General features: G+C 45.1%; 7 protein-coding genes and 1 long non-coding RNA gene across 38 annotated transcripts; 1 reads left to right on the top strand and 7 right to left on the bottom strand.

Moving 5' to 3' along the window:
* Nucleotides 1-14691: 14691 nt before the first annotated feature.
* LOC144388418 (uncharacterized) lies at nt 14692-16504 on the bottom strand. Its single transcript, XR_013452787.1, has 2 exons — nt 14953-16504; nt 14692-14839 (listed from the first exon to the last, which is right to left on the bottom strand). It is a non-coding gene; the product is annotated as an uncharacterized LOC144388418 (long non-coding RNA).
* A 6829-nt stretch (nt 16505-23333) lies between these two features.
* Nucleotides 23334-29580, bottom strand: LOC120832906 (eukaryotic translation initiation factor 5A-1). The gene is made up of 5 exons (XM_040199592.2): nt 29430-29580; nt 28279-28446; nt 28075-28179; nt 26337-26468; nt 23334-25773 (listed from the first exon to the last, which is right to left on the bottom strand). The coding sequence occupies exons 2-5, from the start codon at nt 28438-28440 to the stop codon at nt 25714-25716; spliced, it is 459 nt and encodes a 152-aa protein (XP_040055526.1). The 5' UTR covers nt 28441-28446; nt 29430-29580; the 3' UTR covers nt 23334-25713.
* Nucleotides 29581-30874: 1294 nt separating this feature from the next.
* On the bottom strand, nt 30875-38780 carry slc2a2 (solute carrier family 2 member 2). Its single transcript, XM_040200481.2, has 12 exons — nt 38640-38780; nt 38138-38233; nt 35215-35423; nt 34877-35001; nt 34686-34801; nt 34431-34593; nt 33484-33590; nt 32792-32872; nt 32456-32560; nt 32222-32323; nt 31600-31803; nt 30875-31503 (listed from the first exon to the last, which is right to left on the bottom strand). Exons 1-12 carry the CDS (start codon nt 38652-38654, stop codon nt 31300-31302), a joined length of 1527 nt encoding a protein of 508 aa, XP_040056415.2. The 5' UTR covers nt 38655-38780; the 3' UTR covers nt 30875-31299.
* Nucleotides 38781-39211: 431 nt separating this feature from the next.
* On the bottom strand, nt 39212-89178 carry LOC120833440 (traf2 and NCK-interacting protein kinase). Of its 28 annotated transcripts, none has more exons than XM_078089638.1 (36): nt 88668-89178; nt 78810-78875; nt 65368-65424; nt 64365-64490; nt 62193-62303; nt 61352-61442; nt 60799-60929; nt 60653-60707; nt 59904-59982; nt 59616-59791; nt 58120-58186; nt 57810-58017; nt 57053-57169; nt 56325-56411; nt 55306-55494; nt 54365-54958; nt 51284-51448; nt 50769-51029; nt 50392-50498; nt 50047-50162; nt 49284-49381; nt 49108-49131; nt 48117-48185; nt 47476-47582; nt 47162-47264; nt 46829-46978; nt 46534-46633; nt 46275-46445; nt 46028-46171; nt 45713-45847; nt 45029-45129; nt 44723-44872; nt 43872-43889; nt 42929-43088; nt 42078-42217; nt 39212-41580 (listed from the first exon to the last, which is right to left on the bottom strand). In XM_078089638.1, the coding sequence occupies exons 1-36, from the start codon at nt 88722-88724 to the stop codon at nt 41497-41499; spliced, it is 4614 nt and encodes a 1537-aa protein (XP_077945764.1). In that variant the 5' UTR covers nt 88725-89178; the 3' UTR covers nt 39212-41496. The 28 variants fall into 28 exon arrangements, 27 of the variants coding, with proteins under 27 accessions (XP_077945764.1, XP_077945765.1, XP_077945767.1 ...); XM_078089639.1 differs by having other exon boundaries at nt 57053-57166; XM_078089641.1 differs by lacking the exon at nt 43872-43889.
* A 1307-nt stretch (nt 89179-90485) lies between these two features.
* pld1a (phospholipase D1a) lies at nt 90486-118801 on the bottom strand. Its single transcript, XM_040200560.2, has 26 exons — nt 118555-118801; nt 107088-107294; nt 106579-106748; nt 106285-106427; nt 105186-105297; nt 104875-104940; nt 104104-104162; nt 103894-103986; nt 102882-103034; nt 102153-102302; nt 100979-101062; nt 99394-99475; nt 99104-99214; nt 98780-98965; nt 97843-98056; nt 97582-97710; nt 97261-97379; nt 96732-96845; nt 96015-96125; nt 95804-95892; nt 95596-95709; nt 95458-95507; nt 95209-95343; nt 94366-94519; nt 94161-94278; nt 90486-92876 (listed from the first exon to the last, which is right to left on the bottom strand). The coding sequence occupies exons 2-26, from the start codon at nt 107260-107262 to the stop codon at nt 92652-92654; spliced, it is 3156 nt and encodes a 1051-aa protein (XP_040056494.1). The 5' UTR covers nt 107263-107294; nt 118555-118801; the 3' UTR covers nt 90486-92651.
* Nucleotides 118802-122062: 3261 nt separating this feature from the next.
* On the top strand, nt 122063-125277 carry ghsra (growth hormone secretagogue receptor a). The gene is made up of 2 exons (XM_040200530.2): nt 122063-123227; nt 123411-125277. The coding sequence occupies exons 1-2, from the start codon at nt 122396-122398 to the stop codon at nt 123722-123724; spliced, it is 1146 nt and encodes a 381-aa protein (XP_040056464.1). The 5' UTR covers nt 122063-122395; the 3' UTR covers nt 123725-125277.
* A 3499-nt stretch (nt 125278-128776) lies between these two features.
* On the bottom strand, nt 128777-202688 carry fndc3ba (fibronectin type III domain containing 3Ba). Of its 3 annotated transcripts, none has more exons than XM_040199976.2 (27): nt 202563-202688; nt 183916-184061; nt 181557-181632; nt 167562-167638; nt 165077-165308; nt 164797-164968; nt 164480-164610; nt 155346-155404; nt 153319-153470; nt 153166-153225; nt 152921-153059; nt 152582-152635; nt 152190-152314; nt 151267-151441; nt 150689-150775; nt 149743-149878; nt 148165-148236; nt 147295-147413; nt 147031-147136; nt 146352-146524; nt 145506-145619; nt 144938-145087; nt 143263-143543; nt 140747-140968; nt 136116-136282; nt 135082-135209; nt 128777-133200 (listed from the first exon to the last, which is right to left on the bottom strand). In XM_040199976.2, exons 2-27 carry the CDS (start codon nt 184030-184032, stop codon nt 132889-132891), a joined length of 3636 nt encoding a protein of 1211 aa, XP_040055910.2. In that variant the 5' UTR covers nt 184033-184061; nt 202563-202688; the 3' UTR covers nt 128777-132888. The 3 variants fall into 3 exon arrangements, with proteins under 3 accessions (XP_040055910.2, XP_077945763.1, XP_040055911.2); XM_078089637.1 differs by lacking the exon at nt 202563-202688 and adding an exon at nt 202173-202406; XM_040199977.2 differs by lacking the exons at nt 183916-184061; nt 202563-202688 and adding an exon at nt 182074-182293.
* A 5288-nt stretch (nt 202689-207976) lies between these two features.
* ppp2r3a (protein phosphatase 2, regulatory subunit B'', alpha) lies at nt 207977-254318 on the bottom strand. Of its 2 annotated transcripts, none has more exons than XM_078089635.1 (13): nt 254021-254318; nt 227416-230970; nt 215345-215629; nt 214952-215055; nt 214760-214862; nt 214581-214655; nt 212612-212855; nt 212102-212150; nt 211919-212008; nt 211599-211774; nt 211307-211425; nt 210788-210894; nt 207977-210605 (listed from the first exon to the last, which is right to left on the bottom strand). In XM_078089635.1, the coding sequence occupies exons 2-13, from the start codon at nt 230185-230187 to the stop codon at nt 210509-210511; spliced, it is 4221 nt and encodes a 1406-aa protein (XP_077945761.1). In that variant the 5' UTR covers nt 230188-230970; nt 254021-254318; the 3' UTR covers nt 207977-210508. The 2 variants fall into 2 exon arrangements, with proteins under 2 accessions (XP_077945761.1, XP_077945762.1); XM_078089636.1 differs by lacking the exon at nt 254021-254318 and adding an exon at nt 253668-253977.
* Between the last annotated feature and the right edge of the window lie 2753 nt (nt 254319-257071).

Raw genomic sequence — 257071 nt, 5'->3', positions numbered from 1 at the left:
CAGGTCAGGTGGATGGAATTTTTAAAAACATTTTACATGAGAGGGAACAATAGAGGAGGTAACCATCCTCACCCTGTAAACTTAACTGTTTGTTGCAAATAAAAACGAGAATAACAGTTAGTTCTAAACAATTAGTTCTAAATGACCATAAGAGCGCATACAGTCTGTTTTCTTTTGGGTGAACCGCACTTTGCTCTTTACTGTTTCAATTAAAGTGTTATCTTCCAACCTGACAGTGTAGTTTGCCTACAGTCATGCAGAAGATCAATACATTGTGGGACTGATATACTACAGCTTCAAATCCTCCTTACTAATGCAAAGTGGATGGGACTAAAAGTCCCAGCGCACGTCAGTCAAAGACAGCGATGTCAGATTTAAACCGCCGTTGGAGACATTCTAGGCAGATTACATTCATCACTTGCAAAACGCAGCCCGTCCTCGCGTTCGCTTCCAGGCAGACGACGTGAGTGGAGTCATGAAAAAGGCCTGTCGCTAAATTGTTAAGCCTGCCCTGGTGTCTTATCAAATATTCAGAATGTTACATGCCATAGTAGCAAATATTAGTAGTATTTGTGCTGGATGCATTGTGTGTACCACACTGTTTAATCTGTCTGGTTTCGGGGCAGGGCTTTTTGTGTAATTCACTCTGACAGACTGGGCCTTTAACGCGTAGTTAGGTTATGGCGTGACCTGCTTGAGCCCCGAGCGCGCCCTCTGGTACAGAAGTTATTTTTAAACAAATCCAGCCACTTGCTTTTTTATCCCCATTAAAGTAGGACCGTTGCTTCTGGCATCCATCTTTTTAGGGGGGAAACATATACAACATGTAAAATGACGATGCATCACTAAATAGCCTGTATAAAACGTTGATGAAATAATATACAAACGTGATTAAAATACAGGCAAAGAAAGACGCTGTTAGTCAGATGAGTACAAGACATTTTTTAAGGACGATGAGCTCTTTATAAACTAACTGCATTTGCTCGGGTTAGGATTTGTGTTAAAAATAAAATAAAAACATCATCCAGAGAGGTGTGTATCTGATCCAATCCTGGATGCAATCAGAGTTTAGGTCATTGTTAGCATCCCCGCCGTGTTCTTTATGATGCCCGCTGGCGTGTTTGATACCATCATGGCTGCAGCTCCTTTGTTTTCCAAGCTACTTTTTTCCCCCAGTGCTAAATGTCAGCTACCCCACAGTCCAGCGGCTTTTCAAGTGCTTGTGTGTGTGGCTGAGAGATGACTCGCTATCGCTGCGCCCTGAGCAGACAGACGGCTGTGAGACCACAGTGTCACTACCCATAATTCAACACTGTCTGATGAGGTCAGTGGGCTACAGGGCAGGAGTGACCCCTGTTATCTGTCAGATCTGAACGTGCAGGAGTGCGCACAAACACACGTACACAAACACACCTGCACACACACACACACACACGCTGTGTTCCTTCATATGTCAGGTCACTAACCACTAACACCATAGCGTGTTGATGGACGTGGCCTTTGCACACAGGCAAACACGAGCATCTAACGAGGAACGTGCTGGTGCTCTTCTTTCTTCACTCGTCCATGTAATAGATTAATTGAATATCATATTTGCACCCTGTAACTAACCTTCCAGCTCATATCTCATCATAATAAATGCTCCATATTCACACGCTGTTAGAAGTCGACATCCAGCTCAATAGTCTCTCCTTCATCCATGTCGGCCTGCTCGGCTCCGCTCTAACTGACATGTATTATTCAACACAAAACCTCCAGAACCAACCGCCCTTACTAAATAAGAGAGAACGGCAGATACACCGTGGTGGTGAGGTAAGAGAGGGAAAGAGAGCGGCAGCAATATGATGATGAAAGAGGGATATAAAAAGGGCAATACAGACAAACAGAGATAGAGTTTGGTTTGAGGAATGGATTCAGCAAGATGGTTGGGAAGTTGCTTCAAGGACACGGCAGTCGTAAGTCTGATACATCTAATCTAAAGTGTATCTGTATGATGATAAATAGATATTGTCCAAAATGTGGTATTGTTTAAGTTCCTTCTTTATCAATATCCCATGTCCAAAAACTTACCTAGAAGCCTTATTGATCCCTTGGACATCGCTGAATTGTTCAGGTGTAGTACCGTCACTAGCAGGCTCTGAAAAATTGAACATCTGGCAGCTTACGAGCCAGATATGTCCCTCAGACGTTGATAGAGACCGAAAGTAAAAGACAAGTGCATTTGGACTTACATTGACTTCAAATGAATGCTTTATTAATATTTATAAATAAGCAACACTTTCCCGACAAGTTTACAGGATAAACTTAAAAGTTTAATTGGCTTGAAACATCTGCCTGCTGTCTGTCTGTCTGTTTGGTTTAAAATTACACTTTAGGTTAAAGTTGCCTATCAGCAGATCTGCCACTGAAAAAAAGGTTTTTATTCTATGTATTCTATGACCTCTACAAAAAGGCCATAGAACACCTTTTGCATGGTTCTGCAAACATTGTTGTCAGTGTGCTGTGCTGTCTCATCACTGGCAACTGGCACCTAAACAAGTTACAACAAATCTTGTTAAGCCGGCGCAATTACAATTTCACACGGACACGGTTTGCGGAAGGCCAAACCCGGAGAGCCCCACACCCTCTAATAGGCAGAGCTGTGAGTCTATTCGACGCGCTGCGGGTTCCAGGCTCATGATCCTCTGCAGATCTTTTGAGGTCGGCCATTCCCACAGGTGCTCGCTCCACGGACGGAGTCATTAGCGTCGGCCTCCGCCTCCGCCGGCAGCTCAGCAGCTGCACACCCACACACATAGAGAAGAGAACAGAACAGGGCCAACAAACAGCTTCTGCAGTACAGCAGGAACAGGCAAACAGCAGCTGGATTTAAACCAGCATGATACTGTGCTTGTGTGTGTGTGTATTGATTGGTGTTTGTTTGCTGTGTGATTGTGCATGTGTGAGTGTGTTGAAATGGGGGAGTATTTGTTTCAGAGGTGATTAACAGAATCATCTGCTTCCTCCTCAGGAGCTGGCTTCAACAATGCATTAAGACAAATGTGTCCCTGTACGGAGGTAATTCAGCCAAGACTGTTCACTCCTTAAAACGTTAGAAAGACAGAGGAGGAAGTTAGAGATGAGGACAGATTCAAAAAAAGAGGATGTGATGAGAAGGAATATTTTAGAGCATCTTGAAATGTTTTGTTATCTTTGACTGTGTATAGAGGGATGTATAGAGTAGGCCTGGATGTGACAAATTAAAATTGCCCTGCAGATACACACACGTCCAAGCACATGTGACCACACTTACACTTCACACCCCTAACATTATCTACTGTAGTATCTGCACTGGATGAACAGATGTTCCTATTTCAGATTCCAATTACCTTTGGCTGCCTCATCATTCTCCATTTCTTGTTGTCTGCCCATCTCCGTATCAACACACGCACACGTGCACACACATACTTGGTGCATTTCCCGGATGGAGATATGACAGATCTATTCTCATACTCTGGGTTCAGCTTCAAATGCAGCACAGACAGAGGAAGAGTGAGTGTGTGTGTGTGTGTGTGTGTGTGTGTGTGTGTGTGTGTGTGTGTGTGTGTGAGAGAGAGTTCTGTACTAGTTTGCAGCTGTTGTAAACCTTGTAACTCTGTGAAGTGGGTTTTCTTAAGAGGTGAGACGGTTTTGTGATTTAACTAGTATGCTTGTGCCGACGTACGTGTGTGTGTGTGTGTGTGTGTGTGTGTGTGTGTGTGTGTGTGTGTGTGTGTGTGTGTGTGTGTGTGTGTGTGTGTGTGTGTGTGTGTGTGTGAAGTCATGTTCATTTGAACTGCTTTCAGCATTTGGAAATGTAGATGGATGATCTATGGTAACTGTAAGACTTGTTTTTGTTGAGGTTTGGTTAGTCAGCAGCTCACCATGCAAAACCAGGATGTAGACCAAGACTCAATTAATGAATTCTGAGTTTCCACTTGATTTATGCACCGTCCACCCCTGCATTTAATCACGCTGACACGCGGCGTAACAGTAAAATTAATGGGCAGCCTACGTATTGCTGATATGAGGGCGAGCCTTTTGGTCTTTTGCAGCGGTAAAGAAGTGACTTCAGCATGTACATATCTTGGTGTGTGTGTGTGTGTGTGTGTGTGTGTGTGTGTGTGTGTGTGTGTGTCATAAGCTGAAGTAAGAGCTGGGACTGAGAAAAAAATCCCTAATTTAACACCTCTACCTTTGGGAAATTGACCATTCTGCTCTCATCCACCGACTATATTTATTTCTTTCCCAGTTTGGCTTTCTCTATCCTCTACGTCTGCCCCCTCGCACACACATACACGTCACCATGGAGATGGAAGATGGAAGGGAGGGGGGTGCGTTCTGCTTTATGAAAAAAAAACACGGCGGATACCTTCCTACCTTCTCATTACCATAACCTCCATCCCCCCCCCGGTCACTCCTTCACCTCTCTAATGCCTTTATAACTCAGTAGGCACAACTTTCCTTCAGTGTCATCATTTAGTCGCTCTCAATCCGTGTCCGTCTCATCCTCAGATCGCTGTGATAAAGATGGGCGCTGTTTGGCCATTAATGCATCCGCCCAAGGCCAAGCATGACTCACTCGGTGTTCACTGACGTAATGTCAGCTACATCTATTACGTGTTCAAACAAACGGACGGACGTCTTCATTGCGTTTGGTTAGCAATGGGATTGTCCTGGAATACATTTGTATTTTGGGGGTGAAACCCTGCACCAACCCGTGCTTTTTGTTCATATGAGAAGCATTGCTCAGGGATGAGCCCACAGACGACTGTCACACCACTTGGTAGCCGTGTCTCCTCTTGGCATTCACAATAATAGAAATAAAACTAATGTGTTTTGGTTGATAAGGCAGCAGAATTGACCTTGGTCAACCTTGTTTTTCCAGCAGCAGCAAGGGTCTAACACTTTAAGCCACCTACTTATGTTAAATGGCAAACATGACAAATTGGTGGAACAAACATCTACGTTTTGACGAAATCCAAAACAGAAGGAAAGGAACAGTAGTGTATGTGATTTGGTTACAAATAACTTTGAAACATTAAAACAACAACCATTGTATATGCTTTTAACACCCGAGCCTTCTTTCATCGCCCGCCTCAGCCAGTGGGCCAGTACCCCCTTATCTGCTTGGTCAGTTTCACATCCTGTATGGAAAGCTGCTGCAAATTATGTGTGCTTCACTGTTCGTCCATGCATGCAGGTTGTCTGTCTGTGTCTCATATCCTGGGAACGCTTGACTGGGATTTATCTGCAAGTATGTGTCTGCAGAACATGTGTGAGCACTTCCTTCTACTTTATTCTTGTGCGCAGGTTCAGGTGAGAGAGATTGTGTCGAGGTAAGCACATTTGCCAATTTTGCATCTTGACTTTGGTCAGGGGGCGGCACGGTGGTGGTCAGCACTGTCGCCTCACAGCAAGAAGGTCCTGGGTTCGACTCCGCCCAGTGGCCTTTCTGTGTGGAGTCTGCATGTTCTCCCCGTGTCTGCGTGGGTTCTCTCCGGGTTCTCCGGCTTCCTCCCACAGTCCAAAGACATGCTCTGGGGATCAGGTTGATTGGGGACTCCAAATTGCCGGTAGGTGTGTGAATGGTTGTGTGTCTCTGTGTAGCTCTGTGTAGCCCTGTGATTGGCTGGCGAGCAATCCAGGGTGTACCCCGTCTACTGCCTGAAGTTGGCTGGGATAGACTCCAGCCCTCCTGCAACCCTGTGGGCAGGATAAGTGGTGTGAAGGTGGATGGCTGGGTGGACTTTGGTCAGACAATAAAGTTAAAACAGTAGATACTCATTTCTGGACAACAAGACTTCTATAATTCACAACTTCCATGTGACAAAAATTCCAGATACCAACACATTTAGCAGACACACAGCAACAATGTTGGACATTTGTCACGGTAATTGTTGACACGCTTTGTGTAGGCCTGTGTAGGCCCTAGCTCTATAAGCAGCACCACTTTACCTCCATCTGAAACAACAAGGACTAATAACATAACATAACATATTAATCACATACAAAATGCTTGTTTGACTTAATGGGATTCATTTGGCCATGAATTAATACGTTTTGTTGTACTGTGGTCAGTTTGGGTTTGCATGGCGTCACCCATTGGTTTCTGGACTGTTCTTTTGAAAGCTTCAATTTAGCATTTTGGCGACATTGTTTTTTTGTTTTGTTTTTTTATTTTTTTGGCTCAGCTTTTTGCAACAAGAGTAGACGTCAAAGAACCAAACACAACGGGATGCTGAATAAGACATTATAGGTGAGCTGGAACTGGAAACATGGTAAGTGAGTTTTGAACAACTTAGAATTCGCTGCTTTATGGTCTATTTTACTCAAAATGGGAGCAAACTTCAGGAAATTAACATTAAAGTCTATTTAACAAGCAATTGAGACCATACATATGTTGTTTCACTGTTAACAGAGGGCTCGTTTTCTCATCAACTGCATGATTCAAACACAAGAGCAAACACACCCTGACATCTCGATGGCCGCGCACACACACACACACACACACACACACCACATTTTAACCCCCTTGTAACAGACAGGTTTTAAAATGGTTCAAGATGGTGAAAGGACCAAAGACACACACACACACACACACACACACACACTACTACTCCAACACACAATACCCCCTTGTGGCACAAAGAGAAGAGCTCATTCAACATCTGCCTCTCAGGCATAGATCCCCCCCCCCGGCCAGCCAGGTGCAGGACAGACAAAGAGCCGCCAGGGTCTCGGATCTCGACACATTTTTATATTTTAGTTTTTAACCTTTCAGATTTTGCCATTTCCATCTTTTGGTTACACGACATCTTCTGTTTTTCTGTTATCTCACAGGTTTTAAATCAATAACCCTTGTTATTTCATGCTGGAGCTTTAACCACTGACAGCTGACCAATCAGATCCCCGGCTGGAAACAGGCCATGCATAAATAATGCTGTGAAAATGATTGCACTACAGAGTGTAGTTGAAGGAAAACCCGATTACTCTGAGAGAAAAGGGAAAAGAGGAGTGAAAGTGGAGAATGAACGGTAGAGAAAGGGTGAGTTCGCTCATTTTCCCCATTACGCCTCATCACTCTTCCTGCTATTATCAGTCCACTCACGCGAGGCAAACAGCGGCTTCGCGTGTTATTAAAGAGAACACCGTTGCCATCCCTCAGCACAATGTGTCATCCATTTGGTCTATTTTAGTCCTGGGTCATCATTAGAACTACAGTTATGTTTCAGTAGACAGGAGGAAGACATCTGGGGCTGTGCATGTGGTGGGGGGTCAAAGGTTAAATGAGAAGCAAATTGGGAGGGATACCAAAGGATTTCCTCTGTGGCAGATGTTTATATTTTTCTTCTCACTCTTAAAAACGACAGTAGTGTTGATCAACCAACGCGCCTGCAGCTTGCTTGCTTTTGAGTTAAATGCCTCAACAACAATTTGGGACTCTTTAATTTGCTGCAGACATTCATGCCCCCCTAATAGTTTATTTTAATATTTTTGTTATACTTACCTTTCCATCCAGTTGCATCACCAGGCAACATTTTTAAGATGTCTGGTTCTTTGGTTTATGACCAAATACCTGTAAAACTAATAATGTTCCCATCAGCCTCAGTTGCACATGTTGTAAAGTAGGAAATGTTGCAATGATGCATTTTAATCACTCTGACAACCATGGACCGCATGCTGTAATGTAGGCATCTCCTCTGATGTCATTTCTCAAGGGGCTTAATAGGACTATAAAGTAAAAAAAAAAAAACGTTTTTAAGTGGTTTCTCTAGAAGATGGGAAACTGAGATTGGAAAAATGCTGCCATGGTAACTTTTAAGTTTGAGTAGACAAACAATATACATTTCCTAAATGAAAAGAACTCCCTGGAAGGGGCAGGAGTCTGTGATGGAAGCACTCCTCCACTGCAGCTTCCCTGCCATGGAGACTAATCTAATAAATCAGAGAATTGAACCAGTTCATTGGATTATACAGCAGGAAATTATTAGCATATTGGGACACAGGGTCAAGTTACAGGTGCAGGAGACGTCCCTTTTCCTCTCGCTCGCGGTGGAGGAATAGTTTGTGTCTGTGATGCACAGCTAGAAAAGCAGTGTGTGAGTGAGTCACGTAGGCCTTGGAAGAAGAGAAACACCGCGGGCTCAACGTAGATCAAATCAGTCTTCAAATGGCCTCAAACTAAACCAAAACCAGATGACAAGGATCAGCTTACATTGATTGAGACATGACGTGCAGCTCGGTGCGTGTATGTGTGCGTGCTTCGTGTGCGTCTCTCCGTGCTCTGAGCACAAGTAGTAGAACAAGTAGTATTGCTTTTGGATAAAGAGTTCAGTATTTGTGGATTTCTGACGGAACAAAAAATAAAAGAGAGGTCATTAAACCACTGGCGTTTCTCTCTCCAAACAAACGACTCAAGTCCTAACGTTTATATCCGACATTAGTCAATAACAAGAAAATATTTATGTGCGCTCATATATTTATCTACATTCCTCCTTTGAGGGTGAGGCCGAGGCGACGAATACAGCCAAATGTTGGGGTGCAAAAACCCCCCGAGCCTCCGAGTCAGAAGTAGCCGAGGTAAACACCTTTCCATGAAATGCCTCGCAGGAAGTTCAATTTAAACCAATTAGTGTTGCTACGTCAACAATTCAAAGGAAAACAAGGCCGGATGAGTACATCACCGGAGATCTAATCTGACCTCTGCAGTTGAGGGGTCAAACCAGACTGAGGAATGCGTGGACATGAGGAGCGAGAGGGAACAGAAGCAACTTGCTTTGAGTGTGTGTGTGTGTGTGTGTGTGTGTGTGGCCGTCTGTGGGCCTGCATGTCACAGTTGTGCATGTACAGTACACCGGTGTGTGGCCGTGCGTGAGTGAAACTCACAGTTACCATTTTGCTAGAATAACAGCGCATCTTTACCAAGCAGCTGCCTGATATACATCGTGAAACCTCCAAGACCAGACTAGCAAAACACACACCTCTGCCAACGTAACCACACACACATTTTGATCACGTAAACCTCATCACACACACACACACACACACACACACACATATATGTATATGAGTACTCCAACCACAGAAAGATACACAAAATGAGTTAGACACTCGCACACCAAATGAACACAATCATGCCGGTGCTTCACTAAAACACACACGCAAAGACAACACGCGCCTGCCAACTCCAAATATCACCAATGCTGAGTGCTAGATTCCTCACACAGACCCACACAGACTATTATTAAAGTCCCTGAACAGAAGGTTGTTTATCAGGGTGATCTGCAGGATCTGTTCATTGACTTAAAATGGCTCAATCACACTTGAGGTTGTAAGACCTGGTCAGGAGATCATAGGAGTTAGTTGACCACTTGTTTTAATCTTATCACCCCTTTTTTTAAGTGTGTGTATACGAGTGTACATTTGCTTCACTATGTGCTAGGGGTGTAACGATTCATCCACTGAATCGATTAATCGATTTATATTCCTGCGATCCAACCGAATCGATCTGTGCTCCGCAAATCGGCATTCCGGACGACATATATCGATTACAAATCGATCGAAATGGTACATAATCGATTGTATCGATACTTGGAAACTGCATTGGATTTAAGCACAAAAACGGTATGGATGCATGTTTGTTTTTTAGCATGTTAGACGCGTTAAACGTTACTCGATTCAGTCTGCCTGTCTGTGACGTCATCAGTGCGAAACTCGGAACACCAACAAAACACAGCGTGGAGGAGACGACTGCGAGCGAGACATTTACAAACCAACTTATCGATCCAGCGTGTGGAAACATTTGGGCTTTTGCAAACACCGAGGTGTTCTAAATAAGTCGGTCGCTGTTTGTAGAATATGTAGAAGACAAATAAAAAACACACGGAAACACGACGAATCTTTCCGGCCATCTACTAAGGCGCCGTGGGATTAAACAACGCCGACAGTCAGGTCCTCTAGCAGCGTCACCGCTGCAGCAGCAGCAGGTAACTCCAGCTCTGCTGACACCTCAGGCCTCGCCAGCACCAAACTCAACATCACAGCAACACTTGCCAAGTTTAACTTTTAAGACATGCGACCCTACAATGTGGTTGAAAATCCGGGGTTCTGTAAATTCATCCAAACATTGTGTAATTATTGTGTAATGTTTACATTGAAAATGGCACTTGATTCAAATAAAAGGCTAATACATTTGCCATTATTTGTTGTTTGCTTGTTTATAATATCCATAATTAATTTAAACCTGATTTCCTTACAAGAAACAACAGGGATGTCGGAAACTTTGCCCGCACTGTCCAGTAAAGTTACTGAATCGAATCGAATCGAATCGGATCGTTCTAAATGAACCCAGATCGTCCATGAATCGAATCGGCAAACATGAATCGTGATTCGAATTGAATCGTTACACCCCTACTATGTGCGCAATGATAACAATGGTGAACACATTGATTTTCTGTGAGAACGTGTGTGTTCTCAGTTTGTGCTGAATGTGCAGATCCCAACCTGCCTCACTGCTGTGATTTCCCTGTCTGATTGGAAACGGGTTGGTTTATTTAAACGTGGGGGAAGGAAGTGCAGAGAATGTAACTCTGCAGTCCCCCAAAAACCTCACATTGAATACTGGACCACAAAGAGGTGCTGGATATCCTCCACGTGCACTGAGGCGAATACATAGCAGGGAATCTCTGAATCTGTGTGCGCGTGTGTTAATCGTTTGGTTCATCTTGAGTCCCATCCTTCCCCCCATCCCAAGTTCTTCTCCACGTTCCTGAGTGATGCGTCACGCTGTGATTCCTCGCTGCGCAGTTATGATGCAGTGGGTTTTGTAGCTTTTGCCCGCTTGCGCTGGCGGCGAAACAACAAAAGTAAACTTGCAGGCCGACGCAAACAATGAGTTGAAAGGAGCAAAGTGTGTATGTGTCACTTTTAGAGTTTTAAAGTTTCACACTTTATTTGATCCCTTGTCAAAAATACCGGTCTAAAACCAAAACACAAATTTGGAAATAAATGCGATATTCCACGTACAGTATAGCAACTTAGTATTCAGCCTTGCTGTGTTCTTTGTGTTCCAGGCATATATTCCATTATTAATCACACAGTAATGTGACCTATTCAACCAACTGTTTATTAGCTCACGTGGACGTGCGGTGCGGCGAAGACATCTGCCGCAAGATTTTGTCCAATTCACATGAAAATGAATACAGATGCCGTGGGCTCGGACAGTAAACAAGTTAAAAAATCAATAAACGGTTGTAGGTTTTGCTGAGGGAGAGCAGCAGGGGTTGTAAGAAATTGCCAGTTTGGAGAGTTTGAAGAGATTGCAGAACAGATGTTGAGGATTTGATCAGCCAAAAGGTTTTGTTTTTACGAGGCGAGCCAGACGTTGGCTTAAACACAGGCCTGAATACTGAGAGGAGAAAGTCAGAAAGTATTTGAAGAAAATGATCATAGTCTTCATTGTCTCCAGGGAGTCACGCCTCAGTCTGCAGAATAAAAACAATACAAAGATCTGGCCTAAGCTCACCCGCCACTGCCACTGCGCAGGATTCTCTCACCCTCGAAAATATCAGTTCGATTTCAAACGTTTCATGTGCGAATGAGGGAATAACCGTCTTGAGGACGGGGTTTTGCGTGTGTGCACGATGCATGGAGGAGTGCTAGGGGTGCCGCACACAGATGTGTTTACGGTACGATGAAAAGGAGTGTGCGCAGGGAGGAGTTCAGCCTTTGATCGTGTAAAAAAAGAAGACAGATAGACGTTGAGAAGGAGAGAGGAAAACAAAGTAAAGGAATGGAGGAGGGTTAAAAAAGTAAGAGACATGTGGGCCAAAGTAAGCAAGACCACTGCTTGATTCTATGAGCTCACCGGCATCCGTAGAGTGAGTGTGTGTGTGTGTGTGTGTGTGTGTGTGTGTGTGTGTGTGTGTGTGTGTGTGTGTGTGTGTGTGTGTGTGTGTGTGAGACTCTCTTGTGTACCAAGTGCACAGTAGTGAAAAACATGTTTATGTATTGAGTGTTATGTTTCAAAGTGAGCATGTTCAGATCAGCACACACACACACACACACACACACACACGCTCCACAAATAAAATCCCTGAAAGGAACACATTAGTTATGGTCTACAGCCAAGCATACTCCGGGCCCTGTTACATTTGTCCTAAAACGTTGTATTATTGTTTGTATTGCATTTAAAAGGCACAACTGTTGGCCGGCATGTTTGCCATGTGAGCTTTGTAAGACGATACTGTGTCAATGTGGAAGTTATATTCCATTGTCTCAAGTTTTTTACCGCTTCCCGTCTGTGTTGCTTATGTATTCAAATTCAATTTTCACATGTTGGTCACCGATCATTTAAAAATTTTGACAACAACCAGGACAAAATTGAACACTTTTATTCTGTCGGTGTGACGTGAAGTGGAGCAAGAGGAGAGAAAAAACTAACAACCACTTTTTAGATCACTACATTTCCCTCAGAATAATTCCCACGTCTCGAGGGTTTCACGTCAATCCTTAAAGCAGCCTCTCACAATAGTTTAATGTTTCAATGGTTCACTTTTTTTTTTTAAACACAAACTACTTTCCGATGAAAGATCCTCGTACATTTTCCATTTGTACCACGCGCTGGATGTCCGTTAACTCAATTAGGTCTCTCCCACGCCACGATGCCCCCTCGACATTCTCCCATCTTCACCGATCACGCCCCGACGTCTCAGTGCTCCCTTTCATCCACCGACCAGCGTGCTCTCACTAAATCCCGCTCACTGTCTGCGGCGCGGCCTCCTCTCACGCACTTGGTCTCTCAATTCAATTCTCTGTGTGCTTTGTTGGCCAGACATGAGAAGTCAATAAACTGATGACCAAATTGAACTGCTGCTATGGGGGCATCACAAAGGAAGTGTGATTCTTTGTGCCGTAAGAGTCATTATGCAGCTTCCTAACTTTTTAATGGAAACTTTCTTGCTTCTTCTGTTTCATTTAGAATTTAATGGAAACATCTTTTGCCTTAGTCTTGACATAACACATGGCATCAAAAATAGTTCGATCAAAATAAAAAGAGAAGAGGAGGAACATTCTTTTTATATTGTAACCTTTTTTAGACTAATTTATTTCAGAAAAAAAGTCCGGAAAAAGGTAAGTTGACACTGCATATCTTGATGTTTTAGTTTCTGTGAATTTCAGTAGACACAGGACACTAAACCAACCAGTCAACACCGGTTTAAGCACTGAATGACACGCTGTTGTAACAAACCATTATGAGACATAATATGTGAGTTTGCGCGTATCATTTTTAATCAGCGATCGCATTGACCCCGAGTTCACACACACACTAACCAAAGTGTGTTATTGGATGCAAACAGATTGGCAGTTTTTCAATCAATGTGCAATTTACACCTATTCCCCATTGGGAGCACAGAGCTGCAAATGCACACGGACAGACACACTGAACACAAGAGATGTGTTTTGGTTCTTTTTGCAACCGTTTCCTTGCTCACGATACTGCCTGCACACTTCCCTTTGGATGATAAAGTCCGAGTGAAACCGTTACTCAAAGGCTCGCTCATGCAGTTAAATATTTATACTTATTAAATGAGCGGTGGGGGGCTTTAAGCTTCACAGAGATGTTGGCGTGCTGGTGGTTGAACACGCACACACACACACACACACACACACACACACATTGAGCACAAGGGGCTTGGCAATCAGTATTCCCTCTTGTGCCTCAAGCTTTGGCTTAATAGAAGCAGGTTGCTGTACCAACCCCTCCCTCTATGTGGCCCAGTCTAAAATCCCATAGTTGTCAGGTTTGTGATCTCTAGCGTCGACATTGTTACGTAAAAGGACATTTGTCCGGAAAATCTAAAGCAAACGCACGATGGCTTTGTGGTTTACGCAGAGAATGCAGTATTCATGCAGCAATTAGTCACACTTACTTAACAAGCAAACCGACGCGAGAACAAAGGAACTTCTATCGCTGCCTCTCCTGGGTCAGAAAAACCTGGTGCATGCTTGTCCTGTACCTGCCTACTGCTGTATACAACCATGGGTGCCCACAGTGCTTCCCAATTCACAAAGAAAGCAAAAACGAACTATACTTAAACAACAACGGAACTTTAGAGAGAATTAGAATTAGACAGCACTACTTATGAATAAAATAACTCAACACTAACATGAAATAAATAGATATCAAATGGAGGAAAGAGGAGAGGCCATGGGTATAGTTTGCATTGATACTTTTTCAATAAAAGCAATAATCAATGTACACAGTAAAATCGCCAGTGTTAATACAACACTTAAAGAGTCAATTTTAACACTACCTCAGTGAACATATGGTCCCTATCTACAGAGTGTTAAATGTACACTGAACACAGAGTTAAATTTCCAGAGTCAATTTTACTCTGGTAAGAGTTAAAATTTTACACTAGGTGCAGTGTAGTGTAATAATATTAACTCTAAGAAGTGTCAATCAAGTTTTACACTATGTAAGAAGTAACACCCATAGTGTTATTCACATGTAACACTAAAGAGTTATAAAAGAAATAACCTTTCCAGTGTTAAACCTACTTTACACTATGTTGATTATGAAATCACTCCAAAGAGTGTTGATTTTTAACCAACTCCTACCAGTGTTGCATATCTATGCAGGGGGAAAAACACACAGACAATTGTATCCATACTGTAATACATATTTATTCCAAGTAAACATGAAATATTGGCATCAAAAGTAAACCTAAAACATGTAAAGCTCACATCTTATCACAGTGGCAAAGATCTTGGTTGGTGCTGGATGACAGGAATGTTTTGATCAACATGATGGTATCTGCAAAGACAGCAAACTGAAATCAACATTATGATCTACAACCCCATACAAGCTGACAACCTGAAAATACCCTATTTCAGCTTTAAAAATAACAAACACAACTTATTACTTACCACCAGAGCACCACAGTACATTAAAGAACAATCTGAAAGAAAAAAGGAAAATATACATATTAAGTAACTACGTAACTACGTAGACCCCTCCGCCGTAGCCTGACGTGCACCTCCGAAAAAATCTAACTGCGAGTCGAGTTGACGTGGATCGCAAGTGCTGTGATTGGTCCGCTCAGAACGTAATTTGCGGCAGTTGCTGACATTTGAAAGTATCGAAAGTGCACTTGCTCGTCCAGGTCCCTCAGTGGGTGAACCAGTGTTGTAAATTCACGTCTTCTCCGTAGCCTGCGCTTCAATATGAGCTTCGGCTCACCAAGGATTCGGCACCCGCAGAAACACACAGCCACACCCGCCGCCGCCGAAACGTGGAAGCATAAATTAAGCTTACAGCAGCTACAGCCAAAGACATAAAGAATAGACATCGACCGCTGCTGCCTAGTGGTGCTGACGAGCCGCGGGGCCGCCAGCTTGGACCGGTCACCCGCTCCTCTCAGTGCCAGCTGGCGCAACGAAGTGTCAGCGCGTCACTCGCTGAATACAAAAGCGGATGTTCACGGGATTTTGTAGGCATGACACCGAAAACATGATTCGGCGTATTTTAATATTCATAGTAGGCGTAACAGTAATAATATTCTGGTATATAATATAATAAAAAATATTTGTTTGCGCCTCAGCAGCCAGTGCAGCGTCTACTCTTTATATGTCTATGGCTACAGCAGCAGCTAACGGGAACCGAGCCTCTCGGAGCCGCGGCTCCGTTCACGTTAACTGGGTCGACTCGGTGCATTCCGCCGTCTGCCGGTGAACTAGCGGGTCCTATGAGCCCGTCCGCACGTCCGCGACATGTCCCGCTATGCTCGACCAAAATTGTGACGCTAAAGCGATTTGCTCCGGCTCAAATAGAAATAATAAATATGACTGCTTCAACGAATTTTTGTCGTCATTTTACTGAAATAAATGTGCAAGCATGACACATAACACACCACGACAGCTCGTCCTCGTCGACATTAACGTTACCTCGTGTCGTTTTTGTTCAGTTTGGTGTTGGTGGTCAGACATGTGGCTGCTACATTTAAGCTAACCGCCGACCCGATATCACGTTAGCCATTTGAAATTCGGTATTTGAAGACACGAACCCAACATTGACTAGTGTGGTGAATGAATACGTCCCTTTATTCTTATACAGATTCTACTGGAATGAAGAAAAACAACGGGAATAGTTTATAGTAGAAAGACTTACCACAGTATTTCGATGCGAGGAAGATGGCGATGCCAGAATCCACATTCTCAGTTTGACCGGGAAAGTTGGTGGGCGGGGCTCTCCAGAGTATTCTTTGTGATACTCTGGAAGGTATCTTGCTCTAATCAGTGTTGAATCTGGGCCTGAGAGAGTCAATAACACTGACAGAGTAAAACCTCTGTTAACTCCGATTATTTTCACCAACACTGGAAGTTTTCTGGTTCAATTTTACTCTGTCCATTGTTGGAAGAACTCCGGAAGAATTAAAATAGTTTGACACTGCCTTTTTGACACTGGCAAATTTACTGTGTACATTTCTATGATGTCAATGCTGAAAACAAATTCTCCAACGACTCGTAAATTGCGTACAGCGAATGCGCTCAGCACGTAATCAGATCATGTTTTAATTATGATTTTAACGCACACCGAGGAGGCACCGGGCAGTTCCTTTGTGTGCAGACTTGTGTGGTTGTGTTTTGGTCGGCTCCCCGAGTCCTCTTGCTGCCACGGCAACGGACTCCAGAAAAAATAATTCCATGCTGCTCCGAGGATGATCCACCCTTTTAAGCAGAATAGCCAAGACATTGTAGCACACACACACACATTTGTTATTGTATTTGCACACAAAAAAAGGGAAACCACGCACAGGAAAATGAACAATAAGTAGGTACTCTATGTGAAAAATGAGGCAAGTAACGGTCCGACACCTGCAGGGTATTTCAGACTAATGTAGGCGTATATTGGGAAATCCACTGCAAATTATATTCAAGGAAAGAAAAGAATCCTGCAGATTACAGGGGGGGGGGATTGAAATAACAAAACAGGCTGTGTTTAAGTCAATTCTGACAAGGAAAAACATAAAAGGAACAAACACCTTTAAGGCACGACTCCAGTATCACGAGCCCCCGTGGGTGCGTAAGGATTGTGACACTGTCACGCCCGCTGAAGGTGGTGGTTAAACGGGTTAACAACATGTCAGACGCGTCCAAGCCGCTCGCTTTCAGTTTCCTGCCAACCAGTCAACTCATTTCATTTAAACACATCATTTTTCAAACTTCAGCCTTTCTGCTTCTTGTACTGCATCCGATGTTCCCATTTTAGAGGAAAACGTCTGAGTGAAAGCATCGCTCAAAGGACCGCCAGCTTGTGCTTTAGAACTCATGCAGGTAAATATTTATACGGGTGGTGGGTGTTTTAAACTTCACATAAATTGAAGTCGCATGGGGACACCGACAGGTGCACCCCAGATGTGAAGAGTAATGTTGTTTGAGGGGCAGGGAGGAGGATGAGAACATCAGAGAAGACTGTGAGGCAGAGAGGGGGGAATCTAGCAAGACAATGCACATTAATGGAGGACTGAACAGAAGGGATTGTGAGTGGAGACACTGGGATTTATCAACATAAGCCGGATGTGTACCATGCCGCTTAAAGCACCATACATTTTTATATCCCCTACTTCTAAATGACAGATGGATGAGGTTTGCTGGTGTGGTCACCCACTTATTAGACCTCGTTGCACCACCTGCTGTTCAGAAACGAGACTGCTTGGTTGACATTCTACAAAACATCACCTTCACCTGCAGAACGACATGCTGAAATCCATAAAAAAAAAAGGAATGAAGCATTTGGTCCGGGGATCGTTTTCGTCTCCCTTTTACCACATTTGGTCTTGGTTGTGAGGGAACCAGCGACACACACACACACACACACACACACACACACACACACACACACACACACACACACATCAATGAAGTTCAGAGGGGATTGTAGCATCAGGTTGAAAACAGCTTGTCCTGCTTTACCGTGAGGTCACTTACGTCAGTCTTCTCTACCCACTCATTTGGGGTCAACGAAACACACAACCTCTCTCCCTTCCTGGGAGTCACTGTCGGGTCCATCCGCTCCCTGCAGTGCACCAAACCCCCCCCCCCGAGGGTCCGTCCTGTGAACCAGGAGAACTGTATTCTGGGAAGTGCTGTTTTCATAGGCGCTCCCAGTCCTCAGTGCACAAACACAAAGAACCAAAGAAGACACGTGCACCACATTACACACCCATTCACCCGCTCATGCATTCACACATTCTCACCCACAACAGCTCAAAACACAAACCGCACTTATCAGGCTTCTTGCAAATAGTCTGCGCGACGAGATGTTATTTGTGATCATTCTTCATAGCTTGTGAGTTCAACGACAGTGCAAGCTGAGGCGGCTGAGTACATCCCATCGGTGACCACGCCATGTGAGTCACTTCCACCAGGAGAGATGCGACGTCCTCGTCAGCAGCGCTTCTCATCAGAGAGGAGACAAAACACGCACAGGCAAAGTGGCTCACTTGGTGTCCTTGAGATTGTTTTCCGAGCACCACGAGCAGTCCTCGTTTAGGGGAATTCACACCCACGTATTCCCAAACATTCAGGAGTTCAGGCTATTTCAAGGACATGGTATTCATTTTGACTTGGGATGTTCTCTTAAACACCTGGATCACAGGAATTCTGCGCATCCATTAGTTTGACTTTTTTCTTTCTAAGTTTGCAAAGTAGACATAACGTTCCATGAATTCACACGCATACATACACATAAATAAGCCCTTAAATTGGCACATGTTCACTCACTGACTGTTGTGGGGAGGAACTATGGGACACTGGGTGCACATGAATAACCCACATCCTCCCTGTGACTTATGCACACAAGTACTGTTTATTCATGCTTCTGCGACGCGTCCAGTGGTCAACAGTCATGTGGGTGCAGCCTTATCCTAGAAGTTAATGAGTGGGGGGGGAGAACAAAAACAACAGACACCTGTTTATTAGAACGATCAACTCAGTATTCCTACCCCAAGAAAAAAAAACCCTCCCTTCAGTCTCGACATTTCAGCAAGACAAACGAAAGGGTTTCATCAAGCCTCACATTTAACTTTGTTGGCAATGGAAAACGAATTGGTTATTATTTTCATTTTGTATTCAGTGTAATAAATAAACCTAGACTGAAATAGGTTGGTATTTCTTTGTAGTTGCTTCTTAATATGTGACTCTTCTTTGTCGTTTTACATCTTCGTGGTTAGCGGCCTTTTTGGTTTTCTGAATTGTGTCTCTATGCGGCCGTTGCATGCATGTTTTTATGGTTTTATGTTCTTAAAAGTCTCTCCAAGTCCCAGTTAATATCTTCATTCCTCTACACGCGTGGTGCATCGCACCCTACATTCAGGTCATAAAATAGTGACTAATGGCTTCAGGTAACAAAGGAAATGGCTCAGAAAAGCATTTAAAGGCCTGTCCTATGGACGAAGTAAAGTACAAAAAGCTTTATGTCTGGACTGTCTGTCCTCATCTGGTTTGAATCATAACGCAGCCCAACCCACCTCCCATCAGCTCTCTCTCCCCACCTCCTGCTCGTGTCAGCCTCCAGATGTTGGTCACAACCTTTCAACATTCCAACTGCTACTCCACTAACTGCCCTTACAAATATACACACACACACACACAAACGCATACGTCTCACACACACACACACACACACACACACAAGGAAGTTCAAAGCCGTGCCAGAGGGGAGCAGGTGGCTAGAAACAACACGGCGTATTTAACCAGTTCTATCAGAGGCAACAGCTTGGATGTTCAAACTCCGTTCATCCGGAGAGACACTGGCCAGGAAACAGACGCTCCATTGCTCTGTAATGATCTTCTATCCACGTGCGCTTTGACGCTGCTTTAACTCCTTTAACGTTGCTGCGTGTGGCTGGGAACGATGGTACTGACCTGTTCTTATCTTCTGTTTTAACCGGTTTTCTCTGTTGGTCAGAAGCTCAAGTTTAGCAGCCAAAGGATTTTGTCGGCCCTGCGATCGCCTGGCAACTTCCTAACAGGGGGGGGTACACGATGTCGGGTACCAGCACCCCCCCAACAAGCGGTTTGGGGTAACGGGTGGATTGGATCATCTAAGATGCTCCACTGAAGAGGAGCGACACAAAGAGGCATCCCTCTGTGCAGCCAAGTCTCTAAATAAAACATTGAAATGTTTTGCTTGTGAAGTCATTCATTAATTCTTCAAAGCGGGACACGAGGGCCTCGACAACGGCACGACTGAACATAAGGTCGTCGGCTAAATTGACTTTTTCTGAAGAAAAAAGTCTGGGACAGATTGGTTTCTGTGTGGTTTTTAAATGTGCACCTATTAACATTTAGGCACAGAAAAGACCTTTTGTCAAACATATTTGTCTGGTATGCTTGGATTGGTCGTGAGACTGGGGGTTATTTGGTTTCTTTTCCCAGTAGGAAAATATCTTGGCTCATCCTGGGTATAATGTGTATGACCAGACCCAGAGAAATGACAGTAACAGACATTCAGTTAATGTCTATTAGAGATATAAATGTGGTTTCATCGGTTGTTACCTGGGCAATAGGTAGACGTCTACTAACCTTTACTACTTTCCCACATTTAACCTTGTCTTTGACTGCATTATCTGGCTGCTATAGCATTTGTGACCAAGTTCATTTTGCAGAAAAAGTGAATCCATAAATCCTGTTATGCAATAAGCATTTTAATTGCATGCATTCATTGCATGCTGCCTTTCCATTTGTCTCCACATACAAATCACCGCACACACACACACACACACACACACACACACACACACACACAGAAACCTTCCCTCCTCTCCGCAGGATCGAGCACATGAAAGGAGGAAAAAACCCTTCCTTTTGTCCTTCATCAGTCCTCCAAACCCCGTCAGTGGCTACGCTGCCCCCCCCCCCCCACACACACACACACACACACACACACACCACTCCACCTTCAAGATCTGGATTCAATAACTCCCAGATCTTCAAAAACCCTTCGACAAACACACACACGCAGATATGAGAACACACACACACACACACACTATAAAAAGGGCAAACACATTTGACTGAAACATTCTACGGCATTTGGACTGTGTATAAATCGAAGCTAGTTAGACAGTACTGATGGTAACTAGTATTCCTGAATAATGGTTTAAACATATTTTAATCCCTTCCCCCTCCTCTTTCTTTGTGGTTTCACAATAAGCTCATTACATGACAAGAGACAAGGGAATGGAACTTTTCCAGTTTCTTTTGGACGCAGCTCGTGTTGTTTCATACTGAGAATAATAAGCTTATTAAGTTGCATGTCTGCGCTGTATAATGAGGCCGAATACAAGAAAAAATAATCATAATTTGGTTTGGTGTGCGACTGACAGGCAACAACATGACATTTTCACTCAACTCTTTGTGACACACGCGCACACACAAGCAAAGTTGATCCTAAAGTTTCAATAAGCGCACACGGCTCACACTAATTGACCTCTGGTCTCTCTCCATCTCATGCCGTGTCCAGACAAAAGGTCCTGTGGTTACATACTGGCACTACTCTGCACTAAGTGCGACCCCAGTGTTGATAGTCGGTGTGTGTGTGTGTGTGTGTGTGTGTGTGTGTGTGTGTGTGTGTGTGTGTGTGTGTGTGTGTGTGCGTGTGTGCGTGTGTGAGTGTGTGCTTGGTGGATTTTCCCTGATTTACAAGAGAGGCTTGAAACTCAATCAAATCTGCGACCGCTGCGAACGGCTCCATCCACTCCAAACGTCGGGCCGGGATCCAACGGCTCCACCGTCTGGATAAACACGTCTGAAGCACCGTGGAACGGCCCGACTCCTCCAATCCCCTCCAGAATCCCTGCTTCCGTCTTCACACCGAGCCTTCAGAGCGTCCAGACCAAGAGTTCCCAGTAAAACGGTGGGGAGGGAAGGACGCACTGCAGGCTTCTCTGTAAGGCCCTAATGGCTTCAGCGTGTTGGCACTATGGAGCGACTCTCTGCACATGTTAGGAAGGGAGTGTGTGGTCTGCAGAGTGATGAGGAAGTACACTTTCCTCTACGACGAAAAAGACAACATGCATTGGTGCCGAGAGGACGTGGCCGTGTCCTTGGTTTGAAAACAGGCATCGGGGGTTACGGACACAGTCATCTTCTAAATGGAACGCTGTATGAGAGAGCACATCCGTCCACGGCAAAGCACACGGAGCGCTTCATGACTGGCTAAAAGTCACGCGCACGGAGATCATTTAAATATTTTGAGCATCTTCACATACGGTGCAGCATGTGTGTGTGTGTGTGTGTGGCTTTTTAGACCACTTTTACCTCCATTACTAACTTGAGCTTGTACAGATGTAAATAAACAGAGATGGATGAATGGATGCATGGACGCTCAGAAGCTCAGCTATCAAAGGTAATTCTTTACTGCCATCTACTGAGCGCTTAACATCAGTGCGTCTCGTGCACTCTCTTTAGTATTTGGCGCATATTAATCTGCATCAACACATATTCTATGCAACAGCCACTGACAACACTTAGTGGCGTTGAAGATACAGAACGAGTGTTTTCACACAGACATGGAGTGTAATAACAAAATGTGTTTAATTTATGTTCACATTTTGTATAATTCTAATCACGCTCGCTTCGTTTCAGCCTGAAAGAAAACGGTGGAGCGACTTCAGACGGATGCAAAACCAGAATTTGACAATTATGCTGAAGGCCGTGTAGTTTGTTTTTTTCAAGTGTAATTTTCAGGTTTTGGGTTTTAGGTCAATTGTTTTGTTTATTTTGTAACTGCTTTTCATTGTTCATATTTGTACGATGTAAACGACCTTTGACCAGCTTCTAAAAGCGCCATACAAATGTTTTCTTTAATAAAAAAAACAACCTTTCAACGTCGATCCATTCACAACTGTAGAGCTACTTAGCCAATAGCCAATCTATTTGCAGCTGGGCAACAGCTGGCCTCTCACTCAGTGTGCATGAGTCCACCCAGCCACTGAGCTAGAATGGAAGAATTATGGTAAATAACAGCAACCGATGGTATTGTTTAAGTTTAGGCGGAATTATATTAATGTATAAGACACCAAGTATTAATAGGACCAGGTTTCTGCTCTCAAATGACCTGTAAGGTCAAGACGACGGTGTAACTGATCTTTATGAACAGGGTTGTGGCCCAAAGTGAGCTATTTTCATTTTCATTTAAGGGTGTAGTTACTTTGTAAAAGGGGGTTCAATCCCCCACAAAATCCACCACATTTTAAAGCGTTGAATTGAACCGTCCGACACCAAGAGAAAAAAAACGATGAATGTGCCGAGGAACATCTGATTCTTTATTCAGCCTGTACAAAAAAAAACTTGTGAATTTTGATCGAGCAACTGTACATTGGTAAGAACAGCGCCAACGTATCTTTATTTTCCAGAATAAACCGAAGGTCAAATTTCTTTTTACAAATTGTTTGGATCAAACATTCAAAGGAAGGAAAGTTGAGAAATACCCCAGAAACCCCCCACAGCGTACACACGGAACATACATCACCAGACTAAGTCACCTATTCCCGATCAAACAGAATACACTGTGGTCGATACCCGCAAACAATTCAGTTTGTTGCAAACAATTAAACTCGAGTTCAAACAGAACGTGAAGCAGACTGTCAACGCGGGGCGGGGAACGGTCTCCAAAACCAGACCGGTGAATCCGAATAACTTGTTCACCATCCTCATTGTTTGGAGACCTGGGGGAGAAATGTGCCCTGGTGGCACATCATCATCTCGCCGCGTTGGGCTGTGATCCTGCAGCAACACGCGTCCCTCACAGTGTAATCGCGTTCTCAGGGGGAACACGGTGTGAACATATGGCTTTGGGGAGAGTCACGTCTTGCTCGTGGGCTGCCGAGGTGGAGGGAGGAAGGTTTAGAGTAGAAGGATCATAATTAGCACTACTGATTGGATATTGGGGCTTAGATCATTTTGGAGCGCTTCCATCACTTAAATCTGCTATTCTGAGACAAGCGCGTGCTCGGGACCACGTGTGCCTCTAACGAACAAGGTGCTTTATGAACAGTTTGGAGGTGATTTGTGTGCTTATGATCACCAACAGGTATCTTTACAGACTGCGAGCCGTCGTCGTAGCGTTTACCGCACAACGGGACCCGTTGCCATCTGGTGTTATTACCATCAGACGTTTACAGATTGAGCTGATGAGATTTCAACATGTCATGTTTAACCCCTTTTCTTAGCCGGTGGGATTTTGCTTCAACGTGTTTTTACTTAATTTTTTTTTTTTTTTTTTTTACAAAAGCACAAGATCACAACCAAAGCTTGAAATTGCAAAAGTATTGCTAGGACCAGAGGGCAGTCAGACTAAAAACAAACAAGTGTACATAGGCAATTACTCTAAATGGTTGCTTTTCTAATGGAATTTTTGTTATACACAGACACAGTCAAGACTAATAGTCTATCCTCCTTACTGCTCTATTGGTACAAACGCTTAAATAAGGAGAAAAATAAACAAGTTTTACGGCAGGGGAGAAAACAGACATGCAGAAAATTCCAGTAGAATTCCATGTACAGCAACTATGTTAGTGCACTGCGTGGAACACATTCGGATCTTCTTGCAAATACCCAATGTTATGTCTTTATTTCATAAAAAATACGTTGAGCAAGAATCCACTTTTGAGTGTGGACTCTGCACATGATGCTTAATAATCCCATAGAACGGCAAAAAGTCCCACCTCCCCTAGTGTACTTTCTACTAATACTTCCCCACCTGCAGCCCATCATACAGCTTTATGGTGACTTATGTGTTCGGTTCTCCAGCACAAGTCTCCTGCAACGAGACCTGGAAAACTCGGTGGTATTATCTTCTAGATTTGACTGTTGTGTGCAAATCCTCTTAAGCATTTCGGTTTACTGATGGTTGAGTTTTAAGTGTCTTGTTCTTTTAAAACAAACGTCTATACATAAAGGCCTCAAGTGAAAGAAAACTGTTTCATTAGCATAGAAGAGAAAAGGAGTGCAACAAGCCCCCACCAACATCGAAACAGCAGAGTCCCTTGCTACAGTTGAAATGCAAAGTAATTTACGTTTTATAGAAATTCACAGCTGCTTGGGGATGTGTATACAAGTCAATTGTCAATTAGAAGTTTGCATGCATACGTTTTAATTGTCAACGGCAGAAAGGCATATTCTGGCCATGAAGTTGTTTTAAAGTTACTTGAGCTGTTGAGTTGGAGCTTGTTTGAGGTGTCAAGTAAACCAGTTGAGACAAAATCCTTTTTTTAGGGGAGAATTTAAGTGGAAAGCAAGGTGCAGCATTACAATTGTAAACAAACCTCAGGATACATGCTCACAGCCAACTCAAAAGCTCTACATGTCATTCAGAGAAGGGGATTATTACGGCGATTTAAAAAGGAATGCAGACAGAAAGACACAAGTCACCGATACTCTAAAAATAATGTTATGAAATGCTGGAATGTTAGGTATTCCTGAAATAATATCAGTAGCAATTGCAAAATTAAGCAGTGACGGCTGCAGGTGGATAACTTCGTGATTGAAGCTGACCCCGTCCACTTTCCAGACTTCTGTTGACCAGCGGGTGGACCGGTAGAGATGTGGGGTGGAGGCCAGGCGCTTCGGTGTGGCTGCAAAGCCACACGGGAGGGAGAGCGAGGTCCTCAGTGTTGTCCTGGACTAATTCTGGGCTTTGGTGGCAACAACATTTTCTTCATCTAAAGCTTTCAGCACAGTGACCTGAAAGGGAAGGAACACAGTAAGACTTCGGACCACTTAGTCTCACATCACTTTGATTTGTTGGTAGAATAAGGATGTTGTTATGCCCAAATAGCAATGGCCAGCAAGGCGGCAGAGCACTTAAAATTAAATTTAAAAAAGGGAATGTTAACATCCTCTGTAAAATGTTTTTTGACAAACTAGTTAAAAAGACAACACGCTCTACAATCCAACTGCCACGGTCAGTCAGAATGACGAGTGAAAGCAAGGAATATTCTATAGAGGAGCCGTGATGATAGCAAATTATTATTATACTTCCAATAAACATTAAGGTAAGACATTTTCAGATAAGGCAAATCCACACAGTGCTGCCTGCTTACAGTTATCTAGCTCAGCTCACCACGAAAGTACAAATGAAGAAGATGATGATCCTAGATTTCACAATACAGCTGTGGAACTGCTTAATGAAATGTTAGTGTATAAAAATATTTCATTTGACTTCCTAGAAATGATTATCAACACTTCTACGTTGTTCCAGTTCAGCAACAGTCAGAAGAGTACATTTTCAGACCACAGAAACTCACCATAAAATTGTCTCCATTATCAAACTTCTTCTCGATTTCTTTTCCAATGTCGCCTTCTGGCAGTTTGAGGTCCTCTCTGGTCGCCCCACCGTCATCCATCAGGGACAAAAAACCATCTGCGACATCTATAACCTACATTTTCCATAAAACAGTAAAAACAGGTAGTGGTTAAAAACAATACGATTGTGGTTAGTAGTAAATAAATCAATGCTATGATGGCACCATGTGGTTTTTCTGAATCGATTAAAGGGCATCAAGTCATCGTAATTCATGTTGCACATCAAACAAGATGAGTATTTTAAAGTTTCACTAAAAAAGGGATAGCTTCAATTTGTTTCCATGTAAAACTATAGCAAATAGTTATTTTCGTTAAGTGTTTCGAACTTCTTAAATTTTACTGCCTGCCATTTAATACGTTGACTCCTCCTCTTGACTCCTGATCCGAAACGTGAGGGTTGTGATCCGTTACACAAAGTAATTGCGGTGGATTTTATTGAAAACAAGAGAAATGCATCCTAACTACAACAAACTAAACTTGGGTGAAATTTAAGCTTTTCTAACTAATTAGCATTCATCCGAGGATGGCGGCTTCTTGCATACATGAATGCACTCACCCACATGCAATTATATCAACACACTAAAGTCATACAGCAAATTTATATTTAGCATTTCAACAGTTACATTTCTTTCACCTGTATTGGGGTGTGATCTGGTCTGATCACTATTTTGCAGTTTCCATTCAGAACCATTACTGATAGAGTACACGCTGCTAAAAGATCTGGTCCCATCTACTTAATGTCTTACAGGCACTTTGGGAAATTATGACTTAAAGCAGTTGCCCGAAGGGGTTTTAAATATTGTTTTGAGTCAGAATATGGGAAAAGGCTCATTCATGTTTAACACAGAATAAACACTTTCCTTAAGACTTTGTTTCTCAATAACTTTACAACAAACTATGTAAATAAGAAATTACATAATGTCTTAAAATAAATACAATTTGATGGCTAGATTAATTCCAAAATCTACAAAAAACACAATACAGCCATGTATATTCCACTCTGGCACATAGTTCCAACTGGCCACAGGCAATGCAGTACTGCAGCAAGCCGCCGTTTTGTTCAGCCGAACCGTTAGATAGAAATAGAATGAAATATGCGCCTGGCAAAGTGTCCCAATGGACGAGGAAAAACCCGTCGGCTAAAGTTTTTCCTTCCTCTACCAATAGATGTTAATCTGAAAAACCTTTGATTTATGAAATAGTGTGTGTAAAAAAAATGTTATGACAAGGGAAAATAAACCTATGAAAACAGCATTGGGTGCCAACTCAATTTAACATTTAACCACAAAACTAAAACTAAATCTAGGTCTTCCCTCTTACTCAATAGGCAGGGCAGGAAAAAAAAAGCTTGTTGGCCAAGACAAAACTTGTCCATCCAGTTCTAAACCGGCACATTTGTTCACAATCACTGAAGAGACAGCTTAGCTGTAACGCGCCCATTTAGTAATGAAAAAGGTATTCACCATTTCACATCACACATTCTCATTAGGACGAGGTTGTCTAAAATTCAAAAGCACTTTGGGAAATAGATGCACTGGTGGTATTTTTTTTAAAAAGAAGTGTAAAACAGCAAGCACTGGTCAGGGCAACTAGTTTTGCCTTCCAGTAGAAACGAGTTTCAACAATTCACTCTGTAAACGGTGCGTCGCCCCACCGAGAGATCCGAACAAGTCATCTCACCTGGTAGTCTTTCCTTGTGACATGTGGGACATCCATGTTATGGGTAGATGGGCAGATATCTTCATACTTCTTCTGGGTAAAGATGTCAAGTCCAGTAAGATGAACCTGTGGAAACACCATAGCCAATTTAATCTGGTCTCAAGAGTCAAGCATTAAACATATAATAAAGTACTGAATTCCTAGCGATGTGCAAGGAGGTCTTACCTTGGCATGTCCGTGTTTGCCGGTCTTGGATGTGCTCATTTCCATGATCTTACAGGGACGCCCTTTGATCATGACGAAGCCATTCTTCCTTAAAGCAGAGCACTGCTGTGGGAATGTTGAGGAGGCCCCAGAGTGCCCACATTCAAAATCCTCATCTGCCATGATGTGCTGACGGGGACAACACAACAACAACACAAACCTGCTGTTATAGCAGCGCTGCTTACATACAAGGAGGCGTGTGGTACTGAGAACTGACGTTAGTGCAAATTATATTATGATAATCGTGTGGAGGATGGAGAGCCCAGATTTGTATAACTCAATTGTCCACATGGAACAACCAGCGTCGACACCTCAACCGCTGTCAGAAAGGAGTCGACAGCTGGAACCTCAAAAAAAAAAAAATCTATATCCTGACATCAAACAGGGAGACGGCAACTTGGCGCGTTGCTGCACGTGACTCAACGTTTAACGTTTATCTTTACAAACGGTCGTTGAACGTGGTTTAATGCGTGCGTTTATTTCCCCACACTTCTTTACAAACAATGGCGCAAGGCGGGGCACCCGCGTCTCACTGACCAACTATCCGCACGGCTAACTGCTACCGCCAATTGCTTTCGTGTCGAGGATACTTGTCGCCATGTTGCTGCCATCGCGAATATTCTTCTACGCACTGTTTTGGGAAGGGGACAAAACCCGGGAGAGTGCCTCCATGCTTTAATGTAAAATTGGTTCAAAACAACGTTTTAAAGAATAGCTAGGGTAGCTCGTGTTATTAAGCTAGCATCTCCATTACCGAGTAAGCTATGTTACGTGGCAGCTGGGCCAAATGGGGCTAGCATACGGCAGTAAGCTAGCATCACGTTCCCACCTCGTGTGTTTTGTCATCGTTAGCCACATTAGCTTGCTACATACATCCACACCAAGTGCCGCGGACTAACCACACCGCTGCTAACGCTAGCTAAAAATACTGCGCGAACTTATTCCCATCGCTTACTAATCATTGAGAAGTAACTAACTAACTATCGAGGCAACAGAGGGTTCTCGGCATTGTGCTTTTGCATAACGCGTAATTGTCCCGCAAAACATTAGTGCTATTTAACGTTAGCTACATGTTAACAAATATAACTTTTAAGCGCATACGTTTAGCTTACCTTTTGTCTTGCTAACAAAAAAAGGGACAGTCAGTTCGCATGCGTAGAGGTTTTGTACCGCAGGAGGAGCAGAGAGGGCAGGTACGGGCTGCGATGACGATGCGCGTGCAGGGGGAGGAGCGCGCTCACGCGGACCCCGGGACCAGCTGTATGACGGAAGCTTGTTTTACCACTGTGAAGAAAAATAATATTTTATATTATTATATATAAATATATTATAATATTATAAAAAATAATTTATCTCAGTCTATGTATATATTTATATTTTATATATATATATATATATATATATATATATATATATATATATATATATATATATATATATATATATATATTATTTCAATGATACATATAATGTATATTATTTATTATTATGGTAAATCGTAATTGTGACTTATTATCTCATTATCTTTCAATTAGTTTTTTTTAAATCATTTTACTGACTAATACGATATTTATCTTTTCATCACAGCGGCAGGAATGGGCTTCCATACTGTACAGAACTATCCTTAGAACTTACAGTCACTGCTTAGTTTAACTCCATCACAATTTTCGATTTTACATTCAAAACCCATCGTTTTATAATAGCTGTACATTAAACCACCCAATATAATGTACAATATTTGATATTATGTCCATTTTTTGCTGCCGGATGCTGTGTAACAGAAACTGTCCTTGGGTTGGTAAAGCTGAGTTATTGCAGACCCCTAATCCTTCTTTTCCTCAATTTCTCTTGATGTGGATCTTTTCAAAGTCACTTGCTTTAAAGAAATGAGGATTCCCTAAAGTACAGGCACTATTGATTGATAACAAAACATACAAAGGTTTTTCTTTCCTAAAACACCCCAGCAAGAAAATAAAAGGTTAAATTACATAATTTGATTATATGGTTCAAGCCAGTCAATAACAAAAGCACATACATATTTTTTCAATACTTTTATTCCTACACTTAAAAGTCCACAGTCAATTCATGTGAGCTGGAGGCTCCAAGTGTCGACATTCATTTAGTGAGTTATTGGATCACTGTTGGCTGTAATGTCAGAGAGGAATGGCTGTACTTGCCTGCCTCAGCCGTTTTAAAGTTAGTATAGACAAATATCCCCTCTTTCAACAAAAGAATGTGAAAAACGCCTAAAAGTGATATTCATACATACGCATACATACACTTTTTAAAGGGAAGGCCAAACACTCAAGAGAAGTAGCATTGTGCAAAATGCATGTGTGTGTGTGTTTGGCTTGTGATATTTCAAAACAGAAAATGATGGAGGAGTAAATAACAAAAAAAAAATATTGGCCCGGTAATTCCACCGTTCTATTTTTGAACTGAATTTTTTTTTAACATGGGAGAGACAAGTTGCAAAAACAACATGGACAAACTTGATGGCAACTTGCTGCCCATTTACAAAACCAGCAAACGTGTAAGCATTCATTTGGGTTTGAGATTTTGGTCAACTGATGAATTTATACACAACCAGAAGGCTCCTTTCTGTATCTGTCTCTTTAGCTCCTACATGCCCTGCTACGTTCACTGCTCACTCAGTAAGCTTGTCTGGACACACGTCTGGTGCTGAGCAACGACATTAAGCTACAAGAGCAGTTTAATTGAACTAGAAAACTTAAACCTGAAAACTACAACAATAAAAGAGGCCATAAATCTCAGGGGAACCGCAGTCGGGGCAAACTTCTTTGTCGGCTCAACTTAAAAAATTGTAAAGTCTGGTTTAAAGTCTCCTTAATTCACCAAGTAACAAGCTACAATATTACATGGACAAATCGGACGTATATCGCTTGACGTTTGAAATACTGACAGTGAAACACGCCCTCGCACATGCAAACAAATAGACCACACCAAAGCGCCCGTGTTGTTTCACGCATCTGTCGATGTTTTGAGCTGCTGCAGTTCAGTACCATCTCCGGGGGGGTTTGATGACTTTTTCCGGTCCTTGTTGAAGACTCTGGCAATCTCCTCAAAGCTTTTGCCCTTGGTCTCGGGGACCCGAAAATAAATGTAAACAGTGAAGCCGAGAAGCAGCACAGCAAACAGGATGAACACGTAAGAATCCAACAAAGTCTGAGAAACAAAGTAAAAAGAAAAACACAAGAGTCAGGAGTTTTTGGGATGTTATGATTTGACAGCACGTATGTGTCTCCGTGATATTCTGCCTACCTGTATGTATTGAAAAGTCATGGCTATGAGGAAGTTGCTGCTCCAGTTGCAGCAGCCAGCCAGAGCGATGGCTGCAGGCCGAGGCCCCTGACTGAACAGCTCGGCAACTATGAACCATGGGATGGGACCGGGACCGATTTCAAAGAAACTCACAAAGAGGAAGACAGCTGACATGCTGACGTAGCTCATCCATGCGTATTCATTCTGGACAGAAGAGTACATCAGTCAGGGTGATTCTGGGATTAGTTAAAATGATTAAATGCATCATAACATGTCATGCACATGGGCATAGAAACAAAACAGATCAAACTCCATCTGCTGATGAAAAACATGAGGTGAGGATTTTCTTTCCTGTTAAAGTCATGAATGAGCTTCTGCGCTCATATTGACAATTTATATCAAATATGTGATGAATATGAACATTTTCCAACTAGGCTTACACAGATGTTATGGTGAGCAATACAGCATTTGTTAAAGAACATTGAGTTAAGTTATATCACAAGTCAGTTAACAGATAAACTATATTGCAGGCCATGCGAATACACATGAGCGCCCCCTAAGCAGATGAAACGGTAGCCCGAGTCCTCGACGGACTAAAGCTCTGACACTGGATTTAACAAACCTGTAATTTGAGGCCCACTGTCATGGCAACTGCACAGCAGCACATCCCTCCTAGTCCAACCAGAGTCAGAGTGCGCCGGCCAGCTCTGTCTACCAGTGCAACCTAGAAGATACAATGCACACAGGCGGGGTCCTTGTAAGTGTGCGCTTGGAGGTAAATGCGGTAAGAAACAGTAGAATGTTCATGGTTTAACGCCAACGGGTGTCCATTTGTTTGGCATCTGCAGCTACTCACAGACAGTAGAGTGAAGAGCGTGTTGATGACTCCGACTCCTATAGTGGCGAAGACTGGCTGAGCGACGCCGGCCCGGGCGAAGATAGCCGTAGAGTAATAAAAGATCTTCAAGACAAAAGGAGTGCAATTTTTGTTCGTAATTACACAGCGGTTTGTTAGGTTGCTTAGCACACAACAGAGCAATACACATCTCACGCTCAATGGATTTGTCAGCACATAAAAGAAAAGTCCAGTCACTGTTGACAATGAAACTGCTATTTTAACGTATTCAAATCCATGTATTTTGTTGATTGAACTTAAGCAAACCGAATTGCTCAGTGTTAATTTGCCACTCACTGCATTGATACCGGACAGCTGTTGGGAGAGGTGCATCATGAGGGCAACAGACAGCTGCTGTCTGTACACAGAGGAGCGGATCTACGAGGGAAAACACAGCATTACTTTATTCAATGTTTTTTTTAAGATGCAAAACACACGCTTTATGTTTTTTTTAAATCTTGTTCTATCTTTCTTGTCCTTTAAAGTATTAGGAAAATTAATGTTTATTTTATTGTTTCCTGTTATGCATGAAATAAGTGTTTAAATGGGATTTATAATTGCAGAAATCCTGATTTTGAGTGGGATGCTTGTTTTTAATGCATTTGCAGCCTTTTAATATTGATTTGTTTTAGAAAGCGTCTTTCCCATTTATCGAATACTCTCTAAAACCAAATATTATATTACTTTAAAAAGGATGTGGAAATATGAGATCTGAATAACACAGTTATGAGTTTTTAATACAGTATAGTCAACATTTAATTAACATTTAATTATTCCCGAGTCATTAAATGAGATTACGGTAATGGTTGCTGACTCAATTGAAATGCAGAGAGATTGTCTCGCTCCGCCCTGAGGACGAGTGTTATGATGAACTCTATTTTAGCTCTAGTGAAATCAGAGTGATCCACTCATGGATTTTATCACCTTGGAGGACATTCACAAGACACCATATCTAGGTAGTTTGTGGCCACACATCTGAAGAGTCTTACCAAGGACAGGATAGAGACCTTAGGCTCCCTGTCTGCTTCCTCTTTCTCTCTCCTCATCTCTTCCAGATCAGGAGCTGCATCATACGGCCCTTTTAGACGATACAAACCTGCAACACAACACACAGTAAAGGTCAAGTATAAAGAGTCTGTATAGAGTAAACATTGAAAAAAAACTATTCCTTTAACTATATGTTTATTCCAGTTCTTTTGGAGAGTTAGTTGTAAAACGTTGACCCACTCATGTCCTTACAGTTAGTATGAAGGTACAGCCAGCAGCTTGCTAGCTTAGCTTAGCTCGTAGAATGGAAATATTGGGAAACGACTAGCAAACAAAGGCCCACCAGCACCTCTTCAGTAACATGTGATACCCTTAAAAAGGTATGTCTGGTTTCCTGTCCAATAATTGTGTTTAAAGAAGAGGGCAGGAGTGAGAAACAAAAGGGTGAAACTAGGGTTGCCAACCGTCCCGAATTGTCTGGGACATCCCGATTTATGGGTGATTTTGATATGTGCCGTCAGGGACAGCTCCAGTCCCGTATTCCAATCACAGCCAATTTAAAAAAAAATTTTTTAAGACGGCCAATAATAGGCTTCTTTAAACGCACCAAAAACTCACGCGAATGTTGCTATGGAAACGGTTGTTGCTCGTTGGTGACAGTTTGTTTGAGCTGGCCACTGGGAGGTGAGCGTTATCGTGTGTCAAAATGAGCAGTGAACCTTCAAAGAAAAAAAGACTTTGCAGCTATAAAAAAGAATGGGAAGCCAAAATGTCACGGGTTAAAGCAGTCGCCAATGACGAAAGGAAAGCGTTTTCCACAGTAGGCCGCCAAGAACTATCCATTAGCCATGGCGCGCCCGCGCACACCTGGAAAAAAGTGTCCCTCTTTAGGGGTTGAGGAAGTTGGCAACCCTAGGTGAAACAGAGAGTTGCTGTGTGTAACTCTTACTTTTTCGAGCCTCTTGCTCCTTGCCCTGTATGATGTAAAGGTAACGCGGGCTCTCGGGGCATAGAGGCAGCAGCAAGGTTTGTAACACGGCCGGAGCTCCAGACAGACCAAGCAACAGGGGCCAATGATCGTCATTACCAAACACAAAGTCCAGTCCTATTACCTGCATTCACACACAAACACACACATATACAGTTCAGCTCACATGTTAAGAATGTCATCGAGCAAAGACGTTGCTGTTCACCTGCACCTCACCTGGCTGATTAGGATGCCAATGACAATAGCCAGCTGGTGTAATGTTCCCAGAGCCCCCCTGTACGCCTTGGGTGCGATCTCTCCAATGTACATGGGCACTAGCCCAGATGTCAACCCTGAAAGCCCACAAATCATGACTTTAAACAGACTGTTGATTGCGTGGAAATGTGAGAGAACATGCTTTAACGTACCACAATATAAGCCCATGACAGCGCGGCCGGAGATGACCATGATGTGCGGTTTCCACATCCTGCAAAGACCCATGAGCAGTCCGCCAGCTAGAGCTAGAATATTGACCATTAACATGCCCTTTATCCTGCGGGACAGGAACAGAAAAAGGGTGGCAAAGGGAGATACGGAGACAGGGTCAGGATGATGCATGATGACATTATTCCACAACAATTCTGGTTTAACTTCAACAAGTTTTCAACCTAACATTTGCCTCCATCAGTTCAATCAATCAATCAGTTTTTTTCCTTTTCATTATTTAAGTCAGTGTGTCCGTATCACTTTCTCCTTCCTTTCTCACCTCCCTCTCAGGTCTCCCACAAATCCCACCAGGAAGGAGGATAACATGCCACCGATGGAGAAGATTGCCACCGATAACGACCAGTACATGACGACGGCCGGGTGTTGCCCCGCCTCTGGGAACATGTCTTCTTCTGTGCTGTTTCCTGACAGGCCGCCGGCCTTCTCTGACCACACCCCCAGGGATCGCCCATAGTGCTTTTCAATGACCTGTGACACAGAGATCTTTATTGAACATCAACTGGTACAATCGCCGCTGTACACACGGATCAAAAGGCAGAGACAAAATATGCAAACACATATTTTGGACATAGTTTCTATATATTTATGACATCTGATATTTAGTTTATCCAGTAAAGATAAGTAAAGATATACAGGGTAACTACAGTGCTGGAATGATGTTGGTGCTATTGGTTCTGGAATGATGACATTAATTGCTTTTTTCACTCCACTAGGTGGTGCTGAGATTTCTTCTGGTGAGGTTAAGAAAGCTCACCAGAAAAGACAACCCAGTCCACCCGCTACTCCACGTGCAAAGACCTGCATGCGTACAACGTTGTGGAACACAAAGACTTTTGTCACATGCTGAAGACACTGTGACCCCGGTGTGTGAACCCGGGCAAATGACTCCTTCCTGGCCAGAGCCGTGCCCAAGCTCTGCGGAGAGGTTCTCTCTAAGTTGAGGGGTCTTTGAATACGGCAGAAAAGGTTGCGTTGACCTGCCCAGCGAGTCTGACACGGGCGGCAGCCATCGAGATGCCACAGTGTCTCTCAAACTGTGGGGCGCGACTCTCTCCTGGGTTCACAGTGGTATTACAGGTGGGGCGCATGCTGCCACTAATACTCATGAAACGTGTTTTATCAGTATGAGATGGCTCACACAGGTTGCACATTATTGTTATTTATTGAGGAATATTTTAACTTGTTTTGTTTTTTACATGTTTCCCAAGGCTTCCGCGCAAAACTGGTTAATTACAGTTATAATAAATATAATTGTTGACAAATATTTGTTATTTTTGGACAGATAGAGATTTATTTGCATTATTCTAGCTAGATGGTCGGACATTGTATTTGTTTGAAGCAATCTGGTTTATTCGAGTGAAGCAATTTGTAGAGCAATCCTCCAAGAGCAAAGTCATAAAATGAAGATAATTAAACACAATAAAGATAAGAGTTTTGTTGGGGCATGAACATTTTTCTTCCTCCAAAGTGGGTGGTGTTTCATCAAGTGTATGCAACATTTATGCCAGGTTTTTGGCCAGTCTACTTTACCATTGTGCTGCAATAAAAATAATTGACATTAGATGAATAAATTGGAGATCTTAATTTGATAAAACATTGACAAGTTTTCATTTTGCTGTTGAAAATATAGCCGCAATATAGCATGTTATTTCAATACTCAGCATATAGAGATCGCACTGTATCGTAGGTGTATTAATAATATCATATTGTGGGACCTCTGGTGATTCCAACCCCAATCTATTGCATGGTGGTTTTGGTGTTCATTATCTCTATTTCCCCATCAGAAGTAGATGAATCCATCAATAGCAGCAGGGGGTATATTTGTTTGAGATTGGAGGAGTTATTTCTAAATTTAGCATTCTGATATTTCCTTGAGGATTACCCACCATCTGAACAGAGACAGACAACATCCTCTGAACAGCATTACATGATGAGACCAGGGGGGCACCAAGTGCACTTAGCAAGCTATGAATGAATATAATTAATTTAGACTACACTGTCAACCTTACACAACTCCCAGACCAGACATCCCAGGCAAGACATTTTAAGATTTGGGGCATTTTTATTCCCATAGAATCTTCTTTTAGACATCCAAAATACGCTAATTGCTTTATCACACTTTAATATTACCTAAATCCACAGACAGTTAGCATCACACAATGCGTATCTAAACATAACATTTCAGAAAACCTTCATAACAAATAAAGTAATCATGTTCATGTAAGTCATTGAGTAGGGATGTTTCATGGTTGTAATGATTAGTAAAAAATAGAATAGTCAATTAATCTGAGGTTCTCCCCTGTGCCATTCAGTTGACTTAAACACACTCTCAACCAATCATGGGTCCCATGACTTGACTCTATTGCCAACATCAACACAACAAAAAAACATATTTCCAAGTAACACATCTCAACACCTCTAAGAGCTTAAGAAGTTAAATGTTCCTCCTCACATACGTTCTAAATGTTGAAGGGACACATACAGTGACCTAAAGATAATTCCACTCCACTATAAATGCCCGAGGTTGTGTTATGTGCTGCTGGATCTACTGTATGATCTCTGTCCCAAACAAAGGCCACCTAAGGTGTCATCTGTAATTGTTGATACTTGGACACAAATGGGAGATGGAAGTTTGTCTCTTCTTTGCCAAAGCTCCAATCTCACACTCCAGTATGTCATTAAAAGTGGGGCCAATAAAAACTGACCAGAGGTTAACAGGAGGAAGTCTTCATGAGATCTGCATGTGACGAGCATAGTTTTGTCTCCTTGAAGGTAAAAGGTTGTGTCCACTATGGCTGCAGGGTTTGCGGAAAGTCGTTTTGACTCGTCCACCACTCAACAAAGACATTGGCTGTTGGTGGAAAGACACCCAAAGACCTTTTTCATTACAGACCAGATCGTGTCAGCTTGCAAAGTTGCAATGAATCAATTCTCTGTTGGGCACACAACACAATTTGGGGCGTAGTTTCAGTAGACAGTGAGGTCCACGGAGAGGTAAGTCTGATCTTCGGTATTACGTTATCTACAGCGTTGCAGAGAAGTTCATACGATAACTTATTCTTGTTTTATAGAGCAAATGCCCATCATTTGGCTTAAGCTTATTAAGACCAGCTGTTTTTCATGCAAATATCAGAATGCTGGGGACCGTAAGGTAGCGAAGACGGCGTTTAAGTAGACCCTACCTTCTGGGGTGCGTTGATGACTCCAAGACTGTAGCCATACTGCAGAGATGACAGAGCTGCTGTGAACACAGCCAGAGCCAAAGTACCTGTTAGCTGCTGCAGGAGTAAAAAGCAGTCATTTAGATAAGGACACAAATGGATGCCTGATCGAGCAAAGACACAATCTAGCGTGCACGAGCACAAGAGTCAGCTGTTGTCGCTGATTACATGGCCACAAATTAAAGAGCACAAAACACTTTCTCCAATTTATCAATTGATTTGTTCATTTTCTCTGCACAATCATACAACCTTTTGCATGAGCTACAGATACATTTTGGTCTTCTTTCAGCCGATTTCAACACACTGATTCCTCAGATCCAAAAGATAAATAACCTAAAGCTTTGTACGTCAGCAGTAGTGAGATCCTCCGTTTTTCAAGTAATCCTTTTACAATTTAGAATGAAAAGGTAGAATATAATATATTATAACCATTTTATGACACACATGCCAAGAGTTTCCTTACCTTTCCTGACTCCATGATGAGTCCAGAGTGTCAGCCAGATGGCTGGTAATGATCAATGAAAGCTGCAAGCTCGATCACGCTGTGTCCACTCTCTAATCGGCTGAAACATGCATGCACACATACACATGGATACTTACACACACACACACACACACACGCGCACGCACGCGCACAATCACACACATCTATCGTGCTAACAGAACTCTTTAACACAAATTAGGCAGTGTTCTTATTTATCCTGTACGTACAAAAACATGTTACTATTGGAGGGAAGCCAAACACACACACACAGCATGCGTTTTTTTCTCTGCGCTTGTGAGGTTCATAACAGTGCATATGGACAATAATAAACCCTATATGGCAAATAATAATGGAACAGAAGACTAAAAAAACTCTCGCTCACACGCAGGCAGGCACGCACGTGCACACACACACACACACACGCGCGCTGTTAATGATATACTTGCGAGGATGGACACAAAGTCTGAGGGTCAAAGCTGATACAAATGTGCAAACTTGCAAAACAAAGTCTCACAAACATGTCCAGAAAAAAGAGCACAACTCCAGGAACATTAAGCGCTAGTTTTTTTTATTTCTCTCTTACAGTGGCTCTTTTACAAAACAAGTAAATCTCCAAACAGGACATTAGTAATGCTCTTTCAAAATGAAGAAAACAAGAAATAGACCTAATTAAGAATACAGTGGTTTCGTCTTTGAAAGGAGAGTCCTCAGTGTAATGACCGTCAGCCTTTCCCAATGGGAAGAGGGAATTCTGTGATGGAAAAAACATAATAATAACAATAATAATAGTGCCCCATTCACACTTTCTCATTAATCATACACACAATTGCATGCCACACGCACAGGGAAGACAGTGGTTTTCTTCAGCTCCGCTCTTTATTGCTAAAATGTTAGCCTGCTTGCCCCTAACAGAGATCTGTGATCCTTACTTGCAGCTGTGCAGGAGCAGCTACTGAGTGGACGTGTTCAAAGTCCTTGAAAATGTGAAATCGATTAAAAACGAAATTTCAAATTTGACAGAAAAAAATTCGTTGTAATTCAGTGAGTCAATGTTGTGACCTTTCGTTTGTTAACCACAGGCCAACATGGCAGGCCTATATTAACCTATATCAGAAATGTGTTAGGGAAATAATAACACAAACATGAATAAAAACTGTGTCAATTAACCATAAAGAAAAAAGTATTAATGAACAATAGTCTTTTGACCTCCACTTTTGTTTTGCTTACATCATGCTAGGCACTATACAAACAGGAAGGAGACGAAATTCAGAAGAACCAATCAGGGAAGAGCATGATTCAAAAAGACACCACAGCTTTCGAAAATGAGATGTTTCACATGCATACAGTATTTGGGATTGCAGCTCATGTTCTGGTGAGGTTTAATTCAGGATAAGTGTCTTTATATCCCTCACAGCAGCATGGCTGCATTTGTGAACAGCCCAAAAAATACTGTGGAAAAAGCAAAATACTTTAAAAAAACTAAAAACAAAGACCGACCGCTTATATTGCAAATCTTTAAATGCTTGACGTTCAGACACACCAACTCATAAAGTTCATACTAAAGACAATATTATAAATCTGCAGGTAAACACACTCAACGCTGCTTTGATCGCATTCAACTAAAAGTTCACGCACAGAGACTGAATTACGTGACTCCTTTTTTTTTTGGACATTGATTTTAATGTACCACTTTGATTGGAATGGGACTCATTTCAACACCAAGTCAAACACACACACACACACACACACACACACACACATTAACATACCCTCCTGATTTCAGAAACACGGATGTGCTGTACATTTCGTCACACTTCAAAGACCGACTGACTCGGTCACAGAAAAAGAAAACAGGAAAAAAAGAAAAAAGACTGAAGCGAATGACGCTCTCATATTTAATATTACAGTATATCTGATGCAGCACCTTCAGAGTTTAAAGACGTGAGAGTGAAAAGAGGGAGATGGCGGCGAAACGACGGGCCAGTGATTTTGTTTTAAAGGGACACAGACACCATCTTTGCATACTGTGACGCCCCACCTGTGACAGCGGATTGTCTCAACGCGGCTCCATCAGCAAAATGCGATCCAACAATAATCACAATTCAGTTTACCCGGGACCCGAAATGAAGGCGAGAAGAGGAAGTGGAGCAGGTGAAGGGGAGTTGACGAAGAAGAATGAAAATATCAATCAGGCTCTCTGCTTTCCCTGCCGACACCCAGAATGGACCTGTCATCCCTCAGCGGCCCTGTCATCTCTGAATGTAAAAATTAGAATTTATATTAAAATCATATTCAGCTTTTCCTTTCACCTCCGAGGTGTAAGATCTCCATTAAGAAGCCCACATATGGCCGACTGGAAGGGAGGAAAACGGAGCACGGGGGCTGTCAAAGAATTTAAAAGAGTGATGACAAGATCCACCAGGAAGTAGTAGAGGATTAAGGACGGGTGGAGCTAAGGGAAGAAGAGCAGAGACAGGTGGAGGCAGGGTGCATTTCTACAGCTTTCAACACTTGAATGCAGTTACAGACAGAGGAAGAGAATATTTGGAAAGTCAGTGGCACCAGTTCGCCAGTCAGTTGAGAGACGGCGGCTTCTGCGTGACCCGACGTGATCCAGGGCGCCGTGGCTCTTCGCTTAGAAAAGATCTCCTCCTTTTTTTTTTTTTCCTACGCTAATTTTTTTACTCTTGTCCTACGCGGTTTTTAGTCTCTCGAGTGTTAATAGTTCACTTGTGATCCGGTCCGGTTTTGTGAGAGGTGCCGCGGGCCGGAGGCGTGAGGCCGGGCGGGCCGACGGGAGGGTGAGGCGGGGCGGGGCGGAGCGTGGGAAGAGCCCTCACCAGTTCATCATAGAGCTTCTGTTGAGGGTCATGAAGAACACCTGGCTGCTTCCTCCTGAGCGCACCGAAGCAAAGAATACCTGCAGAGCGAGAGAGAATATTAGTGAAGATGGTTACAATCTGAAAGCACACCGCGAGATGACGGGTATCCTTCACTGTGCCTCAGAGGCCTTTTCGGTTCATGCAACTCAGATCAGAAATGTTACTGTCGGCGTCAGCTTTTTGAGGGGATTTGCAAGATCAGTATTCACTCTTCATGCACACAAAAGCAATCATTTTTGGTTTAAATGCCTGGTTCTGCACGCAAATCTGCTTACATTTGCATGTTTATGAAAACATAAAAAATTTAATGAACACTATCTGCTGATACATCTGAACTTGGTATTACCAGTTTATAGCAACAACCGAGTGCTCATTGTTCTATCTATGCAAATTATACAAAACATTGATACACACAATCGATGTCTTAACAAATTGTATTATGATATATATGCATGTGTATTGTTCACAGTCTTTGTCAGTGCTGCAATCAAGCCCCACAAAACCCATTTCCAAAGCAACAGGTTTTTTTTGTTACCTTGTCGTTGCGCTCACAAAGGAATTTGAGTCTCTGGGCTCTCTTGTGCATAAAGACTCCATCCAGATGACCGGTCTCTACAGAGCGGATCTCTATGGCTTTCTCCCCCCAGCCCATGATTTGATTTGAGTGGATGTAGGCTGGGGAAGAGAACACACACAAGACAAGCTTAACTGACAATAAAAAACATGCACATCTATAACATTCAGCTGCAGGACATTTGAAAATACCATTAGAACATCCCATAACCCCACAGCACCCGAACGCCCGGTGTAGACTGCACATTCATCACTAACCCAAGTGAGGGTAGCTTTACTGCTACTATTTCTAGTGTAATACCACTGGTTGTTACAGGAGGGCAGTGAAGTACTGTCCTACTGGAAGAGCGCTCACACGTCTGTTCGGGTGCATGTTTTTGGATGTTCTTTTGATCCGTCGGTTCTTACTCCCTCACGTTCCAATTCACACTTACACTTGAGCCTACGTATCCATTTTTACATCTTTTCTAAAAACTTTCATGCTCACCGCCGCCTTCCTCTCCTTACGTGCTCCTTTCACGAAGCTCCAGAAGCCTCCCGCTGAAGGCTGATGCTATGAAAGGATTTCTGAATCCAATTAAACCTCAAATGAACCCCATGAGTTTGGTTCTCAGAGAATCTGCGAGACCTTTCATCTGCATTGCAACACACTTACACGGGCACTGAAATGGGTATTAGAATATATCTATATTTTTAATTTACATCTTTGAACTGGGTTTTCCCCTGTGATGTTTTAATGACTCCAGTGATATAATAATCCTCCTAAATGTGCTTAACACACTGTCAGGAATTACTCATGTTGCTGGGACGTACCAACGGAGGTAGGCATCTCTCCCCACTGTAGCACCACGTCCTTGGTGATCCGCCCGTAGGTGTTGACGTAGACGCCCTCGTCCTCGTAACACAGCAGCATCTCCATTCCATCAGTTTTAGGGAGCACCACGATGGCATGGGGCGTCACCTGGCTCTGGATCTATTGCAGATACACACACGCAAACATTTCAGGGGCTTTCATTAAATCCGTCGAATGTAATCATAATCTAGATTAAAATATTACTGAGATTTTATCACGGACATTTAATGCAATCATATTTGGTCGGCTCTTTTTTCTCTTTTTTTGGGGACTGTTCTGCACACTGTAATCCTCTAAGAGCAAGTTTGTGGACATTTATAAGGCTGCCGAATATCAGGGGGGGTTGTGCATCAAAAGGTTCAGACTTTGGGACACACACACACACACAACTTGGATCTGTGCAGTTTACCCAAAATGTACAGACAATAGCCCAATTATTTCTCCTGAAGTGTGACTAAAAGTCATAGTGTGACTAAAAGTCATACTTCAGGAGAGCAAGTAAAATGAATGAGTGACAAGGTGATGGAAAAACTCATCTTAGCCCACAGAAAACTGCATTTTCACAAGGATTTCTCATCTGGCAGCGATGCTCTGAATAAATTTGAATTAAGGTAATGCAAATTATTATAATAAATATTTATTTAATTCCACAATACCCTGTTGTGGCTCTAGTGTGACACATTTGCCAGTAGTAGCAGCATACGTCTTTTCACACTCTTGTGATGTCTCCTGTGGGCAAGAAGAATTTATTCATGCGACCTGTTTCTAGTTTAATTGTCCATTAATCTCTATTCTAATGAACGGTCCGGCACACAGGCGCATTTAGTACTTCTGTGCATCCACTACGGGGATTTTACTAAAGATCTATTGAGCTAGTCTAAAGGGTGGATGGCAGGATGTCACCTTCATCGGTTTGGCACACTGGAAGAGAGGTTGGCAGGGAAGGAGAGAGAGAGAGGTAGCATAGATTAAAGACACAATCGCCTCAAAAGGAATATTTCTTCATAGTAAGTCAGCCCTCACTGGAAAGCATGAACTCAATCTACAATTGTGTGTCCTCACATCGCGTATCAACCGTTTATATCTACTGCAATATGGTCACAAACCAATAGTTTGAGCTTGATTTGGAATACAAGCATGCGATAAACTAATCGGTATGCAAGTGCTGAAACTGATTGGCATTCAAGCACGTACATAGATAAGCACTGATGGCGCGCCTAGCTTTCATGACTGACTGACTGCTGTCATGGGGACCAGAGGTGCGCTCAAAGAATACGCTTACTTCTTAGAAACAACCCTCTTTGGTGACCTTTGTTCAAATAAGAGATTTTGTAGCAACTAATTGTAGCAGCTTATTGAATTTCTTGAGTACGTTGGTATTTTTTACCCCCATTTGGTGCTCCGAGCCCTGACAGTCCAATCCCAGAGCACCATATGCAGCAAATCAAAATAGTATCAGATAAAAGAGGTAAAACGCACATCAGGCTTTTACTTGCGTGACATTAAATCCATCACACGGGTAATCTGACAAGTCAAAAGTCATCGTATTTGTTCAAGCAGATCCTCAGAGGACAGTGGGTGAGTCACAGCTGACCTCGGCACAGCATGAGACCAGCAGGTTAAGAAGAACTGGAATAATAGCATCATTCCTCTCCGCTGCCTCGTCGTCCCTCATTTCATTGCACCTGAGCCCAACGTGCTCATTGGAGACGTACAGAAGCTACTCGCTCAGTCGAGCGCAGCCTTGCACTTACATGCGAGGGGATGTAGATGTCGTAAGGGTTGCCCGAGTCCACGTCAATGACATGGAAGCCCACGCTGGAGCCGTAGATGACCTTTAACCTCTGACCTTCCTCCACCGTCAGGTCAACCAGCTGGGGACGGTGCTGCAGCTCGGTGAAGGACTGAGGGAAACAGAGGGAGAAGAGAATGGATGAATTGGAGAGAGCAGGATGTTCTTGGATGGTGATCGTGAGCAGAGCGTTAGTGTGTGTGTGTGTGTGTGTGTGTGTGTGTGTGTGTGTGTGTGTGTGTGTGTGTTGGGGTTCGTGCTTCCATACCTTGAAGGCCATGAACTTGTGGTAGGGTTTAGGAGCCCAGGCATAGATTTCCACAGAGTTCTTTAGCGCAATCACAAGGAACTTAATCCTCTCGTATTTGACTGGAGACAGATATTGTGCATTTGATGTGAAAAACATTAAGGGTAGAAGTCAAAATACTTGGGTTTGTATAAGGTACAATTGTAGTTTCATAAAAATGAAAAGAATAAAATCCCATATTTCTGGATACAACAGTATGGTTAGTACACACTTCCGTTACGGTCAGAGGCGTCGAAAGTATTTATTTACTCAAGTAGAAGTATAGATACTAGGGTTTATATGAATGTCATATCTTTATCCAACCATAAATTCAAATTCACTCTATCCGGATGACGCGTTTTATCTGGATAGTTTTTTTTTCTGTGTGTGTGTTTTTGAACGACAACGAGCTGGAAAGAACCAAACCTAAAATGAAATAACGTGAATAAGGTGTAGAAGTAAAAAGTCGTCTGAAAAATTAATACCCAATATATACCCAAAATTTCTACTTAAGTAAGGCAACAAAGTACTTTGTTACTTGACACCTCTGGCAACGGTAAAATGCAGTCAGTGGACCCTAGTGGCCTCCTCAGATTGAAGGATGACCCTGTTCTGAGCAACAGTCACTCCTTCATTCCAGATACACACACATCCACAGATCCTTACCAACTTTATAATGCACACAGCCCTCCAGCTCCCCAACTGTAATCCAGCCCTGCTTCTTCTCGACTTCTGGGTCGTTGTGTAATATTCTGTTCCTCAGCCAGGACAAGTAGTAGACACGCAACTTATTCTTTTTCCCTGAGCGGCGAGGGACAAACGTAGAAAGAGCAATGAGATTGAATTTGGGGGAACAAACATGAAAACAAACGGCAAATATATGAGAAACCAATTCAGCTGTTAACAGCACATAATAGCAGATTACCAAAGATAATGGTACAGGATGCGCAGACCATTTGAATGTGTCTGTGTTCGACCTACCAGATATGGTGACCAGCACATTGAGCCCCTCCAGCACGTCCATCTGCAGGAAGCGCCGCCTGGTGATCAGGTTATAGACTTTTCCCTGTCCACTTCGGTCTAGTAGCATGAGACCGTTCTCTGTCCCCACCAGCAGGTTCACGCCTGAACACACAAAAGGGCTCCATGAGTCAGAGACACGGGACGATCGTTGGGACATTTCAGATGTCCTTGATTTGTAAGCAGGATGAAGGATGCTCCCTCCTACCCCAGAGTGCAGCACACAGGATCTCAGAGTTGAAGCGTTTCTTGTATTTGCGGATCTCCGGCGTGTCGCTGTGGGGTCGGATGTTAGTGGGGTTGACGTTGACCACCGAGATCTTTCGGGCTTCGTTCAGTCTGGCCTGCTCCTGCCTCAGCAGCTCGCTGGAGAACATGGCTGGGATACCAAAGACGAAAAGAAAGTTGACCCATTGACACGTTGGACGGCTGTGCGAGCAAAACAAAATGTCACGTGCTTCGCTTACCTTCGGGGGACGTTTCGTCATCGTTTTCACTCGGGGAGGTTTGATAGACACGGGGATCAACGAATGGGGTGAAGGATGATTTGGACCCACCCAGACCGAACTGTAATTAATAAGCAGCACATCGAAGTTTCTTTAATGTGTCAATGGAACCCCCCCCCCCCCCCCCCCCCACATATGAAGGGTTATTAATACTAATTTTAATAATTAATTGGTAGATTTTTATCAGTCTTAAACCAGATACAGCACTATATACATAAACTATATATATATATATACTATATACAACGTGTCTGACCTCAGCCATGTTGCCCAGTTCCTGCAAAGCTGAGGCGGGTGTTGCTGAGGGAGAGTTGCTCTGCTGCACCAGGTCAGGGAGGTTACCGTGGTTACTGTGATTCCCGAACCCATTACTCTCGCTGTGGCTCCCTCTCCTCCTCTCCTCTGCCTGAGAAACATCACAGAAGAGAAGAAGTTCACAACAAAGTGGGAGCCGACAAAGAAGCCAAATGAGCACAGTTTGAAAAAAAAGATTATGAACAAAAATGATTTTCATTCCCTCATCTGTGTGTGTGTGTGTGTGTGTGTGTGTGTGTGTGTGTGTGTGTGTGTGTTTGTGCACATGCATCACCTCTCTCATCACTAGAGTGCCATCCTTGGAGCTATTATAGGCATCTCCCAGAGAGTCTTCTGTCAGCCCTCCATACGTCTCACCGCTGCTTTTCGCTGCTGGCCTGCAGCAGACACACAAGAGACACACACACACAGTCCAGATTATTTACAGAGCAATTCTACCAAAACTATACTGACAGGCTGCTGGCATGGCGCATATTTCAAAGACGTGCAATCTTCAGCACCAATGAATACTGACAAGTGAAGCTCGGAAAAAAAGAAAACAACAACACAGCGGGAGAGAACCGACCAAAGAGAGAGGGGACAACTTACATGATGCGGGGGATGTCGCTAACAGCAACGGTCCCATCGTGTCCCACTGTCTCCCCGTCCTCATCGCTGCTCTCTGAACCTTCACTCGAGGACGAGTAGTCTGTCACCTTTATTACAATGTACGGAGAAGAGACAAAACACACAGTGTGGGTTTGTGAACCCTCTGAACTACACAACTGCGGTAAGATCGGATACTAATTCGGACTGCATTTAAATGGGACCTCGTTTTGTTTGTACAGAAAACACAGTGCACATTACTGTCCCTGTTTTCACGCTGCTATCTAATCAGACAAATGTGGCAGTGACATACAGAGGACAAAGAGCACTACGGCCAGAGAGAAGAACACTGCAAGCCGGCAAACAAGTGTAATCAAGACATGGTTTGAAATATTCCCAAAACAATTGTTTTACGACGAGAGGAATGCGTGCAACATGTTTCTTGATTTCAAGAATACACACAATGTGTATTTGTGAGAAATATAGAACGTAGATATAGATCGTTATTTTTTTATTTTCCTCTAATAAAGACCCCATAGAAGTAATATTTTAGTTTCCATAAGTTTTTATTTGAGTTAACTATCTACATGTATATATACTATTCGCCATCATCATCGCTTATTTACTCTATACAATTATTGTACCTTGACTGGGGGTCTGCTGCCCTCCTCCACCCTCAATTCTCTCAGTTCCTTAGCCAATGCACTTAGGTCCTATAGAGAAGGACAGCAGAAGAGAAGGAGACAAAGTCAGTTAGTTCATTAGTTTTGCATCATCGTTTTTAAAAACCTGAGGAGTAAGAAACCAAATGACATACAAGGACATTGGTAGCAGAGAGGGGCAAAGATTAGGGCAAACCCTGAGCATCACGAGAAGAGGACAACTGATTCGTTGTCAGGCAAACTTGCTGGCCTGTAAACTTGGACGACCAGGAACAAGAGTGCTCATCTGAGATCAGCAGGTCTGCTCATTCACGCTACAACGTTCATTGGGACCTAAGAATTGGTCACAGATCAGCACTTTTATTCGCCGACGGGCAATAGTTCAACTATGTGAAGCCGTGGTGTTGGAGGAGGGAGACAGCTGGTCAAGCGCAGCATCAACCTGCACTTCATCCACCAATCACCCGCATGCCAACTGGCCCGTGGTTCCCTCCCCTCCAGATCCAACCCAGCCTATGGATCCGACCAAATCATGCAGGGGGGGGATGGGAGGGCGAGGAGGGGCGGGGGAGGGAGGGAGCGCGCATCATTCACGGTGGGCTTACCAGCTCCTCCTGACCAGTAACCATGACAACAGAGAAACAGGAAAAGAGATTCAGAGACGATTGAGGTGCTTGGAAGTCCTGGTTATACACACACACGCGCGCACACACACACACACACACTCACAACCCGCGCATGCATACACGCACACGTGCACAAGCACGCGTCCACATACGCTCCGTCAGGTATGTGTGTGGAAGCACAGATGTGCTACCATCGGCATCACACTGCGGTATTTTGAGGATAAAGAAAGAAACGTCATCTTCTTGTGAAATGAACTGACTTCACCATGCCGGGGGGTAAAAGGGGGATTCAGATCGAGGCAAAGGAGAACCTGGGACAAAAGAAAAGGGACTCAAGTGTCACTAACCTCATCTATGGCTTTCTTATAGCTCTGAAGATTGAAAAGGACAAAGAGAGGAAGGCAGAGAAAGAAAGAACCGGATGAATGGCAGAAAAAAGGGGAGAAGAGGCCCGCAGAAGATTCCCGGAGAAGGGATGGCTGTGAATGGAAGTGAATGTGTATGTCTGTGTTGAGCAACTCACTGCAGGTCTGCTGGGTCTGGCGGATTCACGGCCCTCCTCCTGTTTGGACTTTGCCTCCTGATTGGGTCCTGGAGGGGATTCATCCGATTTGACTTGACCTATCAGAACAAGGGAGTAATTACACATTTGATCTAGTTACATGGATATGTTGTATATGTTTGGATTCACATTTGATATATCTAAATATATATATATATATATATATATATATATATGTCCAATGTGAAAAAATACTGTTCTGGGTCAAAGCAATTTTTTTGCTATTTTCTCACCTTGATACTATCTTTTTTTTGTTAGAGCTCATCCGTATATACTTTCAACCCCTTTGCAAAATAACAACAAAGCAAGCGCACCAGTCCTACCATCCTCCTCTCTCTATGCCATGGGTTTGTCAAGGGGACATCCATGCATATCTTAGATATCCCTCTGGCCTGTTGTCTGACACATCCCTGCACCCCTCTCTCTATCTCCCGCTCTTATTTCCTCTCTTCTACCTCTGCGGAGGCTGAGAGCAACAGGGCACATCAGACAGGTTGATCAGAGCAGAACTGCGACTGACATCGTCCCGCTGATGGCCTGTGACTCTCGCTGAAGCCCTGTGAGGGCGTGCAGATGTATCTCTGTTCCCATGCACACAAGGGCAAGGACATGCACCCATTTTCTAATGGATTCACGTGCGATCGTGTCGGCGTCTTTGCATTTCAGAGTGTGTTCATCTGCTTTGCGAGTGTACTTTTGTGGCTGTCGGTGCAGGTCTTCGTACCTCTCCTCTCGGCTGAGCCTCCCTGAGACGAAGGGGAGGACGAGGATGATGAGTTGGACGAAGTTCTTTGCAGCATGGCGTCCAGCGAGAGCTCGGAGCGCCGCAGGTCTGGGTTACTGTAACAAGTTAAAAAACATTTTGACTCATATTTGAACCTCCATGAAATTCTAAAGCATATTTATGTGAGACAGGTGCTTTTTATATAAGTTAGATAAGAGCTACGGCTGTCTAAATTCTCTATAATGGCATTAAATACAGTTTAAAAACATATTACAAAACACAAGAAAATGATTACAGGTGAAAAGAAATACTTTTATTAAACCAGCCTGCATAAAAGAGCTTTACCTGGCCCGTATGAGGTGAGAAGCTGTGCGAGGTCCCAGGCCCACTCCTCCATTAGGGGAGTTCTTCCTGACCAGGGCTGGGGAGATGGAAGTGGTTCTCTGAGGGACCTGAACACCCACGGACAGAGGGTCAGCATCGCTGGTACGGCTTGGTTTTTAATCCCCTAGCGTTCTAGAGTTCAAAGTATCCCAAACACTCGATATGATATGACACAATAAATTGGTGGTATGAGAAAACAGGTGCGGTAAACTGGCCGGTGGTGCTCTGAACACTACTTAGAATTCTCACTAATGTTGATCGGCATTAGTATGTATAACAACATATGAAATGTTTTCAAATCTTTTTTTCTAGAGGAAAATGCATCAGCGATGGTTGACCTTGGGTGGGAGGTCCTCCTCTCTCAGCCAGGCGGTCCTGTCCCGATCCTTGTCTCTATCCCGTTCACGCTCATCTCTGCCCGCGGTGCGCTGCGGCGGCCCGGGGGTGTCAGAAGTGGGGTCTGAGTTCTGCCGGGGCATCTCGGGCCTGGGGGAGCCCACGCTGAGCCCCTCACTCAGAGCCGAGCCCGTCTGGTCCTGCAGAGACTGCGAGCCGGACATAGAGGCGGAGTGGGTCTTCACTGGAATAAGGTGGGCCATCTGTGGGATCCAGAAAATGGATTGAGATGAACAAACGTGGGGATAGAAAGGAAGACACAGTAAGGAGCGAGACAGAGGAATGAAAGAGAGAGATTGAGTTCTATGGAGGCATGAACTTTTAAGGAAGTGTTAAAGGAGTGAGGAGATACGTGATTATTTGTTTGTATATGGTGTTCACTAGGAAACCAAACACTCACATCTCATCCTTTTGCTCCCAGGTACACACACACACACACACACACACACACACACACCTGTGGTTCGATGGAGCGGTGGGTGGGTGGGGTGCGGGCGGGCTGCATGCCCACACTGCTGAAGGACTCGGAGCGGGGAGGGAGGGAGGGGTCGGAGATACGGTTGGCCACTTTGTGCTGCATTGCTGGGGAGCTCTGTCTGTTCAGCTTAGATCGCTCCTCCACCTGGGACAGGTCACATGCCACTATCACTCACAGCCAAGCACGCAGCACGACCAATCACCACGCGCGACCCGCTGTGCCTCCCAGTGCGCCCCCTAACAGCCACAAGACAATCTTACCGTCACAGTGTGGGACAACTATGCCTTGTTTTTACCTGTTGAACCGTGATAAAACGGCCGCTCTGAAAAATTCAGTGGAAATGTTTTGTTCTCAATGTTTTGGTTGCTTATCTTCTACCAACTGTTTCCGCGTCTCCGTTGCATGCATGCAATTGAGCAATACGAATGTCTGGTGGCTGTTGGGGAAGGTCTGTGTACGTGCGAAGGCGGTGAGCACACATACAACAACCCGTTTTGGATTTCTATAGACATAAGGGCTTGGTTGACTGCTTCCACCTACTTGTGGGATTGCACATATGCTTCATTGCCTAGGAGCACCAAATATTTGAGTGGGTAAAGCAGAAAGCTCTACTTGCCAGTGTAATCAGATTACCAGATTATCTTTCTGTGCAGCGAGAGAAGGCTGCAAACTGCCCAAATCACACTTTCCCCACTCTAAAGAATCTACTCAACGTGAGTCATGGCTCAGCAGGGCATCGTGTCAATAGACCCCAGGTAAACATCTGTGCGCAATGAGAAGTATCCCCCTTGGAGGCTTTCTGTAATTCCTCATGAGCTCATAATCTTGTGGGATTAATCAGGATTATGACTTGGATCAGAACAACTATGCAATACTGTGTCATTCCTCAAATGTTTGTTAGTTTCCCGCTAGGGAGTCAACCAGTGAGGTATCCAACATGTGTTTATGGTGGCAGAAAACGCCTCAGATACTTTGTTAGTTGTTGTATTTGGATTAAAGGGGACTGTGTACAAATTGTAGACAAAGAACCAAGTGAAAAATAAATATTCAGTGATTCAGTAGAAGCAGTGCTGTGATCCAAGTGGAGCTCAATCTGTTGATGTTTACGTGATCAAGGTTAGCGTAAACATCAACCGACCTTCAATGGAAAGAAGGATTCATATAAGAAGATCCCTTTAAAGAAGAGAAACATTTCGGGTATTGCAGTTTAAATCTTCATTTTCATGCATGGTGTTTGGGTTCATCCCTCGCCTCCCACCATAAAGCACGCGCTACCATGGCGATACTTCAAAGAGGTTAAAACAGAGACTTGGAGGAAGTTAATTGTGGCCACAGCGGCATCTACACTAAGAAAGGACATAGAAAAAGATTAGGGGGGAGAGAAGACGAGGACAGAGGGCTTCCTCTGAGGATCCAGGTGTGTTTAAAGGATCCCACCACCACCTGGCCAGCACCCATCACCACGCAGGAGCTGATTGAATGGTTGACTGACCTAAAAAGAAGATGGGATGAGTGGGTTCCCCTGATGACATCGACACCAACATGGCTAAGAGCGGACTTGCCATGGTGCTTTGTGGTTGAATGGACGTAAAGGGCAAGACGGGGCTAAAGAAAGGGTGACAAGGGGGCTGTGGGAGTGTGGGAGGGGGTGTTAACTGAGCTACCTATGCATCGGGGGGATATCAGAAACTGTTCCTGAATATCAGCACCTCAGCTCTGGATCTCAGTCGCAGTAAAAGAATATAGTAAGTATTAGAGCTTATTAACAAACAACTGAATTAAGAATAAAACACACACACTGTGTAGAGAAGAATGTTCATACAAATCCTTAATGAATGCTAATGTGCGTTTGTCTATCTATACATTATTCTCTTGTACTTCTTACTTTGTGAGAACTAGTTTGATTGGACAGCGTGTCTGTACACCATGCGTGTCCCTTGTCTCGTCGTCGGTTTGGTTTTTCCTGTGAACCCGACGCTGAGCTACAATCTTCCTGTTTCCACGTGAGCGTGTTTCTGCTTGCTCATAGGAATTATGTATCCTTGTTTATTTAAAAGTGATTTGGTTTGAAACCTGGTTTGCGTTTGAGTCCTCCTGAATCCCGACAGGATAGGATTTAGTTAAAGGGCAGTAGCAGTTTTTTGTTAAAAATGGGATTTTATTGTTATTTACTTAAGTAGATTACATTATAAATTCACCTCATAACCAGCAAATACACAAACAGTGTGTACCCTTGAGGTGGTATAACCCAGTAGTAAAGTACGTAGTAAAGGAAGCTACTTAGATAAGCATCGAAATTCAGCATTCTGGGTGTTGGAAATTCTTTTTTTTTACCTACAAAATAGTGTGTTTGTGTGTGTGTGTGCCTGTAGGTGTGTGTGCGCTTTAGATAAGGGTCTAGAATCCTGCACCAACAGAGTTGATGCAGATGTGGTTCTGAGATCCAGAGGGAGAGCCATTCGGGGAGCAGTGGGGGCTAGGCGCGGGTGAAATGACGACGGGATAGCACGCCTGGTTTGGCAGGATGAGGTGGGCCTGGAAAGGTGGAGGCGATTTGCCGGCCGTGTTGGGAAAAACGTCGTCGAAAGAAAACGCAGGCGAAAAGGTACAGATGGACCACGGGCCTGGGGATGAGGAGGAGCTGTGTGGGGGCGTGCGAGGAGAAAGGCTAGACCCAGATATTTGGGAGGTTGGACTTAACAAGTTGTTATATGAGCCACTCCTTTGTTTGACCTTAGCCAGGTTCTGTCTGAGCATGTCGGCCGGAGCGGAAGCAGTAAGGTCAAACATAGAGGAGCTACCTTTTAGTTGGGTACCAGCACAAGGGGGAAGTAAGGAATTGTTATCAGGGACTTTAAGAAAACTGTTGGAGGCAGGTGAGAAGGAGCTCCTGCTTCTAGGTGAGAGGGAGTGGAGAGCATTGCAAGGAAAGGATTGAGATAAGTCATTTGGAACCATACTGGTAGATCTTCTTCTCCACCCGCCCTGATACTCCGGTTCTATATCTACATCTATTCTACCGCAAGGTGAGTGTGACCTGTTGCGACGAGAGACACTAACCGGTTTTACCCCAAGGATGGATAAGGGATTAGATCCAGGGTGAGGTGCCTGGATCTGTCCTGGCGGCTGAGGTTGAGGTTGTAGGGCCTTAAACTGTGGGTCAGGAGACATTAGCCCCTGGATGGCTGCCTGACTGGGCGCAGAGAGAGGCCTGTCTCTGGGCTTCTCATTCTGCGGCCCCACAGGATATGGATTGGGTACTGGATTGGACCGGCTGACTGGCCCTTTACCAGAACGCCCTTTGTTACTCTTAGTAGGCTCCTTACTGGGCCCTTTCCTGGGAGCCTGAGTGTGTTCATGGATGGGCCCTGGAATTTGGCCCCTAGAACTGAGGTTTTGAGCCCTAAACTCTCTAACCTGCTGACTTATCTCCTGCTTCAGCCCCGGATCGAGGGTCTCTCCGGGGTCTAGGGAAATACGTATGTTGGGGATTTGGGTGGGGAGGAGCTGGGAACCATCGGACTTGGTTCTCTTAGGTGCCTGAGTGCTGTGTCGGCCACGAGAGTTGTGAGATGAAGCCGATTGGTCGAATGAATGGCGATGTCGTAGTTGGGGGCAGGGCGCGTTACTCTGAACATGCTGCTGCTTCGGGACCTAAGAGTCGGAGTCAGACGAGTGTAAGCCACAAAACAAACACATTCAAAGCAGACAAGACACTGTTATTGTTGAAGTCAAGCGGAAATATCAAAATGTCTTCAGAATCAAAAAGCATGGCCTTCCACCGGACAGCCGCTTCTAGGAAGACCTGCTCAACAACATATTGACAACACAAGAAGGCCACTGCTGTGTTTAGTGCACCGTAGGGGTTCATGTGCTAGACATTACTTGGATCGTCTCCAATACATTCGCACGTTTAGTGCCCTGCTTTCCTCAGAGACGACGTTTTGTTTCTCACTCTACAAAAATGATTTGACAACTTGCAAAATAACTCTGAGACTTACTTCTTTAGCCCAGGCAGGTTTGTCACTAGGATTGTTGATGTCTTTGTAGTGGTAAAGCGGTTTCTTCTCTGCCTGCCTTCCCTCCTGCTGCTGCTGCTGTAGAGACACGAGGTAGGCTCTCTCCTGCTGGAGTTGCCTCTGCAGCCGCTCTGCCTGCCGCTGCTCCTCTATCTGCTTACGTTTGTACTCCTGCAGAGGCAGAGGGAGAAGGGGGGTACGGGAGGGACGGCAGAGATGAGGGACAGGAAAGAAACCAGGGTGGATATAGGAGGAGAGAAAGGTAGGGATATCCAGAGGAGGGAAGGAAATAAACACATACGTTTAAAAATGTATATGAAAATATGAAGGCTGATGATGGATTAAGGGACAAGGAAATGTTTAAAGATCGTGTGATGGGGGAGAGGAAGGTACTGAGAGGGAGGAAAAGATGACAGTATGGAGGGAAAGGTAGACCCCATTTTCCAAGCCACAACACCCTTGGATTCTGCTGTGGCCTCTGGGGCTTTAAAAGGTTGGATCTCAAAAGGTTTCCTTGAATATATTTTCGTTCAAAAATCTGATATAGAAAGCAGTGGAGAAGTACTACTAGGACATGCTGTGGATTGTTTGGGCAGTAATAAAACACAAAACTGCAGCCCTGGAGGAGACTGGATCCCTGACAGAAACCCTGCGAAGAAAACAACAATGTCCTACTTTCTCTTCGATGTTCTCACTTTGCGTGGGCCAACGTGATTGGGGCTGACAAAAATCCCTTTCCTGCCCCCCCCTGGGGAGTCTTTTGAGATCCAGCCAACTAAACGGTACACTTCATGCTGATGAGTGAGTGCAAAATGAAGTCAACACAAGCATTAGAGACAAGCACTTCGCGGCTTCTGTTCCATGTGTAGCGGTTGAGTGACTCAACAGACTGTGAATTCCCTCACAGACAGTCCCTCTGCACGACATGCATCTGGGACAAGGGGGGGGGCACACAGCACAGGTGGGGAGCACAAGTGGCACAAGGGAGTGGCTACAGTTACCATCAGTAACGCCTGTTCTTGTAGTAGCTGCTGCTGGAGAATCTCTAACTGCCTCTGTTCCTCTTCCAGCTGTCTACGGATATACTCCTGAGCAGCGTGTCGGCACAAGAAGATAGAAATAGACAAGAAAAGATCAGGAAATCTGAACAGACAAACACCAACAGAGACAGCCGAGATAAAAAGGAACGAGATGCAGAGAAGATAATCTCCTAAAGTGGTTGTGAATGAGGAGAGAAGATGAGAGTCAGGAGCCAGATGGAGCTTGGGAGACCAGGTTCTTGAACAATTGTAATGCATTACAAAAGGAAATACGTCAAAGAGACGGAGAGCAAAAACACAGCTTTGAACAGATCCTTCCAGAACACTAGAAAAGCGTGGGAGGATAATAACAGAGCACTGAGAGGTACAAAAATAAATAAACATCTAAACAGCAGAGAGTTCAAAGAGGGGACGAAGGAAAAGAAGCAGAAAAAGATGTCAACTACTGGGGAGAATACAATAAAATCAAATGAAATACAAGAGCCCAGGCAGAGTGAAGGGAACCAGCTCGAGAAACACACAGGGCACATGGCAAAACCTATTACATTTAGATCTCTACGGCTACACACATTTTTAAGGGAAAATAAGACATTCTGGACCCGAGCTGTCATAATATCACACAATTCCCCAGCACCATACTGTCTAACTTCAGGAAGTCTGTATTTCAGTGTAATATCGAGTGTATGAACCTGTTCTCTCTCCGAATGCCTCCTCTCCTCCTCTCTACGGAGCTGCTCCATTTCCTCATAGCGCCTCCTCTGTTCCCTCTCATGCTGCTTCCTGAGCTCTCGCTCTCGCTGCTGCTGCTAAGAGGACACACGAAGCACAAGAAGAAGCCAGAGAACATTAAATTCAAATTAAGGAATCGTGTCTCGGCAGAGATCGTCCCTTGACCCTCTTTCCTTTAAAAACAAACTGAATTCTTTCACCAATTATGGAAGGAATTATATTCGTAAATTCACACAGGCTACGCAAACACAAACACACTGGCTTCGCAGCAGTGTTCACAGGGACACTCGGGGACACACACTCGGCCCTGAGGGGAGGCGTCATGTTAGTTGAGTCGAGTCATGGTGCCTCGCTGTGCGTGGGGAGGCAAACCCTTGTGGTAACCCGGAGAGAGCTCACAGATTAAGGGCTCAGGATTTACCTCCATAAACCCGCACTCTGGAACTAAGAGAGGGACACTGGGGAAAGGCTGCATGTGTGTGTGTCTCTGTAAAGCTCTCCCGCTCTCCCAAATGGTGAATGAAAGGTTTTGTAAATTTGACCTGCCTGAATGTGGCACATTATGTCTCAAAATAGGCTTTAAAGTGTATGAAGTCAACAGCACGGAGAGCCAAACTTAGGGTCTCGGTTGACTTTCGTTGTGTGACTCAATAACTGCACTAGATAAACGCATTCCACAGGGTCAAAAGGTCAACGTGGAAACGTCCTCCAGCGTACCTCCTCCAGCCGCCTTCTCTGCTCCTTCTGTTCCTCGATGCGTTTCTGTCTCTCAGCCAACAGCAGGCGCTTGTGCTCCTCATTCTGCTGCTGCTCCAGCTGCTGCTGCTGCTGGCGCCGCTGCGCTTCCGATCGCTCCTTATTGGCCAGCTGCAGGCGCAGGAAGTCCCGCCTCAGGGTCGACTCTCCGGGGACGTTGATGATGGAGCTGCGAATAGGCCGCATGAAGACCGAGGCCGGTTAGGGTTGGGGGATTATGTCAAGTGCCTTCCTGCGAAAGAAACGTTTGTTTGCTTGTGAGGACACTGACCTTGGTTCACCCATTTCCCTTTCTTCATCCTCCTCTTCGCTGCCGCTGTACTCGTACTCTGTCTCATCTGACCGAGAGAGAGGAGGGAAAAGAATGTAAAAGACAAACATCATAGTAAAGTGACTGAGGGAATAACTAGCAGCTTGCAAAGCCATTTATTCCATTTCCTGTTATTCATTTTTCACTTGAACTGCCTTTGTTCATTGCCGAAGCGCTCACCCTTCTTGCATTCCCACATCCGCACTCCTTCAAGGCCCTTTCTGATAGCCGCTTTGAATAAGGGCATAAATTGCTATTTCACCGTGTGTAGCGAGGTGGAGGACATTCGCTCTGAGCTTTTCCAGTAAAACGGGTCTTAAAGCACACTGGTTGTGGAGCCGCCCCGGCTCTTTCTGAGAAACATCCGCTCAGACCTGCCCTCCGATTGTGACAAAGTGTCAGCTGCTTCCCTGAGGCGGCTAATGCAGATCTTACTGGTGCAAGTCCCGTGTGCGAGTGTCAGTCCGTCGCTCAGACTGTGTGTCTGTGCTGGGTGGGGGAGTGCAATGGAAGTCTGTCACAAACAGAACCTGCCTCTTTGTGCGCGTGCAGGAGAATTTGTGTCTGTTTGCGATTTGGAAAATTTCCTGAGAGTTTTGAGTTGGCACTCGATATGTTTTGAGTATTAGTGTCAGTTTTACTGTCAGTTGAACGCGTTCTTTAGAGAGCAAACCCATTTTAACAGAGTCAATGTTTTTCTCGCGGGGTTAGGGTTTGTTTTCAAATGTTTTGCTTTACATGTTGTGACCCAGCTACTTGATCCTGTTGGGGGGACCGTACAAATGTCACTGTAGAAAAGAAAAGAAATCCAGCACCCCTCCTTCATCTTGTAGTAAAAACTCCCACCAGCACGACAGCATACCAACGTATGATCGTATTTCATATGGTATATGTAAATTTTTTACCGCCCTGTTTGGCAATGTTGTTTTTCAATAAAATAGAACATTTGCATGAAGCAAGCCAATCCACTTCTCCATTCTGATAAGAACATTAATAGATGGAAATTAATAGATGAAGGGACATTTAGAATAGACATAAATTTGCAATTACTTGGGATTGTGATTAATTTTGAGTTAACTTTGACATAAATGCGATTAATCGTGATCGCGAAATATTTTAATCGTTTGACAGCTCTAATCAGTATAGAAGATTCAATTGTGAATCATGATACATTGTTAAATGAATTCATCCCAATATGGTTCTATAAATTGTATTGAGTTATGGCAAAACCCTAAATGTATGTGATCCAGAATTACTGTATAATTTAACCTCAATCATATCTGCATACGATTGACATTGCAGCTGTGTTGGAGCAGTGTTACGGTATAGCTGATGCATAATAACATTGTATACTGCTGCTTCTTCACATGAATAGCACTCAACTGCCCAAACACGGGGTGCCTTCATTGAGAAACATGTATTTGTCACGTATGTCCGTATCACATGGGCCTCCTCACCCCTCTCTCCTCTCTTCTTCTTGGTGCGGTCGATGTGGTCCTTCAGCTGGATGCGGATCTGCCTCTCGTTGGGCAGCTCTCTGATGAACGGGTGTTTGAGGAGCTGCTCGGTGCTGGGTCGCTGGCTGTGGCTCTTGACCAGACAGCTCTCTATGAACGACTGGAACTTCTTGGACCTGACACCGCAAAAACACACGTTACAAGATGCAAATGAAAAACCTGCAGTAATCGAGTGGACGTTTGAAGTGTTAATGCTGCTTGTGATGGAGCTGGACCTTTCACACTCACCACTTCTTTGACTTGAGTCTGGGGGCGGGATTGCGCGGGATGAGGAAGAGGGCTCTCATCGGGTGCATATCGCACAGCGCTAAAGATTCAGATATCAGGAACACAACACAGGTTAATGTTTCTAGCCAGTTATGCTGAACATTATCAGGGCAAACAGTCAAAAGCGCGCCGGAATCTCATTTGATTAATTCATGTTGCCAAGACGGATGAGAACCTATTTTTTTTACACACACAGACACACAAACTTCTGTGGTCTGGTCTTATCGAAGAACTCCATATCCATCTCACAGATAAGCACTTGTGAATGTACTGCTGAAACATGTACTCTTCTGCTTTAAACGGATAACCAGAATAGAGGCCGCTTCAAACATTTGAAATGACTTGTTTCCCAGCTTGTAGTTCTTCCTACGTGTGCGTCGCGTGTGACCGTTTCCAGCAGTTGCTGACATCCTAATTAATGTGATTACTTTGGATTTACTACACACATACACATACATCCAACGTTAGAAGCACACACACTGAAATAATTTCATCTAGTTAGATTAGATGATAAACATCACTTCACAACTTCAGTTTAGTTTTTTTTTAGTTTTTTTTACCCAAGCAGAATGATAGAAATGCTGATGACTGTGTGCAAAAAGGAAAGAAAATGCAATTGGACAACTAATCCTTGGTCTGGACAGAAAAAAAGGACTGCTGTTTAAGGAAGGATGTGTAGCAGAGGTGTGTGGCGTTGCAGCGGTACATACGTGGTGCTCCTTCAGCCATCTCTATTGCTGTGATTCCCAGGGACCATAAATCGCTCTGCAATGACAGACACAGTACGTGAATAAACGGCGTGATGAAGAGACGCCCCACAGACAGGCGTCCTAATGTCAGGCGGCTGTCGAAGCACCTTGAAGTCATACGTGGCCTCGGGGTTCTCGTCGCAGGCGATGACCTCCGGCGCCATCCAGTACGGCGTCCCGATGAACGTGTTCCTCCTCCCCACGGTTCTGTCCAACTGGGCTGACACGCCAAAGTCCACTACGGAGCAAATAAACACAAACAAACACACATTACTTAAACCTTTGTTTTTTTACCGGATACCGGACACCACTGGGGCTTTACTAAATTCTATAATGGACTCTAAAAGGGGAACGAATTGCTCAACCCACAAAAGCTTTCCCCATTTACAAACACACACATACACACACTTTATAATCCCCTCCCCACTGGGCTTTAGGGGGGGGGGAGAGAGTCAATTCTTCAGCAATCTGCAACACGAGAGGTGGCAGAGCTGCCGAGAGATGAGTAGGCTGGTATTCAGCATAAAATGAGAAAGAAAAGACTCACACACACAGACACACACTTGTACACAACTGTGATCCATCTGAAACGCTATACGTCACACTGCCCTCTCCATCCCAAAGCCGGTTTCGTCAAGTGGGGTTAGATGACGGACTGACCTAGTTTGACCTCTGCGTTCTCAGTCAGCAGGACGTTCTGTCCCTTGATGTCTCTGTGGATGACCTTGTGCTGATGGAGATGAGTCAGACCCTGCAGACAGCGACAGAGAGACACGGTGAAGGAACGCCGAGTCATGGTTATTACTATTAATCAAACCTAGAGAGCTTATTTATAAAAGCAAGCAGGTGCCCTTCAGACGGACTAACAGCTGTAGTTGTTAACGTGTGTAGCTGACCTTGACCTCTGACCTTCAAGTGACAAATAGACTAGTCATGTTTACGTTTGGTACACAACCTGGAGTTGGTTATTTTGAGCAAAGACTGTCTGAAAATGTTTTCTTGTATAATGTACGGACTGTAAAAAGTATTAAAGGAAAAACAGGCAAAGGAGAAAAAAGATGCCCGCAGAAAGAAACGAGACAAAATCACAGCAGGAAGGAAGGAAGGAAGCAGAGAGCACGAAATAAGATGCCAGATGAGGGGTGAAAGAAGAAATAAAAGTGGATGAAAGGAACTCATTGTTAGTTCTCACACAGCAGCACTGTGTGTATAAATGTGTGTGCAGATAGTAGAGATAAGATGTGGGAGAAAGCATTGCAAAAACACAGGTACCATGCTATCAACGCATCAATCAGTTATAAAATACTGATGAACTGGGAACACGATGAAGAGAACTTTTCTATTGCGATGCCTCTTTTTAGCTTTCAAATTAAAAAGCTCTTCATCGGTTCGGTGAGCGTTGCTCAATAAAAATAAAACAATAATATGTTTGGAATAACCAGTTGACAGAGGTGATTCTGATCCGATGATTAAACAATGATTCAACCACACGGGCACCAACCCTGAGAATCTCCCGGCAGATGTAAGCAGTCCACTCCTCTTTCAGAGAGTTTCCCTTTGTGTTCTTGATCAAGTCGGTCACCGAGCCGGCTCCACAGAATTCCATGACGAGCTGAACACACAAAAGCATTTATTATTGACTGTTCTGCAAAAGGGAGCAATTAACTGTTGCAAGCAAGCAAGTTACTCCCATTGAGCAACTTACCGAGGTGGCTGCTGACAGAACTACGAGCCACGAGTATTGTTGTTAGACAGCAATTCTTTTTTTGGTTGATTTGCTTCTCTTTTCCATATTAAAGCTTAGTCATTTAGTTTTGTTTTCATTTTAACAATTTAAATAGAACATTACTGCTTGAAAATTACAATTTATTTAATCTACTATGCACAATGATATTTTTAAAATTTTGGCTGTATTATTGATAATTAAAACATCGACATTGACGAATGTGTACAGACAAAAAGAGACGGCTTAATTTACATTACGCACATCATAAGGAATAGACACAGAACCCACAATCACGTTGCTGAAGCAGCATTACTAACACAGAGCGTGACATGAAGACGGCCATGACTCTTTCCCTGTCACCCCCCCAAAGAAACCACCGCACACACTGACTCAACGGGGTCACGAGATCACATGAAGGAATTAAGTCGTGAATCTCTTGAACCAAACACAATGTGCCCATTCTGTCCACCCCGTTTCCCCCCTCCATCAAGCGCTGCCTTATGCCTCCGTCCCCTCCATCCCTCTCCTCTTCATCCCTCTTCTCTCCATCCCTCTCCTTTCCATCCCTCTCCTCTTCATCCCTCTTCTCTCCATCCCTCTCCTCTCCATCCCTCTCCTCTCCATCCCTCTCCTCTCCATCCATCTTCTCCCCATCCCTCTCCTCTCCATCCCTCTCCTCTCCATCCCTCTCCTCCCCATCCCTCTCCTCTTCATCCCTCTTCTCTCCATCCCTCTCCTCTCCATCCCTCTCCTCTCCATCCCTCTTCTCTCCATCCCTCTCCTCTCCATCCCTCTCCTCTCCATCCCTCTCCTCCCCATCCCTCTCCTCTCCTCTCCATCCCTCTTCTCTCCATCCCTCTCCTCTCCATCCCTCTCCTCCCCATCCCCCTCCTCTCCTCTCCTCTCCCCTCCCTCCCTCTCCTCCCCACCCCTCTCCTCTTCTCTCCATCCCTCTTCTCTCCTCTCCTCTCCCCTCCATCCCTCTCCTCTCCATCCCTTTCCTCTCCTCTCCCCTCCATCCCTCTCCTCTCCTCTCCTCTCCCCTCCATCCCTCTCCTCTCCTCTCCTCTCCCCTCCATCCCTCTCCCCTCCATCCCTCTCCTCTCCATCCCTCTCCTCTCCTCTCCATCCCTCTCCTCTTCATCCTTCTCCTCTCTCTCTCTCCATTAAATTGGAAGAGATTTGCGGGCAAAACCTCAACTGGTCAGTTGTGACCTTGCTTCAAGTTTCTCCCGTCGTCGCTCCAGATGACGCAGAGTTGGCCAGTAATGGCCGACCCATCTCAATCATGTGTACGCGCATGTGTACCCAGACATGTAAAGGTGTATGTAAAACACTCATATGCGCAGCAGATACACGAGGGAACATATGTCAAAGCGAACAGACATACAGCTTGTGCACTGATTAAACCTCCCCAACACACACGCACACACAAACATGGAAAACTGGCAGCTGTTGAGTCAGGGGGGATTATGCAGGCGATAGATCTGGCTGCTCTATGTACATGCATGTGTGTGTGTGTGTGTGTTTGAGTGTGTGTGTGTGTGTGTGTGTCATCCCATTGTTGTGTGATGAATGCTACAGGATCAGAGAAAAGAGAGTTCCCTTAGATCGCGTTAAGACATGATTTATTACAGCATCCAGTCAGCCACACACTACGTCATATCCTTTATAACTTTCACACACACACACACACACACACACACACACACACACACACACACACACACGTTACACATTTTACAAAGCACACAGACCTGCAGTCCCTGCTTGCATGAACAAACGCACATCTGTCACATAATGTAACAGTGAAACATGGAAAGTTCTTTCATTCTCTCTCTGCCAGACATCGATACACAAAAACACACACACAAACACACCAACACATGGAAAAACTGCAGGAAAAATAGAAAGAAACAACACAAATAAGCAAAGGTAACGGCGTACCCATAGCTGGTCATCTATGCCCGGGGGGTTCTTCTTGATGAACGCTCCATAGTAGGTGGCGATGTTCCGATGGTGACTGTATTTCTTCAGCATGTTAATTTCTGCTTTAATCTCCTCTTCCTCATCCTGATACACACGGGAGAAGAGATGTCAACAGGGGTCGTCTCTTTGTGACCCCTCAAACATATTCACAGGATGGTGACGGCGTTGTGGATGAAATCCATTTGGATTCCGAAGAATTGATCAGACAGCCGGGGGATAAATTATCCACAATAGCATTACTTTTTAATTACTTTTGTTTTAGGGGGTTACTGCCACAGCACTAAAAGCAGTTGAAACCAGTTGTTGGCAGTTGGTTACTTAATTCTTTATTCATTATGCACAATATCAGAAATGTCCGCCTTGATTACTTCAATTTGGTGTTCATCAGCCGCAAGAACACAAAAGCTTGCTCAAGTAAGCTGACGTTGAACAGTAACGGCTCATTCGCTCTCCATTTAATTTTCAATCACCAATTAAAACGGCCATTTATTTTGTATTGTATTTAACCAGATTTATTCATGCATTCATTGTTTATACTTCAGATTGAACACACATTTCACATTCATCTCCACACACATGCATATGCTCATTTCCTTATTAGGTCAATCATGCTTCTTTTCATTCATCAGTTCCTCTGCTGCTTCATTCCTGCAGCGTTGACAGGGAGGCTTAGGGTGAGAGGAGCTCCAAATAGAACTGAGACACTCTCCTGCTTCACAGACACGGCCGAGACTACACTGCTGTCCTAATACCTCTGGCTAATATTACCATAGCAATAGGCATGTCCTGGTTTCCTCTCTGCACCATCACACACACACTGACTCATGGCTCATAATTAGATGACACGGTCGACAGCGGTGGTGTAATCACTTGAGATGAATTGCCGTGCGAGGGCACGTGTGTGTGTGTGTGTGTGTGCGTGCCCGTGTGGTCAGCACACGGGTCTAGGTGTGTGTCTTACCCCGGTGACATCCATGACCTTGATGGCTGCCAGTTGGCCTGTCTTAACATGGCGCCCCTGGTGAAAGGAAGAAAGGAAACATTTGTTAAATACAACAGACAACACATGAGTTACTATGCTTTCTGGTCCTGATTTTTAAAACATGAAGGTACATAAAGCAGTCAACAGTCATGTGGAAAGCAACAATCAAAGGGAAGAAAAACTTAAGTAAACTGCTTCTCATACATGCGTTTTCTGATCAGAAAAACCATCCACTTGTCTCATCAGACTTTGAGTCAAATGACAATTTAATTTTAATTTCTTGACTGGTGAGCATCATCTTTGGTGAGCGTCGCCGTTTTCCAACGTTAAATGTGTCTTTGTTTTGTTTACTCTCCGCGGTCAAACACAATGGATCGTAGCCCCAATCCATCACTGTGATTTAACATGCAGTTGCAGCATCCGACCGAACCAGCGTCAGAGTAAAAATTGACGATGGTGGTCCAAAAAACGTCGCTGTCAGTGCCTCGCATCTAGCCCGAGGAGAAACTAAGACGGATACCGACCTGCAGACTTGGCTGAGTTGTGTAATATGGAGGCTAGGCAGATGCCTGGGGGAGAACGGAGGCGATTGGAAGCTGAGGGGCGACTGGAAGACCCAAGTGGTCCCTTTGCAACAGAGCATCTGCGACCGAGATTAGCTAATGAAGCTAATAGGGCTAGTCGCTAAAACCACTGACGGCTATCGCATCCACCCGTCTGGAATCGACTGGTTCACACTCTCAAAACAAGAGCAGGACTTGTTGTCTTGGTGGAAGTGTTACAGTATAAAGCCAGATGGCATCGAGGATCTGGCCCTGAAACGCCTCCTGAGGGCTTTAATCAAAGAGACATTCTGATAATGAACGCTGCAGCCAAAATAGAGGCTTGAAATGCTACAATAAGAACGGAAGCGCTGCATATTGCGGTGAAAAGGTTGGTGGTTTACTGTTTTGTAATTTCTTACAGTGTCACCCTGCCACAGGCCATTAGTCATCCTGCCTTCCATTCTGGTTTCATTTCATTTTAACAAATGTACCCACCGGCTCGCTAAAACGCCCTTTATTTGATGAACAGCTTGAAAGTAAGAGGTTATTCAATGAAAACATTTATAAACTGCTAAATTATGTGGGAAGCCCAACAGCTTGATTTTTCTTTTACACTCTAGTTTTATAAAGAAGCAAAACTGGTGATTTGGGCTCATTATGATCCCTCGTTATTTTTTAAATCCAAAAAAATCCAAATTGATGAACAAGAAAAAAAACAATAATACTGAATATCCATATTTTTGCACTTGTCTTGAAAAGTCGCCACAATTTGTTTGAGCAAGTAAACATGTTCTCAGCGGAGAAAACAGGAAGGAACTATGAGTTTGTACATTCGGGGATTGAGCGGTCCCTGAATGGGCCTTAGATTTAATTTCTCATTAACAGCCTTTAGAGAAAAAACAACACTTTGCTGATCTATTGCTAAATGAAAGTAAGGGATTTAATACGATAAGTCTTTGTGTCACAATGCAGCAATCCACAATGCAAACTAAGCACTACTGGATGGTTGAAAACTCTTTCTTTTTTTTCGCACACACACACACACACACGCACACACACACTCTCACAGAATTGACCCATGTGTGTGTAAGAGAGCTGGAAAGATTGAAGAGGGATTTCTCATTAGGATCAGACTGCCCCAATTCCACGAGCACAAGGACCGGCTTTGTTGGAGACCAACAAAGGAATTACAGCCACTTGCAAATCAGAAACTCACACACTAGCTCACAGACAGACACACTATAATTAAAAAACAAGAGAAATAAAGACCGGAGGAGTTAGAAAGTGACGAAAAGAGCGAGACGGAGAATATGTCCAATGTGGGACGTGGACATCATCGGGGCTGGAGAAAGATTCATTGCATTCAGACACATTACAACCACCGTTCTGCCATCGCTCCTCGCTTCCTAGAGCAGCAACTGATGTCCTCCAGCCTGATTGAACGGACGAGTGTGAAAAGAACAAGAACTGCCTGTTCATCTTTCGCTCCCACTTTGTCCTCGTCGGTATAATGTGTGTAACAGTGACACCAAGACGTTGTGTCTTGAAGATAAATGGTCCTGATAAAAACAGACAAATGACTTAATGGTGAGTGCTGCAGCTAATCACTCAGTCATTAAGCTGAAATGCCGAATACTCGCCTATTCCAGTTTCTTTGCTTCATATCATTGACAAATGTGATTCATCTTTGGGTTTGGACAGTCGGTGGCACCAAATAAGCAATTTAAAAACGTTAACTTAAGCTCTCTCAACATTTAGACTAACTTATCGATCCAATAATTGATTAAATGATGGATCAACGGATCAAAGTATGAGCTGACTACACTAATTTACTTTCTCCCAAGAGTTTGATAAGAAGTTTGATGGCTTTTAATGTTTAAAATGAGCCCACCAGCATCTCAACATTTAACAAAAGTAGCGCTTTAGCCGTTCAACCTACTCTTCTGTGCATTCTGTGGTTGCTCAAACGTCTCATATTGACAACAGGACTCCATGAAGAGACACGTAAAGTTTACATTACTGTTTGTGTGCCAATGAAAAAAAGCAGTTTAGGTTTTGGAAGCTTTTTTTGTTGTTGTTGTTGTTGTTGGGACACACCCAACGCAGCTCGCTGGTTATTTCCCCTGTTGTTACGCTGTGCTAAGGTACGCTAATTAGCTCCCAACTTAATGTACAAAAGAGACGTCAATCACCTCAAATTCTCAAAAAGAACCTAAAAATGTAAATAACGATGAAGCCATGCTAATGAAAACAATGAAAAATGGTAATAATATCATACTGTTTACACAGTATTTCTTCTCATCTTCGTCCTAAGCACGTCCCACAGCTGATCCGTCCCATTCAGACTGAGGAGATTTTGAGCCTCGCAGGCCTGTTCATCCCTTCCTCTATTCCTTTGTTATCTGCTTTGCCTCTCTGACCTAGATCTCTCTCTCTCTCTCCCCCTCTCCCTCTCTCTCTCACCCTCTTAACTTCTCACAATCTCCTCTTTATGCCTCTCGTTATTTCTGTCCTCCTCCCTGTAGATAGCTTGCTTATCCCCGTCGCGTGCATTGTCTGTCTCTTCTCGTGCCTCGCAGCGCAGACCAGCAGCCTGTGTGAAGCGGGTCCCGCGTGAACGTGACCGAGCTGAACGTTAATGCCACCGAAATGGCGCTCGGCTCTGAGCCGGACGAGCAAACATCACACGCAAACGCGCTAATGCATCGCGCGCCTTCTGCCGACTGCAATGCGCTGACAAGGGCCCGAGTGTCTCTGCAAAGCAAAACTATCATGCATAATGAAAACTGCACACAAATGCTTTTCATCTTGTACGTCCAATTTGTTGTTACAGAGATTAACTTCCATCATCAAGGAGACATTTCAAAACTATCTTCACGCGTTTCCAAACCACCATTTCCGACCTCTTTAATCTTGTCGTATATTTTTTAAAGTATTTTAACCAAATATGATTGCTAAATATCTGTAACACACACACACACACACACACACACACACACAAGGGGCTGTGATGTTGCCACGTGTGATTGAGCGATGACCAATTTGACTGTTTGTTCCGCTTGGATGGCTGCGCTGTGACGGAGAGAGCCCACTGATACCAAACTGATCCCCCATCAGCTTCGGGCGGCTGCATCGTGGAGGAGCCATTACTTGGTGTCCTCCCTGCAGGTCACGGTCTCTCTACCGCATGGAAATGAAATGTATACATGTAACGCTGGCTATGTCATTCTCTAACACTGTGAACTAAAACGCTCTATTACAGTCTATAAACCACTAAATCTTCATGATTGTGTGTGATGTTTGAACGCTCTGATTTTAATGCTTCTCCTTATTCCGTCCAGCATTGTGTCACAATGGTGAAGGAGACGTGTTGATAACAGGTTAAAACACAGAAAGCGAAGGTCACAAACACTTAAAAACTAACCTTGCACTAAATGGTAATCTTGCAAAGCTTAACTGGTCATATTGATTAGCAGTATGTGTCTGTGTCTATCTCACTATGAGTTCTTTGTGTAAGAATCAGACCAACAACCAAATTCAGAGAATACTCTGGTTTTCCAATGAGATGGAGAAAAGCAGTGATAGTCTGGAATACGTAGCATTTAACGAATGATACATTTAATACTTAAAATAGCTGTTCTTTATTTCTGTAGCCGGAAATACAATGAATGCCACTGCTAGTTCTCAGAACCATTGACATCCAAAAGTCGCTTATTTTGCCCAACGACCTTCCAGAACCCAAATGTATCTGATCTGACTCCAGCGGGAAACATCTCTTCCTCCTTCTAACCGTGCAGCCTCAGCCAGGCAGGTGGACATCACGGCATCCCGGCTTCCCTGTGTGTACATTTTGTGTGCGAGCAAGAAAGAAATGCTTTCTACAGCCTGTGTGTATTTTGTTTGTGTGTGTGTGTGTGTGTGTGTGTGTGTCCATGCCCTTGCCAAGTCAATTACACAGACCCCCCCTCGGACAAATTTACGATGCAGGACACTTCCTGTCGTAGCCTAGCAACAGTCTTGGCAGGCCAGAGTACAGTGGGCATGACACTTGAGCATACACACACACACACACACACACACACACACACACACACACACACACACACACACACACACACACACACACACACACACACACACACACACACACAAGGACAGGGAGAAGACAGTGACTAAGAGACTATTGTCCTCATGTGGGAGAGTATTTATTTAGAAGAAGCGATTGGGTGAGGAAACGGAGGGAGAGAGAGAGAGAAGGGGGGAGTGATGGGATGAGCTTAGGAGTTATTCAGTGAGAGCTGGATTTCACAGTGCATCTGTCCTCAGTGTGTGTCCACAGTGTGGCCGAGCTGCAAGGTCAGAGGAAACCTTCCAAGTGATGCCCAAAAAACAGCAGAGAACGAGCTGTCTGGTGTAAAAATAAGTCCGTAATGGATTTCCAGCCAATCCTTTAGACAAAGCACAATTGAATCACCTACACCGGTGGTGCCGCAGGTTTTGCACCATTAACTAAGAATCTCATTACTGGGGGGACATTGTAAAGCGCACTGTATTAAGATAGATTTTGGACTTCTGGACAGATCGAACCCTTTTTATTGATTTCACTAAGCAGCAGGACCGAACTTTAAACTCAATCAGGACGTCCGATATGATTGACTGTTCAATGTATTTCAGTGTATTCCCCTACCATTACCCCCCCCCCCCCCCCCCCCCCCCCTCTGAAGAAACACTGCTGTTAAAGTTTTATGTTTTCATCACTGTGATGTAGACCTAAACTACAGTTTCACACACTTTTAACACATATTTTTATAAATAAGATAATATGAACTTATTTGGATATGTGTTATTCACACAACAATTTGCTTCAATTTTACAGCTGTGATTATTACTTCTTAATACATACATTATAGTCTTAGCGGTGGCTCACAACATGCTATCTGCTGGTAGATATGGAGACCTGCTTTTGCGGTTTGAATAAATCTGTAATATCTAACATTTCAAATCAACACCCAAATTCAAAATAGCTCTTTTAAAGTGCCATGGTTGCTCATTATTTGCTTCTCGCCGTGCCGCCCTGATACACAAGTACGACTTGCATATTATGACATTCATATACATTATTTTTTTTACCTTTTCAAAGCCTCAGTGAAATTGCAATAGTTTTATGTTGTCACCTGCATCATGCTTGCAAAAGATACATGAAGACAAATGCAAAGATATTGTACATATCTTTGACAGCCCCCCCCCCCCCCCCCCCTCCCCCTCACACACACACACACACACACACACACAAAACTAGTGACAGATTGCCGGGTTGTGTTGCCAATTCTTAAAAAAAAAAAAATGGGTGACACCAAAATCCTAATCTGCATTCATGATAATCCAAGCAAACAAACACAAACATAAGGAAAGAATTAACTGAGTGCCATCGAAGGATGCTCTCCTGGCTTTTGGCCTGTCGGCATGGTAACAGAAGAATGTGGGCTGTGCCCCGGGGCTTTAAATCTGTCCGTCTGCTTGTGACAGGCAGGTCGTCGGGGGAGATCTGTCCACTGCTGTCTCACACTCTCACACGCATCAAACCTCCGTTTAAGGCTGGTTCCGTTGGGCTTGGAGGGTCCGTACCGACCCATCAGTCCCCCCCCCGCTAAAGCTATTTCATTGCAGCTCAAACACCTGCAGTCATTCCGCATTCAGACGTGCTCGGGCACACACAAACACACACACAAACACACACACACACGCTCTGTTGTGAAACCAGTGAGGCGGTAAATAAAAGTGACAAAGGCCTCCATTCCAATCTAATACCGCACTGCCAAGGAAATGTAGAATCACCCCGTGGCTATTCTCACACTCACACATGAGAAAAGCCAAGGGGGTAGAAACGTGTTGAGTCAGGCAGATATATATTTAAAAAGAGACATTAGAACGAGCCGGGGAGGATGAGGAAGATGTATACGAGCCGACAGTTTGTAGGAGTACAGCAGGTAGTAAAGGAAGAGAGGCGGTTGATGAAAAAAGGGAAAAAAGAAAGATGAGGGCAATGACCTGTGGAATTTTCCGGAGGGCTTTTATTGACGAGTGATGGGAGTTGCAGGAAGAAGATGGTGAATTTAGCAAAAGGAAGGATGCAAGTGTTGATTTCACTCCGATTGAACCGGGCGCCATCGACTAAACCCTATTGAAACGATCTATCAGCAGTCAGAAATATAGACGTTCATTAACCTTCTCGCTCAGAGTGCAACAAGCTAATTACCTAGTCGTCGTCAGATACACACATTTACGAGATACAGACTAATCTGGGGTGAGGGAAAGGATTTTGTGCAGCGCTAAATAATCACTACTGCAGGCACACAAAACGGTTTGAATGAGAGTCAGATTAGTCTGCAAACAGGAAAACACACACACACACACACACACACACACACACACACACACACACACACATCACTCCCCATGGTGGTGTGATGCTGGTTCAAAAACAAAGAGACAGGGCACATACACAAAGCTCGGTAAGGCCATCATCACATGGCAAGAAATATGATTTTGTTTAACGTTATACCCGTAAAGAGGATCACCGGGCCGAGCATATGGCTGAGGTCAGGCAACAGTAAAAGCTTGTCCTCATCATTAGACATCCTTCGATGTGATGGAAATAAATCAACCCTAACAGGGTAACCACTCGCTGGATGAATGTGTGTGTGTGACCACAGCTTATTTATAGAAGCCATTTGTCGCTGACCCAGATTAACCGAAAGACAAACTCACATAGAAAAGGAAGAACTGAAATGTCTCCTCCAAAAACTGTTAACTCCATCTCATCTAAATCTCCTAATGCACCGACAAGACTACTTCACGCTGTAGGAACCAATGACCCAGCTCATCCACTTCACATCAACCTGCCCGAACAGAATGAGAAGCAGAAACCCTCCCGCTGATGTTACCACCACAAACAAACAAACAAACCAACAGACACACACACAGCTAAGAGGGTCGCAGAGTGTGCGCGAGCGAGGGAGGAGGAGGGTTGCGGCGAGGAAGAGAAGCGGCGGCGGCGGCGGCATTGCGCTCTGTCGGCTCTGGAGGTCAAGTGAAGCGCCTTGCTGATTTACGGTACAGCTTGGAGACGAGAGAGCGAGAAACAGCTGAGCGAGGGCGAGCGGTTGAGCAGAAAACCTTGAATAAAAGTATTGCTCGGATGAAAACTAAACTGAGGAGCTACTGGCAGCGAGAAAACACATTAACAGGAGCAAGGTGAAGACAGTAGGAACAGAGAATAACATTGTTATTGACTGATGAGCAGTTTTTAAACCGCTGAAAGAGTAAAGTGCACACTCTCCATTAAAGAGTAGCGCATCCCACAGAAAACACTCTGTACGGATGGAGATAATGAGAAAAGAAGAGCGAATGAGAGATTTATATTGACATCAGGCATGGCTAATTGACCCTGGTCTGGGTAGCAGAAGTGCATTGTGGGTAAGTGGGGCGTTCGGCCTTGGGGAAGACAGAACGAGAGGATCTAGGCTGAAGACAGGCCTTCACACAGAACACACTGCCAGGTGTGTGTGTGTGTGTGTGTGTGTGTGTGTGTGTGTGTGTGTGTGTGTGTGTCGCTGACTGGAACGAGCACATCTGCCGTTCCCACGGTAACAAGCAACATCCACCTCTGTCACGGTTCACACTTCATTCATGAGGGCTCAGGGGATTGAAGTGTGTGTCAGTGAGCGTGTGTCAGTGAGTGTGTTTCGACGGGCGACCAATATACATCAACAGAGAGGGGCAATGACACGGTGTCTGTAAACAACTACAACAATGCCCCCACAGCGGGGACGTGACTGCATGGCAGACCCACGTCCACTTATTGTGCACACAGATACACCCAAACCACATCCTAGCCCTGTGACCTGCACACCATCCCAGTTGAGACCTCCTGACAGCGTCTCCATTAGCGGTAAACGCTTGCGTACAGGACAACATTCGCTATTCATTTCTCATTACTCCTCCCCACCCATCCCCAACTGCAATTTACTGACACAGCGAGCGTAAACGGCCTCAGTCATTTCTGCGAGAGGGTTGGAACGAATAATGAACTAGCTTTGTGGAGAAAGTACCACAGGGGTGTGGTTGCCGACGGAGACGCTCCACTGACTGCATCCCACGAGGAAACGTCGCCGAACCTGCGCTCGGCCACGCAGAGGCAAACTGCTCTGATCCACACAGCTGTTTGCAAATAATTAGGATCATTTAGATTAATGGCACCATCGACATGAAAATCTTGCACACTTAAAGGATTGTTGTATGTCTTCTTATTAAAGGAAAACTAACTCGACAGTGTGACAGTCAGGGCTACGTTAATTGTGAAAAACCAACGTTCATTCTTACCATAGTTGCTTTATTGAGCTTTTTTTATAGTGATGTTGATTCTATACTGCAATAAAATGACAGGTGTTTTTATTATTTTGTCCATGCCGTTTATGGCTAAATAACCTCTGTGTGCAGCACATTAATGATCAACAGCACCACAAACACGCAAGCTTCAACCGGTTGGGCAGGTCCAATGAACACTAAAGAAGGTACGCCCAAGTTAAAACTGTCACTTAATTAACACGTTTGGCAGAAGAACCAGCTGCAGGAGTAAAAGAACAGCAAACAAAGAGGAATACAGGATGTCATCTTCCATCCCTTTTTTCGGAGTCTCTCCCGTGTGTGCGTGCGTGTGCGTGTGCGTGTGTGTGTGTGTGTGTGTGTGTGTGTGTGTGTGTGTGTGTGTGTGTGTGTGTGTGTGTGTGTGTGCAGGCACATGTGTAGTCCTTTGTATCGTGACTTCCAGCAGATAAGGGAGATAAAAAAAACAACTTTGAAGTTTCATCCGCTTCTTAAGGGGGCAGAGGGGGAGGAGGAGGAGAGACCGAGGTGTAAAACAGTGACTTCCAGCAGATAACAATGCGGTAAGAGCAATAAGGAGGGACAGAAAAATGTGAACGGTGAATAAGACGAAGCATGCCGTAATCCTAATCCACATTCTGGCCGCTTGTTTCCATCCCGGGTTACTACGGTAACCGGATTACCGTGACATCGGGGGAACGCGCGAGATCCTCAACCTCACATATTTTAAAGAAAGCGATGATACGACTCTTTCAAGGGCCCCGCTTGAGCGAGCGAACCGGCCCCTCGGGGCTGACTCCATGACGCAAACACGCACAGCGACGCGAAGGCCACAAACCGCTGCTCACACTCATCGGGATCCACAACGCAGTCGGCGGAAAGCCCACAGCTGCTCTCTGTGCGGAGCGGCTGTCCCAGTGGGTGGGCATATAAAAGCCCGTAACCATTGCTTTGTGTGTGTGTGTTTGTATGTGTGTGTGTCTCACAGTGACTGTGTGTGTTGAGCAGCTGAGTGGATGTGTTCTATCCTCAGAGAGAAGAGATTGGCTGCCTCCTTCATCCTCTTCTCTCTCCTGCTCCTTCGCTGCATGGTGACAGCAGAGTCACGGGCGAGAAAGCCTCAGACACACACAAACTCACATGCACCCAGTAAAATGCTGTGTTGCTTGTGCGTACGCGCGTGTCTAGGTGTCAGTGATCACAGAGATGAACGACTACTCCCAAAGGAGTGACGAGGAGCTGCGACTGATCCATTAGCCAATCAATAAGCCTGTCTGTCAATAAGTTGTTCCGTCGGGCAGAGTTTGGGCCAATGGCTGGCGAAGGGAAAGGCCTCCGTTCCCCGCCCCTGCCGCGGCAGGCGCTTCTTCAATTCGGGGAACTGTAATTCCCAAAAGCCCCATCAAATATTCACAAGCATCAGAAAGAAAAGAGAGGAAAGGGGGAGGAAGTACAGATACTGAAGCGTGAATAAATACACTTTTAAAAAAGAGTATGGGTACGGAGAAAGGAGAAATGAGATGAGAGCGTAAGAGACGTGGCAAAATGAAAGGAAGGAAATACCGATGAGGGCGACGGAAAGGAGAGATGAGGAGACGGAGAATGACAACAGTTGGAGAGAGAGAGAGAGAGAAACAGAGCTAAGGCTCTAGGAATAGAGAAAGATGACGGAAAGGGAGAGAGGGCGTGTTTAATTATTCAGCATTACCCATGTTCGCTATTTATGGCCCTTTTAGAGCAGCCAGTAGAAACTATATATATATATATATATATATATATATATATATATATACTGTATATGTGCTGTAGGCACACGCTGCTCTCTTAAGCACAGCTCACCAGGGAGGTTTCGGCCTCTAGAAGAAAAACGTGATTATACGTTGATAAGAGGCAACTGATGGAGTTGTGATGCGAATGATTAGAGGGAAAAAACAAGGAAACCCAACCGCCACAGAGACGTAGGATGGGAAAGGGAGATCGAGGGAGAAGTCCAACTTAAATGATCCCTCCGCTTCGGCTGCTCTTGGCCAAACTATTTTTCTGTCAGGGAAATTGTAGCAAAAAACAACAACATCCCCATCCATCCATTTTTTTAATTGAGATGAGATGGTGTGCGTGCGAGAGAGGGGAGGAGAGCGGAGTAGACGGAATGGAAGGAGCGCCATGGAGCAGATCCCTATCATTTAACTATGAGGGTAATGGAACTGTTGATAAACCCGTTATCTCTCACTCCCAGACACACGGAACTGAAGCCCTCCGACACCAACACGCGGCGCTGCGCCGGCCATTACGTCACATGCACACAAAGGGATGCATGCATGGGACACATAAACATCTCATTCTGCAGAATGCTGTGGGCTGGTTTTAGAGGCGTAGTTTTCCTCCAGGAGAGGAATGACTTGATTTGAGAGAAGAAATTCTGGCATTACTGTTTACTTGTTTTGTGATGTTTTTATATCATATTTTTTAAATTTAAAAAAAGTCTGCTGCTAAGGAAATGTATCTGTTTTTAGCCTTTAACCTCCAAAAGTGTTTTTCTTTTGACAGGTCTATCCACTGAAATTAATAATTCAGTTTCCAACTAATGAAAAGCAGTTCTGCCGGAGTCAGGATGACTAATTAATATGAACCATTAATCTGCGTACAGTTTGGCAAAATAAAACATTGCTTGAGCAGAGTTACGTAGCAGTTCTGAATTTTCGTTTGGTGTGACAGAAAAAATTGAGAAGAACACAACTTGTGAAATTACTTGTGTGTGATCTCAGAGCAAAGCTGCCCCCGTGTTACAGAGAAAATATAGTCCATTTTGGGAGTGAAAACGAAGAGTAAAATCATGTTTACAGCCTGCCAGAGTGTTATCTTTACATCCGAACAAAAGTTCAAGGCCAGCTGCGTTTGCTACGAAGAACACAGACAAGAACTCATTCATCCTGAAGTGATGGTCCAAAGCTAGACACAGAATTGTTAGAATGTGTTAGTTTTCTCATATGAAAAGTGTCTTGAAATCGCGTCTGAGGGATGCGGAGCAATTCCAGTTCACTAATACACCAGACTGAAGGTCAATTTATCATCTCAGTGACTCAGAGATTCACCTGCTCACAGGAAGGGGCTTGCCTCAACCACATGAGGGATTTAAAATAGATGGTGTTTTTACTCAAGTGACTCTGCCCCTTATCTGTATGGATGAATCCAATCCGTGCCAATTTATATCTGTGACTTCTACAGCACAGGAGGGGCAATATCTTGAACTACGCACAACAAAGCGTTTTAGAATGTGTTCTGATCTAAAAAGCTAGAGGTGGTTATGTGCTTTTTGTGTTTGAGAAACCATATAGCCAAATATATACAACAACAAATCCTCATAACCAGAAGAGGATAGAACTGAGGAAAGTTTCATTATTTTTTAGTAAGAGGCTGTGGCGTATTGTTTCATCTTCTGTCATTTGTCTCAGCTGTAATGTTTCCACATATGATGCGCAATACATCTCTAATGGGCTTTGTAGGACAGCAGTACGATTTATCAATATATTGTTAAGCACAAAAACGTTTGACTCAAAAAGCTGTCAAAATCTATTAGACAAGCTCACAAGGAAATGACAGTGGAACTGCCTCTTTTAGACATAAACCAATAGCAGTAACCGGATTCACTTCAGCGTAGCCTCAGCTGATCACAAACCAGTGTGGATCGGCCACATTGACTGCGGACCCAACAGGCCACTGCTGCTGCCACATGCCCCGTGCGGCTCGGCAGCATATAGGAACAGAGCCATGCACGGGTACACATAAGTCTCCTGTGCTGCATGGCAATGCATGCACTCAAAGCGGCCTTTGCATTTCAACACGGCCCCTGTATTTGAACCAACACATGTTTATGCCAGCTTGAGGTGAATAAACAAAGTGTCACATGCCGGTGCCGCATCCTGCCGTGATAAAGCAGGAAAGGGAAGCGAGGACCAGTGACGATGGGCCATCGTAGGGAGGGAAGAGGAAGCGAGGACAGTGACATGGCCCCAGAGATAATATTTAAATGAGAGAGAGAGAGAGAGAACTGTCCGGTCCAGTTGCCAGCAAAAACCTCACATCACAGTTATGTCAACATCGGAACTGAGCATAAGCACTTCCTGTTCCCCAGTGAAACACTTCCCCCTTAAATAACTAATCCAGAAAGGAAGAAAAATGACCTTTCACACAGGTATGGAAAGTCATTCTAATACAGCAGGGGCGGAGAGAGTAAGTGACTATAAAATAGTAAGGGAAATTCTTCTAAAAGCACTTTAATGTGCCCCAGTTTCTGCTTCTCCGGTGAGCATTGAAGTCCCTTTTTTCACTCCATTTCTCTTGAGTTTGTGCGCTGCTTTCATCTTTTTTTTTTTTCTAGTCACATCTTTATTCTTTATTCCATACTGGCAATTTAAGAAAGGGTGATAAGAAGGCGGAGCCTCCAATCACAAAGATTATGTGTATCAAAGTCAGTTTATTGGTGTATCTTACCTTGTACACCTGCCCATAGGTGCCATTTCCCACCAGCTCAACCAGCTCAAAGATTCCAGCAGGATCCTGCAATGAAAAAGGAAACAGATAATGAGATAAATAAGACAAATTACAGCATACACTTTGATTTCATACAATGCTGTCAATGCAAAATGGTTGAATCAGATCCACACAGTTATCGTGTGTCTATCTTCGTAGTCACTCCGGTTATTGCATACCTATGCAATTTGAACACACATGTATGGTGCCCGAAGGGTAATGATCCTCTGACTTCCCATGCAGTGCCAGCAGGAGGTTGACATTGTTGCTTTTGTATTAAAAGTCTTGTTAACTATCGGAAGGATTGTGACCAAATGTTGCATAGACATCCACATGCCTCACTTTGGTAGTAAACACTAGAAGCAATAGTGCGTCAGGGTTAGCAACATCTGCATTGTGAGCATGTCAGCATGTTAGCATTTAGCTCTAAAGGAACGAACGAAGTAAAGTACAGGCTCATAGACCCACCTGTCAAACATACTACTACAACATTGATTAGCAACATTTTAAACAATGGTCCGAGTTGGACCTGAAACCCAAGTCCGTAGGCTCAACACACGTAGCTCTCTGGCTGTTGATGTATCGGTCTGAAATGTAGTGCATGATTGTTTTAGGAGCTAATAGTTTAAGACCACGGTCGCTAGGTTGCCAGAGCATGAAACCCACCGACCTCAAACGCACACACCCGCAAACACACACACACACACACACACACACGGACACCTCCCCCTTCCTCTGTGCGGTGTGTTGCTGGGGCATTCCAACAATAGCTGGTATTCAGCCTCTCCTTCCTTCCCTCTCCCTCTCTCTCTCTCTTTCACACTCTCTCTGCTCCACCAGCTTCTGTTGTCCAACCAGCCGAAGTCCATCTATGTCCCTCTCACGCTTTTATCTGCACATGCTTTCTTTCGCCCCTTCATTCCTGACAGTGTCCAGGACGAGTCCTTCTTTTCAACGCTGCTCTCGTTCCAGTCGAGTCCCAGAAACACTGAGGCCCTTTTACCAGCTTCTGTTATGGCTGCTTTCTCGCTGTGCATCCCTCTTGCTATTGAAACGTTTTTTGAAGTTTTGTAAAGGTAACATGGCGCTTTTCATGTTGTGTCTTTCAACTTTGTACCTCGTTCTTTCTGCCAGAGGTGCTTGTGTAGAAATCGGAGATAATTTGGGGGGGGGGGTTCATCTTCAATAATTCCATATTAAGAATATCTCAAATCTGTAAATGATCAAACATCATTAAATAGGATTAAACTGGTTATAATGTGCTTGCCTTGTACTGGCAGAAGATTCTACTGGGTGAGCTAAAAATATACCAGCCTACATTCTTACGCAACTACTAGTCTAAGTTCTCTCATTTTTTCCCCATGTATATTATCTAGGGACAAGCCATGTATAGAAATAAGACCATCTATAGGGGGAAAGCTAGAGGCATATGTTGTTGCTAAGTCACAGAAATAAAGTGCACTATTGTGCAGATCCGCTCTGGGCTTCATGCAACGCTTGAAAACGGACAATATTACAGCATAGCGACCTTTCACAGACAATTCCCCTCAATGAAGCATATTTCATTCGGTTGCACGCAGTTTCCATTCTTGTCTCTAACCTCGGCACTTCTATTTCCTGTGTATTTCCTCCACGGTCTGAATGAAATACACAATACACTTTTTCTCCCTTCTTTTTTTTAATTATTAGGCTTTTTGTTGCTTTCTCTTTCTCACCATCTGTAATTGTCCTAAATGCCATGTCTTTTCACCTTAACATCCACAAAACATTACTGGCACGAGACGCTGATCTACGTTTACTGCCACGACACACACAAAGGAAAGGGCTGTGGACAAATGCAGAAAGAAAACTTTGCCGGTCCATATTGTGGTGCTGGCGCTGCAGTGTGTACATTGTGTACGTGCTCCATGTGTCAGCATCCGCAGTCCTGGTAAAGGTTGAATTTCTTCTGTTCCCTCTAATTTTTCTCTCCCTCTCTGTTTATTTCTGCGTTCCAAGCAAACCTGTCAATGCTTTCTGAAGATACAACCTTTTCTTTCTTCCTTTTCCTGTTTTATTTCCATCCTCGTTTCTCTGTTGTGTGGAGAAGACTCTCTCTCTCTCTCTCTCTCTCTCACACACACACACAAACACAGTTTGCCCTACAAACACCCACAAAGTCATTCTCATACATGTCTCAAGTACATCCTCCTGCTGTCTCGCTCTATCGCACTCTCTTAATCACACACACAAACGAACACACACACACACACACACACACACACACTCACATACTTACACACTCACAACCAGTGCCAGAAGCGCCCTCCTACACGAGGGATAGTGTTTAAATGTTCTGACGAGTATGAGTGGGCTTAAAAAAGTGTGTGTGTGTGTGTGTGTGTGTGTGTGTGTGTGTGTGTGTGTGTGTGTGTGTGTGTGTGAATGAGGGAGTCAGAGAAAGGCTGCAAACCACTTTTCAAGAGTGCAGACAGCCGCATTCTGCAAGCACTGCAAGTTTTTGCCTCGCTATCATGCCTTCAGCTTACGCAGGTACATTTTTTACACTTTTTCTGTCTCCAAGTGTGTGTTTGTGTGTGTGTGTGTGTGCGTGCGTGCGTGCGTGCGTGCGTGCGTGCGTGCGTGCGTGCGTGCGTGTGTGTGTGTGTGCATGGCGGTGCAGTAAATTGTCTCTCAAAGCAGCATTACAGAGTTCTGACAGCAACTCCCAATACCCATCTGCACCAACAGAAGCATTCACACTCATAGTTCTGTAAATGCGAGGACACACCGGAGGACACATCATGATATGTATATTTAGATAACAGCCGTGCTTGTGGAGTTATTGCTGCTCCGGTTCATACGTGTCTCTAGGCCTGCTGATAAAAAATACATATACGGATTGATATCATTGGTATTTTATAGGCCACTTTCAGAATGAGCTGTGAGCGTGCGCTGGGCTTCGTCAGTGCTGCTGCATGCGTTTGCACGCGCGTGCACGTCTGCGGCTCAGAGGTTCCCGGTGACTGAGCCATTTTGGCCCCTTCTCCTTTTTGCCCTTTTGTCTTCCCTATTGAGCGTTTGCCAGCGTCACATGACTGCCACATGACCTCACTGGTGTCCAATGAATCACAGTGCATGAGTGTCCGAAGCGCCTCTCATACTGCGTCCCTGAACTTATGTAGATGTCCCCCCCCCCGAGGAGCAGCGTGTGAAAACGCACAATGTCTGATTCACCGGCCTTTAAATGAACTTCACCCTGCCAGCTCCTCGATACAAAGGCGGGCTGAATAATGAATCAAATCCAAATAGCAACACGGTGCACTAAATCACAATGTTGTGCGTGTGAGATGAGACGTGGCCGTGGTGTGGAGAGACGTTCTCGTCCTCGCCCACGCATCGCATTCTACACGACTAAAGGAAACACAAGATGCTGTGGTTGTAAATGTGGCAGGAAGAAAACAAACATCTCGACATGTCCAGCAGAGAGAGCGTCTGACACTCCCGCTGTGAGCTTACATGAGTGAAAAAGAAACTCCAGACAACGTGGGCACCGTGTTCTCCGTCGGGAGGTCATATGACAAAAGTGCAGCTGCTGAATAACAGTCACGGATATGGTTACTAAAACGACACAAAAGCGCTGAGAGGAGCGAGAATGGTGGGTGATCATTTGAGAAGTGACGGCAGAAGACACATCAGTTCTCCAAATTGTCTAGTTTTGGGAAGAGGTTCACGTAAACCGCGATGACATGACAGTTTTTCTTCGCCAACCCACGAGTTAAAATGATTCCCTAGCAGACGTCTGAGAAGGAGCGTGACTTTTCAGTCATCAGTCTGTACGAGAAGACTCTACCAGGAAGGTATGCAGCATAGCAGCTATATTTATTATAAGTGCTTTTAAAAAAAGGAGACACACGGCCTTACTTCCTTCACCATTTATCCAGAAGAGCAAAGTTGCCTTGCTTACATTCAGTTCAGCGTGACCTTGACTTGTTTTTACTTCGCTCACCTGGTCCAACAGAAGAAGAGAGCTTTTGCACCGACACTTTTGACTCATTCCTTCGCCCTTTCTTCTTGACATGGAATGGTCGTGTGCAACAGCAGGAGGAAGTGGGATTAACTTTGTGCACGTAGAGATGGATGCAGCACCGGCTCAACTCTTTTGGTTGAACAGGGGGATATCGGTCCATTAGAAATAATGGCTTTTAGAGTGCAGGGCTGCAGCTCTGGTGAAAGCCGCTTTGCAACGTGTGTGGGAACTTTAACTTGCTGCATTCATTCTTTCATTTCTTAACCTAAACTTAAGCCTCTTCACGGCATTCCTAACTCAACTTAACTCTTACTAAAGCAAAATCTGATATTAAATTCACGCGTGACCACATGCAGAGGGGAAATGGGGACACAATACTTATCTTAACCCACATGGACCACGACCGCTGAGAAGCTACGAGTAAACGTGATCATAAGCGCGTCTCATCTTCCGATCAACACATACGACGAGAGCTATAATGGTTTTCTGAGTAAAGCTCTTTCTCTAATCCTGCTATTATGCCGTGGGTAAATCTGACCCATTTAAGCTTGGAGCAGTTAGAGAAAGGGGAAATCAAAAGATTATCTCACACGATCATGTTTGTGACAATGAACGGCGGAACCTCCTGAGTTATAACATTTACATGTCCCTCATTCCTCATAGGAATACTTTTAATCCACACCAGAGTTCCAGAGAAATCTATAGTGACGATGTTAACCATCAATATGTTGTCATTTTCCCAAATTCTAAAGAACACTTGTAGGTTGTGGGATTGGCCATAATCCAATGATGATGTATCATATTTCAATGTCATTATATTACAAAGGAAATCCTGTCTTAAAATATCGTGAAATGCCATTCTAGACGCAACTACTAGTCTAATACTTATCAACTGTAATATACTATCCAATATGCTCAACAAAACCATATGATGATTCTAGATTGTTTGATTAAAAATGCAAATGCTTCTGAATGTTAAATAAAACATTTATTGGCTACAAAGGCATTGGCACGAGATGTATGTCGGATACGGTTTGCTTATCAGATTAAGACAAACATTCCTATCTACATCAGTCACACAGACAAACACAGAAAGAATTAGCTTAGCAGGAAATAAACGTACAATGGAATAACAAGGTTCAAAGTGGTTTTAGAAAATGAAAACAACAACAGTGCAACACGTGAATAATAAAACCGCCACTAAAACAGAAATACATCAGTGCAGTTAATCCCATCAACAAAGAGGTTGTTTGCATGCGTTATACGTCTTATTGCAACTCAGCTGGTGATTATTCTCATCGGGAGTTCGTCTGTTTAATCGGTTTATTGTGCACTGCTGCAGATAAAATATAAAAATCTGAAAGACATGTACTGCCTTCAGCGAGGAGTTAAGTTACGACTACATCAGACAGACCCGAGACACACATCTGCACACCGGACACACAAGATTAATACAAAGTGTGTGATTTGTGGTAGAAAGACGTCGCGCTATATTATCAATGGCGTAAATGACCACAATTAATGTTAACTGAAAGGGAAAATGCTGAAAAGTATTTTATATTATATTATATCTGATGTGTTTCGGTTCAATAATCCACAACCTCCACATTCTGCTTCATTATCACGGCCGTCTCATTCACCGGTTTCACAGCGTTCAGCCCATTTTCGGGACACAAATGTCAATGCCTATGGACGTTTAGCGGCTAAAAAGTCAGCTATTTCCTTCAGACATTAACGGACGGGGAAACAGAGCTAGAGGAGAGTGAAGATGCATCCCTCAGGTGGCTCAAAATCAAGACCCCAGATGAATATACAATAGGTGAGTGTTTGCTAACTAATGTCTCGACCCAACTATGTGAGAGAGAAAGGTGCTTCTTCAGGACATACAGGCCGACAATACACAAGCATGGCATGTTTTTCTTTGGTGTGCACTGGGCAGCAGCCAGGTGGGAGCAGTTAGTGTCTCTAGAAAGTGAATCGCAGAGAAATGAGGTGAATTGAATTAGAGACCCTAAGAGGATGATCTGAATCATGCCGGGGCCCCGAGCTCTGCCTCTTTTAAAACCACTCACACTTAACAACATGGCTCCCACCACTGCTGGCTTTTTACAAGGAGATGCTGTAATTCCCAGTACGTCTCACCCAGACATGTACAGTACATTAACAGGAGTTAAGTCCTAATCACAGATTTACAGCCCGCCGAAGACGATACCCGCCGCACCGCTCGCCCCGCAGCGCTAATGGACCCGTCCGCCTTTCATCTGCCTCCGCCGACTCGCCATCTCACACCTTCTCTTCTCCCCCCCTCCGTCCGTCCATCGATCGCCCGACATCTTTTTTTTTTTTCCTCCTCTCTCATTTCCACCTCTGTCGTTACAATCCATTTGTCTCGCCTTCCTGCCTCGCGCCACGCCAGTCGGACACAGCTGAGGGATTAAGCGCCCGCTATGGACTTGCTTACGCGCACTCGATTTCTTTCAAGCACCTCAACTCCAGTGTCGGTGTCATGCTTTGTGCGCTACAGTACGAGAGGAGGGGAGAGGGGAGGCCGTGTGAGGAATGTGTGCTTATCTGAACTTATGCAATAGTGGTTGTAATCTGTACCGCTTGTTTATTTCTATTTCCGCATGTTCGGCCTTTGTCTTCGCTGTGGCGTATTTTCCCTACACTTCACAAACCAGACTGGGTGGAAGCCACCCTGAAGTATTTGGGGTTGACTGTCCTCGGCTTTATCTCCTCACATTGACAGAATAACTATACTCCAAAGGACACTTAGGAAAATCATTGATCACTTATTGAAAGTGACAAACTTGTGCTGCTATCAGAGAACCAAAGACTCAATTCTTCATCGGTGACTTGGTAGGGAGGGGGTGTGGGGGAGAAATAGGTCAACTAGAAGCATGCTGGCAGAGTGGAAAGGAGGGAGGGAGGGAGGAGGGGAGGGGGGGAGGGGGGGCATTTCTCAGCGACAGACTGCTATACAGTATATAGACTATTCATGAATAAGCCTTGTGTAAGCCTTGGGCACTGCTGTGGCCCCGTTACTATGGCGCCCATGGTGAAGGGCTGAGGAATGTGGCCTTACTGGGCAACGGGGATGGAGAGGGCGGGAGGGCGGGAGGGAGGGAGGAGATCTGGAGCGGGGTCTTTGCTTTGGACTACTTTGGTCACTGGTCACATCTCCACCTTTTAGCCAGCGAAGAGCCTCTTCTTCTCCTCCACCCGCCTCTCATCGTCCCTCTAAGTCTCTCTCTCTCTCTCCGTCCCTCTGCGTCTTTTCCTCGGTCTTCCTCTGCACAGCACCTGTGTGTGTTGCCAGTGCGCGCGCGTGCTTGTGTGAGTGTCTGTGCTTCCCGCTGGTTCACCATCTGTTACAATCATCAGCTGACTGGATGAACCCATGCTTCTGACGCCTCTCACCTGTGTGTGTGTGTGTGTGTGTGTGTGTGTGTGTGTGTGTGTGTGTGTGTGTGTGTCGCCTTTACATAAAACACAGCCTGTATAAAAGCCACTGTGTTTTTAGAACATCTTCTGTTCGTTCGATCGTCACTGGGAGTCGCCCACGACGGTGGCGTCTGCGTCGGGCTCTAACTTTGGCCTTTGCCCACCCAAGTGACGTGGGCGGCGTCTGCGCGGGTGCCCGGGGTGGATGTGCGACCCCCCCCCGAAAATGTTGCGGGGAGTCAATAAAAGGCACAAGAAGAACTGTGCGAGAGAGACAGACAGAGAGAAAAAAAAGAGAAGTGAGAGACAGTAACATGCAAAGGCCACTTCTGTCTCTCTCTCTCTCTCTCTACTTCCCACTCAGATATGTCGCTCTCTTTGTTTCAGTGTGTGTGTGTGTGTGTGTGTGTGTGTGTGTGTGTGTGCGCAATGGTCAGTGTGCCCATGAGCAGCTGAGTGCCCCATGAACCCCCAACCCCCAATGACCCGTCCCATCCATACACACAAAAACACAACCGTTCCCCCAGATCACTGCCACCAAGGCCGGTATTATAACCCCCCCTCACAACCCCTACGAGCCAGCTGACCTACTTCCTGTCTAGTCAGTCCAGCAGTAGACTGTACACTCATCTGAGACAGGCTGTGAGAGATTGTGTGTGTGTGTGTGTTTAGGGGTGGGGGGGGCAGGTTGGCAGGGGGGAGGGGAGCTTCACGCCAAGTCCAAATACAGACAAATGTGTGATGTGGAAGACGGAAAAATGTGAAGGAGCGGGACGAGAGTGGAAGGACACCGATGAGGAGTCAGAGAGAGAGAGACGGAGAGACGAGGAGTGCGAGTGCCGTAAATAAACCCCGTCCAGACAGTTTGACTGACGTGCTGGTTTTTTCCACCTCTCGACTGAAGCTGTGGGATTCGTCAAATGTGAGAAGACATCGACAGTAAAAAAAAGATGATCCCTATTCGAGAATCACGGAAATGTACATGAACCATTTAGGAAAAAACGAATATAAGCGTTTCCGTCTGTGCAGGTGGAGACATGCTGTGGACATGCTCAGGCTGATCCCCGTCCTCTTCTGTCTCAACCTCCCTCTCTTCCTCCTCCCACCCCTCATCCTCCTCTTCTTCTTCATCCTCTTTCATATTCTCCTCTCCGTTCTACCCCCAAATCCTGCTCTCTGCACACTGGTAAAAATATGCTGCTGCTGCAGGTGTAAACCTCAGAAGTAGCATGTAGTATCGACATGTCCTTAACCGTCCCTGGCAGACGGGAGGGGAAGGTGCATTCACAAGCTGGAAAATGATGAAATTGAAAGAAAAAGGAAGAGCAGCACTTGTGACTTCAACACAGACATGGAGGCGCCAACGTGGAGACAAGGACAGAATGAAGGGAAAGGGACGCCGTGAAGCAGACATGATGGAAACAGGCGATCGAAAGCAGGCAGACAACAACAACATAACAACAACAACAACTACATCGTGTGTCTGATGTGGTTTCGTTTCACAGCTGCGCCCCCCCCCCCCCCCTCTCTCTCTCTCGTTTGCAGCATCACTTGCGTGATGTTTGACACGCAGGTATTTCCAAAAAACACACACATGCACAGCGGAGCGAACAACATGAGCATCAGCGCATTAAAACACAAGCGCACGGGAGGCTGTTAGCTGGCGTGCCGGTCTGCGAGTGCGTATGTGCTGAACAAAAGAACTGACTATCGCAGGGAGCACGTACTGGTCAGGTAGGTTGGCACTGAGTAACACGCAGCCAGAGGACACGGCTATACGAAAAGGAGTAGTAGGAGAGCAGGATACCATCCAGTGGAGGGGTGGGGGGGGGGGGGGGGGGGCGGGGGGGTAGATAAGAACAATAAGAGAATCAGCGGTGTGTGGGAAAAATAGGTTAAGTTCCACTGCTGTTTTGAATCGAGGCTGATGGGCCAAGAATAGCCTGACACAAACCCAGCAGAACCCCAGCTGCAGCCTCAACTCAGCATCACACACACACACACACACACACATTCCTGTTACCGAGTTGAATGGAGAGGCAGCTGTCATGTTAGTTAACGCGTCTGTATATATATGTACATTTATATATATATACATATATGTACACACACACACACACACACACACACACACACACAGGCAGAGATTTGCTCCCATCTAACGCTATAATTTCCTCTATAATTGACACATTGTGGCGGCGTGGCTCCCACACACATCCTCTTGCAGGCTGCTGTTCAGGGATGGCTGTCAGGTGCAGGAGAAGGAGAAAGGCGCGCGCGCACGCACACACACACACACACACTCACGCGAGTCTCCGATCACGTGAAACTGTATTCGTAAGATGTAAAATGTCACACAGTCTTACCCTCAGAGCGGACAGGTCGATTTCGTCCAGACTCCGAGCCGGAGAGTCGCTGGCCATGATGGAGCGCGCACAAAAAGCCGCTCCAGTTGCCCGGTATCCTGCAACGGCCCTTTCCTCTACCACGACGGCGCCGTGCCTGTCTCCGCCGCTCCGTCTCTTCTGCCCCCCTCTCTGCTACACGGCGTTGGGTTAAAAAAAAACACACACACACACACAAAAAAAAAGCACTAACAACAGCTTTCAGGTCGGCAGCGGGACGGGCCACGGGCCGGGGGCAGCACGGGGGGCGCACAGCTAGAGGGTGGGAGGCATCGACACATCCACAGCCATGTCTGCGGGGATGTACACGGAGCAGTGTGGGGGGGGGACCGCCGTGGAAAGCGGATTATTGCCGTTGCTCTCTCGTGCTGGAACCGCTGCTGTGTGACAGCCAGTGAATGGAGAGAAGAGGAGGAGGAGGAGGAGGAGGAGGCAGCGCACCGCCTCCTCGCCGCGACAAACCACGCCCAGTAAAGGGGCGGGGCTTGGTGAGGCAGGACTCCCGAACTTCTTTCTCCTTCCAACGGACCACGTGACTTAACACACAGGCGCGTTTTATTATTACTATTATATGTGTGTATGATGATGTTTGTGTCACATTGACGCTGTTTAGAAGCAATTTTAGCTTCATCGATGTATTCAATAAAGTATCTGTATTAATCTGTATTTTTCAGCAATTTATTAATTTTTCCATGGTTGGTGGAGACGGAATAACCTAAAATAATTGACTTAAGTATATATTTTAGAAACATTAAATACTTCAAATCCACATGGAAAGCTCTCCTCACAGCACCACACATCATTGAACAACCCTGACTTTATGGTATCTTTTATAGGGAAACAATCATTCTAAATATTATTACATTTGAGGGACCCCCATTCCACTCTAGGGCCCACTAAATTTGACAAAAAGCGATTAGTGCAATGAGATACTATATGTATTAACTTAAGTTTGAGGGAATTACCTGTTGCAAATGAATACATGTCCTTATATGAATCGTCAGTTCCAAGGAAGGTAAAAAAGGCTCCAGTGAAAATAATAAATCTTCCAATGATCCCTTCCTTGGAAGTGACGGTTGGTAATTCGACCTGTCCTTGACAGGTTTTGGAATTACTTGCTCCTTTAAAGTATCCCTTCCTTGGAAGTGACGGTTTGAGATTTGGCATGTTGTGGAAGGTTTTGGAATGTGCAGTTCCAGTCACGCACACCCATTGAATTGTGACTCATAAACCTCCCTAAACCTGCAGATTATGTAATCTTATGAGTCTCTTTTATATTTTTCTTTTTTAATACACACATATGCATATATACATATACACACATACAGGATGGGAACTTTATCATGTGATTGTTAGCAGTACTGCATGTACAGAGGGTAAACATGATTGGTGAACGCCGGTGTTGATGGTCAAGGACTCAGACAAGGTCCTGGGTACGATTGTTGAGGAATGAGTGATACCACTTCATAACGAAGGGGCTAACATTCATCATCTGAAAGTCCGGGATAGGCCCTCGGGTTCTGCTTAGTTAGTAGGTTTCATGTTGGTGGCTGTTTTCAAGGAGTTCCATAGTTTTTTAAAGTTTATGGCCTGAAGGTTTTCCGCTATCGCCTCCCTATGGTGTCACCGAGCTACACTATCGCTTTCATACCTTTCCTATTTGAGTCTTCTGAGTTGGATACATAAACGTTTCTGGGCTAAAACATAAATGAAACATATGCAACACTTAAGATTCGATAAAAAGTTTGTAAGAAAAAGAAGCAACGGAATTCAAATACATTTTGTTAGACATTTAAATTCAGAGGTACAATATGTTAGATGAACAGACATAAAATGACAAATTGTGCAAAAATAGGTATTTTACATGAATATTGAAAGCATAATCCACTGAATTAAATCCCGAATTATGGTTACAATAAAGAAACATTTAGGTTTTGTTACAAATCCACAACGACCCATACAACCATGCCGTATGTATAGATACCTATAAAATCTATAAAACATGTTTAAAGAATGTTAAATTGCTCATATTTCTTAGATTATGCAGAGACAAATATAGGAAGCCAACAACTGTGTTTTGTCTTTGTAGAAAGAAAGGCTGTAATGTTTCCAGTTCTTATCACTTCAGTTACCGTTCACACATTTTCTGGTCCCATTAAGGATACATTAAAACACCTTCATTATCGGCTCCCATATAATGCACTTATCGTCTGCTGACGTTAAATAAATGCCAGATATTTTCATGTTGGGTTGTGTGATGTAAAGGAATCTAAATGTAAGAACAGGCTGTGTTGCTCTTAGAACAGAGGATTTAAAAAACTAAATAAAGCGGTTTATCTTTATTGATTTACAGGGAGCATTCCTCCAACAGCCCCTGGGGACGTCGTGTTTCATGACTTTCAAGGGAATGATGAACCAAACGCTTGCTATGGAATTGTTTTGATGACTGAGCCCAGCTGGATTAAAAAGGAGTGGTTCTTTAACTTCACATGTTTTTGCCACTGCTGCTGGAGCTTGTGCCGACTTGCCTTGAAAAAAAAAATTGACTAATAAACGCAAAGAAATCCATAAAATCAAAACAAATCAGTTACCATGGATACCACACATTGACGTCTACAAAATACGTACATTTCCCCACAATGTAGTTCTCACATTTCATAAGAATCTAAAGAAAAACTTAGTTTCCCCTTGACAGAAGCAGGCAATTTATAGTCCCATTAAAAGTTTGTCAAGAAAATCAACTGCCAGCAAACTGGAAACGAAACGAGCACTTTCAAACTGTATCTTCACATGGCAGCTTTGCCTCTGGCATCAATTGCATGCTATATGCAAACAGTTGATTTCAATATCTCTGTTTACATTGTTTTTCAAAGACTGTATTTTAGCACTTTGAAGAAAGACGCAACAAGACTAAGAAAAGTAGACAGGATATCTAAAAGGCCCATATTGGACTGCTGTACACCAACAGTAGTAGAATAGCACCATCTGTTGAGCAAAGAGGAAACGGCTCTTTTGAATTTGTGAGCTGATTGTCTCTGTTCAGCCTCTGGTATTCACCACTAGCATCAACATGTCACTCTGCAGCCTTTTAATCAACCATCCTCTGCAATGAGCAGTGTCCACTGCCCCCTCTGAACATAGCAGGGTGTAACCGTGATGAATGCACGTTTGGACCTGGGTCAGCTGCACACGCCGTCTTCTCAGTACTCCGCAGTGATGTTCAGACCTCACATCCTTATAACCAAGTCACAAAACACCTTTCAAAGAAAACCCAATGTCTCTGAGGGTTTAATCAGAGATGGATTGGTACATGCATTGTAGCACATTTGTTCAAATCATGCACAGCTGTCTTATCAGTGAAATTGTCACTGTACTGCACAGCAAAGACCGATCGCATGATTTTGGATTTGTTTAAAAATAAAGATCCTTAAGATGCATCTGAGATCGTAGACCGCTGCTGCTTATAAACTTGTCCCAACAAATAAAACGGCAGTCAAAGCTTACGATCGAACACCCAAGACTCGGCGTGATCATTTTGAACTAAGATAAATATTTGTTAGTGTCACCGTGAAAAATGTCACTACCGCCTCCATCCTTTGACGTCCTTGCGGTTTTGTGAGCTTTTCCGACAGTCCAAAGAGTTGATTCCCAAAACCCAAAGTTCATGTGTCCTTGTTTCTCATCTCTCATAAATATTGTCCTCAAGTGCTACAACGTTTTCTTCTCCATACATCCCAAAAGTGTTAACGCCAACCACAAATAAACTGTCACTACAGTTCAGTGTTTTTTCATTAGAAACAGAGATTTGTCGAGGTCCAGCAGTCAGATCGATCCAGAGGATTAAAAGCAATCTCTCTAATAATCTGATATTACACATGCGGCGACAACCATAATCCAAGAAATAAATTCGGATGTGCAAGTGGCTGGCAGCCGCGGCACTTCCTTTTAAGTCCAAATCTCAGTTGGGACCATGGCCTCCTTCGTTCCAACAGAGGGCATGAGGTTCTGCTCGGACAGGAAGTCCAGAGGAAACTGGACCAGGAAGCCTCGGATCTTGCGCAGCTCCTCCTGAGCGCGGGCCAAGTCGGTCTGAGCCAAACCTGGTTTGGACTGGTACTGCTCCAGCTCGGACATGTTCCTCACCAGGGACGATGGAAGGCAGCGAAACACCTGCAGGAAAAACAAACAAATGTAGAGCTGAAATGCGGCTGGCTCTGGGGCCCTGGGACCCTGGGGGCCTGGGGGCGTTGTTAGGTAATTCTCTCCTTCCCTCACTCGGACACCCAAGTGGCGGCACGGATCTCTGCCTGTGTGACTGACAACCCTCAGTGGATGTCCGCTCACCATCTGAAAATCAACCCCGACAAGACTGAACTACTTCTCTTTCTAGGGAAAAGATTCTTGGCAGAGAAGAACTTTGGCAACTCCGTGTTAACGCCCACTTTGACTGACAGGAACCTCGGCGTGACACTCGACACTTTCACGCTCTACAACATCAGGAGAATACACAGGTGAGGCTGCACAGGTACTGATTCAGGCTCTTGTGATCTCCCGCCTGGACTACTGCAACTCCCTCCTGGCAGGTCTCCCTGCCACCGCCATTCAACCTCTGCAGCTCATCCAGAATGCAGCAGCTCGACTGGTCTTTAAGCTTCTGAAATTCTCCCACACTACTCCACTCCTCCGCTCTCTTCACTGGCTACCGGTGGCTGCCCGCATCCAGTTCTAAACGTTGGTGCTCATGTACCATGCTGTGAATGGATCGGGTCCAGCTTACATCCAGGACATGGTCAAACCCGACATCCCGACCCGCACTCTCCGCTCTGCATCTGCAAAACTGCTCGTCCCTCCCTCACTGAGAGCAAAACACTCGACTAGATCTCGACTCTTTGCTGTCCTTGTGCCGAAATGGTGGAACGAGCTCTCTGAAGACACCAGGACCACAGAGAGCCTTCACATCTTCCACCGCAAACTAAAGACACACCTCTTCAGACTCTACCTCGACTAAAGACTAACAAATTGTAGCACTTAAATTGTACTTATAACGGCACTCATCTATAGCAAATTGTAAATGGCTTATTTGAGGAAATTGCACTTTCTCTTCGTCTTGTTATTCTGAGTTTGTACCTCTATGGTTGAACCCACTGTTTGTCAGTCGCTTTGGATAAAAGCGTCAGCTAAATGACATGTAATGTAAAGTATCTCATCAGCTACTGGACAGACTTGCATGATATTTGGCACAAAAGTCTGGTCATTAGGACGAATTCAAATGACCTGTGGTGGTCGCCGATTTCAGTTTCATCCTTGGTCCACGTAGTCTCTTTAGTTTAGTTTTTAGTCTTATCTTAATTCAATCTACCAGAATGATCCACCAGTTATGTCTTACAGTGAATCCTTGAAGTCCATTTGATAAGATTTACCCGCTGACTCTATATTTATATATCTTCATTATACCTTCTCATATATAGTGGCGTTGCGTCCAGCGGTGGTCATCCACACCTCCTTGTAGAAGCGATCACTGATGGGGTCGGACATGTCGATGCTAGAGTCTGTGTGACCTCCGAGGACGGTTCTGTTGAGAACGACGAGATAAATCAGAAATATAATACTCTCATTGTGAAACCTCTTTCTTCTTTTTAGTTCTGTAGCTCAAACACACCGGAAGCACTCGAGGCGGAGCTGAAGCGCGTAGGGTCCAGCTTCGTACTCCTGTCCGTCCATCACTCCGGCCACCTTTTCAGAGTCCTCGACGATCACCGCCACCTCGCTGTCGCGTTTACCCAGCATGCTTCTGTCGTTGATGTTAGCGGAACCTGAAGGAAACACGCGGAACAAAGGATGAAACTCAATTCATGATTATCGAAAGGAACCTTTTTGTCACAGCAATAAATCTGGTAAACACTTGATAACTAATTAAACGGAAAAAAAGGAAAAATCATTACTAAGGAACTGGTTCACAGATTCTGAACAAGTCCCTCCATTGTATTGACCCGGTCAAACCGGCTTTGTCAAGAGGTGGACACGCATCCACTACCGCCGTCCTTATGTCTAAACATTAACCATAATAGACAATCTGACAGCAAGGTGGAAATTCCACTAAATCACAAACCTCATGTTAAAGACAATATACCTCCATTGGACTTATTTTATTAATATTGTCCCTATATTAAGGAATACAAATGTAATTAAACTTTCCCTAAACCTATAATGGAAAGCAGAGTATTTGGGAACAATTTCAAGCCGTTACATTTGTTGAATGTTTTGTCTCCGTCTCGTGCGAGCGAGTTGTGCCTTTTGAGCCAGCAGGTGGCGCAGCAGAGCTTTGTTACAACAAACCGCCACATGTTTAAACACTTTTGTGTGGGCATTCGATGCTGCACGCACGGTGAAAGACTCGCACTTGGCGTCTCAGTGGCGTGGAGCGGAGACGCCTCGTGTAGCAGCCGGTGAGAACAACGGGAGAAAACAAATAGAGTGAAGAACGCGAAGGAGGCAGACTGACCGATGATGACCGTGTTGTCATCGGCGATGAGCATCTTGCTGTGCACGTAGATGAGCTCTGTGACCAGGCGCCCCTCCAGCTCGGTGTGAGTCCGCAGGCCGGCGAAGGAGATGTAGTTCATCCAATGGTCGTCCACTGGGGGAGGAGGGAGAGGGGGGAGGATGAACTAAGGACGCAATTTTCCCTTTTCCCCACTTACCCCTTAAATTAGAGGTCTAGGTGAATGTTAAACGTCATCAGTGTACTTACTCTCCTTTTTCAGCTGAGAGATGATGGAGTATTCTCCTCTGATCATGGTTCTGAGGAGGCAGGAGATTAAAAGTCAAACAAACTATAACTCAGCGGTATTCTCTTTGACCTCCGACCTCCTCAATTCCCGTGGTTCACCTGTAGTTGAAGTGCATGACGGCCTGAATGGCGTTCCCTCCTCCCGTGGTGATATCCCCCTCAAATCCCGGGAGCAGCGGCGTGACCACGTACACGCGGTACTTCTTACCCTCCCTGAGAGCAAACACACATCAGTCGCGTGGAGGCGAGAGACAGCAGGAGACCGGAGCGGCCAAATGAAGCAGAAAAAAAAAAAAAGGGGAAGTACTTGTAAGCTCGAAGGATCCTTTCAATGATGGCGTCTCCGATCTTGTTGTAGACCGTCCTGTTGTCGGCACAGCTGATGAAGAACTGGTTCTGAAGGGAGGGGGAATAAAAGGAAGGACAGCGACACGGTTACAGAGGAGCCTTTCGGTCCACGATGACATCGTTGCGGAGTACGACGACACCACTGACACGAAACGACCTCGTGTTTTCACCTCGATGTAGATGTAGTGTTTGCTCTTAGCGATGACGTGGACGTAGGCAGTGTGGATGGACTCCTCGTGGTACTTTATACCTGCAGACCAATCTGCTGCAGACCGCAACACCTTGCCCACACAGAGAAGAATTATTATAGTAGCAATTCTTAAAGAAATATGGCTGGCAGCAAAAGAATTGCAGGGTTCAAAATTGAAAGAACATCATAAAAGCACAACAATGAGTAATACACACACACAACATTTGTAATAAATCGTTGGTGGTTAGACAAATGGAGAAGTTGTAAAAAGTGTTCACAGAGCTCACACAGTTATCAAACAGTACAAAACAAGAGCAGACTAAATGTCCCTTCGGCTGAAAACCTTGGAGTGTTAATCGCAAGTGCAAACCTTTGTAGTTATATAACTTTTGGTCCCACGGAGAGTCTTTTAATGCTCACTCTTTTTTTTTTTATCATCCTCCAGCTGTGCTTGCAGATGTGTAGGGTACGGAAAGAATTATGGCGAGTGGGAGTTTATACGTTTTATATGTTCTGGTGTTTTCTCTGTAATTTTCCAGCAGTGGTTATTTTGAGGCTTGGTGAATGGTTGGTTTTTACCCCACTTTCTCATTTTGTGTAATTATAAAGAAAGAAAAAAAAAAAACATTTTCCACAATGTGTGTTTTACGAGCACAGTTAGGAGTAAAATGGTACTCTTGGTGCCGAGTTCTCATACCTGCACTCTGGCGTTGACACAGTCAGGAACTTGGTATCTGAGGTCATCGGCACTGGAGTGAGACTTGGGCAGCAGGAACGGATAAGACAGGGAGCGGTACTTTGGCTTCATGATCTGTGGGGCAGAAAGTAGGAGAATGCGGGCATAGAGAGGGTAAATATGGGGTTAGAGGAGGAATGGAAACGAGTGAAAGCAGGAAAACCCAATGAGAAAACTGCTGATGCCACGGAAAGCATGAGTGTGAGGATTTAAGAGCTTTTTCCACTGTTCCAGCCAGACATTCCTTAAGAGTCGGACAGGTTACAGTCTATTATTCCATTCTTTTAAAGTCAACTAATTGTGATTTTCCACAGTTAGAATACATTCATTATTAGTTGCAAGGAAACCAAGCAAAAAAAGTAATTGGCTACAAGTCTGAAAAGTGGTTAAATTCTGCAGAAATAGTCAAACAGGTTAAACTGAGCTTAAGCTGTTCTACGTCCCTGTGCGGGTGTTTGTTAATGGACACAGTGGCGGTGCGTTACAGAACCTTAGTGAAGTTCCAGCGCTGGATGAAGTGCCTGGCCACATCCCGCGCTGCCCTGCCATGAACCACTGAGGCGATGTCATGCCAAGGCATCCTGGGAGTGGTGTACCTGTCGATGAAGTCTGCACAGAGCGGCGGCGGCGGCGGAGACAGCCAAGGGAAACGTGTGAGAAGGGGAGGGGACACAAAACAGGGGACAGCACGACGGTTAACCTCCATATTTGTTTTTCAGATGACCATCTGTTTCCATCAAACCGAAATGGGGGAAACTTTTTCAGAGTAAGACCGAGCTGATTTGCGTGCGTGTGTTTGTATGAACCACACCGTCGAAAGGTTTCTCCAACTGGATCCAGTCCTTGTAGACAAAGTTGCAGTAATCTTTTCCATGCCAGAAGCGTGTGTTTCCCTGTAACTCTCCAACACCTGTCTTGAGGCTTTGCACCGAACCGCTCCCTAAACACACACGTATTCATACACATGTTTATGGAAAAATGACTGCCCGCACACTATTTAGCAATGTTCTTCGCAACGACCCTCTCGTTCACTCTCTCTCATCCTCTCTCCTTCTACTCATGCGAAACACACCTGCGCTGTCGACGCTGCTGACGCTGTCTGCGTGCTGCAGAGTATGTTTGTGCAGGTGTTTGTACAGACTGAAGCGCGCCTTGCGGCTGCGTCCCACGCCCTTCAGCTTGGGCAGGTCAACCTGATCCCCGGGCAGCGTCCCTCGTCCGTTGCTCCTGGAGACGGCATCGGCGGAGGCCGCGGCCCTACCGGACGGAGCGTTGGTGGAGGCGGCCTGGGGAGGTGAAAACAAAGCGGAGGCTTGTTCAGTCGCTGGTTAATAGCTGACGCTTTTAATCCGACCCCGCGGCCATTAGGGGGGGGTTTAGTTTTGAGGCACTTTTGAGTTGTATTGCATTATAGTGTTAGTTTTCTATTGCATAAGCCTCCTTTATTGATAAAATGCAAAGCGAAAGCCAATTAGATCAATAAGGTTAAACAGGTTAAAGATGATTAAGTGTTTGGTGTATTTTCTATCTGTCTAATTATATTCCCATGATGTGATATATCAGTTTTATTTTAGGAACCTAGTGTAAAAACATCAATGCTAGAGAAAATGTCAAAGAGACCCCACAAAACACTGGGATCTATCATCTGGGAACTACTTTTTGAATATTCAGGTTTTTAATGGGAAGGTTTCTTCGTAACCTCTTGAGGACTAAAACAGCAGTTTGGCCTGAAACGTGTGTTTAATGAAAGTGGTTTGTTTTCTTGACTAGAAGGTCAACGGTGTCTGTGTAGTCCTGCAGGCAGATGTGACATCACGGGGCTCCGCCCGAGTCTTTATATTCTGTATTCTTGCGTACTCCTGAGGATACACGCAACCCCACAAGCTCAACTGGGAGTAGATTTATCCTCCTTCTCATATTGAAACCATTTGTCAGGAGGCAGATGTGTTGCCTTTATAACTCCAGGCAGTGCAGGTGGCGTTTTCCTTCCCTTATATTGAGAGTCTGACCTGCTCGAGGGCCACCGAGCGCGTCACGCTGCCGACATCTGTCAGTCGATGCTCGCTGTCGTCCCAGCGACCGTACGCCAGGTCTATCCCGCCCACGAAGGCCACTGATTGGTCAACGACGACGATCTTCTCGTGATGCGCCCACAGATACACGGAGGAGGACACGTGATCTGGATGACGCATCACCTGAGACACGAACATATAAAATGCAGGAAAATATGGATTGAGGAAAATGTTTCTATAGTTTCTATATACAAATGTGAGTGCAATTGACTGGTTTTGCAATATCACATTCTCCTTCACTACCCACAATGCTTTAGCTACCTTGATGTTGGGGTGCAGGTGTGAGAGGGTCCTCTTGCTGTAGCCTGAATTTATGCCCAGGGCGAGCTCCACCTCCTTGTACAACATCACAAAGATACGCACTCCCTGTTGCTGCAGACGGACAGAAGAATAATGAGTAATAATGAATAATACACATTTGTACAAATAATCACAAACACTCATTATTGTTATCTAATGTGATCAAAATGTTCTTTTTTTAGGAGTCCAGAGTGCTGAATACTTGTGTGTTATTAATCTCCTGTAATGCGGGTAAACTAATGCCTACTTACGGCTTTGCGTTTCAGGGTGCAGTCCAGCCTCCACCGGTTTCCCTCCACCACGGGTCTCTTTAGGAAGATCTCTGGACTCAGCCTGGGGACAAAGATTAACAGAGAGAGACTTGATGAACTATAACAGATAACAGAAATGGGCGTTAGCTCGTATAACGTAATGAGTCTTGTCAGTCGTTCACACGTCTGCAGTGCCATTGGCAGGAATTCACGACACGCCACATTCGGCTCTGAGGGATTTGAAATTACACTTCTAGGATTATTAAAACTGTGTCAGCAGAGACAAACAGTGTTTATATTAAATTTTAAAAAAAATCACAAAACACTATGAAAATGATATTTGTGTGTGTGACATTGTAGATATGTCACATATCTCAGAGATTCCAGTGTTTCTTTCAGTAACCCATGGACTTGTATTACGTAAAGCGATAGTGGGGGGGGGGGGGGGGGGTTTAACAGCTATAAATCAATGCCCTTTGTTGGGTCACATTATCAGTTCTCATGTGAGGAACAAAACCCCTTCAGTGAATAAAGAAACCAGCGAGACACACGGCGGGTGTGGTGGAAGAGTAATGAGACACTATGTGGGGAGAATCTCTCCGTCCCTGTATTTCTATTCTGGGTCAGGCTGTAATTAGAGGCAGTAGCATTACGTGTCAGCGAGCCAAGACTCGTGGGCAAATCAGATTGTAAAATGTAACAGCACGTACTACTCGGTTAGAGTGTCAAGTTGTCAGTTCATTCTCCTGACGCTGGTCTGTGTGTTTTGCCAGCACAACAAAAACAACCCACCACAACCGTTCCTTGTGGATTCGTCTCATACTATCTTTTACAGCATCATCTGTATGATTGCAGATCTGGTTCCAAAGAGTAAAATACTTAAAACACGTAAACATGATTCTGCAATATGGAATTTTTTGAAGTCACAACGTCAACTTTGCTCTTGATTACTTTTGGGGACATTATTGCCAGGAATAGATATTTGAAGAATTGGTAGTACGAGGGGAAAGAAAATCAAGCAGGAAATTGGCATTCCACAACAAAGCTTCTAAGACAAATACACAACAAGAAGTGCAACGGAGAAGAGTCATAGCAAGTCCGAGTTACATATTAACTCACTCTGTTATCACTTTTCAGCAAGTATATTCACTTTTCTTTCCTGCTTTGCTGGCAGAAAGGTTATTATCAAGTTAATCCCCTCACCTTAAACAGGTTGTACATCCGGTTTTCACTATAAAACTAAAGCATAATCCTTTTACCGTGTGTTCCACAATCATTCTTGACATGGAAAGACATGGTGAACTGAGTTATTACGCGTCAGTTGATGATCAGCTTTGTGTTGGGCTCCGTGAAGGCAGGGGAAGGGAACCAGTTCAATTTTCTTTTCTTTACACAGGCTCTGTTGTAGCCAACTGATAAGAAAAGAACATGCGTTCTTCTGTTGTTGTGGGTCTGTCGAGTTCAGGCGAGGCGCATTCACCCCCGGAGCTATTTTGGGGCGTACTTCAGTGCTGACAGCAGACGGCATCACGCTGAAGCTTTTTGACGTGATGCATTTTCACACCGAAGCCACACTGAAACTCACCACCAGTCGGTGATGAAGATTTCCTCTTTAGCCTCCTCCAAAGCATCCGCCACGTCCTCCATGTACGTCTTTCCGTTCACGTACCTGCAAAAAGAGGCTACGGTCATTTGGGAAAAACATACGCAAACAGTCACATGTGCTCGCGTGGATACAAACACACATTAAACACACGCACATAGTACTTTCCTCCCCGAATTCCTTGACCCTGCAAGCTTGGGGCAACACCCATAGCTCTGTCATCCTGACATAATTGTTGTTAAAGCACTCTTTTTTTTTCGCCCCCATTGTTTTTCCTTCATGTATAAAGAAAACGTAATAACATGGTCACCAACATGATTCAACATTACAGAATCTGCCGGCTGAGGGGGAGAAAATGCCCAAAAAAAAAAAAAGGCCTGAGAGAAAGAGATTTGGCTGCGAGTCCTCTTGGACATTTCCATAGTTACCAGTGAAAAGATAGAAGAGGAAGGAGAGAAAAAACTGGTAAGTACATCATGAACATAGTCCTTATGTGTTTTAACGTGCTTTTAGTCGTAAGCATTGATATATATCCATAGCGCTGTGGAACTAGAAACATAATACGTTATTAAGCACTTCATAAAGGAGGCATTAGGTAGGATTATGCTTTATCAGTCTCAAAGCGTATCATAATTACTATTGTTGAAATAGGCTATAATCATTTTATAGTGCATTACTTTCAGGGTGTGAATCTAATTGGTAATGGTTTACTAAAAGTGAAACTATGCTTTGTTCTTTTTCTCCAAGAGTTACTTATGATGACCACTACAATGTAACGCTACTATATTATATCAGTTATTATAATGAAAGACTATTGTGGAAATTCTAATACATTATGATCCTTGCAAATCAATGAGCATTTATGAAGTTACTTAACCTTGAAAACCTTTTTTCTAAACTCTGTATTGTGTGTTATTATTGATGGTTTTAAGTATCTCAAACAAGCAGCTTTTTCAAGATGGTTGAATCTATCAAACTGAATAGGTAGACTTATACAGACTTATACAGATTTCAACCTGAAAAGCCACAATAGAAAAAGGGGAAATGGCCCAAACCAACGTGGAAGTTTGAACGCATTGCTTTCCCACTGTTGATTCTGCGTTGTGTATAAGGCAACGTAAGTGGCACGGAATGCGCTCGGCCCCGGTGCGGTCACCATTTGGCGGGGATGTTTTCCTGCTCCTGTGCAAACGATCCGCAGCGGTGATCTCGGAGGAAAGGCTTCCCGTGACTCCTCACGAAGCTCTCGATGCTCTGGCCCCACCAGCGCGCGTGTCTGTAGCTGCTGCACTTAAACACCAGGGTCCTGCCGGGGCGATAAGAACAGATGCGGTTTAGTGCAAATTAAATCATCTTTGGGTTTCATTTCGCCATTAGCTCGACACACAGCTGAACCGTTTCTAAGAGAAGGCATTGCGGGGTATCAGAGCCCCATAATCGTTCCTAAAATAACGTTAAGCCCTGGATTGTGAATGTTGGAATGAGCTAAAGAAAACAATCGGCCCGGTCGCAGCGGATCCCCAACGGCAGCTTCAAGCCACGAGGCTGCGCTCCCCCAGTCCGTCTGGGATCTTTTTCCTTTCTTTTCCTTTTGGATTTCCAGAGCAACTAAAGTTGAACCCATTGATCAAGCCGTGCTCTCTGGACAGTGCAGGTTTTCTTTTCAAAGTTAATTTGTTGGATATATAACCGAAAAATATTGCTAATATTGCATATTCTTTCCTCAAAGTGTGAGTGTAAGGGGAAGATTTTATTTTCAACTGGTGTCGAAATGACATTAGTTACACTAGAATACACTAAATACATTGAGTACCAGTGTGATAACTGCTTGTGCTACGAGGATTAAATGAACACACACACACACACACACACATTTAAATCTAACCTGGAGAGGCTTTCAATCCGCACTCCATATTTGTGCTCTGTGTCTTTGGAGTCCATCTTGATGCTGAACTCTTTATCCACCAGGAGGACGAAGGAGATCGCCCCCGAGTCTGGCTTCATGTACAGCAGGCACGAGTCCTTCACCACCAGCCAGCTGCAAAACACACACACACACACACACACACACAGGCCTCATCATCATCAGGATTTATGATGTGCGTGTCTACGAGAAGGTGTGCACATTTTGATTCATTGCTGTGAAACATTTATTTCTTGATATTGGAGGAAAAGGTGTAGGAAGAGATTCATCATGGGGATTCAGACAGATGGGGAACGTGTATTTTTTGTGTTGTCTTCAGAAAAACACAAATAAAAAAGAGAGAAAGACGAAGAGAAATGAAAAAGACGAGTAGTCGTCACTGTGCCAGAAATCTGAGTGTAAAATGTAGTATTTAGATTTGTTTGGATACAAACAGATTTTTTGCTTTGGAAATGTCACCAGCACATATTTTAGAAGAAAAAGCTTCATTGCTGAATCCTAAATACACATTTACAGAAAACTTAACTTTCATGTAAGCAATTTGTTGATAATGACACTAAAGTCACGTTGTGGAGGTCCGTGGGGGAGGGGCGGGGGGGGGGGGGGTTGAGGACATTTGCTTTACTCTTTATATTTGTACAAACACAGGGTTGTTTATGTCGAGAGACATCAGGTGTATTCGTTGGTGCGCCTCTATTTTATTGGCAAATAAATGTTTAGAAAAGCATGGACAGCCACTTCATTTGGTTTTCAGAGGTAGTGAAGTTAAGAAAGGCAGAGTTTTTATATATTTATATTATTTGGCAGGACGACATGTGGCTCACTTTTGAAATTGCATTACTTCCACTTTTGAGTATTTCACAGTCGCCTCCGGTCATACGTTTGTTTCTACTTCCCCACTAGACCTAAAGAAAAGCGGATGTAACACGTGTGAGAAGGTACGGAGCCCACGAGGACGGAGGCCCCCACACACCGTTTGGACCAGCGGTAGCAGGCCGGGCTGTGACCACAGCAGTTCATGCCGGGGATACGATGTCCTCCTGAGCGCTTATAGATCATCCCTTCTCTGTGAGAGACAGGCAAACGGGGAGGCATCGTCTTAAAAAGAATATAACGGGATGTGAGTATAAAACATTACAGATAATGAGGGGGAGGGGGGGTTAAAAGAAGAGAAAGCGCTCACAGTCCTTTGGGCCCCAAGTCATGAATGAAAGACAGCTGGCTGATGTCAATGAACTCCATCTGAGAATAGGAGGGTAGATAAGTGGAGACAACAAGAGGCGCTTCACAGGGAAGACAAATACTGGACATTACACACATCCAGCTGGAGGTCATGTGACCGAGCCAAAATGATCTCAATTCATATATCCATCCATCCATTGTTAAACCACTTCAATATCATATATTTTGAAGATTAATATTACAGAACATCGTAGGCAGAATGCTGTGGCTAAACCTAGTATTAGTTTAGGGTCACACAGGTGAAGTAGGGACGGGTAACGCTTGGTATGAGTGCTACAGGCACAAATATTAAATTGCACTGATAATAAATCAGTAATTTAACACATTTCATTTACAGGAACAAATAACCATCTCACGGTTTACACAGTCTTTATCTGCAGGACATTTCACAGACTTAAAGCCCCTTTCTGCCTTAAATGAGCAGTTTATTGTGTCAGCGTAACGCAGACGCTGGGCAGTGTTGTGTGTAAACACATTAATGATCCAAGTCAACAGCCGACGTCCCACCGTGAGGTCAGAGCTTAGCGAAATGCTGAAAAACTGTTTATATTCATACATCATATCTACTTGTATACTTGCATACCAAACATCTACAGTAGCTGACATGACATATGTAGCTCCTAGTCATTTATAACACACACACAATTAGCATGAATTCGGCAGCCATTATGTGGTTAGGTCATAGTTTGCGGTGCTTAGTAGGATTACTCACAGTATGGTGATATTTGCGGTACATTGCCATCCTCAGCAGCTTGTTCAAATAGTCTTCTAATTGTCTCTGTAGAAAACACATACACTATGTTTGGCCACTGTGAGTATTTTTATTATAAAATCCAAGCGTATACACACACTTGCAGTCAGAGAGAGTTTTAGAGTATCCGTGTGCTGGTAAGGAGGTAAGTACCATGGCAACAGGCGAGTGCCAGGAGAACTCCCTGCCATAGAAGTTATGACAAATCAGGTGTGAATGAAAGAAAAAACAAAGACAAGGGGCAGAAAGGTGCAGGCATTGTTGCGACGTACCCTCCTGCTGGAGACCTGCTCATCGCGCACCAGCTCGTCCCCCCCCCCCCTCGGCAGGGAGGGCATCTCCCTTACCTCGCTCTTCCTCGCCGTCCTCCTCCTCACTGTGTGGCTGCGTGGAAACAGGAAAGGAGGAAATTAAAATGTCCGCGCTCTTCCAGAGAATCACGCTGTTTCCACACTTTGTCCTTCAAAGTTTGAAGAAAACAATTGAGCTCAGAATAGGTTTGTGCAACGGCTGTTTCTGTTGTTCCCCCATTGATCAAAGCAGGATCATTTGTTTATAACTGCAGCAGTCAGTGCTATTATTAACAGTTATAGCACCAAGGCAAAAAAACAACAGCCACCAAAGCATCCGATATGCATCCCTTCCAATAAGACCATTAGGTCAAGGTCACAGACAGCATTCAAGCGAGTACATGGCTAGAGAATAAGAGGGGGAGGGGGTTGATGGACAAAAACCAAAAAGGGGCATTAATAGGCTGCATGAAGCTAAAGTCAGGTTTTACCATAGCCCTGCATAAAGCCCACTGACTGGATTTCCCCATATCTCCTTTCTTTAGTGTGAACACAAAGTGCACACTAAGTTGTATAAGTGCCAGAAAGCTTTCTGAGTGCGGTCATCCTGGTTGCCTGGCAACTGTTGAACGGGTAACACAGGAACAGTGTGCAGTTCCTGTGTTACCCGTTGCAACAAATTGATGAGTTTAGTATAAGCAATATACACACACAAATATATAGGTATGTACTTCTTTAAAGAGTAAGTACAGTAGATATGCTGGGAAGTTTCTTTGGAATGAGCCAGGGTTTATATTTCCCCTTATTTCCACTATTTATGCTCAGCTAAGTTAAAATCTTCTGCTTCTAGCTTCAAACTTAGAATACAAGAGCGGTGTTGATCTCCTCATCCAACTAAAAGCCAATCATTGAATCTCCCTCAATGAAAAACGTTATTTCGTGTGTGCGCTTTCTATTATTCATTATTGAAACCGACCCGTGGTTTTTCAAAAGGTCAACGCGATGTGTGTCTACATCTAAGCTTGTGTACGCCAGCGTGGGTCCGCGTGGGAGGTCTAACTGTGTGCGTGGAGGCACCAACCTGCGCGATGGCAGCGGGATCCTCATGAAGGTCTTGTAGGTTCTCAGCTCTCTGTGCAGCTCCATGAAGTGTTTCTCCTTCCTCTTGACCACCCAGGTGAACTCACCGTGCTTCAGCTCGATCTTAAACACCGCCGGCAGAGACTGCCGGGACACGCGCGCACACGGAGCAGTTTATTATACCGCATTCTATTGCAAACGTGATCCTCCGTCATGCTATTTGCATTAGAAAGGGTTATTTACCCAAAGGAAATGTAGTGAGTTTCTGATTATTCGCTTAATAATGCTGCCGTACCTTGTTGACGCTCCTTTGGTGCGACAGGTTGAAGCGGTCCTGTGCGGCGGTGAAGCGCTCCACCTCCTGTATCCGGGCAGTGATGGGCACCGTGGGCAGGTAGACCTTAGCGTCGGGCTCCTTAAAGCCCACTGTGGCATACACCGCTGAGAATGGGATACGACAGTCCCCTGGGAGGAGGAAGAGAGGCGGGTGGTAAGCAGGTTTGCTTTTTTGTCCCCCGTTTGTGCACGTAGGCGTAGTTCAGGCTTCTCAGGAGCGAGTGGGCGTTTTTCGGATATGCATCACCGAAAACTTTGTTCAAGATGTTTTACTTTGCAGTGTTTCCAATGTTTCGGTTTATGCTCTTAAATTCACACATAAAGTTTGCGCGATCTAAACGATTCAAAGGAAAAATCCACCCTCATGCTCTGGCATTGTTAAGATAGTTTGTCTTGTTTTTCTCAATTTTCCACACTGACATTTGAGCGTTTGCTCTTTTAGGAATAATGGATGAAGTTAAAACAAACCCAGGTTCCCATCACAGTCGTTCTCCTCAGCCTCCCCCATGTCCAGCTCTCTGGTATCCAGGCTCTCCATGAGGTCGGCCATCGTGATGCCGTCCGCTGCGTCCGCTGAGCCGCCAGACACCTCAGACTTCACCAGGTTGAGTCTACTCGTACTTGGTGGTGCTTTACCCAGCATGCTCAGCAGTTAGACCCCCGAGCAGGGCGAGCCTGCAGGAAAAGAGAACAACATTTAAAATAAAAAAGGGGTTTTAAAACATAAGCTTTGGCATAAAAAGGGGGATTTTAGACTGCGTGGGTTTGCGTGACTTTGTCCACGTTTGAGCGGTTTCCATGTGCACGTACATTACGGCCGAGAGACATTTGGTGTTCTACTGTAAGAGTCCCTTAAGGGCCACGGATATACTTCATGAAACATATCCGCCACTACGCATGTAGATACAGCTGGAGCAGGTTCAAAGGTCACGTTTGGCCACCACTCCAGACCAAAATACACTCTGAGCAGACCTGAGAGTTAACTCATTCGTTATCAGGACAAACTCTGTGTCCATCGTATTCCCTCCGGTCATTGACTTCTCTGCATTACAATTAATTCAGTAATCTGTGAAATAAGCCATTCCTTTTGATATAAAGAAAAACAACATTTGCAGACCGGCTGCAGCCGTTAAACACATTTCTTTTGAGAATTAGTGGCGTAGTCTGAGATCAGAAGGGGCCCAAAGGACTTTCTCCATCACAATCAGCTTTCTTGTCCAACAAAGAGAAAAATACAAAACAAATGTTCAATGCTTGACAACTTATTTGGACACCGGAAGAGTGGCACCGACATGAGAGTATCCTCCCCGTGAGAGAGGCTGAAACCATTCATTTAGCTTCCAAGCAGCAGCTATGACTCAATCTAAATCATCAGGAGTCATTTAATGAATCACTTCATGAAGTCACGTTTTCCTCGATAAGTTAATGACAAACTAACTTTCTGACTAACTTTCATTCCTTATTACTGACAGATTTATGAATCACCTCGTCCCCGTCCTCATCCTATAATCATGTGATGACGTGCAATTAATTACTTATTACGTAGCCACCCACACCACATGTATGTTGCTTTCTCATACACAGTAAAATCGCCAGTGTTAATACAACACTTAAAGAGTCAATTTTAACACTACCTCAGTGAACATATGGTCCCTATCTACAGAGTGTTAAATGTACACTGAACACAGAGTTAAATTTCCAGAGTCAATTTTACTCTGGTAAGAGTTAAAATTTTACACTAGGTGCAGTGTAGTGTAATAATATTAACTCTAAGAAGTGTCAATCAAGTTTTACACTATGTAAGAAGTAACACCCATAGTGTTATTCACATGTAACACTAAAGAGTTATAAAAGAAATAACCTTTCCAGTGTTAAACCTACTTTACACTATGTTGATTATGAAATCACTCCAAAGAGTGTTGATTTTTAACCAACTCCTACCAGTGTTGCATATCTATGCAGGGGGAAAAACACACAGACAATTGTATCCATACTGTAATACATATTTATTCCAAGTAAACATGAAATATTGGCATCAAAAGTAAACCTAAAACATGTAAAGCTCACATCTTATCACAGTGGCAAAGATCTTGGTTGGTGCTGGATGACAGGAATGTTTTGATCAACATGATGGTATCTGCAAAGACAGCAAACTGAAATCAACATTATGATCTACAACCCCATACAAGCTGACAACCTGAAAATACCCTATTTCAGCTTTAAAAATCACAAACACAACTACATTTTCGGTCAGGTACATAAACTTATTACTTACCACCAGAGCACCACAGTACATTAAAGAACAATCTGAAAGAAAAAAGGAAAATATACATATTAAGTAACTACGTAACTACGTAGACCCCTCCGCCGTAGCCTGACGTGCACCTCCGAAAAAATCTAACTGCGAGTCGAGTTGACGTGTACCGCAAGTGCTGTGATTGGTCCGCTCAGAACGTAATTTGCGGCAGTTGCTGACATTTGAAAGTATCGAAAGTGCACTTGCTCGTCCAGGTCCCTCAGTGGGTGAACCAGTGTTGTAAATTCACGTCTTCTCCGTAGCCTGCGCTTCAATATGAGCTTCGGCTCACCAAGGATTCGGCACCCGCAGAAACACACAGCCACACCCGCCGCCGCCGTAACGTGGAAGCATAAATTAAGCAGCAGCTGCAGCCAGAGACATAAAGAATAGACATCGACCGCTGCTGCCTAGTGGTGCTGACGAGCCGCGGGGCCGCCAGCTTGGACCGGTCACCCGCTCCTCTCAGTGCCAGCTGGCGCAACGAAGTGTCAGCGCGTCACTCGCTGAATACAAAAGCGGATGTTCACGGGATTTTGTAGGCATGACACCGAAAACATGATTCGGCGTATTTTAATATTCATAGTAGGCGTAACAGTAATAATATTCTGGTATATAATATAATAAAAAAATATTTGTTTGCGCCTCAGCAGCCAATGCAGCGTCTACTCTTTATATGTCTATGGCTACAGCAGCAGCTAACGTGAACCGAGCCTCTCGGAGCCGCGGCTGCGTTCACGTTAACTGGGTCGACTCGGTGCATTCCGCCGTCTGCCGGTGAACTAGCGGGTCCTATGAGCCCGTCCGCACGTCCGCGACATGTCCCGCTATGCTCGACCAAATTGTGACGTGACGCTAAAGCGATTTGCTCCGGCTCAAATAGAAATAATAAATATGACTGCTTCAACAAATTTTTGTCGTCATTTTACTGAAATAAATGTGCAAGCATGACACATAACACACCACGACAGCTCGTCCTCGCTGACATTAACGTTACCTCGTGTCGTTTTTGTTCAGTTTGGTGTTGCGAGTTCAGACATGTGGCTGCTACATTTAAGCTAACCGCCGACCCGATAATCACGTTAGCCATTTGAAATTCGGTATTTGAAGACACGTACCCAACATTGACTAGTGTGGTGAATGAATACGTCCCTTTATTCTTATACAGATTCTACTGGAATGAAGAAAAACAACGGGAATAGTTTATAGTAGAAAGACTTACCACAGTATTTCGATGCGAGGAAGATGGCGATGCCAGAATCCACATTCTCAGTTTGACCGGGAAAGTTGGTGGGCGGGGCTTTCCAGAGTATTTTTTGTGATACTCTGGAAGGTATCTTGCTCTAATCAGTGTTGAATCAGGGCCTGAGAGAGTCAATAACACTGACAGAGTAAAACCTCTGTTAACTCCGATTATTTTCACCAACACTGGAAGTTTTCTGGTTCAATTTTACTCTGTCCATTGTTGGAAGAACTCCGGAAGAATTAAAATAGTTTGACACTGCCTTTTTGACACTGGCAAATTTACTGTGTAGAAGATACTGCTTCAAAACTATAAAGTCATTGACTTTATACGTGTTATATTATTCATTTACCACGTAGATTAGCATGATTTTAGCTGAACGTATTTATTTATATAAATGTATATATACTGTTGATTCAAAGTTTTGATTTTAATACTACGCCTCAAATAAGTCAAAGCCACTCAAAGTAAACAATAATGACCAAGAGCATTTTTGGCACTTAAAGCTTTTTACACAACAAACAAAGCTTAACATTTTTTTTCCAAAAACAATTTACCATGTATGGATTATTATGTGTTAGATTAAATGAAGACAGTAAACAAACTAGCTATACTCCTCCTACATGACAAATACTAAACTGCATACTAACTATACGGTATTGACATAGGATAACTGATTATCTTATATCGTATAATTGAATCACGTCCGGCTTCGTGTCATGTTTGTCAATGTTGAGCAAGTGAATATGAACGTTCTAGTTTTACTGTTGCCTCAAAAATGAGCAACACAGGTTTCATTGTGTGCAACAAGCACTACTTCAAATGTCAAAAAACCTGTGAAACTTGTTCGGAATATGAGCTCGCTTCAAACCCGCCCCAACTTCAGCTTTTCCCCCAAAGCAGTCCGATCCTGCAACGAGCCAGACCGCCAAGCTGTCACGGTGACTGGCTGCTTCTCCATTGTTTAAAAGATGACGACAGATATGAAGACGTTGCTTTGGCGGACTTTATGTTTGTTAGTTTAAGTGCACGCAATCCGATGATAAGAAGGAAGCTTGATAAAAGTGTTTTGCAGCCGACCGTCCTCGTAGCAACAGACTGGGTAAAGCCGCGGGTCTTCACCCCGCTGCACCGAACTAAGGACTGCCAGCACAGAGTATAACGTGCACTTAGTTAGCTGGAGTGTCCCTTATCAGTAGAACTCTTGTGTTGTTTTAAACAAGTGAATTTTTCCTGCTCTCCCTGCGGAAACGGGATACGGCAGCGTGTGGAAGAATGAAAGTGCTCCAGCTACAATACATCTCTACAGGAGAGCGGCAAGAAGAAATTCCCACGAACACAAAACACCACCAAACAGTATGCTTAGTCATCCAAGACCACTCACAAACCTCCGCCTGGGTGTCGAAACAAGCAAAACACTGAGGGGAGACGCATAAGGGAAAGGAGAGACAACAGAAGAAGAAAAACTGAAAGGGGATAACATTAAAAACGTCGGTTTTAGTAGAATTATTTTCTTTTTAGAATCTTTTCTGCTTTATTGCTCTAAAATGTTAAAGGGCCTTTTCCTTCCAATTGCTTTGACACAAATGCAGTGTACTGTATTTCAACTTAGTAGTAAAACACTGTAGTTCTCACAGAAATGCTGTATCGGCCTGATGCAACACGACGAGGACGCGGGGAGCGGCACGCTGTCTGATCCCAGCTCAGTCATCCAAAAAGTATTTCACAATATGAAAAGATGATCAAATGTTCCCACCTACAGCGCTCTGATTAAAGCAGACAGAAAACAGTCACTGAATAAATGAACTTTTACTGGAAATGTACAGCGAAGGCCGTCACACAGCGGTGAGGCGGAACAATCAGAAGTATTGTTACGCGTCTTGCATTAACTCGTCACTATAACCAGTTAAGGGCAGAATGGCAAACACAGAAAGAGTCTGTTTTGCTTCTTGGTCTTCAGTCAACAGGGAGCAGCAGCACTAAGGGATGACGTTTTGGTGATTCATTCAAATTCTGGACCGTCATGTTGCCGTGGGAACAGAAGACACAAAACAAACAGAAAATTCCGTTCTACGGTGGAGGAAAACAATCTGCTTTAAAGAGGAATTTTAGTTATTACCAACCCAGTGTTTCCTTGAAGAACATTGTTTTTGTTGCATGTGATGAATAATAATAATAATAATTATTATAACAATAACCCTAACCCTTCTTTTAAACCTTACTAAGACAGCGGGAGACTCTCTGTTTTATTTCAGTGTTTTGACATAATTTTGCTGTTAAATGCAGCCCTCTTTTACTGCTACAAATTATCGAGACCTTTCTCTGTTTTTTGGATCATTCGTTCCCTCTGAAGGCATTTTGGTAAAACTACATTTTCTTTGGAAATTCAAAATGAGTGGTAAGGTATTCCTGTGAGGACTTGGCACCGACTAGATTCATCTCCCAAAACGCCCAAGTCTAAAATCAAAATCCACCATATTTATCCCAGTTTAACATTAAACCTAATGAGCACAGCCTGCTCAAGGGAGAAAGATACATTTCACTTCTTTTAAGTGAAAGTGCTTCTGTTTGGAGCTAAAAATGATCGGGACGAGTCAGTAACTCGTGAACACGTCCAGTGAAGGATACAGCTTGAAAGGTCCGTTCCTCTGAACAAGATCCAACACGCTCACACAGAGCATGTGGGCACGTCTCCTGTTGTCTCTGCACTTCCTTCATTCGTCCAATCATGTCTCTTTCTGATGGTTTCCTCAATAAGGATGTTATTTCAGCTTTAAGTAAGGATTCCTCTTATTATTTTACCAAACTTTAAAAAAAATACAGCGTTTTCAGATTCCTAAGCAGAGTTTGACCCGTGGTGAATCAGCAGTGGCTGGAAGGAGCTCACTTTGCTGTGTTACACACACACAACGATGTGTGCGAGGCTACTACACAACGGTGCGTATGGTGGGTCTACCAAATCAGCCCCTCTGCAAAGTGTTCATATAGAACATGGCCGAAAGACATCAATCACACCCAGACTATTTTGGAAGTGACAAATTGCTACCGCGTAACCAGAAGCGTCCTTTCTCAGGCTAGTAGCCACATGTAGAAAGCTTGTTGTCAACAGAAGGAGCCCAGTTTGACAAGATTTTTTTGAAAACAACGAGGACCCGTGTGTGTGGTATTAATTGAGACCGCAGACCATTGTTAAGAGTTGTATTGCTAACACAACTACAAACCGGAAAAAGTGAATATTAAGCCAACAGCAGTAGGAGGGTAAAATGGATTGGACGACAACACGCGTTTTCAAATATGAAAAATCACGGGTAGAAAACTCGCCGACAAACCCTCGTGCAGGTCAACCTGGCTGTCACACCTTTTAGTTAGGCGACTTATTAGTTACCCAACACAAGCTTAATGCTTGAGTTTTGTATTCAACGGTTTTGCGGTTTTCAGATCTTAATTATGACACCTAACATTCAACATTCATATAACACCCTCAATTCAACCTTCCTGTGTCCATGACACTGCAATGTGCAACATTTTACGAGCGCCACTCTGCGCCTCGAAGTCGGTTCATTTTACCTCCTTATCTTTGCTCAAACAACTGAATGAATATCAAATGTTAATACATCCAACTTACACATGCTATCAAAATCAACTGCTAGTAACACATCCTAGCATTTTATTTATTCTTCATGGATAAAGACAAGCGCTACGGACAAAAAGATCCAAAAGTTCCTAAACAGGAGAGATTGGAAGGAGAGGGAGATATGAAAGGACAACTGTGGTTTTGGAGTAAACTTTTACAAAGCAGTGTAATTGTAAGGCTACGGGGCATTTCACTGACGTGTGCCTGCCATGATGCGGTTACAAGGAAGAAGGACTACAACATTTGCACCTACAACACAACCATTGCAGGCTACTGAAATAGCATCGTGTGTGGCTGCTTCCCTCGTGGTGTGTGAAGGACTGAAACCGGGCCCCTGTCTTCCTCACATACCAACACCGCTTCAGCGGAAATGAACATCAATGAAACTGTTCAATATCACTTCTATCGATTTGGTAGGTTTAATTTATTATACTGTTTTTTTTGTTTAAAAATATGAAAACATTTGAGATGTGTTTTGTATGTGGATAGAAAACATATCAATGGCCTTGAAATAAACAACGCCTGTTGCTTGTTTTCTTGACTGGAGCATGCAAACTTTTTATGCAAAGTATTTATGACAGTGCAATTACCTCCCTAAAAATAGATAGATAGATAGATACTTTTTAGATACTATTGATCTCTCAAGAGGGAAATTTTGGTATCACATCAGCATGTACAGGGAAGAAAATAGAATAAAAATATACACATTATACACAATATAATAAGATAGAAATATTAAATTATTAAATTAAATTAAATAAACTAAAACTGAAACAAAAGAATAACCTTCCAAAAGAGACAATAATAATAATAATTTGTAAAAAAATAGCCCCATGCTTGACCCACACAGAGGTTAACTGCAGAAGGGCCTGGTTTGCCCCAAGTGGTTTGAACGTCTGCACGGGAAGTATCACATTTCAGAGAATTGCATAAACGTGCATACGTGGTAAAGCACTCACTGTAACGGTTGCACTGCTACAGTACCCAACCTGATGGAAAACAGCGGAGGGTTATCGTTCTCCTCCATTGCAACATAACGCTGCCCACTTCCTGCTTCCTGTCCTGTTGTCATGGCGATCGCTTCAACAGCCAAAGAGCTGCTCTTATATATATATATATATATATATATATATCTCAACAGAAACTGCAGAGTGTCCGCCTCGCTCTCCATGTGCCAACATCCCTCTTAAATGTCAGTTAGTGGGAATCGATGGATTGATGAAGAAATACAAGAACGTTGAGTGGGAGAAGAACTATGGAGGTTTAATTAATGAATTATCTGTCTCCATGCGACACATGGAACATGAAGTTCCTCACGCTGAGCCATTAAGAATAAATCGGCCAAAACCTTCCTTAATTGTAAAAAAACCCAAATCCATTACTTTTACACAATCCCTTTCTAATCAGGTTCAGAAGATCAAACGAGTGGTTTGACTGATACAATATCATCAAACTAATCTCTAATAGCACGAGGGAAACATGGCAGACGAGGTCTCTTGGCCCCGTACTCACAAACACAAAAACAAAATCTACATCCCTCATCAGTTCAATTCACACATTCCATGTGCATTTCTTTTGCTTTTTATCTCCCTGTTGGGGATTAAGATTTTGGGACATAACACGACTCGCATTCAACTCATAAAAACATGGTTCGTTTCGTCATTTATCTTGGCTGAGGAAAAACAATGAGGTTGTAAATTGCAGCTACCATAAAGTTGTTTTGGCTACAACAAGCAGCAGTAAACTCTTTCATACAGACAATCAATAATTCCTGAGGGACCAATGATCCTGTGGCACCATTGAACCCAATCTGAACAAAATACTTTGGTGTATCAAGCCGAATATGTCAGATTGTGGTCTTTCAGGAGGAAAAGGGTAAATCACTGGCTCGCGTTTAATTAGACATGACAGGAAAGTAAAGGCAACAAATACTTCATCACAAAGTGGTGGAATGCAATCCCGGTTACAGTAGAAGCAGACGTTTCCTTTTTAGGACCAATGACTCATTTTCAGTTTCAGTATTATAACTGCTGTAAATCTCCTGTGCATGCAGGTTGGGATGGATAAAACTGGATGAAATATGATGTTACGAGTAGTCTCAAAAACAACTCGATTTAGTTTTAGATCCTCACCTACGACCAGTCGGACCAGTCTGTTGCATCCAAACCAGACTTCTTTAGCAGTGATCTCCAGCTGCCTGTTGATTCCATCCTTATCTGTGTGTTTATTCTTTTTTGTCATTCATCCAAAAAGAGTCAAGAATTGAACTCTGTAGGTATGTTGCCAATTTCCCATGGCAGCTGAAACTCCTACTTTTTTTCCCCCTGTGCGCTGGTTTTCTGGCCATTTGAGTGTCAAATTGTTGAAGAGAACACTGGAGGCGGGCTGAGCATCGGCACTGCGGTGTGTCAGTACCGGCTGAGGCGCCGTCGCTCGTTGGGCGACCAAGTGCTTGGAGAAATAATTCACCTTCGAAATGCATCATCTATTCCTGGATGCAGCATTATAAGCTTGACATTTAAAAAAGTATGTGAATGATTTAATTGCACGTCAAATTGGAGTAATGGACTACCACTCACGCTAACATGTCACAATAATAAAAGGTAACACAAACCTTGCTTGGCATTCACACATTGAGTGGTGCCAAGCTCCCCGTGGTGCAGATGGTACAAAGAAAGAGAGAGAGCCAGTGGACGGAGGGAGGGAGGGAGGGAGGGGGAGAGAAGCAACAAGAGAGGTCTGTAACACGTCTCTGCCTACACTAAAGCTGCCTATTATCTAACCCTTCACACCATTAATGAGGGGAGGATGGTGTTGAGGTGGTCAGAGATGCAGAGAAAAAGACATACAGTAGATGCCAGAAAACGAGAGGCCAAGAATCCTCATGGCCGGTGTGGCGTTCTGCCGGCGGGAACACGAGGCATCATTGTGCTGAAGGAGAGATGGATCTCCCTCTCTCTCTCTCCCTCTCTCCCCCTCCAATCAGCAGCCTGACTCAACCCTGCCAGATGCTGGAGAATGACCAACCTAGAACCACAGAAGTGACTCTCTCACCATGATTACCGGGATGGGACAGAAAGTACGCAAGAGATTCGGCCTTTCGACCCGAAGGGGTCCGTTCAAACAAATGATCTCCAGCAGGTCACGTAAGTAGGTGCCACCCCGATACAATGGAGCTAAATGGAATTTCACTCGTGTTGCCAATAGCAACAGCGGTTAGAATAATGATTGATGAATATTGATTTGTGAATCACTTGACGGTGGCACACGGAGTAGAGAGGGTGCGCTGGTTCGAAACCCACGGCTGCTCCACGTCGCATGTCAAAGTGTCCCTGAGCGAGACACCGAACTCAGCCCACTGCTCCCATTGTGTGGGACGGGTTAAATGCAGAGAACAATTTCCTGTGTGTGTAAAATAATACTGAAAATGTCTTCTTCTTCTTTTTCTTCTTCCTCTTCGTGAGCACCATAAATCAAAATATAACTTTGGGTTAGTTTGAAGAAATCATTTACAGTTTTCCTTAAAATTCCTTGAGCTGATCTTGAACTTGGACCTCACAGGACACGCGTGTATCAGGTAGCAATCACAGATGCAGGTGCATCAAGATGGAGAGATATTGCTGTGCCATTTGACACCCATCTAATAAACTCACATCTATTTTTGCATCTCACGGACATCCTTTGTCCTCGACGGTCCGTCTTCTTTGGGAAACCAGTGGTGTCAATAGAACTTCCCCTCGATTCAAAACCTGTGAGGGATCACTGAGTATGTCAACCCACACCCCCTCCCAGTACTCGCTACAAAGAGTGTTTAAAACACTGCGTTTCCACCACGCGGTATACCAGCCTGTAGTCCACATCTGCAACACACTCACAGTGTACAACATCTGCAGGCCGGGCTAGAAATAGTTCTTAGTTCATACTTCCTGAGTTAAGCGTTGCAAAAAGGCTCTGGCCACATAAATGTCTGTGTAGTGGAGTGAAATTCTCACACCCTCAAGATTAATGATTGATATGTACCACGGAGCAAGATGGAACCCCATGGTACGGGTCGATACCAACAAACACACACGCACACACACACTTCGGGCAGGAAAAACACAACCAGAGTTTGTGTGTGTGTGTGTGTGTGTGTGTGTGTGTGTGTGTGTGTGTGCTGGCACCAATACTTAGAAAAAGGTTTAAGGTCATCCTTGTGTTACTGCCTGTGGCTCTGGAAGACCTGTGAATGCTAGAGGTCAGTATGCTAGCATGTGTGTGTTCAGCTGCAGAGACAACAGGAGAAAAGACACAAGACAGGAGAGTGGAATGGGGGGGGGCAGAGAAAGAAAAGCAAAATCTCTCCAGTGTTCAGTGACATTCCAGCTGCAGCAACGAAATGCAACAACAGGGTGTAAGAAGAGGTCAATAGGACAGTACACACACACACGCATTGTGCAGCATTACACACAACTTGATCCGGTATTGCGTGAATGAAAGATGCTCCTCCATCAGCTGGAGGACCAAGGAACCCATCTGCGCACCGCTGCACCTCGCCACGTTGAGTACAGATCTGCTGCAGGCGCACGGCCAACTCAAACACGCCACATCCTCCTGCACAATCTCACCCACGCCCCCCCCCCAACACACACACACACACACACACACACACACACACACACACACACACACACACACACAAGCAGGGCTGCAGAGAGTAACACGGACCCAAATAGAACCAGACATAGAGACAAGCGGAGGGGAGGGGGGGGGCATCACCAACCTGCTCTCTGTGCGGGCGCGACGCCCACATGGCGGGTGGTGAGGTCGGTCCGCCGGGCTTCACTGACGGGACGCGACGCTAAGAGGAAAACTCCAACACGCGCGCAGACGCACACACACGCGCGCGGCACCAGCTCTACTTCTGCTCGGGAACTCGGGAACTATCGCTGAGAAAAACTCTCAGGGAGACAGTCCAAACTCCTCGGGGAGGGAGGGGACTGTGAAAACTCTGGACCAATCACAGCAGCGGCTTCCTCCCACGGACCTCTGCTATTGGATAGCGGGGGAAAGGGGCTTCTGGACAGTCGGCGGAGTAGGAGGAGGAGTCCTCTTAGGAGAAAATACTTCCACTGGCTCTGTCTACTCATCATTCCACCACACGCACTTCCTTTCTCTGTTTTATTGTCTTACCCGATACTCTCTCTCTCTCTCTCTCTCTCTCTCTCTCTCTCTCTCTCTCCATATATACATGTATGTTTATTGATCTGCATAAATGACAAATTCACCACAAAAAGTAATCAGAAACTAGTTGTAGTTTTGCATAATGTGTTACCGGCCAAAAGAGCATGCACCCTCGTACCACATACAGTGCAAAACTTAACATTAGTTTGGCATAAATGGGAACTCACACATGTGCACATCCAAAGGTGCATGCGCAAATTCAAACCACATCTCTTCTTCCATCGTGTGGAGGAGGAGATGCACTGCATCCCTCACAGTCCAAACACACCGACTCTCACACGACAGGGACTTCACCCTGTACTCCCACTCCCACACCCTGGAAGCATCATTTAGACAAAGAGGCCACACAAATCCATCCCAGTATAGCCCAGTTATCCCAGTTATATTACACCAGGAAATAAAACCATATAATAATATATACCCGGCCGAAAATGTATCACAGGACACCATGGGTGACCATGACACAGTTTACCGCCATAAAGAGCCCAAACAGAGAAAGCACTCCTGACACTTACAGTAAATGCAGCCGTGACATTACAGTGATAATACCTAATACTGCTGTTTTTACATCACGTTGTCCCAGAAACAGTCCAATTTTGCCATTTTGTCTGAGTAAACAGTTGCTATTTCAGCGTGTTGTTTGGCTATTATCATCATTACCACACTTGATAGGAGCGCAAGCCCACAGAAATGATTACACAAGATCACACCATATAGATGTCCGAACTATACACAAACACACACAAACACACAGTACAGTCAGGACACACATGTTGTATGACCCCGGTTAAATACATACCAGATGTGATGAAGAGGTTTCACGACTGCGGTGAAAGACTCAAGTGTCCAGCTCAGGTGATCTCTCTTGTCTCCCTCTCTTTTTATCTCACTCTTTCTCTCCCTCTCGCATCATGATTCAGTGGTCATAAACGTAATGTTATCTGCTAGAAAACCCAGTGCAAAGGTCAGACGGATACAAATATTTGAACCATCACCATAGCTTCAGAGCGGTAACGGTGAAATTGGTCGGTCGCTTCACTGGTTCGGCCACAGACATTAAGAATATAGGAAACAACAATGTTTGCCAAGCATTGTTGTCTTAACAGTCTTAAACACATTATTTTTTTTCACAGTTGACTTTGTGGAGACAACATGGTGCTCCTTCTGGACCCGCCCTGTCAAAGCCATAAATGCAGGTGTGTTAACATACCGTTATGAATGTGTCACCATGAAGTGAGAAATTCAATAAAAGCATGCGAGTGTGCCAACCAATCAAGTTTGATATGCCACAGCTATCAAAATGAAGATGAAACGCAGCATAGATTTTGTCCTGTGACTATAGATTTAGCAGAATCACTTACGGCTGTTTGGACTCTTGTAAATGTCCAGGATTCAATGTTTTTATGATATCTTTAAATCTTGTTTTATCATCAACATATTCAAGTCAAAAAAACACATTCCCTGCCACTCCGTATCTTTGACACTTTCTTGTAGTGCTTTAACGTCCTCACTGAGAAAAAAAAGTAGTGGAAATTATTTCTTTGCATTTTTACTTTCCGGGCAATAATAACAGTATCTTATCTTTTTTATAACCACAAGGTTAAGTTATAGGGCAGGGGTGTCAATCTCATTTTAGGTTTGGGCCAGATACCGAGACGATTTACGTACAGCCTTGTTAAGTTATTCTGTTTGTTTGAAAGGCTTCAAGCTTCAAACCCTTTTCCTCAACTGCTGGCAGTAAACATTCAACAGGACTAATCTGGCTGACAGGTGGACTTTTCACCACATTGTGAACCTTGTTCCCCCTTAAGAGCCATGTTGTCCTTTGCTGTGAGCTTACTGGAGCTTTAAATGTATTCTGGTCCTCAGACTGATCACAATGCCATCAAAGTCCTTGTGGCAATGTAATTAGATTTGATCGGTGCAGTGCAGATCTGAAAATTGAAGCATACACGGTTTAACCCCGGCAAGCTGACACTGAATGTCAAATGATAAACCAAAAAGGCTCTTTTAAAAAGCATTATTTGAATATGCAGCAAATCATTTTAAGGAGAATAAGTTGGATAGGATCTTATTTCACACAGATTTTAATAACCCCGTTGAAGGATCAGCTGCAGAGTCAGACTTTTGGAGTTGTTGGTCATTTTTTAATTATTTTTCAATGACAAACTCCCATTTGGAAGAGTTTGTGAAAAGGTTACCCCCTCATTCCCCTTATGCTCTCTGCACTAAAGCTCCTGTAGGTGGCGTTGCAGCCCCTGGGCTGACTGAGGAGCCCCACATCACCCTCCCTTGAGCGGCACCACTGCACCTGCACATGATGTTCGGCACACTGGGAGTCAGGATGCGCACACTGGATACGCACCGTCACTAGAGGAGCACATATGGAAAAAAACAGGATATATTTTTTTTTAATTGTTAACTACTTTATTCGACTTAATCCGTTGTGGTTTCACTTGCCATGATGTGGAGGGTGAGTCGTTCCACCCTGGTGCTTGTGACTTTTATAAAAGTCTCTCCGTTCCGCCGCACAATATTTGTCTTTACTGTGATTGTCGTTCATCCGTTTGCGTTTGGCCAAGTTTGAGCTGCGGTGGCCATTTCCAGGACAGATGTTGACCACTGCTGCAGCATCATTGCGACCTCGGCTCTGACTCACCATGACATGCTGCCCGGGCACTCGTCCCCTGATCAACTGTTTCGTTTTTTTCTAAAGCGCAAACAGAGACGCGTCGTTGGTGATGGGAACTCTTTGGGACTCTTTGGCAAATGAAGGACGCTCCTGTTTTATTTCTTTCACAGCCCGCTGCTCATGTTGTCTCTTAGTGACCGAAAGGACACAGGACATAACTTTTCATCAAGTTATTTTTTTTAATATATACATATTTGGATAACAGATATTTCATTTTTCTACTGCGTCTCGTTCGATTGGAATAAACCAACCCGCGTTCATTTCGGTAGGTGATGTCTAACTCACAAATGTCCACCATGTAATTGTATTTTCGTTTTTTTTGAGGGGGGGGCTTCTTCTGAACAAGTAGCCTATTTTCAATACAAAACACGGTTTGACCACTTTAGATTGCGTATTGCAAATGAAGAAGATAACTCGGATCGAACTAAATACCTTCCTATTTTCGCAGGACGCTGACTGAGGAATCTCAGAAGGTCCCTGCACGAGTTATTTCAGCTTCATTGCAAACAAGGTTTCCTAAAGGTGAAACGCAGATTTTACGCACGGCGGCCAACATTTCCCGCCCCCTTCCTCAGCCGACGATGGACGAAAAGCGCTGCGCAAAGTGCCGTGAGAGAACTTAGATCTAGGGTGCGTTTAGCCGCCTGGGCCAAGCACGGCCCCGTGAACGTACCCGCGCGACGACAGCATGCCCTCTTGGCCCAACCTGTCGGAGTGCCTCCCCCTTAATTGCAGCTGGGAGGAGACCCACAACGCCACGAGGATCAATGACTTTGGCGTGCCTCCTCTGAACTACTACTCAATTCCTCTCCTCACGGTCATCACTGTCGCCTGCGCTATGCTGTTTCCAGTCGGGGTGACCGGGAATGTCATGACCATTTTGGTGGTTAGTAAGTACCGGGACATGCGCACTACTACCAACCTGTACCTGTGTAGCATGGCCGTGTCAGACCTGCTCATCTTCCTCTGCATGCCACTGGACCTCTACCGGCTGTGGAGGTACAGGCCCTGGCGTCTAGGGGCCGTGCTCTGTAAGCTCTTTCTGTTCGTGTCAGAGTCATCCACCTACTCCACCATCCTGAGCATCACCGCACTGTCAGTGGAGCGCTACCTGGCGATCTGTTTCCCCCTGCGGGCCAAGGCCCTGGTCACCAAAAGACGCGTGCGTGCTCTCATTCTCATACTGTGGACGGTGGCGTTATTCAGCGCCGGGCCCGTGTTTATCATGGTGGGAGTGGAGCGTGACAGCGTGTGGTCAAACTTGGGCTCAGGAATGAATTATACTGATTTCTCCCTGGAAAACACCCGGGAGTGTAAGATTACGCACTACGCAGTGGTGTCGGGCCTGGTGGAGGCCATGGTGTGGTTGAACTCCGTTTTCTTCTTCATCCCGGTGTTCTGCCTCACAGTGGTTTACAGCCTCATAGGCCGTCGGCTGTGGCAGAGAAACAGAGAGACGAGCATCAGCTCCCGAGTGTCTCACCGGGACAAAAGCAACAGGCAGACCATCAAGATGCTCGGTGAGTGAGCGCAGCGCGCGCAATTACGCACGTTAAATAGGACAATAACTTTCACCACTAGATTAAAACTGATTTCTACATTGAATACAGTTCCAATCCCCCCCCCCCCCCCCCCCCCCTTACACACACACACACACAAAAATACACACCATTGTGCTAACTTCCCTCCCTCTCCTCCTGCAGTGGTGGTGGTGGTGGCCTTCGTGCTGTGCTGGTTGCCGTTCCACGTGGGTCGCTACGTGCAATTTCGATCTCTGGACAATCCGTCCCCGCTGCTGTCTGTGTTGTCCGAATACTGCCAGTTGGTGTCCGTGGTCCTCTTCTACCTTAGTGCCGCCATCAACCCCATCCTCTATAACACCATGTCCTGGAAATACCGGGGCGCGGCGGCGCGCCTCTTCGGGATGGCCGACAATCAGCCGCCACGAGGCCGCACGGCCAGCAGCATGAAGGGAGACGGCTCCAACGGCTGGACGGAATCCACAGTCAGCTTCTAAATGTAGGACTGTCAAGGGGGGTGGATGTTATGTTAAAAGCGAACTGTCATGAGTTGATAACACTGAGCTAAGATCCGTTACTTATTTCGGCCAGGGCGAGTTATGTGTGAGCGAGCCTTGGCCACAAAAAAGGAGAGAAGAAAAGCGTGAGCAACAACAACAACAACAAAAACAACAATAATCCACCACCCACTCTGTCTACATGCGTCGATAGAACTTTTTTTCTTGTTGGATTATTTCAGCAACTGCCCGCTTTTTCATTCAACAGCACAGTCTGCAGCATTTCAAATGCACGACCTGAGGGCGGCGCATGCGCGAATACACCCATATAGATATAAAATACATTTAACTGCCTTATAATGTATTCATACTCTGGATGACAAAGAAACCACTGTAGAACTTGTGGCACTCCTCTGTACTCCTTCAGAGAGGGACAGCAGTGCAGTGTGTGCGTGTGTCTGTTTGTGTGTGCGTGTGTTTCTGAAAGAGAAAAAGAACTAAGTAACATTTGCACGTGTGTTAGTGATTACCTGTAAATGATTAAAGAGGGTGTGAAGATTTCCCCTTTATTCATTTGAACCTTCTGAAGGCTTTGTGTCTTGTAAATGAAGTCCAAGCTGTGATGATGCTGCCAAGAAGAGCACGAGCGTTGCGGTAGAGTTCCTGTAGCTTTGTGCTGCACAGAATGGGGGTTACGTTTGGATTTTGGCTCATGGGAGCCACAGAGAAAGATGATTCTGAGATAATTTACAGAATTCATGATTCTGTCTGTTGTTTTACAATTATACTTAATTCTTGGTAAATGATCAAAATCCCTCAAGCCGCAGGTTGTTGCTACTAACAAGGGGAGGGTTTTTATAAGGTATCTTTAGATGAAGTATCAGTTTGTGCATTAGATGAAGAAAAGTTATTGGTGACACTGTAAAAAATAATCATAGTTTGAGTGGACATAAATGCCTCAATGTTATGAATCTTTTGAGCTGTGCACCATTCAAATATTGTTCATTTCAGCCATCTCAGGTGTGCTGTTGTCTGCTAGCTTTGTGCATCACAAGGCCTTTTCTGTTCATTGCAGTCAGGATCCAATCATAAAACACGCGTAGCACGTTTGGCTGATTTGGCAAGCTTTCCTATGCTTCTTGAAGCCATGTTCAACTCCGGTATGTGATGGAAACTGTTGGGGAGGTGAAGCTATTTCTTAATTTCTCACCAATCAAACCTTCATAAAAGTACAACAGTCAACCTGAAGTATTAGCTGTCCTGTGGATTCTTCTGTTGCATGAACATGTTCGGTGTGATTAAATCAAAAAGGCTCGATGTAATTTGTGTCTCACTTGTCTTGTTTATTGATTTGCCAAAAGCTAGACTTTGAATTGTTTCAAATAAAATATTGCATTGATGCCCAGTAGAAATATTTTTCATGGGTAACTTTATTGTGCATGATGATGTTTAAACCAAAATAGAACCACTCAAATATGCCAAAGTTGCCAACCTATACAATGCTATTCTACAAGAATATTTTTTTTAAATATTGTTTTCTTGTAATGTGTTTATGATGGGAAAATATATATATATATATAATATAATAATATATTATATATATATATATATATATATATATATATATATAAAATATAATTTTGTAAAGTCTAACAATCACCTTTACGGAGGACGAGGATGAGTGAACTATCTACAAGGGATTTTTTGTGTGCTTGCTATAACTTGTAAATAGACGCCTTGTATTATTATAGAGTCAATGTTTTACACTCAGATGGTTTTAGCAGTTCAAATCACCGCAGCAGCCTCCACTAATCTGCACTGGATTTCACAATATGGCCTCCGGGCGCTAAAGAATGTATCTCTGTTTAAAAGAAATGTTTCTGACTGTACATACTGATATTATGACATACTATTTATCAATCTAAAGTTGAATTAAAACAGTAAAAGTTAATTCATATTTTCTTTTCTTTTTTGAAGATGTCTGTAACATCTACTGGGTAATGTACATGTCAATGATGAAGTGTTGTAAAAGTAAACAGAAAAACTCACTTTCTCTTTGTTTTTTCTCTTTTTTTATTTATATTTGTATTCTTCTGGTATGTATCCAGTATGCATGTGGTGCACGTTGCAAACCAAGAAGTAAGTTGGGAAATAAACAAACTCCTTACCATTAATCCTCCATGCAAAATAGACATCATTGAAGTAAAAACCACACCGCTGCCTGCTGCACCTGACTAGCTGGATTGAAGTGGTCTTGTGCTCAGGAAGGTTCCTGAGTGAAATGACCCAGAAGTAGTGTAAGTGGCTGCCATGAAAAGAGATGTCTGAATTCTCTAATGCTCCTTTAGCAAAGGATCCTCTGGACCATCCCTTACAAAAGGAAGGGAGATAATTCCGTACCACAATGTTCATTCGGCCGTTGAACATTGTAAACATCATGACCGAGACACGCAGGTCATGCAAGTAACCATTAGCATAACATTTACATTGCAACCTTGTTTATAAAGGAATACTTTGAATGACTCAGCACTGTAACAACACATGGACGAAGGCACCTAAGAGGCTTCTTTGTAGTCCATCTTTGGAGAAATGTAGTCTTGCCACTGCACACCGACGTCACTAACATGCGTCTCCCGTCGCATCAGAACCATGTAGCTTAGTGAAAGCACGGTCGGATTCCCTGAACAGCGCGGTGGTCTTTTCCTGACTCCTCATGAATTCTCCTAACCATCTTTCCTTAACATTTTCCACAGAGGTCAAGGAAAAGTTAGGAGGTAATCTTTTTTACTTTGGAATCCAGCCTCTTCATTTTTTACATATGTTCCTGCTATACTCCATTATGTAAATTACGTAAGGGAATAACACCACTCAGTTGACTGCAAGCTTAACACAGAGACACAGCAGTTTGATCTCTATCATCCGCGCTGGCGTCGTACTTTGGGCGAAACAAGGCTCTGCCCCCCCACCACCTAAGACACCTTCAAAGACAGCAGCCGCTGTCCTCAGGTGCCAAAGAACCCAAAGGTTCCCTCATTGATCAACATCGGTTACCTCGTAGAACACATGAAGCATCTTCAAAAAAGAAGCATCTAAAACGGTTGTAGAAAACCTCAAAAGTAAATGACGATTTCAATTAATTATATAAAAAGTGACTCGTAGAAGATGGTTGGTGGGTGAATGATTGGTGAGTAGAGGGAGGAGTGGGAAAGAACAGGAAAGAGGGGGCTTTCTATTCAAAACAATTGTGCGATTCAAATGGATAATAAAACAAAAGATGACAGAAGGGAGGTTTAATCAATGAGTCAGACATAATGAGGGTTTATTTAGGTGTGGGCTGTGCAGTAGTGGGTGAATGAATGAGACAAAGAGGGGGAGGTTTGGACTGAATAGGAGTTCACATCTCTCTCAATCTGTATCAGCGTGTGCCTGTAGTGTAAATTATACTGTTACGTATTCACTTGATTTGGTAAACAAGCGGGTCGAGGCTAGGACTGCTTATTTCCAATTTTCCAGTTTCCAAGCCAGTTTCGCAACACGGACTTGTGCAACTTGCAATCGCACCCTGAAGGGAGCTGAAATTAATTTGGTGCCTTGATTTAGCAAAGTGTCGGCCGTCTTTAGAGCAACCTTCTGATGGTGACAAAACATCCTGCGGTAAGCATCATGAAAACGTTTACATGATGCTTAGTACATTTAACATGTTCCTTATCTACATTTGGTGTAATTAGGTGAACAGGTATCGACTTTGTGGCCCTGGTGATGTAGCTTGATTATTAACAGATCGTGAGGTGAGGTTCTAGGTCTCATCCGGAAGGGTAGAAGGCCAAGAATTCCAGCATGTCCGTCCAAATTTCCATTGAAATCCATCTACACAAAACATTTTAGCTAAAAGGCCAAATGCTCACCTCATGGTGGGGCTAGAGGAAAAGCTAAAGGATCCCCAAAGTCATCAGGCTTCATCGTCTTGGAACCATGAATTTCACAAGACCACCAAAAGTTGGCCAGATAGTTCAGTTTGAACTAAAGTAAAGTGACGCGTTGTTTGTTTGTCGTGGTGTTGCGATGATTCTTTGCTGAGAGGAGATGGACGCTGCACGGTTGTCTTTTGCTCTAGTCCGTCATCCATCAAGCTGTTGTCCTTCTGCGATCAGACTTTCCATTATGAATATAATTTACCATATAAAGTCACTTAAATTGGGCTTTTGGCCAGTAATTCCCGCGTTACCAAAACCCTGATTGCTTGGCCCTCCAGTATTACTCATTCCACGTTGTACTGTGAGGTAGAGCGAGTTACCGCGTGGCCGCTGCTTACACTGCACTTCTCAACAACAAGGGTTTCTAGTCCCATTGACCTTCCAACGTTAAACCGAAGGAAGACAAAAGGTACGCTAATGGAAGTGTTTGTTTTTTTCTCCTACCGCCTATTTAATCATAATACCACTTTCGAGAAACCCGTGCGGACGTTAACACAGAAGGTCAAAGACTATCATTCCCGCCGTTGTCCTCTAGTCGCTGAAGAATGAGAAGAACTGCAGCGCAGCACATCTGGAGTCGATGGTCGTGAGTCTGATTTACTCTCCTCTGCATCTGAAGTCACAGGAGTGTAAATCCAGCTCGGACACTTCTTTACACCGATAGTCAGGCTTTAATGGAGCCACTGTACTTCCTCTCGAATGAAGTGTGACAAAAGACTAAAATGTCTTCAATTACATTGACGCGTCTCTGTGACATTTAGGCTGTCGTCCACTTGAGGAACTACGGTTTTGAGACTATTACTCATGAGCTAAAGGTCTGTGATATTAATCTTGATTACTACTCAGCTGTGTTCAACGGTACATAAAAGTGTAGCTGAAGAGAGCATAATGGTCACAATCTCATTTATCTTGAAGATAAAAATCAATACTGCTGCACAACGGCCAACGGCCAGTCTTTATCCGTGAAAAAATGTATCCTTACAAAGGATGAGACCGTGCACAGAAGTATACGTAGAGCCGTTTATGGGTATAAGTGCTGATGAATAATGACGGACACAATAAAACATACAGACGCCAGTCAGAAAAGAAAATCAAAACATTTATTGGGCATAAATATATTATATATACGCTACCGATACAGTTACGTCTTACATACATAGGGTAGTATTTGCAAAAATCTATACATTAAAATTGATATGGCAGTTTCTTTAATATAATGCATATGAAAATGTCTAACATTTACAATACAAGAAGAAATGCATGAATTTTTTTTCTCAATTCGTAGACCATGACAACATTGGAATGTTTGTTTTTTAAATTGTGAGGTAAAAATATGCTTAATTTTTTGTCTCGCTTAAAAAATAGTTAAATACCTGTGAGTGTCTGTACGTTTGTCAAATCGCCAAATTCGCAGTCAAAATTCTCTACTTACTGTAAAACGTACAAAAGAAAAGAGTAATTAAGTAATCAGAAGGCACGGACGTGGGGTTTGCTGGGCAAAAAAAAAGAAAAGAAACGTCTCTCATTCTTGACTGAATAGCCAAATGTGCAGGAGCTGCAGGGTACGGCTGAATGGGAAGGGTGTCTTGCCTCAATGTTATTAATCTTTAATCTTTAAAGTTATTAAGCAGCAAATCACCTGCTTTTAAAAAAATAAAAGAAGAGAAAAGCACATGACGGCAGCACCCTTCCCACAAACACACAACCTTTCAGTTAACGTCAGACTTCCACACCACGTGACAACGGGACCGCCCCGAGCTAGCCCAAACACCTCCGCTCCGAACGGGGGGGAATAAGGGGGACTGTGAGTGGGCGACGTCACATAAAGGTGCGAGAGGACGGGACCACTCACACAACGTTATGTTGTCGACTACAATGCAACGGGATATGTAGGCACGCCGTGAGCCCAGGACGTGTCCTTTCTTTTGTTGAAAAAAAAACAAAAAAAACAAAAACGTACAGGACCATACTTCAGTAATGCCAATGTCACAGTGGAGCCAACGACAGAATAATGCCAATGAATGTAACAGACGGCGTTGGCAGTAGGGTTTGGAACGATGGACCAATTTCCTCTCGCTCTATTTAACCTCATCAAGACTAATGCTCGGCATAAAAAAAGTGCTTCAACTCTGTTAGTCGTAATGTATTACCGTCTCGTTCTATAGCTCTATAGATATCTCTGTCTATCATCTCTTAGCAAAATACTGGATACAAAATACTAACTACTGCTATACCAGCACTAGCCTGAACAAGGAATCGGTAATATTATTGTCATCATCTGCCGGAAATCATCGTATGATTGTTTTTGCCTTTTTTTTTTCTCCTTTTGTTTTTACCTTTTAGTGTGAAATCAGGTTGTGTTAAAAACTCTCCATTGAAAGGGGCTACATTTCAAAATGGCACATTCAGCTTTACGAAACAAAATAATAAAAGATAATATGAAAAGAAGCATAATCACAGATCAAGTTAATGTTTTTTTTTTTCCTTTTGAGAGAATAATAACAATAATAATAATCGTAATGCTGTGTCGTTACAGAGGAACATCACAGAACCCTTTTAGACGACTGCAAAAGCAACATCTAGTGGACACGAGAAGCCTGCACTTTGGCAATAACACAGTCAAAAGATATCAGAAGCTTCATTACAACACTAATCCAAAAAAAAAAAAAAAAAAAAAGCCAAAGGCATCGATGTTTATCCCAATACAGATGACTTGAACTGACCCTAAGGTCTTGCTTTGCTACCTGTCTCTCTAAGCATTACAAGGACTGCTCGGCTGTGCACGGCCTTAACAGGAGATGAAAAACAGAACACATAGGCATTTGGTTACATGTTTGAAACGGCAATGATAACTGCACGGACTAAAAGGTTCCCAACAGCTGTAAGAGAAATACTTAAAGGGTTACTGATATAAGGAATGCTGGCCTTAATCATACAATCTAACATACGTCCACTTAAAAAAAACAAAAAAAAAACATGCTACAAGGAAAAAAATTAGTATATAACTACACTGGTCTCTTAATCTTTAAACAATAAATAAATGGAGATTGCACTGTAATTGGCATGTAAAGTACTGTATGCAAATATATAGTATAAATAAAAACCTAGAAAAGAACTCTATCTTAACTTCCCCATCGACTTTGGCAAAGGTTTGTTGAGCTAGTAAACCACTTTGCTTACTGACACGTACAGGAGCAAGGCACAGCATTGACAGAGGACTAGATACAGCATCAACGAAATGAAAGAACGGATAGAGGGGAGGGAGGAAGACAGGGAGAGACGAGGGGGGAGGGGGGGGACACCAACGGGACGACCGCAACGCGAATGGCAGGGTTGGATCGCCCCTCTGTAAGGCCTTATCCCTGAGGTACATTACAGGCTGCCAATCAGAGCCGGCTGGCGGCGCTAACCTACGGCGACGCCCTTCCCACCCAATCCCCCCCCCCTCCCGCACCCACTTGACAATTAAAGACATGCCACGCATTAATCAAGCGGGTCAGGGTGACTTCTTTGGATCATCAGTGTATGTACTGGGCTGTACCTTGGCTTGGTATTTTGGGGCTGGGGTGAAAGGGGGTGGGGGGTTAGAATGCCCGGTTCTGCTAAGTTGTGTTCTGTCAAATGCTTGTTTGGTTAGTGAACATTAGTTCAAGTCTCCAGGGAACATGTCCGTCGGAGGAGTGACCACAGACTCGCTACTGCTCTGATTACATGTCAATAAAGCACCTTTAAACAGAGAGAGAGAGAGACAAAGAGACAGAGCAGGAGAGAGAGAGAGAGAGAGAGAGAGAGAGCATGGCAGAAAGATGGGGTGGATGGAAGCAGGAGAAGAGCAGGCAGAGCTAAAGGTAATTACAGGTCATTATGGGCAGTGGAGGACAACAGAGGGGAACAGTCTCCCGATGCATCGATTCACAGACTAGCTGGAAGGAGAAAGTAAGCTTCAGCACTACTCTGGCTGGGGAGGAGGTGAGGGGGGGGGGGGCTTCTGGGGTGCAGCTCAAGCTAACTCCTAATGGCTTTTAACACAAAGAGCTGTGAGAAGCGCGGCTAGCTGGCAGGCTTTTAGCACCTCTGGGTCTTAGCGGGCTTAATGCTAGTAAAGCTACAGATAAGCAGGCTGGAGTAATGGTGGCTGAGGTGGTCGGACGCGGCAGCGCCAATCAAACGCTCAGCCAGGCCTTTTCCTGTTTAAGTCGCAGCAAATTACAATCCCAGCACGGCTTCCTAATCGCGGGAGCCAGTTCATGCCAAACATTCGGATACCTACGAAGATTCCTATTCTGATCCGAGACCAGTGTTGAAGGTCTTCTTCGAGTTGCTTAAATGACCTCAGAGCTGCTGTTTGTGAGCCCCTAGATGCCCTTTTTCGCACTGTTCTGCAGACCTCACATCGCCATCACTTATATTACATCACTTTTATAGCATCATAGATTTGATATAACATATATAATATTGTGTGTATATATATTAGATTACTGGTTTTCCATTCTTTCTTAGATATAATAAAATCACAGGATAGCAGCATCTTACACCACACACGGATTGCATCACTTTGGTAGCTGAATGAGTGAGTGATTGAATGTTAAAAGCTGAGCAGGTGTGAACTGCATGAATTTACTGACAGTCTGTAGAGTCGTAGCAAACTGAATAATACGGTATGAACGGCTAAAGCTGTATAGCCTACGTTGGAATATGGCTGAAATGAATAAAGACTACAGCAAAAAAAAAATTAAACATAAAAAAAAAAAAAAAAGTAAGGCAAAGACCGTCAAGAAATATACACGTTCTCTAGTCAAATATGTTTTAAAAAGATACAAGATAAAAACATGCAAGTCAGTCTGAGGAGCAACTGCTTTGCTCAAAGCTATTTTAAGGCTTTATTATGAGTTCTTTCCCAACCGTGGTACAGCTAAGACCTCAACAGAAATCCTTAGCAGATGAGATAATGACAATATTCCAACGACAACAGAGACGTAAAGGGAAACGGGACCAAACTGAGTGAAGGCAGGAGACGACAGGAACAAGGCGAGGAAAGCCAGAATCGATATTTTGACTTATAAAAAAGAAGATCGATTTAGAAGTACGTCAAGTGTTTCTTTTTGATTTTGTTCGGTTCTTTCATAGACGTATGTTTAAAAGTTTCTCTGTGATTTTGTTTTCTCTTTCTATCCTATAGCTAAAATTCCCTCACTTCATAAAGAAGTACTGTAGCAAGCAGGCGATGAGGATGGAGAAGCCCGCGAATACGCACACGATGAGCGCGGCGAAGCGCTCGTCGCTCGAGATCAGGCCCGCGCCTTTGCCCGTCTCCACGGCGCACGGCTCCCCCGACGATGCCGTCTCCTGGCGACGCAGCGTGAACAAGGAGGAGGGGCTCAGTGGCCCGCAGAGCTCCTGGCACGTATCCTGGCAACGGCGGCAGGCTCCCACGCGGAAACGATAGTCTGTGTTGCCCTGGAGACCAGAAATTTGGAACGTGCCCTCCTCTCCCTTAAAAACCTGCGAGGGGGGGAGAAAGATGGAGAGTTTAATGGACCTGGTTGTAAAATCATATACGGTTTCTTAGTTGACATCGATGTTCCGTCGGGTGATATTTTTAAAACATATTAACAGTTCATTTATTTTATAGTGCTCAGGAGTGAAATGAGTTAGTTGGGTATTTGGATGGAGACCTGCATGCTTTCTTCGGTCACTGTGACATACTTGCTTATTTTCATAGTGTGTGCAGGTTGCAGCTCTCAGCAGGTACCCATTCACAAAGGAAATATATGCATAAATGAATAGATTCCAGCTGTTCTCTATTGCTATGGAGAAGCTATTAATCAAGCTATTCATCTTTGAAATAAAAATCTAAACTTCATCATTTCTCCATTCGTTTCTTTATTGAACATGTCTGATTTGCCACATCTGGCTGATCCAATCACATTTTAGGAGTTACTGTCACCACTCATTATGAGAAGTAATAAAGCCCGTTCTGATGACTTCTTGATTGTCTACATATTTTAACTTAACCTAATTGTTTTCTATCATCATTGACCAAAAGATGTTCAGGAAAATGGCTTGATGCTATACAAACAAACATACAACTTAAAAATCACATCACTATCAAAATACAACTGATGAAAAAAAGGTTGCAGAGTATTAGATGAATTAAACCTGCCAGTCGGTACTGTTGGTATGACCTTGGGTAAGATAATTAACCAGTCAGTTAATTATATTACCCAATTATTCTCTAGTAAGTCACTGGAATTGGCCTGTAGCTGTATGCGCTGTTAGAAGCGAATGACCAGTGATTGTCGCATAATTTCTTATAAATTTAAATAAAAATGTATGCCGGCCATTAACATTGCTCTACACAGACATGAATTTGATTTCTTCAAAAAAGGGATTGCCTCTTACTGGGCTACATGAACAACATTGACAACATTCAACAATGAGAACATTGAATCGGGGAAAAACAAAGTATTTAGGCAGCAGAGGAGAATAGTTTCTGTTGTTTTCCACTCCTCCTGTAGTCATGTTCAGCTCGAGAAATCTAGGCAGAAATGAAAGTAACTATCCAATTTTGTAAGATTATGGGTAATGTGTCACCCCCTCTTAACTCAACAATATAGTTCTGAGGCGTATGCTGGAATGGTTGCTGGTCCCCTCGTGAACAACACAGTGCTGGTGCTGTCTGGTTTTTCTTGTTAGAATGGTCAAGGAAAATCTATAATATAATCTAAATAAAAGAATTCCTTCAAATGTCCCTATTTGATTTATTCATGAAGGGAGTTTGCAAAAAAAAAAAAAAAAAAAAAGAGTAGTGTGTGTGTTCACTCATTCATTGCGAGACTACACTAAAGGGAAAAACACACAAAGGGGGAAATATAGCAGACAATTGTGTTGGCGGCGGACAGACACACAGCTGCTGCTTTGTCCGCCGGTGAGTATCAGCGGTTCTTCCCTCCAACCATTCAGGAATTTAATAACAGAGAGGAAAACGTCCTCGACTAGTGTGTCATTTCTATAACTGCCGTCTCCTCAGCGTTATATTTTAGGAGAAGCCAGAAATTTTATTTTAATTATCTGTGTTATTATGAAAATCCTCCAAAAAACAGAGATACAGCTGGCTTTTCAATTATCCTCAATTTCAGAATTCTCCTTCTCTCAGGGAAGTCATAGTGTTTTATTTCTCAATTTGTTTTTATTTTCAATGCCCCCCCCATCCGTGCAAAGTGACTTTTACGGCTCCTTGGGGGGGGATTAGAAAATATCCTCGCGGTGGGAACCAATTTATCGAAGCATGTGCTCTGCACTGCAGCGACACAGGAGCTCGCAGCATTTCCCTCAGATGGCCCGATTTAGTGCGCGAGTGTGTCGACAGTGTGCTCGACAAACCTGTTTGTATTCCGACTCGCGTCCCACCAGCACCTGCAGCACGTAGCTCACAGGGTCTCCTCTCATTGGCGTGATGGTCTCCCATGTGATCTCACACACGTTGCCCTCCAGCTGCTGGACTTTGGGAGCTGTTTGGAATAAATGCCACCGGAACATGATTATAAACCTAACATAAACCAATTCTATGGACTCCCTGCAGTAATACTTGAATCAATGTACCTTTGTATTTAAGCTAACCTAAGCCTTTAGGAGCAGTGTGTTAATGTAAAGCATACAGGAGGGGCGGGAACCAACGCAGCAGGCACCCAAATTATTTAATAATGTACAGAGCGGCCATGTTAACAGCTTTTTAGACTAAACTGATCCTCCTGGATCACAACAGAAAATAGATCATTCATGTGATTATTTTTGTCATTTTAGTAAAAAAGGCGAAAAATGTATGTGTGATGATTTTTCCGGTGGATTTATAACTCGTGGATTTTATTGCTATTTTCTATTATAATTAAATTCTGACTGCATCAGCTGCTTTGATGAAAACAGCATGTGTTGGAGTAAACCCTAATCGTGGACCTATTCATTGGGTTGTCTCAACTGACCCTCCATTTTTCTGAGTACAGGGGGATTTGCAGCGGACCGTGCAGCGCACAGGCCCCGTGCTAACAGTGTGAGGAGCGGCTCGGACCCATGAGGCTGTTATTTGCTTCTTAATGGATATGTCAATGCTGTGCTGCACATTCGCAGCATCACAGTCAACCCCATAATACTTTCCGTGTATGGCCCCTGTGAGGATATTCCTCACTGTGACTATTGTCGGTATAATCAGCTGCAGCCTCTCAGTTTACAGGATTCGGGTGGCGCGAGAGAGGTTTTTTGGCAATCAATTAAATTAAATAGCTGCAAAAAAAAAGTGCTGCATCATCCATGGAGCAGCAAAACACACACACACACACACACACACGCACGCACACACGCACACACACACGCACACACACACGCACACACACACGCACACACACACTATGAGATCCATTTACCTTTGAGGGTAGGTGGCACAGACTTGGTGGTGCAGAAGGTGTGCGTGTCAGAGAAGGGGCCCTCCCCTGCATCCCCGATGGCCTGTATTCTGAAGATGTAGCTGCTCGACTCAGCCAATCGCTGGACCTTGTAGGTGTGGCTGGGGCCGTGGTAGATCGTCACAAACCTGTACAATAGAGAGCAAGAAAAATATATAAATCAATCACAAATCCAGAAGGGGAAGTCAAAGATAAGGGGGAAGGTGAGGACCAATGTGGAGGTGAGAGGAAGGAGAAATGGTGTTATGAAAAGATTGGAGGGATGTGATGATAGATAAAGTCAGTAAAAAAAACTTGGATAACAAGAGCGGTGAGGGACGAGGCATCGATAATTGGGTTGCACTTATCAACAACTTATCAACTATCGGGATCACATTTTCTGACATTTCAGTGAGTGCACACAGAAGGCGTTACCAGTTAACTCTGCTCTGCAGTTCCTGGTGCACTACGTTACTCGCCGAACCAGTATACCGTTTACACGCTTTTATGTATCACAGTTCTTTTGCTACTTTTGTTGTTGCTTAGTTGAGACCTTGAAAAGAATCGAGGATGCCGGTGTGGAAGAGAGGAGAATGCGTCTCCACAAAGATAGGGGTGATTTATAAAACACAGGAGGAATACTGACAGGCCAAAGTCACACATCTAATGAAGCCTTCTGGCTGGCTAGATGGATGGATTGATGGACAGGAATGGAGATGATAAGTGACTGAATGAGGGAGTCGGAGAGAAATGGGGATTTGAGCTGAAAAGGTGGTTATTTATCTCCGCCCTCAGCCTTTCAGCCCAGGGAGGCTAACGTCTGTGCAACGTCAGGATTACGACAGCGAGAGAGACAAAAGTAATGGAGGCCAGGAAAAGGGGAGGCAGAGATGGAAGGAGGAAGACCGAAGCGCGTATGAAGAAGAGGAGAAATAAAGGGGAATAAAAAGCGAGGTGACTGGTAATCGTAGTGAGGAGATGATGATGCAGGACCTGCTGTAAGAGGAAAGAATTAAGAGAGGTCACTGTTCTGTAGTGGGCTATAACTCCAGGTGAGCTCTTTATGCAGCTGCCCTTGCAAGACGTGAAGCGTCCCTCTCGCTGATATATGATGCGGTTGTTAATCCTTTGCCATGCTGTCTTAACACCCCGCGGCCCCCCGGCGCCGACAGAATTAATACTACATCATGTGCGCCCTTGTCCCCTCTCTCTGTAGACTCAAACCACCACACGTAAATATGTCAATTTTTCCATCATCGTAATTTTCCATCAGCAAAACAATTAGCCATCAGCAGAGCAAAGACAACACACACACACACACACACACACACACACACACACACACACACACACACACACACACACACACACACACACACACACACACACACACACATCACCAGGGCCAGAGTTAATGAGGTGAACGGCGTCCTCCGTCCTGAGCTAAATCAACCACAACCGGGAGCACAGCAGGGCGGCCAGAAGCAGACAAAGATCATCGGTTTTTCCTCATCTTGTAATTCACAGGAATGTCAATATTGTACTGACATCATAAAATACAATTCTATCTTTTATTTCCTTTAATTATAGTGGTGGAACTATAATGCTTGTTTCAATTTCAGATGCAAACGTCCTAAAACGCTACTTTGATTGTGCCAGTCCTTTATTTCCCAACACAACATTACACTAACAGCATCATGCAACTTTGTTTTGTAGACACAGAAGAAACGCAAACAAAAAAAGAAGAGAGAGATAAAGCTGGGCTTTCAAAAAGGCCAAACTGCTTGCTTGCTGAGAGGAAAAACATACGGGTGTGTGTAAATAAAGAAAGGACACAAGAAGAACGGGTGAGACGTTGCAATAGATTCTCTACCCCACTGCTTCCGCTTGCATCTAAATATGACAGCAGGCGGGTTAAGCCACTGCACTGCGTTGGTTGCCATGGCGTCCTTACACTCCCGTATCCTCGGACAGAAGGTATTTTAAAATTGAAGAAACTTGAAAGTTCAGAGCTTATGAAAAGGGTAACACAAGTGTTGGAATAATGAGAAAAAGATGAAGCCGCGAGCGGGGAGGGAGGACAGAACACAAGCAACAAGTCTGCAGACGGCGAGATAAGAGTGGACGGAGAGGAGGAAAGGGATTTATTATAGAGGACCTGAGAAAACCGCTTTGAATATCATCTTATAACCCCCACAAAAGACAGCAGGGCGGAAGCGAGAAAAACAACAAGGTTGAAAGAGGACGTGGGAGGGAGGCAATGCAGCAAAGAAACAATGAATTGGGATGAATAAAAATGAATGAGATCGTCCAGAGATAACGAGATGCGGCGAGAGAGACAGAGTCGGGGACAACCAATGTCAAAAACATAAATAAACAGCAATGCTATTTGGTTAAATGACACTGATGGAATTTATTGGCCAAATGTGAAATTGTATTAGACAAAATTGCAGCTGGCTATTCAATGTTTGCTTACAGAGCAATTTATGGATTTGATCCTTTCCGTTTTTTCCAAAATGCCCTTGCAATCTCCCTTGATACATTACGATCAGCAATGCCAATAAAGATAACAAACTGAAAATGAATATCAATAACTACATTTCAAAAATGTAATATTCTCTTAATGTAATTTCCAACCTCTTGACGAATCAAAATGTATGAACTGGAATGGCAAAGTGTAAACTTTTTAATAAACTCCCTTTATTTCATATAACCTCTACTGGTTTAAATAATTTGCTATATATACACACAGACAAAACAAAAAGCTCACGTGGAACACAAACGGACCTTCTTGATCCAAATTGGGTGAATGCAGGCAAATGCAAATCCCCGAGCGTGCCAGCAGCGTCACCGAAAGCACAACATACGCCGACTAGCAGATTTCCATTCCAATCACTGTGGCAATTAGAAAAGGGTAAACAGAAGCCTCTAAACTGTCAAATATGTTTTCATCTGGCTGGCAGAGTGTGTGTTTGTGCCAACGTACATGGCGTGCCTCTGAGTGGCCGCGTGCGTCGGAAAGGTTGCCATCGTGTACCGTGCCGAGGTACCTGGGGGCCAACGTGATGGCAATTGAACACCGATAGAGGGCCAATCAGAATGGCAGCGGGCTCGATAAGAGGCGGGGAGGGAGATCATCTGACAGGTTGGTGCGAGGGGCTTTTTTAGGTTGGTCAGTTACCTTCTTCATTGTCCCTGCCTTTCTCATTCCACCCAAATCCTCTTTGTTCTTTCTGCATGAATGAAGCAAAGGTTCTGCCCATCCTCCCATATGCGTCTCCCTCTCTGGTCCGACATGTGTCCTTCTCCCCACTCTGCCTGTCTCTTTGCCGCACCTGTCTGATGAGTCAGTTAAATAAAGGGCTGATTGTTGGAGGCTGCTCCCCAGCTGGCTCCAGATGCCCTCGACGTGACCATTCGTTGGTACATCTGGTTACTGCACATGCAGGACCGACACACGTAGCTCTAGCTATGCATTCACGCACACATGCTCCCTAACTCCTCTCAGGCTGCTGATGTGCAGTCCCACCAAGTGTTTGTGTGTGTGTGTGTGTGTGTGTGTGGTATTGACCCTTCCGGGTCCTTGTTTGCCATATTGACTGTTAGCTGTTAGTTGGGCAGTTTTGAGTAAAGTGTTTGGAGAGCACTTCCACACAATCACAGCTCCAATCTCCGCTTGTGGCTGAGACTGGATAAAATAGATCCTTATCTTGAATGTCAGAGTTATAAATGTAAACATTCCAGTTGCGTCACTGTTTTTTCTCCAGTCGCGGTGTGTGTGTGTGTGTGTGTGTGTGTGTGTGGGAATGGCATAATGGCTGGTTCACACAATGGGGCTTTGGAACTGGCTTTCCACTTGCCATTAGAGATCCAGATCAGAGGCGAATGGCCGCTGGCTTTGCACTCTGTGTCGACGCACTCGTTTTAATTGCTGCTTTTCATCGCCTTTTTTTCACGGACACATTTTGTCCCATATTTTCATTCACAAGTTGGTGCACGTCTCGACCGGCAAACGGGCGTTTGCGGAGATCTCCCTCCATGAATCGGAGGCCATCCGCGCGTCCTTGTAGTCCCCCAATGACGGCTTGTATAAGTGGTCATATTTACGCATTTCTTACTACAAAAGCTCTTCAATCTGATCCGTTCTCTCGTAAAAAATATTTGTTTTAATAATGGCGGTATTATGCTAGGAAAACGGAAATGTGAGACCCCGTGAAGAATGTAGTTAGCAGACCAATCGCAGCCTTGCGGGCTGCAGGAGGCTTGTGTAGCGTTTGATGCTAGTCTAGAAAAATTGGTCGGCGCACATAAGAAGGAGTGAAAAGGCACACGCAAAGGGGCTCTTGCGTATTATTTTTTTTTTTTTAAGATATTAGAAGTTTAATCTAATGTTATAAATGTCCTGGGAGACGATGATGTACGCGTACAGTGAACAGAACGTAAACAGCCTCAACTGTTTATCATGACGTGTACGTGTAAATCCATGTGGATTTTTGATCTTGATTGTCTGTATGAGGCCGAGCATAATGCGGAGAGATGGATCCCTTCTCCATCAGCACCACGGGCCGAGCGGCGACAGGAGAGCAGTACAGACGCGTGTGTTGGCACTCCACCTGTGGTTCTTGTCCTCCATCTGTAGTGTGTAGACCAGGTCATCGGCGAGCAGGGCGCGGGTGTGCGTGTTGCCGTTTTCCCCCCACTTCAGCTTCAGGCTCTGAGGGCCGGCCGCTGAGCATTCGAGAGGAGGCGGGGCTGGAGGCAGGGGGCGTGTCCTTGCCAGCAGAGGTTGACTCAGGGGACCGGAGCCGAAGGCATTCACGGCCTGGACGTGCACGCTGCAAGACAGATTGTTACACAACGTTACTCTGAAATGTCTATTTTTTTACTTTAGAAATGGCATTACTGCATCACATTCACACCAAAAGAACATGCGCATAAGTACATAGTCTATTATGTATCCGTGTGAGTGTTCTCACCAGTGAACTTGACCTCACATATGTGTGTACTTTCTTCTCTTACTACCACGCCACAATTCAAAATACTCTGCAGGATGACACTAAAATATGTCTGACGTTGTAGACGTGTTCATGGAAAGAGCAAATGCTGCTGCAAATGATTTTACAAGGTTTACTGCTTGAAAATAGTAAGTGAGAGACATTCTTTATTTTTTCTCCGGCTTGGTGAATGTTTCTCAAATAACAATTGAGAGATAAACGCTTTAGAGAAAATTCTTGTGCACGTCCTTTGTACCGAATACCCATATCATGAGAGACACTAGCAGGCACGTACACACACACACACACACACGAGGACACACAGATGTACTAGTGATTAAAATGCACCAAGAGAAATTGATCTTTGTTTTTCTAATTCCCCCGCTGCCTTTCTTCTCGGAATCCCCCTTCCTTTCACACCCCTTTTGGGCCAATGTCTGACGAGCTGATTAGCATCCATATCAGAGGCCCTCAGGTGGTCAGTGAGCTTTTACCGTCTGGCATTTAATTGCCGATTCTCTGTAACTATAACCTTTCATTGTAATCAATGCAGCTGGGCGGGGGACGGGGAGAAAGGGCAGCTTAAACCTCCTTCCGCGGCCCGAATGAAGTGTCAAGTTAAAAGACAGTGAGGGATAGAAAAGGAAGAGAAGGAAATGAAGGATTTTAGCTTTTGATGATGAGGGTTTACACCTACTCAGCGTTTTACATTTCAAACTTCAGAACGGATGCGTTTTGTTTTTTTCAATGTGGAATGGAGGAAAAGATAAACAAAAGATGATACATGAGCACAATTAGGTTTAAGGAAGAAAATATCTCACGCTGAGCAAAACACTACAATCCATAACTAGTCACTTCTTGTACGCTCCAGGTAATGACAGCTAGTCGAATGAAAATAGTCCATGTGAATACATTTACTTTAGTGATGAGCGAGCAATGCACTGTGTCCTTTATATATTTTATTAGACATTTTGTGTTAAAAGAGTACTTTCTTTAGTGAATCTGTAATCTGTGTGTGACTTTTTCTACCTAGTGTTAAACATTAGTAATGGACTGGTGCAATAATGAGTAATCACAATCATGAGTAATGCTGGCAGTTATTTGTTTTAAAATTATAAATTAAACTAAATTGTTATCAAAGAGAACGGGAAATGTAAAACTGAATATTTTTTAGGTGGTTCGGGTGTACTACTATTACTTTTTATAGCATAGAAAACCAGATAAAAATGGTAAATGTTCTGTTAAAAGGAGATTGTTGTTGACGCCAGTAAAGACAGAGGAAAGGAAAAACAGAAGAGCAACAATGAGACATTTAAAACCTGCACTGAAGCACACGCTCGCCAACAGAGTAAAATGAAATGGACGGCAGTCCTTCCCAGAGCTACACACGCAAAATGAAAAACAAATAATATTATTTGAGTACGCCGCACTGCTGTAAACAACAGCCACAATTACCGTCACTGCCACACACACAGTCCTAACGGCAGACTCTGGTGCGCACACACACAAACACAAACACACACACACACACACACACACACACACACACACACACAGGTGTATATGAATAGCGCTCTGCCTCTGTGGCAGCTGTTATGCAACAGTGCAGAGTGACATCGGCACAAAAACAATCCTAGAATAAAAACAATGGTGTGTCATTGCCGCGCCTCTTCACGCGCCGCTCTACCTTCGACCGCCCCCCCCCTCCCCGCACACACACACACACACACACACACGCACACACACGCTTCCCCCTCAATTAAAGAACCCACCGCATAATCACACACACAAGCAAAACAGTATTGTTATTTTTCAAGAGTAAAAGTAATATTTATTTTTGCTTGAGTGAAACAGGGTCTGACCTCGCTGCTCACACACACGATGTGAGCTCGAGCACAACACAACCACTGCATCCTACAACCTGTTGCTTAACGCTCATGTAACACACTGCGGGGAACCGGAGAGAACGTAAACAACCCGGCTATTTACCCCCTAAAGTACAGGACCATAGCATCTCACGGACAGACGGCGAGTAGTTTATGCCAGTGAGTTTCAAATGTTCCAGCATCTAACCCCCGATCAAAGGGACGCTTGTTTGTTTAGTCACTCGTTACGCATCGCGCCGCACACGGTACCTGTACTCGCTGTCCGGCTGCAGGCCTGCGACCAGCTGACTCGTCCCTGATTCCACGCTGATGGTTTGGTCTTCCAGGGTGATGACGTAGGAGGTGATTTCCGCCCCGTTGCTGTTTGGCTCGTCCCACTTGAGGAGGAGGCAGGTGGACGGGGAGTGACCCGACTCCGGGGGGGTCGGCAGCTCCAGGAGGGTGAGGGAGGTGATCGGGTCGGGGTTTGTCGCGGGGGTCCGGAAACTCACCTGGTCGCTGTAAGGCCCAGCGCCTGCCTGATTCACCGCCTGAGGTGAAACAAAAACAAAAAAAAAACAGAAAAGAGTCAAGTGAGGGGGGTGAAAGAGATCGGGCAAGCAGTGCAGGAAGCCGAGGACAGAAAAGACGTGGAGGGAGGTGAAAACACAGATAATTAGATTAAAACAGAAAATAATTGACAAAGAGTTGAAGAAAAGGAAACCAGTGAAGGGAGAAAAATTCAAATTAGTAGTGAAAGCACATAAGAATATTCGTTGTGTTGTTACACATGTATATTCTCCTCAAGTAGACTATTAAATTCCCTTCAATTGCTTCCGGGATGTAATATGTTGTAATGCCTCAACGTCAGCAACATCGGAAGGATATTCAAAGCTAAAATACAAAAAATGGACACTGTGGCTGATAATTGTCAGGCAGACAACAGCGGAATAAATGAAAGGGTCGAGAAAGAACATCAAGACCACTTATTTTTCAGCATTATTATTATGTCTTCATGAGTAAGTATTTTTTCAATGTCAGGAATGTTTTATTTATCGATGCGGATTTCAAACCACGTTTCAGCAGACCAACATCCAGGTCCAGGACATGAGGAGTCACACAGAGTTCAACCAAGTAAATTATTTTTCTGTGGTTTGTCCTCCACGTACATATTTTTTGTTTTACAGATGAACACAAATCACATGCACACACCTTGTGCTCTCCTCTGAACTATAATGAGCACATAAAGAAAAGTCATTAAACCATGCTGTCAGTGGATTTATAGCTTCAGAGGGTTCATTGGTCAGGGAGCCAGCGTGTGTGTGTGTGTGTGTGTGTGTGTGTGTGTGTGTGTGTGTGTGTGTGTGTGTGTGTGTGTGTGTGTGTGTGTGTGTGTGTGTGTGTGTGTGTGTGTGTAAGGACACTTATTTATTCAGCAGAAACATGAGGTAAGAACATGTGAAAACAGGAAAGAACATAAATAAGTCAGAACACAGAACATCCAACCACACATCCAACCACGTACCCACACATCCAACCACACATCCAACCACGCATCCAACCGCGCACCCACACATCCAACCACACATCCAACCACGCATCCAACCGCGCACCCACACATCCAACCACACATCCAACCACGCACCCACACATCCAACCACACATCCAACCACGCATCCAACCGCGCACCCACACATCCAACCACGCATCCAACCGCGCACCCACACATCCAACCACACATCCAACCACGCATCCACACAGCCAACCACACATCCAACCACGCATCCAACCGCGCACCCACACATCCAACCACGCATCCAACCGCGCACCCACACATCCAACCACACATCCAACCACGCACCCACGCATCCAACCAGAGGCTCGTCAACGGGACTTCGGCTTGCTCGTAATTATTACCCATAAGTAGGGTTTTTTTGCGTGTTACCTGTAGCCTGCAGCAGAAATCTGTGGCAGGTGTGAGGTCAGACAGTTCACACTGCGTTGCAGCTCCACAGTAGATGAGCTCCATGGGTTCCTCTTCTCTCGCGCACTCCAAGCGATACTCAGAGATGTCTGTGCCCGAGCCCTCGGGACTCTGAAACACACACACACACACACACACACACACACATGCTTACCAGCCTGAACTTGGCAATAATAAATACTGACACAAATACAGTGCCGCATTAAACAGGGCCGAGGGCTAATAAGGAATACATCAGTAGAGACGGGCTTTATTCAATTAAACACCGGAGGCTTTCTTTTTAAAGTGGATGCATCAACTAGGACGAGTCGGATTGCTACAAACTAAACACTCCCCTGGGTCCACTTGTCCACAACAGCCGAGGCAGAAAAAAAGCCTTTTAGGTTAGTAGAAACAGAGAGAAGGAGGTTGTGCCTCTTCACACCGCTTTGGGGAAGGTGGCCTCTGTGTAACCTTCCGTTCGTCCCTCTTACGCTGCCTTTGCTCGTTAAAATTCATTGGATGAATACGGTGAGTGTGTTCGTCTCACCTCCCAGTTGAGCGTGACGCAGGTGTTACTGGTGAGAATGAAGAGCGGCGCCCCGCACTGGCCAGGAGGGCCCGCTGCAGTCGTCACCTCTGTCGGCTCAGAGTACGCTCCGAACTAAAAGAGAAAGAGAAGAGCCGCGGCGTTTAGCCTTGAGGCGCGTGTTTAGCCGGACGCAGGCGGGAAGGGCAGCACAGTTCACACAGGGTTTGCCTGCTTATCGCAGTGCTGTTTTTTTGTGCCCTCTGCATGATCCGCCGATTTCTTTAGTGTGTGTGTGTGTGTGTGTGCTGTCTGAATACTAAATTCACTCTGGAGTTTGGGGACAATCAATCCGAGGGGACGTGAGCTGTGGAACACGGCTGGCGTTCGTCCGCCTGGGACACTGTGACCTAAAAGAAGCTGCCCCGGTGTACGTGGAAGTGTAGACGTCTGGGAGGGTGGCTTTATAAAAACGTTTCATATTGAATAATATATATTTTTATATATTTGGATAAAATTAAGAGGTTCCACAGTTCCTGCGCTCAACCTGCTGAGTGGATTGTGTAGCCGTGCAAAACAAAGTTTGCTTTCATACATTTTGAAAAGCTAAATCAATGCCTGTGGTGACAGCAGAAAAAACAAATTCTGATTTATCTCTTGATTTATTAATTTTTTAACATGAATTAAAATATATTTCCTCCCTCTCTCTCACACACACACACACACACACACACACACACACACACACACACACACACACACACACACACACACACACACATATATATATAAATGTAAAAGAGCTTTACAATGACATTTTTTTACAGTGTATTCCTGCTCCGTGTGTGCATTCTTCGTATTTCTTACCCCAGCCTCGTTGGCGGCCCGCAATTGGAAGCTGTATGTGGCACCAGGCAACAGACTACCAACAGTGCATTGCAGCTCTGACCCATGGTACACCTCCGCTGGCTCGCTGTCAACCTCACTCATCTCCAGACTGAACACACACTCCTCGCACACTCCTTCAGAGTAAAGCGGTTCTGCAGGGACAAAGAGAGAGAGAGAGAGGGGTGTGTTCACACATGAAATCACCAGGGGGTTCTTTCCTCCACCAGCTGTTCCAATTTGGTTGCCGTATGGTGAAAGTAAAAAAAAAAAAAATAATGGAGACTGAGGGGCAAACAGTTCCAATACATTATGTGTGACCTTCACCTGGAGGGAAGTAATTGCATCAGCGCTGCCTGAATTCGAGCTGATCAGTGCTGTGGCTGGCACTATTAAAACCGGTTAAAACAACAACACTTTTCCCCTGCCAACAGATAACTTTACTTATCTGCAATAATGGGTTGACATTGGAAGAGTTAAATCTGATACGAGGCTAGGTTAGGCATTTAATTGGCTGAATTAGGCCTCATTTAGGCAGAAAACGAGTTGGCCAGGGAGACATTTTAGGCTGCCAGAGGGCAATTTAGATGCCTGACAAAAAAATGTAAATATATTCTGGTAAAGGAAAATAATCACAGCGTATGCGTGCGTCTGCACTCACCCCATTCTAACTGCACTTCCTTGTGTTTGGGTTTACCCACAATCCTTGGCGGCTGGCAGGGACCCGGTGGGACGCTTAATGTACGGACCGGGACGCTAACAGTGCACTTCAGGAGCGGTGACAAAAACACAGGGAATCAAAGGAAAAGAGAAGGAAACACAGTCACAGATCAGTTTGAATAATGACTGGCAGAAATGTTTATTATGGTGCAGGATGGTTTACTACGTGAAGCCGTTTTTTCCTCTGTGCGCGTTTGGTCCTTACCGGGCTGTGTCCTCCGGTGGTGATGCTACACACGCGTAGGCTGTAGACGGTCCCGGGTGCGAGACGCTCACACACACATTCTGTTGCTGGACCACTGTACGCTACATCCCATTGGCTAGCTGCACAGACCAAAAAACGCTGAGTTACACAAACTGCATGCAAACTTTACGCAAAGAATTGCAGCGAGAGTGGAACACGTTCTGATTATGCTGCTTCAGTTATTTACGTAACTGTGCAAAACTCACAGCACATGAAAAGGACAATGCTCAGTGAGAGTTTAACCAAAAGACACGAAACACACTAAATCACACAAAGAGTTCACTGTGAGGAGGGGAAAAGGAGGATATGGACACAAAGAACAGTTTAGTAACAGGCGTATATGTTTCCCTGTCTAGTGTGTGTCTGATGTTCAATAATTGAATATATAGTACGTGAAAGCACAATATATTTTAATGTGTTTATATAACCTTGGAGGTTTGTCTGCCCTTTTTGAAGCTACTCAGACATGAGCTTAAAATGTTCTCCTCTACTCTTTATTACCCAACGGTGCTCTTCAATAAACAACTAAATGTATTTGATGTGATTGCTTGGGTACAGATTCAGGAAAATATCCCTCTAGAAAGAAACAGGGGAACATTTGGTTTAAGTGCCCATCCGGGTAAATGCTGAAAACCTGTGTGCTGAATTGAAGCTAACAAAGAGTGAATTATGGACGCTATACTTCTCAGGAGATTAAGTGAGAGAAATGGATGAAGAGAGCGAGCGAGGACGGGCCAGAGAGGACGGTACATTCTGAGCTGTGCTTCACAAAGTGATTATGTGAGTGCGGATGGACACAGAGAAGCACACACAGAGGGATGTAAATTGTACCTTCAGAGCCTCCCTCCGAGGTCTCCAGCAGGTAGGTGAGAGCCTCCGAGCCCCCGTTGTCCTGGGGAGGATCTGTCGATGGAAACATTGTTTTTGTTTGGGGTTAACTTTATGCATAGAACACCAATTATACTTTATGGATTCAATAGAAAAGGTTTAAAATAACTCTAACTATTCCATTAACATATTAAGTTGTGGTTTGAGATTTTAATGACATTTAGCATCAATACAACTTAATAACTCTTAATTAATGAATTGTCTTTAAGCCAAACCAAAGCCTTCATAACTATCTGAGCACACTGATCAAACTTCAGTAGGAAGAGAAAAAGTGTAGTATTTTCTATTATTTTGACCATTTAAAGACACATTACAGACATTGTAATGGATCGGCTTTAGTGTTTTTAATAAATATGCAAAAGGGATAACACGGCACACAATGGAGGGATGCACCTGGCGGAGAAATCCCAATACATTTGACGAGATAAAGACGGCGGTTTAGCACGGAGATGTGATGTGCTTATAGCTTTTAGAGTGAAATCAATAATGTGGTGAGGGTGATCGAGAGACATCCAGCACGATCTGTGCCATGTTTACAAGGCGGGAGGAAGGGCAGCGTGCCCTGACCGCCTCACTAAAGCGGGACAGGTGGATGGAAGCAGACTTAACACATGAACACCCCAGAGGCAGCAGGTTATTGATCCCACCTCAATGAATGATTTTATTCTGCGATATACTGCTAGTTTGTATTTAAAGTTGAGTATTTTATTTTGAGTATATCAAACAATACCATTTTGAAACCTTCCATCATTTTATCTTCACTGAAGGGCAAATGACAAAGAATGGATTTCAACCGGGATTTGCTCCAACGATCTGATTACCTTGCAACTGTTATTTGTCCCGTCTCAGTGTCCTTTTCCTGCTGGTATAAACGGCTCAAACACAGCGTTTATGTTTTGAAGTACGGTGCAATTTTCCTTTCTTTTCGTGACTCATCTAATTTCGCAATTATCCACGTATGAATGCAATCTCCGCACCAAGGACATCCTAGGCAGAACAACGGAAGAGACGGAAAACTACAGCTCCAGACTAACGAGGCGCAGAACTTTCTTCAAAACTTCAAGCAAACAATTTTGACCTGACAAGAGAGAGACCGCATCTGTGTTTCAACATCGCAGTCGGTGCTGTTGCACACAATGCCAATAATTCAACTCCGCCTGTGACTATTAGCGCTGATCTTTGTGAACTGGACTTGTTGATGCATGTTAATGTCCCTTTGCAGTTGCAATTTCACTGTTTTGTTTGACTAATGTGTTAAAATTATCCTTAGACAATCGTAAACCATTGCAATTTCTGTTTTTGTTCTTTATTATTTGTAAGGACTAAACATATGAAACAATGTTTAGTATCTCAGCAATCTACAAAGAAACTACACATTATTGGGAATGCTGGTAAAAAGAAGAATTGAGAATTCCATGTTTGCCTGTGACTTGTTGCGCGTTTCTGCACACACACCTGCATGTGTGTGTGTGTTAGCAAATGTGCAATGTATAGCACACGCGTCTGCGTGTGGATATTTACCCCATGTGACGGTAAATCCGTAGGGTGTTGCCGCGGTAACAAAGGGTGTGGATGGAGGGCCCGGTTTGTCTGGGTTGGTGGTGCAGACCAACACCTCACTGGGGCTGCTCCTTCCCTCCATGTTTGATGCTATGAGCTGCGGGAGAGGAGAAGGGGGGGGGAGGGGAGGGGGGACAACATCCAGGGGAAGGATTGTTTTGTGAGGGGGAGAAATGGAGGACAGATGGAGTGTGATTAATAGGAGCCATAACTCTCTTTGCTACTTCCCCCCCGTGCATCACCTGGCTCCTCCGCCATCCTTTTTCTTCAGATTACTCCGTTCATTATCCCATTCTATGGAAAATCTATTGTTTTTTTCCTCCTGATGTTCACTCAGGTTGAACATCACAAACAACACAGGGCTGTCTCTTTGTGTGTATGCGGCCTCATCTGACAGTGATGACAGGCACATGAGAGTGTGTGTCTGTGTGTGAAGGGCTGTTTGAGACGATTGCACAACAATACACGGTTCATAACAAGACACACACACAGAAGCATTGACGCAAAAGCTGCTATCGTCGGTACATTCAGTTCCACAATGTCCTGGCGTTACGAACGGCTGTCGCAGCTTTTAGCCGAGCCGAGTTCTTCTTGTTAAATGGCTGGTAAATTGCCTTCTCTCATTATTGGTTATATTGTTGTCGAATCCAAATGCCGTATTCCTTCTTAGATGTGATGGATGTTGTCTTAACATGGAATGTAATGGAAAGAAAACCTCACTGAGTGCAGATCTTCCGACGTCCACATGCACAGAATGAGGTAACGGGAGTCTGATGGGACACCATCTGTGCACATCATACCCCTCTCCCCTGTCTCCACTCTGCCTCTATAAGTCGTCTTTCTGATTAAAAAAAAAGCCCAAATAACAATAATAGAAAACACATAAACACGTCGTGACGCCACTTACCCGGAATTTATACTGTGTACTCCTCTTCAGTCCTTGTACAGTACAGGTCAAGTTTTCTCCAGTGTACTTTGGATGAAAGTCTATCCCCTGTGGGTAGAACGGACACAGATACACAGTCAGTAGTAGTAGTGTTTCTGCCAGCATGCGTTCATTTAAATGGAGATCTTTGAGCATATTGATGCAATAAATGCTGACTTTTGCATTACATATACATGCTGGTGACAAGGCAAAGGAGTGTATGGGAGTCCCTTCTTCTTTACACGTTCAATCATAAGCACACAGGGTGTTCTGTGTTTCTGCGTCTATGCTGGTACTTTATAGGAATTGCTGCTGTGTGCATCTGCTGTTCATTTCAACAAGCAATTTTTCATATTTTCTCGTAATCTTTTTTTTTTTGTAATACAGCGCTTCTTGTTTGAAATTGTTGTTCGTCCCGTCTCTCTTCCTGCGAGCTTGACGTAACTGACGGCACCGAGCTCTATCAAATCCCTGTCATTTGGAAAACGCCCCGTGCCACCGACCTAAACCCAATGAACGTTTTCATTTAATCGCAGCGTTCACACGTGCGCGGCACTCACGCTGTTGTCCTCCTGGATCTCGAGTGTGTACTTGAGCTGCTCCTCGCTCGGACTGCCCTCGGGGCGCCCCCACTCCAAGGTCACCCAGGAAACCCCCGCCCTGACCAGCCGCGGCGCCAACGGCAGAGCGGGCAGGGTGCCCATGGTGTAAAACACCACCTCTGTGCTGAAGCCACTGCACAAAAACACATTGACGTTTGTTCAAAACGCTGACGCAAATTATTCAATCTGTGGATTATTTCTGCTGAGGGAAGGGAGGCGGAATGAGGAGAGAAAGGGGGAGAAAAGGACGCTGGCGTCAGTGTTTATTAGAAGGGGGATAGTGGAGCTGTTAAATAAAAGGATATATTCATGTTAGGAGCCAGATGAAAAAGAGAAAAAAGGAAGGGGAAGGTGCAGGACAGAAAGCATTTCAATGTATGACCAGCATTAAGGCTGCTTTGATTTCAGCAAGGGAACTGACATCTCCCTCCTTTGCTATCGCTCACCCCCGTTCACCTCCTATCCGTCACCCTAACAGCCACAAGCCCAGATGCTTGCCCGCAATGAGGGGCAGTAAGGGAGACGAGAGGTAAGAGAGAAAATGGGAGGGGAAAATGAGAAGAGGGAGAGGACACATGCGACACGCAGAATAAAGGCAATGAGTCGACGGGTGTCTCTCTCCTCGGTGTGTCATGCAAAGGTGCGTTTCGGGCGACAACGGTCGAATGTATTCCCGTACTGTTGGTATAGTTTGTTCACTAAAGCTGTGGCCACTGACCGCTCAGGTTCTCATGTGAAAATTCAATCCATCCGATCGTATGAGAATAAGGAACAAGAAATAATGATCTGCCTCCTGGGCTATTTGTGGCGACATACGCACGACTGGACTTTTGTGTTTGTGTGTGTATAGCGCAAGTTTTTTCAGTAACGGGCAACCGTACCTTGTCCCGATGTCGTTGTGCGCAGCCACTCTGAATGTGTAGCCGCAGGCGGGGAAGAGCCTCGTCAGCTTACAGTGCTTCTGGCTCCCGAAATAACATTCTCTGAAAACACTGTTCTTCTTTCCCTGCAGGAGACGTCAAGAGAACGACGGGGGTAAGAGGGATTGCAAAGAGGGAGATAAGGAGACATTTTTTAAGTAGAGGGAGAAATTAAAAAAAATCCCGGGCAGTAAGAAAGAGATGTGGACACGGATCTCACAATTCATGCATTCATCGTATCTTCCCTGAGGAGGTGAACACCCATTTAGTAACGTCCGTGATACGTATGGGTGCTTTTCAAAGAAGGATAATGGCAGAGGATGGACGCGAGACAAGACAGCGAGAGGACTAACCTCATCCCATTCCAGCAGGTAGTTTGTGATTTTGGAACCGTTGTCGCCTGGCGGCTGTGGACGACAGACGGATGGACACAGACAAGAGAGACACAGATTAGCTGAGGATTAAAGAATCTGACACGGCGCAAAAACAAAATACCAATTACAACAATATTGATAAGGGGCTGCGGTGCTGATGAAATCCAGGTGACTTCTGTATTAAGAGTAGACATAGAAGACAAACATCAAGAACTCTTGATCCATGCCGTTGATTTATAATAACCTCCTTGTAAATACCATCCAAACCTATTGCCATCTCGCTGTAAAGGGGGAGGGTGTCTGTTTTAGCGGGCGTACCTTCCACTGTAGGGTGAGGGTGCTCTTGGTGCGGTGGGAGAGTTTCGGGGTTAGCGGGACGTCGGGGGCGCCGCAGTGCGTGGTGAACGAGCCGGCCTCTGAACACGAGCCCCGAGCCGAGTTGTACATCGCCGACACCCTGGAACGAGCGAGACGTCTCGATTTAGTGGAAACCCCACGAATCTAATAAGACGCCAACGCGGAAGTAGTACAAAACGACAGATCCCAATTTGTAATGTCCGTACCGTACGTGGTAGTCCGTCGCTGGCCTTAAGTCGCTCAGATGGAACTCCAATTCTTCGCCGCTGAAATACATACAAACAAAGCACAAAGGTCCCACCGCTGTACTCCGGATGTGTTCCTGGCTTTGTACTTTCCGCCTGGAGCGAGTTCCCTACCTGTATATGAGGCGATACTTTCCATCCCGTCCCTTATCCGAGAGAGAGAGCTCGTAGGAGCAGGACAGCGGCTTCCCGTTGCCGTGCCTGTTTACCAGCGCAGCAGGGGGGGCCCAGGACAGCCGTGCAGCCCGCGCCTGCACATTGGAGACCTGTAAGAAACACATAAAAGTACATATTCCATGTTACATAGACAATTCGACCAAGCGCAGTCGCCCGAGCACAAAATGAGATTTGGTCAGTAGATGTGCGCCGTACAATTCATGGGGAAGAAAAGTGTCCTTTTTGTTCTACTCCCTTAAATTGGAGGCAGCGGTGATTCCCTGATGTATATGTGGGTAAAATCATTCCATCAATCAATCATTTTGAACCCTATCATGTCTGTACGTGCATTTGTAAAAAAGCGTCATTGAAAACATCACCCCGGATTCCTTCCTCCTTCCTTCCATCAATTGTGCTGGAAATTCACAAGAACATTCAAATGAAACCCCCCAAAAAGATCCAGCCGTGTTCCAGCCCGGCCCTACATGTGTATGGGCTTTTCGGATGCGGCGCACCGTGAGTGAGCCAATTCAGTGTGATAGTCGGCTGCTATTCCTACGACTACGCACCCACTAAATATGGAGATAAATGCGCCCCGAGGGTCTGCAAACCAAACACCCATTGCTAGACGGTCTGGGGAGACAGACTGGGGGAGCCGCAGACCTTTGATCATGATGATTAGGTATTTACGAGATCGCATCACGGTGTCCACATGCCAGAGAGCCCCGTCTGTCTCTGGGTGCAAGTCATTCACAAACATGCACACTCTCTGCTGACATGTGCAATGCGGATACATAAATAAGGGTTTCAGACACGATGATGATGAATGCAGTTTGATGTGCGTAGCTGCAGCAGCGGGAACAGCAGTGACACACCAGGACAAATGTAATAAAGGAAAAGACAAGAAATGAAACAAACAAACAAGAAATGGCAAAGAGATACAGATGAACAGAACAAAGGAGGCCATTAGAGGTTTGTGGAGCTCTTTTCTTTTCACCAGGAGAGACGGCTCATCTACAAATGACCGAACCACTAAAACTGAGGCTGTAAGAAAGTACTATATATCAACGACAGGGTTTCTTCTTCTAATGTTCCATCTCCCTCATACAATGGCTGTGTTTGTGTACATGGACGAGCAACATTAAATTGGCTTTATTGGCATAATAAATGGCATTTAAAGCGCATTTCTTGCATTTTAAGTCGTGCCCATGACAATCAATTTGCTTGACAACCGACAGAATAGATGTTTGGGTTGAAGAGACAAACGTATATTCAAAAAATCTTGTTGAAGGTACATATTTTGTTTACACACAGCTTTGTTTAGGTCACAGAGACATGGCCGTACATTTTGCCCATAAACCTCCAGTAAATGTTTCTAATAATACCTTTTTATCGTTAAAAACTTTACAATGTGACTTTTGAATGTATTATCTCCACCAGGACACAGTAAGTAAATGGAACTCAATGACAGGAGAAGATATCAGAATTGTCCTTACTTATCCTTCTTTTTATTTTTCTTCTTAGTATCAACTATAATAAAAGAAAAAAACTGACGGAGGTAATATGAGGTCATGCGAGCAAATGGATTGTTGCTGCACACTCATCTCATCTCCGGAAGAAAAAAGAAAAACCTCTCTCATAGTTCCATTCTTACTGCCAATTTTAAACCCCTCAAACTTATCAAATGTTCCAATTGCACAGCCTCCTACACTCCTTTGACCTGGAGAAAGCGGTTCCTGGGAGGGGGGGCTAGAGGACGGGTTATGAAGGGTTCTTCAGCAGGAAAAGACAGAGTGGGAAGAGAATGGCAAAGATGAACGGACGCTGCCCTCATGTGGCCAAACTGAGCACAGTTTAACGCCAGAGACAAACTTAAAATTGCTACCCTAATTCCAGTTATGACTGGAAAGAGGCGATGGAGGAAAGTGGTTATAAGTGTGTGTGCGTTCTGCATGCAGACGTTTGGGGGAGTGGCGAACACCAACCTGTGGTTTGTCGATTGTACAAAGCATGTCTTGAACACGCTTTCCCTCTGAATCATGATCTGAGGAGACAGAGACAAAAACAGATGTTATCAAAAAATAAAAGAATATATAAAAGAAATATTGTTAAACTGATCATTGGAAGATTGAGTCCACATATGGTTCATAATCAATGAATTGACTTTAAATAAAACCAAAAATGTCACAGTCCCAAAGTAGGATGTCAGTGATAACTTCAGACTATGGCAGATCATTGCCTGTCATATCGGGTTTGAATCTAAAGGGAAAAATTGGGACTTTCAAAAATCCGCCGGGACACCCAATCATCCCACATAATGCTGTTTAAATGAAATAAAACAAACAGACCTTGTTTCTAATTGAGTGGGAAGAAATCATTAAATGAATCATTATTATTCACCATTTTGCAATCAACTAAACCTGTGAATAATCAACCACGTACGTCAATCACTGACGTCAGCAGTGCCGACTTAGTGCCACGTGTATATGACTGTTTACTACACAACGCCGCTGCCTGTCTCATCACTAAACTCTAGAAAGAAGACTTAATATTTCTCTTAGAGCTTTGTATACATTTGTTTCTCCTTCTTGATACGCAGCGTCCGCACAAACAAACCCAGGTACAGGTCTGGTGCATTAATATGATGCGTGTAAAAGGTGATTTATTGGACCCTCTGGGTAGTTAGGAGAGCGAGTGAGTCTGTGTGTGTGTGCATGTGTGCGTCTGTGTATGTGTGTGTATAATGGAAGGCTGTCGCTGCCCCCCCCCCCCACGTGATCCCCGCTGTTGATGTTTTTCCGACCAGAAGAGGCCCGCTTTCTCCATCGAGTCTGACCACTGTAAATCAACCAGGATGCGTGTGTGTGTGTGTGTGTGCATGCGTTTGAGGGTCAGCATTACGAGATCTGTATAGACCAAGTCAGTATGATGTTATTGGTACATGACTGCATCACATTAACACACCACCACACACACACACACACACACACACACACACACACGCTGCTGCAGTATACTTGTGTATAAAACAGCTTGTACTAGAGATCACTGTACACTCGTAGCAAAATTGATGAATGAAAGATTGTGTGTGTGCAAATGGGTGTGTGTGTGTGTGTGTGTGTGTGTGTGAGATTGTGTGTGTGTGTGACAATGTCTAAGTGTCCCTCTGACAGGTTCTGTGGGTGAGAGGGCCTCACCGTGCCCGGGGGTACACTTATGAGTCATGGCAACAGTGATGTCATGGAAGCCCAACCTTAACTTGACCCTCCTGGTGTGTGCGTGTGTGTGCGTGCGTGTGTGCGTGTGTGTGTGTGTGTTTTAGATGGAATTAAAAAGCAAGCAAAGGCAGAGACAGGGAGTGTGTGCGCGTGTGTGTCTCAGTATCCGGTTACAGGAGATGACTGATTGAGGGGGGGGGGTTAGCTACTGGTAGCGTACAGTGGAGTTAGCAGCGTGAATAGAGTTAAACAGGTGATACACACACACACACACACACACACACACACATCACTGCTACACTCCTTGGCTCATTCACACGCTTTTAAAAAAATGTATTTATCCACACACTTAACCCCTTTCATCTATTTGGACAATACCTAACCTTCCTCTTTTTATAGAATAATGACACAATCAGACACACAGCTCCAGGCACGAAGCCGGCTTATTCCAGCCATTCATCCCAGCTGGGAGAAAAGGGAGAACGCTGCCTGCTTAATGCCGCAGTCCTGTAGCTGCCTGTCTGGTGCCGACGTTCAGCAAACAAAGGATGTTAATGATCAAACAGCACGCATGGCTGAAGAGCAGATCCTCTGGGAGAAATAGGCTTCATCAGGCACCGGAGAAATTATTATTATTATTGTTTTTACATTTTCAGTAAAAACAAAAATGGTAGAAAAACCGGCTCTTTTTGTTTAGACAGAGGCTGTTCCTGTTGAGGATGTCGTCACCGAAAAACGATACATTTAATATCTATTAAAGTAAATAATTATAATACAATCCAGGTACAACCAGTTAGAAATTTCAGACTTACACTACAGTAGTTGGGGAGGGAAAAAAAGTCTGCAAACACACCAAGTTTGTGGCAGAAGTAAGAGATTTATGTAACATTTGAAGAGACCGGTAATAAAGTTTGAAAAACACTACTTCTTTACCTCACCGCCGACTGTTATGACTTGCTGTGGTTGCGGAGTCCAGCTGCTTAAGTGTTTAATATGGAGAACAACCACAGACCTGAATCTCTTTCCCACTGCGCCGACACACATACGCGCACACCAGTGGCAGGCCGTGCGCTTTCTACCTGAACTCTTACTAAATACACTTTAATGTGCGAAGCGACCTGGAGGAACTCGGGCCTCTGTTACATAGAGACACAGGGGCTGAATCTGATTGGATGAAAGCAATGGAAGCAGAGACACAGAGGAAGACAGGAGCTGTGCAATGAGACGATCAGCTAATGGGAAACATAATTATATTATATTATATATTATAAAGCTATGACTTTGTGATTCTGTTCAGGCCAGCGGAGAAGGCCCAGCTCGCCCTGACACACGCTCTCTCTCTCTGTCCTCACTGTCCCTCACCTCCTCGGTCTTCTGTTTATGTGCTGCCCACGCACCCTCACTTCCTCTCCTCGTCTGACCTCACATCCTGTCTGCGTCCGACCGCCTGTGTTTGATTACGGAGGGCAGCCAGACGGAGCGAGAGCGCAGGAAAAGAACAGGAATGGGGAATTGAAGGACGGGGGAGGGGGGGGGGGCGCAGCGGAATGAGCCAGAAAACAGACGGGCGAGGGATTTAGAGGAGGAAAGAGCTGCGCTGAAGGACGGTCTGAACAGAGAGAGGGAGAGAAGACAGGCAAGAGGAGTCTGGGTAAGAGATTAGGTGGAAAAACGCGAGGAAATTGCGGGACAAAGAGCGAGCCGAGGATCAACAGAGAGGAGGAGAAAGGGGGGGGATGAAAGGAGATGGGGCGGAGAGGGTTCAGGGGGATGTCAAGCAGGGATTGCATTAACTTTTGTGACATCATCAGTAGGCGCAGAGTAGAGCGCACCACTCACCTCAATGTACGTAGTAGTACTAGGTACAGTACTATAAATAAACCTAGAAATATAGGTTGCATTGACTAAAAGTAAACTGTAGTTATTTTGTGTAACCCTGAAAGATCTTTTTCCCAATGGTTGTTTGATTCATAGCAATGGACATCAGGGTTAACAAGAGTACAGTGTGTGTGCCCCCTAGTTCACAGTCTTTACACTAACCCTAAACAAAGCAAAAACTTTCTCTGGCCTCTGACCACCAAGCATTTTTTCCCGAAACAAGCTGCCATAAGGGGCCAAATGAAGGGGGGAGGGACTTCCTCTCTCCATTGGATTATTTTTACACATTCACATAAATACTATGGCACGCGAGCTTCGTTCCGTATCTATTCGTCTCCTTCGCTCTCCAATCCCTCTGGACCTCGCTGCCTCAGTCCTCGGCGAATACACCGGGAAATGTTGACCCCCTATCTGTTTTTGATGCAATACACCTACGCCACCTGATTAGTGGCGTCACTTTAAAACAGAGCCCGAGTAAAACTGAGCTGGTCCGACAGTGAGGAGGTTGCATTCCTCCTGCATGACGGCCTGCGGTTCTTAGACGCAGTCTGTCTGCGCTGGGACAGAAAAAGACCGTTAAGTCTTGGAGAAAAATATTTTAAAAATGTGGCGCTCATTCAGCCGCCACCCAACACAGACACACTGAGCCGCTGGGCGTGTGTGTGTCTGTCTGTCACTGTAAAGGAGCAAAGTGAGACAAGATCCCCATCAGTGGAAGCCTCTAATCAAGGAGTACAAAGCAAAGCAGAGGACACTTGGCTGGAAGGAAAGGAAGCGAGAGAGATGGGAGGACAGACAGCAGAGGACGGAGACTGAGGGGGCTGAAAAGTTGAAAAGAAGGGAGAAGAGAAAAATTGAGGTGGAGAGGGGCACAAACCTCGGATTCCAAACTATTATCATCTGTTGCTGCATAGTGAGCATTCCATCTGCTCAACAGCTGGGCTACACACACACACACACACAGCAGAGAATTTGCTGGGACATGCCACAGATTGTGGTTGTCATGGTGAAGGTTGGGTTCTCATGGCCAGAGCACTGATCGTTTATAAAAGGGATTAGAGATGGAGAAATGGAAGACCGACTAGCACAAAGAGCACATAAAGTCAGAGGATGTAAATATATTTAAAATTTGCATTCAAGAAATGGGAATGAGAATCGTGGTATCGTCTTCCTGCAGTAAAGTCATTTATTGGACTTTCTAATTCTAGTTTTCCACAGCGAGGATTGGAAGAATCTGGTATACAAAGCTGGATTCCTGAGGGAGGAACACGTGTGCGTGTGCACGAGAAGGACTGAAGCGAGCCTTTCTATGGCAGCGAAGCATAAGAATCATCACTATTCGTGCGCGCCTGTGTCCAAAATAATGAAATCCAAAGTCAAACTTAACCTAAAACTAAAATAAATAAGTCTCAGTATAAACACTTGAAATTGCATTCTCTTATTTCCCCGGCGTAACCTGATTTTTCTCAATAACCGGGTTTCATGTGTGCATGTAAACAAAGACAGAGACAGAGAGACCTTGTCCACTGCAGCCCTCTCGCCGAGGAGAGAGATCTGTGTGAGAGTGTCTCAACTGCCAAGCGACACAAAAACTCCCTACTTTTCCAGGAAGACCATGAATTTGTGCGCATCTATGCGCGCGTGTTTATGTAAGTGTGTACGTGCCGCGTATAGCGTAGCGGCCTGGCCGTGCAGCAGAGGATTATGGGGAGTGAGTTTCTCAGAACCCTGACCCCATTCGACCCTGCTCTGCCCAAAAGATCTTTAGTGAGTGCAGACTGGCAGGGAGCGGGAGACAAATGCGGGGAAGTAGAGGCGCAGAGAGATTTACTTTTGGTTTTTCTTAAGATTAGGAAGATGGAATGATGGAGATCCACCACTGCGGATAAAACGCAGTTGGCACATGCAAAAAAAACACAACAAATTTGCCAATGGTTGAAATCAATTCACAGTTAGAAATACTGGGTCAATTTCACAGTCATTATGAAACAATATGTATTATGTTAATTAAGAACCTTGTGAGAATAGGGACAAGCAGCCCTGCTTCTGTCTCTTCAATCCCAAAGCAGCGCACAAACAGTTAATGAAAATATAAGTTGTTTATCCCATTTTATTCCTGCACCTTTAGCATTTCTTCAACAAACTTTTCCATTGACCCCCTGTAGTTTCTGTGACTGCAACCGCTGTTTTTTTAGTCTGGCTTTGACCAACCGTGTAGAAAGTGAACCTTCAATGAATCTATTGTGGATTCCAGCCTCTGCCTTAAACTCCGAGACCTTTAAATGTGTTAAGCTGTGCAGCTCCCAACACCGTACAAAGCCCAGTCAGGTAATAGGTCAGGTGTAGGTAGCTGTAGGTAATAAGCCGACCATGGTCAGGTACCTCATACAACCCAATACAGGTAATCCCAAAAAAATCCCCTAAAGTCGAACTTTTACCCCGCTGAAGCAGTCGAAAGGACTTAAGATCTTATGCAACCCGGTTCTGGTGGATACAGAGCGGTCGGATGGAGAGTTTACCGCTTATATCACAAGCTCCGTTCAGCTGGTGGGGACAACGTCTGGTGTACTCATTGTGATTGGCGAGAACAACCGCCCCCTTCTAATCCCGCTAGTCCTGTTACATGATATCAGCGGGAAAGACATTCCTCTGCTGGTAAAGCCATCCCTTGTTCTCGCTCTGTTTTCTGTACATCCCGCCCCTCTTTGGACTCTTTCCCTCCCCAATTTATTTCCATCGCTTTCCTTCTTTTCCATTTCCTTGTTTTATCTCTTTCTTTCATTCCCTCTTTTAGTCCTCCGACCCACTGCCCCCTCCATCTTGCCGTACAAATGTGGCCGTATTTGGGTTTGTGGGAAGGGGTTGCAGTTGGGGCGGGCGGGCGGAGGGAGGGGGGGGTTGAGATTATCACCATGGCGATGCACAGTCCAGAAAGCGAAAGGGTCGCAGTGTGACAAGTTCATTTCACACATTTCCATTTGTGTTACTACAATGACAGCAGGGAGAGCTGGAAGAGGAGCTCGGTGTTAATATAAAGGGTTATGACCACTAGAGCTAAAGACCATGACATCACCAAAACACCACAGCACATTGTGCTTTTATAAGCCTTTTTTTTTTCCACCACCGGCATTGTCCTGAGCCTTTCAGATCACTAGCAGCTTAATTAGCAGTGAAGAAATAAATGCAATACAAGAAGTGTTGTCAGCAGAATACAGGTATGTGTTTGTATGTGTTTTATAATTCTAAATTCAAGAACAGTAGTTTTAGTGAGGCTCATGTCAGCTAAAGATAGATGGCCATTGCAGTGTGACTGATGTTACTGGGTCACTACAGCTTCCTCATTGCTCATCTCTGTTGAGTAACAGTCTGAGCGAGGTTTCTCTGTTGAATGTGTTTTTGTTTAGGTTGAAGGTTATCGAAATTTACAAAAAACACGAACTGGAGATCAAATTGCATTTTAGATGAAACTTGTAGTTTAAGATGGATATGCAGAAATAACAAATATTATTCTGTAAATCTTATGCAAAGAATGTGCCAGGAACAAATTGGTTGAATATTAAATTCCAGCAGGGGTTTTCATTCAAAACATCTTTCCTGGCACTTTTTCACTGTCTTTGGCAATGAAAAACATCTCGAGTTTGGATTCACTATGTTAGTGCAGAACAGTCATGAAATGTTTTCTATTATTTATTTTTGCTGACATTTGCGTAACTAATAAAGAACTTTAAGAAATCCCCGAGAGACTCAAAGTGCATTTCATTTTTTTTACAAACTGAGTAAGAGACAGATTTGTTTCCACAGTTATCATAACACGACTTATACAAATACCTATGACCCTTCCTCTCACTTCATTCCCACCCCACTCAAAAGAACGGTGGACACAGTGGCCGCCGAGCACATCTGGTTTCCCCTCAATCCACAGCACTCTGCAATGACACAGAACCAGAGACGGAGGGAGGAGGGTGCTGGCCGCGCTCTCACCGCTGAAACCACAGATTCTCAGAGTGAGAGACGGGATCTGCAGTGGTGGTGATGCAGAGCCAAGATGGAGGAACAGAGGGGACGGGGCCCACATCTGTTTCTGCTCAGCGAGCAGCTCCGCTCTGAGGAAAAGTGGGCCTGTAGAGGTGGCTTTAGTGGAGAATGGACACGGCGCTCGCCAAGTCAGCCTGCTGCCTTACAAAAGCCACACACACACACACACACACTGTGCACATACAGAGCAAGGCATCAAGGGCAAAGCGTAGGCAGCTGTGTGCATGTGCACGCCTGTGTGTGTGTGTGTGTGCGTGTGGTATTCCGGGTAGGACCATACTTGGCTGCGTCAGGCCAAGCAGCAACTTTGTCGGAATGTTTGCTCTTCAACTCCCTGTCTCTCCGTCTCTCCGTCCCTCGGCTCCCCCGTGATGTAGGAATTCTGGTATAAGAGAGATTTCTCTATACGAACCGTCTGTCCCTCTTCCCTCGTCTGTCCTTCAAATCCCACATTCCTCTCCTCTCTCCGTTTGCGCCCCTACCTCCCGCCAATCCTCTGGGCCCTCATACTGATTGTCTTACAGGAAGCCCAGTCGCAGGCTGTTTGTGCGCGTGTGCGTGTGTGCGTCCGTGCGTCCGTGCGCTGGTGTGTGGTACATCGGGCTGACTCAGGCCCGAGCTCCAGCCCAGTAGTGAGGCCCTGGCAGACCAGAAGAGTCCACCGACGGCATTATGTCATGTGTGCTATATGATCCTCACATGCAGAGCGGACGACCCCGCTTTCCTTTTCCTGCTTTGGCATCTTTGATGTGTTTTATGTCAGTACTGTGTGTGTGTGCGCGTGTGGAAGCTGCACATTACAAATAAGTGTGTGTTTTGCATTCGCAGAGATGTCCAGACGTCCACACACACTGTCACTATGAGTGTGAGTGAGAAAGTTTAAATGTGTGTGTGTGTGTGTGAGCAGGTATACTTACTGTACCAAATTCTCCAAAAACAAAACACATTTTCTTACTGATATTTATAGGCACGGAACCACAAATAAAATCCTGTGCTAAAGTGGTGCTGCAACCAATTATTATTATCATTGATTCATTTGTCAATTTCTGGTTTCTTGTTTTGTTAAGCCAAAAATCATGAACTCCAAAAGTACTCAATTTACACTGATGGAAATCCACATAAAACTAAGTGCAAATAAATACTGAGAATGTTTTAATTTCTGCTTACAAATATTTAACTGATTCAACTGACAGCAAACTGTTTAATTACTTTATTAAATCAACTTGTGGTCCCAATGTCAGTGCATAACTACTTTCTACTGAAATCTGCATGGCATGATAGCACTAAAAGGTAAAAAGCTTGTTTCCTTAGCAATTTGTGTGAATTAACAAACACCTTTCCGTCTTGTTTCCATTCACCTGAACCGAGCCACCTCGGTTATACTTATATATTTTGTAACTTTTTGTAATCTCAGAATTGAAAAAAAAACATTCTCCATTCATGACTATTCTGTCCCCAAAAGTTACACTGCAACAAGATTGTGTTGCCAGATGTTGAGCCTTTCTTGACGTGTGAAAAGACAAGTCTTTGAAGAGGAACAGTACCACAATAAGCGAGTGTGTGTGTTAAGGCTACAGTCTCCCAACCCCCCCTGCGGCTGAGCCCTCGCCGACAAGGCCGGTATTGTAGCGGGGGTAAAACGATAGCGCTCAGGGACGGGTTCAGCTATGTGGTTACCCAGACAACCTCTCATACCCCCTTCCCCACATTCCCACTACACTCCACCAGGTAGCCACTGTTCTGAGGATTAAAAAAAAAGGCCTGAATAGCTGCAGTGTAAAAGCTAAAGAGATGACCAGACTTTCAAATTGCATTTGGGGCACAATCAAATAATTAAAAAAAAATCTAAAACCGAATTTTGCTCTTTTGTATTCTGTGCATGCTTATGGGAGAGGAAAACATTAAAACCTACTGTGAGCAATTCTTCCTTTCAGCAGTGCGAGTCTGAATGCTGTGTGTATGTGTGTGTGTGTGTGTGTGTGTCCTACCTTGAGTGTGTGTCTCTGGTTCACTGTTTCGTGGACTGCTGCGGAGTCGTCTCTCCGGCTTCTTCCCTCCCGGACTGCAGATTCCGCCCCCCGACCCCACTGACCCGAGCGCTGGGGCGTGTGATTTGTTGCTGTATCAAAAATGAAGTTACCACATCATTTAATAAATCAATACGTATTATCCGCGTTTACGACCGGTAACCGCTTGGACCGAAATAGTAATGGGACTAACTTGTCAACACTTAATGGTCTGATCCGAGCCGATCAAACAATAAGTTCATTAACTGACGTTGTGTTTGTTTTAGCCGTCGGGTCACCTGTATCCGTTGTGTGCCGGCCCCAGGCTGCCCTTGTACAGAGTGGAGGGAGGGGAGTTGAGTCGGTTCTGTCGTTCCAGTTGCCTCTGTTCCTTTATCTTTTTGGGCTGCGGCTTACTGTACGTCTCCTCTCTGCCTATGTAGTTCGACATCCCATAAACCGGGATGATTTCTGGAGGAGTGGACGAGGTGACAGACGAGAGTATAAATTGGTAGAAAGCATTACGTTTGATTTGCTATTATAATTGAATTTCCACGTTTCCGGCGAGCGCGTCAGTACCTGGATCGCCGTACATGTGGGGAAGGTGGTGCTGGTAATACTGGTGGGGGGGCAGGTCCCCGGGGCTGACAGGGGGGTAGAAAGAGTGAGAGTTGGGGATGAAGTGGGGGTGAGCAAGGTAAGGGGGCAGGTGGTGTGTGGGGGAGAGGGCCGGAGAGTAGGAGGGAGGGTAGCACTCTGGAGACTGGGGTGTGACCACCACCCGGCGGACCCCCGTGTTATCCTCCAGCACCTGCGGGAGACCCAGAGGAAGAGAAAGGGGGCAGGTGAGTGACAGCTGGTCCAAAAATGTGACCGTAAACAAAAAGAGGGCAGTAAACTGCTTTATATGTTGTGTTAAGTTTCAATTTTGCATTCAGTGCAGGACTTGAAACTGTGAACCTTTTTGACAAATTGTTGAACTAGACCTGTAAGGTTCTAATATCCCGTATAGCTTTAGCATAGTGGATTCTTGGGGCCCCGAAGCCCCTTCTTTTACAAAATGAGGCTGTCAATCACTTGTGCAAGAGCCGGTGCTCTTTCGAATAGTTTCTAATAAAAGGAATGAATCGCATAATTTAGTTAACAAGTGAACGATTGTGCCGAAAGGACACTTTGGCCCTTAAAGCGGTAAAACAAGCGCCGTGATGATGTGATCGGATGCTCTGCAGAAAAAAAAAAAAAACGTAAGACGAAAAAAGGTTTCCAAGGCCAGCCTCAAATTAACACGCGTGATTCCATACGTGTGTTCACTTTCACATTCACGGACTGGGACACACAAACACACACATTCCAACCATTCAGAACCTTTCACACGCCGGCATTCCAAGCAGACACACACTGCCTGCACGGAAGGAAAGTCCTTGGCTGGTCCCTAACAACAACAACAACAACAACAAAACACACCAAATTAGACTACTCCAACAACACACACACACACACACACACACACACACTGCAGGGCAACAGACTCAGTGCCAGAATACAACAGAGGGAAAGAAAGAGGGGGGAATATTAAAAAGGGGGTCAAGGGGGAGGCAGAGGGCTCGAGAACTAATCCGAGTGAGAAAAACTGAGAAAGGGGGAAGAGAAGAAGAGGAAGAAAAAGGACCCCATCGTCCCCTTGTCCCCTCCTCTGCTAACAGGAAAAACAAGGGCAAAGTCCCACACATCCCAATGCAGCCGTTATCACAAACCCCAACACACACACACACACACACACACACACACACATGCAATATCTGTAAATGCACAACTTTCCACCACGCACGGCTCTTTCCCCATCCATTCCTTCGCCCACCCCTAACTCCACAAACACCCCTACCCACCCCGGGGCCTGTCTCCCCTATCTGTCTTGTTTGTGTAAGAGCAACAGGGTTTCCCGCTCACACTTGGCTCAGTCCCTACTAACACACACACCCACACACACACACACACACGCCCACGGTGCGTCAATGACCTGACTTCCACTGGCAACCCAATTCCACCTCATGCAGACCAAAAAATGGATTTGTAACACGCGACTCGTGAGGGCAGGCTATTGATTCTTGTTGACCTTCAACCCCCCCAGAACAACTAACAAGAGAAACCCAACGGTTGCCTTATTCATGATGTCCAACGTGAATGTGAAAAGACCGAAGACACAATCCGCTCTTTGGGAGATTCTTTTCTTCTTCCTGTTCTTGTGAGGTCATTTGACAAAGTAAACACACACACACACACACACAAAAGATACAGTCAGAAAAACAATTGCCCCCTGACACCCCAAATTCAGCACATTCCTGCTCGGTACTCTGTTGGTAGAGGAGACTTCAACAGCCTTGATAGGAGCCTGCTGGATGCTCGCTGTGTGGGTCACTGTGCACAAACGCAAAGGGCTTCTATCAAATAACGACCACTTCACCCACTTCGGATAGTTGTTAGTCAGAAGATTAATTAACAAACAAACAAACTTGTTTACTTCAAATTGCTGTGTGGAACCACATCTAACTCTACCAAATGATTACGTTAATAGCAGTATGTGTGGGTTTTTGTTGTCTCTTTGTCTGTCTTTCCACGGTCGATCTTGCATATTGCTCACCCATCTGATTAACATTTCTTGTGCTTATTTATTTATTTATGTCCTCCAGGACCTCCTGTAGTTTTTAAAAACATACTTCATTGAGGATGTGTGTTGTAGTAGTAGTTGTTGCATCATCAAATGATGATGACGTGGGGGAAATCCATACTCTCTACTGGGTGCATTTCATTTAGTTTTGCTTTAAACACATTTTGATTAAAACTTAGCATGTTGAAACAAACCAGAAGGCTGCTTAACTAGTCCCAATGAAATTACATCTAGCAAAATAAATACAGACTATATTTGCCTAGAAAATATATTCCTCCTACTTACATGCTACTAAATAAATTGTGTTGGTTTCCTTTTGTGTCTGACTGAAACTATCCAACACAAGATGCACAACACATAAATCATGTCTAGAAAACCCCCAAATAAACACAAACTAACCTGTGAGATGTATCCGGGGGGTACGTGGATGGGGGGGATGGACCCATTTGGGGACATCATGGGAACCTCAGCAGGACCTGCAAGGGAAGAGAAGATTCATTTAACCGAGCGCTTGAAGTAAATTCTCCTTGACATTAGTCAATGGTCACTTAACAGATGGACACGTGGAGCGACAAAAATACAACAGGGCCTTGTGTGTGTAACAGGGCCTTAATTCAAGAGAATACATTGTCTTTCTTATTTGAGGCAATATGACTTGATGTTGCAGACACATGTAGGATGGAATGGGGAACAACACACGAGGGCACGTGACCGCTCTCTAAAAAACAAGCAAGGAAATCTAATAGAATTAGCAGATTGGGAATGATGTTGACTTTTCCACAATCCATCCCCCTCTATGAAGGAGGTCTGCGGCTGGTAAAGTCATTGGGACCCCGTTGGGACAGCTGGAGGCAGCAGCACAGGCCTCAGACTGAAATCACGCTGCGAGCACACACACATACCCAACCACACACACACACACACAGGCCCATTAGTTGCATACCAACACAAGTATGATGCTAAAGGTTTCTGTCAAGTGTTGGTTGAATAAAACCTGATTTTCTTCACTTGGGTCATTCAAGCAAAATTGAAAAAAACTCACAATGTAAGGAGGGAGAAGATGTGTTTGTTCAGGTTTCATCATGTGACGCTTAAAACCCCTTTTTTCATCCCTTCCTTTCTTTTTACTATTTTTTTCAACCAGGCTCCATCCATATATTTCTTCCTTCCACAACTTGTCTCTTCTTTCGGTCTCACTCGGTCAGCTCGTCTTCCCTCGAACCTTCTCTACACCTTCACGCTCTCACTCACTTGATCCTGCTTTCCTTCCACCTTTTTGTTCTCTTTTCCCCCCTTTCTTCATCCCCGTTTTAAGAAATTCCTCCTGCATGATCTTCCCTCTTTCCCTCCCTTCACACCATTACTCACCTCCTTCACTCCCTCCTTTCCATACAAATATTACTCACTCCATCCTTTCCGTCGTTGCTTACTTCACCGTCACTTGCTTCACTTCAGTCCCTCTCTCCCCCTTTTTTCTACATCCCCCACCTTGAATCATCCCCTCTTTTGTTCCATCCCTCCATCTCTCACCCACCTACCTGACCTCTCACCAGCCAAACGAACGACAAACACACACACAACCAGAGCAAAGTCTGCAGTCTGGACTGGTGTGTGTGTGCGCGCGTGTGTGTGTGTGTTTGTGTGTAGTGAGTAGGTCACAGGTATGAAGAGACAGACCTCTTTCAGTCCTACCAGGGAGCCTATGAAAGTCCTCATTGAGTAGAAGGTCGTAGCATGTGGAGAACACACACACACACACACACACACACACACACACACATACATACCACACGCAAAAACTGAGGGCCTCTAAACCGCTTTTCATCGCTGCTCACACACCATCCCAAGTCTCCGTCGCAGGCGCACACACACACACACACACACACACACACACACACACACACACACACACTCTTGACAAACAGACGTGTGTTTGGACAGTCTCTGCTCCCTCTATACTCTTCACTCAGCAAACAGCAGCATTCCTTTGCTCACACACACACACACACACACACACACACACACACACACACACACACACACACACATTCCCATCTCTGGCCCCCAGGACTGGACCCAACAGGCCTAGTTACCCCCCCCCCCCCCCCCCCCCGCCCCCAACCCCTCCCCAAAATACAAGAAACTCTTTGTCCTGCTAGTCCCAGACACTCTCTCTCACACACACACACACACACACACACACACACACACACACCCTGCTGAAAGTCATATAGTATTGGACTGTTTGCCATTGAGAAGAGCTCAGGATTATGAAGCAGATGAACGTGTGCACTCGAGTGGTGTTTTTTGTGCCCGTGTGTGTGTGTGTGTGTGTGTGTGTGTGTGTGCACGTGACATAGAAGTGAATGTGGTCCATGATCCTCTCTGCTAACGTCACTCTCTGGTTTCAACTCCAGCTTTGCTCTTTAAGCACCGCAAACAAGAGTCATGACTTCCTCTGCCTAATCCTGCTGGAACGCCAGCCACACAACCTCCACTCCCCCGCGCGCCTTCCACCCGTCCGCATCCTTCCGCTTCCGACCACTGGGAGGTCAGGGATGAGTTATGAGGTCATATCTTGCGTGTGGGATGACGTCACCGTGATGACTGCGCAGCACAGGGCTGTGTGATTTGGGCTTGCTCATCTTCACTATACTACTATTTAAAATATAAAATTTGATGTAGTTTCCAAAAACAAACCTCAGTATGTCTGATCTTTACTGTTCACAGACCCTGTGAACCCCGATGTTTCCTGTCACAGACCTTATGTCACCTCGTCTCACAGCCCGCATGCATTCCTTAATAAAAAGGTTCTCATATTGTTGTCAATGTTTATTTGCTAAATTGAAAAAAATGAAACGTCATACCTTAGATATATACATCAAGCATACGTTAAATGAATGACTTTAATCACATAGCGTACTGAAGGCAATGAATACCACATCTATGATGTAACATTCTGACTGTCATGGTTCTGTGGCGAGTTGTGCACACATTTGGGACTTCTTTTTTAAGCAACCAAGCGGACAAAAGGAACGATGACGAATTACGGCCACAAAGGGAGACAAAACAACAGCATTGGCGCAGCGGGGGAAGAGCGGGTAGAGGAATACGGGCAGGTGCTGGATGGGAAAACACTGCTGTCATGAGGAGAACAAGTTACAGTGTGAAAGCCACATGTGGTGAGCAGGAATTACCGCCTCTTGGTTGAAGGCTTCCGGCAAACACGTTTTTAGTTGATTTTGTCGAGTGATGGATTAGATCAACAGACCCATAAAACAGAGTTTCTCCGCTAAGACACCAACAGCACTTTAAAGCGCGGGTTTAGCAGAGATGTGTGTGTATACGCTTTCTTGGAAAAAAGCCATTTATCATGAAGAGAGCAGCCCTTCCTCTGGCCACCCAAGTCGAATTAGATCAACCCCGGGTCCACGTGGATGCTGGTGCCAAATCACAAGACGTTATTTTGCGGTATTAGATTAGATTTCGCCTTTGCAGGAGTGGGATGGATCACACCTACGGACGGCCCGAAAAAAAAAAACGGCTTTCGACGCGATTTATATGAGAAATGAACAAACATGCGAGTTGACAAGCTCAACGGACACATTTGTGACTTTGTCCTTCCCGTGCACATTCACACTCACGCTCAGGCGGAGGAGATGACGTAACATTTCATCAGATGTTTCCCATGATACAGCTGTCAAAGACAGCTGCGACTCGGCCCCCACAGCGCAACACCCACGCCGCCCAAAACACAGGACAAACACAGAAAGTGTGCCGGTCTCACAAACAAGTAAGTACATCCGCGATGGAGACCCACACTCATCTCTCGCTCACTCGGCCGCCGAGAGGAGACGTGAAGATCAGCTTCCTCGATGAATGTGAAATGGTTCCAATCGACCTGAGGCAGCAACGGGCTTACGACGAGGTGGAACACTTTCCCTCCTTCCCTTCATCTCAGCTCTGCACATGTGGTCACCACATTTAAAGGAAACACAGACCCACTTGGGAAGGCGCGTGTGTGTGTGTGTGTGTGGTGTTGGTATCAGACCAAAGGAGCCGGTTTGTGAGCTGACCTACATACACAACAGGCCTAGAAATGTGCAGATCGAATACAACAACATGAGGTTGCTAAATAGACAGACAGCTCTCTTTATCGTTTCACCTCTGCACAACACACACAAACACACACACACACACACACACACACAAAAAAAGGGAGAGGGAACACACAAACACATAATCTATGTGTACCCTATCAGAGCTCCATGGAGGCAGCTGTCCAATCTAGATGGGTATTTGTAATCCTGTGTGTATGCATGTGTGTGTGTGTGTGTGTGTGTGTGTGTGTGTGTGTGTGTGTGTGTGTCTGGGTCAGTTGTGACGTGGCGTTGCCTGGAAGTTATGTAAGCATCAGCAGTGTAATGTTATCTGTCCTCGGAGCTCCAAGAGAACGACACTCCCACAACAGCTTCTCCAGGGCTGACACACACACACACACACACACACACGGCAAACATTGCCTATTGTCATATTTGAGTAACTAAAAACTATATGAAACCCTTTAGATATGTTTAGTCAACTGATACAGCAATTAGAAGCTCTCGGAGAGAATTGTGGAGTTTGATGGGAAATAACGAGTGGGAAGGAGATGCAAAGGGAAGGGTGAACCTTTTGCAGGAAATCCAGAGACCATTTTAAAATAGCACAGTGTACTATAAACACACATCCTGGATTGGTGAGACATACGCAGAAACACACACTCGCACAGGAACTCGCACTTCTTGTCACTTGAGCCAGGACGGGCGGACGTCTTTGCCGGGGGCACGCTGAGGCTCAGGGATGGAGGAGGAAGTCGGGACCTCCTGGGCTGCCCTCGGAAGCAACGCTTTAAAGAGTGACACAGACTGATGGATGGCCGGACATGCATGTACCTATATATATATATATGCAAATGTGCATGCAGAAACACACACAGAAACACTTTTGATCCCGACTGCGGTTCCGTGAGACGATAGCTAATTTGAGGCGGCTGCTGATTTGCTGTGGATCATAAGCTGGACATTTGAAACCTTGGTCTTATTGTATGTACATAACATGTCTGTGTGTACGTGTGTGTGCGTGTGTGTGTGTGTCTAAGCACATTCCTCAGGGTGAGCGAGCGACTCATGGCCTCCGAGCTCAAAGTCTTATCGCGATAAGAGAAGAAGCAGAAGGCCTTCTTAATTCTGCCAGGTGATCAAAGCAGCAACGGCACGAAGAGGTCGTTATCCTGCGACATCAGCTCATTAGAGACGATCAGCACAAACAATCGCTACGTTGTTAAACCGGGGCTGTAGCTGACCAGGGCTCTGACTCACATTTCAAATCACTGTAAAAAAAACATAACATATTAAGCTTTTCGCAACAGTGGACAGAACTTTCCACCCCTGCCTGTGCAAAATGCTGCTGCGCAGCCCAAATGCGGCACGCGGTGCGATGGCAGCGCCGCTGCCAAACAGAGCTGTCGAACTTTTTTCATCTGTGGTTGTTTGCCATTGTTGTCTTTCATTTTCTTTTCTGTGCTATCAATCCCTAAAAAGCTGCCGGTGACGTTTTTATGTTGGGCATATTATTTTGGGATAAACATTTTATAAATATTTGTTTAGAGGCTGTATTCCAAGTTATTTCCCTCTGGTATGATGCTGCCAGTCTCTCCAGGTCTGCGCCAGGCTCCAGGAGTTCTTTTGGTTTGCATCTTTGTATTACTCGTTCTATTCTCGTTCTTTATGTTCTATAGTACCTTCTGTAATCCAGCTTTGTCCCAATTATTGTTTGGTTTTAGGAGCCCTTCAACAACAGCCAATAGCTCAAGATTATTTGAAAACATGTGTTATTAATATAAATATAGAACACTTCTCCTCTTTCATTTCTGATTCTTCAGGAAGGATTTCTTACCAAATGTAGTTTTCCCTAAATGCAATACACCCAGTTTATGGTAAAAAGAAAAACGTGGTTCTACACATAACAACCGGGTTATACAAGTACTGAAGTTAAAGACTATGTTGTAATGATGCTTTTCTTCTGGATATTTGCTTTGTGTTTTTATTTCAAACGATTACATTTACATTTTGAAGAATAGGACGTACATCTGATCCTGCCCTGATCGCTTTGTAAAGGGGTCGTTACGCATGCAGGCCTAGATCGGTTTAGTGTTCACCCGAAGCCAGAGGAGTGGTGCTGTGGTCCGACCTACTTCTGCTGCTGGGTCTCCTCCAGAGGAAAGCAACGTAACGTCTGGAGGGACGCTGAGCCCAGCCATGCTTTGTCCTCAACATGCACAAACACACACACACACACACACACACACTCATTGACACAGATGTAAATGGACAAAAAAAAAAAGAGAAAAAAATAATGAAACCACAGATATGCAAGATTAACACCTGGGGCATTTGTACACCGACACAAATGCCTCAAACACACACACACACAGACAGACAGAGTTGTTCATACACTCACACTTACTGTGGAACGCACTAACATTTAAATAGTTTACACTGACAGCAATCACAATCCCAGTGGCACAAAAAAAGATTCAATAAAATGGGACACACACTGTAATACATTTGCCGCAAAAACTGAACAAGCGCACCTTAGCTTGATCTTATCCAGCTTTATCTCATTAAGCTATTCTCAGGCCTTCAGATATAATTGTTTGGGGATTGGTTGCCATGCAACAAACTCACACACACACACACACACACACACATACACTGTGTGGAGCGACATTCTCCACGTATCCCTCCTGGACAAGAGCAGATTCCGGTCATACATTGACAGGCATGCATGTGCACACGCAAGTATACAAAATCCAGACACGGATGACTCATTGTACCCATTCCCCAATCAGCCCCGCAAGTCCAGAAAGAGGGTGAAAAGAAGTGCAACAGCTGTGGTGTGTAAACAAACTCACAGTCCTACGGTTGTTTCTTCTTTGCCTCCCTTTTCTCCAACTCGACTTCCATTGACAATCACTCAAATCTTGACCCACTAAAATAGGAACTTTTCAGCATCTCTTCCAATCCTTTCCCCTTTGTGTGCAACATGCCAGATGTGTACCCATCTGTACCCTCTCCCTCCCCCCCCCGTCTCTCCACATGTTAATATGGGACATTTCTGGTGGATGAGTCACAACCCTGACCGCGTCCACCGCAAAGAGCAGAGAAAGTGTGCGCGGGGGGGAACAGAGCGGAGAGGAGAGTCGTTATGGATCCAAGTGGAAAGTAAGAAGACTCTGGAAGTCGTCGATTAGCAGGGACCCCCCCACCCCCCTCCTCATCTCTGAAGTCCACTGTTGTGTGTACGTGTTTAAGTCTGCTTCCCATGGCTGCCGATTGACCAGAAAAAGCCAGTGAAACTTGCTTGGTGACTTGGTGGAAATGTTGTGCATATGGCCTGCGTCAAAGTAGGTTCTCTTCCTTTCACGTAATGTGTTTCTCTCTTGCAATCCCTCTGATAAGTCCTCGACCTCCGTGCTTGGGCGCCTCCCCCCCCCCCCGAGTGACATGTGCTTCCCCCTCCACCAACGATTCAGAGGGGGAATCCCTGAGAAATCCAAACACACACGATGTAAACAATCACATGTGTATTTGATACAGCTGTGCAGGAGGCCCCTAGGAAGGCACGTTTATTCCCATCGCCGCTGGCAGCTAAAACAGCCTCCGTGTGATCGATACAGATTGAAAGGTGAATGTCATTTCTTATCCCAAAAGCGGCAGTAGGAGGAAGTGAAGGAGGTCTGAGGGAGGGAGGAGGGAGGAGGGAATGAGGGCGGAGGGAGAAGTGCTCCAGCTGTACCCTGAGCTTCAAGGGAGCCAAGAATTTCATATCCTGGAAAAGCTTTCTTTCTTTCTCTGGAAAATTCTGCAAGATCCCTACTCTACACAGCTGCTGTTCTCACACACACACACACACACACACACACACACACACACACACACACACACACACACACACACACACACACACACACACACACACACACACACACACACACACACACATTTCAAACAGAAGTACATATGAAGACAGGCTTCTCCTGTTTTTGCCTTTTCTTCTCCGAACCCTGCGTTGCCCCAAGTGGGCCGGTCCTAACAGCGAGTACGGGCGTATCAGGAGGTGGGAGACCAGGCCAAGTCAGCAGCACAGGGGTGGCTGGGGTCATCGCATAGAGGAAGTGGCCTCGCCCGGAATGCGTGGCAGCAGACACGACCAGACATGCAGCGTCTGATCTCACTCTCCTCCTCTTTTCTCCGTCTTTCTGCTTCTCTCCCTTTATTTACCTTCCTACGTTCGATGCTTTTCATTTGCACTCCATTTCTTCCTCCTACCTCGTGCCCTCCTGTGTGAGGGCATTGAGTTTATAAATGAGTGCCGGCCAGGACGTACAGCAACAATCAACTTTCTCTCTGCCCCTTTCCTTCCCCACACACATACACGCACACGCACACACACACACACACACACACACACACACTCAGACATCTTCTAGGCTTCTTTCTACTCTGTGCCAAAAGAACAAAACCAATCCTCTCTGTCCTTCTATTTTGTTCAAAGTACTTTTGAGCGGAAAATACTTGAATAACAAAAAGACAGGTATGCCACACGCACACACGCACACAAACATTGCGCCCAGAGGGGTCACATTCCACTACAAGCCACCTGGAGTGAGAGTCCGTTCCCATGGTGACCACTTTACCACACTAATGGGACATAGCACACAATTAAAAGACACACCCTTCCGCTAAATATACCTACAAAGTTGTCAATTAGACCAGTGGTCCCCAACCTTTTTTACCTCACGGACCGGTTTCATGTCAGACAATATTTCGCGGACCGGTCGAGAAGGTCCGACGGGGGGTGGGGGGGGGGGGGGGTGTAGTGGTCGCGCGCTCTGTGTGCGCTGGTCGGCGAAACTGCCGTGCACGGTAAAAGGACAAGAAAAACGCCTGGTGACGCGTGTGGGGAATATGTCAGAGGAACGAGCGCACCTAATTAGGAGATTTTCAAAATAAAACATTTTTCAGAAAAATATATATATACAAGCTTTCTGTGGTGCGGCCCGGTATGGTTGGGGACCACTGAATTAGACAATAAAACGTCTGTCCGTCAAGCAAATGCATGCACCGCCAACATGCATCCGTACCCATGTTTTTCTAGGCTGACAGATAATTAAAATATATTGGGAGATTTAAATCACACTAAAGCTAATTGACAGCAGGTATTGGGAGTGCAGATAGTGAGGTCTGAATTTAGTTTTTGTCTACTTGTTTGTAATTCATAAGGTGCCACTCTATGGGTTGAAAAAGCTATGATGCGTCTTGGACAGAATAAAACATTGAAATATATAGTACTGGAACACTGATTTTCTTATTTCTGATTTGCTCTTAAACAAATCATTTTTGGACATGGAACATGGAGCAAAGTAAAGGCGAACTTTAACGTGTGTGAAAAGGCCAAAGAGACACTCTCACGTCAGACTGACAGCTTAAAGCCCTGTTTGAATATGCAACTCGCCTTTAATCGGTTATGGGATTTATAGTGTCTGGGGCTACGGGCAAGTCTCATAAAAATAATAGAAACATGCTCCTTCATTTGTCTAGTTTCACCCTCAGAAAGACACACACTCCCACTATTACACAGAATGTTGATTTGAATGCACATCAATTCTTTCCAGGGAATACAGACATCAATCAGCTGTCTTCCACCTGCACATTCATTCTCAATCCGGCTCCGTTTGATTGTAAAAGCGTCCCGTATGGGTGGACTTTACAGTGGGTGTGAAAAATTCCCAGGACGACCAACTCTGGCTTGAAGCAGCAGTGGGACCAGCCGAAAAAAACAGACCTCCGAATGAAGCCCATCTGACAAAAGTATATTTTTGTCTCCTGCCACAGCTTGTTTAGAGCCATCTGGCTCGATGTAAACAAAAGCCGCGAGACTTTCCACCATATTTCTCTCAACCGGCCCTTTTCCGTTTACTTCAAAGGGCTTGCAGTGTACAAGTGCAGAGTTTTCAGAGGCTCAGCATGCTCGCCGAGCGCTGCGGTGAAACCAGCAAGAGGAATATCAGCATCGTCCATCCAACTCAAACAAGGGAGCAGACGAGAACTGAGACAAGCGAACGGAGACAAAAATAGGGAAAAGGACAGAGCGGCTGAAGGATGAAAAGGAAGCGAAAACACAGGGTTCATCCCAATTCCCCTCCTCATCTCCTCAGTGCCCCGACTCGCATAGCTCCTTCCACTTAAAGCAGGAGATGCTTGCAATAGAGGGAAGTGAATTGACGTCAGCTTATAATCACTCACTGACTTGCATCCGCATTCATCAATTTGATTTCACTTATAAATGCATAAATGAATAATCCCAGTTTGTGCTGAAGCCTCATTACGTGTAATAACAATTTAGGACCCAAGCCATTTTGTGCAAAATGAAAAGGTTTGCATTACGACAGTGATCGATTGCTGCATTATACTATATTTTGTACTGACTGAGGAAGAGGAAAATCAGCCTAAGTAAGTCAGAATATCTTCATTGGTGTCCACATCAGTCATTTGATAAATCTGCAGCTTTTCAGTGCAGCATCCAATCATTTAGACGTCATTGATGGGAAGTACCGGTTTGATAAAAGACCTGTGAAGGGTGAAGGGAAACGTCTCTCCAGCAGTGCGCAGGTTTGAAATAACAGAATCAGTATCCCGCCACAGAGGGAGGGAGAGTAACAATGAGAGGGAGCGCAGACAAACAACACACATCTGCGGGTAAAACACGAAACAGACCACGGGTGCGATGATTCACGCGCTCTGTCCAGATGACACACATGCAAAGAAACATGTGCACACAGCTGGTGCAAACACCACATCACCGAGGTCCCGCTGGCAACGTCCACTATAACCATTGTTTGTCGGGGCCAGACTGCAGCAGAGCACAGGACTACATCTCACATTGTGACCTCGCGTTTATGCAGCACGGGACTTTAACATGCGTGCATTTGGCATTTACAGACACAGGTCAAGTTGTTTAATCAATTCAGTTTAATATGGACCTTTTAAAATTAAATGTCCACAAGTCTAAAGCGTGGAGGAACAATTTGGTTTTCTGGTTGTTTTCCAGAAAAACGTTGAAAAAACAAGTCAACCAGGAGACCTGGGTTGCGTCAAAAATTCAGGCCAATACATTCTTGTGCTGAAGAAACGGTTTTCCTACTCGACTCCCATTTAAACAGTAATGTTAAAGATGGTTGCCTTTTTTCCACTCGTGCGTGATCCTTCATTAGTCTGTTAAAAGACTGGAAACGCTCCACACTCCACAAACAAGCAGGATGTCATCATAAAGCCATTGCGTACAGTCACCTGTCAAAACAGTCCACATGCACGACGAGGCACAGATTAACACCTCTGCTGAGGCCTTGTGCATTTAGGACATGCAGTAAAAAATAAATAAAAAAATGAGGCCATTCAACTGTTGACGGTCATCTCAAACAAGCCCACAAAAGAACAAGTGCTCTGCTGCCGCCCTGTCTAATGATGTCACATCCGCCCCGGCAGGGCACAGCTTCCTGCTCCTCACCCCCCCTCCCATCCCCCTCCCCCCGGCCTCATCATCCCTCATAAAAGTCCAACAAAGACCAAACAACACAGTAAACCAACACAGCCTTGTAAAACACACACACACACACACACACACATTAACACACTCACATTCCATAGCAGGGTGCTCTAACACACCCTCTAGAGTCTTGTCCTTTGATGTGAGTGTGGGAAAGCTCAGGGGAATGGTCTTAGTGTGGGGGGGGATGGGAGAGGGGGGAGAGAGGAGAGTATTTACGTGAGAGCAGCCGATGAGATGGTGAGTGATCAGAGGGGAGGGGGGCGGGGGGGACGGGGGGTGGAAGCTGACCCCCCCCCCCCGCCCCGTAGCACCGAGAGGTCAGTCTGACTAATCAGGGGACGGAGGCTCGCAGACCCTCAAACGGTGCATGCTAATTAAACAGACCGATTTCAGATACGCCGATGGCGTCCCCCCACCCCCACCCCCACCCCCTCGAAAGTGGGACAAAGAAACCCTCATTAAGTCGTTGAGGCAAAATAGCACAGCGAGAGTCGGAGAGGCCAACCGATAAGGGAAAGCAGAGAACGGACATCAGCGACGCAGATGGCTGAAAAGGTTCCGAGCAGCCGGAGCGAACGTGGATCTGCGGACTGTGCAGTTCTGAATAAATTTGAACCTTTTTAACTTTCGCTGCAAATAAAAGTGCACGATTCAGCCAGTAGCATTTAGTGGTGGTGCGGCTAATGAGCAGTACTTAACATCAATCCAACAAATACAATAATCTCCTAGCCGTTCCATGTTTGGTTTAAGTATAGGGGCAGAAACGAAGCAGAGAAGCGGGAGGAAAAGTAGTCGAGAGGAGCAAAAGAGGGGCGAGGGAGACGCGAGCAGAGGAGGAGGACGGCCGAGCGCTCAAATGAAAGAAACTCTTTGGGCCGCTGGTTCTGCCTTGGCAGCGCCTGTGTGCATACGTGTATGCGTATTTGCATGCGTGCACCACATTGCAGCGACTAAACAGAGGTTACTTTATTTAAAAGCTGGTCCCTGGTTGTGCCTTGAGGTCTCTGTAATCTCACTCTCTGTCACACACACACACACACACACAAGTACACAAGCATGCGCAAAACCCGGAGCTTTGAGGTCTCAGTAATCACACCAGTCTCTGTCTAAAGAGTGACTCGGTTCGCCTTCAAAACACATCGCCACACTCCAGCTCTCATTAAACCCAGTGACCTCCTCCAGAGGGACACGGAGTGGGAGAGAGCGAGCAGGAGCCTGCGTGTGTGTGTGTGTGTGTGTGTGTGTGGGGCTCCCCACATTAATATTATGCACGTTCAAAAAGCCACCCGCTCAATTAACTATTGTTGACTGCGGTAAAAGGCGCAGAAAAAGGCCCGATACAGATGCACACTGTGCCTGCGATGCTACGATGATGATGCACGTGCAGAGATGCGGCCCCACAAATAAACAGGCAACTGCTACACTGTGTCGGTGCAATTGTGTGTTTGCTATAAATCTGTGCGTGGTATCCCCTTAATCTAGTCTGTAATCTGTAATCCTCTCTCTCATTGTTTACTTATTGATGCAAACCTATAAATCAGTCAATGTCAGTTGTATCTGCACATCTTTGCATCTGCCCATGTCATCCTGTACCGTTTCTATCTGAGCCTCTAAGGTCCTTTTAAAGCGGCCCCTCTGATTCCAGGCAAAAATTGAATTACACAGCGGGCGGAGAAAAGGAGGCGGGCTGTAATTAGTGATAACATGGAGTACGGGGTGGGGATGGTGGGGCAGGAGTCAGTGTCTGAGCCAAAAGTGCTCTCACTCGAAGAAAACCTTCACAGAGGGCAAAGAATGGAGTGTAAGAAGACGCGGGAGACAGACAGAAAGGAGGAGATTCAGGAGAAAACAAAGGCACCCTTTCAAGGTTTCTGAGTAACCGCATACTCTGCTGACATCATCAAAGTGAGACGCTTTTCCACAAGAGTTGGGGAATTCCCATGTAACTGCCCCCTCTTCCCGCCTGCAAGGGCCTTTAGATGCTTGCTTGTCCACTCTTTTCATGAACTGATAACAGATGCAGCAGTGAGACGCCGGCATTTGACTTTTTCTGTCATTTATTCATCTTTCAGCTAATCCTAGTCCTATTGAATTCGACAATAATAAGGGGAGCAGACGCAAGCTTTCCCTTCCCCCTATTGCAGCCTTACTGACTAAAAGACCACAATTAAAGCTGATTGTGTACACCAATGTGGACAAATTTATTTATTTATATTTATATATCTATGATATCAAACTTAAAACATTTCCACTTACCATTTTTTAAAGGAATAAATATTTGGCGTAGAGACTCGCTCGAGATGTTTACCATCTATGCTATGAAGCAGTTGTAACAAATGGACCAATTTGATGAATTTGACTCATGTGCCAATCGTAGGTTTCAGAGAAACTTACTCAACTTTGTGAAATTCCCAGTGCTATCCCCAGTGTTGTTCCCATATATCAAGCAAGCTCTCAAGCCCCATAGTTTGATTTTTTGAATAAACCGTAATAAAAGGCCCAATGACTACATAGGAGGAGAGTGTCCATCTTTAAATGCGTTTGGGAAGACATTTCCCTTAAGGTTAAGTTCTTATCTTTTTGTTGTTCAAATATAGTGCAGTGGAGTTTCAACCCACAACCATCATGTAAACATGTGCGGCCCGCATCTAATTCAAAGGTCTCAGGTGACACACCTCAGAGCAGCCCAAAGGCCACACGTTAATGTGGTTATATAATAAAGGAGGGAATCAAGGGACTGACCTTGGATGCATTGCAGTGAGCCGTCCTCTGCCCGGATGGTAAAGGTCTCTCCCGGGTTCACCTGCACCAGGATCACCTGTACCAACAACAAGTACACAAAACAACACAGTTTCATTTATGTTCCCTTTCTATGTACCTGATGTGTGCTTTATGTTGTGCGCATTGGCATCATGGATACATACACCTTCAACAATCATAAGTATACAAAGTACTCTCTGCTGGGCAGCCAATAGGTTTGCAGAAGTGACATAACAGACTGGGGCGGACGCAGAGTTCACACACATCCAAATGAGGTGTTAGGTAAGCGAATAGTGAGACAATGCCGCCGTCTCACAGATCCTGACTTGAGAAAAGCCTTTCTCTTCTAACCACACTCACTGGCAGGACACCAATGAAACCAGTGCAGACACAGAGTGATGCATGCATCACAATTAAACATACAAAAATATGCGACACTGTTGTTTATTTCCTAGTGTTTCTGCTGAATATGCAGGAAGGGAGCGTGCATGCACCTTACCGTCATATTCTCCGCATGCAGATTGTTGAGAGTGCATATATGGCTGTAGACATGAAACAGGTGACCCTCCATTACACATTCGCGTACGCGTATTCACGCACACATGCATCTACAGCCCCGTCTACGCTCTACAGGTGCGCCGTCGTAAAATCCTCATATGCTGCGCTCCTCCTGTGGTGTGTGCATGCTCTCCCATCTCAGCGCTAACCTGCTCCTCTCCCTCAGACACACACACACACACACACACACACACACACACACACACACACACACACACACACACACACACACACACACACACACACACACACACAGACTCCCTGCTCTGTCTGCTGCAGCGGCTGTTGTTGCTATGGGAACCCCAGCATAGTACAGGGCGATCCATATTTCCCTGAGAAAACCCCCGTATGAGACCATGTGGTTAGTTGTGTGTATGTCTATATGTGTGACACCAGCAAAAACTCAGATTATAGCATTAGTAGAGATTAATGTTGTACATTACTTTATGCGAAATTGTGATTTAGGGTATTGGTGCGGTTTTCATTTCATTATTAGTCTCAGAAGTTATAAAGTTATAAGTTATAATGGTCCAGTCAGTCAATGTTCTGTATTAGGTTGGAAACTAACTGTGACCAAAGAATGTTTCTTCCACAGAAAATCTGCAAAACGTTTTGCTGTTTGGATAATAGCAAACCAGTTTCTCTTTCAGGCTAGGTTATAATTCTTTCTAGCAAAGGCTAGAAGTAGATCATAACGTGTCTTTGGATACAGATCGTTAAAACAAGAACATTTTAGCAGAAAGGAAATTGAAACAAACTTGTGATGTGAAATTCCACTGAGCTACAGATTAAACCTTGAAGCTTAAACCTTTGATTTTTATCATATCGCATTTCTTCGTGGAATAATACACTGTTGCGCACTTCCAATACTCCTGATGTGTTGCTTGCATGCACTGAAGGGACACACAGGTAAACAGACATGCAGGTGTGGGCAGGTAGACACAGATAGACAGACAGGAAAGCAGACTCAGACTCAACACAGACACTATGAGTGTACAAGAAACGCACGCACTGTGACACAGACTAGGAAACAAACAAATAAACACAAACAGGGACATACACGGATGCAGGTTTAAATCTTTATAATCATCGGTCTAGAATCCTGATTCCACACTGGGAAACAAGTTTAAACTGCAGGGTGTCACGATAAAAAGAGCTCCCAAACTACTGTGTGTTACAGCCAAATCCCTCCTCCCTAACTGTTATGTGCCGCAGCCAAAACCCTCCCACCGTGCTTCCTCTGGGCTGCGGGGGCAACAGGCCCGGGGGCGACGCATAAACGCCGTCGCCATCGCTCGTCCACACAAAGCGCACAGGGTGAAAAAATACCCGTGGCCACAGGAATTAACCGAGGTCATTAACTGTGCTGTTTTGATGACGTCAAGTCCCTTCATCTCGCCTGTGCAGAGGAGCTCGGCCGGGGTCTTTTGAAGGCGGCCCAGGATTCTGATAAGATCGGTCAGCGACGGAGAAAAGGTCTGATCCTTTTCCTGAACTGATTCAAGCGAAGGGGCTGCGGCCCGTCTTCTAAGCCAGTTATCTCTCAGATCAAGTGTACAGTATGTGTCTTTATTTATTTTTGTTCCCAGTGCTTTACTGTAACAGCAGGGCAGCTATTCATTTCCCGCAGCGACAACAACACATGAGCCATGTGACGAAACGACAACAGAGAGGGCGTGCACGACTGTGTTTTTGCATCTGCACGCGGGAATGTGGAGAGGCGACGGTCATTCTGCAATAGAATGACTGAATGCAAATGACACACGTGTATGTGAGTGTTTACCTGTTGTGCTGCGTCACCGTTAACCATGTGAGACATGAGAGGGACCTCCCCGTTCAGGAGGGGGGGCGGAGCCAAGTCCAGCGGAATCTGGTCTGTCATCATCATTGTGACGTACATTCATGGAGAAATTCACTGAACTGCCCTACCTGGGAAAGCACAGAGAGAAAAAGAGGTAATGAGGAACAGGGCTCATTGACGTGTTTATTTTATAACCCAGATAAGGGATTAGGGGGTTTTCCCCAAATGGTTTAAATGCCATAAAAACAAGATTTTGAGACGTCACAAAAAACCCCAACGACAGCTGAACAATGATTTTATCTGTATGGTTAAGTTCAAACTTTTATCCAAAAGGTGTAATAAAATATGACTTCATAAGCTTACATTTAACATCATGTTAGACACATTTTCAGGAGAGTGTAACTATGAAGCTGGAGGAAACCAAATCTAACTGTATACAACATAATCTGTTCCAAAACGGAGATGCAAAAAGGCGAGATGTTTGCAGTTTGCGATGAAAGGCGGGGCTGGCTAATGTCAGCAACCGGTGTTTTCTTCTCTCTATTTGAGCTTACAAACCGTTTTCCATTGCTGAGGAGGTTTTCACTGCTTGTTTTACTTTCAATAGTATTCTAAGAAAGTAAGAAAGCAGAAGCAGAACAATGAGAGAGACGCGGAAAGATTGATAATTGATCCACTCGACAAAAAAAAAAGAGTGAAATAACATCGTGTCCTAACAGGAAACTAAATAGACAGAAGCCATTACATCCATACAGAGTTGGTAACGGACTAACATTCATATTTTCCAATAATACTCCCTTTGTACAGACATATCAGCTTTGGTATTATACAACAGTGATTCCCAACCACCGGGCCGCGGACCGGTACCGGTACGCGGGCCATTTGGAACCGGTCCGTACCACAGAAAGATTTATTTTTCCCTGAAAAACGTTTTATTTTGAAAATTGACTGGATCCTCTCTAATTATGTGCCAATTATGCGCAACGACTACTACCCCCCCGTTATTCCGCCGGACCTTCTTGACCGGTCCGCGAAATATTGCCGGACATGAAAACGGTCCGTGAGGTAAAAAAGGTTGGGGACCACCGTCATACAACGAGTCACATCATGTCTGCATAAGAGAGGAGATGAAACGGGCTCAGTAAAGCAGAGATGAGAGCGAGAGGCTGAGTCAGAGCACCGCATCACAAACAGAGGTCTTACAAGAGGGATTGCAGTGGATATCCTGCTTGGAGGATCAATAAAAAGAGAAACATTGGATGAATACGGTCTTAGGGTTGATATGTGAATAGGGATCACAGCACCTGCTTCTAGCATTGTAGATGCAGCACTAAAGCGGATCAGTATCCCATGTAGGATGTCGTCCAGGGCCCTGTGGGCTCGATTGTAATACCGCTCTTTGGAGACTAACCCGGAGCGCTTGATGTGGAGATTGTTTCTATTCTGCCATGATAATGACAAAATAAAAACAACTGAGGCTATTCAACTTGAGAGGAAAATACAAGTTTCTCCTACTTGGGCTACATGGAAAGAAACAACAGACAGCGCTTGTACCCGAGCTGCTAACCCCAAACGTAATCAGCCGTAATGTATGTATGGGCTCACACGCACACGCGACGAAGCTCCCGTACACTTACGTCAGCGGTGATATAAGCGCGGTTTCCTGGGGCAATACGCGCCTATAAAACAGACACACAAAGGACTCCAAATGTTCCGCAATAGAGAACCTAACACCTACATGAACGCATATACAAACACGCTCGCACACACACACATGCGGTGCCGTGTTACTGAATGACGTGGGTGCTTCAATTAAACTGTTAAACTTCAAACAGTTTCTTCCCGTCGGCAGTCGGGCCGGGTCTCCCACTGACTGACTCACTGACACTGACTGACGTCCCACCGGTCGCTCCCTTCACGCTGCACATGCACATGCACATATTTCTTTATTTTTAAACTAACCCACAGCATTATATTTTATTTTATTCCTCTTGCACTATGCCGTCTTATCTGTCTTGTTCTCCGTTGTCTAACTGTCTGATGTTCCGCACCAACCGCCAAGTCAGATTCCTGCCGATGTCTGACATATCTTGGTAATAAATGTCTCCTGATTCCTGTGGTGAATGAAATCAACCCAAAGATCTACCGACAAATGGCTCCTCACAGACACGTACAGTGGTTTATTAAAGACGCATCGCTGATATTCATTTCTGACATACGTACAGCAGCACTGTGCACCCCCCGTATAGCATCCCCCCTAAAACGGCTGCGTGTCCCCGTGTGTCTTTCCTTTCAGCTGGCGGTCATCTGGCACCGGCGAGGTCTTTGACAAGGTTGGTGGATCGCAGCTGTGCTCCGCTACAACACAAACACACTCACGCGTCACCGTCCTTCAAGCCTCTCTTATCTCTCGTCTTCTTCAGCCTTAGACTATCCCTCTTTCCCCATCTGAGCCCCGTCCCCAGCTCAGCCTGGCCATCCTGCCTCACACACACACACACATAGTTGTGTCCAGGACACATCACAGACAGATGGTAACACCACTCTCAACTTTGCCAGGAAAAAGAGAGGAGCGAGACAGAGAAGAGAGGAGGGCTTTATATGATTTAGATGATACGTGGAAAGCGAATGAAGACGAGGACGGACCGAGACATCTCTAACCCTGCATTCTCAAAATAGCCCCTAATTTCCTGAAGATATTCATTATATTCCTACAATCCTTTCGGTAATGAATACACCTCAGCCTCAACTGGTAAATGAGATTCAAAACGACGTGGGCTATTTGTATGATGTTAAAGCAACTGGTGTAGAGCGAAGTCTTTTCTGCTTACAGAATTGAGCAAATTCGACCGGAAAACAACAGCAGCAACACGAGGCTTTTCTTCTCAAACCAAAGAATTGGCTGCAGTGATTAGAAAGCGCACATTAAGAAGGTAGTACCAGCAGAGCGCTAAATATCTTTTAATCCATGAATGATTCTCTGTCAAAACCAGCAAAGGGAGGCACAACAGCTGTTTGCAGCTTGCAGAGCTCCATCGCTGCGTTTCGTCTGCAGACGGCGTCATAAATAATAAATAGCATGGCAGCACTTAGTGCGAGTGGGTGACAGTGACTTTTGGCTCATTTAAAGAGCAATCTTTGAGATACATATGTATTTTTTTCTAGGCTGACCCACAGCGCCCAGGGTTTCGGTCTTTATGCTAAGCTAACCCTTTGCTGGCTTTAGAGATCTTCTCACTCAGGAATAAGCACCTCGCAGTGCGTCAAACTAACTATAGACCGCTACGGACGTCTCGTTATATATCATTTAATGCCTTGGCGTCCGCTAAATGTCAATGCTAACCTTTCACTGCAATTTGGAGCAACTGATGTGTGAAATTACACAGTGCAGAAGCAGGTTCATGTAAAAGTATGAACAGCCGTTTGTCGGCTGAAGTCAGGTTTTCCTTTTTTGGGGAGTTTTAGGTGTTGTGATGCAAATAAAATGCAGCAGAAATGTTAAGGATTTGTTTTGCAGTCGCTGGTTTCCACAGAATATAATGTGAATAGTCAGAACGTTAATGTATAATAAATGAAGAATAGCCTTTGTTTTCCAGTGGAATCATTACCAGATGGATGCTGCTGTTGATAGCCTCAGAAATCGCCATCCACGGACACCCAAAATCTCACACACACACACACACACACACACACACACACACACACACACACACACACACACACACACACACAGGTTTCCGTTGCCCTGTGGAATGTGGGAGGAATAAGGTGTCGATTCCCAGTAGGGATAAAATGTTAAATTGAAAAATTCCATATTGAATACAGAAAACAATCATTCACTTGTGTGGGTGCATGAATGTTTTTATGTGTGTGTGTGTGTGTGTGTGTGTGTGTGAGAGAGACAGAGCGCGAGTGTGCATGTACACGTGTCTGTGTCATTAGACAGAAAGCTCAGTATAAGCATGGAAACTGCCTCTCTAACATAAAAGATGCATAGACCAAAACCCACACAGAGATGCAACACACACACACACACACACACACACACAGAAGCCGTCCATGTTCAGGGGCAGCTCCAACCTCACAACACAACAGTCATTACTCATGCAGCCGTTCATCATTCACACACACACACACACGCCCAATGACTCCACTTTGTCCATCCTGATGAAGCATAATGGATATTCACAACCACCCAACAGACTGTCTGACTGACTTCCAGCCGACGGCTTCACACCTCTCTCTCTGCCCCTGCCCACCATAACTCACACACACACACAGAAACACACACATGCCAAAGGAAGGAGAAGAAGATACGAAAAATGTTGTGTGAAAACAAAATGATCTCTTGTGCTCTCTTACCAACTTGCACTGTGCCTTTTCTGCACATGAACGAATTATTCACTCAAACTCTATCAAGAAGTGTGAAACTGATCACATGTCCGCTTCTTCTTTCAACCCCTGAGATTTTGTTGATGTCATAAGGAAATGAAATCCCTGCTTTCTACCAGCAGAATGACGGAAGCCACGTGGTTACATGAGGCCAACATCAGCCGATCGGCCGTACACGTATTCCTCAGAGTCAACCGCTGCTTTTTAAGTCTTGCAAATAGAGGAGATCAGAGTGCGAGGTGTGCTGGTTTTATCCGTTAGTTTGTGTTTTCCTGTGCTGTTAAGTACTCAGCCAGCTCTATATGGTGGAAACGTTGTCTCGGCCACTCAAACAAGAGAGAAACAGTCACGGCCGCCAGTTATGGAAACAGAGAAAGAATGTGCACACTTGACACATTTGAGGCTGATAGTCATTAAAATTCATTTAATAAAACAAAAATTTCTGTAGCGCAGAAGCCAGAACATATTGTACTAATTTCCACCCACAGAGAGAGAGACAGAGTTTACACCATTTTATTCATCACAACTTTTCCAGGGAACTTGGGAACACTTTCAGGAACGTAAGCTGGTTCTGATTTTGGTTTCTTGATTCCTACCACAGAAAAACTGCCCTGCAACTAAGGCAGTAGTTGCCGTTGGGCTGCTAAATACAGGGGTAGAGTTCGGACTGCTGTTAAAGAATAATACACACTGGCCATCTTTAAATACCAGAAACTGCGATTAAAAACGCAGAAGAGAAACACAATTACTCCCAACAAAAAAGAGAAACAAGAGAGAGAACTGAAACTGAACTCTTTTGCTACGTAGATAACGTGTTTCTCTGTAATTCTGCGGCGGAATAGTTATGAGCATGACAAATGAACCCGCGGCAATCGCCTCATACAAATAAAGCACGCTCAGCGTGCATTCGCTTCCTGTACTGATGGAGAATAAAACAGACGGAGAGAGACAACCGAAGCAGAGGTGCAGGTATCCGCTTCTTCATTCTGCAGCAAGGAATGCGCTCAGGTGTCCATGTCTAGAACTCAATAGGTATCTATTCACTGCCGTGCACACACACACACACACACACACACACAACAGTTATACACGTGTACACAGTTTGCGCCAAACTAACATTGACCCTGAAGTCCCTTTTAAATCCATTTGATTAAATGACAACTTTAATCTGCGCTGGCATTTAATACGCACGTGCATAAGTGTTGGTTAGTACGTGTGTGAGTGTGCGTGTTTGGAGCTGATGGGATGGGGGCAGCTTCTAAATATGGTGGGAAACTGCCACCAACACCACTCCCATTCAACCCCAGGTCCTTTTACAAAAGGTATTCAGTCTAGGAGAGACCTGCTCGCTCTTTCTCACTCGCCCTCTTTATAACACACACACACACATACATACACACACAGAGTACCTTTTTACCAGAAGAGACAGAAAGAGAGAGGTGGGGTGGAGAAAGGGGAGATGCAGAAAAAAAGGGAGGGCGAGGAGGGAGGAAAGGAAGGCAAAAAGGAATGTTGTGCGTGTGCTCACTCCGAGGGGAGCATGAACACACACACACACACACACATTTGGGAAAGACAGAGAGTGGATTTATAAAAAATGGACCCTCTTCGGGTTCCCACGTCGGCTGGCAGCTTTCCGCACGTATGCAGTCTGTGTGTGTGTGTGTGTGTGTGTGTGAGAGAGAAGAGGGGTGTACATTGAGAGGCTGAAAGAGGCAAAGTTTCGGAAGTTTCAGCTTATTCTTAAATTTGCCTTCATGCATTTGGCTTGAAAATGTGTCTGCAGACTTTTGTGCAGAAGTTTGTATGTGCACGCCTCTGTGCGCACGTGTGTGTGTGTGTGTGTGTGTGAGAGAGTGTATGGTCCCCGTCTTCCTGCCCTGTAATTGCGGTAATGATATGTCATCCACAAGAAGAACTCGGGACGGGTGGAGTGGAATGCAGCGGACACATACAAAACGCACACGTTCCTTCTGCAGACCTTGTACCAACAAGCTTCCCTTCAAGAAAGAGAAGAATGAGATCCAACACCTCAAAAAAACACATCTGATGGTGAATAATGAGCCTCCGCCACTTATTGCCACAGAATTCCTAAAGGCTGCTGAGCCTTGTTGATTTTTTGAATGCAGCATGGATCGATCGTGTCATTGTCTCTGGATATTAACACCAATCACCCGAACAAGTCCCTCAAAGTAGAGTAAAAAAAAATCTGTTGTCTTTAGCAATTATGCGTCCATTGTTTCTCTCAAGGACACCTCTACAAAAACAAGGTGAGCCGGAGTACGTCTGATCCATCACTATCGCAGACGAACATGTCAATGCAACTCAGATCGCAGAATTTCCCCCCAGCGGTCTGGGATTAATCATCACAACAATCATCGCCTATTCGCCGCGGGAATTTTCCTGCAATCCACTGTTATCCTTATCACAACAAGGTTGCAGTTTTGGAGGTTTTGCCATGGCCACGTCGCACATTCCCCGGATGAATGAGATAGCTCTACTTTTTGAGAATGCAAATGAGTCTCCAAGGCTAAATGCGGTTGGTTGCCTGCGTCTCGCACATAACTCAAGGCAGATGAGGTGCCATCAACAACACACAGTTAGTGCTCGAAAACGCAGGAAATCCCTGAATATTGTTATTAGTGGCTGATAAAATGCTGTGCTGTCATGCTACATTTAGTGAATCCCTGATTAGGTAAGAAGATCGGTATGAATTCATTCTTTCCCTGGATTAGACCTTTCATTAGAATCACTTTCCTCTTTTTATTTCCTCATGTTTTCCTGTTCCCTCTACATCTGTTTCTGCAGATCATGGTGTGCAGCCGGAACGTTGACATGTCAGGACTCGGCCTTCTAAACGACAGGCTCAGCACTTCTCTCCTCCGTCCATCCCTCAGCCTCCACACACACACACACATGAAATAAACACCCGGGGTAAAGCCTTCCTCCCCCCCGTCATCCTCCCATCCATCCATCTACAGATGAGCCGGTGACATCTACGTTCACCCCGCTCTCCTCCTGAGCCTTTTTGAGATCTAGGTAATGATCGGGTTTGTCTCGCAGAATGTCCAACTCAAACACAAAGTGGATTTTGCATGAGAATCTCCTTCCGTGTGCCAAGTAAGTGGCCTGGCTAAAGTCTCTGGGATCTGACTATTGCCATCCACTTCCTGGAAGAGCACCGCCCCCGCCCCCCCCCTCGCATTCCGCCGCCCTGTCAAAACACAGCCGCCCTCTCCCACTGGCTGACGGGAAACCGAGGGCTCCCTTTACAGGCTGTTGCTGAGGCGGTGGGCGGGAGGAAGTCAGGAGCGGAGCTCAAAGAAGCAGCGGCCCGTTCCCAGGGAGAGAATACAGTTACATAATTTGACACGCGCACGCACACACACACACGCACGCACGCACGCACGCACGCGCACACAGGATCAAGACAACACCTTGCACGCACAGAAAAACACAAAAGGGGGGTCAGTGAGAAAGAAATGTGAAGAGACAGTGGAGGGAGTGCAGAGAAAGAAAAGGAGACAGAGGAGGGAAATTGAGAAGAGGGGCACAAGGAGGGGGTTGAGGCATCAGCTTTCCTTGTGAACAAAATGAAGAGGAAATGGCTGTTTTACACTCAGTTCAGGAGCGGAGGGCCTGTAGTTTGAGTGTGTGTGTGTGTGTGTGTGTATGCGCGCGTGTGTGTGTGTGTTTGAGCAAGACAAGGAGGAAAAGGTTAATTGGTTTATGGTGGAAGATCACCTCCTTCGGACCCGAAGCGGAAGAGCAGTGGACCGAATAAAAGAACAGTGCCAAAAATAAAAGTACACACACACACACACACACATGTGACTTGGACAGCTTTGTGGTTTTGTCAAAAACAAAGCAATTTGGTGTTATTAAATCAATAGCATCTGTTGCCTTTCTGGACATGGCGGAATACGGCAATCTGTTACCTGAGGAGGGAAAGGACAGAAAAGGGGGAGAGGAGAGTGGGGAGAGGAGAGAGGGGAGAGGGGAGAGGGGAAAAGGAGGTGGGGGGGTGGGGGGTGCATGTTGAGTGTGTGTGGAGAAAGAAATGTGTGGAATCCTAATTGTGTTATTGCTCCAGAACAAACATTAGTGCTGCCTGTCATACCGTAGACAGCAGGCAGTGAGCAAGAATGTGTGTGTGTGTGTGTATATAAGAGACAGAGACAATTGAATGAGTCCTGAAAATGAACAGTTTGAAACACGCTTGCTACCTTTTTTTTTTGCCCCGGCTGTTCATAAAGGCCGAGAACTCACAATCAACTCTGTGTTGCAGCCCTGCGTTAGCCGTTAGCCGCTGGCTTCACAATTAGGACTGCGCGGCTAGCTCCGGCAGATGTCTGCATCTGCCAGCGGGGCCCTCCCTCCTGCAGCTGTACGCCTGTGGGCCGGCCATGTGTGTTTGTGTATGTGCGTGTGCCTGTGTATGCGTTGGGCCGGGGGCCAGCAGGCAGTAAACCCACAGCAGAGGTTTTTGACAGTGCAATGATTGCCACGTAGCCGCGTTAGCCACGTAGCAGCGGCGTAACTCCCAGAGACCTACACACGGGTCCTTTGAGTGAGGAGGAAAGATGGGAACAGGAGGGACGAGGTTTCACGTCCTTGTGTGGCAGTCTGAAGAGCAAAAGCTGACACACACACACACACACACACAGAGTGACTTTATGGACCAATTACATCAGCTAAGACGGCCGGACCCGCATTCTTTTCTCTTTCGACTGAGAACTCTTTTTATTTGCAGATGAAGGCCCGTTTCCACAAACGGGTGGCCCGACACACACACACACACACACAAACACAAACCCACCCTGGACAAATCCTCATCATTCAAACTGATGTCATGGTCCTCCTTACTTATATCAGCCTCATCAAGGGCAGTAACATCTCTGGCGACTTCTTCCGGCACTGACGAGCTCTTTATTAGTCTGGTCACAACGCCAGGCTGACTTGATAACAATGCTGTTTTGTTTGTGTTGGTATTAAATACAGAGGAAGTGGCTATTCTCCCACAAGCACATGAGCATGAGTCACTCCTTTTTGTGTCAGTGCTTCCAGACTTTTCTCTCCCTCCTCCAAGTCTCTCTCTCTCTCTCGCTCTCTCCACAGCTCAGACTTCTCCCCATCGATCTAGAGAGGCTGAGCGCTCTGCAGACCAGAGAGGAGCACGGAGTCTAAGAAGAGCTCCCAGCAAACCCCTCCCTAACGCCCCGGATCTCCCAGGCTCAGCCCGGCCACACACAGGGAGGCTGGTTGGACAAGCCAGGAGACTAAAGGCTGAGTTGGGCTGACTGGTGGTTAGTGCGACAGGATGGGAAGAAGCACACACACGCACAAGACCTTCTGGGCTCCGCCTTCGCATGGATAGTTTGCTGGTATTCTTAAATAGGGTTGTTCGGTATGATTTCAACTCAAAGACAATTAGATATTTTTGAATAGTTGTATGTATTTAGCACCAAGACCATTTCTTGCAGGTGCACCACCAACATTCCCACTGACCTTTAACCTATTGAGCAAATGCTGACGTGAACGCAGTCAGGACATACGAGCTCGATAACAAATAAGGGAGAAAACCATACAGTCCTGTAGTCATTTAGTCTCTACATGCGTCTCAAGAACAACTTGTTCCTTCAAGGTAATTCTCTCTAACCATGGAGAGATAAAGCAACTCGGGTTCAAACGTTCTCTCTTTATCGGTCCGTTTTGTCCTTCTCAAATGCGCACACACACACACACACACACACACACACAGAATCCCAAAATGATGAACGCTGTGGGCTCTCGGGAGGCTTTACATGTGCATCTGACTCCCATTTGCATGACAGACAGGACATGAATATTGTGCAAGCATGACAGAATTACGGCACCAGAGCTGCATTAACTCCACATCCTCATTCACGCCTCCTCCGTGTGTCCTCGTACGCCTCCTCCTCTTAAGTATTTCCTTCCTTCCTATTGCTGCGTAATGTAGTTTGTTCCACATAATACAGCCCTTAGGACGGTCCTGCCCGCAGAGCTGGATCCTTTTTTTAGACTCCGATAAGGCCGCGGCCGTGTTGTGTGAGACTTTGGTGGTTGCGTGCTTTTCACAAGAAAGAACCAGTGACCAATGAAGATTAGTTACACTATGACTTCCATGCACCAGCGCTTGGCCTCCTCCTCCTCTGCTCCGTCATCTCCTCCTCCACTCCGCGGCTATTTGGTGGTTTTTATACTGTGCCCTAATAAAGTATAAACCCATCTATCTTTCCCAAGTCTAACATTAACCTGGTCCCCCCCCCCCCCCCCCACTCCCATCTCCCATCTCCCATCCTCACCCCAACACACAAAGTCGACTTCCCAGAAAAGCCCTCGGCCTTCAAAAGACAGCCGCCCTTTCAGAAGGTTCTGGGGGCAGGGTGGGGGAGGAGGTTGGTGGAGAGGAGGGCGGGGGGGTGGCGGGGGCAGGGTTCTCATTCCCGCTAAATTGTCCCACATGGCTGAGCGTGCTTAGTTTAAACAAACACAGCCACTTCCTCCTCGCTGTGCACATCGGCACACAGGCGTGCGCGCACACAAACACCCCCCCCGGCCCCCCCGCACTCATAAACACACACCAATTGTGTGCTTGAACTCCATTACAAAGAAACAAGCATGCACACACATATATAGACATATGTACACACCAAACATTGTGTCCCAGTTGGCAAGCAGCGGACAATTATTCCAGCAATGCACTCCAGCTGCTAAACCGTCCACACAACAGCTCCGAAGATCACTTACAGTTCCTCGTGACGAACAGTCACATGCATATTCAGCATGTTTAGTGTATGGTTTGGCTTCTGGTAGCACAGGATTCTTTCTTTTTTTGTCTTTAACCGAGGGAAAACTTTAAAGTAAAATCCACAATAGACATCTGAGCTAGAGGGCCCCTGGAGTCAAAACCTCAAAACCCAAATTCATACCGCAGAAAGAGACTCGGGGATCAGACTCGGGACACAGTATTTAGTCGGTGTTTGTTTTCAGTCATTCTCATTGTGGGAAAGTGTGTCCAAACTTTTGAGAGAGCGAGAAAGGTGTAAAGATGGATGTGTCTAATGTGTTTCATCTAAAGAGTCTTTTTTTAGAGGAATTGAATTCAATCAAATCAACTTGGTATGAATGATCTGTTACAGTAAATGAGGGGTTAATATGTGTTTTATACTTCTCTGAAATGGGACAGAAAAAGACCAAATAATGCCTGAATCAACTTCCATAATGTTGTATTGGTAGTGAGTAACACCAATGCTACAAAACAAAGTTAAACTACAGCTGCAAAATTGCCAAAATTGATGGCTTCGTGTACCTAACATATGACAACTAATGCTTTTCTTTCCCTTATTCTCTGCTTAATAGAATAGTGGTTTCAGAAAACATGACATTAGATGATGTCAAACTAGGTTGACCAGGTTTTCTGATCAATCAATCAGCAGCTAGTAACTACAATGACTTCCATCTTGCTCATTTTAATGTCAATGCAGCAAAAGATTGTGACATACAGCTGACTAAACACAAAATAAAATGTGTAGCCAATCACTACAATCAATCCTTAAAAAGTGGGCTTGGAGTAAGAGGTTCGCGACATAGCGTGTATAATTTATAATGCTAGATATTAAGTCATCATTTTTTTTTCTTCGTGTGAGCCCACTTTCCTCCGTGTCACCGCTTATTTCAAATACCACGACCTGCGACCATCAGCTCCGTGTTACGAGAAGGCGGAGTGAAGGTGGACGACCACGGCGTCCAGACAACGGGCCCGGATTCCCTGCCAGCGGACCTGCTGCCGTCCAGAACCTGCACGCACACACACACACACACACAGCACGTCTCTGCCCCGAAGATCCGAATCCCATCAGGGCCGCATGCCACCAGTCTTAATTAAGATGCCAAGTCAAGAAGTGAATTATCCTCCCCCTCTCTCCATCTCTCTCTCTCTCTCCCACACACACACACACGCACACGCACGCGGATAGACAAATGTACAAATTCACCTTCTTGGATGGACAAGAATGTAGACGGAGACAAATCACAAAGAGACATTCAGTGTATCAGTTTTATGGGTGATGGAAAAGCTTGCACAGTGGGTGAGTGTGTGTGGCTGCTCAGAGAGAAAGACTATTTAGTCACAACTACATGAGAAACCTGTCTCCTTTCTCACAGACAAGACAACAACAGAGTCTGCACGCACACACACGCACAAGTGCACACAGACAGCTTTTAAATGCACAACAGAGCAAAATCATGAATGAATGGATGACTGCCACTTCCCATAACTAATTCCATGACTAACTGTTGTAGTTGTTTATGAATGTGTGTTTGTGTGCGTGTGTATAGCGCAATGTTTAAGCCGTTAAAAGAAAACTTAATGGCGGTAAAAAATGAGAAAAGGACCCTTCTAGCAATAGAAACCAATGGAAAGTGTACATACAATCACTTGCTCCCTAACATCAAACACACACACACACACACACACACACACACACATATATAACACCCCTCCCCACAGCCTGGGGTCACAAGGTCACATTCCTCCTCCTCAATCAGCCTCAGGATTTCACACACTGGTTCGGGGATGTGGTTGTGTGAGTGTTTCTGCCAGCATGTGTGTGTGTGTGTGTGTGTGTTAGGGATGTTTTAGTGATTTGTGGGGGGTCCAGGCTTGAGCTGCAAGGAGGGGAGAAGTGAGGTAAAATAGGGGCGGCCATGTTCACACCAAGCCGGATCATTCACAAATGCTTTTTCTTTTTAAAAACCTGCACCAATGTTTTTTTCCCATAATAATGACGCTTGCAAAGACTCATCAGCTGCACTCGGAAGGTGAAGAGGCCGACTTCCCACCGCCCGCAGTGGTCCCTCATTTTGAACAACCCTTAACTCAGTGCAGGACTTGACATCAACCTGTTTTTAAGTCATGATTTGATGGATGTCTTAGTCAAGTAGTGCAAGAGTTGCTATTGGATTTGGTAAACATGGTACAGCATTTATGAGCTATTAGCTTTTTTCCTTCTAGTTTTAAAATACAATCTGCGTGGTTTTGAAAACTACCCAGAATTAAATGGGATGGATTGAGTCCATGAGCGTTTCCAAATTGATTGTCCTTCTGGTAATGGCCTGTGAATGGCAAATTAACCAGAAGGAGAAATGATAGGTATGTGGGGCTGGGACGGGTGGGGGAAGACGGGGTGAGAGGAGGGGGTGGAAGTGTGTCTGCATGCCTTGGAGGTGGGGGAGTAGGGGTGAGAGGGAGGGGGGGGGGGGGGGGGGGGGGGGGGGCAATGAAATGTGTGGCTTGGCATTAAAGAACACTTACTTCTTCCTTGAGCACTGGTCGTGCGTTACCAGCGACATGTGTACCACACACACACACATCTACACACTACGTACCCACGGAGAGAGGATACTTAAAAGCGTGTGCAAGAGTTTCAATTTCTGCTAAATAACAATCAGAATTGTAACCGGTTACGGATTCAATTCCATGCGCATGAACCCAAAGCCCACGGGCGACTCGAGACGCTCAGACGGGCATAAAAACAGCCGTTAACGTCTGGCGGCACAGGCCTGCCAACTAGCAACGTCAACTCGCCTAGCGTGCTAATGCAGGCAAGTTAACTGTGTGTGTGTGTGTGTGTGTGTGTGTGTGTGTTTCATGCATGTGTGTTAGGTTGGTGCTCTGTGTGTGTACAGGTGCACGCTGACTGTGCACACATGCTCTCTCTCTCTCTCTCACCGACACACACACACAAACACACACAGACACACTCTTCAACGAGCTCCCCAAGAACTGTGCACGGCGGGACCGATTTCCTGCACGTGTGCATCTATGCACAAAACTTTACCGGCTGGCAGCCTAATTACCGGATTCCAAACACGTTATCTATTTGTCACCATTTTTATTTCCTCATCTGCTGCTCTAATCGGCAAATTCTCCTGTGCGATGCAGCGCTGTCGAGACCTTCTCAATGCCGCCCAGGGATGAGCAGCGAATGAAATCAGCTCTACACAAAGGGAAAGTCTTGGCTACGCGGGACGTTTTTGTTTTATGTTAACAAACCATTACTTATTATTTTAACTACTTATCTTCTGCTACACAAAAGTAAAGCCACAACTACCCTGGTCTTAAATAATAGTGGAATATGTCCAACACACTGCAGAGGGAGTTTTCAAACCCAAGGGGACATCTTCAGTTTGCTTCAGTTGAAAATCAACAAATATTCGATTGGCGCTAAAACAAGAAAGAGAAACGGAGAAAATCCTCACAAAATCCCCCCATGTTTTTCCGCTTGAAAATGTACGAATGCAATAAATTGATTTTGAAAATTGTTGACATGCCGTGTCCCTTTTTACAATGGCACTGTTCACTTGAAAAGACGTTACGTGACTATGAATCTATGATCACAAACGATTGATTTAATTGAGATTTTATGAATTGACACAGAGGAGAGGAAGCGAGCGACGGGGAATGGGGGACACAGGCAGTTGAGAAGGTTATTTTATCTTCTTCTAAAATCAACAATCAACAATGCAGGAAATTAGCATGAGAGACGGCAAAAAAAGTTGAGAGGAAGGGAAAAAGGGAGGAAGGAAGGGAGGGAGGGAGGGAGGCAGATAGAAAGAGAGAGGAGGAGGAGGAGGGTAAACATCACAGCTCTGTGCCAAGCAAACACGAGATGCTGGGATACTTCACAAAAAAAAAGCCACCTTTCATATGGGAGAGAAAGAGCCAGCAGGAAACAGAGGAGGGAGAGAGCCTGCAGGGGGGGGGGGAGACAGCGCGGAGACGAGAGGCAGAGGGAAGGGAAAGCCGGGGAATTGAAAGCGAAAGCATCAAGCAGTAGATAACGAGGGCCGCGTTGGGTCGAACAGACAGTCGGTTCTATTCACGGCCTGAGAGAAGAGCAGCATCACGGAGGCCCTCGGTGACATCATCACAAGGAGAAACGTTCCATGCTGTAGTGGCAGTATTCAACGCGGCTGAAGAAATGAATTGGTGGACACGAGATTTATCTGCAACTATTTTCGATCATTTCATGTTTTCAAGCTTATGCTGTTTAATAGAAATGAAAGACTGGGCCGGTGTCCCCTCTAGAGACCCGCTGCACTCCATCACCCGGGAGCAGAAGACAGTCTTCAAGCCAAACGGCTCCGACCGCCACAGCGAGAAGCGCCGCCGCCGCTCCGCGTCATCGGGGGCAGAAGAGTGACTGCGGAAACTCTCCTCCTGCACTTCAGGCTCCAACCCCTCGACCTCGCAGAAACAAGAACGCCGCCACGCATCCAACCCGCCAATAAGTAAAACAAGCAGGAAGCCGCCGCTCGCCCACAGAAAGACAGACGCCTGCGAGCTCTCTGCGAGACACACCTGTTGCACTTGGAGAAACAGCGACTGACGGAGAGGAAGGATCCCAGACACGGGCAGGTTATCGCCATTGGGGACGACTATGTGCAGAATAAGCAGTAACTGGGGGACCGCACTGGGCTTAATGCAATTCCCATCAGAAATAACCATCAAGCCCTCATGCACAGTAATGCAAAGGAAGGTGGGTTTGGCTCTAAGACGACAGAACCTTCCAATAACGTTTCCAAAGTGACACACTCGTCCTGTCCCTTCCCTGACCCCATCTGGACCTGGCGTACCTGAAGGTCTTACAGCGAACCACAGGCCGCTGCGGGTAGAAAACCGGCGGCCCCAGATCGTGCCTGAGGTCACACGGAGACAGACGGCATCACAAGTCCTCATGAGACACACCAACAACTTCCTCAACGCGCTTAGAATAACCCGCCTCGGAATATTAGAGGCAAAACTCAGAGTATTTTCAGCCGCTAGAGAAGAAAAGGGGAGGTTGGGAAACTTTGATTACATTCAGTAAAACCGTCTATCAGAGAAAGCCCAACTAATGGACTTTCTAATGACACACTCAGAATTCCTGGCAGCCATTAACCAATCCGGGTTTTTACGCGTGTAGGTCGTGACGCACCGTCGGCCAGACGGACGCAGCTGAATGAGTCGTACCTGTGGGACGAAGCCGGATGGTTGCATTAAGCGCCATTCAACACGGAGAAAGGCCAAAGCGACAATGGCCCCCCTCCTTCAACCTGACTCCGGTCTCACCGCCCTTCTTTCTCTTATGTTATAGAATCGCAGCGGGTTTTTTTTTTTTTTATATTAAACCACAGAGAAAGGGGATTTTACAAGAGGCGGATTCAAATTGGTAGAGGAAATTCACTTTGCGTGTTATTGCATCAGTTTGGGTGCAAATCCCTGCTTACATTATGCTGTTTTAGATCCTCTTCCACTGCATTCCTGGCTCTCCACACCGCCAACTCAACTCAAACATACAGTGCAGAGACATAAAAAACCCAGAGGCCTGTCATTACAGATGCTGAAATAAGATTTTTTCATCCAAACTTTCGACCGAATTTGCCAAGAATGCGAGGACGACAGAACAGGGCTTTCGGGACTTTTTCAAAAGTCGGCCTGGGAGCCTTGTTTACATTCTCATTGTGAAAATGTAAATGTTGAAAGCAAAGAGGCTTAACTGTCAGCCATCAGTGATATAAACCTCATTGGCCGTGTGTTAAGAGGGGTATAGGTGCATTACTTAACCCGTGAAACAAAACACACCTTCGATAATATGGCTCGAACTCATCGGTCATCTGCAGTGCACCAACCAAGTTGACTTTGGGAGTCAATTGCAAAACCCAACAGCGCCTTCGGCAACTGTTTCACACACTGGAGCTGCAGAGATGAAACTTTCTGGGGCTCTAAACCAGAAGCCTTCTAAACGCATCCTTTCGTCCCACCAACCTGGAACACCCAAAGTGAATTAACGCCCAATATCAGTTTTTTACAGAAAGAAAAAAATGCATGGCCACATCAGCCTTTCTTACAAAGGAATGTTATCTGACGTCATGTATTTGGGATCGGATTTCTCCTTCTCTTCATTCTCTCCTGAAGAAAAAAAAACAGAAGTGCACGGAGCCGGGAGCGCGCGCATGTGTGTGAGTGTGTCAGAAAAGTGTTACGGTTTTTTTTTTTTCCTTTTCATTAGCCTATATTCTCCAATGTGCCCACCGAATCCAGAAGATTTGCTCTTCGGACCCCCCCCCCTCCCTCCCTCATCATGACAGCTTCCCAATTAGTTTTAATAAACGCACAACCACCAAAGTCGGTCTCCAGAGTCATCTCGTGCATCTAGCAGCCACATCTCTTGTCCCCCCCCCCCCCCCCACCCTTCTCCTGCGCGCTTACGTGGAGGATAATCGATCGCTCACAAGCAGGAGACCAATGTTTGATTTCCACGTCTGCATCGAAGGGGGCTGAGAGAGAGAGAGACTTGTCTTCCCTGCACAAACACACAGACACGTAGTCATTTCTGAGAGAGGGAGAGAGAGGGGGAGATAAAGAGAGAGGGAGCGAGAGGGAGACTGGCTGGAAGGAATGCTAGGATATGCTGGAGTTGGGTTTTTTTTAGCCTTTTTCCTGCATAAAGGCGCACAAACTCCGGTGGAAAGTGCTTGAAAACACCGCTGTCCAACAGTTACACCAATGCATTATTACCGCCTATAGCGCCAATTCAAAGGACCCCGCAACCACCTCCACCTCTGTCAAATGTGACCGCCGCAGCATCTTCCATAACGAGTCATTTTCCAGCCACGCAAAAGTGTTCATTTCCTGATTTTTTGGGGCAGCAGCGACACGACCGACCATTGTTTCCAGATGGAAAGTCGCGGCGCAACGATTGCGATTTAGTTGCAGAAAACGGGCAAAGAGAGACACAGAGACGCGCAGAGAAAAAGTCTTTCTTCCGTGGCGCACTCACTCCATCCGAAGTCCTCGGAGACGAAAACACATTCTTTCGGGAAAGCAGCGCAATCGGGTGCCACAAAAGTGCAGAATCCACTCGTGGAAAAAGAACTACCCTTCTAGCTTTAGCGTTTGACCCGTTTTAACGTTTTTGCCTCCCAAAAAAAGTTTCGATTTCAGCACATCGGCCGCCCAGGAGCCGCTTTTCCTTTTTCCTTTGCGCTGGCCAAGTGGCCCAGACTGCCGGCGTCAGCTCTCCAAACTCTCTCACACACGCGCGCGCGTACACACACACACACACACAGACTCAAAGACAAGCACTTTTTAAAACTTTTTCAACATCGACTCCGTCGGCCGCCATTCTAGTTGGTTTGTTTTTAGAAAAACAAGCGTAAGGAGAACTCACCTCGCTGTAATAAAATAATCTTCAAACGGACGCGGCTGCGTGTTTTTTTATTCCCAGGGTCGGGTCTTGCCTGTCTGCTGGCGCGGCGCTACGCGTACTGGGAGACTCCGCCATGTCAATCAAAACGCTACGCACATGTAGGTCGGAGCCCGCCTCCTTCTGTTTTTACCGTAATACACCGCGCGTTGAAAAAGAGAACGACACAGAGGGCGGGGCTGCTGCTTCACCTGTGTGGAAGAAGCAATCTGCGGGCGCGTCTTTTAACACAGGGTGGGTAATTTAAAGGCAACAAGATTTGGGGATTTTCAACCGTTACTAAACTATTTATGATGCACTATTTTTCATCACATCCATTTATGTATCGATATTAACATTAAATGCCTTATATAAATTCTGATTTTTTTAGCCATCTGGACATATTTGGAAACTGTTTCAACTCTAATTTCAGTTCATCTTTTTGGGTGACCACTGATCAGGTACAGGTAGAAAAAAAAACATTCTAATATTACTACCATTGCTATTTACTTTAGTTTTTAGATGGAAAAGAATGTTGTGTCCTAGAGCATTTTTGTTATGCCAGGCCAAGGTGGGTAGTGAACTCTGCAAACAAAAGCAAGCTGAATCCAGTTTAGGCTGGTTTGTGTTTATCTGTCATCATGACACAGAACCCCTGCAGACCACAACCTACATCAGCAGATGACTTGCTTGACCCGTGTCCCTTTGCACACATTGATCATTCAGCCGATATTTCATTAAATTAAGATAAACATTAAAACAAATCAATGATTGTCGGTATTGGTGAAAAAGGGCTTTAGTATAACATGAGACATGACCTATAGTTCCTCAGGTTGGACTGATCGCTGTCCCAGTGTCCCTGACACACTTTAGAGAAAAGACCAAAGTCCCTCTGCTGGCTGCAATGGACCCCCACATCCCTCAGTTTACAGGTCAAAAAGTTAAAAATTAGGGAAATTGTTTCTGAATCTGTCACATAGTTCCGCAGAAAACCTCCTCAAGCCGTCATGGGTTCTGTGTTGGGTAAAATATTCTATGAATAATCTCTATGACCAGTTCCTTCAACCAATGCGCTCAATCATCACCAGATCTACTGCTGATAGATTGTATCAAAATAAGATTATATCTAGACATGTAGCGACACAGTATTTGGTTTACTTTAACTGAGCACGCGCAGTGATATTATCTGTGTAGAAAGTTAGCCGGACGTGTTGGCGCTTGGAATCAAGACATTAACACGACAAGTACATGTCCGGATCAGAGCATTAAACCTGTTGCATGGTTCCATTACAAACCCACATTGATGGAAGGACCATCTACTTATCTCGAGTGATTTCACGAGCATTTCATAACTAAAATGGGATTTAAATCAGGAAATCAACAGAAAACTGTATAAAAGTGAGTATAACTACACAATAACATCAACATAAGACTCACTGACAGGTTCAGATCGTTAGATAATAGTAACTTTTATACGTTTTTTTAAAATCTAAGCTACAGAACAAAAAAGAAAATACAACCAAAAATAGTTCTTATCCTGGTTTAACTTTGTTATGTACAAGTTTGTCTCCAACAGTGATCTGCCTCTTTCATTCAGTAAGCAAGCAGCCAAATACACCCGTTGCCCCTGAGTTCTAGATTTCGCTCCACACACACACACGCACGCACGCACGCACGCACGCACGCACGCACGCACACGCACACACACACACACACACACACACACACACATTCCAGCAAGAAAACAGCCACTTGTGTAATTCTGAGCCATTAGGGGGAAAAGGCATTATATCAGGACAGTGTGCCCATAAGGAATTAAATAAAATTAAAGTCTATTCAACAAACACAAATCATCCTCAAGGGGCAATTGATGTGGCAGACGGATTCCTTCTGACACAGAGAAAGATTCTGTCCCAGGGATCCACATTCGAATTATACCATCATGTAAACACACTGTGGTGCACACAGACTCTGGAGCACCCTAAGAAATAGTGTATGATACTATGATACTACTTAAACAGACTAATTGTCCCATCACATTTTGTGGAAGTTAATTTGAGCAATGCAGAAATAGTTTCATTCTAAAAGCATCATAAAAGCATAAAGCAGGAATGGAAAAGCTCACAACTACATTCCATTCCTTTCACTAATAATATGATGGAAGTTTAGCTTTAATTGAATATTTCCACTATTCCACTCTTTGGAAATGTGTCAACAGTTTCTAGCTGTGTTTCTAGTTGAAAAGACAATCTTAATTCAGTATGTGCCGGAGCATGCATGATCTCCATCACATGATCTCCATCAAAAGATGATGGACATGTGCATGTTGAAACTTTCTCTTAGCACATTAAGGACTTCTTGTTCTTCTTGGTCCAAAAAGTTGAATTAACAATAATATTCAAACTATTTGTTGCAATACACTAATGAGCGGAATCTATATTATCCCTTATTGATCTCCTCTGTCACATCTGTATTGATCACGAAAAAGACAACGTAGATAAAGGGAAGCAGATGATTTTGGGAAGGGCGAAGGAACTTTTAAACACGTGTGAAGCGGATTGTTGTGCAACATGCGCTGCAACTCAATTTTAGGGAGATTTTCCCACAGTTTTGTAAAGTGAACCGCGTAAACCAAAAAGACAAACCCATCGATTTAAAGTTATCTGTACACACGATCTGCAACCCTGAGTGACCTGTCAGACACTTGACAGACGGCCCGTCCCCATTAGATCAGATCCGTGTCGGAGAGGAGATGAGGAAAGAACGGAGGGAGCAGCTATTTCCCCCACCGTGTGTGTCAGGGCCAAGACTCCACCAGCACCAACGCAGCTGCTCCCCCCCCCTTCTCCCTCCCAGATTCTTCTCTCTCTGAGGCTCTTTAAAGCGAGCGCTCCCTATAATCTTGCTAGCTCAGTTCACCAGAGGTCTTTGAAGTGAGTGGAATGTGTCCGGGCATATGATGTGTGCATCCGTACTCTGGAGCAGAGAAAGCAGGGAGAGAGATTGTTGGACTGCAGCCGGCCCTTCCATGTGGTTTTGTAAACGTTGATTACGCCTCAGCCTCGCTCTTGCATGCGTGTGTGTATGTGTGTGTGTGTGTGTTTATAAATGCATGTTGTGTCTACTTGCGGGTCAGGTGTGTGCGCGATAAAACGCTAGTTGGAGACACCAGGTGAGAGAAGATATAGATATATAGAAGATAATGGGCGTCTGGCAGCAAAAAAAAAGACCTGAATGGAACATGGTGGTTGCTGCTGGTGTGTGTGTGTAGGTGTGTGTGTGTGTGTGTGTGTGTGTGTGTGTGTGTGTGTGTGTGTGTACTAGGATGGAATTTGGCTCATCATGAGTTCAAAGGAGTCAACCCAAATCTCTCTTCACACCAACATGAGCAGGCATGCCTCTTTTCCTCCCTCGCTCTCTCTCTCTTTGTCTTTTTGCCAATCTCTCTCTCTATCGCTCACCCCCTCAAATGAGCTCAATCTGATTTGCCACTTAAACACCTCCTGTCATCGAAGCCATTATAAGCTATTATTGTCTTGGCAATGAGCTGGGAATACACATAGGGACTCATAATGCTCGAATCACACATATAAACTAATCGGTCACAAGTAGATACCTTGTCAATTATGCAAGAACATTAGGAGCATAATTACCGTAGTCGTGTAATGTTATTCCTAATTAAAGCCACGAGTATGACATTTTGCCTTTAAAAAGGGACGCCGTGGCTGAGCACACAGAGGAGCCATGCATATTGAGAGACATGATCAACACAGTGAATGTAATCGTTTTCATTTGACCCGTGGGTCTGTTTCATTTTAAAATCACGCCATCAGGAGACTTTCGAAGGAGGCGATTATCACCATGCTGTAGCAGCACGGTGATGCTGTATGCTAAAGGCATAATGCTAACAGGCCCACATCTAGCTGAGCCGCTAGCATGGCTAAAACATCTGCACATGGTGGCTTTAAATGGTTGGAACTGATATTCGGTATTGCATGTGTTGGAGATCTATAATTATAAGATCACTATTGTCTGTTCAATGTCTGGAACACACGGGAAACGTTCAAAGTCCTTTTGGATCCGCACACATTTCTGTGTCTTTCTTTGTTAAGATGAATTGCTTCCAGTTGCTTTGTTGCTCTTCTCGGGACGTTTCCAAGCAGCTTCATTGAAACCTCCCTGTTCCTGGTGTCGCTGGTACGTCTGGAACAAGCACAACTTTACGCCTGATTCAAGGCCCGTTGGTGCCCAGACGCATCTCTCTGTCCGCTGTCTTTCTCTCCCCCAATAAGACGAATTGGTTCCAGTTGCCTTCTCGTTCCTTTGGGCGATTTTTCCCGCCGGCTTCCATCTAAAGCTCCGTGTTCGGGGAGATCTGTGTTTGTTCAAGCGCTGCCAATCATGTCATGGGTTCCTACTTACAGAACACCTTCTGATCATGACATCACAGGGGGTGACATCACAGAGGCTGTGTCACGCCACCACAGGGGGGGTGGGTGTTGGTAATCACCGCAGCGGAATGTCTGTGACTCAAGGAGCTCGGCCTGCGATCTGGTTGACTAATTGCTTTGTGCCTGACAATTGCGGAGGGAAGAAAACAAGCCGTTTCAAACAATGACCAGTCAACTCTGGCCTTTGACGGGAGGCAAATTGCTGAAATCACAACATGTTGGCATGCCAACTATTACAGCGTTCCCAGGACAATCGATGTATTCAGGACAACAATCCCTTCACAGACACGTTTGCCATGAATTACATCTCTAAGAAAACATTAAGGTGAAGTCATTTCTGCAGTTGGTAGTTTGGGAAACCAGAACGTGCGATGCCACTATAGAACTTATGGGGTAAACTATGCTACCTGAAATTCAAATCATGTTCAAATATAGGGTATAGAACACCTACCCTACCCTTTAAATACTTTAAATGTGTAATTATTCACAGAGCTGCTGATGTAACACGTGGCGGTCACAGCACAGGCCACGTGGATCTGAGAAACCGCCAATAACCTGAGCTGGTGTCAAGTAATCACCTACACTGGGAGGAAAAGAAACTTAAAACCACATCAGTTAACACGAGGTGCCGTGGCGTCAATTTCCATGTTTAAAGAACAGTTTGAGTTTTGCCTCATGCAGTTTCTGCGCGTTTCCAACACATGTACAGAAACTGTAGACATGTACAAAATATATGCCGTCAGGGAAAAAGGTGCAGAAGGCCAGTTAGCAAACTCAGCAATTCCAAAGGTTGTAAAGTACACTCTAATGAGCACCAGTGCAGACAAACACACTTACTGTACACAGTGTGTGTACACAGGGAGGGAATGACTAACATGTGTGTGTGTGTTGGAGATGTTTGTGACTCTGAGGGGCATGTGGGCAACCATAAAGAATCTTAAAGGAGAATTATTCTTGAAACATTTTTATTTAACTTTTAAGCATCAGACAAAAGCAACCACTAACAGGGGCAGGCCCGTAAAACAAGAGAAGGCAACTGATGGAGAAAAGAGAGAAATCATAAAGAAAAGAGAGAAATTGAAAAGGAGAGAAGAAAGTAAAATGACCGACAGAAAGAAAACCATGCCAACACAATAACTGCCTGAACACATCTCAGCCTACACAAGTCTGCACTGCACAGAGGAAGTAATACAAAATAAAAGTCTCCCGTCCACCTCTCAAAGTAGGGCTGTAATTTCAAATTAAAAGTCCCGCGTGGCTTTCTCTCGTCCGATGCGAAGGACAATATCAGAAGTGCCCTGTTGCCTTCAACAGTTCTTCTTCAACACTGTTTGGATGAGTGGGTCTTCTTAGGAGTGTGTGTGTGTGCGTGTGTGACCACAGCAGGGAAACAACCGTCTCAGAGGGTCTCCGTTTGAGCTGCTTCTCGTCATTTTTGTTATTGTCAAAGCAGTCCTTCAGAAGACTCCCCCTCTTCTGCAGATGAAATCCACCGTTGCAACGAACACACACAAACATACACACATCTAACATATCGTACCCCCCTTACACAAGCCACACAGTGGCACAGCAATACAAACCATCTAAGTACATACAAAATTGGAGCTGTTATATTTATAACAGCTTATCAGTATTATTATAGTTATATAGGTGTAGACACAGTGGGGCACATTTACAGTGGCTATAGAGCAGAGGCAGGAAAGCTACAGCCTCCTCAAGCTCTTTCTCCCTTTGAATAGACAACTGTGGTGTGTGTTTGTGTGTGTATCGGTGTATGCGTATGTACAGTAAATGCCATGTAATGGAGGTATATGTTCATGAATTTGAAGCTAGAAAGGACAAAGCCGTCCCATTCCTAATCAAAGGGTTATACAAGCACACACATACACACACTCTGACCCCCCGGGAGAACCATCCCCATGGCAACGACTATGACGTAGAGGATAAACAGCCCGAAACTGAGAGCTAAACATCAGACGCTCCTAAAACACACTCCTGGCCGTTATTTCTACACAAACTCTCCTAGCTAAGACAGTGCGGGCAGTGTGCACACATGCACCTGTCAGCACAGTAAGAAATGGAGTGAAAGGGTCAGTTTATTCAAATTAAAAGGGCAAATCTCTTGCAGTGTATCGGTCTTTGCAATCAGTTTGGAAAAAGTTCTAATATATCCGTCACTGACATTTCTGCCTGTGTTTGAATTAAATGTGAAAGAAAGTAAGTTAGTAGCATAAAGCAAATTACAGGAACACAACTCCTCAGATCTCAGAGACCGATTTCAGAAAACTCATAATTTGCATAAACTGAGTCCTTAAGCGCCATCTTTAGTGTGTGTGTGTGTGTGTTACGGGGAGAATAGATGTTCCATAAAAAGATTGTAAGACAATGAGATGTAGATAAGCATTATTTTAGGCATACATTTTTTAAAACATATCAAAGTAATTACCAGGTGCTGTACATATTGTGCTGGATAACTGCGTGAGACTGACAGGAGCAGCTCACAGATGCTTATCTGTCGCGTGGCAAACTTTATGAGCGGAAATGTGTGGGCAACTCTACCAGAGAGCTGATATGTTTGTCTACATGCATCATTTCATGTTGCATATGTCTCACCGTGACCTGACTTAGAAATGACACAATCGAGTGGTACTTTCCAGTACTTGCTGAGAGAGACTTTTTACAGGGTTTAAAAATGATTTCAAAAGGGAGTACAGGGGTGGAGCAACGATAATGACGCACTAATAATAGCGCAGCTCGGGCTGTACTGAACTGAACTCCCTCTTTAAAAAAAAAAGTTGGCCAGCCATCAAGCAACGTGCGGGACGGCGACAGCCTGCAGCAGCACTGACTGGCCACAGAGAGGCGATGTAAGAACCACCCGAACTGTTACATGATTCCCCCCCTGAAAGGAGGTTCAACGACTTCCTCCCCAAGGAACACAGTGACGAGCTGCACAGGCAGCAGGAGTCTGGTGGCAGTGTTTGTCCGTTTGTGTCATCGTGAGCAATGACTGTGGCTCTTCAGTGCCTATCACTATATCACTAACTAAGAGTCTACCTGTCTGTTTACCTTCAGATGATTGTCTGCTGGCAGGATTGTCTGTAGTCAAAATTCACAATTACATTATTTTACAGTAAAATGTTAAGTCTTAAATCCTTTAAGAGCTAATCGTACACTCCCCCCCCCTCGCATCCTCCCTCTGCTACAGTTCGCTTCGTTCTCTCGGACGGTGCAGAGAGCTGGAGGCAGTGAAATTGTTCTCTGTAGGACTACAGATGCTCTGTTGCACCAGACACAGAACAGTGATGGTCTGCAGTCTCACAGACACACAAAATACGTCTGCGATGAGGGAACTCCAGAGTCATCAAGAGTCTTTAAGTCCATGTTTTCTGTGATGCTTCCGTCCGCGGGGAACTTCTATTGCCGCATTCCGGTTAGTTTCCCCGGAAAGAAAAGCGCAGGAATTCCAAGTAAAGAGTTCTATGCTGACAGATCTGATATAACCAGTTTTTCCATTTTACTGCCAATCTCTCCAGTAACTTGAAGCTCCTCAGATTCATAGTCATCATCAAAGGACCTGTTAGCACAACACGCAAAGGAGAACTGGTTAATTATTGTTTAATTTTATTTTCAAGCTAATCTTAAGATCACACAAAAGGAATTTGTCTTCTTTATGTAAAGGTACAACTGGTGAGAAGTGTTTGAAAAACTGGAAAAGGCTCCTCGGCATGTATGGAAGTATAAGAGTAAGCATCGTACCCCTCATGTAGCTGTTCATTTGCCGTCTCCTCAGCAACCAGAATCTCATACTCCTCTGAAGCATATTTATCCCAATCAGATGGCTCTGGACCTTCACTATCAACGTCCTGGAACGACACGTGCACAGCAAATATCCACATTTTAGAGGAAAGAGACAATATCATTCAATTTTACAAAATAAATGAAGAGACAAAAATAAAAGCTTTGAAACCATAAGAAAACATGAAACGTGTGGGAGGGTATATAAAGCAAATTAGCCCATTGTGTAACTTGTTTTTTAATTCCAAGTAATATCTTAGATATAAAAAATATAATATGTGAAGTTTACTGTAGAATTGTGTTGCTTGAGGGCACAACATGTAACGTTATATTACAATCATCTTCCCCATATTTCTCATAAATTAACCAAGGAAGGAAAAAAAATGTTTTTAATTGGGTGCTTTGTGTTTTTTCTCTTTTCCCCTCTAAATTGACACCTCCTGCAATGTGCCTGATCAATATAGAGATGTAAATTCCCACCTTTTGCACAGCAAATGGGTCCCTTTGTTCGTGGTCCAGGTATTTCTCCAGGTTGAAGAAGGTGTCAAAGAATATGTGGGCCATCCGGCAGCGCTTCAAGTCACCGAGGGTTATCTTACCTGGAGAAATCAACACACGCATGTGTAAGCTATCGCCTAACCCCCTTAGCTAGACGCGCGCCGTGGTCGGATAGCAAGGCAAAAAGGACAGTAGCAAGGTGGGGCTTTTTTGATCACAATAAATATAAGATAACACAGAAAAACACCCTGGACGTGCTTGTGCTGGCACTGACCTAAACTCTCAGGTTTGACCAGGTCGAGCATCTGACACAGCAGATCCTGGAAGGGCAGCGGTTCGATGCCCATCCTTTCCATCCTCTCACACTGCTCCTCATAGAAATACTCCAACTCAAACATGGACAGGACGCCATCGCCATCCACGTCCATGCAGCGGAACCAGTACTCTATACTGGAGAGGGATACAAGAAGTGCATTCAGAGATACTGACCGAAATGGTTAAATTGCAAACCGAGTGACATCGGCCCGACGGGCAGCATATTCATCAAACACACACACAATGCTCAAACAGATGCTCAATCCCATTCTGCATCACCTGGTGGGATTTTTCTTGTCCTCTTCAGACATGAGGAACCAGACGAACTCAGCGTAGCTCATCCTGCCTTCCCTCTGCACGGCGTTACCCCTGGAAACACGAGAAATGGAGAATCTCACATTCAGCGGCACCGTCCTGGTGAAGTGATCACCTCCCTTTTTTCATCTGTGTGTTTCCACTTACCGAGTAACGGCCCCTGAAAACAATCTTTCAATGATTCTGTTTGAGGAGGCTGTCAGAGGAGAGAATGAGAAAAATAAGCAAATACGGTTTTTGTTTAAAGACACAGAAACAAATGGGTCCTGTTGTAAACTATTGTGCTCTCGAGTAAGTACAGAGTAAGTGAATTAAAATTTGGTTAAGTGGTCATATAATTCTGTTAACAACGTAATGCATTTCACATGAGACAGCATGGAAGTGTTGAGCCCAGGACAAACAGCTGTTGTGTTCTGCACTAGCTAGCGGGGGTCTAACAAATGGAAAATAAACAAATGAATGTGCCAAAATCCAAAAGACATCTGTTTCTGATTCTTTACTGGCATACAATCCGTATTAAATGCAATAGGGCCAACACATTTATTTATTTATCCAAATAGAACGATATCATAATACATCTATTGTTTTATTGCTTTAAGCCCTGGATTCTTTCTCGATAAGCTCAGGTACGGATGTATTCCAGAAAGTTGTTCCTACCGTGGTCATTGTATCTTCCCAAGTCTTTCGGGTCAATATAGAGGTCATGGTCAGTATCAAGCTCCCAGAACTTGCAGTAGATGACGTAGAAGTGTTCGTAAGAGAAGTAGTCAGTGATCTGGTTGATGTCGTCCTCCTCCTCCAGCAGCGCCAGGGTCTGTAAGAAGTTGCTCCGCCGCAGCTCCATCGTGGTCATGCGACCCGTCCACGAGCGGTTTACCACATAGAATATCCGCTGGATGACCTGGGACGAGAGAGAGTGGCAGAATGGTGCTGATTAACACAGTGACGAAAATGACATTTAAATCTGAAACTCTTCCGCTACATCAGCAAGACCGAACCAATACTGTTACAGCGAGAGCGTGTAAGGATTATCATTGACAGTGAATAAGTTTTAGAGGTACGGCCCGGTATAGATGTAGTCTTTACAGTATCGCTTGTACAGCAACGCAATAGAGAATTATGAGGATTATTTCCCTCTTTTGGCAACTAGTTGAGCAACAATAAAAACACAACGAAACAGAACAAAGCACAAGTCAAATAAAATAAGTTAAATTATGAGCACAAATGTATTGAGATAATATTATATTATATATAGGTTGAGAGATGGAAGCGGCTATGGCGTGTTTTATGTCTGTTTGCATATAGATGTTTAAAAAGGGATTCAGGACAAAAGGTCGCCGCTCTGTGGAGCTGCAAGGCTGCTTGGCCTCGGCCTGTCTGTGGAAATAGCATAAAACTCACATGGGATTTTCCCCCGGCCTTGTCATCCAGATTTATTGAACGTATTCGTCATCTTTCCACGAGGGAGACCAGACACCAATTCGTCTACAACTGATATTTTCATCCACATTCATATTGAGGGTGTTTATCGTACAATGGAAACAAGGGGGTCACTGAAACACAACACGAAGGCTTCGTAAAGACTGGATCAGCACGCCTTTCCTGGTACGTGGACCTCCCAGGGCTGCACATGCCTCATACAGTAGCAGGTCATCTGACCTTAACCGAAGGAAGTGTCTTAATAAGAGCATGTGGAGGGTCAGGGCCTCTGCTGAGGAAGAGGGGGGGGGGGGGTCATCAGCGTTTCTGTGATGTCCCCTGACGGACTTCTCTGCACTTCTACTCAGCAAACCCTCGACTTCTAAAGCACGTGTTGCAGCTGTCGACCGACACGCACACGCACACACACACACACACACACACACACACACGCACATACAGTTTGCAGCTCAAGTATCGAGGCGTTCAGTGGAGCTGTTTCACTGTGTAGGAGGAGTGGATTCTGAGAGGTCACTGACCTGTTGTGAAAATAAACAATGTGTGTACATATAATAAAGAAATTTTGGACAGTTAATCTTTGATAATACATCATATTTTATAAATAATAAAAGAATGATTAAGTGTTTGTAAAATACTTCTAATATTTGTGAGTAGTATTATCTCCTTCAAATATGTACAATTTAAAGTACCACCACCGTCACAGTCTCACAATTTTAAGGCACACTAGTATTCCTTGTGTTAAATTAATAAGATATTGTAAGTAAATCAATAATAGTGATATATATATATAAATAAATAGTTGTTACATACATTTTCCATTGGAGGTTTAATCATTTTGTCGTAATGGTTTGACTAGTACTTCAGTATGTTTACCTTTGACCTTCACCACAGCACATGTGAGTTCTACTAGTCTGACAATTAGCCTAGGTTTCTGATTTAGTCTCATAAGATACTGTAAATATGTGTGTATATATATATATATATATATATATATATATATATATATAATAGTGATAGTGTATATATATATATATATATATATATATATATATATGTGTCCTTGGATAACAGATAAGAGGCTGTAGCTGCATTATTAAATAGCAGAATACTCATATTGCCACACTGTAATACACTGACACATTATCACATTAAAGGAGCAATGGATATCATTTTTTAAGCCATTTACCGTTGTTATGTAGCGTGAATGGAATTCAGGTGCATCCTTCAGAAATGTGAGACCAGGATGCGTATCCACTATGTCCTAATCATTCAAACCCAAACAGAAAGAAACAGAGGTGTGCGGTTAATACAGCGGACAGCACATAGACTGTGTCACAGGTCGATGGAAGTTAACGTGACGTCTACCTGCATCAGAGGGATCAAGTCCTCCTGCTCCAGGTAGTTACAGCTGGGTTTGGCCAGCAGGGAGATGAACCTCGACGCATCGTCGTGGCAACCGTGCAACAACCTACGGGAGACGAGGCGCTTAGTTCAAGCTGCTGAGTGACAATGCCACATCTCTGAGACTTTCTTCGATGAACACGAGGCCTGTCTTACTTCCTCCAGGTCGCAATGAAGGAGTGAACAGACACAAAGCCTGTTCTCTCACCACCTGCCGAGGAGAACATGGGAGCCTTCCAGTAAAGTGGACAGCCGCATGCCTGCACACAGAGAAAGGTAACAACACCATTAACTTACCCTGATAGTCACTTGGGTTAAATTAGTAATGGTTGGGTCATTTTCGCTTCTCATAGGCACACAATCGTGTGTGGCGTAGCACAGGTGTGCATTTAATAAAAAAAATATGGAGAATACAAATCTAAATAAAAACCTTGAGCAAACTGTATTTCAGAAATTTCAATTTGGGGAATTAAATCTCTTTCAGAGAAAAGAAATAAAGTGTGTTTCTACCATTATAAAGGTGGTAATGTCTGTTGTTAAACTACTGACCTTTGCAATCTTGCCCATTTCATATATGTCGGCCTTCTCCTCCTCAAACTCCGTGAAGGCCGCCTCGATGGCAGCAATGGCTGCGTCGTGGTTGGTGGCCGGGCCCGTGGCGGGGAGCCCGCGGGGGTAGTAGAACCTGGGAATGTTGATGGCGGGGGGAGGAGGGGTGACTACCACCGGAGCCGCGGGAGGGCTAGGTGAGCGCGGCGTTGGGGTGGAGGTGGGCGTGGGCAGAGTCGGGGCCGGTGGAGGTGTACCAGGTGTCCTCTCCGGTTTGGACTGGACCTGAAAGGAGAGAAGGGCAACAGTGAGTGGGAATAGGAGAGAAGGGCAACAGTGAGTGGGAATAGGAGAGAAGGGCAACAGTGAGTGGGAATAGGAGAGAAGGGCAACAGTGAGTGGGAATAGGAGAGAAGGGCAACAGTGAGTGGGAATAGGAGAGAAGGGCAACAGTCACTCACATGGACGGGATGCTAACAACTAAAACACCACAGTCTAGGTATGCTCGCAAATCAGAGCTATCATACCATGAACTATGAATATAAATTGACAGCACTCTTACTGACATATTGCTGCCTGGTTTCTACCTGAACAAAATGTATAGATTGTATAGATAACTAAATTCTAAATAGTTTTTATAGGAAGTAAGAAATTGAGTACTTCTTCTAGAAAAAATACACCAAGGACCACAAAGGCTCAATGTAATGTAATAGTGGGGTTCTCAGAAAATAATAGTGAACATGACAGACTTGTTTCATAGTCAGAAATTATGCAGTAATGATACACAAGGAGGTAGGAGGCACAACAGTTTAGTTTAGACTATTTAGGGCTTAACTTATTGTATCAACATAAAATCACTCAACGGGCAACAGTTTGACCATACTGTATATAACATGTATCCACATATGTATTATGTGAGTCACAGGACAACATTGTACACTGCTGAGTAGGTGAGATGTTACTTGAAAAGCAACAGCCTACAATAACTGAAATAGAGAAGACACACAGCGGGGAATTGAACTGGCCCACTGCAGGACTACGCCGCGTGTCGGAGCAGGAGCTCCCTGCCGCCTGGTGTGTGTCTTCTTCAGGGCCTTCTTACTGTGCGGGCACCGAACAGGACAGCTGGAGCGCCCGCACCCCCCGGCACACCTCCCACCCTCCTTCACAAAGGTCTTTCTATCACTTTATTCCGGCACCTCCTGCCCTATTAATACCCTGCCGGTATCTGCCTCAGAATAGATTGTCGCATGTGCGCATGAGAGCAACGAGATGAAACTACTGTATGCTTAACCATCTGGGATGATATGTGTACGTTTAAGAGAGAAACAAAGAAAGAAAGACATGTATGTGATTTATATATTTAGGATTAGTGTATTTAGTATATTAAGTTTGTCATGAGTTGGCATTTTGCCTCCGCGTCCAAACTCCCGTCCGGTCAATCACCGCTTATTACACCGACTGACCTGTTGCTGCTGGAATGACTTGAGTCTCTTCTTGAAGCGGGACGGGAGGACAAAGTCACACCCCCTGGCCAGAAAGGCCAGTTCCCCCCTCAGGTCGGGGTCCAGGCGCAACGACGTCTCCTTGATCATCATGGTGGGGGCCGAGACGCGTAACCCCCCACCAGACACGGCCACCGGTGCAGCCGCTGACGCGAGGCCTCTGCCAACGGACTCGTCCGGCAACTAAACAACCGCTGAGAGGAAGCCGAGTGGCCTGTGGACAGTTCAGATATCCACTAACCACAAAACGGGCCAAACGGGCCCCACGCCTCCGGAGAGCATCTGTGGGTTTTCCGGCAAAATGGCCTTTTTACCACCAGTCGCACTCACAGAATTTCTCCACCCGCATGTACAGGCTCCCAAAGCCGTGTGGTGTGAAACAGTAATCCAGCAGTGTGTCTGTGCAAAGAGGTGTTCCCTAAGACGCCCGTGCTACTGTGCAGGCCGGGAGGCAGAACCACGGCACTCAGCTGTTTTATGACCAATCCGAGCCCCAAACAGCAGCTTCTCTGTGGGCTGGAAAGCCCTCTGATGTGCCCCCCCCCCCCGTATGTATTTGGTGTGGTCTCACTGGTGCCTCCCGCTCCAAGCTGGGCTCTGACGGACTGCACTTAGAAACATGAGCCCCAACGGGGTCTGGCGACACATACACACACACACACATGCGGGCGTGCACGCACGCACACGACACACCGGCTGTCCTCAGCAGGGGGGGTGGGGGTGGTGGAGCCTTGTTGCGTATTTATGTGTGGTGTTTTGCAGGACCGAAACCCTTCTAAGTCCCTGCCTTCGACTAAGGTGGGTAAAGACAACTCAAGAGTGAGTCTGATTGAAGGGATTTTCACTTAAATTGAGATGGAGGGATCCATCCATTATATTTACCACTTATACATTATCTGTTGACATTGGATTATTCACCTGGGCTTACCTAGAAAATTCAATTCAAAACGATCATTGTTACTGATTGTTTCTATACAATGGATGACGCAATCAGTCGGAAAAAAGTCAGAAAACAATTATCATCACAACCTGCAATTTGACTGCAACAAATGATTACTTTCCATAATGATTTATTGAAAAGTTTTGTTCAATTATTATTTCTAATAAAATCGCATTAATAGGTGTAAAATGAAAATAGTAGTCAAATTGCATATATGAAGGAAGCTCTCTGGTATACCTTTGGTGAATTTAGCATATGTGCTAATAGATAACTAATAGCGATTATTTATAGCGTTGTGGATGCAGTGGCAACAACGGCTATGCTAGATCCGACCAGTACCACTTCAGAGAGCGACACCAATCTGAAGCCTGACCGCGAGAGACGGGATCCCTCAGTAAAAGAGAGTGAACTATTTTTAACTTTAAAATGTCTGACATTTAACAGTTTAGTTCACACGTACTGTATCACGCAGAGTATTGATGCCACTTTCTCTGAATCTTCTGGTGCAGCAAGTGCCCTGTTCTGCTATACATGCCCACAGTAAATTAGAAGGACTTATTTGAGTTCAAAATATTGACTGATGTTGGATGAAAACATTTCAGGAGAACACAAGAGTAACACGTTTATCCCCCTTATCTGGTACGTGTGTATCCGTCTACATCTTCAATATTTTTTTTTATTTGGTTCTTCTATCTTTCGACGCCGTTTAATAACCCGGAGTCGCTGTTCTCAGGGACGTATGTTTCGGTTCCATCACTCTGTAAACAGCTAATGCCCTCTGCATCACTGCCAACATGGTCTGTTAATAACAGATGAGCAACGACTCCCACGCAGGAAGAATGTGTCCTGCCTCTCCAGAAAAATAAGTGAGTCACCCTGGGTTTTTTAGGTGACTCCTCTCCGCTCCCGGTGCTCTGAGCCCTGCTAAATTCTTTGGCACAACTGGACTCTTTACTGAATCCAAGGTCGCATACCGATCCCACACACTCACACACACATATTGTCTTTTTTTCTGGCCACTTCTCACCTCTGTGCAGCAGGGGGAAACGTTATACTATCGCTATCTCGGGTGTGTCATCACAAGAGCCCCGATCCGACAAGCGCCATCTCACCAGCCATTTGTGTCACGCTGAATGTGAACCCCTCTCCCTCCCTCACTTTCTCTCTTTCTCTCTCTCCCTTCCTCGTCCGAGTCTGAAAAGTTAGTTCCAAACGCTTTCTCTGCACCGTCACATCAACTGTAGCGATGTGATATCATAAATCGTTGTGTAAAGAGATTCAGTGTCCATATGTGTGTGTGTGTGTGTGTGTAAAGACAGACAGGACAGATGCCACGGAGCAGCTGTGTGCTCTTTTCCTCTCCGACTGACAGTCGGTGAACCCTGTCCTCTCCGCTCGGTCCTAAATCTACCCAGAGTGCTCAACGGCAACATAAAGAAAACGGTTCCATTCATCAAGAAGTGAGCAGTGTGAGAACGGCGTGGGAACCAACTCCTTTGAAGAGTCCTAGATGCTTCACTGCAGTCCGCTCGATTGATATTAAAGGGACAAACTGTTCCAAATGGGAGGGACACGAGAAGCTCCGCACTGATGCGAGGGAATATTATACCTGCTGAAAGGCAGAAAAAAACACATTAAGAGACGAGCTGGTGAACACAGAAGAGGGTTTAGTAGCTTGGTGGAGACCAAAAACAACTAAGAGGAGAGTGAACGTTGCATTCATCCGTTGGCTAATGTCTGGTTACATTCGCCTTATCAACTTCATACTGTAATACATCAATGTGGTGATGACGTCCAGCTCCAATATAAGCACATGGGCCTGCAGGAATCCTCACAGAGCTAACAGGGTTTACCTGAAGGGGGCTGTTGGGCTTAGACTGTTGGACATGCTATGCCAACAATGCAAGGATTCATTCTGTGCTCAGGTACATTACTCAAGTCTATCTTTGCATCAATGAAACTATAAGCTACGTAAGAGGATAATTAGTTACTTACTGTATGTTCCCTACTGCTTACACAAAATACGTATTAAAAGGGACAATTCCACATTGCAGGCAAAATAGTTCCATTATATTGGAATACGTGAAGAATCTCTCCAGACCATATATACACAAAAAGATCTAGATTGCTTGATAGCTTTACAGGTCAGAAGAAACGTGTATTTTTTGAAAATGGGTTGAACTGATTGTGTAATCTGAGACTATTAGTGTCTATGTTTTTGATACGTTGAGAGACAAATGCTGGATGAATACATTAATGTATTCATTTTATTTATATTGAAAAGATACTGAAAGCATTTAGGATTTAATGGACACAGATGTTTTTGAAGCACACATTTGATCAACAATGTTCTTTTATTTTAACTGGCGGGTTGAGCAAACTGAGAGGGCACAAAGGACAAATGGAAGCAACAGTTGTACGTGTGTGTGTGTGTGTGTGTGTGTGTGTGTGCTGTGTGTAAAGTCAGTAAAGCTCTTCCCTCCAACTGCAACGCAGATCCAACCCCCACTAGGACAAGAACAGGTGAGGCCCACTTCACAACACTGATCAAATAAACGCAAGAGCGGAACGAGCCGAGGGACCAAAGCGGAGGACCAGTTGTGCAACAACCACAACTGTCGCTGCACACGTCGTCTTAATGGGTTTAATTAGGACACAATTAAACATGTGTAGAATTTGTCAGGCATATTATTTGTGTGTGTGTGTGGGGGGGGGGGGGGGGGGGATGCGTGCAAGTGTGCCTTGATGGATTTAGTTAACAGGAATCCTCCAGCTTCTTCCAGTCTTTCAGAGAAGTTAAATAGTGTGAACATAACAACTTCCTAAACACACACACACACACACACACACACGCACACACACACCTGCTTGTTGAAAATGGCTGTCTGCTGTGTGTAAAATGATCTGTGTAAATATAGCCACCACGTTTCACATTTATTTTTGCTTCAGGCACTGGGCAGACTTCACATATGCAACACACACTTAAATTTAAAGTTATACAGTAAATATACTTAAATATGTACTCCGATTAATAGTTGCTAGATATTGAAATGAAATGATTATTCTTTCACTGTATTCATCACTGCATCGGCCTGTGCATGTTCTTATACCTGCACTTCATGAATATAAATATATCTTAATGGGATTTTTAATAGTGATATAAGATGTTTGAAGTGAAACCAACGGGCCACTGGGACAAATTAAGTTTAAACTTGTGCATGATATCAGTGAAAGAGACAACTACGCCGCCCCTCACTGTGATTATACACACACTGCCAAATGCCATCTCCATGGCGATAACCCCGTCCCTGGAATGAGTGTTGGGTGAAATACTCCCAGGGTTACCGTGCCAAGAGCAGGAAAGTTCACATCACAGCTCTATTCTTTATACCCGGTCACACTTCCTCCCAAGGAGAAGGCACACACACACACACACGCGCACACACACACACACACACACACACACACACATTAAGCTGCCTTGGGAACCTCGTCTCTAAAGTACAATGAACCAAGTTCAAGTGCTGCCTTGATAGATGGAGTGAATCAGTGATGGTCTCGGTCTGCCTCACATCCCAATCGCTGGAGGAAGACAGTTAATGACTGTAAAAGCTGCTGCGGCTGTCTGAGCAGAGGAAGAGGCTGTTTTGTAATAAACAATTTCACAAGCTCAAGTTCCACAGCACCCAGCAGCTCAGAATTGAAAATACTAAAAATATCCTCTTGAAATACATTATTTATTTCAGCCTGCAAAGATACTCCAACCACTTGTTGGATTGAGTTAAACATTCTGTTCCAACAGATTTGGTGAAGGATTTCAACTCAACGAATTGTTTACTTTGCGCCATTTGCATCATTCGCGCCGCCCGTTGAAAATTTGCGCCGTTCGCAACCATTCACGTCTGTCCATTGGCTTTGCATGGAATCTACTCGCGCAAAAAGTTTGCTTCGCTTTTGGTGTGAACGTAGCATCAGAAGAATAATGTGTATCTGTTTTACTTTCGGGCCCGGAGTACGACAAAGCTACAGCCACTAGCATAACAGCTGGAACGGGGTGAAACAGGTAGCCAGTCCAACAATTCAAAAAATCTGTTATTCAACCTGCTATTTAACAAATTATATCAATGGTTTCAAGCCTATAAAACCAGCTGTGTAAAAACAATAGTTAACATCCTGCATCCTGCATCCAATCAGGAAGTAGTCTGGCACATATCCTCTGGTAAAAGTGACATTTGTCATTTACAGAATTTGTTTTTTATGCGGATTGAACAAAATAGTTTTTAGTGAGCTTTTACCCATTTAAATACCAGTAAGTAGAACACAATAGTAGCGCAAACCTCATTTCCATTTTACTTTCTAAAAAAATAATTATACCTAATTAACGCAATACCTGCTTGTTATAAAGACACAGTACCAGTGAACTGTTTGGACACACTTTCTCATTGAATTGAATTAGAAAATGTGTCCAAACCTTTGACGTATAAAGCTTTAACAGAAATGTTAAGCAAGCACAGCTGCCTCAATAATCTCCAGAGGAAATGTTATGAAAACATAGAAAACCTATCACACTGCCAATTTGTGGGTGGGTTGCCCAGCTACATCACACGATCATTCCCCAGTTAATCATATCCCTCTGCAGGAACAACACACTGTCAACATGTAATAAAATAAAAACAGCAAACTCTGGGCAGGTTTTGCTATCAGGGCAGGTGTTGCATTACCTTTGCATGGCTATGACAACAGTACTTCTCAAAGGTAACGGCAGAGCCGATTAGATCCTGTTTCCTCCCTTTTCCAGACAGAGAAGAGTAAAGATGGAATGTTACCGTAGGAGAGAGAGAGAGAGAGAGAGAGAGATGTGTCAGCAGATAAAAGGGGCCACGGCACAAGCCATGCAGCGGCCCCGCGATATTAATAACAAATCTAATAGGGACACGATCAGATAGCACTGAAGAATGTGCAAGCATTAAGGAATGCTAATAGGCAGCATGGATTAGCAGTGATTCCACCCTTCGGACCATGCACCCAACTAACTACCTTAACATCCCTTTGCTGTTCACCAAGAGCACAGTATAACTTAATAACATGCGTACAATGGTTTCCAGAAATACCTCTCTTTGACTTAGAAAGGTTCCGTGTCTTGCACCACCCTTTCCTCCCAACGGTCACTTTGTGATAGTGTCCCAATCACGGCAAATTGTGCAATGGTTTCAACCCAGGACAGTTTTCTCGTCCCTCTACTTAACTGAAGTTAAAATCATTACAAATACAAATGAAGTAACATGTGAAAGTCAAACAGATTCTGATTTAGACCCTGACGCACCGCTGTCATACCACAGATTCTCCTGTAAGTGGAGCTACAGAGCCTCTTCAAGTCCTACAGACACAGTGCCGCATGCCACAGATGTGCACCACTAGAGGGTAGCAGCTCTCTGCTCGTTGCCATGTCCAATATGTCCCCACACTCACAGGTGAGCCCGGATCTGGTTCTGCTGCCTCGTCCTCAGCTCCTTGATCTCATTCTCAAGGCCAACGTTCCTGAAATCGCCCTGGCTGACGGAGTGAGAGGTTCCACTTCCAACAATGAAACCCATTGAGCTAATAGAAGGAGCCACAGTCTCAGACATCATTCTTACACAAACAACTTTAACACGTCATTAGTGACACGCCGCCACGAGGGGCAATAACTCGGTTGTACTTGTTCCAGACAACTTCTGTTTCATTCAAATTCAGGACACGGGGGCTAAACAAATCCCGACGTGCTTAACCAGATCAACTGTTGAGAGTCATTTTGTGGAGAAAAACGGCTGGCCCAGTTTGGGTGGAGCCGGGTGAAGGGTGAGGTCTAAGGGAGAGTTTAATTAGCGAGATGTGTGTGTCGGGGCAGCTCACACACAAGCTTCTACAAAGTCATAACGTTATGGAACTTATGGTATTGTTTCACATGGAAACAAGCGCACACGGCCACACCCGCATCTACGGCGTCAGTATTCTGAAATAAACTGAAAACATATCCAGTCTCCATTTGATCCCCCACGGAGACACGATTCTGTGGGGGAGCCTCCTCAACAGCCAATCAGATTACACAACTGATAGTGTGGGGAAGGGGAGTCCCGTCAGCTCGCCTAACATGTTATTGTTGGTTCCATGGTGACGGGGAGGGAGGCCCAAAGACTCAGGCAGCAATGCCTCCCACTGAGCTATAAACATTTCAGATACAAAACTTACTTGCACATGTGTGTGTGTGTGTGTGTGCGCGCGCAGACAAGCAGCTGTGCAAGTGTCCACTCTCCAGCAAAGCCTGATGCACTGGGAACAGCAGTTGGAAGCCATCCGAGTCTGTGGGAGTGATGATTCATGTCACTTGCTTAAAAGTGCTGTGTGTGTGTGTGTGTGTGTGTGTGTGTGTGAGAATCAAAGGGCTGCGTTGTGAATGTCTCATTGTCCAGGCTAACCTTGGATAGTATGATCTGTATTGGAAAAGTCATTTCACACATAGCAACATACGTCCTTGTCTTGCAGTGCATTGTGTGTGTGTGTGTGTGTGCGTGCGTGTGAGAGTGTGCATGTGTGAGAGTGTGCATGTACTGTATGCATTCATCTGTATTATTCTGCAGCTAAGCTGGAACAAGCACCTTTCCCCCTTGGCCGAGGTTCCCACTGTGACCTTATTTCCTGTGGAAGCAGCCGAGGAATGATGTCATCCTCTGCCGACCCAAAGTCAAAGTCAACAGCAGTACACTATAACCGCCCCCCCCTCCTCCCCCTCCCTATACACAAGCACCATCTCCGTTCCTTTTCTTTGCCAGTTCCTCTTCTTCAAAAACTCCCTATGAGCTCCAAGTAAACTTCTCAGATGACCAAAAAACGCTCCCACCGTCTCACACAGACAGTCATTTGTTTGCTTCTTCCATCTTCCTGTTATTTTCTTTTCGTCCCCAAGCTTTCCTTTATCGCTCCTTTTATCCCCTTTCAAGCCGCCCTGTGCCAAAAAGGAGAACATTCTGTCGAAAAGGTCAACACTTCCTTTCCTCAGTTGGCTAAGAAATATGAAATATGAAATCCAGAAAGAGGAGCAGTCATCTCTGCCTCAACAACAAGCTGTAATATTAAAAAAAACAGCTCTGCGCCTTTAAATCATGTCGCCATCGACTGTACTGGAATAACCCCACAGAACCAGAAACATGCAGGTCAGATTAGGCTGCAGTGGAATGTGATCTCAAATTTCTCTTCTCATATTTGCAAAAAATAGAAAAAAAGTGTACAAGAAAGAGACGCCAACCGCAACTGTAAGGTCATTGACCTCGAGTGCCACGAACAGATTTAGTCGCCTGTGCTCTCAGCGTCAGCGCTGCCACGTCTCCCCGCGCCGGCTCGGCTGTTGGGGCCTTGCCTCTGATTTATATCGGCTGGCTTCTTTGTATCCATGGAGATTAATGGGTGTGCTCTGACAGGTGCAGAGAGCCCTGTATTAGTCTGTCAGCAGCAAAATCAACAATAAACACATGTGCGCATGCAAGCACACGCGCACCAACACACACCAACACACACACACGGATGACAATGCTACTGCCAGTGTCAACCCAGAGGGCTTTGCAAAGCTTCCCATCAAAGCCACGACAATGCCGAGGGAAACGCAGCTACACATCTCCGTGGAGCAGTGTGTAAGTAGTTGTGTTTTGAAGTGCATTGTCTCACTTGTGTGTGTGTGAGGGAGTTTGGCTTGTTTGTAATTTGATTGGCAGGTTAATGAGGCAAGAGGTAAAAGGTCGGCGCTGAGGAATATTAGCATAAGTGCAAGAGTTGGTATTGGGTGTCAGAGAGCTATTCCCAAACTCAGCTGTGACCCGCAATAGCTCAACATGCCCCCAGGCCAACTAACAGACACACACACACACACACACAAACGCACACACTTGGCGGAACACACGTCCATTCGAATGGGATTCTTATCAACACACCTGTGCACACGGATGCACGGGCGCATACGTGAAGGCCCACATATACGTGAAGAGAGGAACGCTAGAGGAACACAGGCCTGGCTGAGCACATATAAACAAACACGAACACCGCCACACACTCACAACACACGCGGACACGTCCAGGTCCATTTACACTGTGGCGACAGTGAGTCTGTTAGCGGGATGCCATAGTACAGAGGGGGGGGGGGGGGGGGGGGGGGGTAACGACACCGTTAACACCCAGTGTGGCAACAACGCAACCTACCCCACCTTACCCCACCCTCCACCCCCCCTCCTGTTGGGCTCCAATCAGCACCTCTCGTTGGGTTTTTTTTTTTTTCTGCCCCCCACACGGCAACAACTGTTGTTCACCGCTCCCAAAATAACACAGTGGCCAATCACAGAGCGGGAAGAGAAGTGGTGGTCAACGTAGAACAACCATAGGTGGATGACGGACACTGAGAGGGGGAGGGGGGGGCAAAAAGGGGCCACGGATGCGGGAAGCAGGATGGCGAGAGATTACAAGAAGTGCGGAGGCAGAGGAGCAGGAAATAAAAAAAAAAAGGATAAGAGATACAGAGGACGAGTAATGATGCGTTTGCTTGCTGGCTGTGCTCTTCTGTGGCAGCTACCATGGTAACCTCATAAATAGTTGCCCTACATATCAGCAGGGCATAAGGTTACACAGCTCAGTAAATTAACACAAACAAACAGCAGCGGGAGACTTGTTTGTGGAGAAGGAGGGGTGTTGGGAGAGAAAAGGAATAAGCATATTAGCAAAGGAGAAAAGGAAACATAAGAATTCGATGCTCCGCCTCGGTGTTGATAATGGCCGGCTGTCTCTCACAGATAATTACCTAAATCCACAGTGTGCTGTTAAAAACCCGCGTCAGAGACAAGCTCAGGTAACCCCCCCTCACTCACGGCAGCGTCAGTATGTTATGCACACCACGTCACAAACAGACGCACACACACGCCCCAATTGCCCGCTCTTTCCCTCTGTAGCACAACCCAAAATTACCTTTAAGTATTCCCCAGAGTGGAACGGGGAGCCAACAAACTCACATCAAGTCAGAAACCAGGAAGAGAGCCACTCCTAACACAATGAGCTGTTCTGTTCCATGAGTCAGAGCACCCGCCTGTTTTATTCCAGCCGCGATAGGAATGGGCCCATGATTACAGTGGTATCAACCCCATTGTGTCACAGCGATAAAATCCTCGCCCGGGCGTTAAATATAACATGTACCGAAAGCCATGAAAGCTTTTTTCAAACAAATTGGCTATTCTCAGTGTAACGGTGTCAATCACTCTGCTCATTGGTTTCTGTTTGTCCGTCTCTTAGTCACACTCAGACTTTGCCACTAATTGCTTCTGACACCATGGCAACTGTAACATTCAAAATACACGTTCTGATGATGTCGCTGTGTATCATGATTATTATCATCATCAGTTTACTCATAATATAAATATATTTACTTGTTACATAAATAATTTAATCAAAGTTGCGCAACATGCAAGTTGTATGGTTTGCTGACATTACCTATTCTAAAACATTACCTATTGAAAACACTGCACTGCTAAAATGTTTAGTAAAAGTCCCCCTGGCACTCCGATAGTTTGTGCATGTGTCAGTAGCTTCAACTGGAAAATGTGTCTTTGACTTACGCGGATGACCTCTGGGGTCTGCTGGATGAGGAGGGTCGAACCGGTGTCTTTCACGGCGACGGGGTCGCCCACGGCAACGCCAGCGTCTCTTGAGGCAACCACGACTGGGATTTCGATGGGGGCCGGAGCGTCGGGTGCAGCTACAGGTGTGGGTTCAGCTGGATGTGTGGAGGAATGCGAGCTGGCGGGTGGGGACATTACAGGGGCAGGGATGGATGTTGTGTCAGTCTCACCTGTACAGGCTTCTGCAACTGTATCTGCAACCTCAGTTGTAGGCTCAGGTACAGGGTATGTGGGCATCAGCTTGGGGGCAGCTTCTGGTTTTGGTTCGGGCAAAGCTTTGGATGTAGCGTCGCACGCGACTATATATGAAGGTGTCGGTGCAGGTGAAACTGCGGGTGTGTTTGCGAGGGAGTGTTTTGGGGGTATAGCTGGGATTTGTGTAGGCACATGTGTGTGTACGGGGGGACCAATGGGAGCAGCTGGTGGGCTTGTGCTCTCCACAGGCGTATCAGCCCTGCATGCGGTGGCCATGGTATCCTGCAGGAGCCTCATCACCTCCCGCTCCTTCCCACTGTTCCTCTCAGCACTCCCTGTGCTGCCCGCCCCGGTATCCACCAGCTCCTGGGCGAAACTCTCGATGCTCTCCAGGATCCTCAGCAGCAGTGCCCCATCCTCCTCCTCTCCTAACACGGCTTCACTTTTCTCTCCCCGGGGAGGAGTGGGACTCTGGGGAGACCTGGTGGTAGGGCCATTCACCACTATGTGGTTGGCAGGCTTCTGGACTTGGAATTGGGACAGTGTAGGCTGACAAAGGCCCTCGCCGGAAGTGATTCCCTGGCCTCCTCCTTCTCTCTTCCTGGTTTTGGCTGGAAGCGGAGGCTCGGTGTTCCTGGGGTGGCTCATACTCTGGGAGAGACTCTCTAAGTCCATCAGCAGCTTGTCGATGTCATCATTCCTGTGCGAGACAGCTTTGGGTGCTGGGGCCGTGAGCGGTGCAGAAGGCCAAGTCGGGCTGCAGTCAGTGGTGGCCGAGTTACGGAGAGTGCGTGCATGAGACAAGTGCGTGTGTTCACCCAATGTAATCCCATTTTTGTTCTGGGTAGCACCCACCACTCTAGATGGAGTGTGTGCCTGTTGTGAGATTTGTTCCGGCGTCTTCCCCACATCCGCCTCCTCCTCCTCCTCAATATGAAGAGCCTCCATGGGCGATGCTGGAGGGGCGCGCGTGTACAGTGGGGTGGGGGAGGTACGACAACGGGACGGAGAGTGTGTCGGAGAGAAGCCGCACGGAGAGCATGTGGCAGACGGGGGGGACAGCGTGTGTTGTGTGACCGAAGAAAGATGTTGTAGTCCGTTTGTGTGTGCAGTGGCTCGGGACGGGGAACTTTGCACTGGTTTGGTATGGATGGAGTCTGATTTCAAAGAAGACAAGGAGGAAGACGAAACAGAGGAGAGGGTAGACGATACAGAGTGAGGAGCTGTCTTTGGGAGGGGAGGTGACATCACCACATCCTCATAGCGAGGCGGCTGCTCGTTGCCAAATATTGGAGAGTAAACGCCCTGCTGGATGGAGTGAAGAGTGCTGACCAGCTCAGCCAGATCGCTGTGCCCGCTTCCGGGCGCACCCTGACCCCCTTGCCCAACGCCTCCCAGGCTTCCGATGCCCTCTAGCTCCAGAGGCAGTCTCTTCAAATAAGAGCTGAGTCGGGTCATCACGGCCCGATACACACTGTCGGGACTGGCTCCGCCGTCTTCGGGCCCTCCTCCGGCTTTGTGTCTGATGCACTGCTTGATAATGTCGGTGCATTTCTTTAAGTCTTCAGAACATTTGAGCAGGATGTCGAGGCAGGCGCGGATGTCCTCCCCGCCCGCTCCCCCGGTTCCCGCCTCCGCCCGTGTCTTCTCCAGCAGACGGGCAATCAAGTTCTCATCTCCCAGAGTGTTGCGGTACAGGGAGGCCATTGTGGTCAGGCTTTGGTCTAAAGACCCGATACTCAGTAGGCTGCCTGTTGATCCAGCACTCAGCTTGGTGATGGCCGACAGCGTGGCCGTGCTGCCCTTCAGCTTGGTCTCCTCCAGGCTCGCCACCTTCCCAGGCACAAATGGTGGGAGGTTCTCATCATTAGGCGGACCCGTGCCGTTTGTCATGCCGTTAGCGGTTCCGTTTGTGGTGATGTTGGAGCTGAAGTGGCCATAGATGATCTCCAGGTCGGTGGAGCGACGGCTGAGCGAGTCGGGACGGACCTTGCGACCTTTTCGAAAGGTGACGTGGCTGGAGGACGAGAGGCGGAGCTTGTCGAAAGAAAACTCCTTGAGCTTACCGCTGGCGAGATTGATGGCTTCTTCGGTAATGTCCTTCAGACTGCCAGAGGAGCTAAGGTTCCCGGTCGACCCTCCGGCAATGGGGGCTTTTTTACCACGCCATGTGGGGCTATCCTCCCCTAAATTGCCACTGCTGTCTGCCCTCTCTAAACCCCCATTATAGGTTCTGTCCATGGTAACGGTCACTTTACCGTGGTTGTGGAGGTGTTGAGAGATCATGTTATGGGAGTGCATGAGCGAGCTGTTGGCGTCCGTGTATACAGTGTCAGGTGCAGCAAGCAGCTCAGAACAAGTGCCGCGGTGTGCGACGGTACAGTCCAGGCCCTGGGACAGCGCCCCACATGGCCCCGGGCAGTAGTGCACAGCATGGGAGTGAGTGCGGCGGTCAACTACCACACTGTTGTAGCAGCTGACACTGCTCACCACTACGCGATAGGCTGCAGCCATGGTGATCAATGTCCTTTAGGGCATAAAATAACACCAAAGCTTAAAACAAAAAACATATAGCTTGGACAAAAACTGGATGGATTAAATGTCAAAAACTCATTCAGTGGAGAGGAAAAAATATAGTCAATTGGTTAGCTTAGAAAACTTGTTTTTCAACTGCATAGTGACCAATGTGAGAGGTATGTCAACACTGTAATAAAGAATCGATCGCCTGACAAGAGGTGCCTTAAAGCAAGAGTTTCCAAATTAAAAATCCTTTCATGCTGGCATCCGAATGAGCTTTAAAAAGGTTTTCAAATTCCTCGTCTGAGAGTTCTGGGCCTCTTATTAACAGCCGTACGGTCCCTCCTCTCGGCACAGGCACCGTCTCCGGCAGCAGCTCGTTAGCTGCTAATGACAGCTGTTGAGGATGGCGAAAGCGGAAGATCCAGCTGGGGTATCACCCGCCCCTGCGGAGAAGCAGCCCCAGGGCCGCATCCAAGGCCAGCGAGGCCTCAACATCGCCCCAGCCGAGGCTCACCCCCTGGAGCGAGGAGGGGGGGGGAGAACAACCGTATCTCACTCCGTGGTCTCTCAAGTCCTGACGGGGATCACAGAGGCTCGTCGAGTCCAACACAGCTGCAGAAGAACATGGAAACCGACCACAGATGGCCGACTGCCTCCTTCTTCCTGTGCGCTTGTTTCCGTGTCTCCGTCGGCCCCCGTATTCACTCTGGCCCCTTCCGTCCCCCGCTGTCGGCCATGTGTCAGAGGGCGTGAACGTTTCTGACGGGAGGACACCACCTGCGAGTCAGCAGAGAAGGAGGCGGGAGGGAGGGAGGAGGTTGCAAAAGAGGGAAAAAGAAAAACAGAGGAACAGAAAGTAAATCATCAAGAACTGGATAGATGTGAATGATAGCGCATGTGGGCGCATTTGTGTGCATATCATCCAGATGACAGCTAATGAGCTTATTCATGAAAGAAAAAAAAAGCATTTAAATTCCAGCCGCATCAACCTCAGAACCACAGATCATCAATATTAGAAGGAAAGGCGGAAGCGAGCCATTAACGCGTGAAAGATTTAAACTCTAAAGTAGAAAAGAGATGCGACTTGCTCTCTCGTCACAGCAGAGAACAAAGTGTGTCCTCTGACTCCGCAGACTAACAACGCAGCGAAAGAGAGGCACAGTGTCGTAAGGAGAGAACACACTTTCCAGTCATACATTTTTTTTGGCCATTCTCGAGCAAAGTCCTGTACTAGATTTAAAGGGCAACATTTAACTGCTAGTGCTTCAGAAAAAGAATATGGCTTACGAACCCTGCTAAGGCTGCATAATTACTCTACCTACACACAAAACATTTTTTTTCCAGCTCGGATCCATGCAAAAATGACACCATAATTACTTTTATGTTTTAAAATAAAACAAGAATAATAATGTAATAATGATCAGTCCCGCAATTACAAATTATATTTCGATTGAAGTATCAGTTAACCTTCAAGTTACAATTTTATAACTTAGTTAGCAGATATTGGACCCTATTTTAGAATTCAGAATTTTATTTGGCGGGAACAGAACCAGAGTATTTATATACTGTATATTCTTGTCTCATTTTAATTCTTCAACTGCATCAATACATTTATTTGTTTATTCCTCCCTCTGCATTCCCTCCCCCTCCGAACTACGTCCTGTATACACACACACACGTGTCATTAAAATACCGTGGTGGCAATGCACAACCACACACCTCTCTAGACCTCAACCATACAAACAAACTGTGTATTAATAGAAACTACCAAGTACATTGTCAGTGCAAATTTCAAAAACATTACATACAGGCATGTAGCTGAGGCATGTTATTTGACGCATGAAGCTGAGGCATGTTATTTGACGCATGAAGCTGAGGCATGTTATTTGACGCATGAAGCTGAGGCATGTAGCTGAGGCATGTTATTTGACGCATGAAGCTGAGGCATGTAGCTGAGGCATGTTATTTGACGCATGAAGCTGATGCATGTAGCTGAGGCATGTTATTTGACGCATGAAGCCGATGCATGTAGCTGAGGCATGTTATTTGACGCGTGAAGCTGATGCATGTAGCTGAGGCATGTTATTTGACGCATGAAGCTGATGCATGTAGCTGAGGCATGTTATTTGAAGCATGAAGCCGATGCATGTAGCTGAGGCATGTTATTTGACGCGTGAAGCTGATGCATGTAGCTGAGGCATGTTATTTGACGCATGAAGCCGATGCATGTAGCTGAGGCATGTTATTTGACGCGTGAAGCTGATGCATGTAGCTGAGGCAGGGCTACAGCAATAACCAAAGGAAGAAAGAACCATACTTAAAGGTAAACACAAGTTACTGTAGATGCATTGCGGACATTTGTCCCATCCCAGGTTCTCGGGGGAAATATGGAGCCGGACTTTCCCACTTCAAAGTGCAAATAAGAGCAACTAGGAGGAGGGGGAGGAATGATTGGTGGGGTTGTGGGTGGGGCAATGTGGCTGGCAAGATGGGGATGGGGCACCTGGAAAAACAACTACAAAGTAATTGCATGGGAAGAAACAGGCGGTTGCCTCATCTTTCGGTCTTGCTTTCTCTGTCTCTTCTCCCCACACAAACACAACAGCTGGATGCTGCTGATTCAGTCTCTTGAGCAGGAAATTGCACTTCCTGGCAAGCTGCACTTGAAATCTGGACGGACAGTTAGAAATAGACTATCGTGGGTTAGTAATCACGCACACACACACACACGCACACACACACACACACACACACATACACACGCGCACTCTTTCCTCTATGCTGTTCACACATTAAATCTATGTGTCCATATCTTCCCAGTGATATCAAGCATGTAAACAAACTCCACCGGTGTTTACAACACTGAACAACCTCCACACACGCATGCACACGCACACTGTACACCCACTCACCAATGCCTGCACATTCCTCCTGGACACACACATTAGAGAAAATGAATGATTCAGTATTAAACGCACACACATACTTGCCTTGCAAGAAAACATGAAAAAGCTCATATAAACTATAAACTCCAAATACAGGTATCAAAATGGTTTGTTTCATTGCTAAAAACAACTCACAAACAATCAGCTTTATGTGAGGTTTCCACAAATTCAATTAGCAGAGAAACTCTTATCATTCTCCTTAATCCTTTGCTTCCCAGACCTCCTGCTTCTTTATAATCTCCAAATGGTTGAATGGATTCAAGAGCAGAAGCAGGTGACACGCTTTTTCACCTCTCCGTCCTCCTCTGGCTTTCTCCCTCCTTCTTTCTCCCTCCTCCACCTAAAAGAAGGTGTCCCTTCAATGTGACCTTCACCAGGAAGCACTAAATCCCCAGAGGCCCCTTGTCACAACAGTCAGCCAAAACATGAATGAGCATGCGTGTGCGTGTGTTTGTGCGTGCACGTGCGTGAGCCTCCGCAAAAAAAGAAGGTGTGTACTTTGTGTGACTCTGCCCCCACGGGGGGGGGGGCGTCGCAAGGGAAGTGGGTCTTTGTTAAGGAGACGCCCCGAATAGGAAACAAACGCACAGCCAGGAGCAGGTCCGTACTGGCCCTCTCACTTCATGTACACAAACACACAGCTTGACGCACAGCCCCAGTGCTGCTACTGCCATCGCACGCTACGCCAACAAACACACAACAAAAATGAACCGAGAGAGACGAGCGTCTTTGGGGGAATTGACTTCAGCACCACAACAGTCGTAACAAAGGAGGGATTACAAGGTTTCATTTATCGAATTACTCGTGAGGAAAGAAGTACGAAATATATGGAAACGTTTTACTACAATGTGCAGTTATACACACGTATACACACGAGTTTCAGAAGACCGTGTCTGTCCTTCATCCATTCTTTCTGTCTAGAATTCTTTCTCTCACTTTTTCACTCTCCCACACGCCCAAACGTCCAACAAACAAACTGCAGTTCTGACCCAATTCTCTGCTTCTTTCTGTAATCCATGTATGAATTATTTATTGACTCTGCATGTTTGCACACACACACACACACACACACACACACACACAAAAACTCCTCCATCATATTTCTTGAAAATAAGAATCAAATAAATTCGAGTTCATTCATCAGCTGTGCATGAATCAAAACTGCCACCTAATGCTATTTGGCACAAAGAGAAAAAGTAATTACAGCAGGGAAACCGCAGGTCTTTGTCTCCAAACAGATAGATTTGATAAAAATGTTTGCAGAGGGTTCTGGTTGCCCAACAGAAAGCACAAATCCCATCTTCACAACACTACGTTTTTTATCTTACAATCACCCCCCTCTCGTCCGCTTTCCTGTGTCAAGTAGAATATGCGTAATTTAAAACACACCAAGAGGTGTTGCATCAACTGTGCCAGATGCACAAGGCCATCAGTCTTTCTTGAGGAGGAGCTGGAGTTTAAGCCGGCTGGATTGCATAAGAAAGGCCTGCTGGGTCCCTCACAGAGGGACTCAAGCAGCAGGCGGATCGGAGGATATCTGACACAATTAAACCCTAAAGTAAGAACGATGACATCCAAGTCTATTTAGGTTCTACAAGAAGCACAAATGTGAACGGAAGGACTTTGGGACTGAATAAATACAGGTGAGTGAGTGCGTATGTGTCCTGCTGAGACTTCTGGGATCTCTCGTTTTGTCTGCCAAAGTTATTGTCCCGGGGAGACCCAGGCCGCCTCGACCACAAATCACTGCACTCTGGAGACACACACACACACACACATAGCTGTTCATAATGAAACCCCGTCTGCAGGCTTGATAGAGCACGTCCCAGAGTAATACCACTACTCTTTATTGGTCAAAACAGCAGTGAGGGCTGAAGCCAGCTGAATGCAGGCAGGTCCGCGCCTACAGGCGCGGCTTTATAGAATCACTTTGGAGGTATTTCCCATGTAAACAAAGAGAGGAAAGGCGGGATAAAGGGAGTACTGATTTACATGTTTTCTGTTTTCTATTACTATTCCCCTCCAGGCAATAAAGTTGAACGGTATGTGCATTGCTCCAGGTATCCTTGGATGAGAATGTCCTCACACTGAAAATGTAACAGCGCCCGGACCATTACACATTACGTTTAACATTACGTTTGTCCAGCTCCAATAAACTGTATTATTTTTACAATTCAGTGTAACTAAAGTTGGCCATGATTATAATTGCCGTCTATGTGGGAGAAACCGTTAGCGGAGGGACATCAACAATCAGCAATTATTTTAATGAAGTAAAAGAAAAGCCCAAAATGATTGTGTACCAGTTTCAAAAGTGTCCACATGTGATACGTTGCTTTCTCTTTCTCTCACAGTAAACTGTCATCATCCCCCGTTTAATCCCTTTGTTGATTAATAAAGCATCGCTAAGCTAAGTTGTGCTAGCATCAGCTGATGGAGGCCGCTTCCTTCATGCTTTGCAGCGGGCCGCCATGGTGGGTCAGCGACTGAACCTGAGCTAACCACGGCTAACCCAACATGCAACATGCCTTCAAACTGCACACAGATCATCCATCCTTCAGTCCGTCTGTTCCTGGACCAAACTATTAATGGAGACTTCTTGAACACGTTTAGTTTTCAACATTTAGTTTTCAAGGACGTTGAACCGAGTGTTGTGAATTTCTTCGGAGATCGACGGGAAACCCTTTCAATCGCACTGGTCCTTTCTTTACACTTCCCTCCTCTCCTCATTATCCACCTCTCTCCTTCACTTAATTCTTTCCTCTTTGTCCACAAATGGCGGCACGCTCCCGCTTCAAACGCTGAGTCGGCACAAGTGCTCCTTCACAGTTCTGCAACTCCAGCGCTACACCAGCTGTTCGGCCAACGCTCTTCACATAGCTCACCACTTCATTAGTAGCCACACAATAGCGTCAAGGACTCCAGGACGCACAATCACACACACACACCATCTATATCCCCTTAGAGAAGCCGCTTAGAGCAAAGAGGATGTTTTTGTGCTCCTGTGCAAATGAACAAAAACATTGAGTCACGTCTTTTCTTATTCTTAAACGCTTCCTGGTTCAAAAAAGCGAGGCCTTGTAAGGCCACAGCACACAGTCGCACACGCATCCTGCTTTTTGTACTGCACGGGGCGAAAGAAAATACATGCCGCTAACAAGCAACAATTGTAGGCCACATGAGACGATTATGATGACGGTAAAAGCTGGCATCTGCTAAAAAACATCCCAAAAGAAGGTACGCAAAAACAGCTCCACGTTCATATTTGTGCACACATACATACAAATAGTACAGAGAGCACCCACACAAACATGCACAGCGACACACTTTCACACACAAAGACACACACGTAAACATATGCCAACTGTACCTTGCCTGGAGCTCACTGTGACCCGGCCTCTGCACTGTGCAACTCTAAAAAGCACATTTTGAGTGATGTCATGCTTTTGGCAGCGTTCTGCTGATGCACAAGGTGCCACACAGGCATCAGACAGCCGACACACACACATTGCACACACAAACATGTACGCTGGCACAGGAGACAAAGAACACACAGATGAACCTAATGTGATGTACCGCTGATGTACCAGCTGACGCCAACAACAACTTCAAACGAGAAACCACAAGAAAAAAACCACACACTGGAAGCCGTGCCGTGACCTGATGAGATGCAGCCGGGGTTCAACATCAATGAGCTGAAGCATTGTCAGTATCCGCCTAATAACTTCACACTCTTACAAAACTACACATACTTACACACGTGCATAACACGTATGTGAAGAACACACCGGATGCATCGAGCTGAACAATTTCCAACGTCCACCCCGTTGATTGAATGTGAATCTAACAAACGATTTAGCCACGCTACCAAAACAGCTACTATTACAAACAAAACAAACGCGGGACATAATTTATAAGTAGTTGTTGAGTGGTCGGGCACAGCCAGAGCCCAAAAAGGAAGCGAAGTAGAGCCAGATGACACAGAGCCAGAACCAGACCAGATCCATTGCCGGTCACAGCTGAATGGCTCCTTCCAAAGCGTCCTGTACTCAGACATTCCCCAAATGCCGCAATGTTTTTACACGAACAGACATCATTCAAATGTTTAAAAAAAGCTGCACTACACAGACTGATGCGAATACATTAACCGCTAAAATAAGCAGCCAACTGACGAGATCTGCCCACTAGCTGCTGATCGTGGGACGCAGTCAGTGACGTTTAGCTGTGAGGTGATGTGTGCCAAGCGTGGTATGACCGGTTGTCTCTCTCTCTCACACACACACACACACACACACACACAGACTGCTGAGCAACACAGTTCATGTTCAGTTCTGAACACAGCAAGCATAGATATGTGAAAAAGAAGTAAAAAACATATTGATGGCTGCCTTAAAGAAGTCACAGTCCAAATCATGAACACCTCCGGCCTCTCACAGTGTCACGGGAAGACGCACACATATAAATGTCTTTTTTTCGCTACGGTAAAGACGTCTTTTGAACATTGTGTCTCTCAGACACATTAGCTCTCACTAAGCAGTTCCACGCAGACTTTGTGTTTACAATGAAGGAAAGAGGAGATCTCCAGAATTGAACAGAAATCCATATATGAGCATGTTTAGACTGGACGGCCAAAGATGGCCTAACTAGTCTGAGAGCTGTTTGAGTGTGTGTGTGTGTGTGTGTGTGTGTGTGTGTCTGTGCGCGTGTGTGCATCTGCATGCGTGTATGTGCGTTGACTGCTGTCCCTGTCCATCAGAGGGTCATATGAGGAGCAGATTAGGGTTTCTAACCGCAAACCCCCGTCGCCACGGCCCGATGTCACCGGGAAGGGGTCATCGCGTTCCTCAGCACCACCGGCTCACCGCTCCTTATCTCGCTGCCATGCAAGAGTGCACACAACACACACACACACACACACACACAAAACCACATCTAAATCAGGACGTTGTGGTGCAGCTCGTCTCACGTTTCCTTCATCTGCATCTGCAGCCTCGTCACCTTATTCCACCGGGGAACCTCTGAATGTGCCTCTCGGTTGTGTGTACCTCACATTTAATGGAAAGCTGTCCGGTGCCGCGCATGCTGGTATAAAAAAATAATAAGATGGACCATCAGCACAAAACGAGAAGATGCGCATTAAAACAAAAGAGGAGCAGCAAATCCACGAATTTGAAAGGATGGAACCAAGTAATGTGTGGTAGAACTTTCTGTTGATCTCCAATTCCAATTTTCTCTTAATATCCTTTGATAAAACTTGAAGCGTAAGCTTAACCCAACCTCTAATTAGGATTTCCATGACGTACGTTGGAATATTTGGTTGAAATCGACCCAACAGTAATCTAATTTGTTCCTACTGGTAGCGGTCTGAATCTACCTCTGTGGGACCGAGTCTCCTTCTCGTTTCCATTTCTCTTTAATGTCGACTGTTGTTCGTGACCTGGCACGTAAGGCCTTCATTTAAAAAGCATAAAAAGGCAGAAGCGATGTCATCCAACCATAGTTTTGAATTTGAAAATGAATGTACATCCGTTTCAGTTGGACCAGCTGTCACTTTGAGCCGGTTAGGGGCGGCATTTACGACACATCATACAAACCAGCCCTTAAAACTGGACTCCCCCAACCCCTCACCCAACCCTTCCCCCTCCCTTCTATTAAACCTGTGGCTGCACGAAACCTCAACTGGGGTAAAACTTGTGGGAACAAAAAGAAAATCACAACTTCAAAATGTTGCCGGGGACTAAAGGCCTTCATTACAGCCGGGGACGAAAGCAATATTTAAAAGGAACTATTGCTCATCTGTAATCCCAGTTAAGCCTGTAAATAAACGTAAAGCACGATCGCACTCCAAAGCGCTTCTCCAGCTCTCTGCAACCAAAGCCACATCCGCTGTTACTGCCTTATTTTCTTCCCAGTGTTTAGTGTCTATTCTCGGAGGTGGTGTTTGGGCATGTGACCCAAGCCGCCGCTCAGTCGAATGTCCGGCTGCCTTTTCATCTCAGGGTATGCGTGCGTGCACGCGTGTCTCCGAGTGGGTCACGCTCGACCCGATCCACAGAGACGGGGGGGGGGGGGGGGGGGCAACGTTTTCTCAGTTCACGTCACCACGAGACTCCACCAAAACCCTCACTGTCGACCTTCCCTTTTAGCTCCAAGTGCATGCTCATTACATGTTCATCTAGCTCCGCTCGTCTCTAAACCTCCATCCCAATCAGCACCGGTTTGTTTGCATCCGCTTTGTGAACGACATCCCTCCCCCGATGCCGCATGCTGCCAGCGTCTTCTCTCCCGCTCCGTGTGCTCATGGTTTAACCGGTGCTTTGGTGGACATTTTGTTTCATCTGTTTGAGACGTCACCGCACTGGGGTTTTCAGCGCGTTGCCAAGAGCGAGTCGCTAGTCTCTACCGTCTCCAGCCGGGATGTGGGTTTAGCCGAGCGTGTGCCGCTGCCGCTGCGAGCCCGGCGTTTAGGTCTAGACTTTCCTAATGAGAAGCGGCACCGGTGTGCAGCGCGCTGTCAGCTTATGGGGATATACTGTACATCCATTAATCTGAGTTTATGCATTTCAATGAGCAGAAAAACATGCACGGACGCAGACTTGAGAATAATTCTTTCACGTGTGTAACATCTGGCTCGGAGCCACGTTGCACCTGCGGTTTGTGCTCGCCCTCAAGTCAAAGCCAAACTGTGGGCTGTGATTTGAACAAGAACCGGTTACAAACTGGTTCTTAAGAAAAAAATATCTGACAATAGAAATGTAAAGCTATTTATGCTTCCATACATCCTGAACACATCTGACATAGTACATTAAATGACTTGACTAATACAGTAAATAGCGATGATTTAATTGTATATTTCTCACTGCATTAATACTACTAAAGCGAACAGACATTGCATTGCTTTTGCCCCTAATGCCCCATTCAGCTTAGTTACTGCACATGGTTCAATCTCCTGATTGGACAGTATCCCCCGAACATCACTTCCACTCAATAGCTAAGAGAGGTCCAACGTCTCAACGGTGCAACGAGAGCTAGGAAATCATTTTTGAGGAACCAGCTGTCTTTCAGAATGTGCTGGTGGATTCAGAATAGCTGGTTGAAGCCAATCCGAGGGAGGAAGAAGAGTTTTCGCTTCACGCGCCTGAAGAAGGTGGTGACGTTGACGCCAATCAGGAAGCAACGGTTGAAAGAGAAGAGGAGAGAAGGAAAGCTCTCCAGCTGATCGGCTGCAGCTGCAGTCCTCACCGAGAAAACCCGCTGCTGGTTTATAAAACCCCGAATGGTTTAGAGACAAAATACATGTCTGACCTGCTGCTGCCTCACGAACCCGCCGACCTGAGCGGAGGCTCTCAGCTGCTTCAAATTAAGACCGAGGACTTCGCTGAGGACAACGTTGATCAATTTCCTGCATTTTACTACTGTGTTTTAGTACTGCGACTGGTATTCTCTTTTGAGCCTGTTTAAAATGATTGTTTTTAATGTTCCAATAAATGTTCTTTATAGTTTTTAAATTTCATTTTCTTTCGCCTCATGTTTTGATGCTTTAAAGGACGTGATGTGAAGCCTCGGGGTTGAAATGTGCTGTACAAAGAAAAGGGCCTACGAGTAAAGACAGTGTGAACAAAAGGTAATAATACAGAATAAAACGTGATTGAAATGTAAAACGGCCACATTGCAAAGAGATGAGGATGATGTAACAAGAAACAACAAAAGAACTTGGTTTTTATAACTAGGTTAGAAAACTGTATTTTCAGATTAAACTAAACATAAGAAGTGAAAGAGAGTGTTTTACTGGCTTCCAAATATAGCTGCGGGTTGTATTTACATGTATCTACATGTGTGTGTGTGTGTGTGTGTGTGTGTGTGTGTGTGTGTGTGTGTGTGTGTGTGCGTGCGTGCACGCACATGTGTTTGTAATATGGCAGCATAAAAGCAAAGCTTTACTACACAAGCCAACTCATGTACGGCTCATTAAAGCCTGATAATGTCAAACCAGAACTTAAACACAGAGCTGTGGACCTGCTGTCCACACACAAACACACCCACGCACAAACATATCGACACACACACACATACAGCTTTAAAGGCCACAGCTTACACAGTAGAACGAACTTGGTGATCTCACACAAAACCACCTCGTATATAAGGACAGCTTATTGCCTGCGGCAAAATGTATTCACACACACACACACACACACACACACACACACACACACACACACACACACACACACACACACACACACACACACGCACACACTCACGCACAAACAGACACACATTTTCCTCTGGTTTGTTCCTGTCACCTGGAGGCTGAGGAGAACAACAAGACCTTTGGTTGTAGCCCAGCACGTCAAGAGTACAAAGACAATGGCCGCAGCGTGTATGACTCACCATGACACACACACACGCGCACGCGCACACACACACACACACACACACAACCTCCCTTGGGTTAGGCTTAGAAAAGAACATTCCCTCATTATAGCAGCATTTCAGAGTGCGAGCGCTGTGCTGTTACTATGGCTCTGGCTGGCTGCGAGCCTGGACCTTCACACAGAGTCCTGTCACAATTTATCATACTAACACACAGACCCGCAGCCTGGCACCGACAATCACACACGCACGCGCAAACTAACGCGGGCGGACAGGGATGTCAATACGGACGCTCGCACCCTTCAAAGTGATAAATAGACGAGGCGATGGCGAAAAAAATATCAACTGCGGAAATGAACACGTGGAAGGAAAAAGCTGGAAGTGTGGATGCGTAAGTGTGGAGGGAGAGATCCAGACCTCAAAGGCTGATCAGGACGTGAATTATGCACTTTTGATGAAAGAGCTGTAACTCGGTAACATACTTTAGGAGCCTTTCAAAGCCCTGAAAGTGTCAGAAAGGAATTTTTATTTTAGTTTTGAGAGTTGACCAGCAGCCAGGAGGAGAAAGGAAAAATGTGAATTTGAACATTGAGTTATTTTTGGACCCCAAAAAAGTACAAGTACAAAAATAATCTAAGCTCAAAGGTATTTGCTGGCTTTCCTAGTGTTCAAACACATCTCACAACCTTCACGCTGTTGGATTTACAGCTGCAAGCTGTAGTGTCCCTGCTGTAAACGACCATGTGTTCTTTTTTAGCCACAGGTTGCTGTGGTTACTGACCTTGTTGTAAAAAGGTGAGGATGATCGGTTCTCTGACCTCTTTATTTGATTGTTTGTAGACACCCTGAGTTAGAGCTCGGTAAGTTCATAGAATAAAATAAAATAAAAATAGATTCATTACATTTATTTTCAGTATTTATTTAATTAGAAATGGATTTTCCTCCTCCAACAAAAACACTAAACAAAGCCAATACAAGGAGTAACAGAAGGACAGGAGGGGTCAAACTGAAAAGACAGTATGGGCTGGATTTTATCATCATCATTGCTGGGAGTCAATATGAAGAATGAGAAGCTGTGCAATAAGTGGCTGTGCACGGTGGGTCAGAGTGAGGCCAACTGCCTTGTTAGTCCCGCCTTATCTGGAGTGGTGCAACACACACACACACACACACACACACACAGCACGCAATTCTCCAACCAAAAAGTCAAGTCCTCGTCTGCCTCAAATCCCTCATGCATTTGGTATGACGGCATGATGTATGCTGCTGGGACGTCTCATTGGCTCACATCTCAGCATGCGCGTGTGTGCGTGTGTTTGTGTGTGTGTGTGCGCTTATTCCCGTAAAAGTTGAGAGGGGAGTAAATGGTATCATGTTAAGTTGCCGTGTGGATGTCTTTCTTCTTAGCATTAGCTGCCAGTAAATACTTCAGATGTAAACGCGTGTGCGTTTCCATAAAGCACGAGGAAACGCACGGTGATTCCAAACTTTCCAGTCAGAGTTACTGAGCTCCTGGCAGGCAGAGTAGGCAGACACACAGTCATCCTGCCGGTATACTGCCAAGCCTGACATCTGTATGCCGTTAGACACACGTATGCAAACAAACACACACACACACAGTTTAAAAGGCATTCGATCACAAAACACCACACTGACACCTCCACATGCTCGGCTGGGTGAGGAGAGAGATTTATTACTCAAACCACTCGCACAACTTCATGGACCGAACTGACTGCAATGGCTGAAAAGATGGAAGCATACTTCAGTGAACCCTTCACGCATACGTCAAGTGGATTTGGAATTCTCGAAAAGAGGCAACTTCCGAGTCAAGAGCTTGAGATAAATTTAGAACAATGTATGATATAAAAGCTGTCAATCTGAAAATGTGTTTCCGCTGCCTCCCTTTCTCATCAACAATCAACAAGTCTAATTCCCCACCACTGGAAATGTACCTGCACACACACACACACACACACACACACACACACACACAGTTGTGATCCCTCAGAATGCTGCTCTTGCAGCAGCAGTGACGGTGCGACTGTGTTGGCCTTTGAAGTCAGGAGTCAGTAAACCTCTGGGAGATTGGCTTCACCCCCATCTCCACCCCTCCGTCAGCAAATGAAGAGCAGCTTCCCAAAAAGGCCTCATTAGAAAGTCGAGAGTGGGGACCTTCTGGTTATAATGATCTATTCAAAAAGCCTCGGGGCCTTTGTGTCAAGTTAAGTCCAGAGTGTTTCATCTTCTGGAAAATACTCGCTCATTTCGAAAGCATCAGTCATTCGTACGTGCCTTTAGAAAAGCTTTCCATCTCTTGTACTCTCTTCTTTTGCCCAGTAACAGAGCCCTGTTTGGGATTAGGACTCTGGGTTTTAGCGGGGGAGGTATTCAGACTTAAAAGAGTGGAATCGAGGGAGTCCATCATACTTAGAGAGAAAGTAACTAGACTTGACATTTTTGGGAGGAAAAAAAAAAAAAAATTCACAGATTTGAATTAAAACACCTTTTTTCTTCTAGCTGCTCACAGTCAAACATGTTCACTCAGAAAAAGACAGAAATCATTGTCATCAAATCCACTTTTCTTCACCTCAAATTTGTGTTCCCAGTTAGAGAATGGCTCCTCTTTTAACCCCCAATTTGGCAAAAATCTAATTCTGACAACAAGGTGAATTCTTACAACATGCCCTCTGACAAATCCGTCCGACGGTGAGATTCTGTTGGAGGCGTATGTTACATTTCTGGGTGGGTGGGTAGGGGGGGGGGCGTCATTAAGTGCGCAGCCTATATATAAAGTCCTGCAGATAAAGTCGCCCACATTCCCCTGATTCAGCCTCCATGACGGATACTTTGGCGACTTGCCTTGCCAGGGTTGTGAATCATAACACTCCTCACCTGCTTTGCCCCTTTTACACCCCCGCATGCCAGAAAGCGAGCCACGTGATCCCCATATCTTTCTATGATGCACCCGGGAGGAGTGGAAATCGGATTGGATGTAGCGCCATGCGTGTGTAGAAATATTGTGGAGCGTGTGTGAGTCTATGAAAGTTAGTTCGAAAGTTGACCTCACGATGATGCCAAAGTAAACCCATCTATAACTTAGAGCTGTGGGAGCGCCTTTATCATCATCAACAACAACAACAACAACACAGTCCCAGCGCGGGTCCCCGAGGACCCGAACGCTAAAAGCCCCTCTGGTTCCCACGAGTGCACGGCTCACGCACTGACTCACTGGATTGTTCTATCGTGAAACTCTCTACAATGTTGCTACAAATAAACCCAGTTAAAAACAAACAAGTTTAAATCACAAGGTTACCATGATGAAATTACAGTATAATTACGCACACGGGCCACATCAACGCAGTGAACGTTGTTGAAGTTGGTCCCGTCACTCCGTTGCTCAGATGAATGCTTCAGAACTCAGACCTTTAATCAAGATACGATCAGAAAGTCTGAGCATGGGATTGTATTGTAATTGTAGCTAAATTTACCTTCCAGTTTGTTGACGTTTTAAACGCACTGGGACCTTTACTCAGTAATAAGTCGAGTATAAATCCCTAAAGTCTGTGTCTTGATAACATACAGCATGTTGTGTTTCTGTATGCATTGTTCATAAATCAGCTTAAGAAAACAAGATGAAAAAGCAATGTCTTAATTACGTTTAATGTGAAAAGATAAGAAAAACGGGGGAAAACGTTGGGACAGGCCTCTATCTACAAAATTCCCCTTTCTTTTTCTGTTCTCTCTCCTGTGACTCCCCTCCACCCCGCGGGAAAATAAAGGCAGCATGAGCGAAGGCCAGAAATACTACGAAAAGAACGCACGACAATACAGAACGGGGGGAAGATGGAGGCACACAAAGTCAGAGTGGATGGCGTGTGCAGGTGATGTGGCCACAGCTGTACAACAAACGGCCTTTGATTCACCCGCAGCTCAAACACATCACCTCACTGATTAAAGTATCAAAGTACCACATCGTAGCTTTCATGGGGCACTGACACACACACACACACACACACACGCACAATAACATTCTTGCGGTGGAGAGTGATCTCCCAGATATTTATACCAGCATCATAAGAGGAAAAAGGTGCTTTGTCCTTTCCTGTAAACAGATAAATATTCTCATCACACACACAAAACTAGCCATTTAGTTTTGGATCAGACAGTTACTCTCGTCTCTGGTGTTTCTCCCCCCTGGGGGGCCTGTACCTGACAGGGGGGAGAAGAAGAGGGCGGGTGAGAGAGGACAAAGGTGCCGTCAGGGCGGTCTGAAGCTATGTTCCTTATACGTGTTTCCAGAAAGGCAAAACAGGGGAGGGAGAAGCGATGTTTCCATCCAACTGTCGAGGGAATTTTGAGTAAACTCCCTGAAAAATATTGAGAAAACAAAAATGCTGAAATTCTTCTTTCCGAACAGCTGAGCTTAAGTGAATAAACAGGCTTCCTGGTGGAAAAAAAAAGACATCCACGGGGAAGACTTGACAAGCTGCTGCTGTCTTTTGCCATCAGAAGGTTTTGCGCATATCACATTCGTCCACCAATGACCAAAGCAGGGAAAAATAGATGAAATTATAATGGATCTTGCACGGATCACTATACAGGCAGATTAGGAAACTCACCCGTGCAAAAGCGATTTGACATTACTAGGAGGTTTTCTGATGGACAACATTTCTGGACTCTCAACGGAGCTGAACAACAAGACGGATTGTGCCTAACGTGTCATTTAAAAAGGAATCCACTTAAGTCTGAAGACTGTTTTGCCTGATTGGTTGGATGGGATCTTAATTGTAGCCTTGCTTTAAGTCGGCAGAGAAGGGGAAATGTCTCTGATGCCTTTCCAAGACATCAGGAGACGAGACAAAGAAAGACAAAAAAAAAGCCCCCTGTCAGTGGATTCTACGGATCTCGGCTCGGCTCGGCTCTAACTACCGGTTAAAGTTACCCTCGTCTGTCTGGTGTCGGCGTACGTCTGTCTCACAGCGGCGGGATCCAGCTCTCTGTCTGTAGCCATGGAAACCACCAGGATGCAACGCTGGGGATTATAGAAAAGCGGCGGTGTATTTTCCGAATGCCACACATGCACAGAAAACCGCCCGTCCCTGATCAAAGAGGGAAGCCACGCAATTTGTCTCAAAGGCTCAGGTAGTATCGCCTCCCCGGGTCTTCTTGTAGTGAAAGGTAAACTTTTCACGGCAGGCGAGTCGAGCAGCACACTCACGTCCGGTGGAGCCCCGCTTCACACCCGCACGGCTGTGGGCTAAATAAGAAATCAAACGGTTGGCAAACGTGACCTATTTACTTAACACCTGTTTACTCCCCTCGCCCCGTCTCGCCCTGCCTTTCACAGCCCAGCGGCCTTCTGGTAACGAGCCCGCCGCATCGGCTACGGATACTTAGCGCTAGAATTACGGGCCCTCGGTAGCCTGAGAACCGGTCAAGTCGTGTCCGAAATGTCATCACCTCATTATTTTATCATTAGTCATTTGCGTGGAATTGTCATCAATATCATAGAAATTCTTGGACGTTTGTGCCCAAATGTGAAAAAAAAAAAGAACCCCCAGGCATTCTTAAGGTATCGTGTTCACGAGAATGGGCCGGATGAATACGTCCGAAAACATAATCCCTTGGGGCACAGCTGTCACCGGCATAATAAAACCTCTTCCCGGGAACTCTAGGCCGTAAAAGTGAAGCCAACCCCTTCATGAATTAGCAGTCCTAGCATGTACGCGTGCTATGCACATTTGAATCCGCCCTCATGTCTCCTCCCTGTATGGCGCTGTAGACTACCTCACAGAGCAGAAATGCTGTGGAAGCGAGGGGGGGGAGGAGGGGAGAGGGGGTGGCAAGACCACGGTAATATACAGACAGTCTAAAGTGTAGGCCGCCCGCGTGGAGAGAGACACGGATCATTTGCATTCAGGTCCGCTTGGCTGAGCACAGAGGACGGATAACGGGAAAGACGAGAGAGGCGGTGAAGACAGCGAAGACAAAAGATTGAGAGGAAAGAGAGAAGCCCTCGGTGGTACCGAGCGGCGCCCTCCAACAGTGAAGTGAAGGATCGCCATCTTTAGCGATGCGTGCCCTCAAAAGAGCGGCAAGCACAGCGCAGCACGCGCGACACATATGATGCATGAGCAGATATGAGAAATGCATACACGGTTTTCTGTGGAATTATCTCTGGTTACACTGAACTCCACCTTGAGCAGCTACACACACACACACACACACACAGCCACTAGTGGTCAGACTGGCAGGCAGGAGGGAAGCTTGAGTGTGTTTGGATCTGACCAGTACACCGTACACTGGATGCCAACAATCCACCACACACACACACACACACACACATACATACACACACACACACACAAAAACACACTCATACCACTGGTTTGTACAACCACAGGCTCCGGGTGTGTGCGTGCATACATGTGAGTCTACAAGCGCCTCGCATACATGCTCAAGTGAGTGTGACCTTGTTTTTGTGTGTGTGTGTGTGTGTGTGTGTGTGTGTGTGTGAGCCACCGTGTTACAGTGCCCTCTAAGTGTCCGTGTGGGAGCCGGTGTTTACCGGCCGAGATAAAGGCCGTCGCTGCTCTCTCACCGCCGTCCTGCTGCACTTCCTCCTCGTCCAACCGGAAAGAAGCAGAGACCCACTCAAGCCTCAGCAATGTCACAGCGATCGTATCTTCCTAATAAAACCTCTTGAATGGATTTAGATTAATCTGAACGAGGGGCGGGGGGGGGGAGGGAGCCAGAGAGGGCACACTGGTGAAATAGGGTCATTTTCTCCCCCCTCCGGGGGAGAAGCAACCTCCTCCGCATCGCCTCCCACCTCACATGTCGATGTACTTACAGCTCTGCATAAACCTTCACGCCGCGCCAAGATGCTGGCTGGCATAACAAACAGGAGAAAGTCCTGAAATAGTCTCTTCCCCTGTTCCCGGCGCTGCACGGGAGGTATTTCTGCGGTGGAGCGAATTACTAACGTTGGATCAAATAATCCACGTCTTTCTACTTTCTTTTCTCCGTTTTTTTTTTTTTTGCTGGATTACTGTCAGTTCCTGTCGGCTGCCTTCCCTTTATGCCTCATTCCTCTCTTTAACTTGCAATTTCTCTACCCCCCTCCCGCCCCCCCCCCCCCCATTCCCCACAGCCCCCCTCTCTCTGTGGTGGGCAGTGAGACGCATGGTCTACCCACACTGACCAACAAAAAAGCAGCCTTCTGCCTCCGTCATTTAGTCAGCCTGTCTGTTACACAGCTCAGGACGTTGCAGGCCGGGACACCCCACTGCCCAAAACACAGAGGGTCCGCTCAGACCCCCCCCCCACCCCCCCATGGCCTCTCCCTGCAAGCCGTCCTCCCCTCTCACTCGCTGTCTTCCTCATGTCTTGATTCTGTACAACCGCAGGCTCTGTGAACTCAGGGATGATCCCAATGCAGCGCAGAGAGAACACAGCCGAGGAGGAGAGTTAACGAGAAGAGCAGGACGGGTAAAAGGAGCGTTAAAAAAAAAAAAACAGCAGTAAAATATTTTTAGCTTCGGACCCCATTCATGTCTCGAACCGGTGCCACGAAGAACCACACTGACATGACTATGAATGGTACTGTTAGTTAGTTAGGACTCTCTTTTTCTCTTGTTCATGGAGGAATGCCTGGTTCAGCCATATGTGTGTGTGCGTGTGCGTGTGTGTGTGTGTGTGTGCATAAAGCCTGGACAAAGGGTACCAGTGTGGACAACAGAACACAATCAACCACTCAATGGACAGCTATTAACTCATCGCACACAGATACACACACACACAAATTCCGCAGTCCACGGACGAGAAGCAGTGACATTCAGACCCGAGCAACCTATCAGAGAGCTTCCACCGCGGCCACAATGGAGCCAGTCAAGGAGCGGCGGAGGATGACGGGAGATCTGTAAATCAGTGTCCAGCTCCTCGTCCCTGTCACAACTAATCTTGGGCCTCCCTCACTCCTCCTTTCTCGCTCCCCTTCCTGCTTTTTCTCAGGGTGGGTCTCTGAGCGGTTAAAGGTGGTCGGAAGAGGCCACCAGGCACAGTCCACCTCCCACACACTCGTGCCTGAATCGCCCCATTGTGGGCCGGGTTTCATTCCTAACACCCACACGCAACTATCATGTCAGTTGTTTGTGGTTTGGTTCCGGCCCGCGTTAGAATGAGCGCTGGCGGAAAAAAGGGATTGGAGGTGATTCGCGATAAGTCTCGGCATAATATGGATGTGACAATAGCAGAAATGTCCTTTGTTCAAATCCCTGAGTCTTGTTAAACTCTTGACCCTTCACTAAGTCCCACCCACGCAGCTACCATGGAGCCCACGCAGTCACTGACTGATTATCTCATTCCTGGAAAAAAGCAATTTCCGTAGACTGGTCTACAAACTGCATTCAAAGTATATATCCAGGACGCCGAGACGAAAACAGAAAAAGGATGAGCAATAGAAGCCCACACGTCCATGTGTGAAAGTGAATCACAAGGCGCCGACACAGACAACAATTCAATTAGGGAACACTTCCTGTGGAGACGGGTGTGTCTTTTGCAGAGAATGATGTAATCTTCATTGGCCCACAACATCTCACGAGCAGAGGTCCATTTATTATCTGTTATCAGTGTCAAGGAAAAGGAAACATAGTGAAAGCAGTTCGTTCCCCCATCAGCCACAACCACTAAAACGCACCAGTCGTCACCCTTATCTAGCCGCCCCCCCCTGGAAGCGTTTGCCCTCTTTTGTGGTTTACCACAACCCACAACATGCCAGAAACACAGGTGAGCCGCTTGTAACATAACTTTAAAGTACCCCCCTTCTCCTCGGCATCACTCGCCTTCTCAAACCAAACTCCAGCTGCCTTCGTCGCTGCCGTATTCAATTCCTCGCATTTTCTCCATTGCAAAATTGGATTTAAAGTATTTGTGAAAAAAAACTAGGTTGGCAGCACGAGCGTACCTAAAGAGAACCGGATAGAGAACCTCGTTGGCCCGACGACAGAAGACAGTGACAACAAAGCCCAGCATGTGATCTCGGCTTATTAAGATCCTCCTCCCAACACGCAACCCCCCACGTCTCACTATCACACTCGCACTTCCCCTGTCACGTCTTCATTTTTACCAGCTGGCAGTGTTACATGGAATAGGAGACGACCACCCACCCACCCACACACACGCACGCACACACACACACACACACACATACAGACACACACACACACACACAAACACTCATACGCTGCTGGTAAAAGTGAATGACTGTGTCACTAAAAGTGCCATAAAGCTGCTAAATACAAGAGTGCCTTATGTGGTGCTGTGATGAGTAACTCAGAGCTTTTGTGTTGCTGTGCGTGTCTCTGTGTGTGTGTGTGCCTCTGCGTGTGTGTGAACACGTGCACACCGAGGCAGGCGAGCACATGCGGGTTCCGGGAGCCGCATAAATCACACTGTGAATCAATTAAGAAAGCATAAATGTGAGATGTCCTGCAGCACTTGTGGCCTGGTACACAGCGTAACGCTGGCTTGATTTTAGATGCACCACACCCAAACAACTCAGACGCACACACACACACACACACACACACACACACACACACACACACACACAGACAAACTGGCAGACACACCATCAAACACACACAGAGGGTGTGGTTGTGATGTAACTCATAGTTACACATCAAAGTACTCCAGAAATTAAACTTCATTACGCCTTCATTACCGCCCTCATGAAAGACACACACGTGCAGACAATTTGTATTATTCGCCCACAGTGGCTGTCTGACAGAGAGACAGTATCTGGGAGTCGTTGTCCTGACTTAACCAAAGAGGTCTGTTTTCCACCTCCTACCTTACATATCTCGGTTTTATTGACCGCGCTGCTATGGTGTGTGACCCTGCGTGTCTGTGCTGGTATTCCCTTATGGAATTGTGAGGTCTGCATCTGTCGAATTTAAGTAGGGAGCCGATTCCTTGCCTTCCTGCTTACGTGAAACTTTAGCTTTTAGGCTCCCACGTGTGTACCCAACTATAAATGGTCCATGATTTAAATTGAGGTAAATTAGTAAAGCCAGAACGACATACTACACTCTGCAATATGCTTATTGGACGTGCTGTATATAATGCCAAGTTCCTTGTGTGTGCACACGTATACTTGGCAATAAACCCTGTCTGATGCCTTTCTGCCCTGAAACCATTACTCCAGCGTCCATCGGGATACTCCGATATATATTCCGACGGGATACCGTTGCTAGGCGCTTCCCGTCCTTCTACACCTATGTGAGAAACTGGATGAAACCCAGATTAATATCACACATGCATGCACACTGTTCCACACGCACAAAGTGTTCCACACAAAGCTTGGGAACAACAAGCGCCCGTGAAAAGACGCACATCCGTGAGCGGCTGCTGCGATACATAAATGCGGTGCCAAAACAGACTCAGGTGTCGTCCAGATCTGCCAACCGGTCCATCCACAAAACCACCATTCAAGCTGGGAGGCGGCAGACAGACAGAGCGGCTGGACGGTCAACTTATTTGCAAGTTTAAAATAAAAACAACTTTCTTGTTCAAAAGGGGGAAGAGAGGGGTTACAGCTATTTAGATGGTTTCAATCGATATCAGTGGCCCTTTAAAATAGGTCTTAGCATATAGCATCTTTTGATGAACCGTCATCAATAACACCTCTGGCCCGGGTGACACTGAAACCCTTTGCTGTGAGAAGTCAAATTCAAAGTACCGCTGATCACTGGCGGAGTGGAGGAGGCGGACGGGATGTCAGAGTAGATATCTGGCCCCGAGCTGGTTGAACATCATGTTTCACGGCTTTGTTCTGCATCAGTCCATCCGGGAGGAAAAGTGAGAAACACACTTGTAATCACGGTCACTCGGAACCTTTTCTTTCCTTTCTGCTGAAGGACACGTACAGGTTCCAATTGAGTAAAAAGAAAACCTGCCATCATCCTCGTTAGACCTGACATCAAGACATGGTCTCTCTAGACCTGCAACTTGCTATTTACCTTATCATTTATCGTGATTGTTATTGAGAGAACGTATCCTAGAAGGATGTATTATTGTATCCATTCTACAGCCCCAAAGCCAAAGATGATCTCTCTCTCTCTCTCTCTCTCTCTAAATTCCCCACAGCTCATGCAGAGCGTCTTTGTGGCCTTCTAAGAGTCAGTGTCTTCCAGGCAGGTCGAGTTACGGCAGACAAGATCCTCTCACCTCTTCTCTGTCTCCCTCTCTTTCTCTCCCTCTCACTCACTAACTTCCAAGCATCCATCACCGGGGAGTAACCAGAGAGAGGTCTCTTGCTCTCCTAAGATGTCCTTCTCCGACTCATTCCTGCCATTCTTCCAGGTCTATCAGAGGGGTGGGGGACAAAAGCCATACAGCAAAAAGACATGTCATCACACACATCCTGGGAGTCCCTGTACTGCCAAAGTGCCCTCGGGCCATCATCAGCTCGCCTGGCATACGTACTAGGTAACGTGTGAACTCAGTGAATGAAGAGAGGACAAACCACAGATTCACACAACTTAACTGGACGGCGGTGAGATCGTCAGTGTCGGCGTCAAGGAGAACAACAACTACAACAACAATTAAAGCGCTGCGGTGGGTCATTAGCAAAGAAAAGACACTAAGCTGTCTGAAGATGAGCTCAAAGTGTGTGTGTGTGTGTGTGTGTATATGTGTGTGTAGGTGTGTGTTCCAGCTATTCTTGGAGAATTCCAGAGGAGAGACCCTGTGACTGACCCCCACCTCACAGGATCTGAAAGGGTATCACCAGTAAAGCACACACACGCACACACACGCACGCACGCACACACACACACACACACACACACACACACACACACACACACACACACACACAACAGATGTAGCATGTAAGATAGATAGAAATTCACATACACAGAATCAATTAACTTGTTCTTGTTTTTTTTTCAATTACACTGAATACGCTACACAGAAAAAAATCAATTAAAGCCGTTTGAAAATAGTGGGTAAGATGTCTGCGTTGCGTAACCAAACACAGTTCACCTTGAGTTTAAATCTTAAACAACAACAACAACAACACGGGGTTAAAGCTGTTATAAGAGCACTTAAATGAAGCAATCAGGCAGACCTGCAAAAACAAAAAGGAAAGGTTACCTGTGCACACTTCGAGAAGGAATAACACGACTCCGCTCTCACGTCACACAGCTTCGTGATCCGCTGTGAACTGCGCCTGCGGTCCTCAAACTTCCAGTGACACAACGAGAGGATCCCCCTCGGATGCGAATAAAAAGCACGCGCGCGTGAACATGCGCGCGCGCGCACACAACGCAGGGCACACGGGCAGAAATTCTTCGACCAACACGCCTTCAGTTATCATGGGAACGTGCGGCGGACGCGCCGGGCGGCACCTCTGCGACGCACGAGCCGGCGCGGGAGACCGCGAGACACGCGGGGGAAGTTTCTAAACAGAGCGAAGCGAAAACACTTATTTTGATACCATCTCTTACCTCTGCCTCTCTCTCTCTCTCTCTCTCTCTCTCTCCCTTACTCCCTCCCTGCCTCCCCCTCGGCTGCTCCTTCAGACCGTCTCCAAACTCTTGTCACGACGAAGCTCGCCGCCGACTGCGGAATCGCACGAGCGGCGGACCGTTCGCTCCAAACGCGCGCCGGCTCCGTGTGGGGATACGCGTGCGCGCGCGTGAGATAGAGTGAGTGTGCGTGTGGGGGGGGAGGAACGGGGGGGGGGGGGGGGGGGGGGGGGGGGTGACAGCTCATAGAGAGAACGGGCCTAGAGAGGAGAAGCGCGGAACTTAGGGGGAGTTCCCGTTAGCAGGCGGGCGGGGCGGGGCTCGAGCGGAGTGACAGGCGGGTTTAAATTTACACCCAGCGCGCATTAGTACCCGAGGTAAAAAATAATAAAGATGATACGAAAGACTCTAATGGTTTAGAGTAAATATAAGCCACTTTTTCTGCCTTTGTCACATAACAGTATTGCATTGCTATTAAGATATTAAACATATTAATACAAAAACCACAAGGGGAAGCATGTATGTACATTTGTGAAATAGGTTAATTAAGCTTTTTTTGCATTTTTTATTAAAAGTCACTTGTTGGAGAATAAGTTCATTGGTGTTAAGCCTTTACGAGAACCTTGCTTAATATCGATTATAAAACAGTAATACTGCTCAAAAATGTCTACTTTAATCACAGGCTGTCGCTCAATCAATTTTCATGAAAAGAAAACACAGGAAAAAAAATTCTGTGGTCCATAATGATCTTAACATCATTGTAACAACCACAGTGAGCAATGCTTTGGGCCTCTTTCAACGATGAATGAATTATGAATCGTAAAAGTGAAATCAGGCGTTCCTTACAGGCAGCAGGAATCGTTGAATCACACAACCTATTTGGTGAAGTACAAGATCTGTGTTTCTATGGAGACAGTCAACTTCAGCACGGACGGCAGATCATGATATCGTTTTTATGAAAGTAAACAGGTGCCTGGACTGTTTGGTGTTCGGTGATCAAAATCTGCTATGTGGAGACTCCCATGGTGACCTCTGCCATTAGAGGTGATGGGACTCCTGCGTTCGCCGTCAGTGTTATCAGGGACGGGTGAGGACGCCGGCGCCACTTGATCGTATACTTGAAACCGCAGGTTTTAGCAGATGACCCATGAGGCGGCGGGGAAAAGCCAGTTTGAACGGGATATGGTCTGTGGTTGCGCTGCCGGTGGTGTGAAGTTACCGTGCTGATGAGTGAGAGTATGGACCCGCTGATGGACGATGCGCGGTGGATTTGATTTACAGCGCCCGAGGTCTTTCGCACACTCACTCGGACGCGAGATCCCTCTACAAATCCTGATGGAATGTGTCTCCTATAACAACTCACTGTCACAAGGCCCGCATCACGTGACAAGAAGGGCCTGTCGGTGTGTGTGTGTGTCTATATATTCCTTGGACGTTACATGCTGGACAGTACCTTGCTTTGTCAACCATTACAGGAAGAGGACACGACAGAGGGACAAGACGACGTTGCCTAAACATTGTTAACCACTTACAGAAGGAGTCGCTGGTGCCAATAAGGACCAGAATGCAATTGTGTCCTCCATCTATTTTTGTCGTCCGTGCCCAAGAACGTTAGATGACTCCACTGACAAACAAGATGTGCAACCATAAAGCTGCCTTATTACATTTTATTGAACAATTATCATTTTTCTATTTAGCAAGGAAATGTTGGGATGTTTTTCTTTCAGTCTGTGCTTCTACCCAAACGAAGATTGCTGTGATGCTCACAGCATTAAAACAATGAAAAAATACAGAACACATCTGTCCAGAAATGATGTCCTGAATGCTAATCCCCTTTTTAGAAATAATAATAATAAATTGATGGGGATTTCAAAACTAGGTTGTCTCTGCAAAGACACGTTAAATAGTATTAATGCCTCAGTTTAACATCCAACCCAAACTTAGTTTGGACACATCCGTTCAGGGGGGCGTGATGTCTACAAAGATGTCCTTAAGAAGGAAGTTGGTGAGAGTAATGCCAATTAAGTCCAATAAAGAGAAGCTAATAAAGAGTGAATGCAACTTTAGTGTGCTATTTTCCATGAAATTAAGTGAAACCGATACATACACTGCTGAGGAATGGCTTTATTTTTGTAATAGGTGTTAACAGGCTTTTGGAGAGTAAGATCTGAGGAGTTAAAAAAGAAAGAAAAACAACACCTTGACAAAAATTCCAAAAAGGACCAAGCCGCCCTGATCTGCTGAGAGCTGCAGTACGCATCGGAAAAATGAAGGTAGGAGAGCCGGCTGGAGGGGTAAAACGAAAAGGCGATGACGGTGCTGACACATTTTGACAAAACCGAACAGAGGGTGTCACTCTGCCCCTCACACCACGAACACACGTACACACATATGTGCTGTGCATGAGAGCTTGCCTGCAGGACAACAAGGCATCTGGATCCAAGCTGCCGCTGAAAGCAACAGATGCCAGAAATACAGGATCCAAAGAGGTCACACACACACACACACACACACACACACATTACAGGTTGGAATCTTGCAGACAGAGGTAAGTTCATGACGAAGCCACAATAAGAGCCTATCTGCATGTGCTTTTTTACAAGGTGAGCCCTTTTGCCGGCGCACGTGTGTGTGTGCTCATGATCAGCAGGCTGTGCCTTTGCATCTTTGTGTGTCCTTGTGCGTTTGGCTTTTGTCTCCACAGGGAGATGTCAGTGAAAGGGGAAGAGTTTTACTGGGGTGTTAGGCGTTACCAGCTGTCCAAACTGGCCCCCTTACCCACAGCAAGAAGCTTTCTCCCTGCGGATGCACTGCAGCTTCTCAACATCTCAAGGTCCTCCGCTGCAAATCTTGAGTTTGAAGCCACTCGAGCTACAAATTAGCTCCAAGGGATCCCGCGTGCCACAGCCATGGACGCCACAACTGGAAAATCGCTCACATATTCATCATGGGGACTCTGAAATTGACCTGCACCACACGTGTGTTTGTCTGCTTATTTATCCTTATTTACCCCGGTGCATCAATCACACG

The sequence above is a fragment of the Gasterosteus aculeatus genome, chromosome 15, assembly GCF_964276395.1.
Source record: "Gasterosteus aculeatus chromosome 15, fGasAcu3.hap1.1, whole genome shotgun sequence".
Lineage (NCBI taxonomy): Eukaryota > Metazoa > Chordata > Actinopteri > Perciformes > Gasterosteidae > Gasterosteus > Gasterosteus aculeatus.
This window is presented reverse-complemented; position numbering and strand designations above follow the sequence as displayed.

Bases quoted from the DNA above. Each gene is read 5' to 3' on its own strand.
- LOC120832906 (XM_040199592.2), bottom strand. From the start codon at position 28,440: ATGGCAGATGAGGATTTTGAATGTGGGCACTCTGGGGCCTCCTCAACA. The intron at 28,180-28,278 runs GTAAGACCTCCT...GTGTTTCCACAG, and splicing joins GCAAACACGGACATGCCAAG to GTTCATCTTACTGGACTTGA. The intron at 26,469-28,074 runs GTGAGATGACTT...TGGAAAATGTAG, and splicing joins TCACAAGGAAAGACTACCAG to GTTATAGATGTCGCAGATGG.
- slc2a2 (XM_040200481.2), bottom strand. The intron at 34,594-34,685 runs GTGAGGTGCAGG...GTGTGAATGCAG, and splicing joins TTGGCATCCTAATCAGCCAG to GTAATAGGACTGGACTTTGT. The intron at 32,561-32,791 runs GTGAGTGGCAAA...TTTGTCTTGAAG, and splicing joins AGCTGTCCGGTATCAATGCA to ATCTTTTATTACTCTACGGC.
- LOC120833440 (XM_078089638.1), bottom strand. From the start codon at position 88,724: ATGGCCAGCGACTCTCCGGCTCGGAGTCTGGACGAAATCGACCTGTCC. The intron at 56,412-57,052 runs GTTCATACACTC...CACGCTGCTCAG, and splicing joins GGCATTCGGAGAGAGAACAG to GAGTATATCCGTAGACAGCT. The intron at 50,163-50,391 runs GTAAAGCTCTTT...AACTTGTTACAG, and splicing joins TCTCACCTCATACGGGCCAG to TAACCCAGACCTGCGGCGCT.
- pld1a (XM_040200560.2), bottom strand. From the start codon at position 107,262: ATGCTGGGTAAAGCACCACCAAGTACGAGTAGACTCAACCTGGTGAAG. The intron at 104,163-104,874 runs GTGAGTAATCCT...TCCTATTCTCAG, and splicing joins ACCGCAAATATCACCATACT to ATGGAGTTCATTGACATCAG. The intron at 98,057-98,779 runs GTCAGACTCTCA...TCACCTCCCCAG, and splicing joins GCTCGGTGGCCCTCGAGCAG to GCCGCCTCCACCAACGCTCC.
- ghsra (XM_040200530.2), top strand. From the start codon at position 122,396: ATGCCCTCTTGGCCCAACCTGTCGGAGTGCCTCCCCCTTAATTGCAGC. The intron at 123,228-123,410 runs GTGAGTGAGCGC...CTCCTCCTGCAG, and splicing joins GCAGACCATCAAGATGCTCG to TGGTGGTGGTGGTGGCCTTC.
- fndc3ba (XM_040199976.2), bottom strand. From the start codon at position 184,032: ATGTACGTCACAATGATGATGACAGACCAGATTCCGCTGGACTTGGCT. The intron at 153,226-153,318 runs GTAGGGAACTCG...TATGTATTTCAG, and splicing joins AAGTATCGCCTCATATACAG to CGGCGAAGAATTGGAGTTCC. The intron at 152,315-152,581 runs GTTAGTCCTCTC...CGTCTCCTGCAG, and splicing joins ACCTGCTGGAATGGGATGAG to GGAAAGAAGAACAGTGTTTT.
- ppp2r3a (XM_078089635.1), bottom strand. From the start codon at position 230,187: ATGGCTGCAGCCTATCGCGTAGTGGTGAGCAGTGTCAGCTGCTACAAC. The intron at 212,009-212,101 runs GTAAGTGGAAAC...TCGTGTTTCCAG, and splicing joins TTTTCAGGGGCCGTTACTCG to GGGTAACGCCGTGCAGAGGG. The intron at 210,895-211,306 runs GTGGGAATTTAC...GTGTCGTTCCAG, and splicing joins ACCCATTTGCTGTGCAAAAG to GACGTTGATAGTGAAGGTCC.